Source organism: Ambystoma mexicanum, chromosome 7q (assembly GCF_040938575.1).
Source record: "Ambystoma mexicanum isolate Mex_15411 chromosome 7q, UKY_AmexF1_1, whole genome shotgun sequence".
Lineage (NCBI taxonomy): Eukaryota > Metazoa > Chordata > Amphibia > Caudata > Ambystomatidae > Ambystoma > Ambystoma mexicanum.
In genome coordinates, this window is record NC_090941.1 from 473,163,706 (window position 1) to 473,452,063 (window position 288,358).

At 46.5% G+C, this 288,358-nt stretch overlaps 1 protein-coding gene across 2 annotated transcripts; it reads left to right on the forward strand.

The window, feature by feature from the left end:
* Nucleotides 1–18,980: 18,980 nt before the first annotated feature.
* LOC138528518 (THO complex subunit 1-like) lies at nt 18,981–217,401 on the forward strand. Of its 2 annotated transcripts, none has more exons than XM_069640249.1 (4): nt 18,981–19,242; nt 93,982–94,044; nt 127,611–127,774; nt 216,372–217,401. In XM_069640249.1, exons 2-4 carry the CDS (start codon nt 94,024–94,026, stop codon nt 216,604–216,606), a joined length of 420 nt encoding a protein of 139 aa, XP_069496350.1. In that variant the 5' UTR covers nt 18,981–19,242; nt 93,982–94,023; the 3' UTR covers nt 216,607–217,401. The 2 variants fall into 2 exon arrangements, with proteins under 2 accessions (XP_069496350.1, XP_069496351.1); XM_069640250.1 differs by having other exon boundaries at nt 19,027–19,242; nt 93,987–94,044.
* Nucleotides 217,402–288,358: the final 70,957 nt, after the last annotated feature.

Here is a 288,358-nt window from a genome sequence, read left to right on the forward strand (position 1 = left end):
CTTGGAGATAAACCAACTCCTTGGCACCCGGCAATCAGGTTTCAGACCACAGCACAGCACTGAAACAGCACATATTGATCATAAGGCCCAGGTCGATGAGCTCAGAGACCAGGGAAAAACTGCCTTACTTCTCCTCATGGATCTCTCAGCAGCGTTTGACTTGGTGGACCACAAGGTATTTTGTAACCACTTAGAGTCAGCTGCGCATTTCTCGCATCAAGCCATTGCATGGATCAAATAATTTTTGAGTGAGAGAACTATGAGGGTCTTCTCCACTTCAGCAGCTGCAGACCCCGCCCCTATCACGTGTGATGTACCTCAGGGATCTTGTGTCTCCCCTACCATGTATAACATTTTTACCAAGCCCCTGTTTGATGATCTGGACCACCTAGGTGTCACCTAGACTAACTATGCAGATGACACCGAGATTCTCATCCCACTTTCTGGGGATTACAATCAGGATTTGGCTCTGAATAGGATATACCTCATCATCCAGGCATGGATGGCACTTCACGGTCTATGCCTGAATGATGACAAAACAGAACTCATCATCCTGGGAACTACATCTAACATCAAGAAACTCAGCCATGACTACACTTCCTTTGACATAGATGGCCACACAATCAAAGTCGCTAAGGAGGGAAAAACACTAGGTTTTTACCTCGATTCCACCCATACATTGGCAAAACAGGTGAACGCTATGGCATCTTATACAGCCTACACATGTAAATTGATTAGATCAGCGAAACCATACCTCTCAGCAATCAGTCGCTCCACTTTGGCAAGAGCACTTGTGCTGTCCAAATTGGATTACTGCAATGCCCTCTATTTGGGATCTAATAAATACATTACGAACAAAACTCAAATACTTCAAAATAATGCCCTAAGAGCAGCCCTAGGAATGATCAGAAGAGAACACATCTCAACGACTAGAAGACAATCTAACTGGCTCTCAACTATTGACAAAATCAAACTAAAAACTGCCTCCCTAACTTTCAAGTGCCTCAACAATGCAGCACCTAGCTACCTAATGGAGAAGTTCAAAAGAAGAATCACACCCAGACCTAACGGAGTTGCTTGTACAAACTGCCTATCATTTCCCCCCTTCAAAATGACCTCAATTGGGGGGAATAGCTTCCCGGTCAAAGCTGTCCAACTGTGGAACTCCCTCCCACCCACCTTAAGGACACACCAATCCTACCTACACTTTAGATTAAATACCATCAACTGCTTAAAGAAAATGATCTATAGCTCTTGCATAACTTGCTATTCCTTGTATCAGACCTGTGTAACCCGGACTGAATCCTGCTTTGCTTTTGCGGAACTCTTCCTGTAACTTAACATGTATCATACATTGTATTGCAGTATTACACCTGTAACTAGGTAACTTGGTATGGTAACACTGTAAATACGCAACCTTGTAACATTGTAACTATGTAAGCTTAAAGTATTCTTGTTCTCGCGCCCTGATACCTTCGGGTCTGGTGCGCGCTATAAATAAATAAACAAACAAACAAACACACTTCTTAAAAATGACCTTGTGGAACACGAGGGGTTTCAACCACTTAACAGCCTAGAGTGATGTAAATTTGGGAGATTATGATCTCCTGTGTCTCCAGGAAACCTGGCTGCTGGAAAGACCTTACCTTGACGGATATGAAGTAACCATCTCTCCAGCTATTGAAGGAATCAAAAGACACCCTAACGGCGGTAAGATCTGGCTGCACCCTGAACCTTACAAACACAATCTTTTTAAATGTATTTGCCCAAGATCTTCTGGTGAGCTCGAAACACCCTGTGAAACCACCAAATCAAGACAAGTTGTCCACTCTGGTGGTCATAAATCTTTATTGGAACCCCCAAGCCCTGTCCAACGAGAAGTTCTTGGATATGGCCGCAAACCTTATCGATGACGCACACATAAACCAAGATACTAAGTACATCATTGTGTGCGGCGCCCAGGACGCAACCTGCCCAAAAGGAGGCGACGAGAATAGCAGGCCAAATAAACACCTACCATCAGTTGAGAGAGGAACCTTATGGTCATCAGTTATGAACTCACGTAAACCTCCATATCCTAAAGGCACAAGCCGAGGGAGATAAACCATTAGTGGTGATCTGGGAAAGAGGTAGTCAACGTGCAGTTATTGACCACATCTTTGTATCTAGAGATCTTCTGTACATTATTACATTGTTTGAACTAATTAAGACGGAAAATAGCGATCATAATCTGCTATGGACAACCTGGGATGCAGCTGTGGAACAGAATAGAGAACAAATGACGGCACAAGTCAAGGAGTGCAACAGAGGCACACAACTAAGATTAAGTAAATCATCAATCAAAAATCTAACGCAGGATTACACAAACATCCGTGGAGCTACCAGTGTCGACTCAGGGATCCCCAAAGTCGACTATAAGCTTCTCCTCGAACGTCACTGCTCAAAAAAACAAGGCCCAAAGAGGGAATCAGTACAAGGAACCCATACATAAGATGCACTGCTAGTAGAAAAAAGAAGAATGTGGAGAAGAGCTAAACGCCTAGCAGCAAAGACAAATCTTCAAGAACGCAGAGAAGAAGCAAACATTGCAATTAAGACCTATAAAAACTGGATCTCTGGGTACAGAGCAAAAATGTACCAAAACAACTCAGCAAATGCTATGGGCAAACTGTGGCAGGAAAGCAAAATACTTCTGGTCCTTGGTTAAAACCACAGCAGCTGACACAAGGGATCTCCAGCAGAATAATATTAGTGAAAAATTATGGGTGGAACATTTTTCAAATCTTTTTCAAGGAACAAACGCTCTTCCTCAACACCTACCAGTGAATCTGACCAAATCATGGGACATTCTCCACGATGTACATACAATACTGGGGAAATTACAAAAGCTGAACACTTCAAGGGCTCCTGGCCCCAACGGTCTAACTAACGCTATCCTGAAAGAACACCCAGAGGAATGGGCCCTTTTCATCCACGAGGTTCTAGAGCAAACTACACAATCCCACTCAATCCCTAGCTCATCGAAAACATCAATTGTGGTCCCTATCTTTAAATAAGGACAGAAAGAAAACCCAAGGAAGTATCGACCAATTGCTCTTTTAGACATGATTGGAAAGGTTTTCGGTTCCCTCCCATTGCATCTCTTTCAAGATTGGACAAAGGCTGTGGGTTGTAACGACCCTTTTCAAGCTGGATTCGTAAAGAACATCAGCACAACTGCAAACATTCTACTCTTGAGCACTCTGAAGGGAAAGGTGCAGGGAGGAAGACCGGTGATCTTTGTGGCATTTGTCGATTTGGTTCAGGATTTTGTCAAGGTCAAACAGGAAACCTCATGGGAAAAGCTGATAGAGTGGAACTGCCTGTTGACAATTCTAGAACCTCTAATAGCCCTCCACTCGAACACCATGAGAGTGCATCTCAACCACTATGGCACATTATCATCGGAAATCATCACAGCCAGAGGCATTAAGCAAGGTTGTCACCTTGCACCAACACTGTTCAATTTCTTTTGGGTGGATCTTCAGCACTTTGAGCCTACAATTAGATCTTTCCCTCCTATTATAGGGGGGGCTCGTGTGACCCACCTGATGATATGCTGACAATCTGATCTTAATAGATCAAACTGCAGTGGGCCTTCAGCGACAGCTAGACAGTCTTCAGAGTTACATCAACGAAAACAACTTGGAGATAAATAAAGATAGACAACAATCATGTGCTTTGAAACATCCACAATACAAAAAGAGAAATTTAAATGGTTCTTGGAGCACTCGCACATCGAGCGAGTAAAGCAATTTAAATATCTAGGAGTCACGCTGAACAACAGCATAGTGGAGACCCCGATGCAAGATCTTCTCCTGGAGAAAACCAAGACTCTGGCTAGTCAGACAAAGGCTATGGGCTATGGACAAGTAATGTGGCCGCTTTTCTCTGTTACCGGTTTTGAACTACTACAAGGCAAAAGTAGTTCCCTCATGGACCTACGGATCCGAGGCCAATACATCCAAACTGGAAGAAATTAGCTGTACAGAAGTAGACTTAAGGTTCAACCCAAAGGTAAAAAAGAAACTAGGCGAAAAGGACTGGATCCGTACTCTTGCTGTCGCCTCCACTTAGCAGCTAACAGCAAACTTACCAATGAACTGCAGAAAGTAAAATCTGCCTCCAGGTTACCTGGTGAATTTCCCCAGTAGATTGTATCGAGACAGTTTTATGAGGACTCGGCTAAACCTTCTCCCCGCCAACAAGATCATTGTAATTAGGGGAAAATCTGATCAAAACAAATGTCTACATTGTAAAGAAATGGATCAGGTTGAAACCTTGAAACATCGGTTACTCTATTGTCCTGGCCTTATTGAGGAGAGAATAATCTTTCTGGGCCAACACTTCTCAAAATGTCGGTCATACGATCAAGAAGATTGGTGCATGTGAAAGATTATTTTATTTTAATAAGGAAATTTAATGAATTCCTTGCTTTTTGTAAAAATTGTAAATCAATTAAATCAAAAAATAAAACAAACAAAAAAAGAAATATTAAAAAGCACTGGGCCAAGATACAACCCTGCTTTAGGTGATAATTTGTGTTTACTGATTCACTAAATTGGCCATCCATATTAATTCGTACTTGGGATGAAGTATCAGAATAAAGAGCCATAATAAAGTATACAATTGTGACATCCAATCGCCATTGATACAGTTCTATCCAGAATCTATGTCTATTAACTTTATCAAAAGCTTTGGTATAGTCCACAAAGCCTATATAAAGTGTTTATTTTTTCAAATGGGCTGAATGAATTAAATATGATAATATCCACACATTTACCAATGTATTAGTTCCTTTTCAAAATGTTTTCATTAAAATCCATTTATTTAGTTCCTTTAATATAAACTGACAAAAAATCGGGGCCATCAATCAACAATAGCCAAAAGTCTATAATTTTCAGGATTTGTTCTGAAACCTTTTTTGTGGATCGGAACCAAGATGGATCTCTTCCAGCTATTAGGGACTAGACCAGTTAAAATAACTTGATTAAGCAATCTTTCAATGATTTTAACCCAGGCTTGGAGATTGCAATTAAATACTATATTAGCCACTTGGTCCGGGCTGGGGGCTCTTGATGCCTTTAACTTATTAATTAGGTCCTCAATATCATCTACAACCATGGTAATACCATCGCCACAATAACTATGACAAAGACGGATATCATTGAACTTTTTTCCCTCAACTATTGAATTTGTCATGTACATATCTTGCACATAAAATACCCAACTGTCAGCGAAAATAGAATTAATTTCATTTTTTTCCCATAACGGGGATAGTATGCTGCTTATAAATATTCCAAAATGTGCGGGAATCTGAGTTGCACAAAGAATTGCTCATGATTTGCCACTGGACATTAGCCATATAACTTTAATGCTGTTTAGTCCAGTTTGTGTATCCTGTCTGAAGCTTCTTCAAAGCTTCTTGTTTCTTTATGTCTATAAATTCAGATTTCTTTAATAATTGAATATGTTTCCTCAATTGTTTCTTCCTGCCTGCAATTACTACATTATACATTCTACTAGAATGATAATTTGTCATTGGAAGCTTCCACAAAGTTTCTAAAATACTTCCCATACTTTCATAATATAGTCGGAAATCCAAATCTTGAACCTCTTCTAGCTCTACAAATATCTTTAATGCCTCATTATTAATTTTAACTATATTACGTTCTGTCCAAATTAATCTGAAAGCAACATTGTTGACAAAACAGGTTCCCGGTATTTTTCTGTTTCAGCTTTACTATTGCCCAGTTGAGACCTAGTTTTAAAGCTACATGGTCACTAGGGGAATAGGAAGTATCTTAACCCTGTCAATGCTATTGAACAGGGTAACATGGGCAAATATATAATCGATCCACGATTTATACAATCCATTTGACCATGTATATGGTGTTTGTGCTTTGGATTGAACATCTACATACAATTGTTTAGGTGCAAAGGTATTATATTTTTCCCATGGGTTCTGTGTGAATCTTCCAACTTTTTCTTCTAAATCAAATTCCAATGCTACTATATTATGGCAATTTCTACTAAAAATATAGCATTTGTCCTTTTCCTTATTTTTTCAACGGGTATCTCTGAAAATTGAAATTGCCTCCAATTGACCATGGGTAAATTAAGAGCCACTCCATTATAATACATTCAACATAGGAAACAATTTTGATGTTTCATCTATTCCCGGGGATCATAAACATTAATGATCATGATTTGGGTTCTTATTTCTGTAGTTAAAATTCCTGCTATGGCATACTGACAAGTAATATCCGGTCTAAATTCCTTCAGTGTCAAAACTTTTTTGGTCCCCATAAGAAGGCCACCCAATGATCTACCAGTCAAGTTGGAACATGCCCTTCTCTGTATAATATTAAACCCATCAAGACAGAAATCTGTGGTGAGCCAGGACACCTGTATTATAAATATATCATGCTCAGCCAGCAAATTGACCGTAGGGATTTTTTGTAAATGAACTGAAACCTCTTGTTTTCCATGTCACGTAAGAGAGGTGTTCTAAGGAACTCTTTCTTTGTCAAACTGTCTGTCTGGTTTTATTTCAAAGGTAAGGGCTCACCTTATGGGCAGATGCTGATTTATCTCCCAACACGTAATCCAATTTAGCTATGATTATTTCTAGATTTTTAACTGCAAAATGTTAATTTTTTATTTCTGTCTCATTTGGTTTGACCTTATTATCATGATCAGGATTATCACTTAAATGCCTAAATTCAAAGCCTAAATTTGAAAAGGCTATGGTATTGGACATTATCAGCTCAGTCTCTGGGATTTCAACCAATGCACAATCTTTAGTAGAGAGAATGTGCACGTGTGGTAAACAGTGAATAATCTCTCAAATATGCTGTCGATTTAAAAATATACTATCCGGTATAGCAAACTATTCAATAATTTCAATCCTATTGTTCACATTGGAAATATTCTAATCTAAACATACAGTTTGCAAGTTTCAATTTAATAATGTTAGGTGATATGGATCACACATTTGTTCAACAGGTTTCACAGTATTCTCCTCAATTAAGATACATGTCTCAGCAGCCGCAATTCGGGGTCCTGGGTCATGTTCTTCTATCAATTTGGGTTCCTTAAGTTTAATTTCAATTATCCAATGATCCTGATATGATCTTTTTTGGAAGATCTTCAATGCATTTATTTCCAATAATGGTTCAACTTAATGTTCTGCTATAATGCAGACCAGATCCGTGTTCATTGCTACAAAAGTTGTTGTTATAGTGGGATCGCTTATCACTGTATTATATGCTAGACCGGTGGTTCGTTGTCAGAATTTTTCCCAGCTAGCTTCAGCTCTACGTCTCTTTCGCTGATTCTTCTAAGTGAGGCCCCTAGTTAACTTTTTCTTTTGTTGAACGGGGCTAACCGCTATGGATGAAAATGAACTGGTCACATTGAAGAGACTTTTCCTTCTTGTCTGTCTTCATCAATTGCCACATACGTTTTTTTATCACATGCCAGCATCAAATCAGACCCTTTTACTTTATTAATCAGCAAATTATATGATTGTTCTATTGATTCTTCCTTGCTTTTAGCGCTTTGTTCGTGTCTATTTGTCAGTGAATTACATTCAGAGGGCTGGGAGGATAAAACTACATCTACAAGTTTAACTAGCCCAATTTTTAAGAAATGTTGCTCCTTATGCTTGTTATTGCAAAGGACATAAAGTGCTTTCAAGATTGTTAACATCTCCGACGGGGCAGAGGAGCTGTACGATACCTCATTTGCCAGTGAAGAGGCATAGAGGCTTTCTGAAATCAAAACAAATCGGGGGATTTCGGTAGGTTAGAGGTGTTGCTCAAGGTTATGCCAATTATGTTTCCATGATTTAGATCTTAATTTATAATACCCACATCATTATTTGATGTGATACCCCCTATCGAGTTACATTGTAGATTGAGACATAAGTTTAGCAATGAGTTATTATCAATGGAATCTGACATTGATATCTCAGCCATCATCAGTGAAATAAATTTGTCAGCAGAAGTTGCCAAAATTATTTCATTCACCTTTAGGAGTTATCGGCTTCAAAACGGTTGTGATTTTGCTCTGGTCCATTTTTGAAATTGTTTCCATTCTCTTTTCTTCCACTGCTGACTTAGCGTGAAGCTTGCTGCAGACCTGTTTTTTAAAGTTGCGATTCGTATTCCGTTTCCCCATACTGTTTGCACTCCTTAGCAGGTATGTTTTATGGGTGGCAGGCATTAGTAAGTGTACAGAAAGAACCGTAGGTTCGAGAGGCTCCTTAGAGGGAGAGAGACTAGGTAGTCAAATGAAAATACAAATCAAAAAGGGGTAAAGAAAGGTGAAAGTGATCTTCCAAGCAACTCAGACTTTTCCTGTCTATTACGAGGCACACAAGGGAAACCCTACTAAAGGCATAGCATGGTGCGGTTTGCACTCGCCGCTGCAAGGCACAATTTTTGGGTGCTTTCCTCAGGACACCAGCAACTCTCCTTAGGTAGTCTTATTGCGTGTAGCCTCTAAGAGCCAAATAAATTATTGGTTTGCTTTCCAGCAGCAACCAGCAGCAACCACATCCCCCGCCAATATGTTCCAGGTGCAGGCTCCGCAGGCTCCACAAACCTAGTCACAATGCTTTTACCAGCACTTCTCCATTACACAGCACCACCTGTATCTCCCTCTCCAGCACAGAACAAAGACATTTCTACAGCATGGCAAAACAGTAGAACCGCCAGCAGTTCAGCACAAACTTTCAGGGGAAAGGGTCAGTTCAGGATCACGTCAAACCCACGTCGAGCAGCACTATGTGTAACACTACACGTGTGGCACCAACTCGTACAGCGGCCGCTTCCAACACTTCTGATGACCAAGCAGAGATCTAGGTGCTTCTAGTTATTAGGACACTAAAATTGTACTGCTATTGCACTATTACAGCACTGTTAGTATGCTGTTATTGTACTGCAATTGTACCTCAAGGCAGCACGATAATTCCAACCTCGGTATCTGCTTTCAGTGCCATCTGCTGTTAATGCAGGTTGTGCTATTCCGCACCGCTAGACCAAAGTGAACAGAGCTGGCAGGCACGCTCGCCCAGCCCCGTACAACGCCTTTCTAGTCATGATGCAGCAGGGATTTCCAAGGCTGGCAGGCTCAGGCAACAGGGCTACGCCGGTCTCCTCTGCTCTCGAACTCCTCTGCTGACACACTCTGACACACTGTGCTTTGCAGTCTGTGCTCACAAGGATAAGGATGGGACATAGCTGCATTCCCATGGCGTTCGCAGTGCATTCATAGAAGGTTGTCAAGCCGCATCAACAGCGTGGAGTGTGAAGTGGCCGCTTCTGACAACCTTTTCTTTATTACTGTTGTCAGAGCTTCTGGCCCTGGGTTTAGCATTCAGTTGCAAATGTTGTTGTGTGGCAAACTCCATGTCATTTGTTGGGTGTTGTCTCTGATGGAAGCAAGTAACTATCTGCATCTCACATGCACATATTTTCTTGATAATCGAAACAACACACCAGTCTCCATTTATCTTTGTTTTTTTCTTACAAATGCTGTGGAGGAGAAGATCAGAGATCCTTGGATCCCTTCATTTTCTTTGGTTTCGGGGTTACCAAATATGTCTGTGCCCAGTAGAGATGAGTGCAGACAGAAACTGTCTGTTGCATGTGGGGCTTTGAACTGTGGTTTTGTTGTTCTGTGAAGAAAATGTGCACTGGCCAGTATGCCTGCTATATCTTTAATAATATGTGCTTGCAGCTGGCATTTCATAGGGGGATTCTGCCCCACAACCTTCAGAAAGGCATTATTATAGAAACAAGAATATTGTTTTGTAACATTCTACACTCCACTTGACTTGTAGAAAGCAAAGGCAATCCATGCCTTTGGATGCCTTCATTCACTGTTTCTGTATGCAGGTAGCTTTTATGAAATTAACTATGTTTACAGTAACTTTAGCCATCCGTGAAAAAGGATGTACTCTTATGACCCTTTCCCATGATTAGTATAGAAACGCTGTCTACATAGCTTTGCATTTTGCATATACTGTACAGTGGCGAGCTCAGGAATCCCCAAATGAATGCTCTGGGACTGAGGTCAGGAATGCACCCTCTGCACCTGATGTTCATAAGCACAGAATCCCCATGATCTCTCACCATTAACCATGCTGGCTAGGGCTAATGGGAACGGTAGTCCAAAAGATATGGAGAGCCAAAGGTGGCAGATCCCTAAGTTAGTGTAACAATGTATTCCTAATGCTGCATCACATAAAAGGGCACAAGAAAGCCCCCATTTTTTATTTTTTTATTTATTCATGCTGATCCTTTCACAAATGCATTACATAACATAATACACAGTAGTAAATGCCAAGTATGCCGTAACCAAATTGACGCTCCAAAATTGATAAAAAACAATTTCACAAAAGGCTATCAATATATACATACACAAAATGCATCCTATTTTACAATCAAATTACCCATACATAATTCATCTTTATATAACGGTTTTAAACAATCCTATAAAAAAAATCTAATTCAATTATATTTCAAGCCCACGTTGGATCCCTCCAAAATTAAATTCCGGAGGGTCTATGTATTTGAATTTATAAAATCCTCTAAAGATTTCCCCAGCAGGGTTAGTCTTAATTCCTTTAGGTTCTCACACTCCATACCCAGGTGCTGTAATATTTCAATGTCTTTCCACTTACAAAACCTACAGGTTCTTTCCTCTCTCAGCACATTTTGTCCAGCCCCCAAAATGTGGTTGGTCTCAAGCAAATTCAGTCTTATTCTTAAAAATATCCTCTCCACTTAGCGTTTGGAAATTTCACCATAAAAGTCGGTAATCTATTCACTGTTTTCCCATCTAAGTTAATATAGTGATGATAGCCATACGTTTTACACTTCTCCATTGTAAGAATCCAATCCACCTCCCAGAGATGTTTTTTCACCAGCCTCAGAGTTTTCTTTAAGATAGATGCATACATCCTTAACCCTGCCGTCAACTTCTTGCAGCTTGATTCCCATTCATTTATTCTAGACTCATTTTTGTTATTTAGAATTTGCTGTGTGTTAAAGAACAGTGACTGTTTATCCTTCGATAAATTGATAAAATCTTCCACGACACCTGGGACTACATGAATAACAAACCAAGCTCAAATCAAATTAAAACCGTGGGAGTGCCTAGAGAGAGTCCCAGAACTCACTTCCAGAAGAGCCTCTCCATGCGATCCCACCTGATGTCAGCCCACCTCAGTTTATCATATGCCCTATATGTCATGACTGGCATGACCTTCGATTGTAAAAGTATATTAACGGTATTCCGGAGAATCTCCCATATCGGTAATCCATTCTTTTTGCTTGAGTTATCAATACCATATGTTATGGTTTTTCTTTAAAAATAAATAATGGGAAATAGGTTTACCCTTTTCAAATATACTAAATCCCAAATATACAAATTCCGTAAACCGTTTCAAAGGTGTCCTTCAAAAGTAACCATTTAAAGGAAGGTGTAATTTTCTTTTGCGAGGGATTTGAAATCCTCACCTTTGACTTTTTACATTAACTATCAAATTGTTAGCCTCCGTATATTGTACACAAGCTGAGATTTGGTACTAGAGACCTAAAGGAGTTTGATCACACAGCACCAGATCATCAGCATACAATAGCCAGTGTATGCTTAACGACTCAAGTTTAGGGGGAAACTATTGCATGCTTTTTAAACATTTTCCCCAAGTCCGATATAAAAAGATTAAAAAGGTATCAGCTAGATAATGCAGCCTTATTTTAGGCCTTCAGATGTATTTATGGGTGCAGAAAGGAGACCTTCGGCATTAAGCCTTATATCTCATAGAGGTTCCTGTATACAGTTCTGGGATAATTTCAATCAATAATGTCGGACAGGCCCAGTTAATTCGTTTTACCCAAAGTAAGGCCTGATTAATAGAGCCAAAGGCCATAGTAAGATCTATATGTTAGGGAGAATTCTCTGTAAAGGCTAATTTCCCAAACCTAGTGAGTCCCCCAGCAGCTTTGCTGGATTTTTGGGGTTTATTTCCTTCTCCTGCTAAGAGTGAGACTCTTTTACTCCCACTCTTAGACATGATTTGAGGTGTTCCTTTGTCTTTCCATGTGTTTTATGGGCTATGGGGTCTTTTACTCCATAGGGTTTCATGTGTTTTTGATGTGGGTTACACAGGACCCTCCGTGCCGTAACCCAGGGGGTGTTGTGGCGACCCCCCAACATAGACTCCATACCCTGGGACTGACTACTGTCTCCCAGCGCATGTAAAGTCACCATTGGCTTTACTAGTCCCAAATTATGAACAGAAACCAGTACAAACCATCATATTGTGGATGTACTGGTCGGGGCAATTCGATTGTCCCTGGGTCTGTTGTTCGAGGGGGCACGTCTCCATCCCCCCTGATCGAGTTTTGGCTGGTGGCAGTGGATACTACTTTTATATTCGACTGTGAATATATCTCTATGAGATTTTCCCATTGTTCGAGGCTACCAACTTTAATTATTTAATTCCTATAGCCTCGAACATACCGCCGGTTTATTTATTTGATATTAATTCACCGGTTGGTATTTTTTGCCAGAACTCGATTCTAAAATGGCGTTTGTGTTCTCTTCTGTGACTCCAACCCAAGTTGAGCCCTTTGTTCCACTTTTTGGCAGGCTTCTCCACAGAAGCCTCCAAAAGTGGTGCCACTCTGTCTGGGTACCACAGGGGGTTTAGGCACCCTGGACTGAGTTGCCTTGGCAACTCAAGTCGCACTCTTGTGTGATTGATTGGCCCAAGTGGTGAGTCTCTGGCTCACCACTTAGCAGGTTTGATTTACAGCTAGGCTGAATGAATGGGGGTTTGCTGCATAAAAGCAGGGCTTTGGGGACTGGAACTTCAGAAGTCGCTACAGGACCTAAGAATCCGAGGAGGGAGAAGCTGAGATGACCTGCAACGACGACACCACCGGTGGAGCCCTGCTGCACCGTCTCACCACTTTTCCAGACGACAGAGGATATCTCTAGTCCGGAGAGTCTTCTTCCTTTGACTGGTGGGGATAACCAGTTTTACCTTCTTTTCACCTTCCTGGAGCATCTCGTGGCTGTCTTGCCCGTGCCAAGCACCCCGGCAAACAGAATACCACGGCTTACCACTACCGCGAAGAGAAGGGTAGTACCTTTTAACCGAAGAACTCCGCGGCTGGTTTCTTCCCCGGCAGTGCAATGACCTTCATCTTTCCTCCACGGCGAGACCTCCTCTTCCTCTGGACGAAACACCGACTTGCACCCGCTGCCAGGAACAACTGCCCCCGCTAGAGCTTCCTTCACACTTAAGGTAGTGTGTCCTGCCTGGCTTCCCTTGCGACAGATCGTTCGGGGTGACAGTAAAGCCTCGACTTTCTAACATGGGCTGGCCTGGTACAACCTAGCTAACTTTGCCTGACTTTAATTTCATTTTTTGTGTGCGAACTATCTACAAGACTCTTTGGGCATAACCCCACTGTGTGAACCTGGACCCCTTCTGCTTGCTCTCTCCAAGAGTGGGCCTTGCAATTGACTTCCTTGCTCTCCAGTAGAACTCTGCCTATTCTGCCTTACTGTGGTTCTTTTAAAAGGATTGAAATTTGTGTGCTTCCATAACTCTGCCTTGTTCCCTCCCTTTTTAATAACTTATTAGAGTGCCATCTTATGTTAAGCGCTCACCTCTGTCTGAAAATAAGTGGTGTTTCTCATTAAGACTTGTCTAATAAGTAGTGAGGGTTGTATATATATAATAGTGACTGTGTGCTGAATTTACTTTTCTCTTTGTGCTAGTGTAATTTACAAGTGTGTCATTAAATAAATAATTATATACTTTTACACCAAAGCTCTGGTCAGTGTTTGCTTGTGCTACTGTATCCCTGTACCTATTGTGTATACTCTACATACTGCCTAACTCTTCTTGAGGGAAGTCTGACTGCTCAGCCACAGCTACCAAGTGAATCTGTGTAGTACAGACTGCTACCAAGTGGGTTTACTGCCAAACACCTGTAGTCTTAAATCTTTTGCAGTGGTCCCTAAGGGAACTGCACAGGTTTCTACCTAACACTATAAAACATAGGTTTAAACATGCATTGCTCATGGCAAATTTAGATTGCATAGCATTAATCAGAAATCTATTCAGTGTTGTAACGGCCTCCCCCACCCACTCGGACAAAACCTGATTGAAAGGGATCCAATATTTTTGCTTCCTCAGCCCAGCTTCTGAGCTTAGATTCAACAATGGTGCAAAAGAACTTCCCTGGTATGTCTAAAAGGGCTATGGGCCAATAATTCGCTGGATTTAATCAATCACCTTTCTAGTGGATAGTAACCATAATTGAGGTTTTCCATGAGGGAGGGATGGAGGGATTTTACTCCATGCTACAATTTTGTTAAATAATCCCCAAAAAAATGTGACCATACCGTTGGCAAGCCCTTCAGAGTAATGTTAGACAGGCCACCAGACCCGGGGGCACTAGAGTTTTTACTTTAGGCATTATTTCAAGGATATCTTCTAGACTCATACTTTAAATCTCACACAGCGATATTAGCAGGGGGCTCATACACAAGTTCATCCTTAGTTCTAGTGTATAGAAAGCAGACCATATTTCCTCCACAATAGGGTTAACATTTAGCCATTCTTGGGGATTCACATTCACTAAGAGAAATCTGTATCATTTTTCTCCCATTCCCACCCGTCTCCACCTACAACACACCTCTTTTTGAACTCTTTGACTGCAAATGCATTGTGTGGTGAATGTTCTTCTTCTTCTTGTTAGGATGACTCCAGAAATCTGAAGCCGGCAATTTCCATGTATTAGGGTGATGTTTGCCAAAAAGAGCACCAATCAGCCATCAACCTCCACTAGATCTCATCCCACTTCCCAGTCTCCCGCACAAACTGAAGCAGGAACGTACACTGTTCATTCACCACCCCTCTTTTCCAACTGAACAGATCAGATAACCCCTGTACAACCACCCCAATGCCACTCATCCCGACTTTGAGTAATTCCCGCTGCACATCAAACTTCACACAATCCAACATATAATGAGGCAGTCTCTGTCAGCCATTTTTACTTCCAAAATGGCGGTTGCCATCTGCTAATGTTATTTAAAAGTAATTTGACTTGATTGATGCTTTAAAATCTATTTTCTGCAGCTTTCAAGTTATGTTCCACATTTTACCCTGATTTTTATTCAAATGAACCATGGAACTGTAATACTTAAGTTTTGGTTTAAAATGGCATTGAAAATGTACATTTAGTGACTCATGGGGTATTGGTCAAGTGTTTCTGGTGTAAGGAGCACCTGATTGGCTGTGCAGTTAGTGATGTGATTGGATGTGCTTGTGTGTTGGTTTGTACAGGAAGCCATTTTCTTCAAGTATGCCATTACCTTAGTGCAATTAATTCGTTTTACTAACGTTAGAAATGTGTGCCGGCGGCGTATTAATGCTGTTAACCTAGTTTCCTGATGCCTGGCTCTGAGTTTGTTTTTCTAGCATCACTAAAACTAATTCAATGCCGGCAGCAGCTAGATGCCTACCGCCGACTCTGAATTTGTTTTTCTAACATTAGTAAAACTAATTCATAGCCGGCGGCAGCATCGGGAAGCCCGATGCTGTCGCCAGCTTTCAGTTCGTTTTCTAATGTTAGTGGATCTAATTTAGAGCCGGCAGCGGCATTGGGCTTCCCAATGCCTCTGCCGGCTCTGAATTTGTTTATAACGTTAGTAAAATGAATTCATAGCAGCCAGCTTTGAGTTCATTTAGTAACGTTAGTGGAAATAAGTCAGTAACGTTAGTGGAAATAAGTCAGAGCCACCGCTGGCTCTGAGTTTGTTTTATTAACTTTTAAATGAAGTGCCGGCGATGGCTTAGTAACATTGCAAGCCGCCGCCGGCACATATTTGCAACGTTAGTAAAACTAATTAAGTGTCGGCGGCGACCCACCGCCATTTCTTTTTTCTTTCTTTGAAATACACTGTAAATCCCGGTTGTGGCAATTAAACTGCTCTGTGGTACCACCCTTGTTCCTGAAAACAATGAAAAGGGTGCTTTTTAAGTGTAAAACACAGAGGTTTGCCTGCATGAAATCCTGATAAAGGGTTGATTTTGTTTTGGGCATATTTCTTTTAAGTCTTTTTTTTTATTACTGGGCTGGGGTAGACACTGGTTTGAAATGGCGAGTGCTGATGACCCCTTTCCCTGACAGTTCACAGCTCACTGGGAAGGGGCCATTAGCACCCCCAAACCCCTCATTTTGTTTATACGCCACAGTAAATGCCTGCACCACACAAGCCTGCTTTTTATTCTAGCTACTCTGCAATGTGTGTAAGTTGACATGAAAACAGTGAGGTGATAATGGATACACACTTGCACATTATATTTAGAAGATGCTTGTGTGAAAATTCTGTGATGTAAAGACAAGTAGGGCAATACACAGATGTCTGGTTGACTTGTACAGGTTAGAACATTTTATGCATCAGGGTGTTGTAATTGTTTTACGGACTCCTTGATTTCGGGAATAAGGGTTGCTTAAAATGAATGTTGAAAACAAGGAAAGGGGGTGTTTTGAAAAAATGAAGATGAGCAAGGGTACAACTTAAGTTTGTAGTAGTATCTGGGAACACTAGAACCGTGCGACCGCCGCGCTTCTAGCAACAATTGTAGCATGTCCTGCTGCGTGTGACCTGGTCCTCTAGGGATAGTGCTCCATAGTCCCTTGTTAGATTTTAAAGTGAGTGTGTTGAGACCTGTTCACATGTTATTTAAGGATTCAGGACTGTGTGTCCCTCCTCATTTCCAATGACATAGAAGCCTGCATGCGCTAATATCTCTTAAGCATACTGTTTTATTAGACATCTAGGGTGGGGGGGGTGAAATGTTTCGGCCCCTGCCTGTTTTGATTTGTGCTGTATGTATGTTTTACATTGCCCAGAGTACCCCATAGCCAGATTGTTACGACAGTGTGGGCCTAGGGCAGGGATTTGATTGAAGTATGGGAGATATGTATATTTTATGGGAGTGATTTATTTTGTGCAGACCAGGCCACATTTGACCATGTTTTGAATCCTGACTGGCTCCGCCTTTCATCCTTCCATGGTTTATGAAGTCTCAATGCACAGAACTGCAATACCTAATTTTCAAAATCAGTGTCATTCTCCCCCAGTGAATGTAAGTTACTCACTGCATTGGCACTATGGTTTACATAGTTATTCCTGTTATCATTAATGGACAGTTACTACCTCCTCAGGGGTGCCTGACAAGTGCCTTTGCCTTTATCTTTATGCAGTCAATAAAATGAATAGCATTTAGTTGGGCAACATTGGCTATTTCCAATGCCACATAGCTAGTGATAATCACTATGATGCAGTGAAGTTTAATTCTTGTGTCTGGTAGCATATGTTGTATTGTTGCTGAAGTCTGATGTATGCGCTTAAAAGATTGGCTGGTTTGGCCCTTTTTCTGTTATTGACTAAATATTTGGAGAGCCAGAGTCCTCTCCAACAAAACTGGACTTTGCCTTGGTTCAACCCTGAGACTTGCAGTCTACTGATGTGATATAAATGTGTTAACGAGGTCTATCCTCAGCCATTTAATTTATAAGCATGATGTATGTCCTTTGCTGAAGTCTTGTTAAAAACATGTATTAAAAATCCAACTGTTTTGGCTTGTGTATATGTATTAGGCATTTGCAAGGTAGTGCTATTACATAACCATGTATTCACACCATTTTGCATAGATTTTATTGCATTTCCTTCCATTTCCTATCCCTCTCCACCCAAAACAAATCATGTTGGAATCTTTGAGCTAGGTTTATCAAGCCGTACTATCAAACGTTGTGCTTGAAGTGTCCGACAGTATTTTTTAAAGCAGTGTTTTGAGTTACAATCTACTGATGTGATATACATGTGTTAATGATGTCTGTTTTTAGCCACTTTATTTAGAAGCACGGTGTGCTTTAGCTTGGATATATGTATTAGGCATTTGAGTCAGACTCTGGTCCAGTGTATTTGTATTTTCCTTTGCAAAAAGGTGTGACACTTTACATTGTGATACACTGTGATGCATTGAAGTTCAATTCTTGTGTTGGGTAGCATATGCTGTATGTAGTATTGCAGATGTCGGATGTATGAGCTTAAAAGAATGGCTGGTTTGGTTTATGAAACAAACGCATTCATCATTATTATTCTTCCAAATAAAAATAATATATTCAAACTTTCATTGCCAAACTTACTGTTTAGCATAAATATTTAAATACAGTTTTAACAAACTAATTAAAAAACATTATTAATATTATTCACATTACTACAAAGAAATTGTCAAAACTATTGGCTTTGCCCCCAGCTTTGCCCAAAAAACAAAGGTTGCTTTATTTGTCCAATTTGAAAGCTGCAACTTTGAGTCAAACCGTCGTTGTTTTTATGTCACAGGGCATGCACTACACACAAATCAGACTGCTTCCTTTTTGCCCTAGTGCAAACATCGGTAATTGCAATAGCGTTTTCTCTCTTCGGTGTTACACAAGTACCAAACCTGCTGATAAGTGCATATCCTTATGTTAATGTTTACTTGTACGGGGCACTATCACCACCGGAGTGGTCCCCTGGCGCTCAGGCGGATCTGGAAAAGGACGGTTTATTTGATTTGAACTTATCTTTTAGCACTGGTGCAAACGTTTGATGCATAACCTAAACAAAATACTACAGGGGTGGCTTACGAATTTGAATAACTTCGGCATTCTAAGGGACCCCTTTTTTTCTGTCCAGCTAGGGGGATTGCTTTTGGTCATCCAGCCTCTTCCAGTACCACAAGAAAAGGCAAACGAAGCAACGCTTCACAGCTCCTTTTCGCGCCCTGTGTTTTCCTCATGTTGCTTCCGACTTCCGGGAGCAGGGTAATGGATGCCAGTGAGAGAAATCCCGTGAATCTTGTGTGCGCAAGCGCTCTTCTCTGCAGAGCTGACTGCACAGCTCGTTGGTCACTGCAAACCGTTAGCAACGGCATAATGTCATGGCCTGTTTTAATTTTTAACAGAGTGTTTTTTTTTTCTTGACCTGTGTTGTAGTTACGTCTTTCTTGGCAACGTACTTAATCCAGCCAAACAACCTTTTTGATGTGTTCCCCTGGAGTGCTGAAGTTGTCCGTCCAGTTTGCAGGTTTCCCAATTAAGAAACATTTCCACTGTGGTAAGTAGCTGTCCTTTTTTAAGATATGTATGTACGTTCCTGAGCGTCATCAGGCGATATGTACGGAGTGGATCCAGCGTTTTGGTGTCAACAGGCTAATTAGAGTAATATCATACATGTGTGCAAACGTTCATGGCCGGCTCTAGGATTTGCGGGGACCTGGGAGGCAAAGGGTATGTGCCCCATCCCCCTTTATTTGCATAAATAGTGATATCAGTGATATTACAGAAAATATGATAGATTGAGTCTTCGATATGCAAAGGTAAGTTAAATTAAAAAACATATTGCCACATGAAGTTAAATTAAAAACATATTGCCACGAGTAAGGCAGGAGAGAAATAGACTGTGAGGTCCAGTATATGAATTGTTACTATTAATATTTACCCATGTGGAAAGATCAGGAGTGAGATTTTTTTGAAGTACAGACAGTGTGAGCTGAATACTTTAAATATACTTTTAATGTTGGCAGATAAGGGATAGTGAGATAAAAGGATTTGACCAGGAGCACATACTTTGGTTACATTGAGAAGCTGGGGTTTGTGACCAATCTACAATTCAGTAACTTCAACATATCTCTTCCCAGGTGTAATTGGTAGAAATATTGTTCGCAAAAAGTCTTTTAGAATTTTTTTTTAAGAACATCATCTGATTGTGGAAGGTATTGCAAACAAATGGTGATTGTATTTTGCTAACTGACGTTAATTGCTGTTTTTACAGGCATTTCCCACTTTTTATTTTTATTGTGGATACATTTGCCCATATTGTCCAAACTAGCAATATGCTTTTATTTCAGAGGCTACAGATAAGGATTTTTTTTGGCTGTCAAAAGAAACTCCAAACAAGTTCCAAGGATGTCATTCATGTCAGGGCAGGGATTGGCCCTGGGGCAGTCAGGGCAGGTTTGCATCTACTGCAGGATTGCCTTATAGTGTGATCAAGCCTATTTACCTGGGATGTCTGGAGACATTGAAGCATTTTTCAGATCTTCAAATGTTAACAAAATTAACAGGGCTCAAGTCCTAAAAAAAAAAGTGCATAGGCGATGAGTACATGGCGGCTGAGGGCATAGGTTCGCCCGTTCTCCTTGCCATGCTCATCTGCATCACTGGTTGTGGCAAGGTTTCTTTCCTCCTCTCCTGCTGGGTTCAGGCTTGGTGGCGTGTTAGCATGCACCTCGGAAAATTAGTAAGTGCTGCTCACTTCAAAATTGGAAAGAAGCCTTCTTAATGGACCACCTGCCCTTTGATTGGAGGGGGTGGGTAGGACAAATCTAATTTGCATGTGTAGCAGGGGGTCCTATAGCAGAATGCTGCAAAGACAACCCGGCAGGTTAAGTAACTGTTGCTGAGATGTTATATGTCTAGACCTTCTTGTCCTCATATGACTTTTTTCTATTCCTACTGTCAAAATGTGTTGCTTTGATCTGGGGATGGGTACAGCTCTCTCGCGCCACTCAGAGTGTGAATCTATACTAGCATATCAAACATCAAAAGCTGTCACCCATTAACGTATGCACATTAATTGAACTATTCAAATTTAGTTCAATTGATCTTTCCCTTTAGAAGAAAGTGCACAAGACAAAAGAGCATATGCCTTTCAAAAAAGTAATCAGCAGTGGAAAAATAACCTTAGAGAGGAGAATTTGCAGTAAAATAACACTTCTGGCAAAGTATAAACCTTTGAAGCCCAACAATTTATAATGAAATTTTACAAGGAAAACAAAATCCAAACAGGAGACGTGTGCTTTAATGACACTTTTGTGTGGTCTTGTGGGTAAACGTCTGCACTGGAAACATGACAGCCTGGGGTGAAATCCTAGTAGCCAATCACTTTTTTTTAATGCTGTCCTCAAAACCACCTAACAGGGGTTGCGTCCGCCCCCTGAAAAAAGTTCACGGACGCTTTCCACCCACGTGTCTCCTCGACTTGTGCCCTCAAAATCAGCACAGAGCCAGCACCAGAGAAAATAACCCATCCAGTCGCCATGTTTGGAACCTCTCTTCAGGGACGTCATTTCACCAAAATGCCAGGGGTAGCGGAATTGACATCACACGACCCTTGACCCCCTGATGAAATCACCGGAAGTTATGTCATTTGATCCCACCCCGAAGTGATATCGTGGGAAGCGATGGAACACGACCTTTCACCCGTTGATAAAACGGGAAGTGGCATGACATAGCATTGCACACTACGAAAAATATAGTTACAATATCACTATAATGTGATGTACATTTCATACAAGAATGGATTGTTAAGATCAGCGTGTATAGGCCCATATTGTCAAATTACTGGGAATGCAAGCAGACGTCCATGACCAAATAATAATGATGTCATTATATAGCACTTACGCTTAAGCGCTTTGTATAGAAATAATATACACCCAATATCACCCAACCTGTGTTGGTACTCATTTATCGACCTCAGAAGGATGAAAGACTGAGTTGAGGCGTTTAAGAACAGACTAAATCAGTGACTCACTCCTGAAGTGTGCCTGAAATTAACCTATAACCAGTCTAGCAATTATTGTATAGAATTCCTTTTTTGAAGGGGCCTGAACAAGAAAGCCAGCCACTCCAGAAGTAAAGTGCCACATGGTGCTGGCCACAACATTGTTGTTGTTTTTTTTTTTTTTTTTTTTTAGAGGTCGCAAGGGATTATCTGGGGGAGCTCGATTTTGGCCATATATTCGAGTTGGAGTTGTGAGGATAGTTCCTCTCTTTCGAGGAGGTCTTGGTGGAACTTTTCCATGATGTCTAACTTTTCGCCCTCAGATGTGCTTATCTCCCCTCTCGAGTTCTTAAGACTCAGTATGTTATTACAGGACTTCTGTTTATTGAGTTTGGCTGCTAAGAATTTATTTGCTTTACCCCGTGTACGTAGTAAGAATGTTTAGTGCGTAATAAAGATTGTGCGGTGTGGTCCGACATATGGGCCTCTAGTTGGGCTCCCATCTTTCGGAGGTGGTTTCTTACTGTTTTGGGTGTTTGTTTAGCCTTATGTTGTGTTTCTGCCTCCCTCAGTTCCAGTTCAAGTTTCTGTTTGAGTAGTCTTCTCTCCCGTGTGTATGCTGTGGTTTTTTATATGAATTCCCACGGAATTACCGCCTTCCCTGCGTCCCAAATTACTCCCCAGTTTGTTTCGCCGTTATCGTTGTCTCTGAAGTAGTTGTTCAGCACTGTCTCCATATGAGTTCTAAGGGCGACATCTCTGAGTATGATCTCATTCAGTTTACAAGTTCGGTGAGTGCGGGGGGTCTCTCTTATGGGGAGCATTTGCAGTATGACTGGGGCATGGTCAGTGGGGTACTGTACTTCTATTTGTACTTTATCAACTTGTGGGATCAATGTGGATGAAATCAGGATCATATCTATCCTTGAAAAGCCTCTGTCTACCGGCGAGTAGTGAGTGAATTCCCTTTCTGTTCCGTGGAAAAACCTCCACGTCTCCACTACTCCTAGGTCTCTAAACAGTTTACCCGGAGCTTGTCTATTCCTTCCATCTGCTGCAGTAGGGGGAAGAGTTTTGTCTAAGGTAGGGTCCATTACACAGTTAAAGTCTGCTCCTCTTATAATTTGCCCTTCACACCAACTCCCCAGCTTTAACAAGATTTCGCCCAGAAACAGGTCTGGTCTATCATTCGGGGCATATAGCGCTATTAGTGTATATATCTGTTTGTGTAAGACCCCTTTGAGAAGCAGGAACCTGCCTTCTGTGTCCCTGTATACGTCCCTTTTTTTGAATGGTATGTTAACGCTTAAAAGAATTGCTACCCCTCTAGTTTTATTTTTTTCCCTAGAGGCAAACTATTGCTTAGGAAATGCTCTGTGGGCCATTCTTTTCTCGTCTATCGTGAGTAGGTGTGTCTCTTGAAGGAAAACTATTGCAGCCTGAAGTTCCACCAACCACGTTGGTATACTGCGTCGTTTCACTGATGAGTTTAAGCCGTGTACATTCAGGGTCATAACAGTTAATTCAGACATGGGATTTGTACTGAAATGTCCTCGTTGCCAGGGAGCCCTCTATCAACCATGAATGATGTGCATTGTGTAGTCGCGAACCATGCTTCAAACATTTCCCAACTTAACCAAACCAAGTCAACTATAAACTTCCAAACTTCTTTGCCCCTCCCATTAGTGGGACCAAGGAGTCTTTGCGCCTTCTCCCGGTTCCCCAGGGAGCGTTGGGTCCCTTGTTTTCCACAACATCCCCTTCGCCAGGGCATATCTAGTCCTGGTCGTTGTTTCCAAGATGTCCCCCTCCCCATCCCCGCCCAAGCTTGTTTCAGTCTGCTCTCCATTTTACCTTTCGTTGCGTCCTTGAAATGATCAGCAGTTTCTATTCCGTTCCGATTCCGAGTTCTTGGGTGTTCCAATCACTGTTGTTATACCATGTTTATCCCATTAAAGATCATCAGAGCTTGGTGCCTTTTAGTGTAGACTCTCTGCCTCGCCGTCGCCTGGTGTCTGAGGGCCCTTCCCATTGTCTGGGGCCATCCCCTTTTCTCAGTTGGTGTGTCCCCATACCTTTCTGGGGTTCCTCTCCATCTTCTAGCTGCAGCAGGGTTATTCCTTCTTCGCATGTGGAGATCCGCTGAGGTTTGCCCTCCCATGTGAATTGCAATACAAAGGGGTACGCCCATCTATATGTGGCATTTTTAGCTCTCAGCGCTCTCATGACTGGTTGCATCAATCTCCTTTTATGTAACGTAGAGAAGGCCAAGTCCTGAAACAGTTGAATCTGGCTACCATTAATGGTGACTGTTTGTCGTGTACGAGCTGCTCGCAGTATTTCCTCCTTCATTAGATATGAGGTCCTTGCCATGAGCACATCTCTTGGCCTGGTTCCCGGGTCGTTCTGTTTGGGCCCCACTCTATGTATTCTGTCAATAAGAATGTCCTCGGCGGGATGCCATTGAGCATGTTACTGAAACACTGCTGCATTGTGTCTTTAAGATCTTTGTCCCCGATCGTTTCATCCAAACCTTTGACCCGTATATTAGACCTTCGCGATCTGTTCTCGAGGTCCTCTGCTTGCAATTCTAAGTTATGGGTTGCTCTGGCAATCTGTTCTAGAAGGATACAATTTTGTTTTACATCTTCCGTCGTCTCTGAGAGACCCCTCTCCGTAGCGTCCACCCTTCCCCCCCAGTTCCACCATGTCTTTCCTCACCTCCTGCAGGGTGGATTAAAGTTCCTCTCGAATTGTGCTCAACTGGCTCGTCAGGGAGTCCATCATTCTATTCGTCATGCCTCTCAGGCATTCCTGTAGATCCTCCTTATTTAACGCCATGGAGGTGGTATCCGCAATATCTGTATCAGTGTTTGAGTCCCTTGCGTTGTCCCTGTGTTGTTTTCCTTCACGGGGTTGTCTCCAGTACAATTCCAGCTGTCCGTTAAGCCCCTGCTCCCAGCTCTTGTTCTTGCAGGGGTGTTCTTTTGTTTGGCGCCTGGCATCTGTATCGTGCGCCCGTTGTGTGGGTTGTAGGTTGGCTCGTTGTGGTCACCGGATCCTTGTGGCCAATGTGGAATCTTGACCAACCACTCCCAAGTTTCAAGCACCTCTGGGGCTTTTGCCCGCTTTGCCCACTTCTGCAATGGCTGTTGTCGTATGAGCAGTGCGATCTTCTTTCAGGTAGAGCCCATTCCTTCCATGGCCTAAGCCTCGGTGACGGCGGGGGACATGGGAGGCTCCCCTGGCCTAAGCGTGGCCGCTGTGTGCCCCTTTTCCCCCTACCCCTTCATATGTGCTGCCCACCTTCTGTTTGGGGGAAAGGATGGTGTAGCGTTTGTAGCGCTGAGAGTTTTCTTCACACTGCACTCCCAGTGTGACTAGTTGCCCACGAGCTATGTCGTTTCCGTGGAGCGTTCTGGCCGCTGTGTGCCCCTTTTCCCCTACCCCTTCATCTGTGCTGCCCACGTTCTGTTTGGGGGCAAGGATGGTGTAGCGTTTGTAGCGCTGAGAGTTTTCTTCACATCGCAATCCCAGTGTGACAAGTTGCGCATGAGCTTCGGTCGTTTCCACGGAGCGTTCTGGCCGCTGTGTGCCCGTTGCCTCCTGTTAGTGTTCTGAGGAGTGTAAGCATTAGGTTGTGGTCCTACTGGTCCGCCCGTGCGTGTGCTCCCGCTCCCCTCACTATTCCGTTTGGACCAGGGGGATGTCCAAGTATTGAGGCCTGATTTGTGCCCTCACTGGAGTTCCAGGCGGATGTTTGTTAAGTTATGCTGGCGCTTTCTGACCCAGCAGGCATTTGGGCCCCCAATGAAACGCAGCGTAGGGAGTTTGTAATAATTTCTCTTGCCGTAAGGGCTCCCTTGCAAGCAGGCTCACATACCTTTTAGGGGTGATCTGGTCTGGATCTTGGTGCAATAAGGTTCGGGGGTCACCTCGATGATCTTCCGATGTGGGGTTCGCCAGCTGCCGCCACACTTTAAAGTTTCGGGGCGGGTTCCCCCTCGCTCGCTCAAGATGATTTCCCGGAGGGCACCCGCCCTCCGCTGGAGCCGTAGAGCAGCTGTCCTTCCCCCGCTGCTCTCAGCACGCGTCCCACGCCAGCGCTGGTCTCTGGATCCTCCCCCGCTCACGGTCACAGTCGGCCCTTGGATCCGCCCAGAGTTGCCGCGCAGAAAACGCCAGCCGTCTGCTATGTTGCAGAGGATGGAGTGCGCTCCAATTCGTGCGTTTTCCCTATTTCACGGGCACATGAAATGTCGGGATGCGCCAGTAATCTCAGAGTCTGTAGCTATGCACTGCGAATGTCGCCTTTCGTTTCCCGCTTCAGCGGAGTAGCAGGGATGTGCGTCCTCACAGGATGGCGGCCATCTTGGAAAAACTCTCTTGTACATTATATTTAATTTTAACCACCAACAGCAGTTTAAAGGGAAAGCCTATGTGAGTAAGAGGTTTGAACCTATGCGCTCGCTGCCCGAGGAAGCAGATCGACTAGCCATCTGTTTCCTCAGGCAGATTACTAGTTGATATGAACTCTTAAGTGACGTGCAATCTTCTTAACATGTACCCTCTGGGGCATGGCGGCCAAGTGGGATAATGTGTGTGGCACCTTCATCCAATCCTGGCTTTTTAGCCAAGAGCAGTTTGCATGTCATGTCTTGTTGGTAAAATGGCTCAGCGGGTTGAGTACTCGCTGCGGCAATCTGTGTGTGACCTGCCGTTCGCAGGTCCGAATCCCGGCAAGGCCAACTCAGCCCTTCATTCTTCTGCAGTCGATGAATGAGTACCAACTTCGGTTGGGTGATATTGTATGTAAATATGTTCTAAGTAAAACGCTTTGGCAAAAGCGCTATATAAATAACACATCATCATTATCATTGTCCGCTCTTAACATCTAATATTAAAATAAAGAATTTAAAGTGCCATTGGCAGCTATGGTGGTTGCACATTACTCCTTTAAAATAGCAGGTGCCTTGACGAAAGGGAAACTGTGCAGTGATTGAAGGGCTGTCTTGTGTTTTGGAAAGTTCAGCTGTCAGTTAGTTAGCCATAATACCACCTCTGTACGAGTACTGCGGTCATTTACTAGGAGCTTGGCTTCCTGTTGGATAGTACGAGGACGATAGGTTTCACTACACGTATGCACGAAGGAACCAAACTGTTCCACCAGTGAACCAGTGTTTCTCTCTACATGCACTCCTTGGGGCTCATTGACGTTCAGAGTGAATCTAAAGTTAGAATAAAACATAGAACACGTACCTCTTATGGCATGAAATCAGTTCTTGTTTTTTTTTACATGGCCCCTAGATATAAATTGCCTTTTAGGCGACATATGAGAACTAGCCAGGAGCATACACATATTTTATTTAGAGAGAGACTGCTTTTTATGCCAGAGAAGAGTCTTGAATATCACTACAAAACAAAATGGCCGTCATGGACATAGGGGGAATGGAACTACATGTAGTCCCTACTCCCTTTCCATGGTTGAAATTGCTGCTATGGGGAAGGAGCGGGACCGCCGGATTCCTTGAGCTGGTGAGGCCGCAAGCGAGGCCTGGGTCGGGATGGTGCAGGGAGTGGGGTGGGGAAGTGGAACTGGTGAAGGGGCAAGGGAAGGTTGGCATGGGGCGAGCAAAGGCGTTCCCCCGGGCAGGAAGATTGCAGGCTCCCACTAATCAGGAGGCTCAGAACGTGGGCAGTACCATGAGGTAACGTCTGCCTTCTCAGCTCCCTGATTGGCTGGGTGCCCCATGACATCCCCTCCCGACTGTTAATAAATCATCACACAGTTGGGGGAGGCCTATCAATTCTATAGAACTCGGGCACAGAGCTTTAAATGTATCTCATATCAAGAGCATGCTGTCTTGGTTTTATTTGTAGCACTCTGGCACTTGTAGTTTTGTTTTTTCAATGAAATATGGCAGATTATTATCCCCAGAGCGCAGAAAAACCAGAAAAAAACCCAGGACTGGATGAACTATTTATTTATAAAAATTGGAACGACGGGAGACCTCAAAGTCTAGACCTATTGGTAGTGTATGCAAGGCACGATTGGGCCCTTTAACCATCAGCCCCTCCACCAACTGAATACATTTTAGGCCAACACAGTTGCCTGTGATATCAATGTACAATGAATTCTGACGTCATGAAATTGTACATTGAAGGTTGTAATTTAAAAAGGCTAAAACCGGAAAGGAGACTTAATTTGGAGGAGGACCTGAGCATAGATAAACTTAAGAGAGCCATGTGTCAACTGAACACAGGGAAATATCCGGGTCCGGACGGTCTCACAGCAGAATTGTACAAGGTTATGCTAGATGAACTATATGATCTAATGTTGGCAATGCTGCTTTCATCAAAGAACAAGGGTTTGCTACCTCCCACCACTAGGCATGCCTCAAGTTCCTTATTTCTGAAGAAAGGCAAACCTTCAGTGAATTTGAGTAGCTATAGACCAATACGTCTGATTAACACTGACAATAAGATATTTGCAAAGGCCTTGGCTATTAGACTTGAGTACCTTTTACCCGAGATTATTGACCCTGAACAAGCAGGTTTTGTTAAAGGGAGACATGCATCGGAGAACATGCACAGATTGATCCTGACCCAATATAAAAGCAGGAAATTACCAACAGAGGTGGCGGTATTGTCATTGGATGCGCAGAAAGCATTTGATCGCATAGATTGACCACCTTAGAAGGTTTTGGACTAGGAAAAAACATAAATCAGTGGGTACAGCTGTTGTACTCAAAACCTACAGAAAGTGTGAATACAAATGGAATGTCTTCAGAAGGATTTAACTAGGAAGAGGAGCGAGACAAGACTGTCCACTCTCCCCACTGCTATATGACCTTGCAATTGAGCCGTTGGCCGCAAAGATCAGGGGCGATCCCTTGATTCAGGCGGTTCAATTTGGAGAGGCCTCACATAAACTATGGCTATATGTGGACGATATGCTACTGGTGTTACAAGGTGTAGACACATCCGTCCCGGAGGCAATGAGGCAAATTGATACCGGCCATGATCACTCTGGTTACAAGATAAACTGGTCAAAAACAGAAGCTATGCCAGCTTCAGAAGCATGCACTCGTCAATGGCTGACTAATGATGGCTTCAGTTGACAGAGAGAATGCAATATTTGGGCATCTGGCTAACAAATGACGTGGACCGCATGATGGCTGTTAATTTGCATTGTGTAACTGAGAACCTGAAGGATGACTTGCATAGATGGAACAAACTAAGGCTGAGCCTTTGAGGGAGAGTGAACACAATCAAGATGACATCTGCTCCACGTATATATTACATCCTGAGCATGGTTCCTATGGAGGCAAAAAAGAAGGTAATGAAGATAGAGAGTTTGATACAGTCTTTCTTGTGGGACAGTAAACAGATGTGCCTGAAGTTGTGGAAGCTACAAATAACGACGGAGGAAGGTGGTTTGGGAGTCCCAGACTTTGCAAATGACCACCTGGCTTTCGGAGCAAGACATTTGCTTCCATTCATTGAGAATTCGACAGATGTTTGGACGCAGACGTAAACGCGCAGGTGTACTCCACTTCACCCCGGGCGCTGCTAACATCAGAAGATGCAAATGGATGGAAATCGTATGCACTGAAGAAATTCTTGAGAGATTGTTGGCGAAGCTTTAAGAAGCTAACCAAAGAAGATGTCTCCTGCTCAAGTAATTCATTGTTGGGGCTGAACCCTGAGATTAAGTTGGAAGGCAAAATGCTGTTCTGGCCAAATTGGTTTCTGAGCGTTATTCAATGTTTTTGAAGATAAAAAAATGTATCACTTTTAACAGATTAACTACCCAAAGGGGTCTGCAAGATTACACATTTGGGGAATAACGAAGACTGAAGAGGGCTGTTGGTGAGAGAATCCCTGAAGAGTACAAAGACTCGACAGAGTTGTTGCAAGAATTCAAGTTGAAGGACACACTGCTTCAAAGGTCTATAAACACCTGACAAAATATAAAGAAACGAATGAGAAGCTACTGGCTAAATGGTTTGAAGTTATAGATTCAGAAATGAGTGTGTTCAGGTGGAACAACATATGCAGGAATGTGACCTTGACGTCATTAAACCTAGGAGAAAGGGCTAGATAGATATACATTTTGAGCAGAGTGTACTGGACACCGCCAAAACTATTTGGAAGGGGCTTAATGGAGTCAGAGGCATGTTGGAGATGCAAACACAGAGTGGGATCATTTGAGCATATGCTGTGGGAGTGCAGCAGTTTAAGGGAATTCTGGAAAGAAGTCACATTGACTATGAACACAGTTCTAATGATTGATGTGGATTATGATTTTACAAGTATTATACTGTGGAGGAGGATTTACTAGCAGATCTGTCTTTCTTGCAATGATGTTGGTTCTTCAGGGCATCGTTATCTGCAAAAACAATTATACTGCGGGAATCGAAGAGTGAGCAGGTGCCCTCTGCCTCTACTTGGTTAAGAGATTTAAAGCAAATGTCTGCAATGGAGAGGGTGATCATGTACAGGAATAGGAAAAGCAACCTTTATGAACAAATTTGGAAAAGATTCTTGGAGCTGTAATCAGGCCTCCAGATAAGGTGCGTATTATCCCCTTTTACGCATTTAATTAATACAAATACGGAACATTTCATGTTGCACTGCATATCGTTTTAGGCAGGGTTTTCCCAGTATTTATTCATTTTAAAAAAGCTTTCTATTTCCTCCACTAGATGGCATTACAGTCTGCATCATTAAACTCTACAACAGCACACCTGAGTTTTCTTTCGAGTTGGCTGGCTTGCTAGGGGAGAGCAGTGCCTTTCAGGGCCATTACGAGGGGCAGGAGGCAAACTGCCCCAGCCCTCGCCCTCAGGCAATGCCTCCCACCTGGGATCAGATGCCACTGTGCCAGCCTCATTGCTGCTGTGTTTCCAGCCCACCATGGGCCCTTCGGGCCGCACCGGTGGCTCCCGACTGTGGGTGCATTGCTTATTAATATACAGCTTAGATAATGTCACTTCGCTTGGTGCATGTCCTATACTATACATCTATAACGCCTGCCCAGTGAGGATCTGACAGTGTTTTGATATTTTTCTAACACTTAAATACATAGGTAAATGTGTAGTGACAGTTGCACATTGGTGTAAAATGTGTTTCCCCCTCCAAATATTAGTGGAAATGTTGTGCAATAGTAAACCTCCTAACAAAACCTAGCAGTTCATGCACACCCGTTTGTGTGATGCAGCTGCCGTGATGGCATTCTTTTGTTGGCTCTTGTGCTTATGAATAAGCTGACAAACTCCTTTTAAATGCTGCCTTTACATCCAGGCAGATGTGTTCTGCGCTTGGACCCGCTCAACAGCCGCAACCCCTGTTATTTAAATGAAAACGAAATGTTAAATGTTACCTCCTTCCCCACACCCAACACCTCACACGACCCTCTATACTCTGTGTAATATCTTAGTTTGTTCTGCAGATTCACTTGCACAACCAATACTAGAGCTGAAATCCGAGGTGCTCACCCCACTGACTAAATAAAAGCATATGATGCATGTGTTCACTCCCAATTAAGCTACATAACTTCATAAAATGTTATACCCACCTAACCCACATATCCCTATTTAAGGTTTTGAGGTGGAGGAGTCTACTTGTTATATTCCGACATTCTCCATTATTGTCTTTGCCACTTCGCTCACAACAAAGCTTTTTGCGAGCATTCTACGCGGTCATGTAAAGCACTGTGCACAATATAACGCTTGTTAGACTCTCTAGGTCTTATATATGTGATGCGTTGGTCGTTTAAAAACAAGTCATTTGAAGGCCACTTACAAGAGTCGCCAAAAATGATGGTAATACATGTTTGCACAGGTGAAAGGGAAATAATACAAGTGTTAGCTCTGCAAAGAGTGTTCAGAGCTCATTGCTCACATTTAATGCAGTTTACGCATGGCATTGTACAGAAATCCAGCACAGGTTTTACAATTTATAACCTTATGTCTGCCAAGTTTTTTCACCAAAACTACACTACAGGTTCCAAGAAGCACTGGGAAGCAGGAGGGGTGGAATGGGAACCAAAAGAGGACCAGGAAATTATTTTCAAAGTGGCCCCATATCAAGCATTTTCAGGCTCAGCAACCCCAACCCTATGAGGAAATTTGAAAATAAAATAGGTTATCACATAAGAGGCCCAGAGTGCAGAGGCCTACCAGGAAATCCCCAAAGTTGCTGTTGGGCCAGTCCAACCCTGCTGGGAAGTCTATTTGGAAACCGCAAATTGATATGAATAAATGTGTCTCTGATCACATACGACGCGTTTATGGTCAGGCGGTCAGCCAGTGGATCAGACTGTGGAGAACCTTGAGGATTTGACACCGCTGGCAGAACGGGTCATTACTTAGAAGTAAGAGGTGGGTTGTTCAAACGGCTAATAAATAAAACTCATCCAATCAACCGTGGCAAACATCAATTACTTTTATGTGAGACAAAACGAAAACCTGAAAAGAGCAGCATAACAAAATGTCCCATGGGCGCTTCTGAGTGACTAGTTTGTTAAGCTTACGAGCCTCCTGGAAAATACTCTTGTTAGTTTTGGGCTTCTAAGCCAACACCATTGTACTAGAGTAAAGGGAGGAATGCCATGTGAGATGGGGCACACAGTCTGTAGGTGTTTGGTAGGTTATGTTTCCACCCATTGACTGCCCAAATCCATGCTAATTCCTATGGCCATTCCTGCCCCTCCCAATGCAGCTCCTCATGGGAACTATTTGAGGTAGCGTTATCAAGCCTTAACATCAAACCATGCACTTAAAGTTCCTGCCAGTGTTTTTTCAAAGCAGTCTTCTGAGAGTTAATGGTTTAATTGGAGCTGTAAACGTGTAATAAATATGTCTTACCAGGCTTGCATTCAGCCACTCAATTTCTAAGCACTCTGTGTCCTTCGCTGAAGTCCTGTTAAAACAAGCATTGTCAAAGCCAACAGGTTTGGCTTGTGTCTGCCAGGTACTGCTATTAGATGCCCAGGTACTCGCTCCATTTTGCACCTACTACTATCAATGGCCAGTGCCTTTCTCAATGCATACATGGATATGTTGTTCCAGAAGTGCATATAGTACCACGAAACTACTGTTATTACTGCCTCATCAGAAAAAGTAAATTAGTATCTTTTAAGGTTTATGAATAACTAGGTGCAAAGAAACAATGATTACAAAAATATTTCTGTTTTCCAGTTAACACATTTTTATTTGCTTATAAAATACTCCCATTGGGACTTGGACTTAAATTTTTACTCCCATAAAAATCATTTTACTCCCAACTCTAAAAAACAGGGCGTAAAATACTCACACTTCAAAATCTTATCTGGAGCACTGGCTGTAATCTATGCATCAAATGACCCTTATATTCAAAAGTCAAAGTATGATGAAATGGTTGGAGTGATGATGTTATTGTTTGTTGACCACTACTGTGAAAGAGGGTGGGTGGGGACTGTCTATGTATCATGTAAAATGTGTCGAGCTGTTGATTGTAATTTTATATACTTAATAAATATTTAAATACAAAAACAAATTATTTATGTCCTAGTTTTTCCTTTTTACATATCTTTGTCGGGCGGAATCATCCTATTTTTTCACAGTAAGTAAATCAATACTCAAACTCCCAGAATACTTTGGTTTGTCAAGCAAGAGTCCTGGACTGGAACAATGCTAGAAAGGCTGTTGCCATGTATCATCTGATCCCCCTCCATAAATTGGCAGGGATATGTGACAGGGGAAAGATAGCTTAATTCCTGGTCTCCCGCTTTAGTAATCATTGTAATATGTACTTTGGGCAAATGCGTTCAACGGGTGGCAGTCGAGCCCTTTAGTGGAGCAATGATGGGCTGAAACCTTGTGGTGACCACAGGGGATATTACAGGGGCGAAGTGGAATTGGAAGGAGGCATGTGTGTTGCCTCCACCCTGTGGAAAAGGAAAGTGGTTATCCAGTGCAGCGCTAGTCCCTTCCTTCCTATATCTGCAAGCCTTTTAATTAGGACTTCATGGCTGACTGTGTCAAACCCAGAACAATGGGAATGTTTGGTAGGTCAGTGCTAGGTATTGTGTTGCTGTACTTTTGTACATAGTGTGTTACATCTGTGCGATGTGTTGTAGAAGTGGGCAGATGCTGCGCAGCAGAGTTGCAATTGGGTGAGTGTGGTCTTGCAGGGTGATATGTTCTTGGACTGTTTAATAAGTATGAACATTTGCTTTTGACGGCATTGTGCAATTTCTATGTTTTGTGGGTAGTGTGGTTTTTATGGCATGTACCGTCTCTGCGGTATAGATCGGCAGTTGTCGGGAATTAGAGAAACAAAGAAGATTTGCCTCAGTGTTTTTTTAATTCTGATTTGTTCCGGTTGTCTATTCTTTTTCTTGAGATTGTTGAGGGTGACTGTGTTCCAGCTAGTAACATGCTTATTTTTGGGAGCGTTTGGATGGCTTCAACAGGGTGAGCTTGTTAAGAATAAAGTAATCAAAGCAAAACTGGCAACTAAGTGCTTAAGCAAATAAGAAGAGGCAACCCAGCTGGAACTGCCTGGTCACATCCCTTCGGCACTTGAGGACTGGGACCAAGCTTGAATTGCATATGGTCTTCACCCTTCTGTAATGGCATCCACAGCCATCACCAAACAGTCTTTAATTTGTCAAATACTGGCCAGCAGTTCACAAAGCAGCAGTGAAACCCTTGCTTCTTGCTGCCTCGTGCACATCTGATTTAGGTGTACCAGGGTTGTGCATAAATCTGTTGTACGCATGCCTCCACTTAAGCCTGCTTGGTGGTGCCTCCTCAATTTTTCTTTTTAAAGCTACTCATTTAACGTAAGAATGAGGTTCTGGGGGAAATTCTTTTCAGTAGTTTCACTCAAATCCAGGTGCTACTGTATTTTACTGTCTACTGTTGGAGGCCCATTAAGACACTATCCAGGTGTCCCAAAACTAGGCGCTACTGTATTTTACTGTCTACTGTTGGAGGCCCATTTAGGTGCTATCCAGGTGTCCCAACTACTGTTTTTACTGTCTACTGTTGTATGCCGATTTAGACCTCTCCCCCTCTATTTAGGTGTCCCAAACCTAAGTGCCCCTCTTTCCAGGTGTCCCAAAAGTAGGCGCTACTGTATTTTACTGTCTACTGTTGTATGCCCATTTAGGCCTCTCTCCCTCAATCCTGATGTCCCAAACCTAGGTGTCCCTCTATTCCGGTGTCCCAAATCTAGGTTCTACTGCATTTACAGCCCACTGTTGTATGCCCATTTAGGCCTCTGACCCTTTATGCAGGTGTCCCAAATCCAGGCGCTACTGTATGTGACTGTCTAATTTGGTACCCTCTTTTTAGGCCCACCTCCGTCCCCCCTGTATCCAGGTACCCCAAAACCTGCTCCTAATACCCTGACCAGTTGCCCAAGACCAGGTATGTACACATCTAGTGTGGTTACCCAGTTGGAGGCACACAGTTGGACGTGCTCCCTCTACTCAGGCACATAATCGTACCCTTCCCACGGGTTAGACACCATGCCACACACTGGCCAAATCAGAGCCGCATGCTGGCGCAACAGCAGGCCTGATGAGACTAATCACACCCTAACTCAGCAATCCTGAATGCACAGCCCATCATCCCAGCCTTCTACCTCGCACCTGCCACACCCTTCAAGTAGATCTCTCTCCGCTCAAACAAGAGCGGCAAGATGGAGAGCGGGAGCAGAAAACATTGACCCCCAGAATATTCTGGACCCCACAGCTACCAAGGTAAACCAACCTTCTTACACCTCAGCCCCCGTGAACTACTCACCGCCACCCTCTGCTCGCAGCTCGGCCGAGCAACATAGCATTCCCGCCCCAAACCCATGCTTCACTTCTCTTAGCGCAGCAAGAGCAGCCCTGGCCAAAAGCCCAATCTCCACAGCCCCCTCCACTCTCATCCACAATCCATGAGCCGCCCGAAAGTCAAGGAAAGGCCCAGACCAAGACCATGCAAGGCCCCTCCTAGCTTCTCCCATTCTCCAATCCAGATCCCAAACCCTGCCACCTCACTATAGGGCCCAAATCTCCTCGCCGGCACCCAATACGGTTCTAACCCTACTCCCTTCTTCCATGCCCCCTGGTCCAACTCCAATTCTCCACACCTCCTACCCACATCCTCCACCTCTCACCCCTTTGCCCCTACCCACCCCGACCAACCCCTTTTCCCTAATGCCCCCCACTGGTTACACCCTTCCACAACCCCCGGCCACCCTCCCCTCCTCCACTCCCGCTCCTCCTACTATTCCCAACCCGACCCGCCCAGCACTTGCAAACATACCCCACCAACTCTCATGTGCCCTCATCAATGCCTGGTCAGTGTCCAAAAACAAATTCCACATTTTGACCTCATCACAGAGGAAAATCCAGATGTCCTTTTCATCACAGAGACCTGGTTTGCAGACAATTACGAGCCCATTGCGCACAAGGCCTTCCTACCCGGGTACAACCTTATTGTTCATAACATATCACAAAGGTTTGGAGGACTTGCGATACTACACAAACACCAATTCCCGCTAATAATTAAGGACACCTGAGCCACCACCACAGACTACAAATTCCTTCTGGTAAAACTCCAACTCTCACCCTCCACCTCGTACAGATTCCTACTTATCTACAGATCCCCTGGCTACAACAAAAACTTTGCATACACATTGCGATGCTCTGACAACCATCCTCAATCTCCACCCAATTTACCATCCTAGGAGATTTCAACATCTGGTTTGACTCACCCTCAAACCCCATGACGTGATCTCTCACAGACAACCTAAAAGCTTTCAACCTGACACAACGCATCTCCACACCCACTCACACTGGAGGTCACAACCTCGATGCGATCTTCACCACTGCAAACATACTCACACTGCCCCCACACCCCACACTCCCTATCATGGACTGATCCCTCAGCAATCTTCTTCTCTGTACCACTGACCATGCAGCTCACACCAAAGGTCACGCCCAACCTCCACCAACATACACACCTCTAATTCCACTATGGAACAAAGTCATTATCGCCCCAGATCTAGCCAAATCCCTCCTCTCCTCTCTCCCAACACTACCCCACCAGCAATGCCCTTACACCCCAACAAAACGGTCCTCTCAGAGATCAGGACCAACACCCAGGTGGTACACCACCAATCTCAAATCACTAAAAACCCTCAAGCACGCGCTGAAACTGACCTGGAGAACCATCCCTACGGCCCAGAACAAAACAGCCAAACCCCGTCAAAATCCCCCTTCGACACAAACCTTCACCTCTTTCACTCCAATCACACACCAGGTGGCCCTCTCGCTCCTAGCACAAAGCCGCCAATCAGGCTCCCCTGAGGACCACTGCCCGGCCACCCTCCTCAAAAACATCCTAGCCTCAACCTGTGCAGGCAGTATTGCATGCTCAATCCTCAACAACTCCCTAAGATCGGGAACTTTCCCAGAAGCCATAAAAACATCCTACATCAAACCCCTCCTCAAACAACCTACACTTGACCCACTCCTCCCTCAGATCTACCGGCCTATCTCTAAAACCTGCTTCATGGCCAAACTTATGGACCGCACATCATACAAGCAGCTTGGCCATTTCACTGAAACCAACAACCTCCTGGACCCTGTGCAATCTGGCTTCAGACCACTCCAAGGAACAGAATCCTCCCTAGTGTCCATCTGCGATGACCTAAAAAGAACAGCTGATGCAGACGGCTGCGCTGTACTCATCCTTCTTGACGTCTCTGCCACCTTCGATACCATATACCACACCATCCTCCTAGACAGACTACACTCATTAGGAATCAAAGGCACAGCCCTCTCTTGGAACTCTTCGTTCATCTCTATAATCGTTCACAAATCATGCTCCTCCACCCGTTCTTCTACACCACATGACCAGTAACAAAAGGGGACCCACAAGGAGCATCCCTATCCCCCCTGCTCTTCAACATATGTTTAAACCCTCTGCTCGCACTCATCCGCTCCCACATTCTTACCTGCTACAACTATGCAGATGACACGCAGGTCATTCGTAAAATCCTAAAGTCGCCAGGTCCCAACCATCCAGACCTGTCATCATGCCTCTTGAACATTGACTACTGGCTGACGACCAACCACCTCATCCTAAATCCTGGAAAACCTGAAATCCTAGTCTGTGGGAAAACAATGCTCCTCCCCCAACCTATTCCCTAGCCCCAATCCCTAGGCCCCCCTCCGGCAACCTCCACTGCGTTAAAAAACCTTGGATGCACACTGGACACAGATGTATGCCTCTCCCAAAAACTCAATTCCGTTTCCAGAACCTGTTTCTTCCACCTACAAATCCTAAGGCGTATCTTCTCTTACAACACCTATCATCACTGTTTCTCCACCATCCTCTCCCGCTTAGACTGCGCAAACTGCCTTCACCTAGGGCCACCAGCATTTCAGCTAAGAAACTGCAAAGAATCCAATACGCTACAGCCTGCCTGCTCATTAACCTTCCTCCCAAAGAACACATCAGCCCTACACTGAGAGTCCTCCATTGGCTCCCTATTGGCTGACGCACTACCTTTTCAAGTCAAATACATCATCCACCGGGCCACCCACAACAAGGGCCAGAATTCCTCCAAAACAAAGTCACCCGCTACCACCCCTCAAGGACTCTTAAGATCTGGCACAGCATCTCTCCTAGTCTCTCAGTACAACTCTTCCAGGCTTGGCAGATCCTCTTTCTCCGTCCAAGTGCCGATCATCTGCCACTCCCTCCCCCTGCCCTTTTGCAATATTGACAATCACCTGGCATTCAGAAAGGCCCTCAAAACCTAGCGTTTTCCTCCCTCCTCTTGAAACCCTCCCCCACTCTATACTCTGGAACAGGCACACAGAAATGCTGACCGAAACAAAACAATACTCCTATCCGCCAATATCCCACGGATGCCGGCAGCGTTTGCAGCGACACAGAGTGACAAACTCTTCCTTCACAAACACAACACTCCTACCCACCAATACCCCACAGATCCCGGCAGCATTCGCAGAGGCACACCGAAACGAACTATCGTCCTCCACTACCCCCCAGCCCGTCATCCCTGTGGGCCCTCTCCCTCTGCTCAGACTTTCGTTCCAGGGAGACCGCGAATAGCGAGACCAGACAATCGCATTGGACCAAGAAAAAGAACACTGCAGTCAAACTCCAGCCAAGCCAACGGTATGTATACATTACACCACGTCTGTGGACACAGGCACAGCCACCGATCCATGCACCCTAGAATGCAGCTATGGCTATGCTATTCTGGTCTAGCAGCACACATAGCCATCCACACTGAAACCCCTGATGTTCCTCAACACCTCTGCCATTAATATACAGTGATGTGCAACAAAATAAAATTTGGTCTAGCTGGGCACACATTGAAGCTCCAGCACTCTATCCTCAATCACCAACAGCACCCACCCACGTGCCTGATCTCCAGGCTGCTTACTGGAGCCTAGCCAGCCCACCTAAGTCTTAATCTGGAAAATGCACACACGCATCTTTAATTTAAACTCTCAGAACCTGTTGTACATGGTGTTAGGGAGAATTCTCATAAATGGCTGATTTCCCTTACCTAATGAGTCCCTCAGCAGCTTTGCTGGATTTCTAGGGTTTATTTTTTCACCTGGTAAGAGTGTGAGCCTTTTTTGCCACTCTTACATGTGTTTTGCTGTGTGTGTTTCTACTTTTTGCGTGATCTTGGGCACTGGAGTCTCACCTACTCCCTGGCCTCATATTTTTCATGTGTGTTACACAGCACCTTCAGTGCAGTGACACAGTGTTGTCTTTGAGACTTCCCACTGACTCCATTTTCTGAGGCTGACTACTGTCCCCCAGAAAAGATAAAGTTGCCATTAACTTTATTTAGTCACTTTAAACCACAGACCCAGTACACCCCATCTTACATGGAGTATTGGAAAGGGATCATTCTTATCCCTTTTTGTCTATTTCTCTTGGAGCATTGTTTCGCTCCCTTTACATCAAGACTTGGCTGGTGGCAGTGGTAACTACCCTATTTTTTTATACCGCGGTTATCTTAAATAACCATGGTATTGTTTTAGGCTATTATATTAGCCTCAAACATAAACCCGCTTGACCATATATATTTTATTACGGTTCCTGCTGGGTTTATTCGCTATTTCTTTTTGTAACTGTCTTTCTCATGTTTTACTCTGCGCGCCAAACCAGGTTTGGTCCCTTTGTTCGCCCCTTTTTTTTTCGCGGGCTTCTGCGCAGAAGCCCTCCTTAAGGTGCCTGAAAGTCTGGCTAGGCAGGATGTGAGGGAGAGGTCTTAGGACCCCTGCCATGGGTTCCCTTGGTAACCCAAGTCGCACTCCTTGTTTTATTGCCTGGGTGACTGTCCTTGCCAGTACAGCCACCCTGCTGTGTAATTAACAGCCAGGCTGTATGAATGGGGGGAAACTGCATAAAAAGCAGGTCTCTGGGACTGGAAGAGCAGAGATGCCACTGGAACGAAAGAACCAACGAGGTGCTGATGGAAGAGGACCCCTACAACGACTGAACCGCCCGGTGAAGCCCTGCTGCAGGTCCGAATCTTCAGAATCCAACGACAGAGAAGACCCTCCAGGAATCTTCTTCCCTTGAGTTGGTGGGACCAACCAGTTTGCCCAAACTTCAAGCCAGGACCCCTCCTCTGGTTGAATTCGCTGTACAGAGCTACAGTGGGCCGGATAGCCAGGAAGGTCGGACCCTGCTTGGGTTTTAAGGAGCGCACCTTTTATTCGTTGCTTTGCTCTGCTGCTGGTTTCTTCCCTGGGTAGTGCAGGACCCTCCAGTCTTCCTGCTTCTTGTCAGTCCGACAGTCGCTTCAGGAACCGTGAGCCTGCAGGAACTACCAGGAGCGTCCGCCTCAGCTACAGCTCCCTCTCCGTTTTAAGGTACTCTGCAAATTCGGTTGTTCGTTTCGTTCAACCGCGGTGAAAGTGTGTGAATTCTTTCTCCTATACGAGGGCTTGTCCTTCTTCTTTGAGCTAACTTTTCTACCAACCAACCTCGTCCGGAACCCGTGGCATGAACTTTACCGCAAACTACCCTGAACCGTGTGATCTTGAGCAAAAGACCTTTGACCTAGTGACTTTGGCCCTAAGCCTTTTCTACCTGATTCTATCATTGTAGTGCCTCTTGCTCAATTGCCCTAAGTACTTACCTGTTGGTGTGGTTCAATTTTTATTAACTTTGTCTTTCCCTCCCTTTTAAATTGCTGGAGTGCCATTTTGCTCCCACTTCATTTTGTTAGCTTAACTTGTCTGTAACTTATTGGGAGTTGTGTGGTGTATTAAGAGTGTGATTTTTAAACTGCTAAGAATAGTGAAATGTTATAGAAATGAAGAGTAAAATAAATGTATATTCTTTTACTTGAAAACCTTGAGTCAGTGTTTGTTTGAATCATAGTAATTGCTGTCCTTTGTGTAACTATTTGATACTGCTCACTTACTCTTGAGATAAGTCTGGCTGCTCAGCCACTGCTGCCACTTTAACTGTGTAGTACGGGCTTGTACCAAAGGTGAATTAGTACTGTCACTTGTAGTCTTAATAGTGTGTGGAGTTCCCAAAGGGTACTGCATATAATTCTGCCTAACACATGGACTGCGGTCACTGAGGGCATTCCAACCACAAAGCACATTAAGCAGAGAGGGCAGTGGCAAAACTTTATTCGGATCCTGTGTAGCAGAGATATACGGAAAATCTGGCAAATTCTCTCCCAATCCCGGCCCAACAGTCGGTTGACCATGTTAAGCCTAGGTTCTATAAGCCTATCATACGTGCACCCTGGGTGATGGAACATCGTGAAGCCTGGCCGCTCCCTATGAGCTACAAAATTGTAAAACAGGCCATCATGGACACTAAGACATCAAATGCCCCTGGTCCGGATGGCCTCATTCCTGAAAAAAGACCCAAATAACTGGCCTCAGGTCCTCCTGGCCCTCTACTCCCGGGTGTGTAGGTCTTGCACTATCCCCTCTTCATGGCAAAGGTCGGTGTTTATCCCAGCTCACAAAAAGGGGGACCGGAGGAATGTGACCAACTACTGCCTTTTGTCCATGCTGGATGTGACAAGCAAGATCTTTACAACACTAGTGCTTAGAGAGCTGGAGACTTGCGTGGTAGCTAATAGGGTGCTGAGCTTTGCTCAGACTGGATTCAGACCAGGCTCCGGCACAACACATAACATCAGAGTCTTGGACTCATTGATCAACTCCACTCTCAGTGATAAGGAGGCTGCCCTATATATAGTCTTCGTAGACTTTAGCAGTGCATTTGATCAGGTGGTGCGAGAGACACTTTGGTCTAAGCTCAGTGACCTAAATTGCCCTGACTGGATCATGTATATCTTGAGGGCACTGCACAGTAATAACAGTGCAAGTGTTAGACTCAATAACGAGGGAGAAGTGACAGAATCCATCAGCATTAATATGGGGGTCAAACAGGGATGTGTGGCGGCTCCCATGTTATACAACCTCTATATTGCTGATCTTCTCCCACGTATGGCTGCAAAATCCAACTGCCCCCCTAACTTGGGAATTCACCTATCTCAGGCATGCTCTACTCAGACGACCTGATACTGTTTGATCGAACTATGTCTGGCGTGAAAAGCATGCTAGAGGAGCTCTTGCAGTATTCATCACAGTTGGGATTAACCATCAATTTAAGGAAGACCAAGATAGTACAAATCTCCAGAAAGGGGCCTAGGTGCTCCAAAATTGAAACTAGTATGGGTGAGATTGAATTCACTGAATCTTACCCCTACCTGGGATTGGAATTTGATGTCTTACCTAACTATGGCCTGATAATTGCACAAAAAAAGAAGCAAGCCAAGATGCTCACCCTCCAGGCACGGAAATTTGCAAAAGGAACCGCAGGGTATAGTATGGCCGGCATTGTAAAATTGTATCAACAATGCTTTGTACCTGCCATACTGTACGGCTTGGAAGCATTAGCCATGCAGGATCTGAGCTGGCTCAACATCCTAGAGGGTGAATACTGGCGAACAGTATTAGGACTCGGGCCCTCTTGCCCCATGCAATATCTGAGGCTAGAACTGCGCCTAACTTCGCTGAGGGGAATGGCACTGTGTGCTCGGGGTACCTTTTACTTGAAATCATGCGCCTCGCCAGTATGTAAACTCCTTGCTCTGGCAGGTAGCAACTATGACTGAGAAAAGGTCCCACATGGCAGCAATTTTAAACACCTTAATGAATACCTTTTTCTGGAGATAGGATGGATATATGGCACGCAGAGAACTAGACCATACACCCACCTGAAAAAGTCATTTGAACACAAGCTAAATCGCTGGGATTGGTGTGAAAACTATGCCCAATTAGAAAACGCTGAAAGGGTATGAGTCAGTATCCCACGTAGTCCACAGATACAGGAGGATACAACCTTACCTGCTCTTGTGCCCGGGCCTGGACATAAGGGACTTTGTCCTAAGGCTACGCATTAACCAATTGCAGGTCCTTGCTGTCACAGGCCCCCGCCTGGGTATAGCCCTCAAGGACAGGAATTGCTATATCTGTAGGAGAGCCGATTGCCTGGACACCACAACATATGTGCTAACTGCATGTCCCAAATTGGGACCGTTGTACATGTGCATGCTGGGAAAGCTGGTGCATAGCCTGGACGCTATCAACGGAGACTCCTTTTGGGACTATTGTCTCAATACAGATACCATCTCATCTCAGCTTGCACTGTTCAGAGTTTGGACACACGTGAGGGGTCTCCTGTTTAATTAATCCCTCAAGAGACCGGACATGGTGCTCCTACTTGTGTTGTCTAAGCTCCCTCGAAGTGGGGCAAAACATTACAGGTCGGGACATAGGCCCTGTACCTTGCTCTGTCAGAGAACAAGTTAGCCTGAGTACAGGCCTATAGAACGGTCTTGGATAGCCTGGACCCTGTGGATCACTGGTGGGGGGGGTTTGACCCATCAACATTAGTATTAATTTTGTACTCACTGTATATTTAGTTCCAGTCAGTCCCATGACCTGATCCAATTCTTAACTTTTAATCTGTGTTTTATTTGACCTTATCTTATTATTGTATGTTTCTACGTTTAATATCTTTTGTAATGTTTAATGTTTGTTACGTGGTTATGTTTGTGTAAAGTTCAAATTTGGACTAAATCACAATAAATTATTATTATACAAAGCACATTAAGGCAATACAAATGGGGAAAGGGTGCCATATAAATGACGAATACAATACAATACAATATTTTGCCAATCCTGTACAACAAGGAGCTTAGGGAACAGGTGCCTTGATTACTTCGATAACCCATCTTAAACATAATAAGAATCACTTCTTCCTTGTGCACATTGTCTCTACTGAAGGCCAAGTGTCCCCTCTTCCGATTGGACACAGTATTCAGCTAATCAAAACCTATTGATTGTGTCTAAATTTCTACTGCAAGGGCGGGAAATGTTCTGTTCTAGAGCTCTGCTACGAGAACATGTAGGTGGGTGTTTACCTACTTCTAGGCACCATGCAAGGGTACCCCTCTTTATCCAGCCTTGCTGAGATTCTTGGCCAAGATAAGAATACATTATTCTGGATTTATCTGTGGTGAGATTACACAAAAAGGCCTATAGGTGTGTTCAATTAGGGGTCTCCAATCTCACCCCTATAAATGACTAGGGATGAGTTACTGGGTTTAAGGAACTAACAGACCATTGTCTGGGCTGTGGGCAGGGTACCTGAACAGACAGCCCCATCCCAGCAAGTCCTTCTTTGAAATGCAATATTCATTCATTTTCTTGGATCTGCTTGGACGCAATCCTTACTGGAGGTGGAATAGGCAAGTGTTTGGGTGTAGTAAAGATTGCAGCTGATCCACATGTACATGACCTCTGCAAAGCAGTGGCTATTGGATATGGAGGACATGACCCCAGTGTCCACTCACATTAGCACCTTCTCCAAAAGAGACCTTGTTTGTTAAGGATACCACCTGGCACAGAGGGCGCTAGAGAGCCCAGCCAAGATGGCCGTGAGTTCCCTACACTTCACTAAATCCGGACAAGATCCTGTCTACTCCCTGGCCGATTTGCATGATCTAATGCAGCGTCGTGCAATGGGAAGATCCTGTCTACACTTGAGCGAAATCCCAAGTCTGTTGGACCCTGGCAAGCGGAGCTACAAACAGCACCACAAGAGTCCCCCTGCACCGCGGCCCTCGCACTGAGAAGTGTAACCTTCATGAAGAGGAGGCAGTCTCAAGTAGGACAAAAACCCTGCGTGCACCAGTGAGCACAATGAGGGAAAGATAAGACTGGAGAGGGCTGTGACGCAACTCAAGGGAGAGCCGGGCACCCAGCAGAAGAAGGTGTGTCGCGTCCCCACGTCCAGGAGCGGTGCTACCTAGAAAGGTGTCTGGCCTGATATTAGCCTGGCAGGAAGCGGGTGCATGGCCGAAAGTACAATCAGGAGTTGTAACAACAGGACGCCCTGTGTCACGGAGGACCACCGGCTGAACCAGGAAAGACCCGTGTATCCTGCAGGGGAGATCAAAGGAGATACTCAGACACAGCCAGAGGATTGATCCGAGCCGCGAGACCAGGAGAACAATCACACGCAGCAATGGATCCCACAATAGGCGGACTGGTACAACGCGGCCTGCAAGCAGACCAGGTGCACACATTAAGGTATGTGCCCAGGGCATAAAATAAGCCGTGTCGCATAGCAATTTGCTATGCACTTCTGTCAGTTTGCTAGTCAAATGGACACTTGTGTAGCAAAGACAGCTATTTAAGTTGCCCTCTTCAATGAAAGCCCGGCACACCCTGCATTCCTCTCTAGCCCTCTGTGCTGTCTTCCCACTCTTTTCTCTGTTCACTTCAAGGTCTAATGGAAAGAAAGTGCAGCAGTAATAATCTCCTCCACTCTTAAGTGCTGGAGTGCTAAGCAACAATTTATTTTTCAAATAATTGCAAACCAGAAATCATCAGAATGCTACTTTATTAAGCTTTCTATATTCTGACTGGCAAAGACCAGTATGTGTCAACTTTATATTTTTTTAAAAGACAGTTATGCAATTCCCTTCCTAAAATGTAGGTTGTTACATAATGCATAATTAGAGTATTGATACTGTAAAACACTGCATCATCTCCATGCTTTACAGTAAAGTTTAGGTTAGTGTATCTACATTTTTGTGTCAACTATTAGTTTTTGTTGGGGAAGATGCATCATATTGACGAGTGAACACTTTTGAAAATGTACATGATCAAATACTTTTGATGGCAAACCTAGTTCTGTAACCTGCAGGTTGCATACATCTTGCAAATGGTGCTCAACCCATGAGCGAACCCATACTCCTTGACATTATTTATTATCACCCAGTTGCTTTATTTAAGGTACCCTGAAATTGAGATGACCACAAAACTACAATATTCCATCTAGTTTGCCCAGTTCTCTGCCTGCTGCACAATCCACTCTGCTTAGTCTCTTTCTTTCCTCTTACATAATTAATACAAAAAGCGAACTAGATGCTTACGCAAAGTAGTAATCAATAGTTCCACCCAATCTGTACATCTACAGATCTATTGCAATACCAAACACTGTAGTTATCTTTCAGAGGTCGCTTTGTGTTAGAATTATGATTGCATTATATATTACAAGCTGCAAGAGACAGCTGCCCAAACTGTTTTCAGAGCCTTTGTATCATACCTATTTGTGCCCATTCATGCAGCTAACCTTTTACATTTTACAGACACTGAGCTGTGGCTCGCAAAGCCTTCTAGCTCACTTGCACAGTCGAGTAAAGTTTATTAATGACGAGTAGCATTTGCAAGAGATGGTTGAAAATTTGATGTAACATTTACTTTGTTTGCAGTAAATGTCAAACAAACGTTTCAGTGTGCATGGCTGGCCTCTGGGTGGCAGCAGTGTGCCAAACAAAGCGGGTTATTGTGTACAAATCACATTTTAAATGTGTTGTCCTCCACTGCTATGGGTCAAGTGCATTTCTCTTAGGTTGAATAGGGAAAGTAAGTCACTCAACCTGAGGGTCTAGCTGAATTTTAAAGAATTTGCAAGGCCTGACTCCTCTAATGCCTTATAAAAGTGCTAAGCAAAACTGCTGTATTGTTGCTCATTTCATGTCTTGGGTAGAAATAACTTCTGGTGACATTAACAATGTTAGTACAACATTGCTAATCGAATGGGTCTGTTTGCTAATCAAAATAATGTCAATTAGAAAACTCTGCTAATCAATGTTTTTAAACTAATTTATGCCTTGTGTGCCAATCCGAGTGACAGCAAGTCAGCTTTGAAGACTAGAAGGTCCCTGGTGGGCTGAACCAGAGCCTCTCTCTCCTCTTCATGCCCTTGAAGTCCAGACAGAAGGAACTACAGGGCCATTAGGAACTGCTGGGAGGAGCTCCATCCAACCCATGAAATTAGGGAAAGAGGGGAACTGGGAGCCGCTAATGCTTGCAACCTGCAAGAGCTGCAAAAACCACCTTACCAAGCGGCACCCGAGACTGAAACAGGGCTCAGGGACATAACTCCCCCCCTCCCCCCTTTAATGGTGGTGTCCTGATCTGATTAGTGGACTGAGACCCACCAATGCAGGAAATGACCAGCAGAACATAACAATAACAAAGAGAGCGGGGAAAGGGGAAACTCTTTGGAATACAACGCAGTGCTTAATCAGACACTGCTGAACTTTACCGGGAGGTCAGGCCCATGTTAACAGGAGTTAAGGTGGACAACTGTAACCAGCACTGAGAAATTGGGCTCTGAAGGTAAAGCAGGGCATTCCTGAGTGAAAAACCGTCATATACCTGACAAGATGTCCAAAGCAAATAAAGGGGGGCAGCAGCAAAACAAACTTCAATTCGACACCCCCTCGCAAGCCATAAAACTAACAAAACTATAGACGATTTACATGACAGGAGTGCTCACCCCATGACCCATAACAATTCTATCGCGTTCTGCGACTTCAAGTAAAACAGCATACAGTCTCTCGATGGGAAGATGGACACTTTAACATGTAAGGTGGACCACATGCAGGTCCGCCTCGACAAACACGGGAGAGACTGGATGAGTCAGAAGGGCAAATATCGGCGGCATAAAATGAATCTTTGTCGACATCTAGGGACATGAGTCATGACGCAAGTGAAACGAGCAATAAAAAAGAACTGACCGAAAAACAGGAAGACCTTGAATATAGATCCAGGAGGAATAATCCATGAATAATTGTGGCTGAGGCGGTGGAGCAAAGATCCATGGAACCCTTAGTCGAAAAGATCCTGAGAAGCATTGCGAGCAGAATAATTCTCTGCAGTATTTATTGTGGAAAGAGCGCACCGGATACCAAGCGGGAGGAGGCAGATACCGGGAGCCCACCCACACCCGATTATAGCACGAATGCTGAACTACAGGGACAGAGATCTAGCTTTTCATAAAGCAAGGGAAAAGGGAACCTTTTCCTGATTTTTCTGGTAAAGTGCAAGCATCTCGAAGAACATACTTATTTGTGAAGAAAAGGATGCGGGAGAGAGGCATACTGTCAGGATTGAGGCTGGTGGGGGCTCTAGCAGTGTGGCAGGTGCCCTAATGGGGCGTAGGATTCATCCTACATTATTCCCCAGGCGTGTCCTTCATCCCTTTTTCAGGAAGCAGCTTCCGGGACGAAGGACAGCCCAGGAACTACGTTTCCCAGCAGGCCGAGCGTGGCACAGGCCTGCTGGGATGGAGTCAGCCACGCCCACGCGAATGCGCATGCGCGAGCCGCCCCCGAAACCCCACGCTTGCGATTCCGGCCAGCAGAGAGGAAGGACGTTTAGAGCCAGAGCTCCTGACGGCAAGCCTACGCGGGGCACCCCACCGCCTATTAGCCACCCCAGGCCCCGCGTGACTGATAAGATAAGTGCAGAGCAAAGCGCGCACGTTCCGGCAGCATTCTTGAGACAGTTTATTTAGAGGAAGTCGCGCTTGGATTTCCGAACTGGGACCGCGCCCGAAGCGGTTTAGGAATGCATGGCGCTCCGTCCAATAACCCAGCATGAGACACCATTAACACGCGATTGTGTTCCTAGACGAAGCATGCTTCCTATATGTGTTTAGACCGGAAAGACTGCAGAGCAGGCTTGCTAATTCAGAACTATTAATCCCTAAACAGCGACTCCGCTTATATATACGCTTTCATTCTGACTTTATTCTTGCCTCTTGCAGTGCATGTGAGGTACAGAACGTCATAGGGGTCTAGCAGCATGAAGAGACCAGAAGACTACACAGCAGTGCCGAAGCTAAGTGCAATGTCCATTGTTAATGTAGGGCACGTTTAGAAACTGGGTATTGAATGTTTCATTCTGTATGATGTAAATGCAGACGGTGTTTTCATTCTGTATGGTGATAATGCAGACACAGCTTTCCTCCATGAAGTAATGGGTGGATAGTGGTAGAACATTAAGTCCAGTAACTGGTTGAGGGCTCCAGTACAAAGGCCTAACTTCATCTGGCATACGTGTGCATTGTTGAATGTGAATTGAACATAGTAACTGGTCTGGGGCTCCAGTACAAAGGCCCATTTCATCTGGCATTAGCAAGATTGCTAGTGAATGCAAAAGCGCCAGGGCGGAGAACTCCAGATACAGGAGCCGGAGCTGAGGAGCATATTACCCTGTTCTTCCCCATCCCCATCCATAACCTCGCCCTTTCCCTCTTTCCGGTGTTCCCAAACAACCTCTACCCATCCAACCATCGGACCCTAACCCTCTTTCCCCCAAGGGTCAAGGCGGCCTGTGTTACTTGCTCCCAGGTACCAAGACCCGACGGGGAGGGAGGCGTTCTAGCCGCGTTTGTGCTGCCTCTGCGTTGAGAGGAAGGAAGTCTGACAGAATCGCAAGCCCAAGTATTCATCAGACGCCTGGGCAGCACAACCATAGCAGGCGTAGTAGCATTACTCCAAGAACTCAAGACTGAGTTGATAGCAACTAGGCAGGATTATCAGAATTTGGCGGGTCAGGTGCACACCCTTACTATCCAACAACAAGCCCAAGCCACGCCACTGCCAAGGGCACCTCCGCCAACCCCGGTTCAGGTGCAGGTCGCTACTGAACCCCAACTGCCTCTAGCAGCGCCTGAAAGGTATCATGGAGACCCTCAAACCTTTAACCAATTCATTATGCAATGTCAATTGCATTTCCTGACCAAGCCGGCAGTGTTTCGTACAGCACAGTCCCGTACAGCCTTCGTGATTTCATATTTGAGTGGAGATGCAGCTTCTTGGGCCACACCCTTAGTTCGAAAAGATGGCGCTCTGCTCTATAGTTGGGATACCTTCCTAGAGGAGTTCGGCAAAATCTTTAATAGACAAGCTGCAACCTTAATTAAGGATAGGGAACTATTGACTCTAAGACAAGGGAGCAGAGATTTGGTTTCGTATGTAACAGCGTTTAACCGGTTGGCTATGGAAACCGACTGGCCATAGGAAAAAAGAATGGCTCTGTTCTACCAGGGTCTACATGAGGACGTAAAGGATCTTGTGGCTCAAGTAGATCCCCAGCCAGATGAATGTTCCACTATGATCGACCTAGCACTCAGGCTGGATCAAAGACAGAGTGAGCGGCGGCAGGACAGGCGAAAATGGGACAATAAGCCAATAATGAGGTTGGACCAGCAAAAACTAACCAGAGCAGTGGAGAAGGGAACTGAGGAACCCATGCAAATCGGCTCAGTGCGGGATCCACTGAGCAAGGAGGAGAAAGAAAAGAGGTGCAGAGACAATTTATGTCTATATTGTGGGAAAGCAGGGCACTTCGTGCGGGAATGTCCTACCAAGCCCGTTAAAGGAGGGCCTTCGGGAAACGAGAAAGCTCGCCCATGAGGGTGGTAGGAGCGAGCGGAGCAGAAAACACCCCACCGATTTTGGCTAATGTGCACACTACCCAGGAAGCCCATATCACAGTGATCGGGAATTTGCACTGGCAAGAGGAATGGGTACCCGTTACTCTGATGGTGGATTCGGGCGCCACAGGTAACTTCGTGGATGTCCAATTAGCTCGGAAAATGGGTCTTCCGTTACGTGCTAAGACTCTACCAGAAGAAGTGAAGTCCGTAGACGGGTCCCCATTAGTCTCAGGGCCAGTGACTCAGCAAACAGAACCTTTGCATCTGAAAATAGGTACCACACACCAGGAAATAATTGCCTTCGATGTCATAGCGGCCCCTCAATTCGGGTTTATCCTGGGACTGACTTGGCTGCGACTTCACAATCCACAGGTGGACTGGAAGGCCGGTTCAGTTACTTTTAATTCCGTCTTCTGTCAAGAACATTGTTCAGTATCCGTCCCGCAGTTCGTCGCAGGAAGTGCACTCCCAGACCTACCTCAGGCATATCAAGATTTTCGGGATGTTTTCAGCAAGGCCGCCGCCGAAACCCTACCACCACATTGGCCGTTTGACTGCCGGATTGATTTGGAAGCAGGGGCAGTACTTCCTTGTAGTAGGATATATGCTCTCACAGAAGCAGAAAACCAGTATCTGAAAGATTATATTGAAACAAATCTGGCAAACGGGTTTATCTGACACTCTACGTCACCCGTCTCCTCTCCCTTATTCTTCGTGCCCAAAAAGACTGGAGACCTCAGAACATGTATAGACTACAGGGCGATCAACAAAATTACCATCAAGAACCGCTATCCTTTGCCTTTGATACCGGTGTTGTTGGATCAGGTGCGTGGGTCGACAATTTACACCAAATTGGACCTTCGTGGGGCCTATCATCTGGTAAGGGTAAGCAACGGTGATGAGTGGAAAACGGCATTCCGGACGAAATTTGGCCTGTATGAGTATCAGGTTATGCCGTTCGGCCTATGCAATGCCCCAGCAGCTTTCCAGCATTTTCTGGATGAAGTGCTCCGCGGGTACCTAGACGTGTTCGCGGTGGTCTACATCGATGACATCTTGATTTATTCCCAGAACTTGGAGGATCACCAAAAACACGTCCGGGCAGTTCTACAGAGGCTTCGGGAACATCAGCTATATGCAAAACTCGAGAAGTGTGAGTTCCATCAATCCACTGTGGAGTTTCTAGGGTTCATTCTGTCACCTCAAGGAGTCGCCATGGATAAGAAAAAAGTACAATCCATCCTGGATTGGCCCTCACCGAAATCAGTAAAAGACATTCAAACAGTCCTTGGCTTCGCCAAATTTTTATCGTCGCTTCATAGAAGGATTCGCCAAGAAGGTACAGCCCATGACTAGACTGTTACGGAAGGGGGTAACCTTTTCCTGGGACGAAGCGGCTGAGGCAGGCTTCCAGGCTCTAAAAAAGGCTTTCGCTACTGCCCCGGTGCTAATGCATCGTGATCCAACCAAACCATACATTGTCGAGACGGACGCCTCCAGTTATGCTGTGGGGGCCATTCTTTCGCAACGAACTGAAAATGGACAATTACACCCAGTTGCCTACTACTCCCGGATGTTATTACCCACAGAACAAAACTACGCCATAGCTGACAAGGAACTGTTGGCAATAAAAACAGCATTCGACGAATGGCGACATTATCTAATGGGGGCTCAACATACTGTAACCATTTTTACTGACCACCGAAACTTGCAGTTCTTGAAATCTGCAAAGGCTCTCAGTCCCAGGCAGCTCAGATGGGCCATGCAGTTCTCCAAATACGATTTTGTAGTCACTTATCGCCCAGGAGTTAAAAGCAGACATTCTATCGAGGTATCCGGAACCAGATCCTGATCAATCCACCACAAGAGTAGAAGAGCCCACGCCAATGGTCGATCCCAGTCATGTAATCGGGAGTGTAGCTGCGGATGCAGTCTTCAATACTGTGAGAAAGGCGATGTCAGCACAGCAATTAGTCCAATGGGCTAGCCAGAACAAAAACCAAACTATTAAGGAAGGATTACCTTTTTTTAAATCAGCCTTGTATTTACCCACGACACCCCTGCAACAACAAGCCATTAAATGGTGTCATGACTCGAAATTCGTAGGTCACCCCGGAAAAGCTAAAACAATTGAATTAATAAAACGCCACTTTTGGTGGCCATCCATACCTAAGGATGTTCATATATATGTGACCCAGTGCGAAACTTGTCTCAGAAACAAATCAGATCATCAACGACCATCAGGAACTCTACAACCCTTACCAACGCCTCCCGCTCCTTGGCACTCCGTGTCTATGGACCTAATTGTGGATCTACCGCTAAGCCGAGGGTTTAACACAATTTATGTAATAGTGGATTATCTCACCAAAATGGCTCACTTTATACCATGCACTGGTACCCCGTCAGCCAGTACTCTGGCAGACTTGTTTTTGCAGCATGTCGTCCGCAAGCATGGCTTACCACACATTGTCATCTCTGATCGTGGACCACAATTCACGTCAAGGTTTTGGCAGGCCTTCTGTAGATCTGTGGGTATGGACATACGACTCTCCACCGCTTATCACCCAGAAACTGATGGGCAGACGGAGAGGCTGAATCAGACTCTCGAACAATACCTCCGGTGCCTTACTCTTGGTAAAGAAGATAATTGGGCGGACGTTATTTGGTTAGCTGAAATAGCATATAATAATGCAATACATACTTCAACCAAGACGACTCCTTTCTACAGTAACTATGGGTATCATCCCCGTTTTCAACCAGCCCTTTTAGGACACATACCTGAAGTACCAGCGGCAGCCGAGAAGAAAAAACATCTTGAAGAAATATGGCATTCGGTGCAGGATAACTTGAGAGCAGCGAAAAAGGCTTAAAAACACCAAGCAGATAAAGGAAGGCGACCAGGTCCACAATACCAGGTAGGGGATAGGGTGTGGCTATCCACTCGTCATCTCCGGCTACAGGGATCACGAAAGTTCATGCCCCGGTTTATCGGCCCGTTCCCTGTAAAAGCTTTGGTGGGACCAGTGGCTGTACGGTTGATTTTACCGGCACACATGAAAATACATCCAGTGTTCCACATAGCTCTACTCAAACCAGCCCCAGCCACTTCCAAAACCAAGAAACCTCCTCCTATTCTAGTCGATGGTCAACGCGAGTTTGAGGTCTGCAAAATCCTTAATTCCCGTTATACCCGGCATAAACTCTTTTACTTAGTAGATTGGAAAGGGTATGGCCCGGAGGATAGGTCCTGGGAGCCCGCTGAAAACATCCATGCTCCTCGGCTCCTTCGCCTTTTTCATTTGTCAAATCCATCTAAGCCTGGGCCTGCCGGAGGGAGGGGTAGTACTGTCAGGATTGAGGCTGGTGGGGGCTCTAGCAGTGTGGCAGGTGCCGTAATGGGGCGTAGGATTCATCCTACATTATTCCCCAGGCGTGTCCTTCATCCCTTTTTCAGGAAGCAGCTTCCGGGACGAAGGACAGCCCAGGAACTACATTTCCCAGCAGGCCGAGCGTGGCACAGGCCTGCTGGGATGGAGTCAGCCACGCCCGCGCGAATGCGCATGCGCGAGCCGCGCCCGAAACCCCACGCTTGCGATTCCGGCCAGCAGAGAGGAAGGACGTTTAGAGCCAGAGCTCCTGACGGCAAGCCTACGCGGGGCACCCCGCCGCCTGTTAGCCACCCCAGGCCCCACGTGACTGATAAGATAAGTGCAGAGCAAAGCGCGCACGTTCCGGCAGCATTCTTGAGACAGTTTATTTAGAGGAAGTCGCGCTTGGATTTCCGAACTGGGACCGCGCCCGAAGCGGTTTAGGAATGCATGGCGCTCCGTCCAATAACCCAGCATGAGGCACCATTAACACGCGATTGTGTTCCTAGACGAAGCATGCTTCCTATATGTGTTTAGACCGGAAAGACTGCAGAGCAGGCTTGCTAATTCAGAACTATTAATCCCTAAACAGCGACTCCGCTTATATATACGCTTTCATTCTGACTTTATTCTTGCCTCTTGCAGTGCATGTGAGGTACAGAACGTCATAGGGGTCTAGCAGCATGAAGAGACCAGAAGACTACACAGCAGTGCCGAAGCTAAGTGCAATTTCCATTGTTAATGTAGGGCACGTTTAGAAACTGGGTATTGAATGTTTCATTCTGTATGATGTAAATGCAGACGGTGTTTTCATTCTGTATGGTGATAATGCAGACACAGCTTTCCTCCATGAAGTAATGGGTGGATAGTGGTAGAACATTAAGTCCAGTAACTGGTTGAGGGCTCCAGTACAAAGGCCTAACTTCATCTGGCATACGTGTGCATTGTTGAATGTGAATTGAACATAGTAACTGGTCTGGGGCTCCAGTACAAAGGCCCATTTCACCTGGCATTAGCAAGATTGCTAGTGAATGCAAAAGCGCCAGGGCGGAGAACTCCAGGTACAGGAGCCGGAGCTGAGGAGCATGTTACCCTGTTCTTCCCCATCCCCATCCATAACCTCGCCCTTTCCCTCTTTCCGGTGTTCCCAAACAACCTCTACCCATCCAACCATCGGACTCTAACCCTCTTTCCCCCAAGGGTCAAGGCGGCCTGTGTTACTTGCTCCCAGGTACCAAGACCCGACGGGGAGGGAGGCGTTCTAGCCGCATTTGTGCTGCCTCTGCGTTGAGAGGAAGGAAGTCTGACACATACGTTATGCCATGATGTTCCCGGCCAAACTACAAATTGAACACGGGGAACGCATACTGTTATTCCATACTCCGGATGAAGCTAGCGCTTTCCTTGAACAGTTACCATGAAACCCCAGACAGGAGGAAACAATGGGTAACACTGCAATAGACATTGTTCCTACTCGTGACCATCAGATAACCCGGGTGATGGAAAACCACCGACAATGACCCGGAAACGAATATTCGAATAGCCGTGAGGTGCTGGGGATGGCTGAACATCTAGCTGCCCCTGAAGCAGAAGCTCTAGTTTGTTAAGGGGAAGTAGGGGCAATGCTGATGTGTTGGGGGTGGTCAGGTTGCGGTGGGGCAAGGGGATCAGATTACTGACAGGTTGGGGTTGTCGGTGGGGGGGTGGGGAAGGGATGGAAGCAGGAATGGGGGGAACTTTGGAAACCAGAAAGGGCAACAATCACACAACTGGTGTCACGGAGTTCCCCCCTTCTCACCTGAGACCGATCCTTGCTGGACTCCGTGGGCGGTCTCTTCTTGCGGACAGACCTGGACTTGAATAAGGCTGAGCGAGTCTCTTCCGACTCCAGCGTGCGTTTAAGATTCCGGGATGCAGCAATCCGGGGATCCGGGAAACGAAGAAGACGTGCTGATGGCGCATGAGTCCAGGAAGCAAGAGGAAAGGGAAAGGGGCAAGGAATGGAAGTAGGAAAGCAATACAGCGAACTACGGAGCACACGCCTGATCGCTACTTGGCAATAGCATTGAGACGCACGGAGCCACGGGGGTGCGGTCTATTAGTAGAATACGTTACGTCCAACGTATAGACCGCGGAAGGCACGTCACGCTGGACGGCCATGTTGGGAGTGTCAGGGAATGCAAGGCCCGTTGCGGTAAGGACCAGGAAGACCAGAAGGGGTGCGTCCTGTGGGTCATGACAGCATACTTCCTCCGAAAACCTGTTCCTCCAGGTTTGCCTCGGTGTATGAGGTGGTATCCTCTGAGCAGTCGAGGGGTATTCAGATTAGAAAGTGGTTCCCAAGTTCTTTCACTAGGGGGATATCCTTTACATTCAACCAGGTATTGAAGCTGACCCCGTTTATACCTGGAGTCTCATATCCGGGACACTTCATATTCCAGTTGATTGTCCACCACCACAGGAGTGGGTTTGCAGGATTTCCGGAAGGATTGAATGTAAGGTTTTAATTAGGAGGTGTGAATAACTGGGTGAATCTTTTTCCAGGATTCTGGTAGCTTGAGCCGGTATGAGACTGGGTTTATAATTTCTTTGATGGAAAACGGACCATAATACCGGGGGGCCAATTTGTTTGGCCGCAGATGTTGGGGTAGTAATTTCGAGGACAACCAGACTTGATCTCCAACTGAATAAGAAGGCCCGGGTCTTCTTTTGGAATCCGCATATCTCTTGATCTGTGTTCTGGCCTTCTCTAAGTGCTCTTTGGTCTCCTTATGTATGTTGATGAGTGTTTCAATCCAGGAGTCGACAGTAGGTACCGGTGTGGGTTGTGGAAGAACAGAGGGCAGAACTGATGGATGGAATCCTTGGCTGCAATAAAAGGGACTGGTCTTAACTGCTGGATGATCGGAATTGTTATAGGCGAATTCAGCCACGGGTATCAGGAGCGACCAGTTATCAAGAACCTTAGTGGCAAGACATCGAAGATATTGTTCCAGAGTCTGATTGGCACGTTCTGTGGCCCCGTTGGTTTGAGGGTGGTAACCTGATGAAAGAGCGTGTTGGATTCCTAATATTTGACAGAGGTGTTTCCAGACGTATTGAGGTCCTCGATCGGAAATTATCTTGGAAGGAAGTTCATGAAGGCGGAATATGTGCTCCAGGAAGATTCCAGCCAGTTCAGATGAGGATGGTAGCTTACTGAGGGGTGTGAAATGAGCCATATGAGTGAACAAGTCAATGGTGACCATGATGGTGGTGTACCCTCTGGAAGGTGGTAATTCCACAATGAAGTCTGTAGCGATACATTCCCATGGCCTTGTTGGCAGTGCGGGTTGTAGCAGAAGACCCGCCGGCCTCTTTTTGTCATGTTTATTCTTACTACATATTGCACAGGCTCGGACGTATAGTTGTACGTCAGACTTCATTTTAGGCCACCAAAATTGTCTTTGTATGAGGTGGAGGGTGTTGGTGATGCCACGATGTCCGGAGTGAAGGGTATCATGACAGTGGTTTATTATTCTTTGTTGTATTTTTTGTGTAGGAATAAGCAGAGCGCTGTCCTTGAACAAACATCCTTTCTTGACTCTCAGGTTCTATTGATTCTTTCTTGAAATATTCTTCCAGAGTTCAGAGGATTGGGTTAGTACTCAAATTTCTTCCAGGAGATTGACTGCTTGAGCTACAAAATTTGTGTGGGGAAACATCTTAGGATAGGCCTTATCTTCGGTAGTTTCATAGTCAGGCCGTCGAGATAAGGCGTCAGCAATCAAGTTTTGTGATCCAGGAACATGAGTGATGTGGAAATGGTAATGGCCAAAGAAGAAAACCCAGCGAGCCTGACGACTGTTCCGACACTCTAATGACTGTAGAATTTGAAGATTTCTGTGGTCCGTGCACACCTGGACTGGATATCTAGCTCCCAGGAGTAGATGTTGCCACTTAGTGAAGGCTTGGCGGATGGCTAAAAGTTCTTTTTCCAGGACGGAGTAGTGTGTCTCACTGGGAGTCAGGGTTCGTGAAAGGTAAGCAATGGGGTGTTCTAGTTTATCCTCAAATTCTTGTTTCAACACCGCTCGAATGGCATAGTTAGAGGCATCCGTTTCCACAAGGAATGGTCGATCAATGTCGGGTTGGGCCAGAATGGGGGCTTGAGTAAATCTTGTCTTCAAGAGTTGGAATGCCTTATCTTGCGGAATAGACCAGACAAAGGGGGTGTCTTTCTTCAGGAGAGCAACAATCGGTTGAACAATCTCAGAGAAGGTAGGTATAAACTTCCGGTAGAAATTGGCAAGCCCCAGGAAGGATTGAACTTGTTTCACGGACGTGGGAGCAGGCCAGGATAATATAGCCTTTACCTTTGAAGGGTCCATGCCAATTCCCTCTGGAGTAAGGATAAATCCTAGGTAATGAACAGAAGCAACGTGAAACAGACATTTCTCGGTTTTGGCCAAGAGTTTATGTTCACGGAGTCGTTGTAGTACTGCCTTTACATGCTCTTCATGCTTTAGAAGGTCCTTGGAGTAGATCAAAATGTCGTACAGGTAGACGATGACGAAGAGGAATAGCATGTCAGAGAACACCCTGTCCATAAAACGTTAAAAGACTGCTGGGGCATTAGCTAATCCAAAGGGCATGACCAGATATTCAAAGTGACCAAAGGGTGTTCTGAATGCTGTTTTCCATTTGTCTCCTTCCCGGATACGAATCAAATGATAGGCACCCCGGAGGTCCAGTTTCGTGAAAATCACAGCGCCTCTGACCGCTTCCAGGATATCCGAGATTAAGGGTAAAGGGTACCGGTCCTTGTGTTTTATTTATGTTTCGTTGTAATGTTGTTTGGTTGAGATAAAATAAAAATATATTTAAAAAAAAAAAGGGTACCGGTCCTTGAGGGTGCATTGATTTAATCCACGATAATTGAAGCAGGGTCTGAGTTCCTTAGTGTCCTTCTTAGGAACAAAGAACAATGAAGCTCCGGCTGGAGATTTTGAAGGTCTTATGGTGCCATTCTCAAGGTTGGTATCCAAGTATTCTCGGAGGGCCTTTTTCTCAGGTTCGGAAAGGATGAACTTCCTGCCAAAGGGAATCACTGCTGAGGGGATCCGTGTCTATGGCGCAGTCTTCAGGCCTGTGAGGGGGCAAGGCCTGGACTATGGCAGTTGAGAACACATCTACAAATCCCTGAAAGGCCTTAGGAACCTGCACGATATTGGAAACCATGAGAGGTACTTGATGGTCTATTGGTGGTTCTTTGGAAGGGGTCAAGGAGGGATCCAGGATTAGACAGTGAGACATACAAAACTCTCAGCCGAGGAATAGTGATCCTGCTGTCCAATTGATATACGGATTGTGTTTCTGTAACCAGGGCATGCCCAGTACCATGGGGTAATGAGCTGACTTAATAATGTCGAATCGAATCCGCTCTTGGTGGTGGTTAATTGAAAGCTGGATCTCTTTGGTCTGCAGGCTTATTGGCCCCGAAGTGAGGGGTCTTCCATCGATCGCTTCCACCGGCTGCATGATGCTTCGTGTTTCGTATGGGATGTGGTGACTAAAAACCCAATCTTGATCAATGAATATTCCCATAGCCCCGCAGTCTACCAAGGCCAAAACAGGATAGGTCTTATTCCCGGAGGTTGATAGGAAGGCCTTTAGTATCGCTAGATTGTTTTGTCCAGAAGAGTTCAAGGATGGAATTGATGTGGAGCAAACATCTCTCTCCCGAAGCCCTGCTCCATCTAGAATCGGGAGTTGGCGTTTTCCGAAGGAGGGGCCGAGGAGGGGCCAGAGGGCATTCTCTAACCAAGTGTTTGCCTGAGGCGCAATACATGCACAACCCCGCATTAATCCTTCTCATCCTTTCTTGTGGGGATATGGGTCCACGGAAGGCTCCTATCTGCATGGGTTCTGGTTCGGTGACTGATCTTCTCTGCCTTCCTTTCCTGGATGCGAAAGTCTATTTGCATGGCAAGGTCCATAAGAGCCTGGAATGAGTTTGGTCGGGTGACTCTGGCTAACTCATCTTTAATCTCCTCATTAAGTCCTCTCCTGAAAAGGGTAAAACTTGCCTCCAGAGACCAATCAGCTTCCTTGACCAATTGCTTGAATCGGGTTACATACGTGAGCACATCCTGGGATCCCTGCTGAAAGTCTAAGAGGCGTTCCTGGGCACTAAAGACCTGCTCTGGGCGATCAAACTTGGTCTTTAGGGCCCGTATGAAACCATCATAGTCATCTAGGAGAGCGACGCTGGAGTTAACTAGGGGTGTAGCCCAGGTTAAAGCATTTCCGGAAAGGTGAGAGATTATGAAACCCACTTTAGCCCTAGGAGTGGAAAAGTAATAGGGCTTAAATGTAAAGTGAACCAAACATGAGTCCTGGAATCCACGAAGGGTTTTTGCCGACCCATCGTATTTGTCAACAATGCCGCACAGTAACACACTTTCTTTTGCGGCTGAATCACGGGATAGAACTAATTGCTTGAGAGCAGCGTTTTCCGCCTTTAAATTCTGCACCTCGGTGGTTAATTCTTGCATACCTCGCATCAGGTCCTGGACGGCCGCTTCCATGTCGACTTCGAGTGCGGTCGGTAGGCGTCTCAAACTGTCACGGAGTTCCCCCCTTCTCACCTGAGACCGATCCTTGCTGGACTCCGTGGGCGGTGTCTTCTTGCAGACAGACCTGGACTTGAATAAGGCTGAGCGAGTCTCTTCCGACTCCAGCGTGCGTTTAAGATTCCGGGATGCAGCAATCCGGGGGTCCGGGAAACGAAGAAGACGTGCTGATGGCGCAGGAGTCTAGGAAGCAAGAGGAAAGGGAAAAGGGCAAGGAATGGAAGTAGAAAAGTTAGGAACCAGGAAAGCAATACAGCGAACTACGGAGCACACGTCTGATCGCTACTTGGCAATAGCATTGAGACGTGCGGAGCCGCAGGGGTGCGGTCTATTAATAGAATACGTTACGTCCAACGTATAGACTGCGGAAGGCATGTCACGGTGGGCGGCAATGTTGGGAGTGTCAGGGAATGCAAGGCCCGTTGCGATAAGGACCAGGAAGACCAAAAGGGCGCGTCCTGTGGGTCATGACAACTGGGACACGCAAATGCGATTTACATGGGTCCGTACTGAGCAGATTATGAAACCTGGGACAGGATAACCGCCACATATATGTAATGGCAGGGTCACTTAGAAGTATCACATGGAACGTAAGGGGGCTAAATTGCCCATCTAAATGTTGCAAGGTGCTACTATATAAGCAGCGACATAAGGTAGGAATAACGTTCCTACAAGAAACCCATTTAACGCCAGAGGTAGAGTCGAAATTTGGAAGGAACTGGGGATGCCATCGCTATTTTTCATCCTACTCCTCGTATGAGAGAGGGGTATACATTCTCATTCACAGCTACATAGGGTTTCCTATGATTGCCACAATCAAAGACCGGGAAGGAAGGGGGTCTAATAGTACGAGGAACTATCCAGGGCTGACTCTACACCTTAATTAATTACTATGGTTCGAATCAAGACACTGTAACAACGCTTGAGTGGATAGACCTTCACCTGGGGGGATCCCCACCAGGGGATATTATCTGGGCTGGGGATTTTACTGCAGTCATTGACCCGAGTCTGGACTGCACACGGGGGCCCCACCCCTAGTAACTAGGGGGAGATGAGCAAATTGTGGGGCATGTGTCAAACGTGCACGGTTGAAGATATCTGAAGACTTAGGAATCAGGAGGCACTGCAGTACACTTTCTACTCATCTGTTCACAACTCAGCATCCCGTCTAGACTTCTTCTTGGTCTCTCAGGCCATGCAGGGGGCAATCACAGAGGTGGTGATCCTGGCCCGCACGCTATCGGACCAGGCACCAATATGAATGAATGTAGAGCTGGTGGGTTGGGAGAGGGAGAGAAGGCCCTGGAGATTTAAAGGAATAGTTCACTCTAAAATGTTATTGTCCCAAAAGATGGCCAATAATCAAACAATATATTAAACATCTTTTTAAAGAAGGTCCCTATGTAAACCTTTGAGCAAACAAGGCTCAAAATGTTTACATGGCAGCATCCATTTTGTCATTTCAAGCAGCCTCCTCTGTTCATATTAAGCTCTGCCCTGGCGGCACTAATCAAGCAGCAAAATTCCCCAACTGGGAGCTTTTTCTTACTGCAGCCAGAGCAGAGATGAACGTGGAGGAGGCTGCCTTCACTTTCATTTTACGTTTTCGGTGCTCCGCAAGCCCAGGGAAGCACAGAAAACGTAAAATGAAAGGCAGAGCAATTATACTACGCCGGCTGCCGGCAGAGTTTTCATAATTGCTGAGACTTTCTTTTCTAGTTTCCCGTGGGGGAAACTAGAAAAGAAAGTCGCAGCAATTATGAAAACTCTGCCGGATGCCGGCGAAGTAGTCATAATTGCCTGGACTTGCCTACAAGCAAAGGCACGGCAATTATATATACAACGTTGTTGTATTTATGATTGCTGTGGTTAGAAAACCACGGAAATCATAAATTCAACAACGTATTTATGATTGTAGAGGCTTCAGCTTTGAGTCTCCTGGGCTCCCCCGTGTCGCGCACTGAAAGCAAAAAAGCAGTTTTCTTTCTAAGTTTCCCCGGCTCCTCTGGCTCGGAGGAGCCTGGGAAACTTAGAAAGAAAACCGCAGCATTTATAAATACAACAAGGTTGTATTTATGTTTGCGATGGCTTCAGCTTTGAGTCTCCTGGGCTCCCCCGCGTCGGGGGAGCCCAGAAGACTCAAAGCCGCTGCAGTGATAAATACAACATAGTTGTATTTATAAATGCTGCAGACTTCTTTTCTAATTTTCCTGAGCTCCTCCGGTTCGGAGGAGCCCAGGAAACTTAGAAAGAAAACCGCAGCATTTATAAATACAACAACGTTGTATTTATGTTTGCGGTGGCCCAGGAGACTCAAAGCGAAAGCCGCTGCAGTCATAAATACAACGCAGTTGTATATATAAATGCCGCTGTTTTCTTTTCTAAGTTTCCCGGGCTCCTCGGAGCAGAAGCATTCTCTGCTTTCCGGCAATAATGAAGCAAAAGCCACCCAGTGGTAGCTTTTGTTTATTACAGCTGGCTGGCTTTTACTTCATTAGTGCCGCAAGGGCAGAGCTTAACAGAAGCACAGGGGGCTCATCCATTTCACAAAATGGATACCTCCTAGTGCTTGAAATGTGTGACTTTGAGCCTTATTTGCTGAAAAGTTTACATAGGAACTTTATTAAAAAATATTTTGTATATATATTTTTGATCATGGCCCAACTTTTGAGCCAATAAAATTTTAGAATGAACTATCCCTTTAAGAGTGAAGGCCTGACAGACACTCTGTTCCGAGAAGGCCTAACAGGAGCGATAGATACCTTTTTCCACATCAATGAAGGGTCAGTGGAGTCAGCTGGGGCCTCTGGAAGAGCTTTAAATGTGTGACAAGGGGGGAGTACATATCGAGAGAAGCTGGGATGCTGAAACAAATTAGGAGGGAACTATCCTACACAGAGGCCCATATACGCGTACAGCAAGTAGCAGTAGTTACACCGACGTCTCTTGAACAAGCAGAAATTATGAAGCACCTGCGACAGTTTAAAGTACTAGCAGTTAGTGAAGCTAAACTAATTGGGTGAAAAGCAGCAGTGCACCAGTATGGGGAAGGACAAAAACCAGGCAGACTACTGGTGAGAGCCACAAGGTTGGATAATCACAGAGAAAAGGTCCTTTCCGTAACAGATACACAAGGAGTGGAGAGATTTGCAGACCTAGAAATTATACAAGAGTTCTGTCAGTTCTATGGTCAGTTATACTCATCCCATAAGCGAACTTCCCAGGAAGAGTTGAATAAGTACTTGGATTAGGTAGCCCTACACTGGTGCACTGAAGAGGAAAGGGAGAATTTGGGTCACCCGGGGTCTTTAGACGAGGTGCTGAATACTATTAGATCCCTACCATCAGGGAAATCTTGTGGGCCAGATGGATTCACGGCAGAATTTTACAAACACTATGCCACATAGCTTGCTCCCTACTTACTGCAGATGTACCATCAAAGTCTGCAGGATGGTAAACTACTGGAATCCCTGAGAGAGGCACTAGTGGCGGTACTGCTTAAACCGGACAAGCCCCTTCATGACTGTTCATAATACAGACTAATCTCCTTCATTAACTCGACAATACAAGTCTGGCTAAAGGGCTATCCTCTCGACTGGCACCCCGGATGAGTACAATGGTAAGGGCGGATCAATCAAGGTTCATCCCTGGGCGTTCCACCTCCTATGGGATAAGGAGGATGTTTGGACTGATCTCAGCAGTGGGACAAGAGGATCCGATAGTAGCTGCCTTATTGGATGCCACTAAGGCGTTTGACTCTGTGGAATGGCCGATCCTGTTCACAGTAATGTTCAGGATGGGGATGGGAGAGCACTTTATAGCTATGGTGTCATTGCTATATAAGCAGCCTGTCACCATTATTATTTGCACTGGCAATAGAGCCACTCGCGGAAAGAATAAGGGAGACACATCTACACATAGGGATTCAACTTTACAAACACAAAGGGGTGATCTCCCTCTATGCGGATGATATGGTACACTTCATTAACGACTACAGACATAACCTAGACCCTATTATGAGAGACGTTTGGTGTCTTCTCTGGGCTTACAATTAATGCAGCAAAATCGGTTTTGTTCCCACTGACGGACGGCGTGGAACAGTATCCAGATGGGTGGGGGTTTCAGTGGAAAACTACACAAACTCGATATCTAGCGGTCAACATCACTCGAGTTGCAACCGTCCGATACAAAAACAATTATCAAAGGGTGTTGGAACTTGCTAGACACACTATGGCCAGATGAGGAAACCTGCCCCTTAACCTCTATGGCAGAATTTCCCAGCTCAAAATGGTGTTACTACCCCGGTTTCTCTACATAGTTCTTAATGTCCAGAGAGAATTACCGACAGAAAGCTTCCCAGACATGAGAACCATGATAACGCAGTTTACCTGGGTGGGGAAACAAGCCAGAATATAATGGTACAAATTGGTAGACCCGATACATGAAGGGGGCCCAGCTCTAACCAACTTTGAAATGTATTACAATGTAGCCCAAGCAGGGATTTTCCTTTATTGGTTCGAAGACCAGGGGGACAGGAGGTATGTAGAGGTGGAGCGAGCAATAGCATCACTGTTCCTCCAATAACATCACCGTTCCTCTGGCGATCAGTTATCCTCACGGCACCTGACAGGGCATCTAGAGCATGCAACATGGTAGATCTGACATGTAGGGCATGGACCTGTATCAAACACAAATTGAGAGGAGAGGTCCTCTACTCCCCAATACTGGAAGTCACATACACACCTGGGATCCCCCTACTAGTGAAATAGGCTTTGTTAATCTCATGAAACGATTGAAAGTGGCCTGTTACTGTGATCTATTCCCTAACGGGCGGTTCATAACGCTTGAAGACTTGAAGACCAGGGAGGAATTAACTGCTCTGGATGTGTTCCTGTATTACAGGCTGAGAATTTCCCTACAGCAAATATTCCCAAAATGTCCTGAGCAACCAAATATCACTCCCATATTAGACACGGTACTCCAAGGGGGTACAACAATAGGTTGGTCTCAGTCATGTATGCTATGAGTCTCCACTCCAGAGAAGGGAAAACATCCCCTAGGGAAAAATGGGAACTCTCTCTAGGACACGGAATATGTAGCGAGGAATGGAGGTATTGTTGTGAGCAGACGAGCAGAGTGGCATTAAATGCTAGATTTAAACTAATCCACTGAAAGTACCTGTTAGGCAGAAACCTGTGCAGTTCCCTCTGGGACCACTGCAAAAGATTTAAGACTACAGGTGTTTGGCAGTAAACCCACTTGGTAGCAGTCTGTACCACACAGATTCACTTGGTAGCTGTGGCTGAGCAGTCAGACTTCCCTCAAGAAGAGTTAGGCAGTATACAGAGTATTCACAATAGGTCGAGAGAACACAATAGAACAAGTAAACACTGACCAGGGCTTGGTGTAAAAGAGATATAATTATTTATTTAAAACCACATCTAGAAAAACACAAAAGCACTAATAGTAAGCAATTCAAAAACACGGTCACTAAAAGATATACACTCCCTTAAAAGAATATTAGACAAGTCTTATGTAAAGCCCCACTTATTTTCAGACAGCGGTGAGCGCTTAACGTAGATGGCACTCTAATAGTTTGTTTTTAAAAAGAGAGAGAAAAGCAGAGAACAAGTTGAAACAGATCCCAACACTTTTACAAGAACATAACAAGAGGGGAAGGCAAAGAAAAACCGTGAAGTTAGAGTTCAATAGGCCGGATCCACTTTCAGGGGGATCAAACGAAATGTGTCCAAGGTCACATGGTTGCAGTGCACAAAAGTCTTGTAATGGTTCAAAAAGGAGTTGGACCAAAGAAAGGGACCAGTTAGAGGGTCAAGGCGGCCAGCCCAGTCCAGAAGGTTAAGGAGTTAATATTACCTTGTAGCAATCTTTAGAAAGGGAGGCCTGGCGGACACGGTACCTTAAAGTGGTGAGAAGACTCCAGTGGGGGCAGTTGTTCCTGGCAGCGGATGCAAGTCGGTGCTTCGTCCGGGGGAAGAGAGGATCTCGTCATGGAGGAAGACAGGAGTCTGTTGCAACCAGCCGCGGAGTTTCTCAGGTACAAGGAGCAGTCAGTTGATTCGCGGTTCAGTGGTGAGTGGCTATCCGGCCGCCGGGGTGCTTGGCATGGGCAGTTCGACCACAAACCGGTCTGGGGTGCGAAGAAGGAAGGTAAAACTGGTTGTGCCCACCAGTCATGGGAAGAAGCCTCTCCAGCCGGGAGATCTTCTCTGTCGTCGGGAAGTGGTGAGTCGGTTCCGCAGGGCTCCACCGGTGGTGTCGTCGTGGTAGGTCGGCTCAGCTTCTCCCTCGTCGGTTTTTCAGGTCCTGTGGCGACTTCTGAAGTTCCAGTCCCCAAAGCCCTGCTTTTATGCAGCATACCCCCATTCACTCAGCCTAGCTGTCAATCAAACATGCTAAGTGGTGAGCCGGCCGGCTCACCACTTGGGCCAATCACACAAGAGTGCGACTTGAGTTACCAAGGTAACTCAGTGCAGGGTGCCTAAACCCCCTCCCACCCCCCCCCCCTGTGGTACCCAGACAGAGTGGCACCACTTTTGGAAGCTTCTGTGGAGAAGCCCGCCAAAAATTGGAACAAAGGGCTCGACTTGGGTTGGAGTCACAGAAGAGAACACAAACGCCATTTTAGAATCAAGTCCTGGCAAAAAATACCAACCAGCGAATTAATATTAAATAAATAAACCGGCGGTACGTTCGAGGCTATGAGAATTAAATAATTAAAGTTGGTAGCCTCGATCAATGGGGAAAATCCCATAGGAAAATATTCGCGATGGAATATAAAAAGTAGTTTCCACTGCCACCAGCCAAAACTCGATCAGGGGGGACGGAGACGTGCCCCCTCGACTAACAGACCCCGGGGCAATCGAGTTGCCCTGACCAGTACGTCCACAATATGATGGTTTGTACTGGTTTCTGTTAATAATTTGGAACTAGTAAAGCCAATGGTGACTTTACATGCCCTGGGAGACAGTAGTCAGTCCCAGGGTATGGAGTCTATGGTGGGGGGTCACTATGACACCCCTGGGTTACTGCACGGAGGTTGCTGTGTAACACACATAAAAAAACATGAGACCCTATGGAGTAAAGGACCCCATAGCCCATAAAACACATTAACAGTCAAAGGAACACCATAAACATGTCCAAGAATGGGAGAAAAAGAGTCTCACTCTTGGCAGGAGGAAAAAAACAAACTCCAGAAATCCAGCAAAGCTGCTGGGGGACTCACTAGGTTAGGAAATTCAGCCTAAAGAGAGAATTCGCCCTAACAGTACCTGCACCAGTTCTACTATACACCTGTTCAACTCACAGCTACTTTCCAGAGGCTTCCAGCGGTTGCGCCAGATGTGGCACTGTAGCAGCCGACTTTATACATGTCACCTGGACATGCCCCCAGGTTCTCTCATTCTGGGAATCAGTATTTGAGATTATAGGGGACATAATTGGGGAGAGAACAGATCTGAGCCTTATGATGGCACTGCTGGGTTACACCAAATCCATCCCAAGGGGTATGAGGAGACTGATTTGACTACTTCTGCTTCTGGCTAAGAGGGGTGTAACGATGATATGAAGTGGAGGGGGGGGGCTAAACTCCCAAAAATTGAGAACTGGCAGGCTGATGTCCTGTATTGCAATGATATGGAGATGAGTTACAATAGGTTAACGATTCACCAAACTGGTACAAGGGACATGTGGGGCCCATATGTTCATTATCTGATATCCCAATCATGAGAAGTAAATGGCATCCACTCGCAAATCTGCCAGGGACTAAAAGAGGAGACGCAACATGGTTGTGGCATTAAATTAATGGAACTCTGAAGGTGGACAATCCTAAGTCTAACCACAAAATAGTGGAAAAAGGTGGCGAAAGACCCCAAGTCAGTACGCTATGAACTCCTTTTATGTGATACCCAAACAACTGTGATCAAAATGAGAAACCCTTATTGAAACACTGTTAATGATAGAATATGGAGAATGTTAGGGAAGAGTTAATGTTGTCATGTAGATGCCAGTGGTGTTGGAAAATGCCAATAAAAAGACATTCTAATTTTATTTTTTTTAAAAGGATATCACCTGGCACAAACTGGATGTATACAAAGGCACTCAGTCCTCGAGACATTTAGGAGAAAAGGCATTGTTCCATAAACATTCTTCTGACATAGATCATCTATGACATTTGCATTGGATTGAAAAGCTACAATCTTCATGAGAATCTTCATGTTGGCTAGATCTGAGGCAGCGAAGGATTTGACCCCAGAAAAGGCAAAAGTAATAATGCCGTAATCTACTTAATTTATTTTGTGTTTTTTGTGTCCTATCATTCCCCTTCCAGTGCTTCAGAACTTTAAGCAGTATTCCTAAACAGTGTTGTGGATTATATCTCTTTAGGATACTGTGGAAATAAGGGTTGATCGTATTGTTTTGCCAAATTCCAAAAATGTTTTCTCTTTTACTGAATTTAGAGCAGTCTATTTGTCAGGGCAGGCTCTAGAGGAGAGGGTGCCGTGGCTGCGAGACCTGACCCTCTAAGTACCATCCTCAAAGCTTTTAAAGTTCTGTTGAAGGAGCAGCAAAGTTGTATGCTTGGCTGGTTGGGCCAGAATATGTGTAAACTGTTATGCATTGATTAAAGGATAGTTCCGGGACTTTTTTTTATTGTTCCTATGGTTCGGCCATGTGTTTTTAAGCATAAATCGGTAGATCGTAGAAAACTTTCCTATGGACCTTACCCGACTTTTCGTCCATTAACGCACTCGAAAACATCCGCCATTTTATGATAATCCTATCATTTCCCCCCATCGCCTTGGCTCACCTGCTTTTGCGGCACTAAATCAAATCCCCCGCCCCTGAAACAGACTTGATCAAAACATTCATATTCCCCGCCTCTATCCGTGACGTGACTGTGCTGCGTAGGCAAACGCGCCCAGGCGTCTTCTACGCGACTCCACACAGAACCAGGAAATCAACACAGATGAGCTCACACAACACAGCGCGCCACAATTGGGAATATGAAACTGTACTTTTAAATTAAACCGCAAGATTGTAAATTTGGTAAAGTACATTTATTTGACATCAAATGTTTTGAGAATATTCAGCGATTTGCATTTTTATTTGCTCACGTTCCAAAAAGTTCGTTTCGAGGCACACGATGTTCCTTTGCTGTACACAGGGTCTTAGATCATCTCACAATACAGCGCCACAATTCGGAATATGAAACTGTGGTTTAAAAGCAAACGGCAAGATTGTACATTTGGCAAAGTACATTTATTGGACATCAAATGTTTTGAGAATATTCAGCGATTTGCATTTTTATTTGCTCACGTTCCAAAAAGTTCGTTTCGAGGCACACGATGTTCCTTTGCTGTACACAGGGTCTTAGATCAATGAATTTTTATTTGCTCTCGATCCAAAATATTTCGTCTTGAGGCAAGCGATGTTCGTGTGCAGTACACGGGGTGTTGGTTTACGATAAAATAAGCTCTTCGGTCGCACTGATAATCGCATGGCTGTTCCAACAACGAGGCACTAGGCCACCACAACGGTCTGTATGTTGCATCTAGCCGTTAGTACCGCGTAAGGGCATACTTGTACTTGGCAATCGTCCCACAAAATGGTCAGGGTGCTAACGTTGTTCACGCGGGGAAGCAATTGGCGATTATAGAAGCCATCCGCCGGTGTCTGGTACTCGTGACACAGACAATAATGGATGATGTACCTATTTGAAAAACATAAAAAATGAAATTAGTCTCACCATCAGATCTTTATTAAAATTATTCATTTTATATATTAGGTCTGGAAATTATTTCATAGCTAGGACAGTGCATCTGGGTTTTATACGTCAAGGGGGGGCTGTAGGATACTGAGACAGTCCCTCAGTGCAGGGGTTGACAGGGAGTGCAGGTGGAGAGTGGAAGGGCCCAGGACCGAGGTCGCAGACAGTGGACCAGTTGTAGCAGGGGAGAGGGAGAGAGAAAGCAGAAGCAAAGAGGAAGGTTTTGAGGTGCTTCCGTAAAAGGAGACGGTTCTCCCCAAGATAGTGCGCGGTACAAAACAATATGCCACATAGAACGAACAAGTACAACTTAACCCGTCTTTAAAGCTACTGTATAGCAATTAAATTGCGGTATAAACTCATCTAAAGAGTTACTTACATTATATTTGCATTTTCCATTGTGTCTGTGCGTAGGGCAGCCCCGAAATACCACTCCTTCTATGCCGACGTTATTTCTTCTAATGAACGAACATGAAATGGCTTTCGTTTCTGAAATTATATTCATTATCGTTTCTTACGTGGTCCCGGCCTGTCAAGGTCAAATAACAATAGAACCTTATACTGAGTCGTGGGCCATTCTGGCACCCGAGAAAAAATCAAAGCAGCTGACCTTCACTTTGAACGAACACACATTCCTAGTTAGCTACATTCAGTGTAAGGCCATCTCACAGGACTTGAGATTTACACTCCATCTTTGCATTTTGTCTGCGTGCTTTGCAGCCCCACAGAACCATAAATACGGAGACATTCTATATTTTTTGAAAAATGATTTATATTACTGTTTGGTTTAATTTAATGCGCAAATGAACAAGGTTGGATAGATACACATATTCAATGGGCCTGCGACATGAGGAGACTCGAGAGAACAGACAATCAAATTACAATCATTTAAACCGTGATGTGTATTTCTCAATGAGCTCTTCTTTAGGTGGACATGGAACAGAGGCAATGTTGGGTGGCAATGCAGTTGTCCCCTGCACAGGTTCGTTCACAACTCCATTTATGTGCCTATCTAGGACGTCAACAATAAGTCTCTCAATAAACTCATATTGCATATCCTCAAACACTGGTTTGATCACCCATTGTTTACTTCTTTTAGTGAAGGCCTTATTGTAGCGAAGCGTCCCTAAAGTTCCGGTCGTCCTACTTTGTGGACGGCCAACATTATGGTTATGTGCCAAGACCGCTAAAAGAGTCCGATTTATCATGCCCTCCATGCCAAAATGCAATCGTTTTGGCCTGTACTTTAGGCACATATTGTGGAACACCTCCAAATCTCCTGTGTGGCAGAATTCCGTGAGTCCCCTCAAAGCTTTTGTTATAGTTTTATCAAATACAATCTTTTCAATGGCTTTGTGAGTGGGTGATGAAGGAATCAACCACTTCTTCTTCCGTGCCTCCTCTGTGGACAAATGGCCATGTTCACAATTGTGGAAATGTTGGTTCGTGTTCCAGCGGTGAACGTTTGTACAGTGTAGCATTACTGACCGCCATTTTTCCAGTAGAATTTCCAACGACCCTCCACATGTTTTTGAGCTCCACCAAAGATGGTTGCTGATTGACTTGGACCACTGTGAAATACCTTGCATATCTTTTTTTTTACCTGCAGCCGACAATTTTTTATTGATTGTTTTTGCAAGATGCCAAACGTCAAATTGGTGATTTATATTTTTGTACTCTTCTCTCATTGTCTTGGCAATTGAAACGTGTCTGTCCGTGGCTATCAGGTCGATCACCATTCCCCGCGATTGTAGTTCTTGCAATGATGCTACAAAGCCAACTTTCTCCATGGCCACTGAGGATGTACTTTGTGACACCTGCACGACCACCGAACTCACAATTTTCTTACTTTCCATGTCCTGAAAGTGGTAGGTGCAGTACTTGGCTGAAAATCCTGGGCTGTCGCACTGTCCATCACCGGCTAGCCTGAACCGTTTGCCCGCGAATGTACTATCAATAGACATTTTTTCATTCTCCAAGCTTCGCTAATGGCTGGAAATAGATAATCGGTTTGGTATTTGTAGAACTGAGTTTTCGCAATGAAATGGATTCCCACAAACTGAAAGAAAGACTCTAATTTTTTAAAACTTGAACCACTAAAAAGTGCAGCCGCTGCACAAAGTAGATTGCCTGCTGGCAGTTGTCCCAGCATGGGTTGTGCAGACCATGAGAAAGGATGATATTTTGTACAGGTGGCATGTATTTTAAGGTTAGTGCCTCGAATTGCACGAGTCACTTTAATCAATGGCTCCCCACATACTTCCCCACCTACCGAATGCCCACATTTCAACTGAATAATAATATCAATCAAACAACTATCGAATACAATGAATTTGGCCTCTTTCCTTATACTGTCACTCTGCATCCCAGCTGGTTCGGCCTGTAACGTTGAGGACATGTCACTCACATGATAGGTAGAATCTCTGATATTGTCTTCCGCTATGTTCAGTGATATTGAAGGTGTTTCATTGTAGTCCACTTCATTCTCTTCCATTGCAACATCTGTTCCTTCTCCGGCAATGGGTGAATAGGACAATTTCTTCAACTTTCTCGCGGTCATAGTTTTTGCGGGTGTGGATTCTGTGAATTTATCTCCGACTGCATCCGAACTACCAGGAGGACATTCACTATCAATGGCTGGATGTGGTATAGCTCCGTTGTCAATCACTTCATATTCTTCCCATTGGCACGATGCATCTCCAGTCTCAAGTCCCTGCCAAAAGGTTTGACAAGCAACATCTCTCGTTCGCTTCACTGTCTGTGTAGATCTAGTTCGTACACCCACTCGCAACTAGAGGACAGATTTGAAAAGGGATGTTCAGTTTAAACACAAATTACAGTATTGAACTATTAACAGTGAAAAACAACATAATATAGTGACCAGGACACTAACCTTCTTTTGCTTTCTTTTCTTTGAAACTTTCTTGCCTCGAACTTCAACATCAGGACGCTGTTGCTCCGACTCGTGTGTGCATGTCTCCACTTCCTCTTGCGCTGCAACGACTATATTTTCATAAGCACATCCATCACGCACTGACGCTCCATCGACTCCCTGAAACATAGAACTTTCATTAGTATGTATAATAATATCGAAAACACAAAATGTACTTGGGGACCAATACCCACGTACATCTCAATAGCAAAACACGAATGAACGCTTTGTGTAGAACATTCAAACGACAATTATTCACGCATTGTTGATCTAGTTAGATGGAACTGTCAAGATCCATACCTCGGGCTCCTCATAGACTTCCATTGATGATATTATTGAAGATGATGCTTCAGTGACTCCCTGAAACACAGTAATTGCATTAGTATGGTTTTCTATTTTGATAAAAAGAACAGAAACTTTGTGCAGGCGTGAACGGCTCATCTAAATAGACCTGCACAAATGATCAGTTGTCTAAAATAAATAATGGATATGTAAATATGATTCGATTTGCTTGATCGTTGGAAGTGTCACCACCCAGAGATCTGCATCAACTACTAGGGGTGATGTTCTTGTAGAAGAAGCTCCGTCATCTCCCTGAAACATAGTACTTGCGTTAATAAAGAAGGAAGTATAGCGGATGTAATCACGTCATATGATTTCGCTTGATCGAACTGTCAGTATCCATACCTCGAAATGCATAAGAACATCAAGGGACGATGTAACTGCGGTGCACACTTCTGCAAGCTGTTGCGCCGACCCGTAACTGCATGCTCCCCCTTCTTCTTGGACTAATGCTCCATCGACTCCCTGAAACATAGGACTTTCATTAGTAATGAACACAATATTGAAAAAAGAAGACACATAGGAGGGCGACGGAACTGTCCTGAAACGTACCTCGAGCATCTGAGTGACATCAACGGTAGTCGTCAATACGTTGGACTCCTCAGCATCTCCCTGAAAGACAGTACTTGCATTATTTTGGATAACAATAATTATAACTGAAAACAAAGACTAGAGGACGAGTACAAGGGTGTACCATTAGGTAAAATAATTACACGATAAAATAAAACTATTGATTTACATGCCTAAAACAAGTCAGTGGCAGAATAGCCAAGTAAGATTACCCGATAGGCGCTTGAAGTGGCTGATGACTGCAATAACGACACGGATGGAGAATCTTCCGCCTTCATATTGAGTGGATACATAAATGGGGAAATTATTGTTAGCTAATGCTACACACTACCGCAAGGCCGAGAGATAAATACGTAAACTTGACTCACCAGTGGAGGGATGTGGACGAATAGAGTGGGAATAGCGGTTGAGAGCAATTTTCGCCTCGCTCGCGGTGTGTTCTTCTTTATTAGCAATGATGTGGAGTACATGTCAGAGGTAAAGTGCCTGCTGCAGATGCAGTATCGATCACCCCTCTTGTCCGCAAAGACTTCTAGGACTCTACTTTCAAGCTCAGACGGTGGATATCCGCAATATCGGACCCATTCTCTTATCTGATCTATTGTCTTAGGGAAAACATGCATTATAGTACCTTCAGATTTATTATCCGTCTTCGAAGGGCAACCGCCAATGGAACAGGCAGGCATTGTGGAAAGTTCTGAAAAGTAAAGATCAACAATTCTCTATGAATACCAATGTAAACTCAGAACATGTGACTAGTTCCTTGCATGTACTGTCTTGAACGAAAAGAAATTGGACGCAAAATGATTATGGTACATGGCCTTACCTTGACGAACAAACAGTTAGATGCAGGGATCAGAGTAGTTTCTTGTCGTAGAACAGGGAGCAGTTCACAGGTTGCAAACTGAGGAGTTTCCTCGAAGTGGTCACGGAAGTTCACAGAGACGAAGAGCAGATAGCCAGCACCTTCACGGGTTGACTAGCAAAGCGCAAAGAAGTGCTTATTAGAAATATGAAGTGGGTTATAAAGAATTCGAAACAGGGGTGTGTTTGTGAATGAATGACGTGTATAAGTCGTGGCATTATGCGGTTTGCAGGGGGCCGTCCAGCGTGAGGGGGGATGCTTGGCAGGAGACACGGGGTCTGGAGGTAGACATGGGAACAACAACCCATGCTCTATAGACCACTTTGAAGTGTACATGGTCTTTGGCACCTCTTGGCCTTTATCGCTCCCTGACAGCTCCAGTTGCCAGCACAAGTACCCCGGTGCGAACTGCCTTTGATAGGGCGGGGGGTGGATTGGGGCGGTGGTCGTGCAGACAACACACAGGAAGACTCGTGAATGGAGACACACTTATGTGGATTGCAGGGGGGCGTCCAGCGTGAGGGGGGATGCTTGGCAGGAGACGCAGGGTCTGGAGGTTGTTCAGGGAAACAACAACCCATGCTCTATAGACCACTTTGAAGTGTACATGGTCTTTGGCACCTCTTGGCCTTTATCGCTCCCTGACAGCTCCACTTGGCAGCGCAAGTACCCCGGTGCGAACTGCCTTTGATAGGGCGGGGGGGGTGTGGATTAGGGCGGTGGTCGTGCAGACAAGACTCGTTTGCCGCAGGGCCTCACCAAGGAGAGGCCATTTAACTGCATGTAAGAGGCTGGCTGCAGGATCTAGTACATGGAAGGCAGGGGGGTGAGTTTATAAATACCTCACCCTCCCAGGAGAATATATGGGTGCAGTTCACCCTGGAGACCCTGGATGCCTAGGCAGTTAGTCAGCAGCAGGCTGGCCTGTGGTGGCAAGGCGGCACGGGCCAGAGGTGGTCATCTCTGTACCCGGTGCCCAAAAGGATGATTTATTATGATCAACCATATTGATTATTTACCTATAACCATGTTTTGTATCAATAAAATCCAACGGCCTTCCTTTTATTGCCAACGCTTGAACAAAGTGGTGTGGTAAGTATTTTTGGGGGAGGAGGCAAGGCCGGGAGGCTTGATGCCAACCCGCAAAATAACATATGTATGTCTGCTGCATATGGGTTCAACGGTTATGTGGATTGAAGGTGGGCGGCCAGCGTGAGGGAGGATGCTGGCCGGAGACATGTGGTGTGACAAGACAAGGCACAGGAAGACTATTCAATGGAGACACACTAGATTCATTTAAAAAATCAAAACAACCATTGTTAAAATATATGTTGGGTTTTATTTTAGATCTTAATTTCAATTGAACATAAATAATAAACATTACACATTGTAAAGTTGCGGTTGCAGCACATCCAGGGAAAATCCGCGGTATTGTCCACTGTCGCTGGGGAAATGTTGTCTAATGGCAAGTACCGCACAGGCAGGTATTACTCTCCGAACGCGGTGTCCGAGCCTCCCGTGAAGCCACCAAGTGAAGCAACGATAGGCCACCAGCCTGTACCACCTGTGAAAATGAAAGATGCAAACTGTATTAAAATGACAAAACTTTCTTATCACTGTCGATTCAGGTAAAAAATGTCATTCTGCTTTGAAAAAAATTCTATCTAGAAAATGCACAATATGGAACCAATTTACATGCATTCGAATGATATGTAGATGTAATTTTATATGTGGGAGACGACCATGACATAGTAGTGGCATCACTGACATCACAACCAGAGTATACTTACTCGTTACTCGGATTACGCGGACGAACAGTGCCGCGAAGTTCGTGCATAAGCACCATCATCATCCTCAACACGGTCCGTGAGAGGCAGGCTTCCCTGAACTCTGGCAGCTCGGTGATGCATTGCGGACTTGGCTCGCCTTCCGAAATGTAGGCCAGGCATCCCGAGTTTTCTCGGCAGCAGCAGTTCTCCTCCTCAGTTGGCATTAGCTCGCACCGATTGCACGTGCACCAGGTGGAGACGCCGTCCATGCGACATGGTCCAGGCTCTTCATCCGTTGACTGGTCCTCCCAACTGCCGTCCGAATCCCCATCGTTTTCGCGTGCTTGCTTTTCCAGTAGTTCTTCCTCGGTGTACTCGGGCTCGTACATATACGGCATTATTGTAGCCATTGTGTGGTAAAGAAAGTAAAATAATTTATAGCGGTGGTACTGGTATCTGTTCACACGGGCTACAATCAACGAAGGTAGCTGACCAGAGCACAGAAACGAGTCACAGAATACTCAAAGTAACACAGAGAGAGGAATGGATTCGAAAATCTGCTGCTGTGTGTTGTGAAACGGTGTGTTTATACTTATTGAGGAAAGAGGCGTCCTGCCATTTCCATGGCGACACTTCATTAGCTGAGGCGCAGCGATTGTTGACACGAAACGGGAAATGGGCGGTACGCGTCTGCTGATGCCAGGCTCAGGGGCGGGGATTTGATTTAGTGCCGCAAAAGCAGGTGAGCCAGGGCGATGGGGGGAAATGATAGGATTATCATAAAATGGCGGATGTTTTCGAGTGCGTTAATGGACGAAAAGTCGGGTAAGGTCCATAGGAAAGTTTTCTACGATCTACCGATTTATGCTTAAAAACACATGGCCGAACCATAGGAACAATAAAAAAAAAGTCCCGGAACTATCCTTTAATGGGTGTTACTTAAAAGAGACTAATTATAGGGCCTTCAAAGCTTGGGTGATGTGATAAGAAAGTTAAAGATCAGTCGTAATACAAGCTGTGTAAGCCTGCACTCTCTGAAGATTGTAGAAGTTGTTGGCACAAAGACCCTGGTGTAGATGGCAGTGCAATAATTCATTTGGCACATGACTGCTGCCAGGATGAGGTCAATCCTCTGGCTGATTAGCAGCAGGAAAGTGGTCTAGGAAATGCCATGTAATCATAATGTGCATCTAAGAAAGACATGTCCCAAATAGACACATCAATCAGCGATGCATTTCGCCTTATGTGGGGTTGATTAATGTAATTGACATCCTTGTAAGAATAATGAGGTTGGAGGGCTGGTTAGTGTCAAACAGCCTCAGTGATACTGTGGCAGGAGGCTTTCTGGTGAGGGTGGTATAGTCCAAGCTTTGTTGAATTTTAATTAATAAAATGATGTATGTAATTATGCCTTTGATAGGGAGGTCTGCTGGTCAGGCCAAAAGCATAATGCATTCATGTGAACTTTTGTTGCACCATTCTCCTGACATTTACAGCGAATGCTCTGCAGTGACAGCAGAGCAGGTTTAAAGGTCACTTGTGTATTCCTTACAGCTGCTGAAACACAAAGTTCCAACACAAAGAGTTGGCTATTTAACCTTCTGCAGCTTTGATTCATAACATCGTAATTGCGTACTTTAGTCAGCTTGGTGACATGTTACACTGTAAAAACAAGCCATGTCTGGTCATGGCATGAAGGCTGCTAAGGCCACACAATTATACAGTCACCACATTTGGATATTATATTGTGTCAGCTTAGTGAGCCAGGCTTCAGCCATGACAGGGGCGATGTGTATTAGATGACTGTTCTGGCTGTCGCCACAATAGCCATGTGGGACAGAGGCCAGAAAGCTGCCTCTTTGATCACCCTGATGAAGGCCAACACCTATCTCCCAGGGCTCAGGGACCATCCTCAAAAGGTCTCCAGGGAACTGGTGTTTCAAAGGCAGCCACTACATAACAAATCCACTCTGAGACACCAGGTTGCTGATCACCAGAGTCCTTTTGAAGTCAGCAGACGTGAAAAGAGGGTAAAGTTAGGGTAGCCGATAGGAGATGGTAGGCTAGGAGAGGGGTTTTATCATCTCAGTTTCTACTGGGGATCTCTACAACGTCCTGTCCTCTTCACTTCCTCCAAAGGACTCAGAATATGATGTCAGAAGGCAAAGGACATTTTACAGAAGCCTGTGTTGGACCCCCGACAACAGGCTTGCTTTGGACCAATTTGTTGTAGCAGTTTATCTTTATAATGGCAGGACACCCTGCTTTCAGTTGATTCATCTTTGGACTCTCACAAAACCAAGAAGGATTCAGTGGACCTCTGTTGGGAATACAGCCTATTGCAAAGTCCTCTGCCATAGAGGCGAAGACAGGAGGCATCCAAATCAGAGGCAATCTCTGATCCCTAACCATCCCAGGGAACGGTAGGTGTGACACTACTGTGGACTAAGGCCTCTAGGATGCTTGTGTGCTGGAACCGGGATCCTGCTCACTGGAGATGAAGGACGCCCTGCAGGTGCCAGACAACTTCCTGGACTGGAAGTGCAGAACAAATGGCTCACTTTGTTCCAGGAGACCATGGATTGGGCCTCCCTGCAACCCAAAAGTCAAGGAGCAGCTGAAACCCTGTTTCATTGCCTCGAGACACCTTAAAGCCGGTTTGAACATGTTCAACGCATTTCAAGCCACTGCAGAAGCTTTTGCAACTACAGGTGCTTTTGGCACTCTATGCATCTTCAAACTGCATACCTGCTTTTTAAGTCATCCAGATGCCAACTCGATCCATTGAAGCTGACCACCTTGTCTCGGCCCGATCTCCAGCTTGACTCCATTGAAGCAACTGATTAAAACACTGGAAGCTATCAGCTTGCCCACCTCGAACACTGACTCTACCCGGCAGAAGCATAGCTTTGACGCTGATTCGACCACTGCTTTAAACCATTGGGAGCCATCTATTCAGCCACCTCACATGCTGACACAACCAAATGAGAGCCCGTCCATCGAACAGAATAGATGCCATCTTGCCAGTGGGACCGCATGATTCGAAAGGCTTACCTATATGCCCATCTAAATGCTGTTGTACACGTAAGGAAGAAACTAAGATTAGTTTAAAGATGCTCTGTCTCCCATGTCCACTTTAAAGGACTGTACTGACTTTTAAATCCACCATTCTCTTCCCTTTTAAAGACATATTCTTAGCATTGACATTGCTGCCCAATTTTGCCCTAACACCCCTGCTTATCAACCCAGAGTGCCCTTTCTTATCAACATTCTGCATTGTCTGTGTTTTCCTTTACATGAGTGGGTCTTTAGTGCTTTTGATTAGTTGGAAGCATTGCTTGATTTTATTAAAGTCCCTGTTTTTACAGAACCTCGATATGACATTCTTTCATGTTGGTACCACCATACTATTGTCGTTTGCGTTGCAACTGTATCATCTCACACTCCTCCTTAGGAGTATAGCCTGCCCTTGGCCTGCACTACCAAAAGAGGTGAAGGATATATATTTGTCGGACTGGGCCCGTTTCACCTTTGTGATTGGGATCTCATCCAGTTTAGAAGTAGTGTGGGGCTGACTAGGCAGCAACGTTCCCTGCAAGGTGCGCGCCTGTGAGGCTGCACGCCTTTGATTGGGAAGCTGCGCATATTGTTTATTTTATCGCGCACTTGCTGCCCTCCCTCCCTTCAATCATCATTGTTTACTATTATTTTTTTTTTGGTTGAACAGATTTTCTTTTTTTTTATACATGTTGACGGCAGATTGAACAGATTTGTTTTTGTTGATACGTGTTGATGGGCTGCATGGCTCAGCCACACACAAGTTGCTGCAGTCACATGCCTTTCATTTGATTGGCTGTAGCAGCGCTTGGGTGCACGTGCTGCACTGCTACAGCCAATCAAACACAGTTGCCACGGTTACTCCCACCCACTCACTCTGACATTCAAGACCTCGTGTGTGAGGCATGGCAGCAGGCACCTTGGTTGGAGGCGCTGAGTGCAGTCAAGTGATTCCAGCATTTCAGGCCTATTTGCTGGACAGTGGACAGTCTGTGTCTGGTGAGTAAACAGACAGTGGCACTGGCGGCTGCTTATTTAGGGCGGGGGGGGGCCGGGGTCAATTAAATAAATAATTATAGCTGCAGGCTGCAGCGTTGGTGTGAAATGGGACGTGCCCCTCTGCCTGTGACAGGAAGAGGGGCGCGTCCCATTTCACACCATTTTCTCTTTTAATGTACTGTGAAGTTTTGCTTTATTTCCTAATCGATGCAAACTGTACCTAGCCGTGCCCATATATTACCTTTGGGGAAAGCCTCATTGCAAAACTAAATCTGTTGTAGGAACTAGGCAGCCCCTGTTTTCTCTTTTAATGTACTGCGCTCGTTGGCTCCTCCTGTGTAATGTAGTGCATTAGGATGCTAGTGGTAGTGGGGCGCTACAGGTTTGGCCCCCACCACGTGTTTCACTGAGTGTGTGGGAGGGGGTAGGTGGCGGGCGCACACGGGCCTGAGCGCCAAGGTGCTGCAGTAGTAGGGCCCGGCTGGGCCATGGTTGGCTTGGCTATGGCTTCCTTCCTTCTGTGCATCAGTGCACGCTGCAGCCAAACCCTTCTCATGATTGGCTTGATGTTTATGTATCGAATCAGTTTTAAAAAACTAAATCAAGCGGGAAGAAGTGCTTGCGCGGTTGGTCCTTCTCATAAAGCTGACCCAGGGAGCTAAGACCACCTGCAATCCAATTCTTAAAGTTCAGGGGGTAAGATCCCGGTGCAAAGGCTGGGTTGTGAAAGACTGGGGAGGAGGGGGTCAGACCTCTTGGGATGCCTTTATATTTACGAACCCAGTCCCATGCTCTTAAGGTGTGCTTAGTAGAGGACAAAATGCCTGGCCACATCCTGCGCAGAGGGGCCGGGAGGTGTAGCAGAAAGCGTAAGGGAAGGGGCAAGCCAGACTGTTCAATCTCTGCCCATTTCTGGCGTCTCGAGACGATGGCCCAGGCCTGGGTATGGGCTATCTGTGCAGCCGCCTGGTATTCCTGTAGGTCGGGGGCACCCAACCCTCCTAGCATTGGGTTGCTCATCATAGTCTTCTCAGGGATCCGTGTCTTTTTGCCCTTCCAGATGAAACAAAATACTTTCCTTTGCAGGCACTGGAGCGGGGGCCGCGGGATAGTGATGAGGAGGGATGTGCAAGCATAGAGGAAACGTGGGAGGAGATTCATTTTACATGACGTGATCTGACCTAGGAGTGAAATCTCTTGCATGAGCCATCGGTCGAGGTCCTTCTCTAAATCCTTGAAGAGTGAGGGAAAATTTGCCCGATAAATCTCTTGCGGGCGGGGATCTGGACCCCCAGTTAGGGGATAGATTTTTCACTCAGTTGGATCGAGCATCGGGAGACAAAGGACTCTCGGCCCCCCCTGCTCCAGTCCAATCCCCAATGCTGCTGATTTCCCAAAGTTGATGGTAAACCCAGATACCCTCCCAAACATATGGATCTCCGCCAGGGCAGCCCCTAGTGAGGCAGAAGTGTCTGTTGTGGATAATAACACATTGTCTGCGTAAAGAGCGATCTCGTGTTGGGAGGGGCCCACTTGGAGGCCTTTGACCCGGGGCGTTAAGACGGATTCGCTGTGCGAGAGGTTCCATGACTAGGGCAAAGAGTAGGGGACAGAGGGGGCACCCCTGTCTGGTCCCACAGGTCAGTGGGATTGGGTCAGATAAGAGGCCATTAACTCAAAGCAGGGTTTTCGGGGCTTGGTAGTTGGCTAATATCAATCTTTGCAGGGTGGGCCCAAATTGAAAGGACTCCAGGGTAAGTCGTAGGTATTCCCAGTCTCTAGGGCTAGCAAGGCCAGCTTCTGCGAGTCTTGATTCGCTTCATCTATCAGGTTGAGGGCTCTGCGGATGTTATCTGCGGTCGATATGTGCATCATAAATCCTGTCTGGTCCGGGTCTACAATATCAGGGAAGACTCCCGCTAATCGGTTTGCTAGGACCTTCGAATATATGTTGGCGTCAAGATTTAATAACGAAATGGGCCTATATGAGGAGTTGTCCCTGGGGTCTTTACCCGGTTTGAGGGCGAGTACTGTGATCGATTCCTGCATCGAGGGGGTGATGGTTCTCGTGGTGGCGTTGGAGTTGAAAAGGGTTGTCAAGGGGGCCAGCAGTTGGGGGCCAAAGGTTTTATAGAATCGAGTCGTATATCCGCCTGGCCCGGGGGCCCTGGGTTTGAGACTCTTGACGGCTGCGTCGACCTCCTCGCTAGTAATCAGAGCTTTCAAGCTCTCTCTAAGCATCGGAGAGGCGAGGAAGGGCTGCGCCCCGTAAGTAGCTTTTTTGTTCCTCCAGCAACCGCGGGGATGCTGGCATGGTCTCTGTGAGGTGGGCAGCTGCCAATTGTAGCTTATCTCGGTCAGCAAATTGGACCTTGCCTTGGGGATCGCATAGGCCCTTGATGGTATTTCGCGTCTTAGTCTTGGCGAATTTCTCTACCAGGAATTTGTTCGCTTTGTTACTGTTGGCGTAATAGCTTTGCTTTGTTTTAGCTAGCAGCTGGGCTGTGTCCTCGGCGTAATGAGCCTACAGTTTCTTTCGGGTTGCCTGTAGGGCCCTATCGTATCTCGGGGTCCAGCCTTTGGCCTTACGGACTGCCTCCGCCTCATGAACCTCTTCTTCTAGAGCTTGGGAGATCTGCTGCCTGCGCTTGTGGAAGGCTGCTCCTTGGGCAATTAGCGCTCCTCTTATCACATCTTTCATTGCGTCCCAGGTATTAGCTGGGGAGGTATCCTCGTTCCTGTTTTCTATAAAAATGTTCTTGATTGGCCTCGCTATGGAGTCTCTCAGCGGCATATCTCCTAGAATAGGGTCATATAGTGTCCATTTACGTTTTGGGGGAGGGTCGGGATCATGGGCCTGCAGTATCAAAGTGACTGGAGCATGATCAGAGAGCACCCTAGGTCCAATGGTTACTTCATCCGTGAACGCCAAGATCTGGGGGGAAGCCAGCAAGAGGTCAATCAGAGAATGAGTTCTATTTGACATATAGAGTAGAAGGGAGTAGTCTCGCTCCTCAGAGTGGAGCACCCTCCATGTGTCCACCACAACGAGGGTTCTGAACAGTTGAAGCACACTCGCTCCCAACTTGAAGTCTTTGCGAGCTGGAAGATGCGATTTGTCTTTAAGTTGTCTTTAAATCTCCTCCAATAATGATATGACCTCCGATGAATAGCGGGAGGGCCTCCTCTAGGGCTGCATAGAACTCTTCTTGGTTGTCATTCAGGGCGTAGATCGAGATGAGGGAGTAGAGCTGGTCATAGATCTGGCATTTGACCGCCACGAAACAGCCTTCGGGACATAGCAGAGTGTCTAAGATTTGCGGTCTACGGTCCTTTGCAAAGAGAACTGCTGTGCCCCCTTTCTTGGTGCCATTGGAAGCGAGGAACTGTGATGGAAAATATCTATCGCGAAGCCGGGTGAAGTACGCAGGGATCAAGTGCATCTCCTGGAGGAAAACTACTGCAGATTCCTCATTCTGCAAATGTGGGAGCATGGATTTTCTTTGGAGGGCGGGGGGAGTTCAAACCTCTAACGTTTAGAGTAAGGAACTTCAATTTTCGGTGGGGAGGAGATGACCACTGAGCTTCCACAGGTTTTCGGGGCGGGGCCAAGGGGGGGTGGAGTTCAGATGTCATCTGGAGGCTTAGTGAAGGTGCAGTCATCATGCGGCTGGGTTTTAAACAACCTCCTACGGGAGGGTAAACAGGTGGTGGTTCGGGAGGCCGATTTTTTGGGGATCGGTGGCTCCCTTGGCCAACAGGGCCGTGTCTGCTCTTCTAGCCAACGGGGCTAGGGCGGTAAACTGAAACTGAGTCCGCCTCCAAGGGTGATTCAATGGCATGCACCTTGGAGGAGGGCATGGGCCACTCAGGTCCCGCAGCATCATATTTGTAGCTTCTAGTTCTGCTGTCATTCATCTTGGAGGTGAGTCGCGGCGGCTTTACTTCACATTTCGGCGCCTGTGTACCTTCGACCAGGTCAGGAGCCTTTGCTTAGGGGGAGACCTGTTTGGTTCCTCTGGAGGGCAGTGGGGACTGTGGGAGGGCGAGTTCACCGGGGAATCCGGGTGTAATATAGTTGCAGCATCTTCCAGTTGACTGATCCTGCGTTGAGTTCCCTTGTAAGAAAACTGTAGGGCTGTGGGAAACAGCCACCGGTAGCGGACCTGATGATCTTGTAGGAACAGGGTTAAGGGCCGCAGAGATTTTCTCCTCTGCAATGTCATTAGGGAAAGGTCCTGATAAATCTGGAGTGGTGCGCCCTGGAAGGTTAACTCATCTCGGGTGCAGCCTATGGCCGAGATGGCCTCCTTGGTGGTTTAGAAGTGGACCCTCGTTATCACGTTGGGGGGAGTCTGATTCCACCCCTCGTCTGTGGGTATGATCTAATAGGAGTTGGGACTTTTCCATATGCGGGAGCAAGGATTGGAAGAAATCGCCCACATATTCGGCTAGATCTTTGTCCAGCACTGTAGAAGGGACCCCACGAATCCGAAGGTTGTTTTGGCGGGCTCTATTTTCCAGGTCCTCCTGTTTGAACTCCAGGACCTCACTCCTGTCCTGCAGGGCCTGGATCGAGCACTGCATTTCCAGCAACGTCCGGCGTGACCCTGGGTTAGGTCTTCCACCTCACCGAGCGTTTGTTTCACCTCCATGGCTTTCTGATCCGTTCACTCCAGTTTTGTGGTGAGTCGCCATGCAGGGTCTGAACTCTGCTTTGATATCTAGCATGAAGGACTGGATGTCTTCCTTAGTTGCAAGTCTTCCCTGCTCTTCTGAGCTCTTCTGTGGCGTGAATTTGGGGGGTCAGACTTTTTCCCCTTGTCTGCCGCCAGCAACATGGTGGAAATGTCTGAGCTCTTGGACTGTTTGAGGTTTTTAGCCATTGCTCTTGGTCCTGGGCACCTTAGTATTTGCTCCTTCAAGCTTCAAGATCCCAGCAGGCTTGGTTGGGGGCTACTGGCTCATCCACAGGGGGGGGGGGGTCTCCACCTACTGCTGGGTAGTGGGGGATGCGGAAATTACTTCCTCCCTGGGCGAGCCGATGTTGATAGTGGGCTTTGGATTGCCAGAGGAGAGAGGGGAGTGGGCCGGGGCGCCCCAGGAATCAGCAGGTGTGAGGGGAACCACTACCAGAGCTGTCTGTGAGAGGCTGTAGCAGGCGGAGGTTGGCTGGGGGGTGGGGAGGGGGACCCGCCAGGTTGGGGCTATAGTCCAGTTTACTGCGAGTTGCCACTGGCTTAGGATGTCGAAGAGCCCCCAAGGCACCCTAACACAGAAAGGACCCAGGAGGGGCCCGAGGAACTGAAGGTCTGGCCCTCAGCAGGTTATAATCCGTACACGCGTGGCCGTGGATTTTGTCGGCAGTTGCTGCTGGGGGCGGCTGCTTCCAGGACTTTGGGGCCAGGACCCGACATGTTTCAGTCCCCTCGGGTATGGTGAGTTGCTCTGGAGTCACTTGTCGTTCAATTGAAGCTTAGGGTCTCTTTAGCTCTTATGTGCAGGTGTAGGAAGGGAGAGGTCGTCTGGTCCCTCTTCTTTTTGGACCACTCTCCTTCACCCCTGACCCCCAGACCCAGGCCACTGGGTGGAGAGGTAGGATGCTCAGTTGGACCGGGAGGGGGGGATATCCCTGGATTAAGGCCAGCAGCGGGCTCGTTCAACAGGGCCAGCATGTGCCTCACACCCCCTGGTGGCTTGTAGGGCCGTCTGGTCGCTGGGTCCCTGTTTCAGTGTCCCGCGATATGCAGTCGTGACCCCAGGCTGCATCTGTTGGGTGATGCGACCTGCGAGGCTCAAAAGTCTTCAGTCGGCTCAGCGCTGGGGCCAGATGAACTTTTCAGAGCTCCGGGGTTACTGCCTCTCAGTTGCTGGTGACTTGCTCCATGGAGCGGGAGGGTAGCCCAGTCCCTGTTGTGTTCTATTCCTCTCAGCTGGAGTGCACTCCTCGCAGCATTGTCTCTCGCTGTATTCGTCCCCCTCTCTCCATGGGGGGGGGGTGCCACGCCAGATGGTGGGCCCCTGCACCGAGCCGACCAGGTGTTCCTTGTTGTGCCACGTCACGGGCTCCAGAGCCGTTTGGTCCGCGGTGCCTTGATCTTCCGCACCTCAGACCTTTCTCCTCACGGGAGTCGGAAGCCGCTTGTCTCCTGGTTTTGGGGGTCGCCTGCTCAGTCATGAGTTTACGGTCATTCCCCAGGGTGGGTCACCGACATGTCCTGCTGTATAGAGCAGTCTGGAGGATGTCCCCCTCCATCAGGTGTCCTCCCGGGTCTCTCCGTCCGCCATCTTGGATCTGATACGGCAGGCAGGGGAGCTTAGTTCGCCGGCCTCGTTTTGGGGCATCCAGGCGTCTCAGGAGCCCATTCTGCTTCTGAAAGACACTCCATGCCTTCCTAAAACTGCTTCTACGGCAGTGACTTTTGTTGGACAGCGGAAAACCTGTATATTTGATCAATGCTGCGGGTCCCAAACGGAGGCCATCAGAGGAGCTGCCACATTGCTGGCGCTCCTGGCCATGCCCCTACATTAGACATTTTTAAGTGCAGCAGGCATTGGTAATGCAGTTCTAGCCAGCCTTGGAACACATACTACAGTGCTTCCTTAGACCAGCTTCTTATGGGCAGTCAGTCGAGTCCAACTGATGTGCAAGCTGCTCATTTAATCATCATTGTTCTGTAGCTGATAATAGATAAGCATTTTGCTGTGTTGTGTGGCTGCCTGGGCTGGGTAAACATTTCAAGATGTGAGCTAATAGCCAGGCATAAAAGGCATCTGCCTTTGGCCTGGTGTGATGAATACAAGTTCTCCACTTGCACATAGACAGCAGCAGGCAGCACAGCACTTTGTTTCCATGCAAATAAATGCTATTTCTTTTTTAACTAGATAAAGGATAAACTTTTTAACTTTAGAAGATCCAAGTCTTCTTCATCAAAGGAAGGGCAAGGGAGTGCTGCAGCTGCTGCATCACCTAAGAAGAAGTGTTGCACTGCTTTCAAAGAGGATTGGTTAAAGGAAATAGTCGAAACAGAGTCCCAGAAGTCACAAGATAAGGTACATGTGCGACTTGGAGAGATTATTTAGTACAATGATGATGTGGGCCTGCTTTGCAGAGTATGTGCGGAACCTAAAGTTACTGGAGAATTTTCTACAGGAAAGAAATGGCCCGATGGGTGGAAATTGGACTAACTGAAACACCATTTAGTTGGAAAAGTTCATGTCTCTGCTGTACAGGCTCTCAGGCACAAGAATGTGGCAGAGAACTGGGGTTTGGATTGCGTAGTATGCTTGCACAAATGCCAACTGAGGGAGGTAATAGATTGTCCATGGTTTATTGGCAACAGTGCAAGCCTGAAGAGGTGAAAGTTCTACTGCACAATGTTTTGCTAGCTGTAAAATTAAACACGTCCATGCTATTTTTGTGCAAGAAATCCTCAATCACATAGCTCACTACACCAAAATACCAGATAGCTGGAGAAGTAAAAATGATGCGTTTGAATTCCTGGAGTCCATCAGCAGCGTAATCAGATCAGAAACCTTGCCAGAAGTTCGCAGTGCTCCATTTCACACTCTGCTGATGAAAGCACTGAAATTTCAGTCAGTAAAATGTTAGTTATTTACTTTAAAATCTGATCTCTTGCACCAACACCACATTCAATGCTCAAAACGGTGTTCGGTGGAATTGTCAAGTTAACGTCTTGCAATGCAGAAGCTGTCACTTCAGCAATTACTGAATTTTACTCTGCCAATGGTCTGAATCTGCAGAAAATGGTGATGTTCACATCAGATGGTGCATCCGTTATGCTTGACAAAAACAAAGGTGTTGCTACAAGGCGTAAACAATCTATTCCACATTTAATTGAGCAACACTGCATAGCTCACCGCAAAGAATTGGGAATCAGGGATGCTTGGAAGAAGGCGCCAATGATTAGGGAAGTACAAACCTTGCTAAGAACAGTTTATTCTGTGTTTTGCAGACCTCCATTGAGAAAATCTAAACTTGAAGAAACGGCATCAGTAATTGAATGTGATGCTTTGTCATTTCGACCCCTCAATGAAGTGTAGGGGTGTCACGGTATTAGTTTTATGATGGTACAATAACCTTATTGCCAAATGACGGTATATCATGGTTATCGCGATATAGCAGGTGGAGTTAACTAATCTTAACAAATATTTTCTAAAAGGTAATAAATTGTCGGATTTATCATCACAAACAAAACCAGGCACCCAGGGTCAGAATTGGGCTTTTCAACATACTTTCCACTGAAATGCCACCCCTTGCTTCCACCAAGCACAAACACACATGTGGAGAGGAGGAGGGGGGGCAGCCCTGCTGCGACTGGCAAACCAAACTGAATAGCTTTTCTTAAGTGGTCTTTTAGGCTTTTAGCTCCCCCACTGGCTACTGGTGAAGATGAACATGTTGCCATCTTGATAACCTGCATGCCACAGATCATTGGAGCCTGATGGTAGTATACGCTTGTGCGCATACACACACACACACACACGCACTCTCTTTTTACGTTACAGCCTTTAGTTTACTTGCGGGCCAAAAGGTGTTCAGTAATCATGGACATGTTACAGTTTGGTATGGCAGCAGGGAATACCCTCAGAGATGAGTACATTTTGCAGTGTGACTTATTATATTTAAATTCAATGATAGAATCAGGGAAATCCCCCATTGTCATATGTTTAGAAAACATTATCCATTATAAATATATAAACCCCAAAGCCGCCAACCCAAAGTAAACCCTTTTCCTTCTTGACACTGTATTTATTCTTCCTATTGCTAACATTATGATTTTGTGTCAGGCACGTGTGGTTTATGGAATGGCATTAAAAACTGCTCCAACTGAAACTACTTGGCAGACGGCACATCCAACGGTGCAAGACCAAGACTGCTCAGCACTTGCTTACTGCAGCCTTTCCAAATCGGATTGAAAAGCACACTTAACGGTATGAACGGTATACCGGTATAAACAATATGACGGTTATTATTGTTCAATTAAGTGGTTCACGGTATCTTTAACGGTATACCGTAATACCGTTACATCCCTAATGAAGTGAGGTGGTTATCAAGACATTTTGCAGTGAATGCATTAATCCGCAATTATGAGGTGTTGCTAAAATACTTTGATCAGGAAATGAGGGAGGAACATGATCCCATAGCGAAATACTGTCTCAAGAAACTGTCTGACCTCACTTATCACATTTCTTTGGCAGTGTTAAATGATATTGTTCGCGATCTAGCAGATTTGTCCAAGTTACTCCCAATTGAAGCCATGCAGTTTGCATGCGGCAAGATTAACCAGATCAGGGGACAGTACCTTGGTCAGGAAGTGTTCTGGAGCAGCAACGTTAGAGATCTGATCTCAACATACTCTGACAACGAGAAGGACTTCAATACTGCATCTATTCTGAGGTTTATTGGCTTGGTGTGTGAGCATATGGAGAAATGGTTTCCAGAAAACTAACTGAAAGACAGGGCTAGTTTTGATTTTGATTCACTAGCCACTCAACAATGCATTTTTGACTTTGGAATAGAAAATGTTAAGCATCTTGGTGAAAAATACAGACGTTTTAGATTGTAAGGAGCTCGACTGTTTAGAATCAGACACTACCATGCTTGCGGTGGATTCAATCTTTATGCAGTATAATGCCTTAAAGTATGTGGTAGCAGAGAGGAACAAGTGTGGTTCTTTAAAATGTTTTCAAGATATGGTGAATTTCACACTTCAACATGCCATGGAGTACAATGTAGTGGCAGAGCTCATGGACATATGCACCACATTTCAAGCCTCAAGCGCACAGTGTGAGCGAGGGTTCAGTCGACTGGAAGAAAGTCACCCTGACATGCTCATGCGAACAAAGGTGTATCTATTACATAATGAAGTAAATCTTGTTTATCAGCAGGGGAAGAGCAGTAAAGACAGGCGAGAGAAGCATGTGAATCAGGGGGAGTCTGACAGCTTAAAAGACTCAAGTTTCAGTAGTGCCATGGCGGGCAGTGCACCGCCATTGGCGAGTGGTAGCACCATTGAAGTGTCATAAGATAACCACTGACACCTTCAACTTCTCATCATGCTATTGCTGACACTTTGTTTGGCCGGACCTCTCACTTTGTGGCTTTTAGAGATTATTGATGCTTTGCTCATCAGAGAGAACTTTGACTTTTAAAAATAAAAGCATATTAGAAAGAAGCTTTCAATGGAAACCTGTTTATGCTGTTGAAATGTTTTTGACACTCCAACTTTAACGAACATAAATTGGTATGTATGGCATTCACATATCCCTTCATTTAAATGAAAATGTGTAGAATCTAGATTAGTATTTTTTCTTGTATTAACATCTCTTCAGCTTACAATGTATGGCAAAACTGATGTGGTGCTGCTCTCTGTCCTGTTTTCCTATCTGATGATAAATGTTTGTTTTCTGTATTATTTATATAATAGTTTAATTTATTTTCTTAATTGATTGTGAAACAATTTATTTTGTAATGTGCTACCTTGGCGGCTACTATACCAACCAGTCCCAGAGTCAATCCACCCTCCCCCCAAGTTCCTTCATCTTTATATTTATTGTTCATGTTGAATAAAATAGTAAACATAAAAATATACTAAACCCTTCCTTGTTAGAGCGTTGCCTCTTGCTGGACCTCTGATTCGGTTGCACAACACTAAGGGCCTCATCACGAGTTGGGCGGTAACGCCGGTGCTAAAAGCGCTGGCGTTATTAGCACTACTGCCAAACCCACCGGCGCTATTAGATACTGCCTTCTTGATGCTGGTCTCCACTGAAGATCCCAGCACCTTATTGAGGCTGTCTGCCATTGCCACCTCATCTATCTGATATTCTTCCTCCTCATTATCAGACCAATCTTGGTTTGTCTGAGGGAAGTATTGAGCTGCCATAATAAATTCTGATTGCACCTTTTTTTTTTTTATTTGAATGTCTCTTGTGGGCAACAGCCTTCTCTCAGCCCACTTAATATCAGCAAAGAAAGGTGTGGAGCACAATGCTTTGCTTTTGGAAAGACGAATCCTCGCTCTGTGGAGGTTGTCCTTTGAGGCTTCCTTTCCGTTTTCTTTCCTGTTTTTTTTTTTTTATTATTTTTTTTTAATGCTTTCAAAAGCAGGAGAAAGGGCTTTGTATGCTGCAGCTGGCGCTCGCTTTCAAAATCCGTTGTAAAAGCAACGGAAATGACAAAGCGAGCGCCAGCTGTAGAGGAAAGGACTCAGGGAGCAGGTGCTCCCTCTAGCGGTCACGTGGGGTAACCGCGGTCCAAAGGTCCTCCGTACGCGGCCTCCCTGGGCTCTGAAAGAAATGAAGAGGCGAGCCGGGGGCCGCGTACGTCGGAATACGACGAAAATTAAATAAAAAGAATAGGCTGGGCCACTCGCGAGGGCTCCTGTCTGTTAGCAGAGATCTTCCAGACTCAGCCAAGCAGCTGACGTGGAAGATCGCTGAAAACAAATAAGAAAAGAAACGCGCTACGCGCGTATGACACGAATAACGTTGCCTAAGCAAATAAAACCAAAGGCTACACATGGAACGTAGAGTCCCAAATTATGCATCACGAATATGCAAATACATAATCAAATATTATTTAAATATAAAATTATGAAATTATGGAATTCATAGACAATGAGATAAAAATGTACTTATCTTTGCTGTGAGCAGCAAGAAAGAGGAAGTGACATCATATACATGACTGTTTATATGGACAGTTGGTTATTCATTGGTGGACTGAGGTCACATGTTGGTGACCTTTGCTGAACCTTTATTGAAGCCCCATGGGAAATGTAGTTTTTCTTGGATTGACACAGTTCTAGTTTCATGTTTTTTCTAAGTTTCTGTGTTTTCATGCACCTTTTGCCTGTCACGCATACCTGTGCTCTCATTAAGGTGCATAAACACTTGCTGCTGAGCTTTCTATTTATAAATTAATAAAAGAAAGAGAAGCATAATGGGAGCCCCGGTCTTGACATACAATCTGTGTTCCATTAAAAGAACCCCTCTGTTCTTGTATCAATCCATCATAAAACGAAAGATCTTGCAATGGCGCAGACGGGCTAAAAAACGGTGGTTTGGAAGGTTGCCCAGAGCAATCATAGTGGTACAGATTCATTCAAAACATTCCACCCATCACTTTTGTGGTCACAGTTTTTCTTACTATGTGAGAGAGGGTGTGCCCAGACGTGGGTCCCTTGCTTGCTGCGCCATGGGGAACCAAGCTGCACCTCACTGAGGAGGCCCAACAAGGCCGAAACATGTCTGGGGTTGCTTGTGTTTCCTTGCAGAGGGGACCTGGCCTGGCAGTTCGGGCTGGGCTGCTACCATTGGTGGCAGTACCTGACTGATTTGCATATGGCTGGACCCCTTTTGCAATGGCGCAGACGGGCTAAAAAACGGTGGTGTGGAAGGTTGCCCAGAGCAATGCCAGTGGTACAGATTAATTCAAAACCTTCCACCCATCACTTTTTTGGTCACAGAGATCTAAAAGGACACAATTTGAGATGAGCTAACGTCTTAGGAGGAGAATAGTGCACCCAAATGTCCCTGGGAGTAGAGCTTGTTGTGCCACAAATTTGCATTGCTCGCTTGCACACTGTGGAATCGGATCACAAAGCACTTGCTCACTGGTGGGGCACCTGGCCGGTGCCGCCGCCAACTCCACCGGTCTGGCAGCGTATCACTCAGTTGCGCACATAATTGAAAAACAGCCTGCACACAACTATTCTTTGGCGCACACAGCCCAAATAAATTTGAGGGAACATTGGTAGGCAGTTCAGCCACTACTCATCCCTGTACTCCTGCACAGCGTAGTAATGTTGTCACAGATACAGTGAGCAAAAACAATGTGGGGAAAAAACTTTAGGAATGTGGCATGTCTGGTTACACAAGACTGGGAATATTAACGGCACCAGGCACTGATTTACGCAGATGTTGTATTCACTAAAATGTGACACTTTCCTTAGACAAATGAACTTGATGACCAATGTCTCTTTATTTTATTTTCTAAAATATAATGTCTTCTTTAAAATGCAAAACTGTGAGTACACTCTTTTTATGATTGATGTTATTTTAATTTTATTCCAAGCAAAGAAGATTCACCGATGTGAAAGGGAACTTCCCCTGAAAAATGCCAAACAAAGCGCAAGAGGTATGGAAATTATGTTGGACAAGTTAATATTATATAGGTGCTAGATGTCGCGTTTGGTCCTCCCTGTGAAACGCAACTTCAGATTTCTGTGTGTTGACATAGTCAGAGTGAAGAAAAAAGGACACAATTGTGAATCAGGTACATGAAGTTAATACTTTAAATACAAAAAATATAATAGTTTCAAAATGTTTTTCAAGTTAATTTAACCTGGAAATATATTTGTTAAAAAAAGCGAACACTCGCCACGTGAGTGACATTCTTTTTTCACGAATGGGCACATTCGAAAAGGTCTGTTTTATTCAGGAAATTGACACCGAAGGCTTCATGGAAGAGAACCTGGTAAATTCCACTTTTTTGTTTTGGTTATTGAGTGACACTGTTAGTGCACCCTATCAACCAAAACTACTGGTAAGGGAAGTGAAGAATGAGGAGAGATGGAATGTAAGGAGGGACACACACAGTCTGTGTGTGCTGTTTGTATTCTTACCCATACATTAACTGGCCATGGCCATGTTAGTCTCTTTGCAAAAACCACCCACTTCCTGGTCCTCCCAGCCTCAATCTTGATATCTATTTATTTATTTTCATTAATTTATTTAATTTGTTTACAGCGCTCAGACCCGTAAGTATCACGGCACTACATCATTGGCAACATTGAAGACAATTTGTATCATAGGCAAGGGTACACAGAGTTTGTACTGACATAGCTCAATAGGGTATTAATCATATTTATTAAACAACCAGGTTTTCAGACGTTTCCTGAAGAGAATATATGATGGTTCTTCTTGGATGGATGACGGTAGGGCGTTCCACAGTGTGGGTGCAGTGACAGGAAAGCTCACTCTCCCTGCTCTCTTTCTATTGTATCTGGGTGTAAATAGGATAAGGAAAGATGAGGAGCAAAGACAGCAGCATCTGGCTTTTTTGGATATGCGCTGGTTAAGGAAGGAGGGTGCAGCGTTGTGAATGTAGCGGTGTGTGATTGGCAAGATCTTGAACTCAACGCAGGCTTTGACTGGTAGCCATTGATCATCCCGCCTTGCTTGAGAAATATGATCCGTACGTTTCATACCCCAGGCAGCACGGAGGGCTTTGTTTTGGATCAGTTGTAGTTTGGAGAGTTTTTTGGTTGAGGTGCCAGAGAGGAGGGCCACACAGTAGTCCAATAATGGCCCTGGCTAGGGTAAGGCAATTGTCAGATGTATTTTCTGCTGAGGTTGATCAGTTTCGTGGAATATGCTGCAGATGAGGCCAGGGTATTGACGGGTATCCAGTCATTCCATCGAATGACAATTCATCTAACACCAAACCATTGCATTTTTTCCATTGAAATACCATTCCATAGAATGGCTATTTCGTTGAATAAAATTCGATGGATCCATCGAAATGTAATGTTATGATTAGGGGTTAGATTAGGGTTAGGGTTTGGTTAGGGTTGGGGCTAGGTTTAGATGAAGGGTTACATTAGGGTTAGGGTTGGGGCTAGGGTTAGCTTAAGGGTTACATTAGGGTTAGGGTTGGGGCTAGAGTTAGATTAAGGGTTACATTAGGGTTAGGGTTGGGGCTAGGGTTAGGATAAGGGTTACATTAGGGTTAGGGTTGGGGGTTAGGGTTGGGGGTAGGGTTATTTTAAGGGTTACATTAGGGTTAGGGATAGGGTTGGGGCTAGGGTTAGGTTAAGGGTTACATTAGGGTTAGGGTTGGGGCTAGTGTTAGCATAAGGGTTACATTAGGGTTAGGGTTGGGGGTTAGGGTTAGGGTTAGATTAAGGGTTACATTAGGGTTAGGGTTGGGGCTAGGGTTAGATTAAGGGTTACATTAGTGTAAGGGTTAGGGTGTGGGTTAGTGTTAGGGTTAGGGTTATGGTTGAGGGGTGGGCGTGGGATTTCAGGGAGGATGTGGGGGAACCCCCAATATACAGAAATAATTAAAAACGTTACAAGGAGCTGGCCAGTGCTGAAAATTCAGCACTGGACAGCGCCATGTAACGTTTTAAAGTTACAAGAAAAGCATGGAAATGCTACTTTTTACATGTAAAAGTGTGTTTCCATTGAAACCAGTCCATGTATATTGTCGATGGACTGGTTTCGATGGAATTGCACTTTTACATGTAAAATATAGGTTGTCGATGCGTTGGTATGCAATGGTTTGTATTAGATGGTTTTGCATGTCAACCCTTTTTCTTCTCGACGTAATCACTATAAACCGCATTGACGTGCTTTTGCATAGAAAGTTCAGCATCACGGTAAACGCCCAAGGTTTTCACATGGGTGAAGACAGGGGTAGGGTTGCGGTCGATGGAGAAGGATGCGAAGGCATGGTCCACTAGTTTGAGGGGATCCCATAATGAGAAGCTCAGTTTTGTCATCATTGAGATAAAGATGGTTTTCGGCCATCCAGGTCTGAATGATGCTCTAGACACAATTGATGTTGACTGAGTCTAGGGTGTGGTTCGCAGAGATTTTCAGAAGGATTTGAGTGTCATCAGCAAAGTTGGTGTATGGAATGTCTAGATTGCCAAGGTGGTCAAACAGAGGTTCTGTGTACATGTTTTAGAGTGTGGGGGAGATGCAAGAGCCTTGAGGGATACTGTAGTGCACAGGGTTGGGGTTGGCTGCCTCAGGACTTATGAATACCCTGGAGGTGCGCTTGCTGAGGAAAGATTTGACCAAGCTGGCGGCTTCTCTGGATAGGTTGAATTTGGAAGTGAGAGGCTGACAAAGGATGTCATGGTCAACGAGATCAAAAGCTGCCGAGAGTTCGAGGAGGAGAAGGAGGGCGAGATTTCCCGAGTCTCGTATACCATCAAGCTGGATCTTGAGGCCACAGAGGGCGGCTTTGGTACTGTGTCTAGGTCTGGAGCCCGATTAACCAGAGCTGAGAAGGCAATGGTGCTCTAGGTGGGCTTGGAGTTGGGTATAGGCTGTGCGGTCAAGAATTTTAAGAAGGTATGGAACTGTATTGATGGGTGGCGGTAGTTGGTGGGGAGGGAGGGGTCAAGGAATGGTTTCTCAAGTAAGGGTGTGACCCAGGCTTCTTTGATAGATATAGGGACAGAGCTGGACGCAAAGGAAGTTTTGATGAATTTGGAGATGATGGGTCCAAGAGGGGCTACACAAAGTTTGATGATTTGGGAGGGGCAGTTGTTACCTTTGCAGTTTGAGGTGCTGGATGATGGTTTGGATGTCGGAAGGGGTGACTCGAGTAAAGTGGAAAGGTAGAGGGGTAAATGGGGTGGATATAGTTTGGTTAAGAGGCGCAGGAACTTTAGTGGTTAGCAAGGACTTCTTAAGGATTATCTCTTGGCTTTTGGGTATGGTCAGCCAATGCTGATTGGATAGTTGTACATCAGGTTTTGTCTTTAGTGAAGATGGAGGGAGGTACTGGGGATCTTGTGAATAGCTACTGGTGTTGGAGCTGGCTTCCATGATTCTAGAATTGTATATGCTAGAATTGTTGTGAATATAGCCTCTTTGTAATTCCTGGCGGGGGTGAGGACGCCCTCCTGATTGGCTACAGAGGGTTCTTTCTCCCGAGGTGTCCAACGGTGCGCTTGTGTCTATGGAGGGTGAGTAGCGCTTCAGACAACCATTTGTTATTTGAGGTTTTTTTGTGAAAGGTGGTTTTCAAAGGCGCATGGAGGTCAAGTGTGTGTGTAGTAATGTAGCATTGTAAGTGGTGATAATGGCTTCAGGGGCGTTGTATTCAGGAATGGAAGAAAGATCGGACAAGTTGGTGGGTTCCAACTTTTCTTTGGTGAGTTTGCGGGTGTGTCTGGAGATTATGGGGAGTCGTTCGGCACCTTTGCAGTTAGTCGTGGGATCTTGAATAGGATCAGGGAATGGTCTGTCCATGGAACGGGGTCCACAGAGGTGATACAGACTAGAGTGTTGAGATTCAAGATCCAGTCAAGGGTCCGGCCTTTACCCATTGTAATTGGTTATTTATAACGCGCTTAATACCCAGGGGTTTCTAAGCACGGACCCGAGAATCGAACCTGTGTTGCTCTGCGTCGTCTTGCTTCCGAGGCGAGTACGGTGCCCCTGAGCTAGCTTCCAGAGAGTTTGAAGTGGGTAGGGGCGGTGACAGATTGAGTGAAGCTCATGTCTTGAAGGGAGGTAATAAAGGCAGTGGTCTTTGGCATCATTAAAGTCTAAGTTGAAGTCTCAGAGAAGAATGAATTTGGTATTGGGTTTGATGAGCAGGGTAAGGAGAAGTGGGATGTCCGTGTTTGGTGATTTCAGATTATTGGGGAGAAGGTAGAGGAGAAGAATGTTGATGTTGTTTTGGGGACTGGGCTCCAATTTGGCAAGCAAGAGTTCATAGAGTTGAATGGGTAGTAAGGGAGAGGCTCTAATGGGCAATAGGCTTTAGTAATGAGAGCGACTCCGCCTCCTGTTATTAGCGGGTCTGTCTAACCTAAGGATATAGAAACCTTGTGGGATGGCTAATGAAAGTGTCGGGCTGGCTGCATCATGCAACCATGTTTCAGTGACTGCAAGCAGATCAAGATTGTTATCTAGTATGAGATTGAGGATTTCAGTGGCGTGGACACAGAGGGAGTGTGCGTTGATGTGGGCGCACATGATGGTATTGGATTGGGAGATGGGCATAGTGGGCGTGGTGAGAGCCAGTGGTATGTCAGGGTGGGGTGGTGGAGCTGTGGGTGACTGCTGGTGAGATGTCATGGGTGCTGGACAAGTACCACTTATATGTGAGGGGGGTGGTGTCTGGTTTGAGGGCAGCTGGGAAGTACAGGAGCATAGACATTTAAGTCTGAGCGGGCCAGTACAGGTTATGTCTGATTTAGAATCTTGATTGATGGAGGTGGGGTGGGCATTTGGCTTGTGGTTTCCAAGGGGCGTAGTTTGCTGTAGATGTAGGGTGGGGGTAGACGATACCTGCCTCACCAGCGGTGAGTAAGCATTGTCATGCGTTTGGGGCGGAGAGGTTTTAGGGTCAGGTGGTGCATGGGCAGGGTTAAGTGCCAGGGAATATACAGCTGAAGCAAGATGAGCACAGGGGTCTGATCCGAAGCTGTCTGGTTGAAGGAAGGCAGTAGGTTTGGGCAGCATGGACCCTGCTGGCATTGTAGGGGGCTTCATGAGCCCTGTTTGCATAGGAGGCAGCATCATGGGCCCTGCTGGTAATGAGTGGGTCATCATGGGCCATGCTGCCCGTGGAAGGGACATCACAGGCACTACTGGAAGTGGATATGGCATTGCGTGCCCTGATGACATAGGTGGGGGCATCCTGTGCCCTGTTGGCATCAGTAGTGGCATCAGGGGCCCTATTGGCATAGGTAAGAGCATCCCGTGCCCTGTTGGCATAAGTGAGGGCATCCGGTACCCTGTTGGCATGGGAAAGGGCATCCCATGCCCTGTTGGCATAGTTAAATGCATCATGAGCTCTGTTGGCATGTGTAAGGGCATCCTGTGCCCTGCAGGCATAGGTAAGGGTATCACATGCCCTGTTGGCATTGGTAGGGGAGTCACAGGCGCTACTGGCAGTGGAGAGGGCATTGCGTTCCCTGTTGGCATAGGAGGGGGTTTAGCATGCAGTCTGGGAGCGTGCAGTATGAATGAAGATATAGGGGAAGAGGGGGTTACTGGAAATAGTGTGCAGGTTGCTCCGGGCATGTAAGGTCTGAACGGGGGATTGCACAGTGTGATATGGCTGACTGGGGCGTGGGGTGGGGATGGCACTCACGCAGAGCAGCTTAACAACTGGGCGCATACAGTTAAGCTTACCTAGATGGTGTGTGAAGGCGGGAGGTTGATTGAAGAGAGGGTCTGTGCAGGAGAGCCTGAATGGAGGGTAGCTAGCCCTTTCCCTTCCCTCCATGCGCTGACAGACCCAGACAGGACGGATCCTTAAGTGTGGTCCTTGAGGGTGGTCCGACTTCGCCTGTCGGCTCATTTCCGGCCAGGATAATGTAATAGGAGTCAGACGCTGCTGTGTCGGCATGAGAGTGTTGGTCGTGAGCCCCTTGCTTCAATATGTATTTTGGAGCGGAGTTTGCACTTGTTCCAGATCATTGGGGCCAGATGATGGTCCTCTGTGCTAAAGGGTGCTGTGGATTTAGGGTTCCAATTTGGGGTACCTCCCACAAAGTCGTCTTCTTTTCAGGGCCAAACAGGAAGGTTCCTTAAGTGTGGTCCTTAAGGGTGGTCCAGCTTCGCTTGCTGGCTCATTTCCGGCCAGGATAATGTAGTAGAAGTCAGCAAAGCTACCTATGAGATACCTCAAGCCTTTTGAGTAGATGCCAATGTCATTTCTAAGCAGTCATCATAGTGACAGTAGCTTAATTGCAGCTGTAAATCATTAAAAATAAACACTGGCAAATCAAATGACTTTGGCATTTGTACAGGCACTGCCATAATAGGACCAAGTACACCATTTGCAGGCTGTTGCCACCCGATGGCCAAGTAGTATGATTATTGCAGTACCTGGAACATGCTTATTCCATACCTACACAAAAGCCAAAATTGTTGCCTTTGCTAATACTTGTTTCACAAAGCAGTGCATTTGAAAATGTATGTTCATTTTGGCAATTTACATCAAACAGCTAATACAAGGAAAGTGCTGTAAAGGAATCGGGCAGTATGGCTGAGACTGGCAGTGATGGCATGACTAGGCAGTTATTTTAGGTGTACGTACTGACTTACACTCAATATATTTTAGATATAATGACAAGTGATTGACTGTCTCAGAGACATTGCTAAGCAATATTTTAGATGTATTCATTGCTAGCAGGTGTACCCGTGCGTTGCACAGTAATTCCCACTTCAGTCCTAGCTTGAAGTTCATTCAATGAACGAGTATAGATGATGATGTTGCATGGTTGTTTGTGTTACCCGAATCACAACTCAATCAATTTCAGCTACTTTGAGTTGGAGCGTTGAGATTGCGCAGCAACATTATTGGTGTCCTGTTCTACAGACGAGGCAGCAGCAACCTCAACATAAGTGCTGTACATGTGGTGCTGAAGCATGTAAGCTTGAAGTGCAGTACCAGTACGTGTACAGCTGAAGCATGTAAGCTTCGTACTGTTGCGATGTCATACATTCATCAACTCCCGTGGGAAAGGAAGTTCCTGTAATTATCATGAGAGATTTGCCACGATGTGACGGACAACGTAATTGCGGACACTATAATAGAGATATGCGCCGTTTCCTGTCACCCGCATGACTTCAGAATTGAGTGCCGCTAATGTCAAATAGAATGCTGATAGTGTGGAAAGTTTAGGAACAATGAACTGCTGAAGTTTACGTAGAACTACGGCAGAACTGCAGCACAAAGAGCCATATGGCAGAGGTAAGCATGGCAAACTGCTTAAAAACACAAATTAAATTAGAAAAATGTATATTTGATACTTTTTACATTGTCTACACCATGGAATCTACCCACATGCCACATTTCAGATTTGTAGCATGTTGGGAAGTATGCTGAACATTTCGAACAGACACACATACATATCCACATATGACAGGGGTAAGCTTTGTAGAGCGCTTTATAAAAGATAAATGGCGTCAAGTACTATACGTTTCTTGAGCCCAAAACTGTAGTCCGTTGCACCCTGTCAGCTGTGAAAGACTTGGTAGGGGAGGTGAGCTAAGGGAGGGGAACTTGAGCTGAACACCACTTTTGACAAAGGTGGTGGATTGGGGGTTCATCAAGAAGTGTACTGTAGATTCTTTCTGCTTGTGTTGTGTGTAGTGCACACCAATATACCCCATGCATTCATTATGTATTGGAAAAACAGGCAGGAGTAATTAAAAAGCATAAACATTGGCCAAGTAACAATACTACTGCAGACACTCACCGGTGCTTATTTGTGATGATTATTTCCTACCCACATAATCACATTACATTAAAATGAAGGGGATGAATCATGACCCAAATATTTTAATGAATCGTGAATAAATGCCACATGTGTAAAATGTAAGATTTACTGAACGCATTAAAAATAATAACAGTGGGGTGGATCGAAATTCTGGGAAATAGTTCATTTAAGCGGTCACCAAGTTGATGAGCCTTTTGCCAGACTGACAATCCTCAGACCAGTTTTGAACTGTGGCCCCTAATCTATCATGGGTTAACCAGGTAGGCTTTCAACCCCAGAGCCATCATTGCTACAAGAGCAAACGGAGCCTAAACGCCTATATGCTTCAAATGACAAGCCCATGTCACACTCTCCTCTTCCCCAAGGTGTGCTTGTGGCCAGTGCCAACACATGAAAGTGTGGGTGTTTCCACACCCATTGAATGGCAAGGAGCACAAAGGGGTGAATTGATAAACATTGGCTCAAATGGCTGTGTTATGACATTTTTTGTAGATACATGGGGACCAAAATATTATTGAGATATGTGGATGATATGGCCGACCTGCTCAATAAAAAAGCAATATGTATAAACATTGCTGACAGGTACTGTACTTCCTGTAATCCCACTCCACATCCAGAGAAAATATTTAATCCCTGCCATGAATAGACCCTAATCCGATGCCAAGGTTTTCACAAAACATTCTGAAACTTTACCTAGTGTTTATATTCTGTGTGACTTGGGAAGCATGGCAAACATTGCAGGACAATTTCAGAGATTTTCAAAGGTTTACAAAAACATGAGTTGAAACCAAGGCAGATTGCAGAATATATATTATGTTTTATTGTTTTAAGTTAATGTGTTGTGGTATTTTGAAATTATATGTGATTGTGTAAAGTTTATTGTATAAACCGTATGCACAGAACACAAAAAAGAATATGTATTATTTAACTTGGCCTCGCCAAATCACTCCAAATATTATGCTTGCGGTTTGTATAACACAGAAGGGAGCAGACAGGGTTTGATTACATGAAGATAAATGAAGTGAAACGGGTTTGACTGTTTTTCTCTGCAAGCCGGATGTGGAGTAGAGAAAATAGGAATTGCTCCAAATTTAGCTAGGAATCTGTGACATAAAATGTCAAGCCAAAGGAAGAAAGCCAAGCAAACAAACAGACTTATCGTTATTTCCTGTACATTCAATAAGGAACAAAAAAAATGTTACCCGACATTTCCATTGTAAAAAACGGGACTTTTTATAATGTTTGTTTTTACGTCATGCAGCAAACATAGTACGAAAATCAAAAGGCTTCAGTTGCCCCAGGAAAAAATACTTCAGGGAATTAAAGATTGAGGTGAGACTGGTTGCCCGTTCAATATTACAGAGGAAGCCAAACAGGCATTCAGTGTGTTTGGTCACTGTGTAGCACTGGTGCAAATGTTACATATTCTCACCTCTGAAAGAAGAAGTGTTTCGCAAAATTACAGCTCGAAATTCGAGTGAAATCCAAAAAATTAGTCCAAAATCTGTTGGAAAGCCTGAAGTTCAGTTCCATATTTACATTTCACCAAATAAAATTACATTTCAGAATTCTGTTTTAAAAAAACTATTAACTTTTTAAAAAGAAACACAAGTGCAAATCCATATGGCTAATTAGCGAGCATTTCCCCTTAACTTCATAAAGCTTAATATTCACTATAAAGATGACTCATTAAAGAAGGCAGAATTGGGTTCAAACACTCCAAGACAGAATATCTGATTCACACATACACATTTCTTCACCAAAAAAGGAAGTCATGAGTTGGCCAGTCACAGAGCTCAGCGTAGTAAAAGCTTAACACAGGTTCGAATCCAATGCACAAATAACAATTTCCCAAACCATATTTCAATGTCAACAACAAGATTTGTTAAAATGTTGACGTCACACAAGGTGATTTAATTAGAAATATTGTTATATTTTATTGATATAATGCAATATGTACAAAACGATCAATTGATTTACTATGTGACAACATTTGTCGTGCAACGGTCAATAAAATTGACTATTATTTCATGTATACTCACAAAATCAGTCATACCAAATCACACATACTCGCTCATGTTCACAACCTACTGCACTCTAAAATCACATATATGTTACAGTTCACAATGAACAATTGTGTGCAAATCCGCTAAAGTGTGCAAAATTATCCAATTGTGTGCAAAACAACATTAATTCAAATATCATTAACAAAGGTGACTGTTAATGTTCCAGTCTGGCAACATTATTAAGAGGTTTGCCCATATTACTATTTAAGCCATTGCTGCAGCTCTCAACTGCATCTTTAAGGCTGAAAAGATTATTTGCTGGTTCTTTTTCATTGATCGCCTACTCGAGTTTCTGCTCTAGGCCTAATATTTTTCTAAACATGCCAAGCCTTCATCAGGGCGGCAAGATACCTCAGAATATACAGGATGAGTACAGTCTTACAAATAAAACAAACACAACAAATATAAGCCAGTACATTATTTTCTGTACATTGAATAAGAACAAACAAAATGTTACTCGACATTTCCATTGTAAAAAATGGAACTTTGTTTGATGTATAATGTGTTTGTTTTATGTCATGCAGCAAACATAGTACAAACATCAGAAGGTTTCATTTTTGCCACAGGACAAAATACTTCAGGGAATTAAAGATTGGGGCGAGCCCTGGTTCAATATTACAGAGGAAGCAAAACATGTATTCAGTGCATTTGTTCAGTGTGTAGCACTAGTGCAAATCTTACATATTCTCACCTCTTAAAGAAGAAGATTTTCGCAAAACTACAGCTTGAAATTCGAGTGAAATCCAAAAAATTCCATCCAAAATCTGTTGGAAAGCCTGATGTTCAGCTCTATATTTGCATTTCCTCAAATGAAATTACATTTCTGGATTCTGTTTTCCAAAAACCATTAACTTTTGAAAACGAAATACAATGACAAGTGCAAATCCATATGGCTAAAGTGTGCGCATTTACCCTTACCTTCAAAGGCGTAATATTCACTATAAAGATCACTCATTAAAGAAGGCAGAATTGGGTTCAAACACTCAGGGGCCGATTCATGGAACAAACGTGCGCAGAAAATCTATGCGCAAGCGCGAAAAAACAGGCGCACGCGCACACGTACGATTCATGGAAGTCCCTGCACGTGTTTTCCTCGGGATGTGCACCAAACCCGTGCATGGCACACACGTCACTGAAACATCCCGAACGGTGTGCGCGACGCGCACATTGAAAACGCACAACCTTGCGCACACACCAAAAAGGGGGCGGAACACAGGGCGTAACTTGCGGAATGAGGAACAACGCGCGAAAATAAGGGCGTAACTGGGATGTACTGCTGGGAAGCAGACGGAACGCCCACACGCACGCGAAGCACACGTATCCATGGATTCGATTGGCGCAAAGCCGCGCACGGCCAAAGACACGCACAGGCCTAAACACGTCCGCCACACGAAGGCAGGCGGTAGCGTCCCTGTGCATCACAAAAGCGCCAATATACAGCAATGATGAATGTCCCATACTGCTATTGTGCGTGGGGTTTCCCGTGAAGTTTTTCATACGATCGGGCCTGGGGGTGCGGGCTACGTGTATCACGGCGGTTCGTGTGAAGTTTTTCACGCGATCGGGCCTGGGGGAGCGGGCTACGTGTATCACAGGGGGCTACCACTCACCGTCTGCCTTGCGTGTAGAAGAACGCGTAGCCAACACCCGCTGTGAAGTAATAGCGTGTGAACCCCAACGACTGCAAAACACACGCACCGCACCCCACGAAAAACACGTACAGAGCAATGTAAAGGCACGTGGGATCTACAAGCCCTGCCAGGGAAACGCCTGTGCGCAAAACGTCACAGACGCGCTTACGCACTAAGGGCCTTTGGTCCAATGAAATCGCGTATGCGTGCTGACGCGCTTACGCGCTAAGGGCCTTTCCTCGATTTACACGCAGACGTGCAAGATTTTCACATGCCAAATCACTCCGTATCAAGCTGGCCACGCGTAAGCACACGGAAGACCACGCTCCTGCCCAAAAGGCCGAATTACTGCCCCCCAGAGCCCCGAGCAGCCTCCCACGAGCCATCTGCTGCTGCCTGCCTGCCTGCCTGCTGCCACCGTGCCCTGCCATTTGGTGCCTGCACATCAGCCATCTGCAGGGGTCCATTTGCTGTGTCCACGCCTGCTGGAACAGAAGACTCCCGACTGGGATACCATCGCTCCACAGCCCAGCCCCAGGACCCAGTTGCCCACCCACTTCTTCCTCTTGAGTTGCCATGTCGGGCAGGCACCACTGGCAACCCCCGGCCAGAGAGGCAGAGGGGCACCAGCTTCACTGCCACTGAAGTTGGTGTCCTGGTGGAGCAAGTCCTGGGGCAGTATGATGCCCTCTTCGGAAGTAAGCGCGCCAACAAGGAAGGACGGACTCGGATCTGGACGGACATCGTGACTGCCATCAACGCGAAGGGGGTGGCAGTCCGCGACTACCAACATGTCAAGAAGCGCTGGGATGACTGCAGGTCCAGGACCCTCTTGAAGGCCCGGCGCCTCGTAGAGGGGGGCCGGGGCCGCATGAGTACCATCCAGATGAGGGTCCTGGAACGCGTAGGCCCAGCGCTCCACACCCAGATCCTTGAGATGCAGACCCGTCTGGAGTTGAGCGGTAAGTGGCCAAGCATTGCTGTGTGAGACAGGGCATGTCGCAGTGTGCTGGTTATCTGATACTTGCCTGTATGTGTGACATAGGCCATGTATGCATGTGTGTGTGCAGGGACGTCATGCATGTGAGACCAGTAATGTGTGAACCACACGGTTGGTGCATGTGTTCAAATGCAACATGGGTTGCCCTATGCGGAATGGCCACATGAAAGCATGCCAGTCTCTGTTCCTGGACATGGGTGGGGGTGAAGGATGGGTGCTGATGCCATGTACATGTATGCTGTCCATGTCTGTGTGTCTGACCTGTGTGTCTGTGACTTGTGAATGCCAGGGATGCATGACACATATCTGTCACAATGTTCAGGTTCACTGATGCAGCCTCGTCATCCTTGTATCCACTGTGTCTGTGGTGTACGAGGCCAGATGGATGAAACTAGGGTGAAGTGTGTGCATGTGATAGGCATGGCCCATGATGCATGTGAGTCCCAAAACAACATTGTATGTTTCAAGAATCCTTTGGACATGTATGCTAATGTCCATAGCATGCGCCATGCCTGTTACCGCATGTGTTTTACCTGCACTGAGCCATGTGTTGTGGAGGGACATGATGGAAGTGATCTTTGACAGTGCCACTCATCTGCTAGGGGACCATTGTACAGTACTCTGATGCTTGTGTTCTATGTCTCCCTCTACACAGCGCCACGTGAAGAAGAGGGCGGAGATGGCTCTGTGGAGCAAAGCGGTGGGGATGCCCCCACGGCCGCAGCTGAAGGGGTGGGTGAGCCCCCACAGGGGCTTGCAACGGCGGAAGACGGGGTGGAGCCATCCAGGTTGGTGGTTTCCACAGAGGAGGAGGAGGCCGCTACTGAGGCGCACATGGGGCCTGGTGGGGGCATCCCTGCTGGTGCAAGTGTTGCAGTCCAGGGGCAGGGGCAGGAGGCAGCACAGGTCGCCGTGGAGGGGCCTGTGCATGTCACTGTCCCTGACACTGTGACTGCACCACCATGCACCAGCAGGGATGCCCCATCCCAGGCCCGTCCGCAGGTAGGGGGGATGTCCATGTCATCTGACTCCCCTCCACCTGTGGACGAGGGGACCCCTGGCCGTATGGAGAAGGTCCTGATTGGTGTCGCGTTGCGCACAGGTGCAATTCGTGATGAGGTGCGTGCTTCCCGGGAGGAGCATGCACGTCATCATGGAGAACACCGTGCCGACGTGACCCAGTTGGGATCGGCCATGGTCGGGGGTTTCCTACATGTGTCGGCCAATCTAGTGACCCTCTCCTCCTCTGTGGAGACTATGCACCAGTCGTTCTCCATGCCGTCTTCCGGCCCAGATGCCACCAGGGCCCCCTGTGGACCTGCCCCGACCAATGCAGCTGGCTCGGTGGGGATCCCATCCCTGCCACAGTCGGGAGTCGGAGGTCCAGCAGGGATGGACACACCAGCAACTGGACCCCAGCAGATGGAGGATGTGACGGCATCATCGGGCAGGGCACGTGCCCAACGGCGTCGGTGGATTCCATCAGCCTGGATGCCGTTGTGCTGGCACAGGCAGTTGCGTCGGAGGCAGCGGCAGGCTCGACGTGGGAGGCATCATGGCTCGGGGCCATCAACATCAGGGGTGCAGGCATCGGCCGGAGGGCAGGAGAACCCTGGAATGGGAGTGGCTGGGCCAGCAGATAGGTGCGGAGCGGCAGCGGGCAGAGGAGGAACGGCTCACAATGGTCAGGGCGGAGAACTCCATGCAGAGGGCGTTGAGGCGGGCTGAGTGCCTCGAGGATCTTCGCAGGGAGTTGGAGCTGGACACTGCCTTATCCCTGCGAGACCTCGGGGCCAGGGAACATGCCCGCCTCCAAGCCATTGAACAGGAGTTCAATGATGCCCTGGCCCATGACAACATCCAGTGAGCCGTTGGACTAGCCCGCTGCCCATGTAAATAGTTATGTAGTTAGTGTTAGGTTTCCTCTGTTTTTGCATTTTCTTTGGACCTTTTGGACAATGGGCCACATTTTTGTATATAGTTATTTTTTATTAGATAGTGTTGTTAGATAGGTTTCATTTCTTTTGTTGGGATCATGGACCCTGGCTTGTTCACCTGTACATAGTTCACTGTTGGATTTTCTTTTCTTTTTAAAATTTACCCATGGAGCAATGGCTTTCAATTATAATTTCCCATTGGATTTTCTTTTGTGGACTGTGACTTTGGACACCATTCCTTTGGATTCTGATTTTTTGTTTTGCATTTTTTCACGGACATGCTTCTTTTCACTTTTTTTACATTCCCATTTCTGTTAGTTTATTTTTGATTCAATTCATGTTTCCTTTAATACTTATTTTTTGATCAAACTTCAATGTGTGGTATCATCTCATTGGTTTCATGCACATCATGATATGGGTTTTGAGATTCACTGACACCCATTGGGTGTATGTGAGGGACATGTGTTTGTTTCCAAACTTGCAATTGGTGTTCTATCATGTTATTGCCATTTCTAAGTGGGTGGATGCAATACTCGGGAGGGTGTTTTGCATTTGGAGGCTGACCATAGGGACCAGGGATCTAGATTGTGATGACATGTTGGCTGGGGAACATGAGTTAGACATGAGTGGGGGCCTGCTGGCAGGTGCCCCACAGTGCTGGGGGGTGGGGGTGCAGGGGAACATGAGTTGGATATGATTGGGGGCCTGCTGGCAGGTGCCCCACAGTGCTGGGGGGTGGGGGTGCAGGGGAACATGAGTTGGACATGAGTGGGGGCGTGCTGGCAGATGCCTCACAGTGCTGGGGGGTGGGGATGCAGGGAGACAGGAGTGGGGGCCTGGTGGAGGGTGCCCCTGACTGCTGGAGGGTGGGGGTGCAGGGAGACAGGAGTGGGGGCCTGGTGAAGGGTGCCCCTGACTGCTGGGGGGTGGGGGTGCTGGGAGACATGCATTGTTGATCAGTAGTGCAAGGTGACATGTGGCTTGGCTGGGGGGCATGCCCATGGTGGATGGGCTGCCTGCGGGACATGAGCAGGGGTGCAGGGTAGTCCCCCGTGGTGTGGGCTGCCTGCAGGGGCCGTGGAGGTTGTAGAGCAAACACCTGGGAGGACCCACACGGCCAATTCACGTGTAGTACTCCCCAGGATCCCTGAAATACACGTACCCTGCTGAAATCGCGTGTGGAACTTCCCGCGCACCCCTGAAATACACATACCCTGCTGAAATCGCGTGTGGAACTTCCCGCGCATCCCTGAAATACACGTACCCTGATGGAATCGCGTGTGGAACTACCTGCACACCCCTGAAATACGCGTACCCTGCTCGCACGGTGCCAATCGCGTGTGGAACTTCCCGCGCACCCCTGAAATACACGGACCCTGCTGAAATCGCGTGTGGAACTTCCCGCGCACCCCTGAAATACATGTACCCTGCTGAAATCGCGTGTGGAACTTCCCGCGCACCCCTGAAATACACGTACCCTGATGGAATCGCGTGTGGAACTTCCCGCGCACCCCTGAAATACAGGTACCCTGCTAGCACGGGGCCAATCGCGTGTGGAACTTCCCGCGCACCCCTGAAATACACGTAGTCCGCTTGCCGTGCTGGTACAGGGTTAGCGCAGCCCTTTGCGCTGGATTGGGGATTTTGATGGCTTTTCCCTGCGCGAGAGGCGTTCTTGGGGGCATAAATGGCACTGCTGCAGGGTCGCTGCGCCACTGTGCGCCACGGCTGGTTTTGGTAGCTGGAATCCATGAATACGCTGTGCGCGGAAATGGATTTTAGCGCACGCGGCTGGCGCAGGGATTCGCACGCGCACACTGTGCGCCAGCTGTCTGCGCCACTTGTGCGCTGAATTCTATGAATTACCCTCTCAGAGACAGAATATCTGATTCACAAATGCACATTTCTTCACCAAAAAAGGAAGAGTTGGCCATTCACAGAGCTCAGCAAAGTAAAAGCTTAACGCAGAGATCTAATTTCAACCCATAAATCACTGGTTTCAATCCAGGCAAGAAACACTCCATCTTTTAACCTTGCTATGTTCACACAATGAATATCATTAACTTAGATAATAGCAACACCTGTGTGGCATGTAGCACAAAGAAATCCTGACAACATTGATAGCAATCGCTATATAATTTATACATTAATACTAAAAAAACATATTTTAACCATTTAACTGCTGAGCTATTATGCATTTCTATGCAAAAGGGACGAACATACTCATCCTCAGAATTTAACAAGGGAATCAGTATTAATCAAAATGACATGCGCATAACGCATCGTGTGGCTGTGTAACTTTCTGAGGTGTAACATAACACTTCTAATCACATACTCACAAAAGGACAACTGTGTTCAGCCACTAAGGTACAGCCAATCTAATTTGCACATGCAACTGTCTTCACCAAAAAAAAAAAAAAAATTGTAAACAAGACGATTTCAAGTTATGCTGTGGGGTTCTTCAGTAACAAAGAGATAAAGGCATGTTTCTTTTTTTTCCAAAACTCTTTTTATTGCCATTTATAGAAAACAGAAGCTTCAATATTCTCAATGACATCTTACCATATTATCTCATTAATCAAACAAAAGAACTTAGCCTCCTCTGAGGCAAACAAGGGCGGGGGGATTAAGGGGAGGGGGAATGAGGAGGGGGGGGTTCTATAGTCTCAGATTGTTATCACAGGGGCTGTGTTCAAGGGAGACGGAGGGTTGGGGTGCAAATGATATCAGTTGAGGGGGGTTAGTCCGCATTCAGCAACCAAAGGAGAGCCGGTGGCTGTCTTGCCACACCAGGGAATTTCTCCACGTAATCTAGGAATGGGGACCAGATGTTGTAGAACTTATTACTGTTTCCAAAGCGGAGGGCCATGATCTTCTCCGCGGCTGCAATGTCCCAACATTTCACCCACCACACGGGGATTGCCGGACCCTCCGGGACTTTCCACAGCCTGGCGATGGAGATTTTGGCTGCGGTGAGTAAGTGTGTGCAGAGGCCTGACAGGTTCCCTGACATCGGAAGTTGGCCCTCCCCTGTGTCGCCTAGTAGGACGAATCCAGGATCCCACGGTATAGTCAGTCCTGTGTTGAGCCGGATCTGTTCCAGGACTTCTCTCCAGAACCCCTCAGCCTTCGGGCAGGTCCAGAGCAGATGGAACAGGATGCCGGTGTCTCTGCAGCCTCTCCAGCATTGTGGAGGGATGGTGGGGTCACACTTGTGCAGGGTTTCTGGTGTGATGTACCACCTATAGCAGACCTTAATGGCCCCCTCTTTATTCGTGGCGCATTTCGAGGATTTATGGGTTCTCGTCCAGATGCGGCTCCAACTGGCCATGTCTAGTTCCTTGCCAATGTCTCTCTCCTACCTTTCCATGTAGGGCTCCTTCGAGTCTGGGTTTACCCTGTCTAGTAGCTTGTATAGGGATGAGATCTTTCCTTTGGGCGGGTTGGTTGTTAGCGTTTGTTCCAGTGCTGTGAGTTTTCTGTGCCCCCGTGTTCTAATTGGGTCTTGCGAGAGCCAGTGGCGCAGTTGGGTGTATCGGAATCTCTCGACTTCCGTGACCTGGAATTTCCTTTTGCAGTCCTCAAAAGTGAGCAGGACGTCCCCGTCGAAAAAGTCTGCGACCCGCATCAAGCCTCCTGGCCTCCAGCTGTTAACTGTGTTCTAGGTTGATGTGAGCGGGCCGGTGTTCGGCGGGTTTCTAGGCCTTGTGATGTGTGGTAGCGAGTCCAGTGGACAGCAGCTCCAGTCCTTCTCCAACTTGAGCCAGCAGGGTTTGTTAGTTGTCGCTTGCCACGTGAATGCTGCAGAGAGCTGGGCGGCCAGGCAGTATCTCTCAACCTCCGGTGCCCCCAAGCCGCCTGAGCTGGGGCTCCTTAGCATGATTTTCCTGGCTACTCGCGGCTTCTTGCTCGCCCAAATGAATTTCATCATGCTGGCTTGGAGTTTCTGCTTAGCCTTTTTGGTGATCGCTACTGGGAGATCTTGACAGTGATACAGCAGTCTGGGGATCAAGTTCATTTTTAGTGCTGTAATCCTCCCTATCCATGATATCTCTTGTTTTTGCCAGTGGGACATGTCCGCTTGCAGGTCCTTGAGTAGGGAGATGGGAAGTTCAGCTTGTATGTGTGTTCAGCCAGCTTGGGAAGTTGAACGCCCAGGTAACTCAGATGTGCTTTGGCCCACGGGATTGGGAGGCCGGCTGGTAATGGGTCTGGCTTTGTTTTGGGCATATTGATGCCCAAGGCCACTGACTTCTTGGAGTTAATTGTGAACCCGGAGGCAGCTTTGAAGCCCTCCAACTCCTCTAGTGCTGCGAGCGATGAGCTTGGGTGGGTCAGCATCAGTAAGACATTGTCTGCGTGCAGGGCAGCTTTATACGTCTCCTGCTTGTGTTTTAGGCCTTGGATGGTGGGGCTTTGGCGGATCCTGGCAGCGAACGGCTCCATTGATAATGCGAATATGAGGGGCGATAAGGGACATCCTTGACGGGTTCCTCTGGTGATCGCTATTTTGGGGGACCGTGCCCCAATGATTCTGAGGGTTGTGGTGGGCTGTTGATAATTTGCCAATATCCATTTCCGGAACTTTGGTCCCACCCCATAGTATTGGAGTGTTGCTCTCATAAAGCCCCAGTCCAGCCTGTCAAAGGCCTTATGTGCGTCAAGCGACACCACCGTTAGTTCCTCTCCAGTTCTATTGGCTGTTTCGATGATGTTAAAGGTCCGTCTAATGTTGTCCTGGGTGTTGCGACCCGGAATGAAGCCCGTCTGGTCCGGGTGTATGAGGTCAAGGAGGAGAGCAGCGAGTTTACGTGCCAAGAGCTTCGAGAAAATCTTAGTGTCTACATTTAGTAGGGCGATGGGGCGGTACGATGAGCAGAGTTCCAGGTTTGTCCTGAGTTTTGGGATTAGGACAGTGACAGATTCCTCCATGGAGGGGGTGACCGAGGCCGTCTCCAAGAAGGAGTTGAACAGAGAGGCCAGTTGTGGGGCCAAGATGTGGCTGTATTTCTTATAGAATGGTGCAGGGGAAACCATCTGGGCCTGGAGCTGTGTTTTTCATAGATTTGATCACCTCAGCCACCTCCTCCGAGGAGATGGGTTCCTCCAGGGCGTCCATCTGTGGGTGGCGGGGCGACTTCGGGACTGATTGCCGGAACCCCGCGATTAGATCCGCCTCTGTGGGATTCCCGGACATCACCTCCCTATGGTGTTCGGTCATAATGGCTAGCTTTTCGGAGTCCAGGCAGCGGGGTATCCCCTCTCGGTCCCGAAGGACTGTGATGGTATTCCTGGTGTGCAGTTTCTTCAGCTTATGCACCAGCAGACGGTTGGCCTTATTGCTATTCAGGTAGTAATATTGCTTCGTGAATGTTAAGGCTTGGGCCGTCCGGTCCGCCAGGTGCATTTCGAGGACTACTTTTGCTTTGCGGAGCTCACTCCATGATTTGGTCGACTGTCTCTTCTTATGAGTTGCTTCTTTCTCTGCCACTGTCCTTTCTAGTTCCTCTAGTCTCCGCTAGTGTCTGCGTTTGTGTGCTGCTGCGCAGTTCATGGCCACCCCCCTGATGACCGCCTTCATGGTGTCCCATACAATTGCTTCTTTGGAACCTTTGCCCGCGTTTTCTGGGAAATAGTTTGCCAGGGCCTCCGAGAGCTCCTGACTGTCTGCTATGTCCACCAGGAGGTAGTCTTGCAGCTTCCAGGCCCTTTGTGGGGGATCCGGAAAACCCTCTGTTTGTAGTTGTGCCACCACTGGGGCATGATCCAAGATGATCCTCAGTCCTATATGGATGTCTGTGATGTAGGGGAACAGGACGCTCGAGAACAGGATGAGGTCTATCCTCGAAAGACCTCTGTGGACATGTGAGAAAAAAGTGTAGTCCCTTGCTTTGTTGTTTGCCAATCTCCGTGCGCCGACCTTCCCTGTTTTCCTCAGGAATTCCGCCAGGCCCAGCGCTTTTGAAAAGTCTAATCCATTGGGCGGCAGGGACTTATCGATAGTGGGGTCCGGGGTAAGGTTAAAGTCCCCCCCAATTAATAATTTCCCTTCGGCAAAGGTGGTTATCACTGGGAGCACCTTGTGTAAGAAGCGCTCTTGGGCTTCGTTCGGGCAGTAGATGGCTGCAATGGTAATGGGAAGTTCGACCAAGAGTCCCTTAATCAGCAGGAATCTGCCTTCGGGGGTCACGTTTGACCGTGACTTTGGAGAGTGCCACCGCTTGGCTAAGCAGGATTGCGACCCCTCTCTTTTTCTTGCCACAGGATGCAATGTATCTCTTGGGGAATCTGTGGAGCCTGATTCGCTGCTCGTCTGCAGCCAGGAGATGAGTTTCTTGCAGTCATACTATGTCCGCCTCAAGTTGGGCCAGGCAGTGTTCCACGGACTTCCTTTTCAGAGGGGAGTTCAGGCCCTGGACGTTCCATGTGATCATGGTTAGGTTAGTGGTAGGTGGCCCCATTTCTGAGGATGTGGTTGCTGATCCTTGTTGCTGTCTCCCTCCCTTCTCTGCCACTTCATGTGGGTAGATATCATTATGACTGACCTCCGTGTTGCTGGTGTTAGACCCCCTTCCGCTTTCCCCCCACCCCCTCAAAAAACAACAAAACTTGGTTCTCTGGACCAGCCTTCAACCAAAAAGGGGGGGCTCCGGCTGGGCCAACGCTGCCTTCTGAGATGTGGGCCAACTGGCCTTTGCTGTTAGCAGGTGAGAACTGAGTGTGTGTAACGTTTGTAGGTTCGTAGATTTACTTGCCTGAGATTCGCTCTGTGGTGGGGTCCGCCGGTGGCATTCGGACTAATAGGTGACACTTTCCGGCCTCAGGGCTCTGTGGGGCGCCTTAGCCACCTTTGCTGGGCTGTTTGGTTTTTTGTGGGGGGCCTCTGATCCTCCGGCGCCTCCTCTCGACACATGACCAGGCCTGGTGGGAGTCCTTTCGTTCCTCCTGTTCGGAGGGTGGGCCTTCATTGTTGTTTCCCTCCCCCCCATCTGGGAACAATAACTTTTCTGCCTCGTGAGTGTTGCGTATGTGGCGGGAGCTCCCGTTCAAGTCGAAGATTAGTGCAGTGGGGAATCCCCAGTGGTATGAGACTCGTTTCTCCCTTAGCCATTCCATTCTGTGACTGGCTTCAGCGCTTTCCTCTTTGCCAACGTCGACGCCGCAAGGTCCTGATATAGGGAAATAGAGGTCTCTGAACAGGATACGGGGGGAAGCTTCTAGCTTCCAGCATGTTTTCCTACTTTACCTTTTAGTAGTGCAGTCTCGCTAGGACATCAGGTGGAACCGAGGAGTTGGGTCTGGCTCTGGTTCTGTGGACCCTAAGATCACCAGAGGGTCGTCGTCCGGTAGAGTTAGGATGAAATGGAAGAGGTCTCGCACATAGCTCTCCAGGTCGGCATCCGGGACCGATGTGGGTATGCCCCTCAGGCGTATGTTATTGCGGCGGGAGCGGTTCTCTGCGTCCTCTTGCTTCAGCTCGAGGGCCTTGCATCTGGCCTCCAATGCAGCCACTCGTGTCTGACCCCTTTTCGATTTCGTAGCTGTGTTCGCATAGGGTGTTCTCCGCTTCCGCCGTCCTAGTTTCCAGTTCCCCCACTCTTCTGTCCAGCGCAGTAATTGTGCCTTTAACCTCCTCCGTACCTCTTTGGAACTCTTTGGTTAATGCCGAGAGCAGATCCTGGAGGTCCGACTTCGTGACAGCTTGGGAATGGCTCCCGAGGGGTTGCTACCAGTGTGTGCTCTTGGTGCTTGTTTCTGTGGGTTCAGGGCAGTCCCCTCTCCTGGATCTGTTTGTCACTGGGGTGGACAGTAAGGTTGCAATGTCTGCTTGTTTGGAGGGTTTTTTAGCCATTGTGGTTACCAGGGGGCCAACTGTACCTCAAATTGGAGATTGGCTTGCTGCTGACTTGCGATCGCAGGGAAACCAGAATGGGAGGAAGGCCTGCGGAACCCCAGCCTCTGGTCGGTCACCAAGTAGATCTGCTGCTGAACTAGGGGCTGATAGCGGGGCTCGGTGCGGCCCGCCCGGGAGGACGCCTGTGGGCCAGTCTCCTTGGACAGGTACTTCACTAAGAGGGCCGTTGCCAGTTCTGTAGGGGTGGGGGTGCCCCCACTCAGCCTTGGGTGGCCCCCCACGGGTGAGGTGACTATTGGGCACCTCTGTGCCATTACCCAGGCTCAAATGAGCAATGCAGTATGGGCTGGGATTTGCCGTCGGCCGTCCGCGCCTGGGGACCGCCGCGCCCGTTTTTGGGCTGCTCCCTTGATTGAATTTTGCACCAGACCCTCTATGGGGCGGTCCCACTCTCTGTGCTGGGTTCTGTGGTGTGACGGTGGTTTGGCGACCACTGCTGATAAGGGCCCACTGGAGTCCGCCCTCTGCCATGCTCCTTACCGCCTTGGTCTGGTTGAGGGGGGCAGATTACTCCCCCGATGCGTGCGTCTTGGCTCCGCAGGCCGCCGTCCCCTCAAGGGCCGGGCTCCACCGGCACCCGGCTCTCTGGTCTCTTATGGCTGTCAATTGGAGTGGAGCGGGCCGTGAGTGATGGCGGGCCCCTCCACCGTGCAGGCCCCAGTCACCAGCTAGGTTGGGGATTCCTGGGGAGGCTCGGCTTGCGCCCGGTGTTGCCTCGGTCTGCTTCCTGTGTCCCACATGGAGGTGGGGAGATGCCGAGTGCAGACGGGCCACGAGGGTCCCCAGCGGCCGGTGGCCCCGGGAGACCGCGGCGGTCGCCTCGGTATTGGAAGCCTTGGTTCCTGGCTTCCCCGCCGTGTGAGTGGAGGCTTTCTAAGGGGCCGCGGGCCACCGAGCAGACCCAGTGCAGCAGTCTCCCCTCCCGGCCGTCCTGCGATGCGGGTGCGCTGTTCAGCTGCGCCACGGCCCGGTGCTGGCGTTCGGGACCCTCCGGGACTCGGATGGCGTTTCACTTGGCGGCCTCAGCAAGGCGCTGCTTTCGGGGTGCGGGGGGTCCCACTTCCCAGCCTGCGTTTGGCTTGATGACTTTGCGGGGGGGCGGAGGTTCGTTTCAGCCCCACAAGGAGACCGGACGCCCCCAGTCAATCGTTGCTGCGGCGCCTGCTCCCGACCTCAGAGGGGGCCGCCATCTTGCCGATCACAACCTCTCCAGCTCGCCACACAGCTCGATCTCCAGGGCGCGAACCCGGCAACCCTGAGGGCTGAGAGTTAACCGGGGGCAGCCCTGTGCTGTCGGCTGCTTAATCCGCTGCAGTTCCCTGCTTCACACAAACTCTCACCGGAGCATCATGGAATGGCGCGTGGCAACCAGCCGGGACCTCTCACAGAGCCGCTCCGACTGCCATGGCTCCAAGCCATGCCCCGATAAAGGCATGTTTCATGGTCTGAGAAACACTAGTCATGAGGGAGATCTTGATGATATTAGATAATATTATGTTAACATACAGTGCTTCATGCAATATTGTTTTGTCTTTTAAGTTCCATAACAATAGGTGTTTTTACTTAATAGTTCTCAATCTTTCGAACTTGGAATGATGAAAGGTTTGGTGTGTCCTTACAGGAGTCGCTTAAATTGCTGAGCCATCTTGCCACCTTTTATAGGGTGCCAATATTTGCGGCCTGATCAATACTGCTTTGTTTTCTCCAATTTGATGAGGGCCCTGATATCGCTTGATCCCTTTGCCATTATATTGCATTTCGTTGAGTGTTAGGTCCCTAAAACAGCCGACCGGTTGGGCAGGTTTATATTACTTACCTGACCCAGACACAGAAACAAATAATTGGATTTCTTTGGACAAAGTCGGTGGTTCAGCTCACCAGACTAGCTTAAACCACATTGGTTATGAGAATTAGAATCTGGGCGGCAAATCTCATCTGGCTTTGGGTTCGATGAACCAACAAATACATCTACAATCAAAGGCCTGAGATTACCAGAGAACCACAACTTTACACAAAGCCACATCTACAATCAAAGGCCTGAGATTACCAGAGAACGTCAACTTTACACAAAGCCATTACAGTCTCACTACACTCTCAATGCAATGCCACAGCATACAGGATTCTCACTTCACTTAAAGTACTACAATTGTGCCACTCATGTTGTATGACACAATACTCTTATCTGCCCGAAACTGCACATTGATGGCCTGAAGCATTTGAGTCGGACAAAGTAATTTTCAGATTATGCAAAGACCAAAATAAATATATAAATATAAATAATACTGTTGTCTCTGCATGCTCTAAGAAGCCTTGCCGTGACAATGTTCTATGGATTAGACAATCACCATATATCTGCCATGGGGAATTCTTTGCACTTCTAGAGCTGCTCCCACCACTGCAATGATGCTGACGAATACTTGAGGATCAAATTGTAGCCTGTCTATGAGAACATATGGTCACAAACTGGTCCTCCAAAGTGAATCTGATGGTGGGACTGGCAAAATATCATACAAGAAAGAGCAACCCAGATGTTAATCATGTGATAAAATCCCCCCCATCCCACGCAGTTGAACTACCTGAAAAAAGCACTATGTTTTTTATTGAAAGGTGGGTTCTCAGTACCAGACACTGATTACAACAGAATAGATCCAAGACTCGCTGGCAGTGCATTGCCTTTTGCGGACACCGAAGATACTCAAAATGGAAAGTGTTCACTGGCAGCTTCATCAGAAGGGCAAAGTGTATTTTACCACATGGTGGTATCTGTATATATTTTGGGCCTCATTACGACCGAGGCGGTAAGTTACCGCCTGGGTCGTACCTTTACCACCATGGCATAAACTATGTTTACGCCATGGTGGTTGGCGGACTTACCGCCCCATTCCGAGGTGAGTGGGGCGGTAAGTCCCCATTTAACCCATTTACCCTTCCCCATTCCCATTTTTGGCCCATAGGGCATAATGGGAGTGGGGAAGGCGTTAATTACGCCACCGTAAATTACGGTGGCGTAATTAACAACAAGGTCCCTTAGCACCATGGTGCTAAGGGACCTCGGAATCAGGCGGTAAGGGTCGGCGCTGTTTACGCCGCCGTAAACCCCTTACCGCCTGGGTCCTAATGAGGCCCTTTGTGTTTATTTGAAGAAAATTGGTGTCAATTTGTATCAGAAACGACTGCAAAAACACATTTACAGATGGCAAAGGCGTTCCCTGGAAGGGTCTCTGTACAATAGCACAAGAATGAGAAAAGGTACCAAGCCATTTCATAAGGGTGTCAACAAAGCGGGACACAGACCAGGGACAAAACAAAAACAAAATAAAGCTGGTAAGTTACAAAGGTAACATTAAACTAGGTTTAAACAGGTTTTGTCCTAATAGATGTTGTCTAAAAAAGGTTTGTACTAGAGCAAACATGAATCAGAAATGTTTTTGTACTATATTTGTCAATTAACATAAAAAGAAACGTGTTTGCATTTCTATGTATGTTATGCAGCAGAAATAGTAAAAAAGTTCAGTTTATTTTTTTCTTTTAACAATATGATTCGATTGTAGATTTGGGCAAAACCTGTTACATAATTGCCTATTATACAGGCAACAAAACTGGTGGTAAATTTGTTTGCTCCATTTTTGTACATGGGCAAAGTTAGATAATTTGACTGACCCCTGTTTTGCAGATGTGGTAATACAGAATTGAGCAAACAGGTTTTGTCCCAATCTGTATTATATACACATTTTACACTGGGGCAAAAATTAATGAGACTTCTTTGTATTATGTTTGCTGCAAAACATGAAAAGAAATGTGTTTACTGTATTTCTCTATGTTATACAGCAAATATACTTAAAAAATCTGCCGCATTTTTTCCCTAATGAAACCGGTGTGCTTCATTTGCTGTTACACAATCAGCAACGTTGTTGCTAAATTCATGTGCTCAATATTTTTAGCACACGTGCAACGTTTAGATAATCTGGGCACAGGTATTCATAATTTAATCTATGGTCAAACTCGACCAATGTCTCCATAACATCCCTAATGTTGTGCAGCTAAGTATTTTCTATACCAATCTGACTCATGAACCTCTGCTTCGTGACATTGGTCCGCACATTTAATCTCTGTGACATCTACTATCAAGAGCCAGTAAGTGACAACACCTCACCCCCTCACCTCTCTCATTCCTCATCTAGCTGCTCACTCCTAAAATCTTGCATCCTTACACCTCCCACATGCCTAAATACGACCTCCTAAATCTAGTGCACTTAACATATACAGACCCTATCCATCTTCTATCAATAACCATGCTGTTAAATTTTACGCTCCACAATCCGGGGGCTACCCATATGGCTGGCCTGCTAGGTCTGTACCAACCACACAGAACATAGAGATTTTCATATTTATACACAAGTGATGGGTACGTCCGACCTGCTTCCATCAGTACCAAAGGTTTCTGCATTTACCTTCCCGCTATCCAAATAACACACCCTGCCCTCCTTTCTTATGGAGCCATGTGAAGCAAGGCCAACCATATTGGTAGAAGGGAACTATGTAAGACAACATTTGCATTACATTTATTTTTCCTCTCTTTTAAGCGATCTGAAGGGAGCACTAACATAGAATGTTTGGGTAAAAGATAGGGTTGTTATAGGATGGGTTACACCTCTGTGGAAGGTCACCATTTCACAGGTTGGGGAAAATATAGACACCACTATGTCTGGACCTCTGTGTGAGGACTGTGTAGGTCGCCCAGGGTGGGGAAGGAGTTTGGATGCAGGAAGTTCCTGGATTCAGAGCTGCAGAAAACTCTAGTTTAGGGCAGGTGGCTCTTTGCAGCCACTGTGCATGGCTATGGGCCAAGATTCTCTTACATACCCTAGAACTTTATTATCGTCCTGGACTCTATTTGTGCCCAGTCTCCCTCTTTGGGAAGCTGCATAGAGTTGTCCAAGCCATGCAGCCAATACTGATCCTACATGGTGGGGACACCACCTGCAATGGCAGAGAGTAGGCACAGGAGCTCCCCAAAATGGTGCCCCCCGCCCAGTCAACTGGCATGAAGTGTGTCCCCTTACTTTAGTCTGGACACCTGCAGACTTCTGTCAGTGTCCAAAATGCAAAAGATGGTTTGTGAGGTACCCCATGTGGTTTGTGGGGTGCCCTCTGGCTCCTCTGTGCTCTTTAGCATCTACATTAGACCATTGTTTGAGATTTTCATTAAACATGATCTTGGTTACCATGCTTACATTGATGATACCCAAGTCTACGCCAAAGTTAATGGGCTGAATTCTAATCTTGGCAATCTTGCTAATTACCTAGGCAAGGTTGAATCCTTGATGTTCACCAACGCCCTGCAATTGAACCCCAGCAAAACAGAGGTCATCAGGTTCGGGCCCCCTGGGTTACCGCTTTGGTAACCCTGGGTGCTAATGCCATTAGCGGAAAAGGTCCTGGTTACCTTGCAATGGAAGGTTTTTATGTTGAATCTTATCAATAAAAGATTCTCACGCTGTATGCAGTGTTTCAAACTGTGTTTCTTTATTGTCCGTAGTGTAGACATAGGGCCTCATCACGAGTTGGGTGGTAACCCTTAAAATCGGAGGCAACGCTATCAGTGCCAATTTTAAGGGTCCGTCGATTCACGAGTCCAAATACCACCGGCGCCATTACAGCCGGCGCAAGTACAGCCGGCTGTACAAGCGTCGGCTGTAAAAGCGCCAGTAACCATTCGCGCTAAAACATTTATAATCACGAGTCCGGCGTAGGCGCAATTAGCGCCAGAAAAGCGGCAGATAATCCGCCGAAAATACCCCCAGCAAAAAGCTGGAGGTAAAAGAACACAGGCCACAGCAATAAGGGCCCAGGTGAAACCAATGCAATTCAGAGGCCTACTTAGGACCCACCCATGCACAACACACCCTCCCCAACACCATGCTGCCATTTGGAGCCGGGAGCCTTGATGTGGACTTCTACCTGCTGCGCCTGGAGCTACAGAGGCCAGCCAACCAGGCTAGGGCCCTGGGGGCGTAGAGGGTGGTGGGGATGAGGAGAAGGAGGAGGAGAGAGCAGCACCAGCAAGGCGGCCAGCCATCCCCAGGGTCAGGCCAACACCCTGGGCCATGACTGATGGTCAGTTGGTGACTGAATATCGGCTGGACAGGGCAATCTTCACCCAGTTGCTGGACACATTCCAGGCTGACATCGGCAGCCGCATAGCCATCAGCACAGGAGTACCTCCGCTAGTGAAGCTTATGTGTGTGTGCTACAATTCCTTGGGACTGGCAGCTACCAACACACCGTTGCCATGATGCATGGAATGGCCCAGTCCACATCCACATTCAGTGCCATGCTGGGACAGGAGCTGGGTGTACTCTTGAATCATGTGAATGAGCACATCGCATTGCCAGCCACATAGGCACAGGTGAACCAGCTGAAGGGTCAATTCCATGCCATTGCCCAAGTCCCGAATGTAATAGCAGCCCTGGACGGCACACATGTAGCACTCGTACCACCCCAGGCACATGAGGTAGCCTATAGAAACCGGAAACAGTACCATTCCCTTAATGTGCAGATGACATGTGGGCCTCACCTCACCTTCAGCCACTGCTGTGCCCGCTATCCAGGATCCACCCACGACTCCATGGTCCTGTGCAACAGTACCCTGCCAGCGTACATGGAAAGGCACAGAGGGCAAAACACATGGCTGCTGGGTGAGTAGAAATGTATACCATAATGCATGTTAATCCACAACGGATGGGGCTGGTCACACACAATGAAATCCCTGAATTTCAATAGGCAGCACCATTACTGCAGCATTCCCAATCGAGCACCTTGCACGAGAAACCTTGGACATGTCCAACACAGCAGAACACACCCATTCAGGATGTAAAAGACATGTGGAAGCACAGTGACATATGGAAGGCCTACCACCACAAAGCCTCCTGTGTGAGTAGCACTATGGCTCCCAACACTGACACAGTGCAGACATCCCACCCTGCCCACCCGACAGTCATGCAAATGTAACACATAAGTCGCCACATCCACAAATGCACCACACATAAGCAGACTGAGTAATGGCAATGTACATCCCACAAACCCTGTCCCCAGAATGGCCAAGGAAATGCATGGAGAACAGTACAGAATAGTGACAACCAGCAAATGCAACTGCAGCCAAAGGGAATGGCAATGACACATGAGGCAGCCACTTCTCTCATGCAGAAGTAGATGGAAGTGCCCCCTTACCCAGTGACAAGTGAATGAGTACATTTACATTCTGAAACAGAGGCGTACCAAGTTGAGAGTACCTCATTGATTCAATGCTGCTCGTAGCACAGCACACTCCACAATGTTATTGACCTAATGACAATTATGCCAAAATGACACTGATGACTGAGCTCTGTACACCCACTGAACTTACCTTGTCCCCATACCGGCTTTCTCTCCCCTGCAGGTGATTCTGGATATCCCCAGTACACGTGGCTCATGACCCCTGTGCATCATCCACACATGGCAGCGGAGCGGGCATACAACCGTGCCCATGCTCGTACACGGATCTGCGTGGAGAGGGCATTTGGACTGCTGAAGGCACGCTTCCGGTGCCTCGACCGCACGGGAGGGGCATTGATGTATGCACCAGAAAAAGTTGGCAAAATTGTACTGACATGTGCTATGCTGCACAACATCTGCTGTCGCAGAAATGTGCCACTGCCCCTGATGCTCATGTGCAGCCACCTGAGGATGGGAATGAGGGCGATGACGTGCCTGAAGGTGTTGTACGTGCACAAAGGGTTGGGCTGAGGGAGGGGAGGTTGGCCAGACAGAGATTGATTGGGTGACGGCTACATTTAACAAATTTCACTTCAACATTAAATAGCACTTTTTCACAATCACTACTGTCCATGCTTTGTGATTTTTGAAACGTGATTTATTCTCAGTGCAACAAACCCCCTCCCCCTATTGAACACCCAGCACACAATCCCCCCTCCCCCAGTGAACACCCAGCACACAATCCCCCCGCCCCCCAGTGAACACCCAGCACACAATCCCTCCTCCCCCCAGTGAACACCCAGCACACAATACCCCTCTCCCCCCAGTGAACGACCCACAACAGTGCAGGTAGGTGCATGTTTCTTATCAGGGCACCCACAACAATGCCATGTACGACTAGGATTGTCGGGGGCGCTTTCCTTGTCCGGGCCCCTCTGGTGTGTGTGACCTCAGGTGGCGCATAGACCGGCGCCTAGGAGATGGCTCAAGGGATCCCTCCGTGGGTGTGGTTGAGGTTGAAGGGTCTGACCCGGTTGCCTGCATGTGCTGTCGGATGAGGTTGTTTCCCTTGTCTGCTCAACAAGTGCTGACACTGCCTCGCACAACTCCCTCACCCTTTGTCCAAACCCTGTCAGGGCAGCGGTACATTGCTCTACAACTCTGCATGTGGGCGCATTGTCACGCGCTATGTACTTGCATCCATGGCGTATGGATGCACTGATAGCCTTGATGTGCCGGCTGTGCACCTTGGCCATTGATTCTACTTTGGCCTGTTTAGCCTCAATCACGTCCAGTCGGCCCATCACTGTTGCCCCTGTGATGAAGGGCACCCCTGGTGTGGCAGGTGCCGGCCTGCCACTTGTGCGCTGTTGGGTGGTGGGGGCTGCTTGGGGACATGTCGCCGGCTGGGATTGGGCTGCCAGGCTCTGAGTGCCGGTCTTCAGGGCTGCTAAATGATGGCGTGTCCTTGTCTGGCTGTGGTGTGCGGACACGATGCACATGCACATGTGAGCTTTGTGCTTGCTGTGTGCCTGGCCTTGGGGTCCCCTGTGGTGTGACTATCCCTTCTGCGTCACTGCTTCCGGGTGAATGCAGTCCTCCTGCATGATGCGCACGTGGAAGTGTCTCTCCCACGTCGGGCTTCGATCCACAGGTCAGTCCCTCTGCATTTGGTCTATGCCTGGTGGCTTGGGGTGAGCTGGCCGTGGACTCCCTGCAGGCATGTGGGTGCTGCTGCGGTCTGGTAGGGCTGCGTTGTGGTGAAGTGGGTGGTGGCCTGCGTCGGCTCCCTTCCTTGTGGGGGTGGTGGTGCTGGTGGAGGCTTGCTGCCTTGGGCTACGTGATGGTGTGGCCTCCTCCCCATCATCTTCATCTCGTTGGATTTGCTGTGTGCCTGTGGGGAACATAGGGTGTGGTTTGAGTTCAAGGCTACCTACATTAGTGTCATGCAGTTCATGCTATCAAGCGGGATTTAAGACAGTATCAATCATGCATTCAACTTGCATTTTGTTCAGTCGCCATGTGGTGCTTGGTGTGAGTGAGTATGGAGGTACACTGATTGGGAATGTTTGTGTGACAAGATTGCATGCGTGGTTGGGGTGCACTGCGCTCAGGGTCTTGGGGGTGTATTCCTGCACACTCAAACTCTACGTTGCTTTCCCATGGCTATGGATGTCTATCCCCTGCCCCTTACATTGATGCACTGCACGTGCAGGGTCGTCTAGGCAGCACTACGGTTCAATGGATGTAGGGCTCACTTATGGGTGTCTGCAGTTCCTCACACACATTTCTTCACATTCATTCACTCAGGGTAGGCATGTGTGGTACTTTCAGTTGCATTCATTCGGGTGGGACTCACCTGCAGTTGGATCAATGCCATTGCCTGCCTCCGCTCCACCAATTCCCTCGATGGTGCCGATGTCAATCAGGGCACTCATCTTCTCCTCCCAAGGTGTGAGTTTGGGTGGGGGTGGTGGTGGTCCTCCTCCAGTGCCCCTGCTTGCACTCCTGTGCTGTGAGAGGATGCCGCGGACTCTCACACGCAGGTCATTGAGGCGCTTGCGGCAATCCTCCCCATCCCGGGCACGCACCCCACAGCAGTGACTCTTTGGCTGATGTTGCGCCAAATCTGTGCTCTGCGCTGGCCACTGGTTTTGCGCTGCTGCAGCTCTTCATGATGTATCTCGGCCTCCTCCACCAGTACAGCCAGCTCCTGGTCGCTGAATTTGGGCTTTCGCACCCTGTCCAGGGCAGTCTTGCCCTAGTGCGCTCCTGTGACATGTTTTGTTGTTAAATGGGGTGGATGGCTTCCAGGGGCTGTGATATCGACGGATTGTGATTTCCAAGAGGGCCGCCGCTTTGTTTCCCGTTCCGACGGTGACGCGTTTCCCGCGCGCTCATGGCGCGCGCTATTAGCGCGATGTGGCGGTAGCGCATGGTGCGCCGGATTTAAGGGTTCTACCCGTTGCGCGCTATTTGCGCTAACGCCATGTCCCGGCGCGCGTGTAAGAAAACTCCTGATTTGGCAGATTATCCGCCGGGGGCTTGGCGTTGGCGCTATTTACGTTCGACGGGAAAACCGCTGCATTACCGCCAAACTCGTGATGAGGCCCATAGTCTAAAAGGTGGTCAGCCGACACGTGTTTCGACCCCTGAGGGTCCTTCTCAAGGCAGGTTGGGTAGATAGGCTCAAAGGGTTTAATAACCCAGGTAGTTCAGTGGTTCAGTGGGTGCCGTGTGGCAAGTTTCATCAAGGTTGGGTCTTGCAGCAGTTCAAGGCTGCTAACGTAGTCCGTCAGGTATGCTGTGCTGTATCGAGCATAAAACCTTCCTTCCATTGCAAGGTAACCAGGACCTTTTCAGCTATTTCTTTATAAGAGGTGTTGGGTTCACCTCTTTCCACCTGTGACAAAACTATCAAAACCAACTAACTAAAAACCGAGTTTAGCACAGGAGTGTTCAATTCTAGAGTCCACCCTTCCCCCTCTTCTCTTGCTAATGGCATTAACACCCCGTTACAAGAGCTGCAATGGGGTGATGGCCCAGAGCCCTCATTAACTGCCCTTGCTCCACTTCGGCCATTAACTTAGGCTGCTGGGCCGTTGCCCGCCCGTTCCACCCCTTGGAACAGAGTGTTAATGCCACAACAATCATATTTTTAATTCTGGTTTGTTCTGGTGTCAGACTGATGTTGAGGCTCACACTTTAAGAATAAAACAGTTGGAAAAAAGGGGCTCGTTTCAGGTTTTGCGTCCTCAAGTAAACTCTTCCTATTTTCATGTGCCCACATTAGTGCTTTTATTATTTCTACAATCACGTGCATTTGCCGCTGAAAATTCATTATACGATTACTGCACATTCTTTGTGTTGGCTTGGTGCTTTAACGTTTTCCAATTATTGTGGTCTTCGCAAACTAGGATGCAGTCATTAATCTGAAATCAGTACAAGAATTGGGCAGTCAGATGGGGTTTGAATGGACCATCGTAGCCAACGAGCTGGGATTCAGCAGAGCCGAGGTGAGGCAGTTTCACACCGCTTCCGAAGAAAAGAAGATCCAGGCACAGAAAATGCTGGAATGCTGGTATGTACAACTTGGTGCACATTTTCACAAATGCTTCTATTAGTCTCATCCAAAGTAATCCACATAGTTTTGCCCACAGGTCTATACATTTAACTTCAAACTGTAGAGCTATTCATCAAAACTCCTTCATTGGTACACAAGTATTTATTTGTATCAGACAGAAATGTGCAAGCATGGAATGATTACTCCCTAGTTATTAGTTAATGCATGAGTAAATTGAAGAGTTGGCCTCAAAATTATCTAAGGAACACTGTTCTTTGGCACATTAAAATAGGAAAACAAAAAGGAGCTACTTTCGGGTGATCACTTGGGGTGGTTATTACCAGATGTACCACAGCAATATAAGAATGAAAAAAGAATGGGCAAAAAGTTACAAATCAAAGGACAAGTGACAAGTGGTTTGTGACAGGAAAATATTGTCAAATGTTCTTCAAAGTTAAGGGTGTGAAAGTGGAACCTAGTCTGAAAAAAGGAGAACTATGTCCCAAGTGAGAGTAAATACGAGAAGGATTGGGATCCGAATGCTGCGGGAAAAGACTGACTTAGCAGAATCCAGCTCATGAAGGCTGCTTCCGCAAGGTCGGCCTTGTGTTTCCGTAGCCTTTTCCGGGTACTTTTTATGGGGGTCCTCCCCTGCTCCCCCTCCCCCCGCATCCCTCACCTGCTTCATGACTCTTTACTTTACTTTAATAAATGTATATAGTGTGGCCATTGACCCAGAGGCTTAAGGGTGCTACACATTGAGAACATAATACAGACACTCGGGAGCCGTAAGAAGACAAAATATGAGCAGCGTTAACCATCAGAGAGGTGTTGAGTTTTTAATCCCTTTCTGAAGACCATGGTGGAGGTAATTTCTCTCAGGTTCTGGGGAAAACCGTTCCAGGATGCTGGTGCTACAGCATAAAAGCCTCCAGTTTTTACCTGTGATAGCCTGCAGGCGGGAACTTTTAGTAGTGAGCGATTGTTAGATCTTAGATTGTAATTACTGGTTTTTAATACCAGTTCAGTGTTAAGGTATGTTGGCTCACCATTTTTCAGACAATTATGTGTAATCACCATAAAACGGAACCGAATCCTCTCCCTAATTGGTAACCATGATCCCTTCTGCTATGATCAACAATAACTCTCACTGCATTATTCTGCATTACTTGGAATCTCTTGATCTCACAGCTGGGTAAACCAGTCAGTAGGCTGCTAAGGTAATCTAATCTCCATCACATGAGGGCACGAGCCAAGATTTCTCGGCTTGTTCTAGATAGAAAGGGACGTGCGTGGGACAAGAGTTTGATGTAATAGGCTGCGGAGGCGACTAGACTGTTAACCTATGCCTTCATATTCAAGTTACAGTCCAGATACACCACTAGTGTCTTAACCTTCTTTTTAACAACAATGGTACACCCATCAATATGTACTTGAGAATACCCATTTTCCATTTTGCAAGTTTTAGTTTCAGTTCCCACGAGCAGCAACTCTGTTTTACATTGAGTGTTATGCCATTATCAGCCATCCAGTCACTGATAAGGCCATATATCCCACTGATATTCAGTTAATCTTCAGAAAAATACCAGTGAGGGGTATGATGCACTGAGTATCATCTGCATAGATTGCAAATTCGATGCCATTGATATCCAGAAAGCCCAACAATGGAACTGTGAAAATGTGTAAAATAAGGGGGAAAGGCAAGCGCCTTGCGGCACCCCCTAAATTAGTTCCATGGAAGTAGCATCGGTCAAAGTACTACTCATTCTCCAGTGACGTCCCCCAAAAAGGATTTGACCCATTGTGCTGCTGAGATGGAAAAGCCAGCTACCTCCTCCAACCTGGTGACCAGCAATGAGTGGTCCACCAAGTCGAAGGCGGCAGATAGGTCCAAGAGCATAAGCGTGCTTGTATTTCCTTGATCTATGTGACAGAGAAGTCTGATTTTAAATCCATCAATGCCGTCTCCGTCCCATGTCTCTCTCTAAAACCAGATTGTCTCTGATTTAAGATACAGTGGGATCTCATGTGAGCGAGCATTTGCGCGTATACCACCCTATCCAGGAATTTTAACAAAAAGGGGGAATTTGAGGTAGGGCGGTAGTTCAATGGATCACATGAAGTTAAGCTGGGCTTCCTCAAAAGCGGAGTGATCCATGAATTCTTGATACAAACTGGCACGCAGCAGTCTCTGAATGACGCATTGACAAACCAGCAAAGAGTGGTGATCAAGGAAGCAGAGCATGCCTTAATGGCTAATGAAGGGCATATAGCCCCATTCAAATTTGATGGGGAGGATAGCTCAGTGGCAACATGCTCGCCTTGGAAGCAAGACGACACAGAGCAACACAGGTTCGATCCCCGGGTCTGCGCTTAGAAACCTCTTGGTATTAAGCGTGTTATAAATAAACTATCATATCATATCTTGAGTTTTTCTATAATCAAAGTAAGTTCAGCTTCGTCAATAGATTTAAATGAAAACAACTCTTCTGGTTTCCATTCCTTATATCGAGGGCTGACTATATCGGGGTCTTTTCTGTAGAACTCTTATTTGCTAAAAGGATGCCATTTTTAATTTTATTAAGTTTGGCATCCATGGCCTCTTGGACTAGGTTGCACCAGTTGGTATCTCCAATAATCGTATCTGCCTCAATGTTTTTAGTTGTTTCCAGCTCTTTAAAGACTTTACAAAGTTCCTCAGCTTTAGACTGTGCTTTATTTATGCGATCATCTAAATAGGCTTTTTTTAGCCAAAGTGACAGCCTTTTTATAGCGTTTTACATGTGAGTTATATAATTCTTTGTCATGATCTGTCAAGGAACTTTTCCACTTATATAGAGCTTAATATAAGTCTTAATACTTTTTAGGTCTTGTAGTGCAGAGGAAAACCATAAATTGGTTGCTCTATGTGTCACCTTCATATTTCGTAGGGGTGCTAGGGTGTCAACTCCTTTCTGCATAGTATCTTGATACATATTGGTGATATTATTTACTGAGCTTTCCTCCGTCAGTTTTTCCTGTTACGGCCGGATCAATGGGTCCAAAGCTTCAAGGGTCAACTTTTTCAGGTCTCTCCCCCGAACTAAGTTGGTAATATGCTTCCTTTTTATGACTTTCTTTTCGGTGATAATTTCAAAGTCAATAAAAGCATGGTCGGACCAGAGGCAGGGACTGACTGTTTGGTTAATAGGAATAACATTATGTCCTGACAACCAGTCAAGTGTGTTACCTTTTACATGCGTGAGAACCTTGAAGAATTGGAGGAAGCCCAGATTAGTAAGAGCCTTATCTAATGTTTTGGCTTGCGAATCTTTGTTGTCATGTAACCAATAGTTAAAATCCCAGAGAAGTAAAACTTTAGTAGAGGGTTTTAAGAAAGTTAAAATCTGGTCAGATGGATCATTAGTCAAATCTTTCGTAACAGCGGGAGGATGGTATACAAGAACAATATTCAGAGTACTCTCAGCATGCAGGCCTACTTTTATGTGGAGGGTATCATAGTTAGTGATAATCCTGACATCCAATCTCCAAACATTCAGAGAGTTTCTGAAAATGATTGCAACTCCACCACCTATACCTTCCTGTCTGTCTTCGCAGAAAATATTATAGCCATAAGGTATGGCCATGGCTAGAGTAGGTCCAGCAGCAATGTGATTCCAGGTTTCTGTAACCGCACACATGTCGATGTTATGACCGGAGATATAAGAGGCCTCTTCTAAAAGAATAGCTGTCCTCTGTTCCGAGTCTGCTCTTTCCTTGGCAATTAAAGCCAGGATACTAGTTGAGCTCATGGTACTTACCAGGATGAGTCACACAACAAGAGAGTGTCCCTGCAGACCCCGAGCACCACGGACCGGCACAGACTGGCTTGATGCTTTCGCGCTGGCGCGTTTGCGCCAGGTTTAGTAGAACATAGGCGCAAGGACTACAGGGGTTGTGGGTAATGTAGTTTCTACCCAGAGGTGCGTGCAGACAGCTAGAAATTCTCCCACGGCCCCCACTTACCTGCTGTGGCTCCTGCTGTCTTCTTCAGTTGTCTCGTGGCTGTGTACCTGGAGGCCAACGTACTGCATATTGAACTTCTGTACGTGACCTTTTTGTGCGTCTGGCTTCTGGCAACGTGGCCTGCAGACTGGGAACGACATGAGAAGATCAATGACGCTCTGAGATAGGGGAGTTGTTGATCCCTTCTTATTAGCTTGTACACGTATAGAAAGTATTGTTTAAGTGTTACACTCATGCAGAACCTAACAGATACCATCATAGTTTGTTGGTTTGCTGAGCATGATGTACAGTGACTGGGGATGACTTGTACCATATTTTCTTTTGCATTAATTGAATTGCACTTATCAGACAGATGTCTCTAGGTTTTTAAATAAGAAAAGGGTACATACAATATCCCATGCCATACATTATATTCTTTGATTCCCCAGGTGAAGAGCTGGTTGCTTCTAACATTTACGAGCATTTTAATATAATGCTATTCCCATAATACTGCTGAAATGGAAGAATGCTGGGCCTCCACTGTAGCATGAGAAGCAGTAAGAGTCAATATCTAAATAGTATCTTAAAAACAGAATTTGTGGTGCCTGCTAACTTAATGTATCAAAAGGATGGGATCAGTAAAATAGCAGCTACTTTCTATTAGATGAGAGCTTGTAATGATAAGATGTCACATTCTTCCTTAAATTGATGTTGCACCCATTATCTGTTCCAAATACATTTGTGCCTTTATAATAGGTATAGCCTTCTCTTGTGAACAAGTGCCACGTTTTGAGTAGTTATCAATAGATCTATTAGTTTCAATTCCTTGAACCAATAAAAAAGTTATGAGCGTTACACCCTCCACTTTGTTTAAAAATAGAGCTGATGGCTGCCTTAACAACTGTGTTGTGAATGTCACCTTTCTATATCTCTAAATATGCCTTGTCTTACGATGAAGCATACATGCCCCCAGTTTTGTTGGGCTGATTAAGATTGGTCAATATTTATTTTTCCATGTATAAAACGCACTAAGCCCTGCCCTGAGGCATCAAGACACTGTTACATAACCAGTTACTCGTAAAGACAGAGCATATACAGGCAATCAGTATATCATGTTACAGGATCAACATTGAGGCTAATAGTAATGTTTTTAGAGATTTCTGGAAGGTCCAGTAGGAAGCTTCAGCTCGCATGGTAGGAGGGGGTAGGTTCCATTGTTTGGCTGCGATGGTTGGGAAGCTCAAGCCTCCAGCATTAGCCCATTTAAATTGGGCCTGACGAGACAGTGGGCATAGGCCGATCTCGTTGGTCTGGAGGAGTTAACTTTAGTTATCTTCTGTGATAGATGGGGGGCATCATCGGAGAGGCACCTGTGAGTGATTAACAGTGTTTTGAATAGGATCCGCTTCTGAATGGGGCGCCAGTGGGCCTTTCTCCTAGCTGAGGTGATGTGCTCCAGTTTGGGGATGTTCAGGGCTGCTAGAAGTGCATTATTCTGAAATATCTGAATCTTTCGGATGTTATGCTCAGAGGTTCCTGCAAAGAGTGCATTACAATAGTCGAGCTTTGATCCAATGGTAGCTCAGGCAATTTTAAGGCAGCTGTCTGGGAATAAGAACGGTCTGGATGCATTTATTAGTTTAGTGGTGTAGGCGGCAGACGAGGCAATGACATTCAGTCGCAGTGTGAGTGAGAGCGTAGCATCCGGATAGACTTCTAGTGACTTCCCTGAAGGTGAGACAGGGATCGGGATGCCATCGATGTTGGAGGAGTATTGAGCATCAAGCTTCTTGATCACCGCTGAGGGGCCCAGCAAGAGGATCTCTGTCTTTTCGTTGTTCAGGCACAGAAGGTGTTTAGCCATCCAAGCCCGAATGGTCATGTAGACAGAGTTTAGAGAGGAGTCGTCGTCATGGTAGTTGCTGGTGAGGGGAGCAACATGTGTGTGTCATCAGTACAGTTTGTGTAGAATATGCCGATAGAGTCTGGAAGGACGAATAGCGGTTTTGTAGAGATATTGTACAGGGATGGGGATACACAGGACCCTTGTGGTACACCGCAAGTGATGGGCGCCGGGGGGGGCACTGGCGTTCTCAGCAAATACTTTAATGGATCGTTCACCCAGGAAGGAGGCGATTCACATTGTGCCCTCCAGTGAGAAGTTTGCTTCAGATATTAGGTGATGGCAAAGGATCTTGTGGTCCACCAGGTCAAATGCAGCCAATAGATCAAGGAGTAGCAGTAGGGCAGGCTTGCCCTCATCCCTAATCTCATCAAGCTGGATCTTTTGGTCATGTAGAGTTGATTCAGTCCTATGGCCTCGGCGGAACCCCAAATGGCACATACCCAGGATTTGATTGGTTTCTAGATAATGCTGAATTTGCAGATAGGCTGTTCCGTCTAGTATTTTCAGCAGGGAAGGGACCGTTGTGATGGGATGATAATTTGTTGGAATCGTGGGGTTGAGTAGGAGTTGTTTAATGAGAGGGTGTAACCAGGCTTCCTTGAGGCAGGTGGGTTCTATGCATTAGAAAAGGAGGCATTGATAAAGGAGGAGATGAGGGGCTCCAGGACCTCAGAGCAGTCCTTGATGAGGGCCGCAGGGCAGATGCCACCTTTACATCTTGAGGGTTTCATACCTCTTAAGATGGTTTTCAGAGATATTAGTGAAGCGGAACATGGGCAGGTCTTGCTGATTGGTTAGAGGGTGGTGGGGGGCATTGGAGACAGATGAAGAAGGATTGCTCTTTAGGTTGATTCTGGCAAGCATAGCGTTTTGAAAGTTAGTGCACCATAGTTCATCTTTAGTGATGGTGACAGGGAGGTTGGAAGGGGTTTCAAGTTCCCTTAGGATGGCACAGATCTCTCGGGTGCTGGATTTAGCATTGGTAATTTGGGTATTATAAGTGGTTGAATTAGCAAGATGGATGGCTTGTTTATAGTGATTGGCTGCTGTGGTGAACACCAGCTTCTTAGCTTGTGTAGGTGACTTTTCCATTTGGCTTCTGTAAGCCGTTCTTTTTTTTACACAAAGCTCTTGAAGGTCTGGAGTAAACCAAGAGTTTCTATGTACTGATGGTTTGGATTTGCATGGCATTAATGGGGCATAGCATCAATGGATGCAGTTGGTGTTATAAAATACAGGTGAGCGAGTGCATTAGGATCTGTGGAATGAGTTGGTTGGGGTAAGAGTGTGCTAAGCAGGGGCACAATATGTTCCTTAGTGAGGCTTATGGGGCTACAGCCAATGTAGGGTGCAGCGAGAGTGCGGCAGGTGTGGTGTGCCCGATGGGGGAGATAGTGAAGTGTACTATGCGGTGGTCAGAACACGGATATGGGCTGCTAGTGCTACCCATGATCTAGCAGTTGAGGTCTGCTATCCAGTCTAGGATGCAACCTTTTTTTTTTAAACTTCTTTTTATTATTTTCATCATAATAATCAAAGACAGGAGAAAGGAAAAGAAGAGAACACAAAACAAGAAACCAGCATCAAACTCTTGCTCTGTTGGGACTGTGGGGCCCCACCACCTCTGGGCGATGAGGGCCATCGCGGCCAACGTGAAAGTAACTTTAGCCTTGGTTCTACCTTTCCGCTCCTCTTCGCCCCCCAACCCTCTCTTTCCCAGTAGAATCTCACATGGGTCCTGATTGCCCATCCCCCAGTGACTGGGAGAGGGCCTGCGCAACATCACTCCAGAAAGGCCTAATAATGGGACAATCCCACCATATGTGGGTTGCTGAGCCCACTTCCTCCAACATTTCTCCTCGGTTGCCGGGTACATCGCGTGTAGGCGAGCCGGAGTATAGCGCCAACCATACAAATATTTATACCGAGCCTTTTGCAGCTGGATCGCCCTTGCCACCTTTGGGATCATCTTCCAAAGCCTCTCCCAGTCCTCTTGTCCCATACTGACCCCTGGCTGCTGTTGCCAATCCCTCATGTATGCCCAAGTGGTTTCTGGGCATGCATACTGTAGTTGTCTATACAGGTCCGAGATTAGCCCTTTGGACCCCTCATGGGTGATGAGAAGATGTTCAAATTGTGTGAGGTTCCGAGTCGCAGCCTTCCTTATTTCCCCAGACATTACCCAATGCCTAACCTGGAAGTATCGATGTCTCTCCCGTTCACTCACCCCATACTCCTGCTTGCATTCCTCAAACGTTTTCACCCTTTCACCACTAAACATGTCCCTCAAGGTTCTACAGCCCCCTCTCTCCCACTGTAGAAATGCCCCTCTCTCCAGCACTCGCATGAAGTCCCCATTATCGAACATTTGGGTGAACGCGGACGGGAAGGTTGTGATCCCCCGCTTCTCCACTGCCCTGCCCCAATTATCCACCACTCCCTTCGTAATCGCACTCAAGTATAGGTGGGATGGCCTCAGTCTACGCGGGAGCCACAGTACTTCCCCCCAAATGGTGCCGAGCTACAGCTCTGTCTATTTTTACCCAGTGCTTAAGACAGGCCTCTGAAAACCATTCCCTGATTACCCTTAGTTGTGCTGCTTCATGATAGCGGCGAAAGTCAGGAAATGCCAAGCCCCCCCCTTCCTCTGGAAGCCACTAACAGCCGCCTGGACAGACGTGGCCTCTTGCCCTCCCAGATGAACTCTTTGGCCGCCTTATCTAGTCTATTGAAGAAGCTTTCCGGGACCGGCAGGGGGATGGCTTGGAAAAGATACAGTACCCGGGAGAGAACCACCATTTTGAGGACAGCACCCCTTCCCAACCAGGATAGTCTTAGAGCGCCCCATCTCCTTAAGTCTATTTTGATTGTCAATAACATGGGCTCATAGTTTGCCCCATACCAGCCCGCCAGAGAGGGTGTGATCCTGACTCGCAGGTAACGCAGCCCGGAGGGGCTCCACTTGAACGGGGAAATCGCCCTCGTCTCTTTCGTCTCTTGCTCCCCTTGCTTCCCTAGGGACAAGTTCATAAGCTCAAGACTTCTGAAAATTGACTCGTAAACCATAACGCTCACCAAATTTGGTCAGTAGTTCTATGCTCGCCCTGATGGAGTCCTTTGGGTTCGTGAGCAACATGTCATCGACGAAAGCCGCTACTTTATGCTGCCCCCCCCCCAATGGTATTCCCTGAATCTCCACCGCCTCACGTATGGCCAGGGGAAGTGGTTCCAAATATTTGGATAAAGTAAAGGGGATAGGGGGCACCCCTGCATCGTCCCCCGCTCCAATCTAAATGGCTGAGACATCTCCCCGTTCACTAGGATCCGCGATGTGGGATTTTTATAATTTTTATAAACCCTGTTCCCAGGCCCATCTTTTCCATCACCTGGAATAAGAACGACCACTCCACCCGATCAATCGCCTTTTCGGCGTCAAGCGCCAAAAGGATCGCCAGAGTGGTCGTCTTATGCGATTTCTCCACCAAGTGGGCCACCCTTCTGATATTATCTGTGGTTTGTCTCCCCACAACAAACCTGCCTGGTCCTGGTCGATCAAAAAGGGTAGATGCTTTTCCAAGCACTTCACCAGAATTTGGGTGAAAATGTTTGCCTCTGTGTTTATAAGGGCGATGGGGCGGTAGGAAGTACATTCCTCCGGCTCCTCCCCTGCTTTGTGGATGAGGGAAATTTTAGCCTCCTCCATCGAAGGGGTAATTCCACCCCCTCGCCAAATGTATTAAACAATTGCGTTAAATGCGGAACCAAAAGGTGAGAGAAAGCTTTATAGAAGGAGGCCAGGTAACCGTCAGGCCGGGTGCCTTGCTGAGGGCAGCGTTGCTACGGTGGCCCTAACCTCATCCTCTGTAATAGGCCGGGCTAGATCCTCGCCTTCCTCTCTAGATAATCGTAGAAGAGGGAGACCCCCCAGGAACTCTTTCTGCGGCTGCGTGTGTGGGCACTGTGAAGAGTACAGCGCTCCATAAAATTCTACCAACCTCCCCTTTATCTCTTCGGCCCGAGTGAGCCTCTTGCCCCCCTCATCTTTAATTGCTGTTATAACCTTCTGCTCCCTTTGTCACCTCAGGAGGCGAGCTAGGAGTGAATCTGCTTTGTTGGACTTAGCGTAGAATTTTTGCCTGACCCTGAGCATAGCCTCTTCGGCTTTTTTAGTCCACAAGATCCACAGCTGGACTTCGGCCAACCTATATTCCCTATATTTCTTCATAGTAAGGGTCTCCTGCGCCCTGGCCGCTTCGACCTCGTTTTCCAGCTGAGTTTCCAGACCTCTCAGTAACCTATTTCTCTCCGCTTTCATAGCGATGAGTTCCCCACTCAAGGTCGCCTTAAAGGCATCCCACCTCACACTCTGACTTGTGTCCAAGCTATTGTTCCTCACAAAGAAATCCCGGATCCTGTCTCCTATCTCCTCCCGTAATGCTTGATCCCTAAAGAGCTCCCCCGGGAATCTCCAACTTCACACCCCCGGCCTTCGCCTCCCAAGCTGCATAGTCATTTGCAAAACCTTGTGGTCCGCTATCCCTAGGGGGCCCACCTCCACATCCTCCACTCCCCCCATCAGGCTAGCAGAGATCCAAATGTAATCAATTCGGGACTGTGTTCTGTGGACATCTGAGAGAAAGGTAAACCCCTCCTCGTCACCCCGTATTGCACGCCATACATCGCGTAGCCCGGTCTTCTCCCATCTCGCCCTCAACTGAGGAGATGCCACAGCTCCGCCCGTTCCCTTTCGTTTCGGGACCGGTCCCCCTTCCTATCCCAAGCAAGATTAAAGTCCCCCAGCAATATCACCTGTCCCCTTGCAAAGTTCTCTAAAATGCCCAAAGTATTGTGCAAGAATTGGTCCTGGCCCGCATTAGGGGCGTACACCGAAGCAATAGTATAGTGAGACCCCATTATCTCCACCCTCACCATAATGTATCTCCCATTACTGTCCTTAAGGATATCATGGGGTCTAAAATCAATTCCCTTCCCAAAAGCCAGGGCGATTCCCCCTTTCTTCGTGAGGCCCGATGCAAACAATATCAGTGGGAAGCACCTTAGGCGCAGGCGACCCTGGTCCCGCCTTAATAAAAGTGTCTCTTGTAATGCCAGCACATCCGGCTTTTGAGACTTAGTGAATAGCTCCAACTTTGTTCGTTTGAGGGGGGAGTTTAGCCCCCTCACATTATGTGTTAGCCACCTGAATGCTGCGTTGAGGTGCAACGTGCCAGCCGTGCCCCCATTTTGCCCTTACCACACCTCCCCTTCCCCTCCTGGGGAGTGCGTTATATCCTGCCCCTTTCATATTCATTCTGCCCAGCCCAGAGCTCCATCCTACTCCATGGGCAACTATGGTTTCCCCGAACCCCCCCCTCCCTTCCCCTCTCCCCCTTCCGCCACCCAGAAGCCCCAACTGTGGGTTAGGCCGGCCCCTCCCCCCTTGCCCGATCCCGCCCTTCCTCTCGGCCAGTCCCGCCCTCCCTCCCCAACTTAGGGTGAGACTGCCCCACCCCCCCCAACCCCGCCCAGCCTGACTGCCCCCCCAGAGCAAATGGCCCTTCTGCTCCTTCCCTTCCCCCCCTCCCCCCCACCGGGCCTCATCACCCTTACTGATCCCAATATGTTGCGCCCCCTGTCCCCGAACTCCTCTGCCACCCTTAAGGGTCCACCACCCCTTGCGCATTGTGATCCAATCCAGACGCTCCCCTTACTGCCAATTCCACCCTCTGCACAAGCTCCTCCGCCCTCCCGTGGGGAGCTGCCGTTCCCTTTCGGGCCCTTCCGCCTCTTGTCTCCCACCGTGGACCACTCCCACGGCCTTTGTCTTGGCCTGTTGCCTATGGCCCGCCCTGCACCGCCAAGGGGCCCTCATCCACGTCAATCCACAGCACATTAGCCTCCTCCTGGACTGACGTTATCCGTTTCTGTGAACCTTCCCAATCAAATAACAGACCAAATGGAAATGTCCACTTGTAGCGTACTCCACGCTCATTCAGTACCTTCAGCACCGGTGCCATCTGTCTCCTCTTTATCAGGGTGATATTTGCCAGGTCTTGATATAAAGCTATCTGTTGGCCTTTGAACACTATTGGTTCCTTTTTCCTCGCAGCCTGGAGGACTGTCTCCTTTTGAGCGTATCTAGTAAAGGCGGCGAGAACATCTCTCGGGGCGGGCCCCTTAGTAAGCCTACCAACTCTATTGGCGCGATCCAATTCAATGCTGTCCGGACCCGCCTCCCCTAGAATATCCGCGAAGATGCCCTGAATTTCCCGTTTCAGATCCTTGTCCGAAACTGATTCCGGTAGTTGCTTCACTCTTATGTTGATTCTTCGCAACCTGTTTTCTATGTCCTCCATCTGAATCTCCAGGTTCTGGGTCGCCACATCAAGGCGCTCTATGGCCTCACTATTGGCGATAGTTTCCTTTTCTACCTCTTGGAGACCCCTTTCCAGAAGATCAGTTCTTTCTCCCAATTGCCTCAGGCCCCGCTTGATCTCCCCAAGAGCCTCATTTAGGTCCGCCCGCATCAGCTGAAACTGTTCTTGGAATGTCTTTGCCAAGTTGGTATGTAGCACCTGGATTTCGCCCAGAACGTCCTGTCTATTAACCAGGGTCAGCTCATGTTCCCCCTCTGCTGCCCTCCTCTCCTCCAAACCCTTGTTGCCGCATCCGAGCCCTCACCCATGTCCTGTACCAGCCACAGAGAATGGAGGGTGCTCTGAGACTCCCGTGGGTGCTGCAGTGACTTTCCACTTTTCCCTTTGTGACGTGTGGCCATCAGTTCCGACTATAGCACTCTGTGTGGGTTCTGGCTCCCCCTTATCCTTAACTCCCCTGCCACCTGCCGGGGTAACCCCTCTGCCATTTATCCCCATGGAGGCCAATCCACCAGCGCCGTGCCTCCCGCAGCTCAGTGCAGTGACGTGAACCTCCTTTCACTCCTGCCACCTCTAGCGCCGCTGAGCTGCTACACTCCAGAAGTGCCCCGATTCGGGTATCATTGCCGAAAGGCCGCTGGAGAGCCACCACCGGGGGAAGGGTTTTTTGCCGGTGGGTTGATCGATTGCAGACGTAAATAAAGTAGCCCCAGGTGCCACCCCCCCCAGGATGCAGCTATGCAGCAATTCTCACACCAATATGTATCTTTCATATGCAGGGGGCCCCAGCCTGCAGACAAACGTGATGGGACAGTATGCAAGGCACAAGGGGTGTCCTTAACATATAGGCCTCCTGGGGGGGGCTAGGTCTCTTAATAACTGCTGCTGTCGTCTCTACGCAGGCCTCCGTGGCCGCAGGAGCAGCCGAGGCTGCTCCAACCTCCGGCTCCTTATTTCACTCTGCCTAGGTGGCCGAGGGGCCCGCCTGCTCCTCTGCGAACCGCCAATCCAAGCCCCTCCCTCACCGCAGTGTTCTGGTGATCCGGGCAGCTTCGCTCCTCCTCTTAGTCCCTGGGCCGTTGCCCGCAAACCACAGGGACGGCCTCGCTTCTTCCTCCGTCTGTCAGGGGCCACACCGCTTCCTCTTCCTCCTTCTGCAGGGCGGGCACCCAGCCGGAGGCGCAGGACCGCGTCACTCCCGGCCCTCCGCCCACGAGCCACCGCAGGCCGCCTCTGTTCGTCCTCCGAGCTCAGGCACTCACAGCCAAAAGGCACCCGCAGCCGAGTATCTGCCGTCGGGCACCCACTTCCTCTGCCTGGGCCTCGCGCACCAGCCGCAAGGCGGCCTCACTGCTTTCTCCACGCGCCGATCCGGCCCGGGGGAGCCACACCGCGGGACAATGCTTCTTAGAAACCCCTCCTCTCCGCGCTTCACAACGTTCCCCGGTAAGCGCCGGGAGTTTCGCCGCGACTCCTCAAATTGCCAACAGGTAGCGGGGTGGTGGACCGCTTTATTTTCGCCCAGAGGTCGGGAGCGCGTGGTCAGTACGTCTACTCCCTACTGGCCGCCATCTTAGAATAGGATGCGACCTTTGATATCCACATTATATTCTTAATCTATCAATGCCCATATGCCTATGTGCACCTAACTATGCCTTGTAAACATAAACGTTCACTGTTCTCCATAACCCATTTTAGGCATGTTTATTTTTCTTTATTCATATACTATTTTAGGAATTTTTGTCTTTTACACATTCAATTCGAAGTAGGATTTTATTTTTCACAGTCTATTTCAAGTATGCGTTTCTTCGTCACATTCTGTTTTCGGTATGTTTTTGTTTTACAGGTATGCTTGTCTGTTTCTCATTCTACTTCTGCTATGCTTTTCTTTTTCACACTATTTCTGGTATGCTTGTCTCTTTCACATTTTATTTCACTTATGTTTTTCTTTTCACATTCTATTTCAAGTATGCTTTTCTTTTTTACTGTCTATTTCGGGTATGCGTGTCTCTTTCACATTCTATTTCAGCCATGCTTTTCTTTTTTACATTCTGTTGTAGGTATGCTTTTCTTTAGTACTTTTTATTTCAGGTATGCTTGTCTCTGTCACATTCTATTTCAGTTATGCTTTTCTTTTTCACATTCTACTTCAGGTATGCTTTTCTTTAGAGGCACGGCAAGACTGGTAAACCAGATGAGTGCATGTTTAAACTTAACATCGTGAGACAGCTGGGCTGTGGTGCAGAGGAGCAGAAGTAGTGCGTAAGGAAAGTGTAACCATCCAGAGCAAACCTGCAACTGATTCGATCCTGTTATAAGGCATTTGTGAGCCAGTGTTCTAGAGAAGAGGAACAGCCATTTACAATGACTAGACGAGGTGGACCAATATTAGCACAAAAAGGGTGGTCGGTGCGCAGTCGAATTTTCAAAAGGGGGCAAGGGGTCATTGTACTGCTGATGCATAAAGGCAGGGTCAGTGTGTTGTTGATATAAAAAGGAAGGCCAAAGAAAGGCTAATAGAAAGGAGTGTTGGTAAACTGCAGGGGCCTATACTGTATCATGCATAGAGAGGGAATTGAAATTGACTACTGCAACTTGAGGAGTCTTGGGAGCTCCTACAAAAGAATGGCGTACGTTTTAGTGTTCTGCCTATCTGAGCAGTTAAACAGAAGCCGAAGCCTGGTGGCCCTCTCTACCGTGACAGCACTGAAAAAACATTACTTTTGAGGATGATTTCGCACCACTATTTGAGATGGGAGTGAGCAAAGATTGGAAAAGTTCAGCATCAATGTTGCGTGACGGTTATCACTGTGTTATCCTATGGGACACTATGAAAGGGTATTGTGCAATACCAGGATGATCCTGGAAGCTATACATGGTGTCTCCCCCTCCATCTGCGAGTCACTAGAGTAGATCAGTCTACCAGATCCACTGGCAGAAAAAAAGCCCGATCCATACACTTCCCTCCCAAGACTGCGGCCTGAAAGGCATACCACAATGCACTTGCCAGGGTTTCTTGTAGCTCCAGGCATAAGTATCTACTAGACTGCCACCTCAAATGACACATCCACAAGTGATCCTCTGCTATTTCACCCTGCCGTTACATGCTATCATAATATCAATATACCATACTGCAATGTTAATGAAGCTTGTAGTTCTGTTTCTGCATGCTGCTATTCTCCCACTCCGTGTCCCAGAGGTCTCTCCTTTTCTTTCAGTTCTGCATTAGGAATGCAGCCTCAGGACTAGACATTTCTGCTCTTTTCCTTGTTTTACTATGAACGTTTTAGCTTAGCTTCCTCAGTTAGGATCTGGAATGTCCTTGTAACCTCCCTTCCTCATATACTGTTCTCTTCCGCTTCACCTCTCTGGCCTCTGCCCCGTATCAGTGAAGAACTGGAGTGTGCTCTTTGGTCTTGGCAATGAATGTCCACTGACACCCACCTTCCCCTTTCTTCTTTTTTACACTCTTTGTGCTCATCCCTCTGTCAATCAGGAACACACACGTGACCTTAAGACTTACTAACTGTGAATGTCCATTGCTCTCTCTCATCCCCTCTTTCACTTCTAACCGCTCTTCCTCTATCCAGTGACTTCTGGAATGCCAGCTTCTGGCTTATCTGTGAATTTCCCCTCATCTTTCCATAACTTCTTCCTCCTTCCCCTAGCTTTAAGGCAATATTTAATGGCAATTTGGTACATTATAAAACTCCCCAAAAGAAACAAATATATTAGCAGATCAATCATGTCCAATCTGAAATTCACTTTTTTTTAACTTCGGTATGTGTGTTTGAGTTGCTATTCAAATGTGCTTTTTGTTCCCAACCATGGTTATTTTTGTTTCACTCAGTTTCTGACATGGATCAAGGATATCTTTATTGTTAACGTGAGCAAACTAACCACTAACTTTAAGGTACCACTAGCGCAGTCACTGTTCCTGTCAAATAAAGAGATAACTGAAAAAGGGTTACCCACATCACATATTACACAGGTGTTGCTATTCAGTATTTTCAAAATGGTCTCCTGTGGTTGGAGAGCATTTTAGTAGGTCCTCCATAGTATGTTTTATGCAACTAATCCCAGTTTGTCATTCGTGTCCTTCCACCAAAACATAGGGTGCCCCACACTGTCAGCACATTCAGCATAATGTGTGTATACTTGCCTTAACCTCTTCCATAGCATCATTAGTTGCAGGTTGCATCATTGTGCTTCCAGTCTGATGAGGGATATGCCCGATCCCTGCATCTCAGATGGTTCTAGGTGCAGTGTCCAATCCATTTGCCTCATTATTACTTGACAACATCAATATTCTAGGCTGCTACCCATGGGTATTGCATAGGCCACCGATTTAGTAGCCTCTTGCACACACATTATCCTCAACTCACTCACATGAGCTTTTGTTTGGCAGGAGTCATGCAGGTACTTGGGAGCACCCATCATGTCCATAATAGGTCAATCTCATCGTTTCCATTACCAGGGGAAACAAAGGGTCTGTCCCTTTGACTAGTGCAGAACTGTGCTATGCAATAACCACAAAAGTGAGGGTGGAAGTTTTTGAATGAATCTGAACCACTGGCATTCCTCTGGCCAACCTTCCACACCACTGTTTGTTAGCCGTCTGCGCCATTGCAAAAGGGGTCCAGCCATACACAAATCAGTCAGGTGCTGCCACCAATGGTAGCAGCCCAGCCCGAAATGCTAGGCCAGGTCCCCTCTGCACGGAAACACAAGCAACCCCAGGCATGTTTCGGCCTTGCCTGGCCTCCTCAGTGAGGTACAGCTTGGTTCCCTATGGCGCAGAGAGCAAGGGACCCACGGCTGGGCATACCTTCTCTCACATAGTGAGACAAACAGATTGATTCAAAACTTTCCACCCATCACTTTTTTGGTTTCAGTTGGTCTCCCTATGTGAGAGAGGGTATGCCCAGACGTGGGTCCCTTGCTCGCTGCACCATAAGGAACCAAGCTGCACCTCACTGAGGAGGCCCAACTATGAGTAGGTATATTACATAGGAATAATCCATTAATAAAGGCCACCTGCAAAGTGTAATTTACAGGCAACATTTTATTCTGCAAAATGGAGCAAAAAAGTGAAAAGTAAATGCCTCGTTTTAGTTTCCCTATTACACTCCACCTTGTAAATGTTTAAAATTGCATGCAGGGGGCACAACATCACTTAAGTTCTAATATTGGTGGACCCATGTATGCAATTAGCATTTCTTTTAAAATGCCCTCCAACGTCAATGGGATGAAGAATTCATACATTTGTTTAAGCTCTTCCTAACAAACACTGCCTGAATATTTATTAAAAGCCTTCAAACACAAATTTTGCATGTATTTACTATTTACCATTTCATGAACCAACATGAATGTTGTGCATAAACTGCTGTAGTGTTTCACTACTAGGGCGGGCCATTACTGGGGACCTTTATTAGTCCGTTTTTTCACACATTGCTATCCATTTATGTGCACGGATGGTAGAATAGTCTGCACCGAATAACTACACTGTACTTTTTTATTTACATCAAATGTATGTATTTGATGTACTTTCAACTGTATAGTGGTGCCCACTCCTTTCCTTTTAAGCTCTTCCTCACACCATTAACACAGATGCTTGTCTTCTGGTACTGCCTCCGAGGACCTCAGCCTAGATTGCAACTATGTCTCCTTGAAGCTTTGGCCTTTGCCAAGTGCCCTAGTCCAGGAATATCTGATGCCCATTGTTCAGTTCTTACTTACATTCAGAAAAATGAAGAGTGATGGACCAATGGTTTTGAAGTAAACATACAGAAAAATATACAGGGCGGGGCCCTACCTATGATGTTTCAATCCTCTGCTTCATTATTGTGTAAGATTTCAAATGATTAATAATACTTCTGGTGCAAGTGAGTGTAGCCCCCAGGCCTATGGAGACTCAAAACAACTCATATAAACAACAGTGTTGTGTTGGAACTCTCCTTCGTACAAATGTGTCAGCTTCGGTCATAGGCTATGTCCAGAAATATGGTTTATTTGCATATGTTATTCTGAATAATTTTTTAGTATTGTTAATTGCTCTTCATGGTAACACGTGTTTCGGCAACACAAACATGCCTTTTTCAAACCAGGGCTGTTTGATACATGAAGAAATTAAATTAAACATAATGCATTGTAGAATACACATCAAAACAATCATTGTTGAAATAAAACATTTGATTCAACATTAGACAAAAGAAAATACTGTTGAATGTCACAGGTTTGTTTTGAGACAGAGATGAGAAGTGATGGGTGAAGGGGATTATATTTGCAGTAAAAAAGATAATATATACAAAGAGGGAAAAATATGAAAAATATAATAAATACAAATTAGTTCAAATGGTTTTTGCCAGAGCATGTTGATTTAATGCTGACACATGTTTAATCTCATATTAGAGGTGGCTGGCTTCTGTAATATTCCAAAAGTATTCTTTAATTTTATTATTGTTACTCGGCACTGATTGTGCTATATATCAACCTTGATTGCTAATTAAATTTATGCATTGCTTGGCTATGACTTGTGTGTATCAACAAGGACACAAAGTACTAAAAACAATAACCAAAAAACAACACCATTTACTGGTCTGTGTCTGTACTATTACCTGTTTACTTGAGATAAGCTGCCGTCTGTTCTTGGTGTAGTAACCGGGTTAAATCCCTGAAGGAAAAGATAGCTAATTACCCGTTACTGTTAATGGTTTTTCGCCATGTCAACGTTTCTCACTAATCTAAATGCCATACGTCCGTGAATGGGTTTAATTTATGTTCTGATGAACGAGCGTGAACCTCTGTTCTGATGAACGAGCGCGAACCTCTTTGTTTCTTGCGCTCTTGTGCCATTTTTCAGATGCACACTGTCCCTTACGGATATTATGCAGGTTGTTTAATCTCAGCATTTCTAAACGCATCTATGCGTTTCTTTTAGCTCGCGAGTCTACATTGATATTGCCGTTATGTCGGCGAACGATCTTGTACTGACTAGCACATATCAAAGATGAATAAGGAATGCTTACGTGTAGGCCGGGCTCCTAAGCCTCATCGATCAACCTGCATGCACTCGGAGTTGCTGCTTTTAAATGAACATAAAGTTAGTGTTGTCGGCAGGCGTCATGGCAACATTGCAGTCCTTTCTTTGTTGTCATTAACTTGTCGGCCATCTTTTGGGATGAATCGTATGTAACCCAGTGGAGGACCATGTTTTGTGGTCCTGTATTCATGATTTCAAATTGATGCTAACATATTTTGAATGACTAACTAACGTCATGTGGAAACGTATTATTAATTGATCCTGTTCCAATAATTTGCAACAAATCCCCACATTGTGTAATTGGAATTTATTTAGTATAATTTTGCGCTGCACAATTATCCGTATGGCATTACATGTTTGTAGCTTGGTAAATTTGCCCTCAATTATTTTAGGATTAGTTGTGTTGATAGTGGGATATGATATATGTAACTAGGGTACCAGCAGTCATTGCGATTCAAACATCTACATGTAATAGTCTATGTTCATGACAACAAAGAAAGGACTGCAGTGTTGCCATGACGCCTGCCGACAACACTAACTTTATGTTCATTTAAAAGCATGTAGATGTTTGAATCGCATTGACTGCTGGTAGCCTAGTTAAACATATCATATCCCAGTATTAACACAACTAATCCTAAAATAATTGAGGGCAAATTAACCAAGCTACAAACGTGCAATGCCATACGGATAATTGTGCAATGCAAAATTATACTAAAAACATGTCCAATTACACAAAGTGCGGCTTTGTTGCAAATTATTGGAACAACAGGATCAATTAATAATAAGTTTGCGCATGACGTTAGTTAGTCATTCAAAATATGTTAGCATCAATTTGAAATCATGAATACAAGACCAAAAAACATGGTCCTCCACTGGGTTACATACGATTCATCCCAAAAGATGGCCGACAAGTTCATGACAACAAACAAAGGACTGCAATGTTGCCAAGACGCCTGCCGACAACACTAACTTTATGTTCATTTAAAAGCAGCAACTCCGAGTGCATGCAGGTTGATCGATGAGGCTTAGGAGCCCGGCCTGCACGTAAGCGTTCCTTATTCATCTTTAATATGTGCTAGTCAGTACAAGATTGTTCGCCAACATAACGGCAATATCAATGTAGAGGCGTGAGCTAAAAGAAACACATACATGCGTTTAGAAATGCCGAGATTAAACAGCCTGCATAATATCCGTAAGGGACAGTGTGCATCTGAAAAATGCTGCAAGAGCGCAAGAAACATAAAGAGGTTTGCGCTCGTTCATCAGAATATAAATTAAACCCATTCACGGACGTATGGCATTTAGATTAGTTAGAAACGTTGACACAGCGAAAAACCATTCACAGTAACGGGTAATTAGAGTTATCTTTTCCTTCAGGGATTTAACCCGGTTACTACGCCAAGAACAGATGGCATCTTATCTCAAGTAAACAGGTAATAATACAGACACAGACCAGTAAATGGTGTTGTTTTTTGGTTATTGTTTTTGGTACTTTGTGTCCTTGCTGACACACACAAGTCATAGCCAAGCAATGCATAAATTTACATTCGCAATCAAGGTTGATATATAGCACAATCAGTGCCGAGTAACAATAATAAAATTAAAGAATACTTTTGGAATACTACAGAAGCCAGCCACCTCTAATATGAGATTAAATATGTGTCAACATTAAATCAACATGCTCTGGCAAAAACCATTTGAACTAATTTGTATTCATTATATTTTTCATATGTTTTCTCTTTGTATATATTATCTTTTTTACTGCAAATATCCTCCACTTCACCCATCCTTCTCATCTCTGTCTCAAAACAATCCTGTGGCATTCAACAATATTTTCGTTTGTTTAATGTTGAATCAAATGTTTTATTTCTACAATGATTGTTTGGATGTGTATTCTACAATGCATTATGTTTAATTTAATTTGTTTATAACATGTGCAAATAAACCATATTTCTGGACATGTCCTATGACCCAAGCTGGCGCATTTGTACGAAGGAGAGTTCCAACACAACATTATTTCTCTGTAGAGGTGGGGGTGAGTACCTCTCTCTCCTGCCAAGTGTGACACAATTAATAGCGTTACGAGAGTCAGGTCGCAGAATGTGAAAATCGGCGTCAAACCACCCCATTTCATTTTCTTATAATATATACAACAGCCTGTTTTTACCAACAGGTAACCCACTCGGACTCAAACCAGACTAAGTCTCGCTCTCTAAATTTGTTAAATATATGTTGAAGTCAATTTCAGTTTTCAATAACAGTCATTCATAAATCAACATATCATTAATTTCATATGTCCCAACGTATCCCGTTTCCAGGCAATACATTCATATTATATAATAGAATAATTAAATTATCTTCACAAATCCAAAGAAAAGTACTACTGCACTGAACCTTTAGATGAATTACTTGTTATTTCTATACAGTCAACTCAAACACAGCATTTGCAATAGCCAACGCGTTTCGAATAAATCATATCCATCTTCAGGACTTTGAGTTGTCCTTCATCCTTTATTTCCACAATGTTCATTAATTCACCTTCAATAAATAATAATTGATAAATTATAGTATTGCATCGCTATTACTCCCAAAGCATCGGATTTCACCATAACATAAAAATGTAATGAAGACTGACCTCGATTGATTCTAAAAATACTCGAGGAAAATTCAACCTACAAACACAATATAAAACAAAGTTGGCTACACGTTTCCATGAACACGGCCAGTAACTACCCTTGTTCTGACACGTGAGTTCAAAAAGGGGTATTGCACTCACCCAGCCTAGTTCAATGAAGAGCCTGCCAGGTGATCTTGCGCATTCAGAATTCCTTAAAGGGAACTTCTACCTCTCTACCAAATAAAGAGAGTGAACATGTAAAACGCAATAGATTTTAGTGCAGGACATGCATTAGTGCAAGCAAACGCTAGCCCGCTTACGCTGCTGCCAGGTACGCAAACTCAGCAACATTCGCGTTGCTCACCGGCTATGTGAACATGGTCAAGTCGCATTCCCTTATTTATGAGATGAGTGAACATTGAATACACTTACTGACTCTGGGCTCCTTCAGATACACGGACCGTGGGGCAGCAGACGGGGATGCCGGTCGGGTGCCCCAAGTCAATGTAAATAACTTCAGCTGTCATGGCAACGCCCCGCCTGCTCACACGGCGTGCGTAACCGGGACGGCGACCTTCTTGCTTTGGGTGTTGTTGCAGAGCGAATTGCCACAGAATGCATTCTCGTCTTGAAAATAACATCATGACTCAATTCTGTCACCCAAAATTCTGATGTAAACATTTTAGGTCTAATAACATTCTTTTAACGGGGGAATGTCCATTTTAAGAGAAGATCAAATCTCACAAGTTATAATTGGTACAGTGCATATTTTGGCATACAGCGATCTGTCAACGGGCAAACAGCCACACAACATAAAGGTAGTCTGTCAAACAACCTTTTGAATTATTGCTATATTCTTCTTGGGTAAATCCAGCGCACAGTCTAGACAAAGCACATCAAATCCCAATCACAATTCATCCCAATGGGGGCGATATAATCTAACTGTTCGCTCCAGGCCATCTCCCTTTGTAATAGTTTCCTATGAAGGTCACCCACCCTGTCACCCAGTAACACCTGTTCGAGTATCACACATTTCAACTGTGCTATGTTATATCTAGATTCCAAAAAGTGTGTACCCACTAGTGATTTCAAACTCTTATTCTAATATTGGCCTTATGTTTGAAGTAAGCATAACCATTGTATCGCTTTGCTCTGAGGGCCACCCTCTAACCCATCCGTTTACATCATGCCATGACATTATAGAACAGGACTAGTGTATGCAAATCAGGCTTGGACCCACCCCAAAATGTTTAGCTGAGTCCAAACTGCTAGGTCACATCAAAACAGACATACTTCAGCCTCATTGGGCATCACCAGTAAGGTGTAACTTGGATCTCTGGGCACAGCACGCCCTGGGCCCACGTCAGGGTATTCCCGTCTAAATTGGGGTAACTTAAACAAAACTGAAGAGTGATGGCAGGTTCTGTATGAAATCCTAACTACTGGCATTGGTCTGGGAACCCTTCCAAACACAGCTGACTTGCACTATGCAATCCTGTTCTGAGTCTACTGTGGTATCTCATGGTATCTGATGCTAGGTTACAAGCTGCTTTCAGCTTGGAACCTGGAAGTTTGGGGGGAGTGAGTTCAGGGAGGCGGTTGAGTGAGCACAGAAGCAGCACCCGGCGGCGTTGATCTGGCAGGATCCCTTAAAAAAAGAAGTCCCACCTTTGCAACCTTGTGTGTGTAGCGACCCTCATTCCCACATTTTGCAACGGAAACGGACCCGATGTGAGGGACTCTGCAGCGATCCAACACAAGTGCATAATCTCAGCAATTGGCGTGAAGCACTCGTGGACAAACATCTGCGGTGTCAGTGGAGCTAACCAGAGTTCCATGGTGCCAGTGCAGCAGTTCCTTCGTATAGGCAAGGAGGAGAGAATGGAAGATGAGCATGAGTGTGCGCAACGCTGGGCACCGCACAAATTGGAGGAAGTGCGAGCAGGCAGTAGGATTGTTACAAGAATTAGACAAAGGCATCTCTCTGCCTATGCAACGGGGCAGCCATTCTATGTGAGAGGCCTCAAACTAAGGTTGGACAACATGGCAGCCATCTTAGAAGAGTATTGCCTAAACGATACGTGTTAAACATTGGCATAATTCCATTGGAAGCTTAAGGCTATAAATAACTTTGCACACAAGAGACATACATTGAGGTGACAGTAGCAAGTTGCTAGGTTGCCACTCACAGTGCACCCACCAGAAGCTTTCCTACCTAATGCAGATGTACCGACAATACCCTGGAACCATTGGAAGCAATATTGATGCAATTTGCTAAATGCGGTGGACCACGAAGACCTCAGTCCTGAGAAAAATAAAATTGTTGCATGCCTTGGGCCCTGAAGGACAGAAGAAGTATAGAGAGATTCCTCCAATTACAGAGGATCAATGTGGAGGAGGTATGAATGTGTATGAGAAGACACTTAAGCAACTGGATAATTATTATACCCAGAAAATGAACATAGCCGTTAACAGGATTTATTTTTATACTCGAAGGCAGGAATAAAATAAGCAGGAATAAAATAAAATGGTGGAGGAATATGTGAGTGCATTGTGGAACTTAGCTGCTTCATGTGATTTCAATGTTTGGGTGTGCGAGGAGCCATGAATGAGACATGGACTCGGAGAGCTCATCATTTTGGCTATAAACATTTATTCAAAATAAAAGGGGGTTGGAAAATGCCTCACTGTCCCTAGTCTAGTAGGTGTTTCCCTACCTCACTCAAAACTACGGGTCTGTCTGATGTCAAAATGTCCAAAGCAAAAAATGTGTTGTATCCGAAATACTATTCTGGCCATTCTAAAAGTAACTCTAAGGTGAAAAGGGTAATGTCTTTGGCCTTCAGAGTGCACAAATGTTCAAGTTCAAAAGGAAAGGCATAACTCCAACACAAAAGTGACCAATGGATAAAGTTCAAAGCTCCAAGGGATTGCTCCCTTCCCTACGTTTTTCTCTTCAAGATACTTTAAACTCCTAAGGGTATGAGTTTTCCTTGGAATTCTCTGATCAACAGAAACAACTTGTAAATAAAGCAACTGGGCTGTGAATCCCAATTTCAAAGATACCTGGTGTACTCCCCTTCCAGGTTTCTTCTTCACTTCGTTGTAACCTTTTCTCGCAGTCTTGGCTTTGCCTGGTGCCTTCTCCTACCAGAACTTCTGCATGTGATTCGCTTTATACACTAACCAACTTGACTTAGCATGGTATACTCTCCTGCCAGGGCTTTCTCATGTGTTTTACTTGACACACTTGCAAACTTGTATAAATCTTGCATTCATTCCGTTATTTCCCCTTTTTGAACATTGGGTCTCATATTCCCTTTTATGCACTTCCTTTATCTTTATTTGTCCTTGATAAGGTTGCCATGGTGCTCCGGTGTCCCAATTTTCCAGCTGAGGACTCACCGGCTTTCTGTGGTGACTTTGGTAAGGTTGCCAAAGTGCCCTGATGTCCCAGCTTCCCTCCTGAGGACTCGCCGGCTTTCTGTGGCGTCTTTCGGTTCTCCCCCGGTGAACGTGACGCTGCTCTTCGGCCTCCCAACCCCACTTCCCGGGCTCACTGACTTTGCTTGTCAGTTCCAGTGTCCTTCGCAGCTTCCATCAGATTCATCACAGATGGGTACTGACAAATATATCAAAGATCAGATCATAATCCACACCAATAATCTAGTCACACAGGAGAGGTTGTGGGTGTGTAGGAATCCCACACTGGAGGGTGATATAGCCGTAGCAAAGAAAGTACAACACAACTATACTCAAAAACCGTCAAGGAGAAGAAAAAAGCAGAGAGTACAAAAGCAGCCAGAAAAAAGGAAATTGGTCAAGTGAGCGTGGTGGTGAAGAAGAATAAAACAGGGACTACATAGAGGGTAGTTTTGAAAGAGAGTGAAGGCAAGGGGAAGAAGAGAAGATATTCAACGCATGCCGAATATGAGAAGAACAAATGTTTTGGTGAGGGAAGCTGGATCATTTTGCGAACTCAAAAATGTGTTGCGCATTGAATCAGAGATGCACAAACTGTGGCTTGAAAGGGTATTTTGCGGCCACATGACATAGTAAAAGGAGACTGTCATGTGAACAAGAAGAAGAAGAAGACAGTTCTGATGGAGACGAGTTATCACCGTGCTGACGGCCAGTTGTATGATGTGTGTTGATGATTTTCCATTTAAAGTAATGGTGGGCGGTTGCTCACTGTACTCGATCATAACGGAAAGCAGATTGATTGCAGATTGCAGGAAGGAAGGTTGAAGGAAAGCCATCAAATGTAAGGCATTAGAGACCCTGGAGGTTTTAAAGGATTGAAGATCAACATGATAGGAATGTTCCAGGCGGTGCTGGAGTACAAGGGCAGGGTGGCTGTGGTGAATACGTGTGTGGCAAAGAAAGTAGTGAAAGTCCGGGGTTGGCCGTAACAGGGTGCCTTAGGAATTCGCCTAGACCTGAGCTAAGTAGAGCATGTCATGTTTGTAAAAGGAAACAGCACCGAAGAGGAGCGTTTCGGGAAGTGTTCACAAAGAAGATTGGTTGTTTGAAAAGTATATGCATAAACTAATATTGATTATTGGAGTAGAACCAAGTAGTCGCAAACTACTTCATATTCCCATATTGATCAGAAATTATGTGAAAAAAGAGTTAGGGCGACTGATAGAAGAGGGGATAATAGAACATATAGAGTCAGGAGATTGGATTAGTCTGAGGTTGCAAAGAAGAAGGATGGGAAGATCATGGTATGTGTAGACTTGAGGGTGCAGACTCTGAATAAGAATATCATAGTTGATAGATACCTGATGCCTATGATAACGAAAATTCGGAACTGTATTAATGATGGCAAGTTGTTTATGTCGCTGGACCTTTTTGCTGCTTGCCACCAGATACAGCTAACAGAGGAGAGTTTGTCACTTAAGTCATTTATTAAGCCATTTGGGCTGTTCCGAGACTGCAGAATGATGTTCGGATTGGCATCAGTGGTCTTCCAACGGGTCATGAGTCACATGCTTGAAGGGATACCAGGTACCTTGGTCTACCAGGATAACATTTAGGTATATGGGAGAGATGTAATGGAACACAATAAGCAGCTGTATTAAGTAGGTTAAGAAATAAAGGTCTGACTATTAGAAGCAAGCAAGTGCAAATTGAGGACAAAAGAGGTAGAATATCTTGACCATGTGATTAGTGGTACAGGCTATAAACCACGGGAGGACACAATTAGGGCCATAAAGGAGGCACCTATTATAACAAATAAAGATGAAGTATGTGCATTTTAGGGACAGTGGAGCTTTACAACAAGTTTATAAAAGATGTTGCAGAGAAAAGTCAACCAATCAGGAACTTGTTAAAAAGGAAGCAGAATTTAGCTGGCGTGAGCAGTGTATGGGAGAGGTCGGGAAAGAATAGGGGATCTGCAAAGTAAAAAACATAGGGGTTCAATGTGGACAAAGAATTAGTGTTTACTTTTGATACCAGTGTGAAAGGTCTAGGGGCAGTGTTATCTCAACTGAGGTGAAACAAAGACAGAGGTATTTGTCATGCATCAAGAGGTGAGGGATTTTTAAAGTAGATATTCAGTGATTGAACAAGAACTGTTGGCGTGTTTGTGGGGCATAGAGTGTTTTAGGAGATGTGAGGGCATCATTTCATGGTGCGCATGGATAATATAGAGGTGCTGACAGTGGAACGAATGATGAGGGCGACACCTACAATTGCTAGATTGTGTATGCAAGAATTTGATTTCCAAGTAGAATATGTCACTGGGGTGCTGAGTAAACTTGCAGATTACCATTGAAAACAGGTGGACCTGGAGGGCGCTGAAAGAAGCAGGAGGAGGTAGTGATATGTATAGCTGACACATTCATCGATCAACATGCAATGATTGTAACGGATGAATCGGAAGAGGTTTTAGATTGGGATTGCATGTTGATAGAGGTTATGAAATGGACACAGAATTGGTGAGCTTTGTAGAAGGACATAAAGGAGGAGTATAATGCATTCTGGGAGGTGAAAGAGCAGTTGTCGATAAAAGAAGGTTGCTTTTGAGAGGACAAGTGTTAGTCGCAGCACAGTGTGTTAGCGGAATACTAATTAATTAGGGTCATCTAGGGATGACTGGCACAAAGAGGGAATTACAAGAAAAGTATTGGTGTTCTGGAATTGATGTGATAGTGGAAAGGAAGATAAGGGGGTGTTGGCCATGTCAAAACAACACAAACAAGAAAAGATGCCTATAATGCCACAAGAATGTGGGCACTTTTAGGGATAGACATATTGGGACAATATCATAACCTTTAGAGTGAGATAAAGCTTATGGTAGTAATGATGGATTATTTTTCAAAGTGGACAGGAATTAAAGGGATGGTTCACCCAAAAAATTTTATTTCAAAAATAGATAGGTAATATTAAAAAAAACGATTGCCATTTTTTTCCCAATTCCCTATGTAAAGTTTTGAGCAATTCAAGCTCAAAATTTGCAAAAGCAAGCACTTGGGCGCATCCATTTTGTGAAATGGATGCCCGCCTGTGCTGGCTTTGGCTTTTGCGGCACTAATTAAGGAAAAGCCAGCCAGCTGTAGTGAACAAAAGCTACCACTGGGTGGCTTTTCCTTCATTGGTGCCGGGACTCGGAGGACGCGGACCGGAGGCTACAGGCAGAAAAGCTGCAGCTGCATCTCGGTAAGTGCTATATATTTTTTTTTTTAAATAAGCACTAGCTGCGGTTTTATTTTCTAAGTTTTCCAGGCTGGAGGAGCAATAAAACCGCAGCTTTAAATACGTTGTATTTATGTTTGCGGTAGCTTTTGAAGAGACCACAAACATAAATACAAAGTTATTGGGGAGCCCTAGAGCCCCAAATGGGAAATCAGCTGTAGGCAGAAACACTGCAGCATGTAAACACAACCGTGTTGTGTTTCTGCCTGCCTTGGCTTTCACTTTGGGTCTCCGGTGCTCTCCTGGGGGAGCACCGGAGACCCAAAGTGATAGCCACGGCAGGCAGAAACACAACACGGTTGTGTTTGAAAACGCTGCGGTTTTTCTTTCTGAGTTTCTCAGGCTCCTCAGAGCCGGAGGAGCCTGAGAAACTTAGAAAGAAAAACCGCAGCGTTTTCAAACACAATAACGTTGTATTTATGTTTGCGGTCGCTTCAAAAGCTACCGCAAACATAAATACAATGTTTTTAAAGCTGCGGTTTTATTTCTAAGTTTTCCGGGTTCCTCCAGCCTGGAAAACTTAGAAAATAAAACCGCAGCTAGTGTTTATTTTTATTTAAAAAATAGCACTTACCGAGATGCAGCTGCAGCTTTTCTGCCTGTAGTCTCCGGTCCCCGTCCTCCGAGTACAGCACCACTGAAGGAAAAGCCACCCAGTGGTAGCTTTTGTTTACTACAGCTGGCTGGCTTTTCCTTCATTAGTGCCGCAAAAGCCAAAGCGAGCACAGCGGCAGGCATCCATTTCACAAAATGGATGCCCCATGTGCTTTCTTTGAGCTTGATTTGCTCAAAATGTTACATAGGGACTTGGAAAAAAAAATTGCCAATCGATTTTTTTTAATGTTGCCTATCTTTTTTGGAAAGAAAAAAATCTGGGCAAACCATCCCTTTAAGTTGGTGAGGCAAGCATCTAGTAATGAAATCATGAGTTTCATTGAGCAGGTGTTTAAACAAGGAGGTTATTTTACCAAGATGTGAAGTGACCATGGCTCCCAATTTAAGAGTGCTGAGATGGCAGAGTGTGCTAGGAAACGAGGAATAAAGTGGAAAGTGTATGTTGTTTTACCACCTGCAATCCCTCGGGCTCATGGAATGGTTTAATAGAGTCATTGTTGGGGCAAATGAACAAGCTGTGAGAATGGCATGAATGTGAGAGAGGTGTTGAAGAAGTTGTTGTGGAATACCAGTGTGCCACCAAATGAAGTTACAGGTTATTCATCCTTTCAGTTGATGCAAGGAAGAGAAGTTAACACATGCCTCAGCCCTAGTTGGGTGAATAAACTGCTCCAAAGGAGGAAGGAGCGGGAGTGCTTAGGAAATTGGAGTTTAATGAACCAAGTTAAAGACAGGTTGTGTCAAGCCTGGATGAAAAATAAGGAAGATTATGATAAGAGGTTGAGCAAGGCAAATTGTACCAAGATGAAGTTGTCTACAGAGTCGTAGGCAAGGATCAATAAAGGTATACATATTGTGAAGGAAAGGTCAAAGTATTCTGAGCCCAAGCGGGTTTTAGATGTTTTATCCAATGCTGTAAGGTTAGAAGATTGTTCCATATGGAATATGGATAAGGTGGTGTTTTTAGAAATAAGTGGAGTATGGAGGAATTTGGATAGGGAGACAACACTTCTGGATGTGTATGGTGATTTTTTATGGGAGTGCAGTGATGTATGGTGATGTTCATAATGAGCATGGGGGTGTGGTGATGGGTGTGTGGGAAATAAATAAAAGGAGAGTTATGAGACATAGGGCCTCATTCCGAGTACGGCGCTAACCAATGGCGCTATTAACGCCTTGGTTGACGCCGTACCCGGACCGGCAGCGCCTTGGTGGGGCGGTAATTCCCCATTCACCAAGGCTCTTCCCCATTCCCAAATGAGCCCCCATAGGGCTCAATAGGAATGGGGAAGATGCAAATAACGGTGACCGTTCATTACTGTCACCGTTATTGGCTTGGAGGCCCCTGGAGGCCCCTTTGCGCCCTCGACTTTAACACCTGCTCAAAGCAGGCGTTAAGGGCGAGGGCGCAAAGGGAACTCGGAGTATGGCGGTAAGGGATCACCGCCACCGGTCTCGTTACCGGTGGCCGCTATCCCTTACCGCCATACTCGGAATGAGGCCCATAGACTAGTTAGTAGAAATCCTGTTAAGTTTAAGAATTACATTAAGGAATGATGTTGATCATGTATTATTTCATGAATGTTAATAGCCTCTAGCATGCCCAATTATAGTCCTTCATGCATGATCTCATGAATGAAGAGGAGGAAGAAGTAGAACAGCCCCTGCATTGGTACCCGGCTCCCTCATCTCCAGGCAATGAGCCCGACCATCTGGGCATGAATGATCTCAAGGAGCAGACAAGCCACTCAGAAATGGCCGCCATTGTAAAGCCCTCTGCTGGGGTTGATTGCCGTGACACTTTTGCCCGAACCGTAGAGTCTATGGCTGCATTACCCAATGAAATTGCTCCTCCTGCAACATCCTGGCCGGACGCTAGCTGGAAGGCGATGCCGGCACTCACCAAAGGACCTCACTCAAGGACCATGCCTGTCGGACCGGGAGGACGCTGGGATGCCAACTCCTTGCTCTACCATGAGGTTGAACTCTCGCAGGGACCATTCTCTGAGGCTCCATCACATGCCCGGTAAGCTCTTGCGCCCGACATTTGTCTGTAAACTGTTCTGCTCTGCTTGTATTACCCTGCCCCTAGCCACTTACTTCCTCCCTCCACTCACGTAACCTACAAACACAGTCACCCCCGCCACGCTGCCTTCCCAACTCGCTCGCCCTCCATTATGGGAACTGTTTCCTCCAGCCCCGGATATGCTAAGCCTACTGGTATGGCCCTCCGCTCTTACCTCTGCATACACCGGCCCTATTCTAGTACCATACTGCCCCATCCACACCAAGGCTCACACCACACCACCTTCCTCATATCCTGCTGCCTGTTGTACCACACCACCAATGGGCAAAGGCGTGCATCACAGCCCGCCCCCACTGCCTGACGCCACGCTCCTGACCCTCATCAGACAGCCTGAACTGCCTGCATGGGCCCCATTGCCCACCACTATACAAACATTGCATGGGCCCCATTGCCCACCACTATACAAACATACCCGCACAGCAAGCTGGTCACATTACAGACCCCATCCACCAGCGCCACTTCCCCACTATCACCCATTGCACCACAACCCACTCCCAGCCATATCCTACTCATGCTACCACCCAAGCAGCTTAGGATTCACCCACCCTCCCTAACCAATAAAATGAAACCAAGTCACATACAAATTTGGCCTGCCTCACCTAGTCCTTTACCACCCACACTTTCCAGAACCAAACCACCTACGACCTCCCCCTGCACAGGGTTGCTTAGACGCACACATACGTGCTTGCACTCTCCCACCTCACATACATCATGCCCTTCATACTCCACACCTAGCCTTCTCACACAGAACTAATCTACTGCCCCCCAGCAACTTCCCAAAAAATGCATCTGCCACATGACTTTCCCCGTCCTAGCAAAACGCTTGCAGTACACAACTATTCAGCATCCGCTCTCCCACCACTAAAACCACCCTTCCCTCTTCGAGCATCATCTTCACCACTAGGCTACACCAGAACTCCCAGCCCGGCTCCGATCTATAGGCTCCACGCAAACTGGTTGCACCTAGCTGTTCCCACAATCGATGCATGTCAATCCAACTAACGGCCAACAGAAACTACCCCCTAGGTGATGGGTGCACTGCCTCCCACAGGCCCACTCACAAGCAGACTGCCACCCACAGAACCTTAGACCCTCTAAGCCCACCACACAGCATAGAGACCTAGCAAAAATCACTCCTGGTCAGCAGCCTGGCCTCATGCCCTCCCGCCACTGAATAGCACCCTGATCAATGCAAGGTGCATCTCTGCACATGCTCTGGACATCAACAACTTCATCACCAGACTAAACCTTGACAACTTAGCAACCTCAGAAACATGGCTGCATCTGGCCCTGCCGTATCGCTAGCCATCCCATCAGGCTACACAATGCTACACTCGGACAGATTAAATGCCAGAGGTGGAGGTGTAGCACTCATAGTTAAGGACACACTGCCCATCAGAAAACCAAACTCTCCCCCGCTAGATAATTGTGACATCCTATCTGTCAAATTGTCCCACTCTGACACCATCATTCTCCACACTATTTACTGCCCTCCAGGCCGAGCTCTCTCATTTGAGGAGAATCTCTGTTACACTTTGGGGACCTACATTAAGCCCTTTTCCAAATCGATCCTCCTGGGTTACAATAACCTTGAAGACCTTGCAGCTACCTCACTTTCTAACTCACTGAGCGCACTCTGCTTCCACCAAAGCATCAGTGGCCCCACTCATAACAAAGGGCGCACACTAGATTGGATTGCGGACCTTAACTGTCTGTCAAGTATCCATGCACTCCAACAGGCCCTGCCCATGGTCGGATCACATGTTGCAGTTCTCCATTCCGCCAAAAGGACGAAATACACCAGTTACTGTTCACTACCCTCCTCGCTCACCCGTAGCACCAGAAACCTCACTAAGGAACACTTTACTCCCATAATCGCCAGACTAATACCCCCACCCCCTTTTGCCAAAGACCCTAATTTACTTGCTGCCCTGTATACCTTAACACTAACAGTAGCAGTTCACACCATGGCACCTTTCAAACCTCGCAAACTCAAGCCATCCGCTCACAGAAACTCCTGGTTCACCCCTGGACTCCAAACACTCCGAGCCAAAAAACGCATAGCTGGATCGAGTTTGAAGAAAGAACCTTCCACTTCCAAGAAATTACTGTTCACTGCAGCAGCAAAATACTACAAAAAAGCCATCCTCTCTGTGAAAACCACATCTTATAATGACTGCATTGACAAGGCCAAATCCTACACCAGGAAGATCTTCAACATTCTCGGGGAACAGGAAATACCCACCACCCCCCTAGCTATTATAACCAGAGATGAGACATGGGGCCCCATTACGAGGGGGGCGGTAAGGGGTTAACAACGCCAGTAATGGTGCTGGAGCCGTTAACCCCTTACCTCCCCATTACGAGGTCCGCTCGCGGGACCCGCTCAGGACGCCTGGTTTTACCAGACGTCCTTAGCAGGTCCCGCGAGCAGCCCAGCATGCTAACAACAGGCCTGTCATTAACGGGCCCGTTGTTAGCATGCTCCCCATTCCCATTGAGCCCTATGGGGGCTCAAATGGGAATGGGGATGGTCCGGGTTCCCTGAATGGGGAAATACTCCAAGGTCGGAATGGCTGGGTATTTCCCCATTCAGGGAACCCGGACCTGAGTTTGGGGTTAGCCATGCCCTTATTAAGGGCATGGCTACCTCCAAACTCGTAATGAGGCCCATGGTGCTTGAACATCCAAAATGCCATGCTGAACAAAATAGACACCCTGCACAAAAAAATAGACTTTAGGCTATCCCTGTGCGAACCCCTGCTAACACCGCTAACGACCACACCCCCTCCCACCTTCAGTCCTAATGACCTCTCCATGTTCTACTTCACAGACACCACAGAAGACGAAGTTACCACTCTCCTAAAAGGCCTTAAACCTTCCCAATGTAAGGAGGATACCTGTCCGGCAAGCCTTATTAAAGACTGTGCTGACATGCTAGTACCCCTCATCACCTTTTTCATCACTGCATCCTTCGCCACAGGCACAGTCCCTACTAACCTCAAGGAAGCGTGGGTGCTCCCTCTTATAAACCCTGCTATCCCAACCAACCATCACCCCATCACTACAGTGCCCTTCTTGTTGAAAGTTCTAGACAGAGCAGCCCATCTGCAAATCCAAAAATATCTAGAAGCTAACCAAATAGTAGGCTTACACCAGTCAGGGTTGCCCCTTTGTCATGGGACAGAATCTGTACTTATGGATCTGAAGATCCAGAATGATGAAATCAGAGATAAAGGTAAGCCTGCCATGCTGCTACTCCTTGACCTATCAGTTGCATTCGACCTAGTAGACCACGAAATTCTAGGCTGGTACCTTTCCTCCACAGCTAACTTCTCACGCGAGGCCACAGCCTCGATCACCCCATTCCTAGGTAACAGATCCATTTGAGTCTTCTCATAGAATTCCAGTGCCCCCCAGCACCCATTACCTGCGTAGTGCCGCAAGGATCCAGTGTATCGCCAACCGTGTACAACATATTCACGCTTCCATTATTTGCCCTTCTAGACTCTATTGGTGTTACCTACACAAACTATGCAGATGACACATAGATCCTGCTCCCACTCACTGGCAACTACTCTACAGATGCTGTAAGCCTCAATTTTCTGTATTCTACCATCCAATCATGGATGGCCACTCATCGTCTGTCTGAAGAGCGAGATCCTCCTCGTGGCCTCCTACAGTAATCAAAACGCTTTACCCCCAATACTACACCTTTAACATTGACGGTATCCCGATCAGGGTCTCTCCATTTGCGAAAACACTTGGAGTATACATTGACACTACCCTCTCTCTCTCACGACGTGTCAGTGCTATTGCCTCCTCTGCTGTCTACACTACCAAGTTGCCAGGCCCTTCCTATCCCGTGAGAGCTGCCTTACCATAGCATAAGCAACTGTAGGCTCTCGGCTCGACTACTGCAACGCCCTTTTGTCAAGTACTACGAACAACAACATTCAGAAATAACAGATTATTCAAAACAACGCACTCAGAGCACCCTTAAATATCCCCGAAATTGAGCACATCTCTGAAGCAAAAAAAAAGCCCACTGGCTTCCGGTTTGTGAATGAATTTGCTTCAAAATCCTCTCTTTCACAGACAAATGCTTGTCCAAAGATGACCCCCCTTATCCTTCCCAAAAATTCAGCAAAGCATCCTACCGCAAACCCACCAGGGCAGCCTACTCCCACCGAGTCACCCAGCCCATATTCATACGGTTCAAAGCTGGAGGTGCCAGCTTCCCCGCCGTTGCAGCCAAGCAATGGAGCCTTCTTGCACCTTCCTTGTGAGCAGACCAGTAGTACTGGGCTTTCCAGAGAGCTTTAAAAACATTTCTGTTCAACTAACCTCATCAGATGATTATCACCTCAAGAATTGTCAATCCAAGCACGCAGTATGTTTATCATGCCGGTACTACCTTGTAAATAACTGGCCAAGTCAATAGCGCCTGGATACCCGTGGGCTTTGTGCGCTCTACAAATGTAAAAAAAAATGTAATAGCCTAAAGTATGCTCAATTGTATAGTTCTTCAAGAACAGTTGTTAACTTTATAGTTTTACTTGAGTTTATCGTTCCTGTTTGATTAGCGAGTGTTGACATTATAGTGCTTATTGTTTTGTAATATTCAAATGTTACTGCGGTAGCTTCCCTTACATGTATTGTTCATAATTCCTGTTGTTGATTGCTTTTCCTCGGGGGTAGTTTGGAGGTGGTATCTGATGTCAGGTTCCAAACTGAAGTAAGCTTGGAACCTGGAAGATTGGGGAGAGTGAGAAAGGGGAAGCAGTTTAGCAAGAGGAGACGCAGCAGGCGGTGTTGACCCGGCATGGTCCCCTAAATAAAGAAGACTTGCCTTTGCGACCTTGTGTGTGTAGCGACCCTCATTCCCACATGTACACATGAAATTCACTTTGACAGAAGGCTGTAGTGTCTCTATGTAAGTATTTGTTGTTAATGTGTTAGTTGGCAACATCCTTAGTTGTATCAACCCAAGTTCAGCTCCAGGGGTGTCCTGCTGACTACCAATACCATCCTCTCTTGGTGAGATTCAGTGGGAAAACTGAAGTCATGAATAGCTACCTCAATGCATGATTTTGGATTAAAGACCAAGCCCATGAGTGCAGGGGATCAGTCCTGAAAGTATTAAAAACCTGCGTGATCAGGCTACTGTTAGACAGGCAGGCAACTCCAACCCCAAGCACCCATTCCAGCCAGTCACTAATGTTGCACACCTTTGTCTCCTTTCCTGCTCACTCTACTGTGTGATTTGTATCGGCTTAGCAGTGCACCGGGCAACACAACACCTCTATGCTCTTCTGCATGTTTCTCTTTCTAGTGAGAGTTTGTGTCTTCTAGCAGTCCGCCTACAGTCTTTCAGCAGGTACTGATCAACTTCCTTATACACTACGGTTAAACAACATGAACCTCACTCAGCTATTTGGAACCAGTTTTCCAAAGGATCAAGAAAGATGTCCAGGGATTGCATTTGCCAGTGTAACTTCCCATCAATTGCCTATGTGTAAAATGGTGCCAATGCACACCGGTGTGGCCTTGTTTGCACAGACCAGAGATTGCTGGTCCGGGTCAAAGAGGGAATAACCCTTTCCCAATCACAAGTCCGGCAAATAATGAGACATGCTAAGAAATCAATTGAGAAAGCATGTAGGTCCCTGGCTGAACCTCAAATACATAGAAGCCTAATCACTGCGTCACCTTCCCATTGACATGTATGTAAACAAGGTAGGCAAAGAGCAACAGGACGTTTGGGTGTGACAGGGGTAAAACAATCTTATAAAAATGACCTGCCTTGAGCAAGAAACAAAGCTGCACTGCAGATTCATTGAGAAACAAGGGGAAAGCTTTCACTTCTGTCAAACTGCCTTTCCTCCTCACTACCCCCTCCCAAGGTGATGATGTTTAGCCTCCCTTCCTCTTTACCTGGTAAGAAAATTGAGGTGTCTGGTAAAACTGACTGCTAGTCGCTTGCCATTTGGTCTCGGGAAATAAAAGACAGGTTAAGTCAACCCTCAAACCAGGGATGTGATAGCACACATAATCCTGATGAACCAGAACCTATCTGGCCCACTAAGAGCTTACAGTAACTATAACAGGGCTGGCCAGGTCTGTAGCTCCCTAAACTTTGGGGAAGGCTCCAAATATTCAGCCCTGCAAGGTCAAAAGAGGGTCATAGCCCAGAGAGAGAGGCCAGTGGATTGCAGACGCCAAGAAGACTAGCCATTACCTTGCACCATTCCTTTTCTCTCCTGGTCCATGCTGCAACCCAATGACACGCACAGCAACATGAGCAGGCACGGTGTAGAAAAGCCTGAATCACTCGACCCAATGACACGGCAGTATGAGTAGGCACGGTGTAGAGAAGCCAGCATCACTCGACCCAATGACAGGGCAGTATGAGCAGGCACGGTGTAGAGAAGCCAGCATCACTTGACCCAATGACACTCACAGCAGTATGTGCTGGCACAGCGTAGAGAAGCCAGCATCACTCCACCCAATGACACTCATGGCAGTATGAGCAGGCACGGCGTAGAGAAGCCAGCATCACTTAACCCAATGACACGCACGGCAGTATGAGCAGGCACGGCGTAGAGAAGCCAGCATCACTCCACCCAATGACACTGACGGCAGTATGAGCAGGCACGGCGTAGAGAAGTGTTAGGAAGAATTCTCTGTTAAGGCTAATTTCCCAAACCTAGTGAGTCCCCCAGCAGTTTTTCTGGATTTTTGGGGTTTATTTTTTTCTCCTGCTAAGAGTGAGACTCTTTTTCTCCCACTCTTAGGCATGATTTGAGGATGTCCTTTGACTATGTAATGTGTTTTATGGGCTATGGGGTCTTTTACTACATAGGGCTTCATGTGTTTTTGTTATTTGTGTTACACAGCACCCTCAGTGCAGTAACAGGGGTGTCATAGTGACCCCCAAACATAGACTCCATACCCTGGGACTGACTACTGTCTCCCCGGGCATGTAAAGTCACCATTGGCTTTACTACTCTCAAATTGGGAACAGAACCAGTACAAAACATCATATTGTGGGCGTACTGGTAGGGGTAATTCGATTGCCCCTGGGTCTGTTTTCCAAGGGGGCACTGTCCAGTCCCCCCTTGTCGAGTTTATGGCTGGTGGCAGTGGATACCATGGAATTTTCACCTTCATTTTAAACGCTTTTTGTTGCAATGTTAAAGATACCGCCAGGTTATTTATTTAATGTTTATTCCCCGGTTGGGTCTTTTTGCCAGGACTCGGTTTTAAAATGGCGTTTGTGTTCGCCTCTGAAACTCTAACCCAAGTCGAGCCTTTTGTTCCACTTTTTGGCGGGCTTCTCCACAGAAGCCCTCCAAATGGTGCCACTCTGTCTGGGGTCAACAGGATGTGTGGGAGGGGGATTAGGCACCCTGGATTGAGTTGTCTTGGCAACTCAAGTCGCACTCTTGTGTGACTGGCCCAGTGGTGAGTCGCCCGGCTCACCACTTAGCATGTTTGAGTCACAGCTAGGCTGATGAATGGGGGTTTTGCTGCATAAAAGCAGGGCTTTGGGGACTGGAACTTCAGAAGTCGCCACAGGACCTAAAGAATCCAAAGAGGGGAGAAACTGAGCCATCTACAACGACGACACCACCAGTGGAGCCCTGCTGTACGAACTCACCACTTCCCCGACGACAGAGGAGATCTTCTTCCAGGAGAGTCTTCTTCCCTTTGAGCTGGTGGGACCAACCAGTTCGCCTTTTTCGCCTTCCTGGATCATCTCGTGGTTAAATCGCCCGTGCCAAGCACCCCGGCGGCCGGATAGCCACGCTTCACCACTACCGCGAATAAAAGGGTCGTACCTTTTTAACCGGGAAACTCTGCGGCTGTTTTTTTCCCTGGCAGTGCAATGACCTCCAGCTTTCCTCCATGTCGAGATCCTCTCTTCCCCTGGACGAAGCCCCGACTTGCACCCGCTGCCAGGAACAACTGCCCCTGCTGGAGCTTTCTCACCATTTCAGGTACTGTGTCCCGCCTGGTCTCCCTTGCAACAGATTGTCCAAGGTGTCCCGTAAATCCTTGACTCTATCCTGGGGTGACCTCGGACCTGCTAACTTTACCTTTCTGAACTGATCCAACCTCTTTTGACTTTTCTGCACAGACTTTGAGTGCATTTCCACTGGGTGATCTTGGGCACATTCCGCCTTGCTCTCCAAGAGTGGGCCTGGCCTATGAACTTTTTGCTATACAGTAGACCCTGCCTTTCTTGACTTGCTGTGGTTTCTTAAAAGTGTTGGTACTGTGTTTTTTTCCTATTCTGCCTTTTCTCTCCCTTTTTAAACAAATTATTGGAATGCCATCTACGGTTACACGCTCACCTCTGTTTTGCTAAATAAGTGGTGTCTTAACCTAGACTTGTCGAATAATTAACTAGGGAGGTGTATATATTTATAGTGACTGTGTTTGAACTTGCTTGACATATTAGTGCCAGTGTATTTTTACAATTGTGTTTTTAAATAAATAATTATATACTTTTATACCAAAGCTCTGGTCAGTGTTTGCTTGTGCTACTGTATATTTTGCCCTATTGTGTATACTCTATATACTGCCTAACTCTTCTTGAGAGAGGTCTGACTGCTCAGCCACAGTTACCAGGTAAATCTGGGTGGTGCAGACTGCTACCAATTGGGTTTACTGCTTACTCCTGCAGTCTTAAACTTTTTGCAGTGGTCCCTAAGGGAACTGCACACGTTTCTGCCTAACACTGGTGTACAGCGGTGGGATTTGTATTGAGTATACATTTTAGTGTGCTTTTAGATACCTTAGTGCAACTAACCACAAAGCTTAGCACTAAAAAGTTTATTTTCTAACCTGTCAACTATGGAAAGTTATGGTGGCCAGCAGGCGGCCGATGGAGACGTGAGCCCGCACTGCTCCCGTGCCGCCAGCCAAATCCTGTCAACATCCTGCTTCTTTTTGCTACCAAATGTGCACCTGAACTGCCTGTTCGAAACGGGAACCGACACGGCACATTCCCGTCTGTTCCCGAGGAAAATCGGTGCCCAGAAACATACTTTTGTGAGCTTCCAGGCGGTAGCTCCGAGCGCCAAACAGCCAGCAAGATGGCCGCCGCATACTGTGGATAGGCGGCGGATAGTATACGCCGCTGACGAGCCCAGCCTGAGGATCGGAGGCGCTCCGGAGGAGGGGGAGCGACTGTGCTGCCTCTAAGGACACACACGGAAGAGAGCGAGCAGACCTCTGCAACGTTTCCTCCTGGGCAGTGGCCGAGCGGAGCCCGGCTCTGCGCTTCCCACTTCCCGCCCGCCGATCCCCCCAGAGACGTGGGATCCTACCTTCCAGCTGTGCGCCCGCGTGTAGAAGCGCTGGGCTGGAGTGTCCCTGCGAAGGACCACAGGCTTCCCATAGCCCATCCACGACTGCGGATACGCGGAGGGCTCTCCCTCCTTCTTCCCAGTGTCGGAGCCGTACCAACGCCTGCCTCGGGCGGGGACGGTGGTTCATTGGGAGCGGAAGCAGCGACGCGAGTGCTTCGTGTGACACCGGCGCCTGGTGCGCCCTCGGGGCGGCCCGCTTCAGCACCCTGGAGGTTGGTGGCGGCATCGGAGTGGCGGTAAGGAGTGGGGGGAGCGAGAGATGGGTGCCTAACCTCCATTGCAACATCTTCTAACTCCATAGAGGCACAGTCTGTACTACGAGCGGACAGATTGTACTGCGCCTGGCTATCCGCCTACAGGCGCACGTGCAATATAACCCAAGCACAGCTCCAAGCCCTGGTGGGGAACTACAGTGGTACGCGAAGATTATAAGTCATAGCGGACAACTCTTCCCAGATCCAACTACACCAGATAGACTTGTAATCAACACACTGCGCCCTGCGTGTGCACTGGTTGTGACCCCCCTCCCCCTCTGTCTTTGGTGAACTGCTGCCGATACTATACTCAGCCCAACCCGGCATATCCCACCGATACCCCTGAACGGGCCCTGAGCACATTTATACATTACTACGTGCTACATCAGGTGTACCACCTATACAAAGACGGTGCACGGAATCCGGTACCCACGCCAGATCAAGATCCATTAGTGGGCTGCTTCTCCTCCACTCGAATCCAGACGGGGGCCTACAGCCTAGAGAATTTCCTCTCCCGGAGCTGCATAGACCCACTAAAGAAGCATCTATCAAGGCTCACGACCATAAAGATACGAGGAGGGCAGTCCCGGAAATCTCCCCCTTCCTCCAATAACTCCTGTATCCCTAGCCCATCAGGCATCTCCCTCCAGAAACGTCCTAGACCTTCGTGGTCACCCTGCCAGATCACCAATAATGGGGAAAGATAAACCCCGGAAGATCTCCACGCAAAGCAGGATTGAGCAGTACGTGTCTACGCCTATGCTCCCCGGAACGACCGTTGCCGCACGATAGACTGCATGGACGAGAACTTCTCCCTCAGAGACATCATGAGCGCCATCGCCAGTTCAAGGACCTCCGTGGAAAAGAAAATGGACAGCATTGGTGGAGATGTATCCTTGCTAAGGCATGACTTGCAGAAATTGACCTCATGTACCGGAGAGGTTGAGATGAGGATTTCGGAAACCGAAGACAAATCTCCGTGGGGTGAATCGACAGATGTCCAGCATGGCGGCTCGCATAAAGCCCCTGGAATCTAGAGCAGATGAAAGTGAGGGTAGATCAAGGTGCAACAGTGTCCGCATACTTGGTCTCCCAGAAAAAGCAGAAGGAGATTGCATGGAACTATTCCTTGAGGGTTGGCTCGCGGACATATACGATTCACAGTCCTTCTCTAAGTTTTTCTCCATTGAGCGAGCCCATCGCATTCCTACTGGCAAGATGGTACCAGGGGCACCGCCACGTACAGTCATCGCAAGGTTCCTAAATTATAGGGATAGAGACACAATACTGCAATTAGCGAGATCCAAAGGAGCCATTACATACAATGGATCAAGAATTGCTTTCTTCCCCAACTTCACCAGAGAAGTGCAGAAGGCACGCCAATCTTTCGATCCCCTCAAGAAACGGCTGCAATCAATGGGTGTTAAATACGGCCTGATCTTCCCCGCCCAACTCAAAATATTTCACAAAAATACAACGGTGCATTTCACTGATCCTAAGGAAGCGTGGAGCTGGGCTGAAAGGCACGTAGACGGCGATTGGAGCACCGCGGGAAGAGGGAGAGGAGAACGGAACAGACCGCATCCTGAGCGACCTCCTGATCTAGATGCACAACATCAACAACTGAATGAGAACCCACAGCAGGCTGAGGCCTAAAAACAAAGAAACTACATCAGTCATCCAGATCACTACTAAAGCATTGCATATGAGCTATGCCCCATTTTGCAAGCGAAGAAATCAAAGCAATAATGGCTGGTGGTCACCCAAATAGCAGGTTCCCCCCCCCCCCCCGGACCTAAGAGAGACCCGCTTGCCTGCCCTGAGGCACTCTACGCGCCATACCACCTGGCACACGGGCACTCCAGAGTAGGACTGACTCGGGGCAATCAGATGTAGATTCAGTTAAATTGTTAAGAAGTTAACACTGGGACGACAGATGCCTCAGTTGGGGATGGAGTATAGGGAGGGGGGAGTTCTTTTGTATTTGTTCAATGTTTCGCATACATGGACATTATCTGCACGCCGAGTGGAACTAAAGGGACGGACTTGCAGCGTGCGCAACCAGGGGCGCATATCTGCGAAGGTAAACTCCGAGTTATCAATGGCAGTTGAGACGCCGCAACCCAAAGCAAGCTTAAATTACTGGCCTGGAATGTGAACGGGCTGGCTACCAGCATCAAGAGGCGACTGGTTCTGCAATAACTAAATAGATATTCCCCAGATAGTCTTTCTAACCGAAACACATCTAGCTGGAAACGTATGCAAATTCTTCCAAAGGTCAAATTACCGCACTACCGTACATGCCGGATTTTCCATGGGTGCGAGAGGTGTGCTTATCCTAATTCACAAAAGGCTTCCGCTGGTGATCACGCATACTATCCAAAATAGAGGTGGTCGATACATACACATCCAGGCAACTCTATGGAACCAAACACTAGCACTCTTTGGCCATATATTCCCCGCCAACTCTCCTCAACGAACTACTAAACAAAATTACCCCCATCCTCGCAGCTAACCCTGCAGATACCTGGGTGTTAGGGGGAGACTTCAACGAGGTCATGGATAATACCCTCGACCGTACACACCTGAGAGCCAGGAACCCGTCCATCATGACCAAATTGGCTTCCTTTGCATCTGCATTCAGCCTATGTGATGCGTTGAGGGCCCTTCATGCTGAGACCAGGCAGCACTCCTTCCAGTCAGGGGCCCATGCCTCAATGTCAAGGATAGATTACTTCTTCTTACCACACCAAATCAGTCATAAAATAAGCAATACATCCTTCCTCCCACGCGGAATCTCCGACCATTCTCCAATGCTGCTTGAGCTAGAGACGGAGAGACCACGACCTCCCCCTTCGTGGAAGCTGAACTCCTTCTATTTGGGCTTCCCGGAATTTCAAGAACTGTTGGAGACAGCCACCGCCAACTACTTCGAGCTCAATGCAGACTCAGTGAATAATCCCAGCACACTGTGGGATGCGTACAAACCGGTTTTACGCAGAGAGATCATATCATGGACATCCCACAAGAAGAAGGAGCACCGTGAGAAAATTATCGACATCGAAAGTGAAGTCATGTCCAAAGAGCTGGAACACATTGCCAGCGACACCCCGGAGACGAATAGAGCTTTAATACAGGCACAGAAGAAACTGCATAACCTATCCCTAGATTGCGGCCAAAAAGCACATGCGGCGATGAAGGCACGCATATACGAAACAGGAGATAAAGCAGGCAAAATGCTTGCGTGGCTTGAAAAACGTGACGAAGGCCAACAGAAGGTGAAATGCATTAGATCTCTGAGTACAAATCTAATTCATACCGATGCTGCGATTGCTGACCGGTTCGCTGAATTTTATGAGAATCTTTATAAACCCCCCGCCAATGTCATAGACTGCGCCATATTAACCAATATTGTTCTTCCAACACTCACCACAGAGCAAGCCTCTGCTCTAGACAACAAAATAACTACTGATGAAATATCGACCGCCATCGCACAACTCCAAGCAGGCAAGACCCCAGGCCCGAACGGGTTCCCACTGGACATCTGGAAAAAGCTTAACCACCTAGATATCCCAGTTCACTTACTCAACATGTTTGAACATTCCCTAAATATAGGCGAGCTTCCACCAGTCCTCCGCAAAGCCACCATTATAGTAATACCCAAAAAAGATAAACCCCCAGAGGAATGCACCTCCTATCGTCCCATATCTCTCATTAATAGTGAAGCCAAAATATTAGCCAATAGATTACAAGTAGTCATCACGTCATTGATACATCCGGACCAATGCGGCTTCATGCCCCAAAGGTCGACCAGAATGAACATTCGCAGGCTGCACCTGGCGCTGGAGAGGGCACCGGCCCTGCATCAATCACTAGCTCTACTGGCCGTGGACTTCGGAAAATCGTTCGACTCGGTCCACTGGGAAGCATTATGAGCCATAATGCGCAGGATGCAATTTGGGGAATCATTCATAAAGTGGGTACAACTCCTATATAACAAGCCAGTAGCAGAGGTTAAAGTAAATGGGTGGTCATCCCGCACCTTCCGCTTAGGGAAGGGAACCAGACAAGGCTGCCCACTCTCGGCGATGGTATTTGCGCTGATTATAGAACCATTGGCAGTCCTATTGCGGAATGCTACTACGTGGTCTGGCTTCAGATGGGCACCAAACTGGGAAGATAGAGTATCCCTCTATGCAGACGATCTGCTAGTATACCTGGGCAACCCAGCGACATCCTGCTCTGTAGTCACTCAAATTCTAATGGAATATGGTACCTTTAGCAGACTTAAAGTAAACTGGTCCAAATCTGTGCTGTTTCCGGTAAAAGGGGTAGACTCCATACCAGCGTCAGGTTCCCCATATATGGTCGAAAATACACAATTTCGCTACCTGGGCATCCAAATCACCAATGGCCTAGACAGTTACGTAAAACAAAATCTGCACCCACTTGTTAAAAGATACGAACAAGTAGGGGCCCACTGGCATACATTACCACTGACTCTGCTAGGCCGGGCGGCACTTATCAAAATGATGACCTTACCCCGATTCCTATATGTCCTCCAGAACGCCCCTCTCCATATCCCCACAGCAGAGTTTCGTAGAATAGACGGCACAACACGTACACTCTTGTGGGGTGGGAAACGCCAGAGAATTGCACTCAAAACCCTCCATCGTTCAATCTGGGAAGGGGGAATAGGACTCCCGAACATACAGATCTACTACTGGGTGACACAGATGACAACAGTCAACGACATATTGCATGGTGACCCGACAATTCCTCATATAAGAGCTGAACTAGCTGCGAGACATGACATGTCCCCGATTGAAAGTCTCTTTTGCAGACAGTCTCGCTCATCTGAAAACACGATAGTAGCACACACAACCCTGATATGGAAAGAAGTACACAAATACCTAGAATGGGATAACACAGTTACCCCAGTACAACCCATATGGAACAATGCGCATCTCCCAAAGTTAAGCAATCTCCCAAAGTGGCCAAATTGGGCTATAGCCGGGATACACCTAATTCACCAAATAATCATGGACGATCGATTGATGCAGTTTCCCGAGCTTGTTGCAGCACACAACCTCCCTGTGTCTGAGCACTACCACTATGGGCAGCTACAGCACGCAATCACTCTGCATAGGGCCTAGCTGACAGATATCACGGAATGCACACCTATAGAAAGGAATATTGTTATTGACAGTATAACCAATAAGGTCACGTCCACCATGTACAATGCTATCTCCTCATTTGCCACGAAGGAACTTCTCTCTCTGAAAGCGAAATGGGAAAATGACATCGGTCCCATAGAACCTGAAGACTGGATTGCGACGCTGATGTATCCTAGAGACTGTGCAATCTTGGCTCGAATTAGACTTGTTCAACTCAAAATACTTCATAGGATATATTATCCCCGAATAGCCCTGTATAATTGGGGCACAGCATCCGACCCCAGATGCCTGCGTTGCAGGCAAGAAGAGGGATCCTTCTACCACATTCTCTGACAGTGTCCACGTATACAACGCTTCTGGCATAAATGTAGCGCAAGACTTTCCAAGGTCATATGTCGCCCAATCCCGACAGAACCTAAACTCCTTCTACTGGGCATTGATGACACAGTGGATCTATCACGCTTTGAAAAACTCCTGGTCTCGACCGCCACGGGAATTGCCAAAAGGAACATTGCGCAGTTGTGGGGCTCAGAAAACACCCCGAAGTATGATCATTGGATATCGGACGTGGATACTGCCATCGTTATGGAACGCCGAGTCTACCAAGCTAGAGGATGCCCGAGCAAGGCAGATAAGATATGGGGAAAATGGGAACAGACGTTATAAATCTGCTGTAAGGTGGACTCGGGGCACTGTAGAGCACGTCTGCGAAACTATGTGTACTTGTAGCAATTTCTAGGGGTGGCTTGCGTAACATCAATCATCATAATGATCTGTGGTCCTTACTGTTTATGCGCTTTGTAGTATGTGTGTCCCCATGGTTGCCTATTTTGAGACTGATCCCAGAATGTCCTCTCGAACTGCTCTACCACCTGTATGCATACTTTTATGGTTGTGGTTTGTATGTTGTTGTACGTTTGCACAAAATGTAATAAAATGTGTTATCAAAAAAACTACGGAAAGTTATAGTCAAGAGTCCCTTGCTACAAAAACTACTGATTGTTTAAGAATTCTCTGTAAGCATAAGAATCTCCTGACTAAAGGCAAGAAAATGGAGCTAATAGAAAGATTGTTAGCAAACCAAAGTCTGGGTGATGGTTCAGAGGAATCCACTCCCCCAGAAAATGTAGATAACAGTGATGACATTGATATTGATCAAAGTATTGATAATCTTGGGGCAGAGTCCGAAGAGGAGGGCGAGGCTGTTGTAACTGTCCCCCCTGGACCTCTGTCTGCTCTACCAGCTGTACCTACTGGACCTTTGCCAGGTCCCACACTTAGTCTTCAATGTATGAAACTAGAGAAAATGAAACTTGAATTGGAGATTAAAAGACTTAATGCTCAAACAGAGCAACGGCACCAAGAACTAAGGCTCAGAGAAATGGAGCTCAAGCATGAGCTAGAGATGAAGAAATTGTCTGTTGAAAATGCTTCTCTCTCCGGATCCTCTAGGAGTACCAGTCCCAAAAGACCCGGATGCCTAAAGAGATTGTGGGTATGTATGAGCCTAAATTGGATGTGTTGGATTGGTTGGCTATGTTTGAGTATAATCATGGGCTCCAGGACATCTCAGGGAATGAGTTACTTCCCTGGTTGTTCTCTAGGCTCCCCCCTGTTGCATCTGATGTGGTAATGGAATTGGGGGAGGTGGATAAGAAGGATTGTGAATGTGTGAAGCTAGCATTAATAGCTAGATTTGGGAAGACCCCTCCCCAGTACCTTAAGAGGTTTAGGACCCTCAAAAAGCATGATGGTACCCCTTGGGCTATCTGGGTGAGTGAAAGTTTGAAGAACTTAGAGGGATGGATTAAGGGTTACAGGGTGAACGCTTATGAGGGAATGAAGAATCTTGTGATGTTGGAGTCAATTTATGATGCCTGCTCCCCTGAGCTCAGACAGCACTTGGCTGATTCAAAGGAATTAGATTCCAGAAAACTAGCTAAGGCTGCTGACTTGTGAGTTGCCAACAGGGCTACTCACAAGGACTCTGGGGCAACTCAGAAAAAGGATTAGGGGAAACAGACAAAAAAGGACTCCAAAGAGATTTCTAATAATTCCAATCCCAAAGAGGGCCCCAAACAAAACAATAAGGGTAAGCCACAAGGGAAACCAAATCAGGCTAGTGTACCTTCTGGTGCCAAACCAGAAGGAGGTCAGAACAAGCCACCATTCCAAAAAGCATTTGGTAAATGCTATGTTTGTAGCTCAACTGACCATGTGAAAGAGGATCCCAGATGTAAGGGTAAACCTTCAGGGGTCCACACTGTCTCCTTAGCCTTCGCTCCAGAGGAGGAAGTACAGATGGCCAGTGGAAACTTTCTACTACTGGCTGATGATCCCATTATAGTCTCAGCAGTGTTTCTTTAGTGTCCCTGGGGTTGTGGGAACAACAGAATTTAGATGTGTATAATTCTATCCCATATAATACTAAAGAGTATTATAAGGACATTGTCCAGGTGAATGGTCAGGAGACTCCTGCCATTAGGGACACTGGGGCCAGCATAACTGTGGTGGATGAATCATTTTTCAAGGCAGAGGATATTGCTAAGGCACCCAAACGCCTCACCAAGTTAGCTGGAGGGCCTGTGCAGATGCTTCCCCAATTACCAGTTCGCATCCAGTGCACTGATATGACTGTGAGGGTGGACAGTCATAATATCGAAAAAAAAATGTCGACAGACAAAAATGTCGACAAAAAAATGTCGAAAAAAAAATGTCGACTTTCGTTTTTTTTAATTATATATTTATTTTAGGGGTTCGGGAGTTAGAAAAAGGGAAAAATTTAAAAAAAATTAAAAAAGGGGGGTTGGGGGGGAACCCCCCCATTGAAAAAAAAAATGCATTGAAAAAAAGTCGACTTTTTTTTTTTCGACATTTTGACTGTCGACATTTTTGTTGTCGACATTATGACTATAAACCGACTGTGAGGATACCTGTCAGTGTACAATGTGAGGTACCAGGAAGGGTTCTGTTGGGAAATGACCTGAAAACTCTTGGAGTAGTGTCACACACCCCCAGACCTCCTAGTAAAAGGTTACAGGAGCTAAGCAGACCTGCAAGAGAGAAACCATGAGAGGTTCTTCTCTGGAGATGATGAAGAAAGATATCACTCCTTCTCCACTGGAGCAACTTACTGCAGTCTCAAAATCAACAGAAGCAAAGGAGCAACCCAAGACTTCTAAGAAGAAGCCAGCAGCAAGCACACCAGTGCTTCCAACAAGGACTTCCCCTAGGTTGTCCAAAGTTACACCTGTAACTCCAGCTGAGGCTGGGAGGGAGGTACAACCCTGTGTGGTTGAACTAGACTCTGAAGAAGAGCTAGTAGAAGGCCAAGAACTTATTGGAGACCTGGATCCTGTTGACCATCCTGAGCGGCAGTCTTTACTGGCAGAAGGTGGACCCAACAGGGCAGACTTCAGTAAGGGACAAAAAGAATGTCCAACTCTGGAAGGTCTTTGCCACCAGGCAGTTTCTCAGGCAGATGGGCAAGAGTCTGGGAAGTATAGGTTGCACTGGGAAGATGGCCTCTTCTACAGTGAACCGACTGAGTCTGCACCTGGAGACTACCAGCGGCTTGTAGTACCTCAAGAAAACAGACAACAGTTCTTGCAACTAGCCCATGAGATTCCTTTGGCTGGTCACTTGAGTTTCAAGAAGACCAAGGAAAAGCTCTCACTCTACTTTTATTGGCCAAAAATGGGGGCTGAGGTAGATACGTTTTGCAAGAGCTGCCACACCTGCCAAACATCTGGTAAGGTTGGTTCCAAGAATGTGGCACCTTTAGTGCCTCTCCCAGTAGTTGGAGTCCCATTTGAGAGGGTAGGGATTGACATAGTTGGTCCCCTTGATCCTCCAACCTCCTCAGGCAACAGGTTTATCCTTGTTGTAGTAGACCATGCTACTAGATTCCCTGTGGTAATTACTATGAGGACTGTTACAGCTCAGGCTGTGGCTAAGGCCCTCCTTGGTATTTTTACCAGGGTTGGGTTTCCTAAGGAAGTAATCTCTGACAGGGGGTCAAATTGTATGTCCCACTCCATGAAAGCCATGTGGAAAACCTGTGGAGTTAGTTACAAGTTCTCAACCGCATACCACCCTCTGACAAATGGGTTGGTAGAAAGGTTCAATAGAACCATGAAGAGCACGATAGGTGCTTTAGAAGAACCCCTTAAAAGAAAGTGGGACCTTCTACTGCCATGCCTTCTCTTTGCTTATAGAGAAGTCCCTCAGGAGGGAGTAGGTTATTCTCCCTTTGAACTTCTTTATGGCCATCCAGTCAGAGGTCCATTTACCCTGATAAGGGGGGGTTGGAGAGTGCTCCTTCCCCCAAGCCAGTCAGAGTGACTGACTATCTGATAGGTCTCCGGAGGAGAATGTCACACATGATGGCAGAAGCTAGTGATAACCTGAAAGCTGGACAAGCTTTGGTCAAGCATTGGCATGAAAAAAAAAGTTAACATGGTTGAGTTCACTTAAGACCAGCTAGTTCTAGTTATGATCCCAACAAGGCAGAGGGCCTTGCAAGATAAATGGATGGGACCCTTCAAGGTTGTGGGTAAACTTGGAGAGGTGAACTATCTGATGGACTTGGGCAATCCCAAGGAGGCTCCCAGAGTCTTCCACACCAACAAACTAAATGCGTATGTCTCCAGGCCTGAAGTAGGAGCTTTGCTTCTAGCTTCATCAGAAGATGAAGAAGAGAGTGAAGCACTCCCTGATCTCCTCAGAGGCTTACCCTTGGATGAAAAGATTGAAGGAGTGAATCTCTCTTCAAATCTGACACCTGAGTAACAAGATGAGTGCAAATCTATGTTAAATCAGTTTGCCCCCCTGTTCTCACTTTCACCAGGCTTGACCCCTTGGGGCCAGCATGATATACTCACTGGTGACTGTCTAGCAGTTGAAGGCAGAGGATACAGAATGTCAAAAAATGTAAGATCCCACATAAAAGGGGAGGTCAGCAAGATGCTTGACCTCGGGGTAATAGAGCCCTCTACTAGTCCATGGTCTAGCCCAGTTGTGTTAGTACCAAAGGCAGGATCCAAAGAATTGAGATTCTGTGTCGATTATAGAGCTCTTAATGCAGTCACCAAGAAGGATGCCCACCCTTTGCCTAGAACAGATGAGTTGGTGGATAGACTTGGTGCAGCCAGGTTCCTCAGCACATTTGATCTAACGTCAGGCTATTGGCAAATAGCCCTGACAGACCATGCCAGGGAAAAAACTGCATTTTCTACCCCAGTTGGCTTATACCAATTTAAGGTTATGCCTTTTGACTGAAAAATGCACCTGCTACATTCCAAAGGATGGTGAATCAGGTTTTAGCTGGGATGGAGGACTTCTGCATGGCATACTTGGATGACATTGCAGTGTTCAGCCACTCGTGGGAAGAGCATGTTAACCACTTAGGACATGTTTTGCAGGCTCTTGAGAAGGCCAACCTGACCCTAAAGGCAAGCAAATGCCAGATTGGGCAGAGTAAGATGGTCTACCTTGGGCATGGGGTAGGAGGTGGAGAAATAAGGCCTTTGCTCAGTAAGATTGAAGCTGTGCAAAATTGGACAACACCTACTACTCAAACCCAGGTGAGTATTACAGGAATTTCATTGAGAACTATGGACCATAGCTTCTCCACTGAATGTGATCTCCTCTCCAAAATTCCCCAAGAAGGTCAGATGGAATGAGGAGTGGAATCAGGCCGTTGAAAACCTGAAGAAAGCTCTTTGCCAAGCACCATTACTGAGAGCTCCTGACTACCAACAAACTTTCATTGTATAGACAGATGCTTCAAATGTAGGTACAGGTGCAGTCCTTAGCCAACTGGAAGGGGAAGGTAGGGAGCACCCCATTTGCTTCATCAGTAGAAAGCTGAAGGATCCTGAGACAAGGTGGGCAACAATTGAAAGAGAATGTTTTGCCATTGTGTGGGCCCTGAAGAAGTTTAGGCCATGCTTGTATGGTTCTACTTTTGTCATTCAGACTGATCACCAACCCTTGAGATGGTTGATGCAAATGAAGGGGGAAAACCCAAAACTATTGAGATGGTCAATCTGCCTTCAAGGGTTTGATTTCACCATTGAGCACAGGTCAGGGTGTCACCGCCAAAATGCTGATGGTCTCTCTAGTATGTATGTCATCGACTCGAGGTATGAGATTCATCCAGGAGTGGATTAAATCCTCCTGTCCCTTAGTCTGGGGGGGCGTGTGTTAGGGAGAATTCTCTGTTAAGGCTAATTTCCCAAACCTAGTGAGTCGCCCAGCAGCTTTGCTGGATTTTTGGGGTTTATTTTTTTCTCCTGCTAAGAGTGAGACTCTTTTTTTCTCCCACTCTTAGGCATGATTTGAGGATGTCCTTTGGCTATGTAATGTGTTTTATGGGCTATGGGGTCTTTTACTCCATAGGGCTTCATGTGATTTTGGTATGTGTGGTACACAGCACCCTCAGTGCAGTAACACAGGGGTGTCATAGTGACCCCCAAACATAGACTCCATACCCTGGGCCTGACTACTGTCTCCCAGGGCATGTAAAGTCACCATTGGCTTTACTAGTCTCAAATTGGGAACAGAACCAGTACAAACTATCATATTGTGGGAGTACTGGTAGGGGTCATTCGATTGCCCCTGGGTCTGTTTTCCAAGGAGGCACTGTCCAGTCCCCCCTTGTCGAGTTTCTGGCTGGTGGCAGTGGATACCACGCGAAATATTCCACCAGAATATTTCCTATGGAATTTTCCCCTTCATTTTAAACGCACCACTTTTTGGTGCAATGTTAAAGATACTGCCAGGTTATTTATTTAATGTTTATTCCCTGGTTGGGTCTTTTTTGCCAGGACTCGGTTTTAAAATGGCATTTGTGTTCGCCTCTGAAACTCTAACCCAAGTCGAGCCCTTTGTTCCACTTTTTGGTGGGCTTCTCCACAGAAGCCCTCCAAATGGTGCCACTCTGTCTGGGGTCAACAGGATGTGTGGGAGGGGGATTAGGCACCCTGGACTGAGTTGCCTTGGCAACTCAAGTCGCACTCTTGTGTGATTGGCCCTGTGGTGAGCCGCCCGGCTCACCACTTAGCATGTTTGAGTGACAGCTAGGCTGAGGAATGGGGGTTTTGCTGCATACAAGCAGGGCTTTGGGGACAGGAACTTCAGAAGTCGCCCAGGACCTAAAGAATCCGAAGAGGGGAGAAGCTGAGCCATCTACAACGACGACACCACCGGTGGAGCCCTGCTGTATGAACTCACCACTTCCCCGACGACAGAGGAGATCTTCTTCCAGGAGAGAGCTGGTGGGACCAACCAGTTCGCCTTCCTGGATCGTCTCGTGGTCGAATCGCCCGTGCCAAGCACTCCGGCGGCCAGATAGCCACGCTTCACCACTACCGCGAATAAAAGGGTCGTACCTTTTTTTAACCGGGAAACTCTGCGGCTGGTTTCTTCCCTGGCAGTGCAACGACCTCCAGCTTTCCTCCACGTCGAGATCATCTCTTCCCCTGGACGAAGCCCCAACTTGCACCCGCTGCCAGGAAACACTGCCCCCGCTGGAGCTTTCTCACCATTTCAGGTACTGTGTCCCGCCTGGTCTCCCTTGCAACAGATTGTCCAAGGTGTCCCATAAATCCTTGACTCACTATCCTGGGGTGACCTCGGACCTGCTAACTTTATCTTTCTGAACTGTCCAACCTCTTTTGACTTTTCTGCAAAGACTTTGAGTGCATTTCCACTGTGTGATCTTGGGCACATTCCGCCTTGCTCTCTCCAAGAGTGGGCTTGGCCTATGAACTTTTTGCTATACAGTAGACCCTGCCTTTCTTGACTTGCTGTGGTTTCTTAAAAGTGTTGGTACTGTGTTATTTTCCTATTCTGCCTTTTCTCTCCCTTTTTAAACAAATTATTGGAGTGCCATCTACGGTTACGCGCTCACCTCTGTTTTGCTAAATAAGTGGTGTCTTAACCTAGACTTGTCGATTAATTAACTAGGGATGTGTATATACTTATAGTGACTGTGTTTGAACTTGCTTGACATATTAGTGCCAGTGTATTTTTACAATTGTGTTTTTAAATAAATAATTATATACTTTTATACCAAAGCTCTGGTCAGTGTTTGCTTGTGCTACTGTATATGTTGCCCTATTGTGTATACTCTGTATAGTGCCTAACTCTTCTTGAGAGAGGTCTGACTGCTCAGCCACAGCTACCAGGTAAATCTGGGTGGTGCAGACTGCTACCAATTGGGTTTACTGCTTACTCCTGTAGTCTTAAACTTTTTGCAGTGGTCCCTAAGGGAACTGCACAGGTTTCTGCCTAACAAGAAGCCAGCATCACTCGACTCAATGACACGCACGGCAGCATGAGCAGGCATGGCGTAGAGAAGCCAGCATCACTCGACCCAATGACACTCACGGCAGTATGAGCAGGCACGGTGTAGAGAAGCTAGCATCACTCGACCCAATGACACTCATGGCAGTATGAGCAGGCACGGTGTAGAGAAGCCAGCATCACTCGACCCAATGACACGCACAGCAGCATGAGCAGGCATGGCGTAGAGAAGCCAGCATCACTCGACCCAATGACACTCACGGCGGTATGAGCATAGGCATTGTAGAGGAGCCACCACAACACTATCTCTTGCTCCTGCAATGCATCCACTTACCTGCACCACCTATAAGTGTTTGCTTCTTTACAAAAATAAAGAAGAGTTTACCACAAATGATGCATCTTTATTGAGGTGCTACATTACTTCATTACAACACAACTACATCAAATGGATGTTCTGAGCAAACTAATAAACCTATTCCAAAAGACAAACAGAAGCTACATCTTGGATCTCCAAGCCTTACATGGCATGCACAGGCACTGACTGGCATCCTCCTTAGGCACAACCCAACCCCCATTGTCATGTTTTATGCTGGATCAAATGCGCCCCCTTGAATGACACTAATAAATCAGTGAAAAGCAAAAGTGGTGGGAAACACATAGAAAACATGCATGCACAGTAGAATATTAACACGTGGATATACATACTCGATCCCTCTTGAGGTGCCCCATGGAGTTGCACAAGGCAGCTCTCTGATAGAAGACATTCTACTACACGCAGTTATACTGATCCAAGGAGACACTTCAGCTTAAGAGTTCAGGGGATAGGGAGCAAATAGACAAAGTTACCTTGGGAAAGGTTTGGACTAATGACAGAGAATGGGTGGCCAAATAAATAAATTTATAAATAGGTATGACTGACCACAGATTTCATATTGTTGTTCATACTGGTGCACCAGTAATTTCTCGCAATTTATCTATGTATGGAAACGCTATATAGATGATGTGATCATGATCTGGACGGGAACATTGGATTGTCTGAATGCATTTGTGACATACCTCAACACTAGTGATTGGGGGATACAATTTACACACACATATAGCAATTCTTGCATTAACTTCTTAGACCTAATTACATTTCGTAAATCTACTTCAGTTAATGCAATACTACACGCCACTAGTTGTCACAAAAAATCAGTAATCCCAAACATTCCGAAGGGAGAGTTTATAAGGGCCAGGAGGAACTGCTTGAATAATGTTGCTTTTAAAAAAGAATGTGACTTAACACGCGAAAGATTCCTGGCCAGAGGCTATCACTACCATACTGTTACAAAGGCAGAACAAGCGGTTAAAAGCATCAAAAGGGTGGATTTCCTCACGCCGATAAAACGGACAAACACAACACAGGCCAACAAATTGAAATTTATCACACGCTTCAATGCAGATAGTTCTAGTATGTACTGAATTTTCAAACAGCATTGGCACTTACTTCACCTTGATAGAGATCTCTCGGCATGGTTGGACCCTGCTCCAAGCCTTATCTACAACAGAGCAGGAACTCTAAAAAACATACTGAGCCCATCGTTTCTGTCTAACCCACAACCTTCATCAACCTGGCTTTGCCAAACTCCACGTAACGGCTTTCACAAATGTGGTTGCTCTTCAATGTGTTGCTATGCTCTCGAAACCAGCAAAGTGGACTTTGGCAATCTAGGAACACACAACATTAACTCTTTTATTAACTGCAATTCCAAATATTGTGTGTACTGTATCATTTGTACATGTGGACAGCACTATGTGGCAGTACAATTCGGCCTCTAAAAATTAGAATACTTGAACACCTGTCCACCATATCAACATATGTCGAAACCTGATGGGGCTAGGATGCCGGTCTAGGGATTGACCCTCATGTAAACAGGGCACTGGGATAGAACCCAAAATATACTTGTGACTGCATTAGAAGCAACGTTTTTTCAGGATTGGAATATAAAGCAGAACATGAGATTTTCAAGTTTAAATAAAGGATAAGGCCTTGAGGACGACCGTATTGGTCGAAACACATGCCGGCTATACTATTGTTGCAATACCGGACAACTATATAAAAAAAGAAAAAAACATCATATCGATTTCAATGTGTGGACTTTATTGTTTTGAATGGATTAATTCGATGACTTGTTGCCTAATATAGCTTTATGGTTGATGAATACTAGTTTCAAGCGCAGTGACAGTCTTACAACAATTTAATAATTTTTGTCATTATAGGAAGAATCGTTTGTGGAGGATTCTCAGATTGTGAGACTCCCGCAGCTAGATGATATATAACTGACAATTATAATAACGAAATAGGCCGGGTGAATAGCGCACAGGATCTAGTATCAATCCACTGCAATTTAACGGGATTTCAATATGGTCTTGGACCCGGCCACTGATAGGAAACGCATGGGGCCCGAGTTCACTAGGGTCGCGGACAAAGCCATGGCACGAACTTTCCAGAAGGTCAACGAGGAACTGGGCCTGGTAGACAAAATTTCCGAGTCCCAGGACTGGAATCCCCTCATTCACATACTACTCCGCAATCCATGCATCGTACTCCCGAATAGACTACATCCTAGTCGATGAGCCCCTACGTCCAAATGTCTCTGGCCACAAGGTCGATCCAGTCCTTGACTTTGTCCGTGTCACTATAGCGGGGTGTTGGCGGGGTGACCGCAGAGGACGCTGGAAATGTAACGACTCCTTTTTGAAAAATGAAGTCCTGGCGCAGGAGGTGTTAGACGCCATAACAGAATATTTTGAACTAAATTATACTGGCTAGGTGGGCACACACACACTGTGGGACGCCTTCAAGGCGACTATGCGAGGAGTCCTAATTAAGATGGGAGCCCAGAGAAAAAGGGAGAGGGAAGCCCAGGAGAGGTCTTTGAGACAAAAAATAGCCCAACTCCAGCCGAGAGGTCCCCCAGAGGAGCCCCTAGAAAGAGAGCAGATGGCCTCCTTGGAGGACTACAAACTCCAGTTGAAAGATCTCCTGTTACACAAGACTGAGAGGAGTCTGCAACTGGTGAAAGAAAAATATTACGAGAAGGGGGATAGAGCGGATAGGATTCTAGCCTGGAAGCTGAGGGAGGTTCAGAGAAGTAGGGTGGTGAAGGCAGTGAGGAATGAACAGGGGTAGATGGATTATGACACTCCAAACATAGGTGCGGCCTTCCGCCGATACTATGAACAATTATACTAGTCGCAATATGACGGGGACGACGCCCAGATTGAGGGGTTCCTGAACTCCATCCGGGTTCCGGCCCTGACAGGGGAAATGGCAGAAGGTCTGGAGGGACCAGTGACAGAAGAGGAGGTGGAGCAGGCGATCAGAGGGATGAAGGTGTAGACGTCTCCCGGAGAGGATGGATTTTCAGTGTACTTTTACAAGAGGTTTTCGGTCCACCCTTGCTCCACACCTGGTGAGGGTGTTCAATGCGGTGTTAGAGGGGGGAATCCTACCAGAAACCATGATGAGGGCCATAATAGTGGTACTGCCCAAAGAGGGTAAAGATCCAACGGAATGCTCCTCCTACCGCCCGATATCACTCCTTAATATAGACGTCAAGATTCTGGCCAAGGTGGTGGGCAGGCGAATGGAAGGGATAATGTCAAGGCTGGTACATGGGAGATCAAGTGGGATTTATTTGGGGGTAGGCAAGGTTCGGACAATATCAGAAAGACGATCGACCTGATCCATTATGCCCAAGAGTCAGATCTCAAGGCGAGCCTGCTTTCTCTAGACTCTGAGAAAGCTTTTGACAGGGTCGAGTGGAGATATATGGAACCTCCTCCTCCAAAAAATGGGCTTTGGGGTATACATAAGGAACTGGGTGTCAGCATTATACAGAGCTCCAACGGCAAGGCTACAGGTGAACGGAGAGTTGTCGGAACCATTCCCCCTCTCGCGGGGGACAAGACAGGGATGCCCACTCTCCCCTTTGATATATGTCCTAACGATGGAACCCCTAGCCATAGCAGTGAGAGCCCACCCTGATATCAAGGGGATTAAAAGAGGTGAAGTGGAGTTTAAGCTCTCCCTGTTCGCTGATGACATCCTGGCATACTTGGTGGAGCCTGGCTCCTCGCTCCCCCCCCTCCTGTCTTTGATGACAGCCTTTGGGCAGTTCTTGGGGTTAAAAATAAATACATCAAAGTCAGTTCTACTCCCTATGAGGGTCCGGGAACCGAGGCTGGATCCCTTGGACAGATATAAGGGGATTGTAGTGGGGAAAGACTCCATTCGATACTTGGGTGTTCTCCTCACCAGAGACCTTTCAAATCTGGCCCCAACTAACTCCGGCCCCGCAATGGCAGGGATTGCATCAGACCTTAGGAGATGGGGTGGGATGATCCTGTCCTGGTATGGTCGTATGACGGCGGTTAAAATGAACATCCTGCCGAGACTGCTGTACCTCTTCACGGCTCTCCCGGCTGCGGTTCCCGACCAAACCTTCCGGGACCTACAGAAGGCAGTGTGAGAGTTCATATGGCAGGGGAGGACCCCGAGGATAGGGAGAGCTACTCTAACTCTACCCAGGGAAGAGGGGGGTTTCGGGCTACCGGACTTTCTCCTCTATTACCGGGCTGCCCAGTTGCACGTGCTATTGGAACATATGAAAGACGGGGTGGGCACCTATTGGTCCTACCTAGAAGATATGGATGCCCACCCTCTAAACGTACGTGGTCTTCTGTGGATGCCGCACAGGTCCATCCCAAGCAGACTGAAGGCCCATCCAACCTTGGGAGTACTCTGGGCCATCTGGAAAGAGGGGCCCCAGACCGCGCACCTCACTTCATGGCCCTCCCCGCTGTCCTCACTCTGGGGTCGCCCACTCGATCTCGGTAGCAGGGGGTTCAGGAATGCTCAGTCCTGGTCAGACTTGGGGATGGAATGGGGGGCAAATGTTCAAAGAGGGCGAATTCCTCGAATACGAGGAAATGAGTGGGGCTCTTGGGCGAGGTTCACTCTCAGTTTTCGAATACCTGCGCCTAAAGGGCATTCTCTGCGACCAGTCATGGGGCCAGAATTTGTGGAGACGGCTAACCCCATTTGAGAAACTATTGGACACGGCGACAAGGAAGGGGGCAGTGTCTAAGATGTACAAAATATTGAACACCGAGAACTTAAAGGGGATGAGGGGATTTTGCGGCTTTTGGAATGACCTGGAAGCCCCATCAGAGGACACATGGTCCAGGATATTCAAAATAGCATTCCATGGGAACCTATTCACATCAGACATTGAGCACAACTTCAAGATCCTGCAGGGGTGGCATAGGGACCCAGTGAAACTCTCAAAGATATTCCCAGGGGTGCCACCCAGATGCCCAAGGGGATGCGGCCAGGTGGGAACGAGGGGCCACAGGTGGTGGTACTGCCCAAGGGTTCAGAAGTTTTGGGAAAGCATAAGGGGGTGGATTGCGGAGGTAATTGAAGAACTACTCCCACAAAATCCGTTGACAATGCTGCTGGGCCTCCCCCCGGAGGAGGCGGAAATATACAGGTACCCAAGAATGTGGGAAACAATGTTGCGGGCGGGTAGGGTGGCCCTGGCGCAGAGATGGAAGAGCCCAGAGACCCCCTCTAAGGCGGATTGGCTGAAAAAAACGGAAGAACATGTTCCTCATGGACAAACTGACGGTGATGGTCAATAATGAGTCTGGCACTTTTCAAGCGAACTGGTACAGTGTCCATCAGGCATGGGGTTGGGACGCCCATTGACGCCACGTGGACACTCAGGTGTGGGAAGGGAGGGAACTGGAATGAGTGGTATCCAAGGTGAATTGTGCGACCCACGGCCTGGGGGACAGCAGACGAAATACAGCCACACAGATGCAAACGTATTGCTCAGCTCCCAGGCTCCGAGAAGAAGAGGTCATATGAAAACTCCCGCGGTTAAAGTTTTGATTGAACAATTTATGGGGGGGCGGGACGGGGTTGGGGCAGGGGGATGGGGATGGGGGGAGGAAGGGGTTGGGTTGAAGGGTTTGCTGAAGGTATTAAATTTGTACTCACAATAAACCCGTTTGTTATATTAAGAAAATGTGAATAAAACCAAACTTTTAAAAAAAAATAGCAGTAAGTCCCAGCCGCGATCGGCTCCTTCACAAGCACTTACGCGGAACACAGGTAAGCGATGGTCTTTCATGCCAGTCCCTACTCCACTCTATTAGGGGCTTCCAATGCGCACGTGACTGTCTAGACTCATTAGATCAATTCATTCAGTGCACCTTTTTCCTTGCTTCTCCTTTCGGCTTCACCTATGCGTGTTCGCACCTAACAATGGATAGAAGATTATATCCATTCACTTTTTATAAGTGACCTCATCACGCAACTGCGAACAATATAGGTATGTGATCTTTTTTCAAATTAATTAGTAATTTCAAAGTATGATCTTGCAATCCAATTTAAGTGACAGTACCCATAATTATTACTGTTTCAGTAGAGCCCTATACGGAATTTATACAGAACCGTATACCTTACATTCACTAATTGCTAAGTGGATATTGCTCAATTGAGCAATTTAATCTTCATGAAACTTATGTAATTATAAATTGGCCATTACAAGCCCACTTATCAACTTCCCGATTTTTCTATTTTTCTACCCAGCCTCATACACGCGTACCAACTACTCTAAGGTACATTTTTACCCTGAATTGTATACTTATAATATGGCTTCTAAGCATCAATATAGATACACGTGTTTGAACCAGCAAGGTCCTGATGTTAATTGGGCATCGCCTGTTTCTTTTTCTCTTTTCATTTCCCTCCTCTGTCAAATTGCATCTACTGCTACATGACAACTCTTCAATGCTATAGTGATGGCCTAATATCCTTTATATATGGGAAACTGATGCAATGACCGTTTATTCAGGAATGTTTTAATTTTATGACGCATGCTCCAATGTGGGTTATGATTTGTTGACATTCTCATAGTACTATTTTATGATTATCCAAATACTTGTGTGGTTCACTAATGTATTGCCCAAACCACCAATTGTGTCCCCTTGGTTGATGGTTCATCAATGCACTATTCATGTGCCATTGTGCAACTCTGCTTTTTGGTTTTGTCATTGCCTTCAGCCTTTGAATAAGAGCCCTCCAGCTCGAACCACGTGTCAGGCTGTCTCAAATACAATTAAATTGTGTAAAATTACAGTGACTCTGGTGTCTAAAGTGCGCAGTGTGAAAGCAAACAATCCTTTCAAACCTAGTAATCTTACTGTGGGAAGTTTGACAGACGACCCTCACCTTGCTTTTACCTGCAGCCCACACACCCCCTATCCTTTCCTAGTCTTAGCGCTAGCTCTCTTTCTGCCAGTTCCTCTTTTAGATACTAGGATCATGCTGCTAAAAAATATCCATTGAATAAAAGTGGTAGCTTAAAAGACAGCATGTAGGCTGCGGCCCGCCCAAAACAGTTTGAGAAAAAACACATGCATTTTTCAAGTTATAGAAAGAAAACTGTATTCACATTTTCAGCTGCTGTTTGTGTTCATGTTATTTTACAGAAATAAAGAGTCAGGATTAGGAAACCTACAGATTTTGAGACTATGGACTGTTGATAGGGGGTTGATAGGCCAATGCAATATGAACGGTGATGTTTTATGAAAACAGGTACAGTAAAAGCTGAAATTGTGACTGAAACCAACTTTAAATGGAACTAGAACTGAATTCTGACATCTCTGACTCCTTTAATCTCACAAAGACCCCAACACCCAGCATGCCGGATGGGTGGACAGATAATGTCCCTTCCCAAGCTAATAAACTCTTTCAAGCATGGCCACTTCAGAGAATGATCATCCTGCAAAAAGGCAAAGCAAATCAGATTGCGCTATAAAGTTTTAAGTGTGGAGTTTTATTACTTGCCCTGTTTGTATGTTAGGGGTGAACAGTTTTAAAAAATAATTTAAATTCTGATGAATCCATGGGCCTGCTCAGTTCAAATCTATTAACACCATCTCGCAGGCCTTCCTGAATGAATGAATTTAACACTTGATAGGACTACAGGTCTGGAAACCTCTCAAGAGGAGACAGAAGTAACACTTTGAAATCATAGATATTCAAATTACAAAGGCTTTTATCAGCCAGGCTCTGAGCCATGAATACCATATGAGCCAGGCCTGAGTCAACAAGAGCAGATTTCCAACCCTGACTCAACAGAAAATAAATACCATGTTCCTAGTCTTTGTGTCTAGCCAGAAGAGCTGCAATTGTAATGCAATATTTTTTTTGTATAAAGGGAAATGCCCTTTAAATGTACATTGAATTGTTTGTATCACCAATATATCTGGAAGCGAACCTCTTAGAGAACTCATGTAGGTGTTGAAATGTTGTGCTAAAACCCCTCTATTCAGTTAACAAAAAAATATTTTTCTTAAAGGTAGTTTCAGTGTGCAAATTGGGCAATTTTTATTTTGTCGCAAAGAATTGGCGCATTCTCGTGCGTGATATGTCATGGCGTCCTCAGGGATGAGCCTGTCCCTTTGAGATAGTAAAATATTTGAATATGAATGGAGAAGTAAGTTAAATAGAATTATTTATAACTCAGTCATTATGTATGCTATTATGATGGGAATTGCATCAATGAATTTGTGCCAGAGAGAGGAATCTGGTGAGCAAATGAGTAACGTGGTAATATGTGTAGAATTCATTATATAAGAATGTGGCAATATTTAATGTAAGAAATCCCTGAGATGACATCACATTAAATAGGAGGGAAACTGGGTTTAGACGTTACTCCCCTCAGACTGCCTCCTTCATTAATATGCCCAATGACTGCAGACGGGTATGTCTATTGTGATGTCACTTTTGGAACACTGTCCAATCTCATACATTGACCAAATAGATTGGGGAAATCATACACACCTCAGAAATGTGGGGTTCCTGTTCTATAAAAGGTCAAACACACAAAGAGGGGGATTGGCAGTTAAACTAAAATAATATGTTGAACAAGAAATGCTAGACTTGCAAGAGAAAAGTCAGTAGAGGTCTAGAATCAGTCCAACTTGCAAGCGCAAGAATTAATGTTTACAGAAGGAATTGCAAAATAAATAGGACTTGTTGACTTCCCAGAGCAAAACGCTGGAAGGTAATCAGGCCAGCATGTGTGACGTGAGAGAGCAGTTAGTCCAGTGCAAGCAGATACTGATTCTTGAAATAGAAAAAAATGAAAAATTGTAGCAGGATTTAGAGGGCTATAAAATGGCCATCCAATTACCCAACAGAGAACCACAAGAGGTAAATACTTTGTATAGGGGAATCAATCCCTTTTACCAAAGCCCACATTCTACCTACCTAAACCCTCCTATAGGCAGGGCAAGGGACGTAATGTGTCTGACTCCTCTATAGAGCAAGGAGTTGAGAGGGGTATAACATCCCCACTTCCAAAAATGCCTGACCAGGAAGGAGAGCATTCATCCTTATCTGATATAGATGACTTCTCGCCTTTGCCAGCTAGAAGCGGGCAGGGTGCCACATTCAGCATGTCAGGAGGGTACATGAGTTGAAATGAAGATACATCTGGTCTAAAGAAAAATATCATGAGGGGTTCAGTGATCTGGAACTGCAGAAAATTATCCTGCAAAGAAATAATTTGGCCAACTTAGTGGACATGGAAAGAGAAAAGCTTCAGCCACGGAAGGGCCTTTTAAAAGGCTCTTCTTTAAAAGGAGAATGAAAGGATGCTTCTAGGCCATCCAGGAGAATAGATTGTTTTTATTTTCAGCCCTCAGTGGAAGAAACCCAATATTATTCAACCTCCGAAAAGGGATTCTAGGAAAATAACCCTGAGAAATCCCAGAGAAAGGAAAAAAGGGAGGAACCTGTGTCCTGTGCATCTAGAAGGCATTCCCGAAATCAGAACAGTAGGTAGGGCTGGATGACAATAGGGAATGGGGTTCCAACCGTAGCTCTGATTCTGAGGGACAGTGGACTTGGGTTCTGTCAGAATTCTTCCTCACAAACTTGACCCCGTAGTGTAGCGGAAGAATTCTTTCTATCAATATACCTCTCTGAATGTACAAAGGAACATACAGAAAGATTGATTAATCTAAAGACTGGAATCCTTGGAGACCTCGTGGCTGTGAAGAAAGATACAGTAATTAATAACCTGAATTATTATAACAAAATTCGAGCAAGATACCTATTACACTAACCTGTGAGGCTAGTGGCAAGACCCAGAACTATTAGGACAAGGACTCTAGTCAGTAGTCGTGGAAATTCCTGTAACAGAAACCACTGCGTGAGAACAGAATAGACTGAGAGATCAATGATACAAATAATAGCCCAAACCCCTATGTTAGATAAACAGTATGAGGAGGTAATAATATCCCTTGAATAGCAAAACGTGAGAGAAAAGTTCCTATCTAACCCGTATAGTTTGTAGTGACCCACTTCACTGAACCAAAAGGTAAACAAAAATGAAGCACAAGTTACCGTACTGCAATAGTTCCACTAGACCTCTCCCACGGTGCAGCTGAGGCTGAGTCCGGGTCTTGGTCTTCAACGAATCCTACGGGGTGGCCAAGATAGAAAACACAACACTCCCACATAGCAGCGGAGGCTGAAACAATCTCGCGGTGCAGCTGAGGCTGAGAACTCCTATTCCCACGATGCAGCGGAGGCTGGCAGGATCCCGCGGTGCAGCGGAGGCTGATAATATCCCGCGGCGCAGCTGAGGCTGAAACACTCCTAACCCGCAAGGAAGCGAGGGTTGAGAAAGTTATCAGTACAAGATACGTGGAAGGAACAAAAAGTGAGTACACAAGAAAGGAACTCAAACGAGGAAAAACCTGAAATCCGTATGGACGTCAACAAACAAGGGGTCAAGAATAGCAAGCCAAATACCAGTCCGAATCAAAACACAAGCGGGCGGCGACAGAACCAAGGAGCAGGCAAGTAGAGAGTCCAGGGACGAGTGCCGTACGTCGGAAAACCAGAAGTTCGAGGTACCAAGACAGACTAGGGAAATCCAAATGCAGGTCCGAAAAATGTTAGCAGAAATCACAAAAACACACAGATCGAAGCAGAATACCAAAAAGGCTCAATCAGAAGCACTGATCCTAGGACAGGGCGCAGCTTAAGAAGAGCAAGTCATGTGACTAGTGTTTGCTTCCTGAGCGCCTACTCCCTCCCCTTGTCAACGGCTTCCACCGTTGCCAAGGTAACTTCCAAGCCCTTCTGTATGAATCGGGTCAGAAACGCAGGAGTCTTTTGCTGTATTTCCGTACTACATTAGGTTTAGCAAGACTCTTGGCGAATCGTGGAATTCTTGAAACCTGTCTCGAGTCCCGTGGCATGACAGGTTCAGAGTCACAAAAAGAGCAGATCCCAAAAGAATTTAATCAAATACCCTATCAAACAAATCAAAGCCATCAAACGTTTTATGACACCCTATCATGAAAATGCGAAATATTCTGTGTGGGAACATCTGGAGTTGTTTGAGCAAACAATGTCCTCATTTGGAATAAGGAGTGATTTCAATAGCATGGAGAATACCAAATGGACGTTCTCCCCTGAGTTTCCAGCTTCTTTGCAGGGCTGGAGGACACAAATCACCAGAAATGGTCTACTTATAAGGCAGCCATTTTAAAACATGTATCCATGCATAGAAACCTGCAAGAGTCCTGTAAAGCTGAATTTTCCAAAAGGTTGAAGCGTGCATTCACACAGACTTCTCAGCGCGTAAATGCTAACAGTGGGGAGTTCATCACAACATTTTTTCATGCACTCCAAAAAATACATGGGGCCTCATTACAAGTTTGCCGATCCAGAAGCAAGGGTGCCAGTAAGCTCACCGGCACCCCTGTTTTCGGACTGGCAAACTATGTGTCTGCCTGTCATGGCCGCTGAGCCTGACAGGTCTGACCCTGCCGGGCGCAGCGGCCACGGTATGCAGGCTGTTCACGGAAGCGCCGGTACCGTTAACAACGGTGCCGGTGCTTCCGAGCCCCCACTTATATTTTACCGGCGCCTGACTTCCCGGGCCGCCAGACTTGTAACCTCTTGGTGGCACCAGGAAGTCAGGTGCTAGCAAAACTGTGAGTTCGGTGGCAACCGGCATGGTTACCGCCGGACTCGTAATGATGCCCATGGTCACCCAACTAGTGGGGGACTTTGAAGATTCACAAAGTCTTGAATGGGTGATTTCACAAGCCACTACGATCTATGAAGTCCAAAAGCCTGCAGAAAACAAAAAGAACCCCAAAACTCCTAAATCATCTTCAAGAGTGCCCCTCCTTTGGATCTGGAGTCAGGGGTTTGAAGAATACTTCTCCTACCACCAAACAGAATGACCGGCAGTCGAGCAACACCCAACCAGTGTTCCAAAATACTGACTCTTCGGACAATAGTACATACATAAGTCCCTGATACCTGGGTTCTAGGCCCATCGTGGGATACATTCCCCCAAAACAAGGGGGAATTCAGAATCAGGGGACCGTTCCCCAGGGAAATCCTAATCAAACATTCTCTGGGAAATTAATCTAACCCCCCCTACAAATCAAAATGTTCAAAATAACGTTGCTCTCCTCCTAGATTCCAGGAAAATACAGCCCAGAATCAAGCGGAGTGGAGACCCAGAAATGAAGGTAACAGTAATTTTAAACCATGCCTGAGTTACTATGTTAAGAAGGATAGTTACCCTTCCATGGAGCATCAACGGTATGACCAAAGACCTCCCTATGGTTCTGAGGGAAGAGAAAAGATCTCTATGCTGGAGCGATAGGTCAAGCAATTGACCGAGAACATTGGATAAATGTTGAGGACCTGAGAGAACCCTCAGATTACCGGTGTTGCCCAAAGTGCCCCAACATTCAGGTCAGTTGCCCTGGGGGACAATGGCAACAGGCAAACAATCCAAGTAATAGTATCATAGTGGAAAAAGAAAAAGGGGATAGGGATGAAAAGACATGGCAACCCTTAAGGGAAACTTCCTTTCTGACCCAAACAATGACCTCTGAATTAAATAAAGAAATGCCAGAAAATAATAGCAATAACTCTATCCACTTGGAACTAGAACCAAAAGAACAGAGAAAAAGATTGAAATTCAAAGAAAAGACAAATAGAATTTTCACAATTGAAATAGAGTGGCACCTCTTTAAGAAAAGTGGGTAAAAATAGGAAACCCTGAATCTGAGAATGTATTTATTTTATTTATTCATTGGGTTTTTATAATGCTCCATACACAATGTGAGACAAGGGGGCGGGGGAGAAAACAGTTTTACTAAGCCTTGTGACATTTGGATTGTGCAAGTGCAGTAATAGAAGTGCAGGGGAGAGGGGATAGAGATGTACTGGAGGGTTACGTGAGGGCCCGGGGAGGGCAGGTCGACAGAGCCCAGGAAGAAGAGAGTGCAGGGGCAGAAGGTCCACATGCTAAGTGTGAGGAAATGGGCTGAATAGGCTATGGTGGTACATGCCCAGCCAGGCTACTGCAGGGGGAGGGAGCCCAGAATGGCAAGTGCAGGTTGGGGGTTGTCAGAGGAGACCAAGTGCAGGGGTAGACTGGTAAAGGAGGGCCTGGATCCCTGTACGAATCTGAGGGCACCAGGTAGCCAGTGAAGAGGCACGGGGGGAGAAATTAGCAGGGGTGGAGGAGAGGGAAGGCGGAAGAGAAAAGGAAGGTCTTGAGAAGCTTCCAGAACTTAAGAAGATCCGGTTTAAGTCTGAGAGGGGCAGGGAGGCCATTCCAGAGGGAGGCACCTGCTTGGAGAAGAATGTAGTAAAAGAGATTGAGAAGTGCAAAGAAACCCTTAGATACAGAATCCAGTGTGATAACACAGATATTATAAACCCCAAAAGTCCAGAAACAGAAGAGCCACTCTCCCTCCTAAAAGATCTGAGGATTGTCCTCTGAAAAGAGAAGACAACAAAGAGACTGTGGAAAGGGGGGATACACCTACTACATATCTTAGATCCAAATGCATGTTTATTCCAACAAGTTCCCAAGCCAACTCGTGTAAACTTGACCTCAAGGAAGCAAATACAGATATGGGGGCAACCCAAGATCTTGCCCTGGAAATAAACGACATCAACAAAAATTCATGCCGAGCTATCAAATAACTCACATTTTCTTTGTAGAGTCTAAAGAAGATAGGTTCTATGCTCCTGTGCAGATACAACGTGAGTGTAATTTATCAGCTCTGGTAGACACAGGGTCACCAGTGACTTTGATTTCAAAGCAAACATTTGAGAAACTGAACCTGGGAAGAGGGGAGAGCCATACAATTCCTCTCAAACCTCTTCTAGGAGAACTCCAAAATGTTGTTGGAAAGGGCATTTCTGTCAATGGGATTTCAGATCTGGAAATCCAAATTGGGCGACACCGTCTGAAACATCCAGTGATTGTCGTGGCTCCAGATGGCACACCCTGTTTACTGGGGAACAATTTCCTTCAGAGGCTGTCCCCTCTGATTGATTGTGTAAACCAGGTTCTCTGGACCCACACAAACTGTGCCATCAAACGAAAGAGAAGTAACAATTAGCTCAGTCTGTATGGGTCACTTGATTGAATGAAAATAATTATGTTCCCAAGATCACCCTAATCTCAATAGGAGACCAGAGTAGGGAGGGGACCTCATCCCAACTCCTTAAAATGTATTTTCTTGGGGGGGGGGGGGGAGGTGGTTATCAGCCATCACATAGGACGTGTCTCAGACCGTCTCCTGCCGATCCTTGCAAGATCCTGTGGTATATGGATACCTAAACTGGAGCACAAGCTACTGGCACAACACCTACAGCTGTGTGAACCTTTGCAGTGCAGAATGAATGCTTCCCAGACGAAATCTGGACTGTAGCAATGCAGCTACGGCGGAAACTGTAGCAAGGGCGAAAGACGGCGCTCCCTGAGGAAAATGGTGGCCGGACCCGACTGCCGAACAAAGGAGGCAGATGTTCGGTGAAGAGGTGAGCCCTCACTCGCGATCAACCAGAAATGCAGCGCATACAGAGGAATTTAGGTGCACGCATATTTCGGGGTTGTAAACAGCTTGAGAAGAGAAGCTGAAGCCGAAATCAGAGCCCCGGCAGCAGGATGTGCAGAAGGACAGTGCCCACCCCATTCTTCATAGCAGCGCGCACCGAAGAAGAAGAAGCGGGCAAGCAGTAGGAACGGGAGCTCATACTTGATCCACAAGCTCGTTGGGGCGTACGAGGAGAGGAGCGTGAGCTGGCGGACAAGGCAGACGCGATAGGAGGGGGTAGACGGAGACACCCCCCGCGGACGGCCGCCGAATACAGGGCAGCATCAATGAAGCCACGCTGCCCTAGCCGCGGAATGAGGCACAATAAATGCATGCCATATGGGGGACACACGCTTTTGCATTATGGAACACTTAAACGCTATATACAAGTGAGCAAGAAATCCTAGAACGAGCGCCGCCGGGAACAAAGGAAGTGGGCGGGACTGTAGCTGCCCAACACATCAGAGTGCATATTGCCACTGTGGATGGACCGGGACCGGCGGTGAGGTCCTGTGGCACAACTGGTGGCCAAAGCGCAGCACCCCATACACGGCCCTGACAATCTGCCAGGAAAAGTGGGCAGGAAGTGTGCAGAACCATAACGCAAGGTGCCCGGCGGATATAGCACTTCAGGGAGCGCACAGTAACATACCAAACGAAAGCGCTAGCGATCAGTCTGAGTGTGAAGCAAAGGAGCAACACGGGTGCCCCCACAGGAGTGTACTGGAGGGGCAAACTACGGCGCAGCACACAACCGGGAGGCATACACAACTGCCACCAGGACAAACACAGCAGAGACAGTGAGGTCCAACAGGGCCTTAAAGGAGTGGGACAAGGCTAAGGCGCTCATCCAGAGGGAAACACAGCAGCCGCAAACAAGCACGTCCGACCCCAACACAGAGCTGGCACAAGAACGTTAAAGGCACTAGGGGGGTGGCCGCAATAAGGCCCAAAAAGGCCCAGTGCACCAATGTAGCGGTGGCAACAGCAGCCAGCGACGTGGGAGGAAACAACCCACTTGAAAGCCAATACAAAGCGCACACGGGGGCCAAACCGCAGCCTTCTGCTGGAACCACCGCTGACCACAAAATTGTCTTGTAATGCCGGAGGTCACACCCTGGACATCCAAAATGAAGTCTTGGGGCAGCAGCGAGATGGATTTTAGACAGACCAAGATCAAAGCGAAACAACCTACGCTGGAGGAATTCGCTAGGTCCCCGCAGTCGGCGAAAGGAGCTAGGAGTAAAGAAAAGACCCCCTACACAGACTCCACCAAAGCACAAAATGACCAGCAGATCCTGGAAGCGATCGCCGATCTGAAACTCACAAGGGAAACCAAGCTGGAGTCCGCCATGACGGAACTGAAAGCAGCACTGGAGCTCAAAGTCAGAGAAGTCCAGGAGGAAGTGAACGTCCTTAGGCAAGATGTAAGGGCGCTGGCAGAGTGAACAGGCGAACTAAAAAAAGAAGTGGCCCCAAACACTGAGGCATGTGCGTCCCACACATCGGAGATCCACATCCTGAGACAACGGGTGAGCAACCTGGAGAATAGAGCGGAGGAAGCGGAGGGACGAGCTCGAAGAAATAACATACGACTCGTGGGATTACCAGAAGGGCCAGAAGGATCAAACCCGACGGAGTAGGACGAGACGATGCTGCTGCAAGAAATAGATGGAGGGGCGCTTTCTCTGGGCTTTGCAGTCGAAAGAGCGCACAGAGCCTTAACTAGGAGGCCACCACCAGGCGCTCCCCCAAGACCGATAATAGCCAAAATCCTGAACTATCGAGATCCTTGAACATTTCCAGAAAGGAGGCATGATACAAAGGGCATCAGCAAACATCACAGCGTACTCGGACTATACACTCCTAGTGCAGAGACGACGAATGAACTATGGGGCAGTGAAGAGAAGATTGGGAGAGGCGGGCTACAAATACATGTTGATGTACCCGGTGAAGCTGAAGGTGTACCATAATAATAGAGCCCTGTTCTTCGACACCCCTGAGGAAACGACAGAGTGGCTGGATGCCCAGAACTGCCCGTTGGAATCATATAATCAGAAGGAAGATGGAGCAGATAAGTAATTGCGGCGGCAGGCCATGTGGCGCCGCTTAACCAGACACTGGGACTGGAATATAAGATAGGGTGTTGCCAGCTGCGATAGATATGATATGGGTAGCATATACATGGGAGCCCAGGTTGGGCGAAATAGTGCAAATTGCAGGAGACCTGAGGAGCTCGCTCTTACACCCCTATAACTAGTTTAGTTGGGCTGCCGTTAGATCGGCAATCCCCTGCTGGGTTCTTGATATCGGTATCACCGAGTAAAGAACCAAATGCGGGGAAGCCTGAGATCCAGGGATGGAGCTGGGCAACAGTTGGGAGTGGGCGGGGAGAGGTGCGGGGAGGTTATGGGGATGTGTGCAGTGCATTTAGTTGGGAAGACAGTGGTTGGGGGGTAGTTGGGGAGTTTATGTTGAAAAGACACGGGGAGCGAGCTTACACTCAGGCCAAGCTAACTGGAAGAGGAGGACAAGAGGGGAGGAGAAAAGGGGATGAATATGGATGACAATGGGAGATCTCGGAACGTCAGAGGCCTCAACAGCTACCTGAAGAGAAACAAGATTATGATGTATTTGAGAAGGCAAAAAAATAGATATAGCCCTGTTGCAAGAAACCCACCTCACTAGAGAGAAACAAGAGGTGGTGAAGGAGAGGGACCACCATAGGCACGACATATTCAGCCTACACCAGAGGGGTGATCACCTGGGTGGCACCACAGGTGCCCTTCCAACTGCTTCAGACCACGGCAGACCCCGATGGGAGGATGGTAGTGACGCGGGGGCTGCTAGAGAACAGAGAACTGTGCATCATAAATACATATGCCCCCAACCAAGACAAAGTGGCCTACTTCAAAACACTCTACTGGAAAATTAGCCCCCACATAGGAGGCGCGGTCATATGGGGAGGGGGCTTCAATTGTACACTGCACCCCAAAATGGACAGGTCAGACACCAAATTAGACAAACCCACCCCTGCGGCGAGAACATTACAGGCCCTGTTGAGAGATTTCGGCCTAGCAGACATATGGAGGCAGCAACACCCGAACGAGGCACTACTCACACTATGCCGCCCCACACAACCTGTACACGAGACTGGATTATATGTTCGCCACCCAGGAACTTGTTGGGGAAATGACGGGCTCAGAATATAAGGCGCAAATACTATTGGATCATTCCCCTCTGGTCCTGGCTTGGCGACACCAGCCTCCCAGAGCTAGAATTCCAATGTGGAGGCTTAGTGCCGAAGCACTGAAGGACACTGCTTTTCGAGAGGCACTCAGGGAGGAAATAATCTGGTATTTTGACAACAACACAGGGAGTGTGGAGTCAGAGGGAACCCTATGGGAGGCCTTTAAGGTGGTAGTTAGAGGGGTGGCCATATCTAAATCTAGAGGGCTCCATGGGGGCATAGAGCGAGAGCTGCAGGAGACAGGAAACTAGAAGGAATCATGCAGTGGGAGCACCTCACAGGAGGACGCTGAACAGGTGTGCCAACTACAACAGGCGTGTGGTGGGCTCTGGGAGAGGCTTTGTAATCTGAACTATAAAGAATATATTGAGGCAGCATGCAGGGGGCGACAAACCGGGGAGGCTCCTCACATGGCTATACGAGACACCGAGACCAGCAATCGGGGACATACTGGGGGAAGAGGGCCAGGTCTGGAATACCCAGGAGGGAGGGAACAAGGGATTATATAGATTTTACAGCCGCCTTTACGAAGACGCAGGAGAGACCGCAGCGCAGGAGATCCAGGAAACGCTGGAAGACATTGGTTTACCAAAATTGAGTGAGGAAGAAAGGGAGAATCTGGACGCCCCCATTACTCTAGAGGAATTAGAGACAGTGGTATTACACCTGCCTACAAGCAAAGCCCCGGGGACGGATGGCCTCCCCAGCGAATTTTACACAACATATAGGTAGGAAGTGCTCCCCCCACTGTTGGCAATGTTAAACAAGGCTTTTGAGAGGGGGAGACTGCCGGAACCCCTAAGGGAGGCGGTAATCATTCCGCTCATTAAACCCGACAAGACAAGCACGGATTGTGGGTCGTACAGACCCCTATACATGTTAAACCAGGATAGCAAAATCCTAACGACAGTGTTACCTAACTGTTATAAAGCTCAGTCCAGGCAGCTTTAGGTTAATATATAAGTTTACTTCAGTTCTTATGATCCAGTTACAGTTACAGGATTAAGACTTAAGACAGAGACACAGAGAGAAGAAACACCGGCACCCATCACCCAGGGAGGGAGGGCTCAACTGACACAACATGGAACTCTCATCACAGCATTCTCCCACTCAGCATTCATCAACATTCCACAGGCACTCTGGTGACATCATAAATCACATGACAAATCACATCAGACTAACCAAGCACATCACAACACATCTTCCCCCTTGCAAAACACACTTGCAACAAAAGCTTCACAACACTAACCAATTCAAAAAGGTAATTAACAAACTCATACACCCTGACCAAACGGGTTACGTCCCAGGTAAAAGCATAACTGTCAACCACAAAAGGCTACACCATGTCATAGAACAGGCAAAGGATGACCCGGGCGAAATAGCAATTGTCTTGCTAGATGCAGTGACAGCCTTTGACTGAGTAAGGTGGCCATGGATTCTGGCGGCCCTGAAAGAGTAAGGGATGGGGTGAGGGTACCTGCAATGGGTGAAAATGGTGTACAGGTCCCCAATAGCAAGGGTTAAAACAGGGGCGATAATTTCGGACAAATGGCTTCTCAGCAGAGGCACGAGACAGGGATGCCCATGGTCCCGATGCTGTATATTCTGGCACTAGAACCATTACCAATCTGCTTAAGACAGCAATACGAGGGAATAGGAGTACACACTAAAGGGGGACCGCACCTAATATCATTGTATGCGGACGATATGCTGTTATACCTGCGCTTCCCAGAGGAGAACTTGCAATACGTCCTGGAGGTGATGGAACACTATGCTACTCTTTCGGGCATAGCAGTAAACCCAAACAAGTCATGCATGTTCCCTCTGGGTAGGTACACAGGCGCCCCACAGGATAATTTGCCCATCATGCGGGACCAGAACATTCCGTTACTTGGGGATTAATATATACCACTCGATCGCAGCATAAACATTATAACGACAGGGCGGTGGAAGGTATCAAGAACAGCATGCAGTTCTGGGCAAAGCTCCCTATATCCATGGTGCGGAGGGCGGCCTTGCTCAAGATGGTGGTCCTGCCTAGGCTATTACACTTCTTCGCAAACATCCTGTGCATGCTACCCAAACCCTTCTTCACTAAACTCCAGAGCCTATGTAGAGGTTTTCTATGGCATAACTCTAGAAATAGAATAGCCTTATGGAAATTGCAGAATATGTATGATAGATCGGGCATTAATCTGCTGAACTTTGAGATATACCACTTGGCAGGGCTGCTACAATATGTGGCTAGATGGCTGTCGGAAGACGAGTCAGCAAAATCCAGATTACTTAGGGGTGAATGCGATCCCTACTTCTTTTTTTTAACCATTTTTATTTTTCGATAGAAGCATAGTCAATTACAACATATAATCATTATACTTTGTTAACACAATGCATAAAACCAAATTTTCATTCAGGGTTAATGTCACCCGATGTTGTGTAAATTGCCTCCAATTTTTAAAATATAAATTATTATTTTACTTTCAACAAATGTTCAAGAGTATAGCTTTTGACAATAAGAGTCCGCGTCATAACTTCGTAGTCTGCTGCTATACAACAGAAATTTCCCAGTTTTATCGATTCATTCTTAATTTTATTTCCTCACCCCCCCCACCCAGATCCTTTATCTCTAGGTTCCAGAGTCTTTTGACCTTTCCATTGAAACGGCCCCATATGAGGATTCCACTTCTTTTGAGTTCCTGGCTATCAGGGGGTATAAACGTTTTTGAGAATCTGAGGTTTGAAGAAATAGGCTTCCCTTTTTTTCGACAAAGTTTCGTGATCGGGAGCCAGTAGGCTAAAGTCTCTGCAGTGATGATTTCTTTCAAACATAGGTTCTTGAGTGTAACACTTAGACAGTTAACTCCCTCCCCCCCTGCAATCCCTGCTTCTTAAAAGAACTGATATGGCTGCCCAGATCAGAGCTGCAGGGGAGTTCGGGATTGCTGGTACTAGGTTGGAAGACGTGGCGTAAAGTGTACCGGGCGGTGGGAAACCCGGCTCCTAGCTCCCCGCAGGCGCCACTTGTGGCGCTATGCGGGGCGGACGAGCAACTAAGGAAAGGGATCTGCAAATACTGGAAACCGGTGGGCCTGGCGACCCTAGGAGATATATGGCAAGAGGGGAAGGCACTGGACTTTCAAACGAAAGAATTTCAAATGGAATTTAAAACACGTCTGTAAACTCAAACTCAAGGACCTGGCTTACATTCTGGCCAACAGGGTAATATCCATGGGGTGGAAAGCGGCTCACAGACCCAGATTAGAAGTATGGTGGAATGATCTCCTGAAATGGCCAGACGGCGAGACCATGGCATGGTATGAGGCAGTCAGTAAGGGGCGGGGGAAGAGGAAGTGGGACCACTTATGGCATTGAGGCAAATGGTTGCCACACTGGTGGGATCTTCCCTTGTCGAATCCAAGGAAAGCGACACTCCCGAGAACGGCGAAGGGGGCTAGCCCTCGGATAATAGAAATCTGTGCAACTGAGGAGGAAGCTCGAGTTAAAGGGGAGGGAGGGGGGATGACTGTCACATATAACATGAAACAAATGCTATGCAGGAATTAACCGGAAAAGTCGGTGTGTTGGTTATGTTTTGTATGTTGTGAAAATCAATAAATATATATATTTTTTTTTAAATGTATCTTCCTCCTATCCACAAATTGATTTCCACATTGGAAGGACATACCTTGAAATTTTATATTCGGTAATACCTGAAAGAAATTCCAAGTGCTCCTAAAAATCATTCAGAACAACGTAGCTATAATTTGACCAACAACCAGAACAAAGCTGAACACACATTCGTCCCCATTCGGATAAATGGAGGGAAAGATCCTGTGCTTGCCAGAGTCTATCCAAACAATGGAAAAAGCTTCATAAGCAAAGCACTGATCGGCGACTCCAAATAGATTAGACCACTCCCTGCTTTCATTTGACAAATAAATGGAAAATTGGTCTGGAAACCCAAAATTCAAAACATGTACTACCTAGCAGGTGCATGTTAAACATTTTGACTGCCATTAAAACGACTGACCTTAATAGTTTGAATCGTTGCAGGTGTCACGTCTGAATTGTATGTGGGTTGTGGTATTCTCCATCGATTTTCAATTAATTTAGATTTCATTAATGGCAACTTTTGGTCAAGAATGGCGGGTAACCCAATGGGTTTTGACAATGTTGAGAAAGTATTTCAGTCAGCTCATTTGTTGCTTTATGCTGTTGAAGTCCAAGTAAAAGAAGAGGTTACTATCCCAGGACAGGTGTGACAATATACAGTACCAATCAAAATAAAAAGAGAACAAACCCTGAAATATCAGGAAGCATTCATAAATGTGATTCATACTCTCCAACAACAAGGATTGTCTCTACATCCAACACCACTGGTCAATCTAAAGGACAACACCATTCAAATATTGTTGGATAACAGCAACTCTCCAAGTGTCACTTTAGGCGCAGACACCCCAAATGGAATGGTGGTCGAATTCCCAATACTAGTCACTTTATTTGGAAAATTAAGTCATAGGCCCAATTCGGGAAGATTCCTATAACAACACATACAGTATCCCACCAGAAAAGATCAACACCCGACAGGGGGGACACTGCTTGGTGTATTCTTCATGCCCTTACGGGGTAGAAGAAGTTACCTGTGACATCTTTTAAAGATGATGTAGTATTTAGAGTTTATAATAACTATTCATAATAACTATCTCAAACCCATGGAAACCCCTGTCTAGATAAACACTACTGAAAGAGAGCTCTCCACCCAAATGCAGTATGCTTCTGAAATATCCGGCAGATGGTCGAGGAACCGATCAGTCTGGCCGATGCCTAAGAGACCAATGAACAGCGACAACAACTGAGACAAGTATTTCTGGATTTCCCAAGTATATTTTCAGTTGACTCCTATGATTGTGGAGGGGGAAAAAAGATAGCTTGGGGCAACGCGTTTGTCTTGGAAGCAAGACAACGCAGCACAAAACAGGTTTGAATCCTGATCCCGCGCTTAGAAACCACTTGTTGGTATTAAGTGCGTTATAAAAAAACAATTATAATTATAATTGTGGGAATACAACTACCCATTCTACGACAATACCAATGGGCCCTGAAATGGCTGTGTTTGTAAAACATTGCCGGTTGCTTTTCACGACCATGGAACCACTCACAGAGATCATCACAAATCTGGAATCTCGTGGTATAATTCGTCCTACACACAGTACATTTGACAACCCGGTACTGGGGATCCTAAAACTCAATGGAGACTTTGTGCTGACCTGAGGTAGTTGAATAAACTGGTCCACATGTCAAGGTGGCCTCTTCCCTATACCGACCAAGGACTGGCACAGATCCAAGGATCAAAAGTGAACTCAACCATTGACTTCACAAACGGTTATTGGACAGTACCCGTGAATAGGGAAGATCAGTATAAGCTTGCCTTTACCTTTGGGGACAACAATATACTTGGACCCGTACTCCCTTCGGGTACATTAATTCATGAAATGAGTTCAACATTTTCTTTCACAAGGCCATGCCTGATCTGAGTGAAAGAGGAGACTTGGCCTATATGGACAATCTGTTGATAAAAATCCCAACTGTGGAAGAACATCTGGCAGAAATCAGTTTTTACCCAGTTGCAAAAAGCTGGTGCAAAATTCTGTTTCCAGGATGCACAATGGTGAAAGGCCAGAGTGAACCTTCTGGGACATGAAATTGCAGCACAGGGCCTCAACCCCCAGAAAAATAAGGTAGAGGCCTTACTCAAATTAAAGAACCCCACAACTCTGTGTGAGTTCCAAAGCCTCCCTGGACTGTCTAACTATAGTCAAAAATTAATTGAGGATTATGCAGAGATTACTCAACTTTTGGACCACTTATTGAAGGCCAGGGTAAAGTGGGGGAGGGGGTAAGCACAATCCGAGGCAGTGAAGCAATTGAAAAGAAACCTGTCACAAGCTCCTTGTTTGGCGTACCCCATCAAAAAAGATTTTTTCTTAGAGACTGGTATCTCAGATACCTGTTTGACGGCAGTGTTATATCAAAAACATGATAAAGTCAACAAGGTAATTCCCTAAGCAAGCAAAACATTTCCTTGCGTAGAAAACTACTGCCCATTTATCCATGGGGAGCACATCATAATAGAGACCTCGCACCAACCGTTACATTATCTACAAGGTAATAGAATATGGACTGGAATGTCTCTAATTCAAGAATCACTTCTTGGATTCTGTCAATGCAGGACTTTCGCGTGGACGTCGGGCACGGCCAAAATAATAAGAGCCCTCTAGCTCATGGATTGGTGGACTTACATGATTGTGTTGAAGAACACTGTCTCGAGGACGAAAGTCTGATCAACAGTAGTAATATGGAGGCATACCTGGTGTCCCGCACAAGGTATATGAATAAAACATTTGTCAGGGGATACCCATAATTTATGTGGATGCGTGTTCCTACCATATTACAAAAGACGGGGAGAAAGAATTAGTTTTCTGGCATTGGAAACTCCTGGGTAAATGATCTTCCCGAACCCTCTGCTGCTTAAATAAGTCCCCGAAGTATTCAGGTGGCAGAGCTGATGGCAATTTATCAAGCCGTCCATACTGCAGTAAACCAACAACTCACAGCACTCTTGATTATCCCTGATTCTGATTATGTGCGAACTAGGGTTGTGGAACACCTGATTAATTGATAAACCGAGGCATGATTTGTGAAAATAATAAACCGTTAAAACATGGTAAATTGATTGACCACCAGGGGGTGCAGAGATGACTTAGCCTCTCTGCGTACCTCACCTTCACCTGGGCACAAGCCCCCAACGTGACATGTAACCTACCCCCCCGCCCCCTCAATGAGCCGACGTGGAGAGCTCTGTGTGGGAGAAACAGTGGACTCTGAGCTCCCCCGGCTTTGTGGGTAGGCACAGAGACGGGTGCAGTGGGGCTGGCTCTGCCTCCGAGCAGCTCCAAGAAAACTTGAAGTGAGGCCATAGATTGAGGGCGGCCCGCGTCTCCACCCCCACCTGAGGCCGGCACAGAATGCAGCCCTTGGGGAGCAATTGGTGTGAGTCCCCCCACCCCCCTGAGGGGTGTGAATCCCTGGTCGGGGTTGGTGGTGGGGGCACGCTGTGCTGTCCATGATACCCATCAGCTTGTCCTACCTTCTAGACGCCAGTACCAACAAACTCAATCCAGCACCCCCCCTGCACCAGTCATTGCATGCAACAGTGTGGTTTTACCAGACGTCCTTAATGGGTCCCGCGAGCGTCCCAGCATGCTAACAACGGGCCCGTCATTAACGGGCCTGTTGTTAGCATGCTCCCCATTCCCCTTGAGCCCTATGGGGGCTCAAATGGGAAGGGGGATGTACCGGGTCCGGGTTCCTTGAATGGGGAAATACCGGGCCCTCCTAGGTCGGAATGGCCCGGTATTTCCCCATTCAGGGAACCCAGACCCGAGTTTGGAGGTAGCCATGCCCTTATTAAGGGCATGGCTACCTCCAAACTCTTAATGAGGCCCAAGATCTTGGCCTGGAGACTGCATGAGCAAAGAAACGCAAGAAGAGTAGGGTCATTACGACAATCAGGGGGCAGGGAGAATATATGAGGATAGGAAGATAGCAGAGGAATTCCGCTAATATTATGAACACCTCTACACAAGTGTATTTATAAGAAGTGGTTCTCTGATAGATACATTCTGAGATAAACTGCCAATCCCTGGGATAATGCCGGACAATGCAGCCACACTAGCTGACCCAATCTCTGCAGAGGAAATAACTCAAACAATAGGGAAAATGAAAGGGCAAACAGGGGATGATGGCTTCAGAGTGTAAGCATAACGCTCTACCCTAGCTCCATTCTTGGCCAAATTGTTTAACCATGTGCTTGTATCAGTAATCCTACCTGAGTCCCTGCTAGGGGCCTTAATAGTGGTCATCCCGAAAGAGGAAAGAGACCCTACACTATCAAACCGCCCAATCTTTCTTTTAAATACAGACGTAAAGATCTTTGCGAAAGTGCTGGGTAAAATACTAGAGAGACTACTGCCATGGTTAATCCACAGTGAGCAAGTGGGATCTATCCCGAGGTGGCAGGGCACTGATAACATCAGAAAAACAATTGATCGAATGCACATTGCACAAGACCAGAAGTTGGACGAATACCTAGTCTCCATCGACTCGGAAAATAAAGAATAATAGAATGTAACACTTGACACATGAATATAGGTCTGGAAACTTCTCAAGAGGAGATAGAAGTAACACCATAAAACCACAGATATTTAAATTAAAGGCTTTTATCATCAGCCAGGCCCTGAGCTATAAATACCATATGAGCTAGGCCTGAGTCAGCAAGAGCAGATTTCCAGCCCTGACTCAACAGAAAATAAATACCATGTTCCTAGTCTTTGTATTTAGACAGAAGAACTACAATTGTAATGCAATCATTTTGTATAAACGGTATGTCTATTTTGGTGTCACTTATGGAACACTGGGCAGTCACGTACATTGACAAATTAGATTAGGCAAATCATACACACTCAGACATTCTGACCATGAGACTCAGGTACTCACTGAAGAAACTCACTCGCTCACTCATTGGCTGATGGGGAAGGAGAGAAAGGAGGATTGATAACAACCAGAAGGAAATGGATTGGATTGCTCTCTTTTTGGACCCATTTTGGATTCATATCGGTGCCCTGAAAGTGAGGCCTGGGAGTTGAATTCCCAGGCCTTCTTCAGTGGAAGAGAAAGCAGGAAGGCTGTGGAGAAAAGCTGGTCCTATTTTACTGGTTGATGCCCACTTGTTCATGGAGGGGGTAATTGAAGTAGTCCTTAAGAGGGGGTGCCCTGTCAGTGATTCAGCCATGTGAGTATTATCTAAAAGGGAAGTCATCTTGTGGGAAGTGATCCTATAAGGGGGAATCAGAGTAAAAGTACTAATGGGTGGGAATATATAAATTGATTGTGCATCCCGAGAAGTTAGGGAATATTACAGAAGTGTATGTGCTTCTGGAAAATATATATATTGATAGATTAGGTCCCATTTTGTGTATTCAATGAGACTCCACTGACCCTTTTTTCTGGCAATGACGTCTAGCACAGAAGAACTATTAACGAATCGAAAGGTCATCTTACTGTGTGCATACCTAGGAAAAGAAGATAATTGAAGTAATTCCTGGGTATACTATTAAGTAGAAAATTGTTATTAATGCAGAGTTGCTCAAGAAAAATGGGAGAGGGTGATTCTTCACGGTCCATTTCTTTCTGCTTTTCAAGGTGCCCATTGAAAGGGAGAAAGGTACATTTTACCCCAGTAATTGAATAGAAACATCACTGAAGGGAATCCAGCCTTCATACATGCTGTACATACATTTGTTTACAAGCCATGTAAATACCTGAAGGGCCAGTAGTTTTCTGAAATTGAGTTTAAGATGCTGTTGAAATTCTGACATGTCTATCAAGCAAGAGTGGGGTCGTATTTTGAATAAGGGGGAAGTAGTAAGAATTGAATAGGCAGGAATATTTTAATTAATTTGTTGTTTTCACAAATTAAAGATTACTCCTGGACTCTCATGCATTCAATCCATGGTGCCTGTATGCGCAGGGTGAATTAAATGGATAGATAGTTATGATGAAGCATGTGTTACAAAAGTCTCTATTTCCATAACTGTGACATTGAAAGTGAAGTGACTAGTGTGTTGTTTATTTCTTATCATTGGCCTTTTATGAAGAAACTATTTTTTATCTGTGTTCTGATTTAATTATTTCTATTTTATTAATAAATAGACCACCTGTGCAACCCTGTGTGGTTCCTATCCCAAAGGGGGACTGAAACTATGGGGAATCAATTCTATTAAATTGAGGGCCCCGGATTCATAAAAAGAACTTAATTAAATAAAGGAGAATTGTGTGTACCTGCTTTGGGGTGGGTGGAGACTTTCTGAATTAGATATCTCCCGGTTAAATAATCCTACAATCCAAGGTATTAACATGTAATGCCAAATACATCAGATGGCAGCTGTTGCAATAAAATGCTAGCTATTGGGGGAGCACCGGAGACCCAAAGTGATAGCCACAGCAGGCAGACACACAACGCGGTTGTGTTTGAAAATGCTGCGGTTTTTCTTTCCGAGTTTCCGAGCCGGAGGAGCCTGAGAAACTTGGAAAGAAAAATCGCAGCGTTTTCAAACACAACGTTGTATTTATGTTTGCGGTTGCTTCAAAAGCGACCACAAACATAAATACAACGTTTTTAAAGCTGCGGTTTTATTTCTAAGTTTTCCGGGCTCCTCCAGCCCGGAAAACCTAGAAAAAAAACCGCAGCTAATGCTTATTTTTTAATTTTTTTTAAATAAATAGCACTTACCGAGATTCAGCTGCAGCTTTCCTGCTCTGGTCTCCGGTCCCCGTCCTCCGCGTACAGCACCAATGAAGGAAAAGCCACCCAGCGGTAGCTTTTGTTTACTACAGCTGGCTGGCTTTTCCTTCATTAGTTCCGCAAAAGCAAAAGCCAGCACAGGCGGGCATCCATTTCACAAAATGGATGCGCCCATGTGCTTGCTTTTGCCAATTGTGAGCTTGAATAGCTCAAAATTTTACATAGGAAGTTTAAAAAAAAAAAGTGCTAGTATTTTTTTTTTAATGTTGCCTATCTATTTTTTAAATAACTATCCCTTTAATTTGTGGCACGCAGTGCACTTTATCTCTTGAAATATTGAGATCTCTATGACAGATCAATCTTAAAACACCTGTTTTAAAGTGTCATTTTATTGTGACCTTGGTGGGAGGTATTCTAGAGCACTGGCTAAGAGGTACTTCAGATACAATCGACCTTTGTGGCAGGGCACTTTATATAGGACCTAGGTACGGGAGTCTTGTTTGTCATGAATTCCTCATTTCCCTATCTCCTTTTAAATCCTAGGCGCTAGTACCTTATCGCCTTTGAACTTATTTTATTTGTTTTTTAAACACTTTATTTATAAATGTCACAATAAAAACAACTGATTCAAGCATTTAATACAATCAATAATGCCACACCAGGATAGAAATCACCCCCAATACTAATCACAGAATATACTAATAGATCTAAAAAGTCCTAAAGAATTAATTACATAGTATAATAACATACGGAACATAACACAACTTAATCCTATTCAAAACTTACTTATCCCAGCTATGAAACTGACATAAAACACAGGACGACAAGAAAGAGAGAGGAGTGTTGAAAAGAAAGAATGGAAAAAAGAGGAGGCGGGATATCACTCACACAAACACACACTTGTACAATACATAAATAGACACCCGTACTACCCTTGGTTTCTTCCATCAACTAAAGCCACATACAATGTAATCAACTCTCACGCACCATACAGACTATTAAAGGGTGTCCAGAGTTCTAAATAACTTGTTTTTCATTCTGTTTTAAAAACAAAAAATCATTTCGAAGTCTGACAACATTGCACATCATTCACCTAGCTCTATACCGCTGGTTTTTCCTCATTTTCCACAACTTCAGGATCTGTTTTGCCGCTACTGCAAGTACTTTGTCAATCCATTGACTGTACCTCCTAGCAATACTACACCTTCCCCTACTGGACAACAAAAGAGTTTGAAGAGGCAATCTCAGAAAATGTATTGATAATATCATGTGCATCCTGTCTAACACATTCCCCCAAGAATTCTTCGACCTAGAACAATTCCACTACAAATGTATAAAGGTTCCCCTCTCTTTACCACATCCCCATCAAGTGTCATTGTCCATCAAATGCAAACCATACATGCACACGGGAGTCCAGAACAAGCGTTCCAAAGATTTCTGATGTACGAGTCTGACTCAAATCCAGCATTACTTCTAAAACGTGCACGCAATACTTCCATCCATTCCCTATCTATAATTTCACAACCCAGATCCTCCTCCCACATCCTTCTCAACTTTTCCAAAGACTTAACAATGAAAAGATCCATAGGCATTAAGTTAAGATATGTTGATACCATGCACGGTCATGATGCGAATATAGCATATCCATTTGGCTCATTCTCTATTGGCATAGACAACGTGTCCAGTCCTTGCAATAGTAGAGATTTGAGATCCCTAAATCTACCTACTTCCCTGTTCCTCAGACAGTACACATTGTCATTCCTTAAAAGGTTCTATTTGCCCATCCCGCAGCACGTACCCTATCTTCAAAACTCCTTTCAAAATCCAACTATGCCAGTTTAATGTTTTGTTAGCAATTTGAAGAAAACGATTATGCCATAGAGAATACTTTTAATGTGAATACAAATTCCCATCCAAATTCGTCAACCATAAGGCAAGTACTTCTCTTGTCACATTAGAAGTGGGCAATTTAACATGAATATTCGGCATTGTCCCCATTGAGTATATATTGTTCAATTTGAATGGATGAAATCTATGCCTTGCATTCGATAACCACATTGGTTCATGTGTTTTTCCAGATGACACATAGTAAGCTGCTTTCTTCAGTTTGAATCCTCTATGATATTGTGCTTCCGGCGGGTTGCCCCCGAATTTGTAACACTTTTCCGGCTCCTGACTTCCCGGTGCCACTGAAACATTACAGGTCCCGGAGGTTCGGGAAAGTCAGGGGCCGGAAAATGCTAGTCCCCATTCCCATGGAGTCCAATAGGACTCCATGGGAATGGGCACACAGAAGCACTGGCACTATTGCTAATGGTGCCGGTGCTTCACTGAAAACTCTGCAGGTGGGGGCCAGTACGCCCGGCAGGTCAGACCTGCTCGGCACAATGGCCCCCGCCTGCAGAGTTGTAGTGTGGCGGTCCAGAAATGTGTGCCGTTACTGTGTGGCTGGCACCCATAAATCCGGACCGCCACACTTGTAATGAGGCCCAAGGTCTGGGTAATCAAAATCTCCCTCCTGAATACAACGTAGTAGTATGAATTTAGGAATGTTTGTTTCTTTACTTCCCAGCCCACAGAAAGTCCTGAAAAACCCGATCTATCCTCTTTAGCTATTTTTTTGAGAACCTCAACGGTAATGGTTGTATAACATAAAGCACCTACCTTAGGTTGTAGAGTCATTTTAATAGTGATGACATTTGCCCAAATACTGAGAGTCAATCCGTCCCATTTTCTCACATCTCTTTTCAATGTCTCTGTCAACCTATCTACATTAAACTGTACAATTGTCCTCATATTGCTGATTAAACAAACCCCTAAATATTTAACATGAGATTCCAACCATCTACAGCTCCACTCTGCAAAGTCTCCCCTCCTACAGGCTGCTGAAAGTGGAAAACCCACAGTTTTATCCCAATAATCTTAGTGGCCGGAAAGTCTACCTATCTTTTTGAATGCATTTTTCAAGATTATATTACCCTCTTTTGGATTAGAGAAAATAATCACCATGTCGTCTGCATGGAACACTTCTTTGACTTCTCTTTCCTCAAACTTAAAAGCCTCTGATCCCTTCTTCACATCAAATGTAGGCCGCTAATGGTTCCAAAGCAATATTGAACAAAAAGGGTGACAGAGGGAAACCTTGTCTCGTGCCTCCTGTAAGATCAAACGAATCCGATAATCCATTGTTCACCCATATTTTGGCTGTCGCTGCAACATGTTAACAACTCACTGCTTTAAAAAAATTAACACCAAAGCCCATATTTTTCATAGTAGATTTTAGAAATGTCCAATTGATCCTATCGAATGACTTCTCTGCATCCATGAATACCAATACTGTATCTGAAATGTCATCTTTGTGAACACCCATCATATCAATAATGGTGCTAACATCATCATATCCAAACCTGCCCCTCATAAATCCAACCTGAGAAACATTAATTAAATCCCCAAAACATTTGTCCAATATTTTCGCCAATACTTTTGCAAATAGTTGCACATCTACATTAAGCAATGAAATTTGTCTGATCTCTGCCCTGTTTTGGAATCCATGTGATCAAGTCCTCTTGCATAGATGGACATAAATGCCCATCTTGCACAAAGTTGTTAAACAATTCACTTAAAACAGGAGCCAAAACGGATCCAAAGGAGTTGTTCAGTTGCCATCAGGAATTCCACAACTTCTATCTGAGCATCTAAAGCAGTAATATCCTCCGGTGTTAACATAGGTACTTCAACAAGCTCAAATAATTCCTCCGGTTCAGATTTCAGAGGAAGGTATCCTGCGCATATAACGACTCATAAAAAGAAGAACAAAAGCACTTACATATATCAGTATTTTTCATCACCATGTGGCCATGTTCATCCTCCACACCTTGGATACATGATTTCTCAGTCATCTTTTTTAATTCATTGGCTAATAGTTTACCACTCTTATCACCACTTTCCCAATGATTCTGTCATAAAAAGAGACCGTTTTCAGCCTTTGAATTGGTATTATTAGCTACATTTTCTCATATACAAACCATCTTCATTCGGTCTGCGTTCTTCCTATCTTGCGCATATCTCTGTTGTAGGTGGCATAGCTCCGCCTCAAGTGACCTCAGTTCTATTAAACCTGTTTTCCTTATGTAAGAAGTCCTATTAATCACTTCCCCCCTTTTTGGAGAAAATTTGGGTTCAGCTAATGACACAGTGAACTTTTAATTAAAGGTTTCTAAATGATAATTGTTTTTGGTGCAAATGCAATAAAATGCAATGTGTTATGCCTGTATTAAAGTCGCACAATGCAAAGTTCTTGCATTACATGGTGGATGTGGCTTTGCTAGTTCCCACTTTATAAGGTGTATATGTCTCAGCTAGTTCACATGTTAGGAAACAGTGAGTGTATCCCATACCTGCAACTCACATGTGATTTGATTACTGATTAGATGAAATAAGATCAGGGGGATCACATATTCACTACATTTGCGCTCAAGTAATGCTTCATTTGGCCCTGAAGTGGAAGATGATCATTTTACGAAAAGAACATTTTCCATGGATCTCTGCCAGGAGAAAGTCGGCCTGGATGAAACACGGCTCTGGGATTTAGAAAGAATTCTGCGCTGCAAAGCGAATCACTGATCATTCTGGACTTGGATTCAGCAAAATGCATAAAACATGGGTATTGCTGCAATCCTGGTTTGGATGTGCACACTTGTAAAATATCCCCAACAACGAATATAACTTTGGGTTTTGCTGCGGGCATGCTTTGGATGTGCACACTTGAAAAATATGTATCGATCATTTGGTTCTCTGGAATATGGTGGTTTCCTATGAAATGAACCATTACTGCTGGATTGCCTACTGTGCCATTTGCCCCGAAGAAGTTGGCAGGTCCGACTTCATACTTGTGTATTTACACTTTCCCTGTTTCTTTTCTGTTCTGCTACCTTCATTTCATTTATGTTAAAAGTTGGAGCAGCAGGCACTGTCCTTGACACCCACTGGCCATTTCCCACCTCTAGTTTAGCAGTTGATTAATTAATATAATAGGATTTAATGTGTATAGAATTTATGTTTTCTAGCACGTGTTCATGGAAGGCAGGGGCCTCATTAGGGAGATCTGTTTTAAAGCAGAAGACACACCCTGGGTTAAGGCAGAAATGTAGGATTGCTTTAAAGGTGGTTAAAACCACTAAATAAAGGCACCGCCTATTGTGGATGAGCTCATCCTACTTGCACCTTAGCAATTGGTTAGTGGGTTCAACCCACTGTCTTAAAGTCATGTTTTGCATGCTGTTAGTGTTAGATATGCTAGATGAGCTTTAACGTGTCTATTTCACCGCATTTTAAAGCCACATCCAAGGGTCACAGAACAGGTGTTAATGGAGATGTTAATCACCAAGCCCTGAGCTCAATTAACTTTCGAGTTCTCCTATCTTTGTGGTCTAGGACGTCAGGGCATTTGTGTTGTGGAAGATTAGCTTATACATGAACATATGATATATCTATAGAGATCTTGACTGTTTTAGATTGCCTCAATCGCCTTACAAATCCATTTTTGTTTTCATAAGGTATGAAAAATCCTGGAATAAACTCAACAAGACGAAGATCCTGCAGGATGCGCTGGAGCGGGCTGGAAGGAAGGACCTCGCCGACAAACTCCGCTGCCTCCACTGGGGGCATCAGAAGTTAAGCAGCAGGGTGGAGCTGCCCTCTGCCTTTCCCTTCCTCATCACGGTGCACAAAACCATCAATAACAAAGAAGGCCTCAAAAAAATAAATCAGCTCAGTAGCAAGTATACCTAAGGTCCACCATCCACAAACAAATTGGTCTTCGAGGTGTATCAGTTTATTTACATCTAAAATGGTGATTTAGGTCTTCGTTCCAGCTCTAGACTTCTCCAATGTTTTTAGCGATGAGGCATGCACAACTGAAAAAAATCTACTTAGTTTAATAGCTTGAAAACTCCATTATAAAGCAAAATGGCCCAATGATATATAAGAATTCACAGTGTTTGTCCTAACTATAGCACTTATTTGGACAGATTTCATCAATTGCTGCAGTGCCAAGCAATTTGGTAGCACAAATTGCATTGCGGGCTAGAGCAAAATGTCTACTTTGGACTGGTTAGTCAATACAAATTTCATGTTTGTGCTGATTGGTGAGTACAAATGTTGTCGCAGAACATCCCGGCACTGGTGTAAAATAAAACAGTACCAGCACACTTTATGTAATCTGGCCACTAGCGTGCAATTTATTGCTGGGTTAGAGAAAGGAACAGACTGATACCCTTTTCCTTTCTATAATAAGTATATATATACGTATATGTGTGGATGAAACATTGCATCATAATCATTTAAATTTTCTTTTAGGTTTAAATAAATTATCGGTAAATCTGACACTTAATAATAATTTACAGAAATGTTACTACTTGACAGTAGAAACATTATTTATATCGATTTTGCAATTTATACATCACGTCACAATTAACCATGTCTGTATTGAAGTCAAATAAACTTCTATGAACTTTTACATGTCTGCATTATAAAAGCTTATATAAAAAACCTTTTATGACAAAATTAAATATTTTTTTAAAAGTGTGTTAAGTGGGTGACTTCTGTCTCATGTCCCAAGATGGGTCGTCTTTCAATCGGCTCCTGACCCCCCTGCTCCTTACTTCAATCAACCTTTGAGAACTCCTAGTAAACTGTTCACTATAGTCTTAGTGTTTACTTCTACTGGCAAGCCTGTTCTAGTTTAAAAAGCTAGAAGAGGGGGAGCTGAGTTGTGGATCATGAAAGCCTGTCGTGATAGCGAGAACTTGCTGTCTCTGCTCTCCATATTCAGCAATGGCCAAGGCAGCTCCCTCCCACGAGGTTCATTTAGACAGCGCAGTGCTCTGATAAGCCACCGGGGATTTGGAGTCACGGTTTGAAGAATGGGTGCTTTCCAGTGAGCCGTGAGGTGATCCCTGTCCTAGGTGTGCTCACCGCTGCAAATCTCATATCCAGTGGTGCAGTGACTCTGACTACATGCAACACATACTTGAAGGGTGACTGCCTTCCTACAGACTTTGGATGTTTTTTTTTCTTCGCTTGAAAATTGCCATAGTGTCCTGCTTTTTGATTGATGATAATGGCCAAACATGAAAGACAGCAAACCAAGTTACAGTTTGATATCGAGGATTGCAGAGGACTAGACAATTGCACTGATTGGAGCTCTTCATCTGAGTAAGCTGCTGCTGGTTGACATGGTGAAAAGCTTGGAGTGAAAGTAATGTTCGTAGTATGAAAACCACTTTTTGGGGACATTAAATAGGGATGAGATAGAACACATCCCAGCAGGTATGGCAGACAATATAGCAGACTGTAAAAGGGCAAATGAAAAACAGTTATGTAATAGGGTGCTTCAAAATCCACCACTACTGCCATCCAAAAGCTTGAAACTGCCACGAAAGCAGTGCAAGCTAAAAATGAGGACTTGGAAAGGAGATCGCAGAAAGATAACATTAGAAAACTAGTGTTACCTGAATCCGACTTCGTTGGAACTATGGCAAAATGTGTTGAGCTGCTGCAGTCAGTGGTTCTTGACAGCTCACAGTTCTCCCAAATGATCATGGGAAAATGCACACGTAGATCACTCATACTTAAACCTGTTCTTGGAGCTGCCCAGCCCTATTACTGCTAAACGCTTGATTTATAGGGTTGATGGCATGAGAGTGGCCAAGGAGTCCAGGGCTCTGTGCTACAGGGATGCCAAGATCTCCATATATATCTAGATTGTGTCTGCAATTCAGCAGACACTTAAATCCTTAATGGATGTTAAGAATCTGCTAGAAGAGCAGCATTTTAAATATTCCATGATACTTCCCACCAAATTGTGTACTGAGTTTATAGAGAAAACACACTTTCAAAAAGATCTGAAATCTTTATTGGAATTCTCTAATTGTAAGACAAATGAAACAATGCGCAAATTGAGGCTACATTTGAACTCTCACTTAAGCGGGAGGTCTTGATGGGAACATCAAATAAAAAAACAATGAACTACAAAACCTCACAACACGGAGGCATTGATCAAGATACCCACACGCCGGTGGTACAAGAGGCAAGAGAATTATAAAATCATATAAAGGAGACCCAACAGTTCAGTTAAACATTAGGGCATAACCATCTCCTAGGAGCATTCAAGCAGTCCCATTGCTCTTCATCGAGGGAGGCAGGCAGAGTCGCTATTATGATTCCAAGCATATGCCAGAAACCCTCCCGACCTCTGAAAAAAGGCCTGGACTTCGTTTTTTGACCAGTAAACCACCTTCTCAGATGCCATTATTGCCCACATGCTTGGCCAACCAGTCATTCACAGTTGATAGCTTCATGGTCCTCCTGAAGGACGCTAGCGAGGCCTTTGCTGCAAGGAGCATAGTATGTACTAAGCCAACTTTCAGAGTCTGCCCTGCATCTGCTCTCCCTGGAGAGCCCCCAGTAGACAGAAGCTTGGTTCAAGCAGCAGTAAAGCCCGTATTATACAGTTAAGTGTGGTCTGTACATCAGCCTAGTACTGTGTAAGCTTAGGGCAGCGCCACCATATATGTATTTAACTTCCCAGACTCCCATAGCCCCTCCAGCACGGACCGCTGACCTTCCCCCTCCCTATGTGCTGAATCCTATCAGATGTTAGATATCCTCTAGGCAAGAACTTAAAGCCACGCTCTGCATATTGTACATTCCTAGTGGACTTCCTCAGCACCCACGACACCCCCCTCAAAGCCTCTGGGGAGAGTTCATACCCAAGGTCATCATGCCATGCATGTACATACAACGGGAAAGATCCGCCATCGTCCCCGCCCAAGCAAAAGTAAAGGTTGGACACAAGACCCCTGGAGGAACCCAGTGAAAATATACGATTTTCAAAGTCTGTAACAGTCCTAGTGGTTGCTTGCCGGATGCTAGGTTGTATATCGCCCAATGTCATAGGGCCAATAATGGAACCTGTCCCTCTCCTTCACTCCAAAGGTGTCTTTGTAGGACTCAAAGGATCGGATCTGGCCATTATCAAACATATGTGCTAGAAATTCACAGCCCTCCAGTTAGAGAGCACAATTCCACCATAGGCCAGTTGCAAGTGGGGGTTGTAGTGAATGTGAGTGAATGGGGAAGGCAAGGAAGAGAGAGAGACCCAAGCGACCCACCACCAAGTCTTAGACTCACATAGTCACCCCAGTAGCAGGCAATTCATAGACACTCAGTGGTCTATCCCCTTTAGGCAGCGAAAGGATGTACCAAAGTGCTTTACCCGCCACTTCCTCCTCCAGCTGGCACAAACCTTTAGTAGAGAAGGAATTAATCCAGTCAGGCATGACCCTTAGCTGCTCCATAATATCTATGTATATCCGGGAGTGCCATACCCCCTCACTCCCTGGGCCTGTAGAGAATAGCTTTGGAGATTCGGGCTTTCCCTCCCTTCCAGGCATATCCCATAATTTCCATCTACAGCACTGCCAGGGCACGGGCCAGAACAGTGACCAGGACTGCCTGAACGTGGTATAGCAGCCTCTGCAAAATATTCATCTTGATCGCTGAGACCCACCCAAATCACGAGATAGCCTTCATCCCCCAGGATCGCAGGTCAGACTTGATGGCATTGAACAGGCCAGGATAGTTAGCTCGGAACAGGTGACCACATCAGGGAGTGAGATGAACCCCTAAGTATTTTAGCTTCCCATCCACCCAATTAAAAGGAGTCACCCGCTTCAAAATGCCAATAGTCTCTGCCCCACATGAGATATTCAGCGCCTCACTCTTGCTGAGATTCACTTTAAACCCTGATACCAGGCAGAAGGCATCCAGGATCTTCATCACACAGGGATTGAAGTCTCACCCCTCATCAGAGTCAGAATCACATAATCCGCAAAGAGAGCTATTATATGCGCCTCCCCCTATATGGAATGCACTCCTCTGCTCTAATCAGCACTGAGAGTGGGCTGCACCGCCAGCGTGAATAGGAGAGGCGAGAGGAGGCACCCCTGCCTGGTGCCTCTAGAAAGTGTGAATTCCTGTGATATCCCACCATTAGTGGAGATCTGTGCCGTCAGGCATACGTACAGAGAAAACACCCCCTTAATAAAGCCCTCACCCAGGTTACACCTCCTTAAGACTTTTCAGAGAAAAGGCCACTGCTCGCGGTCAGATGCCTTTTCGGCATTAAGCCCCAGCAATATGGCCGGGGTACCCGTACGATGAGCCATGTCAATGAGTTTTGTTCACTTTTCTGGATGTTGTCCTCCCGTAGCGACCCTTTACACACCCTGCCTGATCCTCCCCCACCAGGGTTGCCAGTGATAGGGTCGAAAACAAAAGGATTAAATGCCTTTTGATCGACAGTCAAAGGATCAAAAAAAGGGTCGATTTTTTTTTTATGGGGGGGTTCCCCCCCCGAGGCCCCTGTTTTCTTTATTAAATACATTTTTTTACCAACCCAAACTAAAAAATATATATAAATAAATTTAAAAAAAATTCGACCCTTTTTTTCGATCCTTTTGCATTCGAGCAAAAGGTCATTCGATCCTTTTTTTTCGATCGTTTGACTGGACACCCCCCCACCAGTAGTTGCAATGCCTTATCATGCATCAAAGGCTAGATTTTAGCATACATTTTTATGTCAATACGGCGATGGGCTTATATGAAGTGGAAGAAGCAGGATACTTGTTCGGTTTCGCAAGGAGGGATATCCTAGCCTGGCCCATGGTCTGAGTTGAGATACCTTGTGACTACATCGCATTGAAGAGCGAATGAAGGGGTTCTAAGAGACTCCCAGAGAACTTCTTGAAAAAGGACATTGTTAGGGCATCAAGCAGGGGCCTGCCCCACCCTCACGGTTGAGATCGCCTGCAGGATTTCTTACTTGGTGATCTCACTCTCAAGTAGATCACATTGCTCTGTTGAGAGCCTACACATGGGACACTGGCCCAGAAATTCCTGTTTAGAGGCTTGGTCTGGCGGGTCAGAAGTATATCACTTTTTATAAAAGGTATCAAACTCCACTAGAAGTTTGCAGTTGCTACTTAGCATTTTGCCTATCCTATCCCTGATGCTGACAATCCTCCCCGAGCTAACTCTCGGCTTTAGTTTCCATGCCAGGATCTTTGCTGCTCTGTTAACTTCTTCAAAGTATTTTTGCTTGACCCGCATGATATTTAATTTTGCCCCTCAAGGCCTAAGGCATATTCACCTGTCTTTTTTGCACTGCCTGCAGGGCATGAAAGGGCTTACGTGAGCCTGTTTCCCTGAAGTCAGACTCCTTACTCTTCAGTATGTGACTGAGCATGACGGTTTGCTCTCTTCTGAGTCTATTAACCACCGCAGCCTTGGAAATAAACCCCTCCATGCTTAAATAAGCCTTGAACGTGTCCCACTGTGAGGCCTCTGGGACGTGGCTCGCCTGGTTAGTCTGGAAGAACTCCGCAATCGGCATATTAATCTCCTCCCTCACAATAGGGTCATTTAGAAGAGAGTGGTTGATTTTCCAGCACCTGTAGTCTGCCTCACTGCGGGGTATAGTGAGATTCGTGTGGATTGGGGCATGGTCCGAGAAATTGATAATACCTATGTCAATGTAGGCCACTGTAGAGATGAGCCCTTCCCCCACCCAGAAGTAATCTATTCTCGAGTATGTGCGAGTATGTGCGAAGGTTGTGCGAAAAGAAGGATGTTCAGTTGGATGTAAGTGGCACAAAGCATCAACCAGATGCGAGTATGAAAGCTGCTTAAGTAGAACAGCAGAGGGACGTGTAGAACCCCAATAATCCCCTTTGGACTCTTCTCAATTGGGGTCTATCAGCAAATTAAAATCACCCCCTAGAACAATATGGCCCGTAGAGAACCCCAACAGCTCACCCAGCACCGTCATCTGCCCAGTATTTGGCCCATAAATGGCTACTAGAGTGACGTAACAAAGAGAATTCACCCTTCTCATTCATATTTCACCCGTTGAACCTGGAGCCGGATTCTCTTCCCAATAAAGATACCAACTCCCTGTTTTTAAGATGGTATCTGGAAAAGAATTGTTGCAGGAACTCCCTGGTGCATAACCTACCTACATCTGATCTGCGTTGGTGCTTTTCCTGGACAAATGCGATTTCAATCTAAGAGCTCTTCAATTTGTGTATCAATATCCTGAGCTGCCTGTGGGAATTTAGGCCCCTAACATTGTGGGTCAGATATCTTAACTCCGTCCTGCCTGAGAAAGTACCATAGCACCTGCAGGCCGCCCCATCTTCAGCCACCTTAGAACCCATGTTGAAACTCCTCCTAAATTAGTACTGTGAAGTCCCTTAAATGTCAATGCATCCTCCCATTTAACATACCCGCAACAAGAATAAACACGAACAACAAACTCAAGCCATTCCCACGTATGTAGATGCAGAGATGCCCCGTCAGGAAACACTTTTCCCAATCGGACAAGCCCCCACGCCCCTTGGGAGAACCACCCCCGCAGATGCATCCAGATTTCAGGTTCCCAAACAAATAATAGGGCAGGAGACCCATTCATCAGCCACTCACTTCCGCCAAGACCTTCAGACATCCTGAGGAGCCTTGCTCCGGACCCGTTTCTCCATTAGGCTCCTGCCGTGCACGTGCCTCCATCTTCTCTCAATGTCCTCAACTTTAGGCTGCTGCAGTGAGACTCCAAGGACCTTAGCTGCCTCATCCAGAGAAGTGCAGGACCACTGCTTCCCTTCGCAAATGAAGAGCAAGCCAAAGGGGAACCTGCACCAATATTGTATCTGCTCCTGCCGGAGTTTCCCCATCACAGGCCTGAACGCCAGATGCATTTGAGCATCAAATCCTAAAAGATGAAGAGCTTTTGCGTGCCATGGGTCTCTCCCATCGACTTCAAGGCCCTCAAGATCTCCTGTTTGACTGTGAAAGTGTGAAATTTCATGACGATGTCCCTGGGTTGACCCACGGGCGCTTCTAGAGGGGTCCAACCCTATGTACCTTGTCAAGAACAATGGGATCCGCAGAAATGTCAGGGAAAGTATCTTTGAAAAAGCAGAGGACCCACACCTTCTGGTCCGTGCCTTCGGCTGATTTTGTCCCCAGATCCTGAGGTTCTCTCGCCTATGTCTATTCTCCAAATCTTCAATGGTGGAAATCAGTTCTTCCATTCCCTGTTTAATGCCCGCTAGCTCCCCCTGCAGATGACTGGCATCTTCCTGAAGAGAGTATATGGACTCCTCTGTGTCCACCACACTCGTGTTAATTTGCTTCAGGTCTTTTGAGAGTACATCCAGAGACTTCTGAAGCCCCTCCATCGCAGATGCAATGTCTTTTCTGACCGGGGTTGGGAGCTTCTACTCCAGGGTGGCCATGCACTCCAGCAGGTCTTTTTTTGTAAGAGGCAACACCCCACCTCTCCAGATGGCTTACCGAAGCCACTAGCCACTTCACGCTGTGCCACAGGGATGTCATCGACCTCAGCTTCTTCTGCACCTTACAGGGCATTATGCAGGTAGATGCCTCAGTGCCAGCCGCCCCCTCGGTATGGCCAGGATCACAGCTGATGGACCGTGGTGGAACCACATTTCTCCAGCATGGGGTCTGGCATGGATTCACATGGTCATGAATATTCCCCGTCGTCAGGCTGGGAATCCTCGGTACAGAAAAAAATCAGTATCAGTTCCGTTTCTGATCTGTCTTTCCTAGTAGTAACCAATCACTGATCTCTGGGTCATACTGCCCACAGCCAATGACTGCCCTCTCCCTAACCCCCGCCTCCGGCAGCCATCCTCAGATATTTACCGCACGTTCAAGTGTTGGGAGTCCTCGTGCTATAGCTCTCGAGCTTTTTCTGCGTTTTTGCGCTTTTTCAAAGAGAATTTCTCATTTTTCGGTTAAATTGAGCCTCAAGCTCCAACGTCTTTACATCCAATCAACAGGGACCCGTTTCGGAAGTTTCTACGCTCCTCAAAGGTGAAGATTTCGTTGAACGATGCTTTTGGAGGATTCCAAAAGTTTCTGAAGCCTACCCCGGACATGGCCCAGGAGAAAGGGAGCTCGACGCCCGGAAAGCTGTTCAGGGCCTGCCCTGGATGCCAGCTGCAGAACGTGTTCAAGGAAGACGAGCATTCCTTATGCCTCTACTGTCTTCACAAGGACAAAACGCACGTGGAGGAGGACTGTGCGTTTTGCGGGAACATGTCGGAGCGGACCATGAGGGACCGCCATCTTCGTCTCGCCAACTGGCTGGAGGGAAAGAACCTGTCAGGTGAGAAGAAAAAGAAGAAATTCGAGTGGTCTTCTAAGTCCTGTGAGGGCGCCCCGGCGACGGGGGCCCAACAGAAGGCTAAGCACCGCGAGTCCGTGGGCACCGGGAGCGCCGAACGGCTGCCAGGCAGGGCGCATCCTCTCCGGCGCCATCGACCATGAGCCAAAGCTCTGGCTCGGGTAAGAGGAAATCCGAGAACCCAGCCAAGCTTCTGGAGAGGCCCCAGTTGATCTCGAAGATTTCGGCTGATGGGGAGCGAGGCACGGAGCCCTCCCCCAAGGTGAAGGGCACAAGCACGCAGTCGGTGACTAAGGCCTTGATTCACCCAGCCAAGGCCTCTATCGAGGAGGTCGCGGCAACCCTGGCGCAGCTTGCGGAAGTTACACCTGTGGTAGTGGCCTTGGGGCCCAGAGTCTCCCTGCCACCTCGGAGGGAGGCATCTTTCAAGCCCATCGAAAGAACCCCCATGAAGCCCCCGGCGGAGAAAGAGGGGGGGGGCAGTGGCCGTCGTGGATTCAGACACAACCTCCGAGGAGGAACTTGTCGAAGTCCCTGCGAGCTACGACGTGGGCATGGAGGAGGGCCAACCCGTCGAGAGGCATCCCAAGAAGGGGGATGATGGAAGCGACGGCGGCACCGACAGGACCCCAGACCAACCGTTGCACCCGTCGCAGCCAGTGCCGCAGGACAACTCAGCAGCCATTTTGATGGCAATTCAATCTCTGAAATAAGGACTAGATTGCCTTTACCCCCGACGGAGGAGCCGGAGCCAGGCCCGACGGAGGAGCCAGGGGCAGGCCCGTCGGGAAGTCCACCACCCAAGAGGAGAAGAACACATCCTCCTACACCCTTGCAGCCCTCGGGCCTGCTCAACCCTCCTCCCCGTCCACGGTCTGCGGGGATGACACGGACACGGACACGGCCACGACTGGCACGGACGACGAGGGTGGCGACGGCGGGGTGGACCTCCCGTCGTCCCCCCTCCCCAGGCTTCCCCACCCGATGAGATTGGATCCTTCCATGCGTTGATCTCCAGGGCATCTGAGCTTTTCCAGCTCTGCCCCGAAGAAAAGAAGAAGGAGGGGTTCCTCTATCAACGTCGAGAGACCAAGAGGAAGACGGTCCTCGTGGTACCTCTACTGGATGACATCTGGGATGAGGGGCTCTCCCTCCTCAAGAACCCGTCCATGACGCGGCAAAAAGGGACCGATACGAAAAGAATTCCCGGGTCCCCGACGCGGCCCCTCTATGCCTTAGAGCACAGCCGACCCCGGATTCAGTCGTCTCGGCGGCGGCCAGGAAGAAGGCAGGGGGGGCATCGGCATTGACATCGACTTCACCGCCGGAGGGTGAGGGAAAGAAGCTCGATGCAATGGGACGACGAGTCATCACGTCGGCGGCGACGACGATTAAGGCGGCCAACGCCCTGGCTATCGTTGCCCGTTACGACAGGGAACTTTGGTATAAAATCGCTCCCTTGTTGGACTTCCTGCCGGATGACAAGAGGGCAGAAACCATGGAAATCTTGCAAGAAGGCGAGGTGGCGTCGGACCAAGCCATAACGGTGGCGACGGACATCGCTGACACCGGTTTCCACCACTTGGGCAACGGTGTTTGCCTCAGACGCCGCGGATGGCTTAAGGCAACGGATTTCTGCCAGGACGTACAAGCCAAAGTGTTGGACATGCCCTTCGACGGGAACAACCTGTTTGGGAAGACAGTCGATGAGTCCCTGCAAGCCATCAAAACGGACACGGAGACAGCCCGGGCCCTGGGAGTTCTCCAGCAACGACGGGCATCCTTTCGGAACACCGTAGGCAAGCAAGGGGCCTCCAAAGGTTCCAGCAGCGGCTCCTCTACCTACCGTCAAGCGGCCCGTTCCTCGTCGCAGGAGGCCTATAGAGGACGGGGCAAGTCTGGAGGTTCCCGCCGTCGTCGCCAGGGAGGTCAAGGCGGCAAGGCAGCCTCGAAACAGGACTGAACCGACCGTGACGTCGGGCCCCCTCCAAAGCGCCCCAGTGGGAGGCCGGCTGGCGAAGTTCGTCAGTGTGTGGGAGTCCATCTCCACTGAACGTTGGGTGCTGGAAACCCTGGCCCAGGGGCACGCCCTCGAGTTTCTAAAGAAGTGCCCTCGTGTGCCACCCGTGGCCAGGAAGGAAAACCACGTACCCCAGCTGCTGCTGGAGTTAAGGGCGATGCTCAGAAAGGTGCCATCAAGCTCGTCCCAAAGAGACTTCAGGGCTCCGGGGTCTACTTAAGATACTTTCTCGTAAAGAAGAAGACAGGAGGTTGGCGTCCCATCCTGGACCTGTGGCGACTGAACAAGTACATCAAGGCTCAGAAGTTCCGGATGGTCACCCTCCAGCACATGCTGGGACAGCTGGTGGAGGACGATTTCCTGTCGTCGTTGGACTTGGAGGATGCCTACTTCCTCATCCCCATTCTAAAAGGACACCGGAAGTTCCTCAGGTTCGTGGTCCAAGGACGGCACTACCAGTTCAAGGCCCTCCCGTTCGGATTAAAGCCGGCACCCAGGGTATTCACCAAGTGCCCAGCACCGGAGGCGGCGTGGCTACGCCTGCAAGGGATCCACGTCTATCCCTACCTGGACGACTGGCTCATCCGAGCAAGGACAAGGGAGCTTGCCGTAGAACACACAGTGAAGACCGTCCATCAACTTCCCCAAATCCCACCTGGTCCCTTCGCAGGTCGCCCTGTTTCTGGGAGCCAAGCTCGACACAGTGGCACGGCTGGCCTTGCCGTCCGACGAAAGGACGAAAGCCATCCTGGGCAAGGTGCAACGCCTGCTAGCCACGGACGTAGCCAGGGTAAGATCCATAAAATCCCTTCTCGGGATGATGTCCTCCTGCATCTATCTGGTACGCCTGTGCAGACTTTGAATGCGTCTACTGCAAGAGTTCCTCGACGCACGCTGGATCCAGGCGAGGGGCAGCTTCTAGGACAGGATACCGCTCAACGAGACCTTCCGACGAGCGATCCGGTGGTGGGGCACCTGCACTCATCTGACGGCAGGTGCAGACTTTCAGACCCCAGCTCACCAGGTAACGGGGACGACGGATGCCTCCCTGGAAGGGTGTGGAGCGCATACCGGAGATCTCCATGCGAGAGCCCTTTGGCTCCCGGAGGAAAAATAGCTCCACATCAACATTCTGGAGCTTTGCGCAGTGTTTTGGGTCCTCAGGTCTTTTCTTCCGTCCCTCAAGGGCAAGGTGGTGAGGATCTTCACCGACAACACCACCACGATGTTCTACATCAGGAAGCAGGGTGGAACCAGATCCCGAGCCCTGTCCAAGGAAGCCCAGGATCTGTGGCACTGGGCCGTCGACCTGGGGATGTTTCGGGTACCCTTTCATCTGGCAGGGATAAAGAACACCATCGCCGATTCAGTCAGCAGGGAGCTGCGCTCGTGCCACGAGTGGGAGCTACGCCAGGATCAAGTGGATCCACTCTTCAGGCTGTGGGGCAGACCCCAGGTCGATCTCTTCGCGACGGCAACAAACTCCAAGTGCCAGAGGTTAGCCAGCAGGTTCCCCCAACCGAGGAGCATGGGCGATGCTTTCTTGTTCCCCTGGGACAACCTGTTCCTCTATGCTTTCCCGCCGTTGCCACTGCTACTCCGGCTCGTCAACCAGCTCAAGAGGTCCCAGTGCAGGATGATCCTCGTCGCACCGGCGTGGCCGAGACAGATCTGGTTCCCGGACCTTCTGGACTTATCGGCATCCCCACCAGTCAGACTGCCTGTGGAGGCGGATCTTCTCTCCAGAGATGGAGGCGCATTGTTCATCACGACCCGAAGTCGCTGAACTTGCAGGCCTGGCTCCTGCAGCACTAGATTTTGGGGGATACGATATACCGGCCGACTGCAGAGAGGTTCTTGCAAAGGCCAGGGCGACCTCAACTCTCAAGTGTTACGGACACAAATAGAAGAGGCTCTCTGTCTGGTGCCAGGCACAGAAGATTAACCCTCTACGGATTACGGCCCCTCAAGTACTGCCGTACCTACTGTTGTTGGCCAAGGCTGGACTAGTTCCCGCCTCCATCAAGATACATCTGGCTGCCATCTCCAGATACACCAGGACAACAGGACGGGTGTCCTTGTGGTCTCATCGCCTGGTGAAGGAATTTATGAAGGGACTATTCCGCTCGTTCCCACTGGTGAAGGCCCCAGCCCCGGCATGGGAGCTCAACGTGGTGCTGACTAGTCTCATGGGGGCTCCTTTTGAGCCTATGCATATGGCACCATTGAAGTTCCTATTGTGGAAAACAGCTTTTCTTGTGGCCATCACCTATGCACAGCGCGTGGGAGAGATTCAGGCCCTATCTTGCAAGCCTCCATACTTGACTTTTCACGACACGAGGTTGGTGCTCAGGACGCATCCCTCCTTCATGCATAAGGTGCCGTCGGACTTCCACCTCAACGAGCCCTTGGTGTTACCAGTTTTCTTCCCGTCGCCTTTGTCGCCGGCCGAGAGGACTTTGCACTCGCTGGATGTAGCTAGAGCGCTGAAGTTCTACGTGGACCGCACAAAGAGTTTTCGGAAGACGTCACAGCTTTTTGTGAACTTTGGGCCTGTGAATCAAGGGAAGGCTCTCTCGAAGGCTTCCACTTCCAGATGGCTCTCCGGCTGTATCATGCACTGTCACCGGTTGGCAAACCGACCGCTGCCCGGCCGTCCGAGAGCCCATTCGACCAGAGCAATCGCTGCTACCACAGCGTTCTTGTCTGGTGTGCCCCTACTGGACATCTGCAGGGCTGCTACGTGGAGGTCGACGCACACCTTCACGAAACTCTACTGCGTCGATCGGGATTCCAGGGAGGAGTCCAGGGTCGGCCGAGCAGTGCTGCGCAACCTGTTCGCCTGAAGGGCCTGGTGCGGAGGTAAGAGTTGCTTAATGTTGAGCCTTTTGCCACCTCCCGTGGTTGTGCATGTGTGTACTGCTATGTAATCTTATATTCATGAGCATGTGAATCCATGCCAGACCCCATGCTGGAGAAGGAACTTACCTGTAACTGTTGTTCTCCAGCATGGGTCTGGCATGGATTCACATGCGAACCCTCCCGCCTACCCCTCTGCGGCTCTTCACTTGGTCATACTGCCACTTTACGTGCTACCAAATCTGAGGATGGCTGCCGAAGGCGGGGCTTAGGGAGAGGGCAGTCATTGGCTGTGGGCAGTATGACCCAGAGATCAGTGATTGGTTACTACTAGGAAAGACAGGTCAGAAACTAAACTGATACTGATTTTTTTCTGTACCGAGGATTCCCAGCCTGACGACGGGGAGTATTCATGAGCATGTGAATCCATGCCAGACCCATGCTGGAGAACAACAGTTACAGGTAAGTAACTTGTTCCTTTTCTTCCGGGCAGTAGGCCCCCAAGGTGTCAGCACTCACCTTGTTAAGCTGGCAAGGTGGAGCCCTGAGCCCCCAATATGCGTCTGCCTAGGCCCCTCACCACAAAACCGTCTGCACCTAGAGAGACCAGAGACAGGGGCCAGACAAGACGCTCAGCTGGTATCAGGACCACACCTCCCTCCGCTTCTGAGTGCTAGCAGTCTCTCTCAGAAGTCCACACACCGCTATTTGGCCGCTCCAAGGACACAGCTCCCGGATCCACACCTCATGACTACCAGCCCCTCACTCCAGGCGGAGGGGAGAGCAAAGAGCAGGCAGACAAGCCCAATAAGGGCTCCAGGAAGGACCTCCACATGGGGAATCCTCTATGCAGCACACCTCTTCTGAATCCTCCTAATGGGGAGCCTGACAAGGTACTCACCAGGTCCCAGGCAGGGGAAATGGGACACAACACAGTGATCTCGACTCCAGGGGGGCCCATGGAGCAGAGCGCAACCTCCTCTGTGCTCCGCTCCCAGCTGGACACCAGGGGTGGACTGGCCTATAGGGAACTCTGGAGATTTCCCGGTGGGCCTCTGCACCCTGGGCCTCTTCTCTTTTGTGTGGTATTTTTAAATTTTCTCATAGGAAAAGCATTGGGTTTGCTAAAAATGTGTCATATGGGGCCACTTTTAACATTATTTCCAGGGCCTCTTTTGGTCCCCTGTAAATATTTCCAGGGCCTCTTTCAGTTCCCAGTCCACCCCTGCTGGACACCAGCCCTATTACCCGGGCTGCGGACAAAGAGCCCATAGAAGGTGTTTATGTGCCTGGCTCCAATTCTGGCAACTTCGTATTCCCTCCCGCTCTCCCCACCGGCTGGCCCCCAGGCGATGCAGACTCGCTTGGCAGTACGGGTCCCCTGCAGGGGGACTCCCTCTGCTTTGGGTGTGTATTGCCTCCCATCCTCTGGCTACAGAGCACAGTTGCCCTCTAGGCGCCACCACCCAGGCTGCTACGGATGGTCATGCGACCCGCCACACAGACTGCAGGCCTCTCAACAGTGCACTGCAGCTCCTGCATCTTTTCCGGCCTTGACCACGCTCCTCACTCCCTGGGGTTTCCCGCCCATCAGGGTAGTGCCTGTATCGCGCAACGCCCAGCTGACAAGGATGCTCCACAGTGTGCTCCGTCCGAGGTTGGCGGAGCTGCTTCAATGCGTGGCCATCTTGGTCGACGCTGACCACACCTCTTCCGAAATCATACTTTTTTGATGACCCCTGATGCAGCACTGGAATTTCTGGAGAGATACCACTGATCCTCTAACCCCCTTGCTTGCATGAGAGAAGTTAATCTAGAAGTAAGGACTGAAATGGATGATATCTGACAGAACAGATCTATCAATTCTCCTTGCAGTGTGGCTTATTAATGTTATGGGTTTCACTACATCTCATCTAATGCTAAGATTTGCATCTCACAGATTAATTAACTTTTTCCCAATATTCACTATCAGTCGGGGGCACATGTACCCTGGAACTTCCCTCCAGTGTGTACAAATATTCCAGGTCTAGTTTGTACTTTTTTGTTGAGTACTGGTTTACGGGTTGGAATATGTCACCATCTTTTTTTTCTCGTAGTCGTGTGTGAGAGGTGGGTGGAGTTTTATTGCTCCAGGTTACTTTCCAGATGAAACATGGGAGGGAAGGCAATTCTAAGGTTTATGGTGCAGCAAGAGGTGTTTACTGTGTATATTAGGTACATCATCTCCCAGATGGCCTCCTGTCAAATGCAAATGGGCTATCTCAAAGACTACTTGTTTGTGGCTCCTATGGATCACTAATTGGGTTTTTATTAGACCCTCTGTAGTGGTTTCGCTTATATAGAGAAGCCCATGTTTCAGGAAGAAAAAGGGTCCCCCTTTTCCATGAACCTCAGGCTCTTTTACAATTTGTAAAAATGTCTCCGCTAACATTTCTTTGAGCAAAGGCTAAGCTGAGAAGTATTTCGTGCTCCTCTATAGACTTTCTGGGTTTATTTGGAGAGGACCATCAGATGTCTCATCGGCCTCCCCAAAGCCTTGAGTTCCCCTATATGTGTCTCCCTCTTCAGATTACTCTTTAAGTCTTGAAAACAGAGCTCTTTCTAAGACTTCTTGTGCCACTGTATCCCCCTGGTGAATCTGAAATGGGATCTTTCCATGATTATGTAACAAGACCTTAACATCAACTCTGAAATTTAGGTCTATCGCTCCCGCTAATACTTCGCTTCCAAATATCCATGCCAACCCAGGCTTAGGTGGTAGCCTAATGTAAGTATCAGGGGGAGGAATTAATATCAAGTCAGTGGGTATCACTCTTCTTTCCCCTGGAGGATTTTTTTCAATCCTACTACAACAAGTATCCAACCCAATAGAGCCGTTGGTGGCTACTGAGGGTCTGATGCTCGGGCACTCAAATTTCAAACTTTAGGGTTCCCCAACTTGTATCACTAGAGCTGTATCTCACCTCTGACACCATTTGTGAAGTCATCATGAAGTACGGCACCCACAACAGACTTCAAGTTTAAACAAAAGATGTTTATTTAACTGAAATGTCAGGATTGTTAAAAGCATAGCTTGCGCTATACTAATCTGGGTTTTCCCTATCTGAACAAAACTAAGGAAAGTCTGTATCAAAGAGTTCAATTTAAAAGTCTGTCCATGTCCAAAACCTATCCTTGCTATAGTAGAACAATCTGTAGGGATGTCAAACTCAAAAGAAAGAGTGTTTAACTCAAAGTTCTGAGCTTCTTCCAGCTCACAGCTTTCTCTCAGCTCCCTTTCCCCGAGCATAAGGAAGTTATATGAAAAAAAAAAGTCTCAAAGGTTACCTTCTCCAGTTCAAGGCAATATAGTTTGTGACCAATACTTGGGTTTCCCTTCCCCAAGTTCTAAGTAGTACAATCCAAAACAAAAAGGGTCTCAGGACTCCGTTCCCAAGACGCCAAGCATAGTTCAAAAGTGTTGCAGTGTTTTTGTTGAGCTTGTCTCGTGATGTCTTTTAGCTTTCACCATTTAGGATTCTCTGGTCTAGGAGCAGTTGTCAGACCACACGGCCCACCCAAGACCGGTCGCGCAACCAGAATCCCTGGACTCTCGTTGGGCTTGTTTCGGGTGTCCTTAGCTTTCATCATTCAGGGTCTTCTGGCATAGGCACAGTTGTCAGACCACACAGCCCACCCATCACAGGTCGCGCAATCAGGGTCCCTGGACTTCTCACGTTCACACATAAGTTCCTTGGCACTTGCTCCTGTGTGCCAAGTCACCCTTACTTGCCTCCTCTGTACTGGCCTCCTGGCTTTATGGTGCAATCTTATATTCCTTTGGCTTCCTCTTGGTTGCCTCGTGGCACTGCCAACATGTATCACACCCCCTTCGCCAAGCTGTTGTCTTGCAATACTGCATTCACTCATTAAAGTTCATTGTTCATGCTTTTTTGAGCCTTTAATGTAGTCAACTGTAAGATTAGATGTAATTTGTTGTACAACATAAGGTTTCCACGATTTGAGTTTCAGTTCAGAGTTGAGAAGTGCTCCTATGTTGCTTAATTATGATCTGGGAATATCCTGGATACCTCGCTATTCGTTTATTTTACACAATGGATTTTCCACACTGTGGGGTCCTGTGTTGAAGGTGAATGATCAGTTGTGTCATTGACAGCTGGGCTCTGCATTGGGCCCTGGTAGTCAAATGATTGGCGGCGGCAGTGCGTCCTCATGGGTAATTCACAGGTGCACCCATCCTTCACAAATAGCCTTGATGAATACCCACAGGTTGAAACATGTGTCGGCTGACCAACATTGGGACCAAGAGCCCATGCAACAAACAGATTGAATAAACCAATAGCGAGGTATCCAGGATATTCCCAGATAATGCCACAAAGGAGGTGTGGGCTTCACCTCCCAAATCCTGTGACCTTGCCCTAATGCAAAGCACACCATAACAAATAACAGAGCTCAGCAAGGAAGGTACCAAACCTAGGGCCCAACACAGAATATCTATGATGCTTAATTAGATTCACGTTTTAAGGCTCACTCACGTTGTCTCAAGGGTAAAGCATTTTGGAGTATGCCATTCAATGTGCTTGTTCCCTTCAATGGGAAGTTTTCTCTGTAATGCAGTATTCAATAGGCATTGGTTTTATTTCAGGGTAAAAGTTTCATATCGGTCAGTATTCAGCATATCAGCATTTCTTGTAATATAAAGTTTTCATGTATTTCGGTATCCAGTATACCTTGATTAGTTCGATATTCAGTATACCTTGGTTTCTTGCAATGTTTACGTTTTCATATAATTCTGTATTTAATATATGAATGGGCATTTGCCTACAATCCTGTTTGGAGCTCTCTGGTCTCTGTGTGTCCCTCCGACACTCACCAGCAGTCTGCTCCTCTTGCCTGTGCTTCGTTTTGGAGCTCCCTGGTGTCAGCGTGTCCCTCTGACACTCACCGGCAGCTTGCTCCTGCTCCCAACGGCTTCTGCTGCTTTTCCGTGCTGCTTCTGGGGCTCTGGGGTAGCGAACACTGCCAATGTGAGCCCTGCTTGCCCTGCTACTTCCTCCGTACTTCGGGTCTGCCGGCGTCCTGGTTAGGCATCCAGTCCCACCATGGCTGCTTCCATGAAGAGCGGGTCCCCTGCCTCTTCTTCTCAGTTCTTCTTGCAGGTTCTCTTCGGGCTTCTCTGCTGGGCTTTCTTTCGGGACTGCTCCCTTCTGCCTCTCGCCTCTCATTTTATGTACCTGCAGCCTTCTAACAGGCTGCAGGTGTGCTTGGTCAATTGGATCTGTCTGACCTTCCCAGTGTTTTTATATGCAGCTTCCTTGTCTCAGTACCTAAGTAGCGAAGAGAGGTAATATTCACTAGTCTCAGTTGCCTCTTCTTCGTCTCAGTACTGTTAGGTGTTGTGTGTGAAATAATCAGGGGAACTGGCTTGAAACAACCCATAAATGTTGGGGGAGGGAAAAGGGATACCATGTCTCACCTAAAGGAATCCCACTCCCAATCCACAAGGACCCTCCACAGAGGTGATTCTCCCTCGCTTCTCCACCCCCCAGGGTCAGCATCTAAAAGCGATGACCTTTCCCTGGCCTCCTGCGTAGAGGATCCAAGGGGAGTAGGAGTAAGAATACCCTCAGGTTTCTCACAACTGACAACATGATGTAGGCTTCCTGAGGAGCATTGGAGCAGTACGCATAAAATTGAAGCAGGGAGCGGTGATGTAAAGGGTGCAGTAATATCCATGATCAAAAGAAGCGGATGAGGGCATACATGACACTGTTGTAGCATTACGTCAGCATGGCATTATAGTACCCTCAGAGTCCCTGTGCAGCACAGCCATATACCATGTCAAAAAGGCAAAGGGGTCAAGTAGGAGGATGATAAAGGATTTGCACACTTTGAACAACATTGTAGAAGCAGAGTTCCCAGTAGTACCAAACCCTGCCATGATTCTTTGTAACATACCCACAACAGCTACCCATTTCACTGTGATTGATTTGAAAAAAGTATTTTTCTCCATTCCCTTTGATATGATATGATAGGTTATTTATAACGCGCTTAATAACCAGAGGTTTCTAAGTGCAGACCCGAGGATCGAACCTTTGTTGCTCCGTGTCATTTTGCTTCCAAGGTGAGCACATTGCCGCTGAGTTATCCTTCCGAGACTTTGACCCTGATTCTAAATATCTCACTGCATTTACATATTGTGGGCAAAGATTACAGCACACTAGACTTCCTCAGTGGTACTGTGAATCTCCCAGTATTTTTAACATAGTATTTCACATGGATTTAGGTAATGTACAAGCAGTGACCGCCATTATTCAATGTGTAGATGACCTCCTGGTGTGCAGCACCACAGAAGAATACTGTAGAAACTATTGAGTTACATTACTGACAATGCTTGCTGACAAAGGATATAAAGTAGATGAGAACAACATACAAAATTGTCAGAAAGAGGTAGTCGGTCTAGGACAGATAATATCTTCTGTGAGAAAAAGAGTAACTCCAAAAAGGGCAACTACCGTGCAGAACACACCACAGCCAAGCACAGTTAAGGAAATGCAGCAGTTCCTGCGTTTATGTAATTATTATAGATCATGCAGTATTTGCTATTCTTCAGTGATTCAAATCTACCTTAACCACACAAAGGGCCTCTTCATATGAAGTAATTTTGTCAAGCCCAACCATCCATATTGTGCGATGTCGCCCAATGAATCCCACCACATTTCTTGCTATACCTGTTCAGCAAGGTGAAGAAGTGCATGATCATGTCACGCATGCGGGAGGCGAAAATGATGTAGTGCAAGCAAGGGAGGACGCGCTTGTGGAAGGTAAAATGCTTTTTGTTGATGGCTCGTTGCCGATCGATCAGGAGACTGGCCAGAGACATACAAAGGTGGCAGTGGTGTGCCTTATATACAGAGAATATGAGGTTGTAGTACAAAAGAGATTACCAACACATTATTCAGCACAGGAGGCAGAATTAATTGCATTAATAGAGCCACTAGATGCATGTCAAGGATCCTTAGTGACAATATATTCAGACTCAGCATACATGACCACCACTGTACATTCAGGATTGTCTAGGTGGATAAGACAGGGGTTTAGGAGGTCTGACAGTGCGCCCCTGCTGCATGCGGCCCTACTGCAAAGATGAATGTATGCCTAGAGGGCGCTAGAGAGCCCAGCCGAGATGGCTGTGAGCTCCTAAGCACCTCATATGAATCCGGTCAGAATCCTGTTGTTGCCTGGCCAGCCTGATTTCTTAGACACAGTGCAGAGCTGTGTGATGACCTAGCCCACACTCGGGTGAAGTTTGGAGCCTCGCAGGATAGGCAGCACAGAGACATGGACCGCCACGTCTGGGACCCCTTAACATAACAGCCTGAACACAAGGGAGGAGGAAGCAGATCCGAGCACAAAATGCTGCCTGCAACATGCCCCAAGATCCACGAGGAACGGTAGATACAAGCGATAGGCCAGCCCTGCCGGCAGGAACAGGGGAGCGACTCCCGTGAAGCTTGCCCAGCCCTTAAGCCAAGAAGAAATAAGCCCCGTCCCCCCAGGCAACACCAACATCAAGACATCCGGACCACAATAGCGGGTTGGCAAGGGCCTCGGGTGAGTAACACCCGGCGATAGCAGGACTCTGGCGTCCCTCAACACGGAGCAGGAACGGACACACCTGAAGCCAAGACCCGCTGAGAACGGACCGGGCAATGCAGCGGAACACTAAGGAGCTAGAACCGGAAACTTAGGAACAGCAAAGTAGCATAAATGATGGAGAAGAGGACCTCAGTCCACTGGGGATAGACCTAACAGAGACCTGCAAAGGATCTGAGGGATGCCCAGGTGTGGGGAAGTAATCGGCTCCTGTATTCCCTGGTGAGGAGAACCAGCACCAGACATAGTTGCTGCAAGCACGTTACCACTCCAACGATACATTGCACACTGCACTAAGCCCTCCAGAGGAGGGAAGGAACATGATCCTCTGGCCCCCAAAGACCGGGACACCCAGGGAACAGGGAGGTTGCCCGGAGGGGGAAAAGTGACACCCCAAGCCAGGAGAGAATACCACCACAGAGAAGTGAGCAACTAAAGGGATGAGCACAGCACAATACGCCCACACCGAGGAAGGAGAAGCGAGCTAGGGCTGGATTGGCAGAGCAAACTGGTAAGCACTGCTGCGCTACATAAACCCCAGACAGCAACATTACAGTGGGGGGCAAGATGAGGAGCATGTTCCATAACACCCCCTCCACCATTGTTTTGTGCACCGGAGGTGGGGAACACCAAGAGAGGGTGATCCTGGAGAAATTACAATTAAAGAGGCAACTGCAGGGGCACTGAGGCAGTGTGCAGGCTGCTGTCAGAGATGGCAAGTGGGGATCCACCTTAACAGAGAACCCTGGGGCGCACACACTCCCCCCCTTCTTGTGAAGATGTTTGACAGCCCATAGGACACAAGGGGCGGGAAAGAACTGCAAGACCTGAAAGATTAGCCTGGAGGGCACATCATTGGACATACCATAAACAAACAACCCACTAGATAATGAATAGAGACAACCTGTTGCTGGAAGACGTGCTCCTGGTGTTTTGAAAATATACTGCGGCCACCAAATGGGCAGCAAAATAACAGAGGGCGTGCAACGAGGATTTCAACACCCATATCAGGGAAAGACTGGGGCAATTCTCGTGATGTCGAAAGCGGGAAATGGATGCAAACAACAATCCAAGTTACATTTCGACACTCCATCTCAAGCTAAAAACCACAGGCCAATGGACGAATCCCCGGACGGGCCCCCCCAGCCTGCCCCCAAGACCCATCAGGGGAGTTCGAAGACATTAAAGACATGTTCAACCAATTACAGAATAGCATACAGTCCCTGGATGGGAAAATGGATACCATACTCTCACCTGCAAGGTCAACCACATGCAAGTCCGCCTTGATAAACACGGGGAGAGACTTGACGAAGTGGCGGGCATGTTTCCAATGTGGAAAATTAATCTACATCCACGGCCAGAGACATGACACAAGTGAAAAGGGCCCTGAAGGAACTGGCTGATAAGCAAGACTTGGAATCCAGGTCTAGACAGTATAATTTGAGGATAGTCGGAGTCCCCGAATCAGTGGAACAGAGAAATATGGAACCCCTGGTAGAGGAGATACTACGAGAAGCACTAAGAGCCAACGACTTCTCAGCAGTATTTATAGTGGAACGGGCACACAAGTACCAAGTGGGAGGAAACCCACCACGCCCGATCATAGCCTGTATGCTTAATTATCGGGACAGGGACCTTGCTCTCCATAAAGCCAGAGAAAAGGGGAACGTGACCTATAGGGGAGGCACCATCAGACTCTTCCCAGATTTCTCAGATAAAGTACAAGCTTATCAGAGAACGAACATAGAAGTAAAAAGACAAATGCGGGAAAGGGGCATTCTATATGCTATGTTGTTCCCAGCCAAATTACGGATAGAACATGAGGGGCGAGTAATTTTTTTCCACACTCCGGAAGAGGCCAATGTTTTTCTTGAATTAAAACCAAGGAACCCCAGGTAACACGGGAACAATGGATGACGCCACATCCAGAGAGGCATATTCCTACGCAACAGGTCATGCATGTTACAAAGGAGGCAATTTGACCCAAGGGCTACCGGGTTACAAGTGTTAATGCAGCAGAGGTGTGGTGGATGGCTGGGCACTAAGCCACCCCTCATGCGGAAGCTCACGTTTGACGAAAGGGTGATGAGTGAAATGAGGTTGATATGTTGGGGTGATCTGTGGAGGCTGGGGGAGGGAGTTCGATATACTGACAGGTTTGGGTTGTCAGTGGGTGCAGGGGGTGGTGAAGGTGAGAAATGTAGGGTAGGTATGACTCTTAAGGTACAGCCAAATCATGAGGTACTCAATAATGGTAAACGTCAGGGTGTTATGGGGTGGACTACTTACAGACTAAGAAATCCAGAACAGGTCTGCTTGCAAAGAAACACAACGCCGGGAATGCTTAAATGCATCACATGGAATGTAAGTGGGCTGAACTGCCCATCTAAGTGTTGTAAGGTCATGTTATATATGCAGCGCCATCAGGTGGGGAGTCACATCTAACACTGGAGACAGAATCAAAATTTGAGAAAAGTTGGGGGTGTCCTAGATACTTTTCCTCTTATTCCTTGTATGCAAGAGGGGGGTGTATTCTTATTCACAACTCAGTTGGGTTTCGCCAGACCACTATGATCAAGCATGAAGAGTGGCAGGGACTTTTGGTGCAGGGAATCATACAAGGTAAATTATACACACTGGTCAATTACTATGGCCCAAACCAAGATAAAGTAGAGACACTAGATTGGGTCGATCTTTATTTGGGGAAACGCACGCTAGGGGAAATGATCTGGGCTGGAGACTTCAATGCGGTCATAGACCCAATCTGGGACCTCACGGGAGACACCTACCACCAGGTACACAAAGGGGACCGACATAATACAGGGCACGTGCCTAACATGGGAGATTGGGGATGTATGGAGTATTAGGAGCCAGGGAACACACCAGTACACGCACTACTCCTCAGCCCACGACTTAGCGTCAAGGCTAGATTTTTTCTTGGTCTCACACACTCTGATGGAGAGGGTCACGGGGGCAACCATCCTTGCACATACATTAGCGGACCACACCCCGTTATTAATGACCATTGAATTAATGGATCAAGAGAGAGGGATGCCACCTTGGATATTTAAGAGTGACGGCCTGACAGATGCAGCAGTGTTCCGAGAAGGCCTGACCAAAGCCATAGACACATTTATTCAAAATCAACATTGGGTCGGTGGGATCGGCCAGGATCTTGTGGGAGAGCTTTAAATGCGTAATAAGAGGGGAGTGCATATCAAGAGAATCGGGGTACTGCGACAAATCAGAAAGGAACTGGCTAAGGAGAGCCGTATACAAATGTTACAGTTGGAAGCACCCACACCGTCACACTTAGATCAAGCAGAGATTAAGAGGCACCTACAGGACTCCAATAAGCTAGCGCAAATAGAGGCCAAGTTTATTTGGGGGAAAGCAGCAATACAACAATACGGGGAGGGGCAGAAACCAGGTAGAATATTAGCAAAAGCAACAAAACTGGATGACTGCAAGGGTCAGTCCTATCATAGCGGACGAACAAGGGACGGAAGGTTTTCAGATAAAGAAATAGTACCAGAATTCTACCGGTCCTACAGCCAGCTTTACTCGTCTCAAACCCAAGCCTGCCAACAGGAGATAGTTACCTAGTTCAGGTAGCCCTACACTAAATAGTTACCTAGTTCAGTTAGCCCTACAGTGGTCGCACGAACAAGGAGAGAGAATGGCTAGGGTCCCAGGTGTCACTGGAAGAAGTGCTGGGCGCTACTAAGTCCCTCCCATTCGGGAAATCCTCTGGAACTGATGGGTTCAGAGCGCATTTCTGTAAACACTACGCTAATAAACTTGGTCCCTACTTATTACAAATGTACCAACAGAGCCTGCGAGATGGACAACTACCTGAATCCTTGAGGGTTGTGGTGGTGGTGGTATTACTCAAACCAGACAAGCCCCCAAATGACTGCTCCTACCGTCTGATCTCTCTCATCAACCTAGACAACAAAATCCTGGCCAAAATACTGGGCTCTCGGCTAGCCCCCTTAATGCGATGAATGGTGAGGGCAGATCAATCAGGATTCATACCAAGGCGCTCTCCCTCCTATGGCTTACGGAGGATGTTTGGGCTGATCTCAGCGGTGCAACAGGAGGAACCAATAGTGGCTGCCGTGCTGGACACACTAAGGTGTTCGAATCAGTGGAGTGGCCTTTTCGGTTTACTATACTATGTCAGATGGGGCAGGAGGAACAATTTATAAATATGGTGTCCTTACTTTACAAGCTGCCTATAGCCAGGATATGGGTGAACGGCCAACTCACACCAAACATAGCATTGGGTTACCTCTGATGTTTGTTCTGGCAATAGAGCCACTAGCGGAGAAAATAAGGCAAACTCACCTGCACCGTGGGGTTCAACTATACAATCAAAGAGTGGTGATCTCTCTATACGCGGATGACAGGGTGCTTTTTATCAATGATCCCTGACGAAACCTTGGCACAGTAATGCGAGATGTGCAGCTTTTTCAGGGACCTCTCAGGACTGAAAGACAATGCTACAAAATCTATCCCGTTCCCACTAACAAACAGCGTGGAGCAATACCTGGACAGGTGCCAATTCCAGTGGCATATGGTTCAGATCCGTTACCTGGGGATTACTACAGCTCGGGACAATGCTGTTGTATATTAAAACAACTACCAGAAGCCACTAGAGCAGGCCAAGGGGGCAATGGATAGATGGGTGAACCTTCCTCTTAACCTCTACGTTAGAATCTCCCTGATTAAAATTATGCTACGCCTTAGGTTTTTATATGTTTTTCTCAATGCTCCGATAGCAGCACCCAGAGAATACTTCTGAGAGTTGAGATCCGCAATACTGCGGTTTATATGGGCATAGAAACAAGCTAGTATCTCTTTGGAGAAGGTGAATGCGCCCATACATGAGTGGGGCGTCTAGTACTGCCGGAATTTAAAACATATTATAATGTGGCTCAAGCAGGGTTTCTTCTCTACTAGTTTGGGGAGCAAGGGGACAGACGACATGTGGAGGTGGAAAGAACGATTGCAGCACCATCACTTTGGTGATCCATCATTCTCACGGCACCCAATAGAATACCCCAGGTCACCAACATGGTAGAAGTAACATGCAGGGCATGGACCCGCATAGAACATAAGTCCATAGGAGACATCCTATAGTCTCCCAAAATTGCTGGTAATACTCACACATGGGATCCCCATTACCAGTGAGGCGGGTCTAGTGGCCCTTATGAGGCGACTGGGGGTGACCTTTTATAATTACCTTTTTCCGGACAGGACATTTATAACACTGGAGAAGCTGAAAAGCAGGGGGGAACGCTCGGCTCTGGAAGTGTTTCTATACACATGTATATGAGGGTGGCCATGCAAAAACTGTTCCTGACATTCCCCAAACAACCACAGGTATCCCCCATACTAGATAAAATACTTCAGGGGGGTTTGGTAATAGAGTAGTCTTGGCTGTATATGCCATGAGCCTCACTTTAAAGGAGGAAACAAGAGCCTCCTCTGGAACAAATAAGAGTTGTCCTTAGGACAGGAGATCTCAGAGGAGACATGGCAATACTGCTGTGAAGGGACTATTAACGACAGATACAAATGAATTAATTTCAAATACTCACACCGATTTTACTACACACCAACTCAACTTAAAGGTTTTTTCCCAGACACTTCAAGTAGATGTGCAAAATGTCACACCACATTGGCTAACTGTATACAAGTAGAATGGGGGTGTCCTCCTAACCTGATTTTCTGGAAACAGGTATTTGAGACAGTATAGAACCACACCCACTAGTGGCGCTACTTGGGTACACCAAATCAATTCCCAAAAGTATGCGGAAGCTACTAGGATTGCTCCTGATCTTAGCAAAAAAGGTGGGTGGCAATGCTGTGTGGGGGGGTGCAAAACCCAAAGGTGGAACACTGGCAGGCTGATATTTTGTATTGCAATGACATGGAAATGGGATACGGTTAAATAATGCGCACCCAAACTGACACTAAAGATAAGTGGGCCCCATACATACAATACTTGATTAGACATATTGAAGAACAGATGCTGGCCAATCACAGCCAAGAGACTGAAGAAGCAAGAGTGATGTAAAGCAATGGGACACTAACCACAGGAGGCGGTTGAACTCAACGTAGACTACACAATGAATGGGGAATCTGAGACCGAACTCTTAAGCACTTCTGCAGTGCAAGTCTACACATGATAACCGGGGAAGTGAAATTAAGAATGTAATACCTCAAAGAAGATGTAACGTACCTACTGGTTGATGCTGTGTGATGGGGTTAATGTTGGCACAGTGGTGCTGGTTATGTTGAACAATGCCAATAACAATAATAAAAAAAGAAAAGATTAAAATATGCCTTGCCCCACCCCAGATTGGCCACAGTGTTGAAATGTACCGCCCACACTCAAAATACAGACCCCGTCTCACTTGGTAATGATGCAGCGAACAAGGCGGCAAAAGAAGCAGCATATTTGCAGGAACCAGACGTTACTACATACCCTTAGGTGGCCAATCAACAGTTGCAGTTAGCAATCCCATTCACTGCAGTATTGATTAGACAAATAATTGAGTTGCAAGGTCAGGCGCCCCAGGGCTAGAAGGAACTGTGGGCTAAAAGAGGGTGCCCACAGTCACCAACCGACTTGATTTTGAGATAAAACATTACAGGTAAAGTAGTAATGCCTCGACAATTGCTTATGGTTGCTATCGTGTAGGTGCATTATCGAGTGAGGAATGTTACAAAATAGCATATTGCAGCAGATATCCAGGAGGACTGGTTTGCCCACAATTTACAGGAATGTGTTAACCAATTTGTAGCCAATTGTCATCTTTACAGCACCAGACTCTCGGGACATTACCTCGCACGTTGTGCTGTTCAACTGGACCCTTCCGGGAACTTCACATTGATTACGTGGACATGCGTAAGGTGTAGTAATTACTGTTACTTGATTGTTGTAGTGTGCCCATTCTCTCATTGGGTGGAGGCTGGTTGTTGTGCACAACTCGATGCAAATTCAGCTGCGCCGTTTTTGTTCCGCGAGGCATTTCCTCGCTGGGGAATTTGTTAGTCCCGAAATCTAACAATAAAACTCGCTTTTTTAATTAACTGTTCTGTGATATTGCCTCCCTATTGGGGATACGGCACAAACTCTGCTTGATATACCATCCTCAGACCAACGGTGTTGTTGAAAAATTGAACAAGCTGTAGAAAAGTAAATTGGCAAAACTGTGTACCACGTTAGGGAGGAACTGGCTGTATTTTCTCCCTCTGGCTTTATTTAGCTTGTGAATGCAGCCCAGTAAAGACCACCACTTGTCTCTGCACGAAATAGTGAAGGGGAGAAGGATACATACACCTGTCACTCCTACATGCACAGCATCAGATGCTCACAGGAGGGCTACTGGGGGAGGAGTTTCAGGGGTATTTAAGGGAGTTAACCAAAAGTATTAAGGTTTTGTCTCAAAACATTTCTCCTAGAAGAGAAGAAGCAGCTGACGTATCGCTGATGGATCCAGTGAACTTACCGACACCACAGCTGTGTCCCGGGGACAAGATGTACATGAGGAACTTTCTCCAGAGCTGGAGTGAGGAACGATTTCAGGGTCCATTTATGGTGCTCTTTGCTATCCCATTTAGGGTCTGGATCAATGAGCTGCGGTACTAGGTTCACTTATCTGATGTTCGAAAAGCACCCCATACTGCTCCACCTTCTCACGAAAATGCTATATATTAAGTACAGATATATGTGACAGCGGTTACAGGTCATTTGGTCAGAAATAAATGGTTGACAGGACAAATGGTCGACGCAATTTGGTCGAAAGACAAATGGTCGAATTTTATTTTTTGTATTTTCACTTTTCTTTTTTTTTGGGGGGGGTGCCCCCCATCCCCCTTTTTTCCTAAACGAAAACCTGAAAAATATATATATAAATTAAAAAAAAATTCGACCATTTGTCTTTCGACCAAATTGCATCGACCATTTGTCTGTCGACCATTTGTCTGTCGACCAAATGACTGGACAGCATGACAGCACATACCCTCCTGATATTTTACAGGATCGAGGCCATTAATGTGATGAACAGTTTGAATTGTTTAGCATGTTGTTTTGTTTTTTCTACCCCTCTGCAGGTTCAACAGCACAAGTGTTGTGTAATATATATATATATATATATATATATATATATATATATATATAAAATATTGTATATTTTGTTTTCTTTTTGGTATATTATTAGTGTGGTTTTATGGATTGTTTTATATAAGGAGGGCATAAAAAGGGGGATATGGGAATGACACAGGCACCAATGTATTTTTTGAGGATGACACATCAGGAAACTGAGGCAGATAACATAATATAATCAGTATAAGGGTGTGATAATAGATAGCGTTGCAGATGTGCACCACCCAAAGTCGGATAACATGGTATAATCAAATGCGCGAAGTGGGAGGAAGAGTTCAAACAAAAGCTGCTATATATTGAAAGTGAGCATCCCCAAAAATACAACAAAACACTCCCCAATGAGAGTCAATAATGGACACACCCCAGGAGGGAATGAGACCAAGACCAAGTGCAGGTGAAGGTAAAAAGTAAGTTTATCCAAAAACCGAAGTAGGGCAAGCAGAGAACTCTGCAAACTCCGAGAGCGCTCTGCCACACATCAGAAAGCATCTACATTTTGTTACAAAACCACGTGACCTATGACGTGGGAGCTAGGGATTACATGAATCGATGAGATTGGGGAAAAGCAGTATGGACTCTATAGGGTTGAACTCCAGTATTGGTGAGGCTCCGCGTGGTGTCATGGTGATGCTTGCAGGTCAGCTGGGCTCATCGGAGTGGAGTGCCGGATTCATCGGAGTGGAGTGCCGGATCAGGAGATGCCTGACTTGATACATCTTTGGCTGCACTATCATTTGCCCTTGTGGCCACAAATACTAATTCAGTGTCAACTATAATTCATAATGCCCTGGAAATCCTACAAGTTGTTAATCTAACCTCCCAAGAGAAATAACACATAGCTCTAGGTGCTCTTATCTCATTGTCATAAAACACACTATACAATAAAGGGACTGCTTCATGGTTCAGGTGCTTTGTCAGGGGGCACATGTCCAGGATACCTCTATCATTCTGCTTTGTTAGATCTAGTGGGAGACATCGTTATAGTATGTTAGTACAAGAGTAAATATACTGCCACCATGGTCAGTCAGGGTTGGGGTGAACTGGGATACTATCTGGTCAGAGGGCACATAGCTGGTATATCAAAAAGGCAGTGGGATGAAAGGCGTGTTTACTATATTTCTTTTAAACAAGGTCTCGGGTGTGGGACAAGTTGTATGGTGCTATTGTGGATCTGAGGCGAAGGGGAGGGGTGAGAGATTACACTTACAGCATCACATCATCAATGAAATAAGGGCCTTTAGATGTCAGCCTGACCTAGGGCGGGAGGAAGGTGGGGGCTGAGTACGCAGCCCTGCCGGAGAAGGGAGAGAGGGCACTGTGGCTCGTCTACTTTACGGGGTTGCCTGCACATCATTTAGAATGCAAGGTAGGATTAGGTCAGTGTGGTTACAGGTACATCGAGCAATATGTGAGTTTATGAACATTGTATAGGTTACACGTTTACTCTTACCATGAGTACCATGTTACAAAGTAAATTCGATCTACAACAGTCTTGTAACTTTACCATCTTGCATTATATACATTTGGACCAGTATGTAAGTTAAACATATTTTGTGAACACATGTACATTTGAAAATCCAGTGAACATCTGGATTGTGCACCTTGCATTATATTGACCGAGTAAATCAACATGTCATACATTTGTGTGGGTGTTTTTCGGAAGACAAGATTCATTCAACAGTACCGGGCTTAGACATCTGACCAATAGCTTCATTAATAATAGGTGTGGATCTTCTTGTTTCGTTTTCTGAATTTAGCCCCTTAATACACACCTACATGAGAGGATTTATTACCTTCACAGAGGGATTAGCAGTATGGGTGAACCAGGGTGGCACACAGGCGTAGAATGTATATCTGTTACTTCAAAAGGAGAACAAGGTTGGGGGGTTATCCACAGTGTATGTCATAAATGTGGGGTCTGCAAGGGGATGGGGCATGTTAGTGGAGATGGATTGTTTTCCTCCAAGCCAAGCCTTTGCCTGGTCATCCACAGGTCAGTGATGGACTGCGGAAGGTGAAAGATACAGTGTTTGTCATGTAGCTTGTTCATGCCTAGTCTCCTGTGGGAACAGGCCTTCTATAGGGACGCAGAGGGGAGGAGGGTGAGGGAGACGACAGGCTCACTGTGCATGATCTCGAGGGGAGAGCTGCAGCTCTGCAGGCAACCTTTGTCTATGAGGCCTGTGGTACCATGTACAAAATGTAGTCTGTGGCACAAAGTGGAGTCTGCGATTAGCTTTCTGGTCAATGTGTGCATACATATGGGTCGTCCCACAGCCATCCCACATCCCTGGCCACAGGCGCATAGGTGGCTGGCGGACAAATCATAATCTGCATGTGGGGTTAAAATGGAGGGGAGGGGGATCTCGAGGACCTTGCCTCCCATACATTCACCCCTTTTGTTACTTAAGTAACAAATACTGCAATTCACCCAGCCTTTTACGCTCCTCTTCCTCGGCCACTGCCTCATCCCATGCGGGTGTTCCCTTTCGTGGCATCCATGCTTTGCATACCGCTCTGTGCCTCTCCCCTGCCCTGGTATACTCATCTGGTGTGCAGGTCCTATAGATACATCCCCCATCTCCCTCCAAGTCCACCCATACCTCGTCATACCACGTTAATTCATGGGGTTCCTTTATTGTGGTGTGATATAATCTGTCTACAATATACCCATCATTGTATATGGCTGTCATTCTGTATTTTGGTTCTGAGTCGTCCCCTGTTTGTACTTGCACCTCTTGTGTCATCTGCACCACTCCTTTTGCGTTGCCCATAGTCACCATCATCATTGCACCATTAGGTACTGCGTTTGTGCAACACCTAAGTCCTAATTGGCACACACACAAAATGAAAGGAAGAAAAACGATGGCAGGAGTCAGCAGCTTGACGGTCATTCCCAGCCACGACAGTACCCATGAAAACATGTTGTCGAACCAGGTGCTGGACTGTACACCCCCTTCCTCTTTCATCTGCTCACCAAGGATATGCACGGCTGCTATTACATGGGACAGAGTTCCATTGTCCGCGTCTGCAGAGGGTACGAAAGTGCAGCATGCGCTCCCGATGCTTCGGCAAACACTTCCATCCATGGCTGTCAACAGGTCTAGGACATACCTGTTCTGCATTGTCATCACCGCAGGGCTCTGAGCTCCACCTTGATCATGTTAAATCCTTCTTCCGTGTCGTTTGCCAGTTGGATCAGCTTCCAGTGGGTGATCTGGAGCCATTTTGCGCTGGCCAGCGCTTGGATGCTGGGAATGAGGGACGCAAAGAATGTCTCAACTGAATTAAAGAGCCGGAATCGATCTGGAATCTGTGCCAAAAGTTCAGAAGATACCTTGGAGATATAGTTTGATGATCTCTTTTTTCGTGTGACTGTGCTCTGCATGCTCTCCTCGGATATGACATACATGGGGCTTCTTCAGTTGGCTGCACAGGTTCTCGATTGTTGGCAGGCAGTATCTGTTTCTCCCCTTTAATATGGTTTTCGGGTATCGCCATCAGAGCTGAATGCAGCATTGCCAGAGAACATGTGTCCCTCCATGACTGTGGAAGGTGCAGGTACGCCTATTTTCCGCAAACCCAGTATGTGTCCATTAAGGCGGCAGTTCCTTTTTTCATGTCTGGGATGATGAGTGTTTTGTTACAGTTCTTGTTCATGCCCATATTTACTTTTCCCTTTCAGAGGAAACAAAGTTCATAATTTATCTCTTTCTGCAGCTTGAATGGCTTTTCAAGGGCCGTTACCCACATTAATTTTGAGATGTGTTCATTCCATATCGGGGTGCATGTTCTTTGGATCCATTTCAGTTTCTCTTCCGCCAGCCCTCATAGTGCCTCTGCTCTGCATGTTATTTGCTCATTTTGTCGTTTATTTTCCACATATAATGTTCCTTTTATCACGAGAAAGGGTTCTTTCAGGCATATCACTCCTTTGGGTTTCGAATAACAAGTCTTTTCATTTTGCAGCATTTCAAAAGAGACGGTGTGCGCTTGAAAATTATTTTTAATTCTGCATAGTGCAAGATGAAGGAGACACTGTGCATCTGCAATAGACGAATCATGTAGTAACAGTACTTTAGGAATACCGAGGCTTGGGGTATCAGAGAGCACACATAATAGCTCTCATTTGTAGTTTGCTTTGCAGTATGACTCATATCTGCGTACCATTTATTGGATTGGTGTGGGTGTTGTGGGTCCTCTATCTTATCTAATCCCAACCCGTGGTATTCATCATAGTTTTTCCATCCTGCCCCCCTTTTTCATCTCTTGTTTTCTCTCGTGTGGCCGCCAGTTTTCTTTTCAGCTTGCTGCATTAAGGGTACCCCGCCAGCCCCCCCCCTTTCCCACTCATCATATAGTGCCATGAATCTTTCGGCAGTTTTTTCACCATCATTTACTATGCGTTTGGGCGGCTCGTATCGCTCAGTTGTGTCATACTCTGATGTGTCAGGTTCAAGTGATACAGTTGTGTCGGGAAAATTGTTTAATCAGGGAAATTCAGAGGGGCCCGGGTCATTCATTGCAAGTATGTTGAACTCAGAGTGATTATATGGAGCAGTGGAGAGCATTGTTACACTAGTGCCGGCTGTGCTATTTGCACGATGTATTTCATTCCTCTACCTCCCGTGTTCCCAGATCAGTTTCACCCCGTTCCAGATCAGACGTGTCCCATTCTGTACCATACTTGCTCTGTTTCCCCCCTCATTTTTGTCTATAGATATACATGCCCAATACACTACTAATCCAAACAACATTGAAAAGAATATTGCTGCACACACAAACAAACCACATTCATAACTATATTTTCTAAGGTTGAAGTTAACATTTCCATTTCTATCTACTCTAACATTGTTGACATTGGGGGCCCCCTCTGTTGCTATGGTTGTTCCTGCATAATGATACATAAAGGGTATTAAGCATACACATATATACATGCTTTGCCATTTTTTATCACTAATCTTCTTTCATTTCTGTGCATTTTAAATAGCATTTATACTAATTAAATTTTTAATCATATTATATGTATAGAGAGAGAGAGAAAAAGAGAGAGAATCTCTCTCAACTCATTTAACTTAATTTTCCTCATTATCAACATTTGCATTAGGCATTTCTTATCTACATTACATTGTGTATTTCTTTAATTGGAGCTACTCTTTAAATCTGTGTCACCTCTTCTGTCCTGTCTGCCCCAACTTCTGGTGTTACACCATCTTAAGCTTTTCGTACGTCGGACAAATGTATCCAGTACCTCAGCCCTTTTACTTTTACAGCTGTTGGTGTACAATACACCGCCTCATATGGGCCATGAAATCTTGGAGTATTCCACCAACGTACGAAACTCTTTATATATACCATCTCCCCTGGAATGAGCTGACCTGCAGGGCTGTCAGTAGCTGGTGTTACAGTGTCATTTGCTGCTTCCTGTGTGAATGGGGGCGTGAGCTGTTTTGCAATCATACGCGCTGCTTTTTTAAGTTTGGTCAAATCTCATGAAATTCTTCCCCTAGTATTGTTGCACTCCTGTGTGCATCAGACTGCCTTCATAGTGGGAAGTGTGCTGTGTGCATGCGTCTTCCTGTCACTAACTCATGGGGGGAAAAATGGTGGTCCTTACTGGGCTGATTCCTTAACTCAAATACGGCCAGGGGTAAACAATATACCCAATTTCTCTCCATTGTGTTACATAGTTTTTAGAGTCTGCTTTTCAGGAGTCCGTTTATCTTCTCAACAACACCATTTGATTGTTGGTGATAAATCGTGCACAATTTGTGTGTTATTCCTAATATTGCTGTCACTTCTTTGAACAGATCGTTGAAGAAATCCGTCCCGTTGTCCGAGCGTACAGTGTCGCATATTCCCCAGCGGGGAAATACTTCCTGCACCAAGAACTTTGCTGTGCACTTGGCATCTGGGTGGGCACAAGGGCCCGCCTCTACCCACCTTGAAAAGGGACACACCACCACTATCATGAATCGGGATCCATTGCATTCTTCGCCCATACCCATATCAGCATAATCTATGTGTAGTTCCCAGAATGGTCCTATTGGCTTGGGCAGTGTTCCTCATAATGTTCTCAATGTCATCCCTGAATTGTATATTTGGCATGTGGTACATTCCATTGCCAGCTTGGATATTTTTTCTTGTAATCCTGGAACGAACCAAGCTTCCTGAATCTGTACTGCTATATGCTGTTTGGCATTGTGAGCTGGGAAATGCAGTTGTTGGAAAGCTATTTCTAGTAGTTTCTGAGGCATTACTACTTTACCTGTACTGTTTCGCCGCCAAAGAAGATCTGTGGATGACTGGCTACACCCTCTTTTTTCCCATGGCTCTTTTTCCTCGGCCGTGCGCTTCCTGCTGTAACTCCAATATTTGTGAAATCGGGTTTATAGTTAATATTTTGAATTGCATAATGTCGAATGCAAAAATGTCGAAAAAATAATACCTAAAAAAAAATGTCGAATGTCTTTTTTTTTATTTTTTAAAACCTTTCTTTACTCGCGAAACCCCCCAAAAACATGTCATTTAAAAAAATAATAAATTCAAAAAAAAAATCTGTATTTTTTTGGACATTTTTGTCATTCGACATTATATTTTCGACATATTATCTTGATACCGTGAAATCGGCATGGAGTTGTATCCCTCCCTCCCTCTGATCTTCTTCTACATGTTTTTGTAGGATGTACTCACCTGTGGCTTCTTTAACTAAATATGACGCTTCTTTTGCGGCAGCTTCCGCTGCTGTGTTCCCTAAGGAGATGATGTCATTATTGTTTGTATAGGCCTGGCATTTCACCAATTCCACAACCGTTGGTTCCTTTAGTGCTTCGATTAACTCTAACAACAATTCAGCGTGCTGCACTGGGGACCCATCGGCTCTCCGAAATCCCCTCCTTCCCTAGCGTGCCAATCCCCCATGGACAGTTGTGGTCATGTATGCCAAATCAGTGTATATTGTCACTGCACATCCCTTGGCAGTGTGTAATGCTTCAATTAGTGCCACTAATTCTGCTGCCTGTTTTGGGAAATGGGTGGCCAACCTTTTCTGTACTATTACTTCGTACTCACCTTCTTCTAGGCGTACCACAGCTATCCCCACGTGTTTTTCTCCTGTTTCACAATTAATTGAAGCTGACCCATCTATGAAATAAACTTCTCCTTCTGTTAGTGCGTCCTCCCTGGCTGTGGGAGTACTGTCATCGTCTCCTCTATATGTGGCACAATCGTGTGTTTGCATGTCTTCCACCATGCAAGCTTCTGTGAGGAAAGTGGCTGGGTTTACTGTTTTACATCTCACTATGTGCATATTTGCGCTTGAGAGTATTATCTCATATGCTGTGGCTCTCTGTGTAGTCAGTGTGCTCGTGGATCTTTCTAATATGGCGAAATGTGAATGCTCCACGTACAATGTCATGGAGCATCCCATTACAATTGTTGCACTATTTTCAATGGCGAACGTCACGGCTGCGAGAGCTTGTTCGCAGGCGAAGTGTCCTTGCATCAATGCGTCTAGTGTACCATTGTAGTACGTCAGAGGCTTGTGGCCCAGCGATGTTTTTTGTGTCAATACTGCTGTCATTAGTGTCCCATTGCAGTGCAAAAATAAGTAACCTTCGCGCTCGTAATCTGGGTTTGCTACAACGGGTGCTGTCAATATCAGTTCTTTTAATGTATTGAAGGCAGTGTCCATTTCTTGTGTCCACTGTATTGCTATGTTCTCTCTCTGTGCCTCTTTGAAGCCCTGTAGGAGTGGTTTTACGTACCATGTGTATTCTGAGATCCATGCACGGCACTAATTACACATGCCGAGAAACTTCTGCATCTCCTTCACTGTTTTAGGTTCATTCACAGCTCTCACTGCAGCTACCCTGTCAGGGTTTATTCTTTTGCCATCCTTCGATATTAGCTGACCCAAATACAACACCTCTGTTAGGGAGTATTGCAATTTGTCCTTGTCCACTTTGTACCCTTTGTGTGCTAAAAGTGTTAATAACGTCACTGAATCTTGCCTGCATTCGTCTTCATTCTTCCCACATATCAAAAGATCATCTATGTACTGAAAGATTGTGCTCTTTGTGTCTATGTTTCCAAGATCTTCATGTTACGCTCACCTGGTATCCACAGGGACGCTACACGATACTGGATCGAGGTCTAAGCGCTATCCTGGACCCCTCTCTGCTTGGTTATGTGCCAGACGTTGGGTAGCACCTATAACAGGAGAATGGAGGGTTAAGATAATGGTACTGTGATGGGTGAACTCCTACCTCCCTCTGGTCCAAATCCCCTCCCTTGGGGTTATTACTCACTTTAGGTTTTTGTGCGTTGAACTCTCCATCCTGTGACTCTGTGCAGGGGCGCGTGGTTGGTGCAGGCGTTACGTGGACCTAGTTGCTTCACTGGTCTGTGTGCCCTTATGTCGGGTCCAGTCCGGCTGTGACTCTGACTCTGCTTGCTGTCTTCCAGGTGAGTTATAAAGTCTTTTCCGTCTTTATTCTGTCTCTTTCTTTCCCTCCATTTTCTGTGTCTTCTCTGCGTCTCGCTCCACTACGCTGTTCCCTAACAATGGGCCTCATTACGACCTGTGGGGTAACCATGGCGCTAGTAGTGCCATGGTTGCCGCCGGTATTTTACCGATTCCGCCATGGTGAATGGCGGAATTACCGCCCCATTCCAAGGTTGGCGGGCGGTAATTCCCCATTCACCATTGGCCCTTCCCCATTCCCATTTTTGCCCCTATAGGGCTCAATGGAAATGGGGAAGGTGGTAGTTACGGTACCACAAATTGCGGTACCGTAATTACCTCAAAGGTCCCTTTGCGGGTCCAATCCTTAACGGCTGGAAAAACCAGCCGTTAAGGTAGGGACCCGCAAAGGGACCTCATAATTAGTTGGTAAGGGGTTAACGGCGCCGCCACCTTTTACTGCACCGTTAACGCCTTACCGCCTGGGTCGTAATGAGGCCCAATGTCTCTTTTTGTTTTCACAGGGATGGTTGCAATTTCGGAGCTGCCGCGCCGATGGCGAAGACCACAGTGAGTTATTGATGCGTGGAGCGCTGCGCTGTTTATTGGTGTTAATTGCTAACCTGTGTTCTCTTCTCTTTGTAGAGGTTGCGGTGATGTTCCGTAGTGATGAGCGATCAAAGCGCTGCTTGCCCAGGTAAGTGCTTTGCTAATACTGACCTTGTTCCTTCTCCCTTGCAGGTTGTGGTGAAACCCGGAGATGGGCGAGGTAAGCGAAGCGCAGGATGGATTCAATACCGGTTATTTCACAGGTAAGTGTTCTTGCTCGCTAATGCTGTTCTTGTTCACTGACTGACTCCATGTATGTTTCTGATGGAGTTTTAAGGGCCTTGGGGCCAGTGTGAAAGGCTTTAGCCCCACTGCTGCCAGGGGGCTGTTATACCTGAGGGCATCAGGGGCATGGATCGTGACACTTCATGTAAGATCCTGTTGAATATGCTTAGGCTCTCGCAGTACCCCTGGGGATACCTGCAATGTTCATATATTTTTCCCCCTAGGGTAAATGCTGTCAAATATTGTGATTCGGGGTCCAGTGGCACTGAGGAAAATGCAGTAATCAGGTCCATTACTGTAAAACCGGAAGCATCTTTAGGTATACTACACAGAATCGACTCTGGATTTGGGACAAGTGGGAATTCTTTTTGTATGATGTCATTAAGGGGGCGTAAATCCTGTATCATCCTCCACGCCCCTCCCTTTGCTTTTTTGATAGGGTAGATACAGGTTTTGCATGGTGAATTTGAGGGCACTATCATCCCTTGTTGTAATAAGGCAAATATTGTTTCTTTTATCCCTTCTTCTGCTTCCCATGATAGGGGGTACTGTTTCACCTGGGGCAGCAATGCCCCTGCTTTGAGTTTTATTTTCACTGGGGTCATTTCACGTAACAGTCCTACATCATGCGGGCCTGTTGTCCACACTTCCTTTGGCACAAGTTGCATGTCATCATTGAAAAATGTAGGTGCTGCCCCCACCACCGCCATCAGTTGTACGGGCACTTATCTTGTCTGAATCATTATGTCACAGGGGATTGCTTTCTCCATTACTATTTCTCCATCACTGTCTAAGTCAGTGAACAGTTCCTCGTCAGATAAATCTCTCAGGGGCATGTTGGCATTGATGCACAACACTGTTCGCCATTCACATCCATGTAAGTCTACTCCAATTATTGCTATTCTCTGTGTGGACACTTGTACTCCCTGCAAATCCAAGGACATCACTGTCCCTGGCATTATCTCGGGGGGTGCCACAGGGCGAAACACAAATTATGTTGTCACTCCCCATTCTTGGCGTTTTAGTTCATGTACCACCTGTGCTAGTTTCTTTAGCCCTTGTATGAACATGTCTGGCTCAACCAGTATCTCACGCACCTCTGGTGCCATGGCTCATGTGTGTATTACTAGCATGGCCCGCATGGGGCAGATCCCGGGGATAGAACATGCTATCCCTCTTTCTGTAAAATAAATGGTCATATTGAGCTTACTAAGGAGGTCGCTCCCCAGTAAATTTATTGGCGATTCTTCGTAATACAATAGGGGTACTCTCACTGTTTTGCAACCCACTGTTACCTCTAATTCTTCTGTATATGGAACCTCGACCACCACCCCAGAGAATCCTTGCGTCTCGAGCTTGAGATTAGATAGCGGAAACCTGCCTTCTCGTAGACAGGAATTTTGTGCTCCTCACTCTACCATGAAAATGAACTGTTTGTTTGTTATCTCTGCCCCCACCAGTGGTTCCTCTGCTGCATTGAGGGTCGTTGATAGTATGGGACACGCAAGTGCTCTCTGTAGGCTGCCCTATGCTGAATAGCTAGTGCTTCCTTCGTTATCAAAAACATTTCCTGACACCACCGCCACTCCTCCAAAAGGTGTTGGGGCACCATTTGCCGTTGTGGCGAAGGGCTTACCTTGGACAGGGGCCATATGTTCTTGTGACTGTGGGTGTTGTACATTCTGTGGGGGTGCTCGGCGATCATCTGTGTAGCTTTGATCCTGTTGCTCTTCCCTTCTCCCACCGCCCATTGGCAGCCCATGTGGGCTGCCTGGGTGGGGGTGGCCATACTGCTGTTCGTTTTGATAATTGCTCATGGGACAGCTGCGACACTCCCTCGAGAAATGTCCCCACCTCCCACAGTTCCAGCAATTCCTGAGTCCCTCTCTAGGTCCTTGTCCCCCATACCCTCTGTATCCATATCCACCTCATCAAGATCCTCTGTACCCACCTCTTCCTCCACGGGCGTTCCTTGCCTGCCATTGTGGCCCTCCATATTGCTCTTCACCATTCAACTGTTTTTGTCCATTCCCTGCCCAGTTTGCTGCCATTCTTGCTTGTATTGCTATTGACACTTCCTCCTCCTCTCGTTCTCTGTATGTGGGGAGGTCGGCTACTGCTGCTGTGACCTTCACTAGTTTTGTCTGAATTAATTTAGCCTCATCTGCCAGCCTCTTCTGTACTATCTCTCTTTCTCTCTCTTTGATTCGTTTCCAATGATGTACTATTATGCTCCGTTTCTGGCCAGCCTTTGGCTTCTATGCCAGCTATTTTATCAAGCGCCTTCTGAACTTCTTGGGGGAGGCCTCAGTTTATTATGAAATTGAATAGGGGAGATGGATTGGTCCCACGCCGTGCCCATCTCTGCTCTCCACATCTTGTGCACCCGTAAAATGAAGGCCATCGCACATTCCTCCTCACCCAGTGTGCATTGCATTACAGACTGCAAATCTGGTGTGTCGGGAAACGTCTCTCTTAATGCATCCCATATTCTTGTTCTTACCGTGTTGAAGGATGCCCCATCATGGCGGTCACAATTTAATGTTATTCCGGGGAAACCTGCTTTCGCCCAAACCTTGTCGCCTGATCACCTACAGCGGACACCAGTAAACCTTTGACGTCACCCATTGCCAGGGGAACCCCAGCAGTATTTTTCTCAAATGCATAGATCCATTCACTTGCCCCTCCTGAAAGTGTGGCCAATAATTTCAGTATATTTGCCTTGTCCATTTGAGCCCAGGGGATATAATTAGGTCTTCCTCCCCCCCTGTGTATCAGTGGCAATTGTAACTTACCTTTCATTGTTTCCCGGTACTTACCTTTGTTCCCTTTTTACCCAATATTGCCCCATTGTATTTCTCAATCTCCCATTCCACTCTTCTTCCATTGCCCTTCACAAGGCTGCCTGTCCTATCCCCACTGGTGTCCCACCTGCAGCGATGTCCAGTCTCCTTTCCTCTTGTTCTTGCTCTTCTATGTCGCACAAAAATTCTTCTTCTCTGTCTGATGTCATGTCCCCTCCTTCCGCCTCCCCTTCGTTTACTTCCTGACCTACCTCGATTATTCCTGTAGGTGTGTCATTTATCCTGAACAGAATCTCCCCCTTCTTCCATCCTTCTTCAGTGGACCTGTCAAGTGACTGGGACATTTGTGTCTGTTCTACTCTGGGGGTGCCTGATCCGCCTTGCTCACATATATCTCTCAGTCGGGATAGTGCATTCCAGGCCATTGTTAACCTTGAATCTAAGTCTTGTGTAAAATTCTCAATATCTATTGCCGGGGTACTCACCTGTCCACCCGATCTCAGACATTCGTATGGGGGAGGTACTGTGGGTTGGGGTGTGGTTGGGGGCGTAGGTTTTGACACATATACTGGGTCACTGTACCCCTTCGGCTGGTACTGGTTTTGGCAGGAGGGGATACAATTGTGCGACCTCTATTTGGCCTTCCTTCTCTTTCCCTTCCTTCCCGCTATTCTCTATTGCCAGGGGAGATGAAACCTGTTCTTTTATCGGTTCTTTTCTTTTGATTGGAGGCACCTCTTCGAATAGCCTCCATAGATCTAATATCGCTCTTCTATTGTGTAATTGTTTGCCTTTGTACTTTACGAACAGACATGTGGCTACCATATCCAAAACATTTTTGTCGAATGATCCTCCTTTGGGCCATACCTGAGGTAGCCCTTCCCCTTTTAATTCTGTGATCCACTCATCATGGTATTTCACAATCTTCTCAGCGTACCCTGGCAAACTCTGACAAATGTGATCTAGTGGTGTCTCTGCACCCATTCTCTTTCCCACACTCTTACCTTCACCTGATGACACTTATAGTAGTGCAACTTTCACAATAGCCTAGTGTTTAGTGTCTTTGTATATCAATTCTGCATCACAATCTTTGAAATGTATCTTCAGTTTGTCACACTTAATCTACTTGAAATATATAAACCTGAAATACAACACCTAGTTGCAACGACCACAATAAGACATTCACATAACATTAACCAAAAGACATATCAAATATAACATTTAACACAGATATTTCTGCCTGTCCCCTCTGACCCCTGCTATCCACCCTTTGGTACTCTGTATTTTTCCCCTCCATTTCTGTTCCCTTTATATTTCCCCTCCACCCAAAAAAGAAAGAAGAAGAAGCGTTTCTAAATTGTACTACTCCAAGCCTCCCCTTATATGAGACAGTACTAGCCAAGATAACACTATTCAGCGCCGCCTTCCACCCCCTTACAGAGCTAGGTTCCCATATTCCTCTTTCACCTCGTAATCTCCTTAACTTGTCCTAATGGCCATATGCAGAAAGAACAGAAAGAATATATTAGACCCACAAGACCTCCTCTAGCTATATTTCCCTTTACTCTCTTGTAGCTCCCCTTCTCTTCATCCGACTCCATATACTACCCCTATATCCCTCCTCTATCTACCTTTAACGTCGCTCACACTTGATACTCACGTGTCCATCTTGATCCAAGACCCTCCAGACCCGGTCTGTCCAGGCGCTGCCCCACACTCAATGGCCGCCTCTGGCGAGAGGTACGGTGCGTTTTGCAAAGGGGGACCCATACCCTCTTGCCCTACTGCATGCGCACGTCTAGGCGGGTAGCTCTCTTGAGGGGGCACGCCCTGGGTCTTCACTGTGGCCGGGGACTTCTCGTGCCAAAAGGAATGAAGGGAAGAAAAATCAAATCCCGGGGTCACCACTTGAAAGTGAGCATCCCCAAAAATACAACAAAACACTCCCCAATGAGAGTCAATAATGGACACACCCCAGGAGGAAATGAGACCAAGACCAACTGCGGGTGAAGGTAAAAAGTAAGTTTATCCAAAAACAGAAGTAGGGCAAGCAGAGAACTCTGCAAACTCTGAGAGCGCTCTGCCACACATCAGAAAGCATCTATATTTTGTTACAAAACCATGTCACCTATGACGTGGGAGCTAGGGATTACATGAATCGATGAAATTGGCCAAAAGGGGAAAAGCAGTATGGACTATATAGGGTTGAAGCGCCAGGATTGGTGAGGCCCTTGTGGCCACACATACTCATTCAGTGTAAACTATAATTCATAATGCCCTTTAAATCCTACAAGTTGATAATCGAACATCCCAAGAAAAATAACACATAACTCTAGGTGCTCTTATCTCATCGTCATAAAGCACAATATACAATAAAGGGACTGCTTCATGAGTTCAGGTGGTTTGTCAGGGGGCACATGTCAGGGATACCTCTATCATTCTGCTTTGCTAGATCCAGTGGGAGACATCTTTATTTTTTTTTGTTTTTTATTTATTGTATATGGTTTACAGTCTATGTCTCACAGACATGACAAAACCTTTATAATTTGTTATAATAAGAGAAGGAACAAAGAAGAACAAAGAAGAACAGAGAAGAGGAGAGTTCCTTCTCTAAAACCAATAAAATAAGCAGCTTTCTTACCCCTCGTAAGAAGGGGCAAATTCATAAATTCTAAAATAATGAGAAGGAGTAAACAGGAAGAAAAAGAAACAGGTAGCCAAAGAAAGGAGGAACAAGAAAGGAAACAGGATAGGCACAATATACAAGAGTGCTTATCTATTAAAGGCCACAAAGACATATTCTTTCTTTGTCTTCTTTTCTTTCTTGTCTTCCGGATGACCCTGTTCATGATTTCTTCCAGAACTCAGACTTTGATTACACTTACCATTCTGGTTTCCTTTTTTTCCTATCTTTGGATCTTGGTGTTATTTTTTACTTTCTCTCCTCTTCCCTTCTCCTTTATTGTTCCTCTATACCAAGTGTAGGAACTGAAGAAGGTTCACTACTGCTGCTGTCAACTGGATCTCATGGCCTGTGATTATTCTGCGCCACATGTTTTCAGATGTTAACCAGTCAGCTCTTTCTACGAATCTTCCTAGTTTTTTCAATCGCAGGTTTCACGTTCCCTTACATTTGGTAAGCAGATGCTTTAGGGATTGGTTTCCTGGGATTGCACATTGCTTACAGTAGATAACTGTCCTTTCTGACTGTTTCCGAATGTTCAAAATTTCCCCCGTTAATAGGATGTTCATTCTCGCTCTGAGGAAATTATTTCTGATTTTTGTGTCCGGAAATTTTTCTAGGTATCTTGGAAGTGTACCTATTTTTTTATCAACTGGCAGGTGTTCTTTGGTGTTGAAGATCTTGTTTTTTTCTATCGTGTCTATTCAGTCCAATATTTCCAGCTCACGTTTTATCTTCAATGGGTTTTTCACCAGAATTTCCATATTTGACTCTGTTCTTGATATTACAGTTTTTATTTTTTGGTCAAGACTCTGTTGAGTTTCAGATCTTAATTTGCTATGGTGTTCATTGATATCTTCATATAAAGAGCCTTTTTTAGGGTTTATGATTTCTCTATAGAAGGATGTTAGTTTCCATTCTGTCAGAAAGTTTAAAGACTTCAAACCTAATTCAAAGCGTAGCTGTCCCCCTGATGTACTCCATGGCAGATTTAGGGCTTTTTTCCAAATTCTTCCTTCTATTTTATCCCAGTTGAAGTTCCATAGTTGTGGTTTGGCTTCTACTCCGTATAGCAGAACTGGAACTATTTTGCTCAGGTAGTATTTTACCATTGGGACGACTGAAAATGTACAGAATCTGTTCCTAATTTTAATCAGGTGAGGAATTAGCGCATGGGCTTTGGTGATGATGTCTCTCTCAATTTTGTAATTGGCTGGCCTTGCATAGATCTTGTACCCCAAATATGTAAGATCTTCAACTTGAGGTATTATTTACCCATCCAGGACCCAATGATTGTATGATGTCTTTTTTCTTGGATGTTTAAATACTAATATCCTTGATTTCTTAGGGTTTATTACCAACCCATTTTCCTTGACATATTTGCCCAGTCCGTCCAATAGTCTTTGCAAGCCGATGGCTGTTCTGTCCAGCAGCACAATATCGTCCGCATAGGCCAGCCAGAATATTTTTCTACTGTTTATAGTTGGGCTCGCCAATGCGGCTGAGATCAAGTGGCCTCCTACATCTGCTAAGAACAAGTTAAATAATGTGGGTGCCCCCAAGCAACCCTGTCTTACCCCTCTTTCCATTCGAACTGCTTCGGAGAGGTAGCCGTTGTTGTCTAGGTGTACTCTTACACTTGTTCCCCTGTGTAGTTCCATTAGCATCGATAATAATGTCTGTTATTCCCTTTTTTCTTAGTTTATGCCATAGCCTGGTTCTGTCAATTTGGTCAAAAGCCTTGGAGAGGTCTATCCAGGTTCCAAATAGGGGTGTTCCTCCCTTGGTCATTGTTGTTTCACTAAGAATAAAGAATATTTAGTAAGGCTCCATTCAGAGACGTTGATAGGCCTTTTCTAAAGCCTGTTTGACATCTGGATAGCACCCCCTCCTGTTCTGTCCAGGTTGATAGCTTGTTCAGTAGGAGTTTCATGAATACCTTACTATCAATGTCTAGGAGGGCGATAGGTCTATAGTTTGATGGATTTACCCTATCGCCCTCCTTGAAGAATGGTATGATCAAAGCGGTCTTCCATGATGGTGGGAAGCTCTTTTGCTGTAATATCTCCTTAAAGAGGCTTCTCAGCAGCTTTGCCCAGAGCGTCAGGTTTTCCCTGAGTACCCGATATGTAAGACCATTTGGCCCTGCCGCTCTTGATAGTGAGGCTTTAGAAATTATTTCCAAAATTTCGTTCTCCTCAATTTGCAATTCCCAGCCCTTCTCTAGGGGCGGGCACGTTGGTTCCTTTAATCTCTTTCCAAAACTCTCTGTGAGGTATTCCACCCAAGTTTTTTCTGGGACCAGGTTGCACAATGTACTGCTAGAATCTGATTCTACTTCTCGTATCAATGACCAGAAGTTTCTCGATGATGAGGTCGAGACTAATTTTAACATTTCTTCAACTTCATGTTGATGGACAAGGAATTTGTGATTCTTTGTCCAAGCTTTGTAGTTTCGCCTGATTATTTTCAGTTCCGGAGTGTATGCCTCGCTGTTCAGTTTTTGGCTCTTCAATTCTCTGATGGTTTTTCTCAGAGTTCTTTTCCTTTGTCTCGTTTTTTCATCAAAGCTATGGAGATGTATGTGTTTTCCACTGTTTGATGGCATTTTGGGGGGGACAAGTGACCATAATATCTTTAAAAACTTATCTGGTTTGCTTATTTCTTGAGTCGTCTGTTCTAACATATTCTGCAGTTTTTTATTAAGGTTCCTCCCTCCGTGTCCATATTTTCTCAGTCTTATTTTGCCTTTTATTCCCATTATTTCTTGATTGTGAAATTGATTTGTGAAGCCGAACTCGTATATGATCGATAGTTCCAATCTCGAGTGATCGCTTCCTCCTTCATTTTTTATTTTTTATTGTGATTTCGGGGAAAAAAGGCTCTCGCTGACAAAGATGTAATCCAAGAATGAGGCTGATTTACCTCTTTGCCATGTCATGCAAGGCTCTTCATCATCTTGATTTACATTGTTCAACATTTTCAGGTCCCAAGCCTTGGTGAATTCTTACCAAGACTTTCCTTTATTTGATAAGATCTGTTTTCCTTCACCCCCCTTGCTGCTTTTACGGTACACACATTCTGCATTGAAGTCTCCTACTAGCAGAATGTCTAACTCTTGCCATTCTGTCATGATTGTACCCATTAATTCTGCTAGCTTATCCTGAAAGTTTCGAATTTTGGTAGATGCCGGGTTCCAGTAGATATTTATCACGATGAGGGCAATTTCTTCTGGGTTGGTGGAGGAGTGGACTTTACAGGCCAGGATCCCGCTTTCGTCTTTCCATATTTGTGTGGCACATTTAAATGTGTTATTTTTAATGGCGGTTATTAAACCTCCCTCCCATTTGCTTTCTGGCTTGCCGGTAAACAAACAGTTGTAAATCCCTCTATTTCTATTGGGTTTACCAGCCATGTTTCCTGGAAGGCCAATATGTCCATTTTCTCCATTAGATATTTTTTTGTTTCTTTTGCCCTGAACGTGCTGGAGCCTCTTGTATTCCAGCTGACCACATTTAGCTCTTTCTGCCTAAAGGCTCTGAATTCCTATGCCCATGTTTTTCAAAACTTGCGTAAGTATATCAGGTAGGGCCGCCAGTGTTTTGTCTTGGATTGATGTTTCCTTGGTGGGTGTTTTTTTCCCTTCTCCATTTGTGTTCCAAGGGCCCCTGCCTTCCCACTGCTCCGTTTCCTTCATTCAACCTTTTTCACTTAACTGTATTCGGGTTGAGTCGGGGTCAGAGGTGTGTATTGTTAACCCTTCTTGTTCTAGTTCTTTGCTTGCCTTTAGAATTTCTGTAAGGGCTCTTGTTGAGCTCAGTCCTATTTCTACTTAGAGCGAGTTTTCCCAGTCTGGGAATTTCACATATTCAAAGTCTTCTGCAGACAATAGATAGAGATCTGTACTTTTTTTAATATGGATAGTATCGCCGTTCTGCTGAGGGATTTGGTCTTCACTCGTTTTGGTGCCATCTTTAACCATAGTTTAGGGATTTCAAAGCCCGTAAGAGATTCTTCTTGGATGGCTGCATTACTGCATCTTCGCTCCCTTTGCTTTGTCGGTATATCTTTTTTCACTCTGGTTTCTCTTATTTCAGGTTCTGAGATTGTTTGAAATTTTCCATGACCCAAATTCATGACCACCTCGGTAGAAAGCTCTTGTCCATTCAAATTTGACAGTTTCGGCATGATGCTTTCACTTTTAAAAAAATGGGGGCTATTTTTATTTTGGTTCCCGCTTCGCCTATTGGTTTTTTGAGTTTTTTAATAAAGATCGGGGGCAAGCTTCAATTTTTTGTTGGTAGATGTCACCGCTACCTCTGTAGGTTTAATTTGGTTCTCAGTTTGTGAGCCTGCATTTACACCCGTTCTTTTTGGTATATTCGGGGCATCCTGTTCTATACTTTTCTTGCCTTTCTGGTTTTGTGCTTGATTTTCCAAGTTTTCTTCTGTGCTATTATGCCCTTTCTTTGGTTCCTCTTCCAAAGATTTTTTATCCTTTGGAGGCATCGTTTTTTTCCGCGGTTTCATCTATGTTTTCTTTTTTCTCCCTTTCCCTTTTTTGACTGTTGTTATTTTGTTTCTTTTTTTCTTGCTTTTTTGTCAGGTGGGGGAATCTTTCCTGGTCGTTGTTTTTTCTTTTTGTTTTTTTTTTTGCATTCCTTCTTCTCCTGGAATTTTGGTTGCTTGCATCAGTCCAGCTTATAATTGTTTCTTTTCCATCTTTTTGTGGATCTTTATTCTCCTCTCCGATATAAACCTGTCCTGTTCTTCCATCAGTTGGGCTGTCTTTAAGAGCTCTTCTATTGTTGATTCTGACAGGGGGGTGTCTTCCTCCTCTTTAGATTGTTGAGCCCCGGTCTGGTTTCCTATTTCTTTTTGCGCTGGCTTTCCATTCCAATTCCACATAGCCTTCAGCATCTGATCTCTCCCAGACTCTTCTGCTTTCCCCAAATCTTTCAGGAGGGAGCAGAGAACAGCCGTTTCTTTTCTGTGACTTAAGGATTCTTTTTTTCTCTCTTCTATTGATGGAATTATTGTGGTGTTTATCACGTTTCTGAGGCCAACCATTGAAGCTTCACATCTTGCCACTTCATTGGTTAGTTCCAAGACTATTCCTGTTTGGGATTGAACCTCCCCTTTTAGTAGTTTGAAGACTGATACCACAGAGTTTAAGACGTAATTAAGAGCACTCAGGGTTGTCCCACTTGTGGGTGGACTTTGGTTGTGCTTTCTTTCTCTTCCCTCTTCTGGGGTCTCATTATTTGCACTTTCTGTTGAGAGACTTCCTCTATTTGTCTCTGTAGTATCTCTTTCTTCTTCCCTTTCAATTGCCATCTCACTTTCAATGCTTTCCTGCGTTATCTGCTGTTCTTCTCGTTACTTTTTCCTCCTATCGTCCTCTTCTGACTGCTGAATTGGGTCCTTGATTGGGTATTCTACCAGTTCATCTAGACTTCTACTTCTCCTTTTCTTGAAGTATTCTTTAATTTTTTTTGTATATTTCTAGTGGTAACCGTGTATTCCAGCCCTTTTTTCCAGTGATTCCTGCATTCTGTCTGATTTTCATTGTCAATTCTCTCACCTTCTGGTCTTAAATTAGGGCTGTGAATTTGTGCCTCAATTGAGTGTTGATTGATGAGTGCTGGTTCCTGCTCCCTCCTGTCAGCAGGTGACCCTACTGTGGTGGAGTATGCCACTGGCTCCAAATAGGAGCCGTCCCACTCTGGTGCTTTTGTTAGATCCAGGTGCGCTGTACTCCTTCGTTTCATTCTACAAATTAATGCGTCAGGTGGATCAAGTTCTATGGATGATGATTTTTATCCTTCTATTGTTCCTCCTTATTTCTTCTTTTTTTACTTTCCTCTTAATTTCCTTCTATCAAATTTAAATGGAGTTAGGGTTTGTATTACGGAATTGCAGTCCCTCCCCAGTTTGAATACTTGTGTCTTTCAATCCCGGTTTCAACCTTTATTTTCCCCTCCCCTTTTTGTTGTTTCTCCTTCTCCCGAGCTGCTCTCTATATTTATATTTACTTCGGGATGGAGTCAGAAAGAGATGCAGTCAATAGTAAGCGGGAGGGATTCCCTAAGACAGTAAATCGGTAACAGAGTGCTTACTTTTGGAGGCGTTCTCCGCCCCTTCAAACTTTTTTTTATCTCCTCACGTTACCAATCCGCCTTCCCTCACGGTCCCGACGAGTGGCAGCGCTGGACGGGAGTCGTGTGGTCTTCAAATATGGGACTCACCGGCAGATTAGAAGTTGCGCTCCACGCGCCAAAGCCGCCAAACAGCAAAACAGCTCCACACCACCCCATCTGCCTCAGGGCTTACGCCGCAAGGGCGCGCTGGATATGCTGATAAAGCCAGCTGATTCCCACGTGACTTGCGCGGCCGTAGGAAGAGGTCTCCTGTAGTTTTAAAGCGAAAGGCATCCTTTTCACCTTTTCACTTTAGATAAAGTTTTTGCAAGCAACTGGAGAAAGGTAATTGCTCTGTGCTCCGCTACACAGGCGAGGCTCCTTCTCTCCTCTTACTCGGCAGCAATTCAAGATATCAGGCACTGTTAAACAAATGGTGATGCTACCACAGCAAAACAGCTCCACACCAGCCCTTCTGCCTCAGGGCTTAGAGACATCTTTATAGTATGTTAGTACAAGAGTAGATATACTACCACCATGGTCAGTCAGGGTTGGGGTGAACTGGGATACTATCTGGTCAGAGGGCACATAGCTGGTACATCAAAAAGGCAGTGGGATGAGGGGCGTGTTGCCTATATTTCATTTAAACAAGGTCTCGGGGTGTGGGACAAGTTTTATGGTGCTATTGTGGGTGTGGGGGCTAAGGGGAGAGGTGAGATTACACTTACAGCATCACATCGTCAATGAAATAAGGGCCTTTAGATGTCAGCCCGACCTGAGGCGGGAGGAAGGTGGGGGCTGAGTATGCAGCGCTGCAGTGTAAGGAAGAGAGGGCTCTGAGGCTTCTGGCTCGTCTACTTTACGGGGTTGCATGCACATCATTTAGAATGTGAGGTAGGGGGGCGTGGCTTGGAGCTGACGTGATGCAGTCGCTCCTCTAAAGCCGCCCGTGAACGGCCCGCTGCTTCAGCTAAAATTGCGCGGTTCCTGTGGCCTATACGATCCATCGACGCCAGCTATGTGGATCGGAACTGATGGGGCACTAGCGGCTTAGAGATGAAAGCTGGGAGAGGGAGCACTATGTCCATACTCGTCGCCTGAATCCCGGTCCCCCTTCTGCGGCTCGGAGAATCCAAGATGGCGGGCGCACGTATGATGACGGCCACAGTCAGGAGTCGGAGGCAATCCTCCCCGTAGCACTCGAGTCGGAGGGGGCGGACGGACATCCAGACAAATGGGGACTATTTCCATCGGCAGGCGAGGGCCCCCCCCTGGAACCGGTAGGGAGCCCCGCATACATCGGCCCTGTTTTATGCACCCTCTACCTTTTCCTCCTGGCCCACGCCGCCCTACAGCTACAGCTACACATCCAGCGGACGGAGATCTACGCAGCTGCGTTAGTGGCTCACCTGGGTGCTCGGTGGGGCCTACCTTCTGGCTCATGGACACAAGTAACGGCCCTAGAGGCGATTCAATTCCTGGAGCGAATTTGAGAGACCCTCCCCCCAACGGTTGGCGAGCCTTTAGCGGGAGCCCCTTGAGAGATTTAAGGTAGGCCTGGCTCGCATGCGCTTCTCCTTGAGCACTTCCTGGGGTGCCCCGGCCCACGGTCCTACTCCTCTTCACCACTACATCGCTCCCGGCGGCCATTGTCCTGCCTCTAACAACTAGCGCGATGTCCAAGCAACAAAAGACCACCAAGTCTTCCGACATAGCAACTCTGCTGACCGCTTCCGACAAAGCTAAAAAACAAGATTCCGGCTCCTCTATCTCACGGGAATCCTAGATAACAAAGGACCTTTGGCGACCAAAGAAGATATTCATGAATTCATGGCGGATATCAAATCAGAATTCCGCTCTTGTATGGCGGAACTCACAACTAAACTGGAAAGCACAGACAAAAAGGTCTTGGAGGTTGAACAAAGAGTAGGAGTTGTTGAGGATCATATCCAAGACCATGCCTCCGCGCTAACGGAGGTCAAATGCTCAATCGGACTATTGCAAGACAGGTGCAACATCCTGGAATACAAGCAAGAAGACCTCGAAAATAGGGCCCGGCGCAACAACCTCCACATTCGGGGGGTTCCCACCTCAATGCCAGACAAGGGGTTAGCTGAATATGTGGGCCTCTTTTTCCAATCTCTTCTCCCCGACCTCAAAGATTCACTGCTTCTCCTAGATCGCACCCACAGGCTGAACCCCCGACGCAGAGTGGAATCGGATGGCCCCCCGACGTCATTACTAGAGTGCACTTCTTTACTACGAAGGAAGCCATCTTGGCAATAAGCCGCTCCAAAGACGAAATTACATTCCAAGGGACTTCTCGCCAGATCTTCCAGGACCTTTCTCTGCTTATTCTTCAGGCTCAAAAAATCTGCTACAGTTGGCTCTTTCCCACAGCTTTGCAATTTTCCTACAAGGGCTCGCTCAGGAAAATTAGCCACCTGGAAGATGCTACTGACATCCTACGTCCAGATGCTTCCAAACCCTCGTCTCTCCCGCCCTCCGAAGCATCGGCTGATTCAAACCTGGTGGCCTCCCCTAATCCCACACAACACTCTTGGTCGAGGGTTCCCAGATTCCGGAAGAGGAAATATCCAGATGCGACCCCATGATGGAGCTTCCACCTCGATCCCGGCTCGCAGCCCGGCACCATGATCCGATCTGCACCCTCAGGAACACAGATAAGCTTTATTCTTTAAGCAGCGGGCATTATTCCACAGCCCAAGCCCGGTTCCAAGGCACAATCCATCTACGAGTCCTTGGAACAAACCACTAAGATTACTCATAAGGTTAGCCATGTTGGCTACACACTGTTCGATGGCCCTGTTGGCCAAGGGAGGCATTAGACCCGCAAAAGGTCAGCCACCCTCAGTTAAAACTCGGTCCTCCCAAAACTCGGTCCTCCCATTGGCGGCCCGAGAAAAAACCCCACAGGCAGGTTGGGGAATGGCTGCACACTCCGCGACATGATGGCTGATTCCTCTACATCTCCCCCTCTCCCCCAGGACTCGTCAACCTCCCCGGACTTGGCCCCGGAACATCGAACTCTAAGGTTTGTCTCCCTGAATGTCAAGGGACTAAACTCACCCGCCAAATGCAAGTCTATCCTACAGAAGCTTCAGAACGACGGTGCAGCTGTGGCTATGCTACAAGAAACCCATCTGCTGTCGGCAGACCACAGCCGCCTGCGCTCCCGAGACTTTCCGAAGCAACTTTTTGCGTTTGGGAACTCCAAGAGGGGTGGCACAGCTATCCTATTCGGGAGGGGCCTGACCCCTCAGATTCTGGACTCTATAAACTGCCCGGAGGGGCGGTACATGGCGGTGAAATGCCTATTACTAGGACAACTCTATTCTATAGTCTCTGTATACGCACCCAACTCAGGCCAGACGCTGTTCTATGAATCCCTGAGTACAACCCTCTCCCCGTTTTTGGAAGGCCAGATAGTGATTGGAGGGGACTTCAATGGGGTCCCAGACCCCTCGAAAGACAAGTCACACCCACCCAGTGTGGGAGACCTCACCATAGCCCTGGCTCTCCTACAACTATTTAGAACCTTGGGGGTGGTGGATTCATGGAGAGTACTCTACCCATCCGAAAGAGACTTTTCCTTTTATTCTTATGTCCACCGAACCTTCTCCAGGATAGATCTTCTCCTAGTGTCCCCACAAATCTTTACGTTTACTAACAATGTGACAATTGGCTCCAGAATCTTGTCTGATCATGCTCCGGTGACCCTGGAAATCCGAATGCAGGAACCAGCTAACCTCCAACAGCGCAGATGGACTCTATATGATCCGATTCTCAATGAGATGCCACTCAGGGACGCAATCGCAACCACGATCACCAACTTCTTTAAGGAGAACCCCAGTGAGGACACCTCTACCGCCAACACTTGGGACACAATGAAAGCAGTAGTGCGGGGTGAACTGATTGCGCAAGGAGCGGCCTATCATAGAAACAAGCGTCAAACTCGCCAGAGCCTTGAGGAAGATCTTAAAAATGCAGAAAGGACCCATAAGGAGAAGGGCTGGACCCCTAAAACCCAGCGGGCCATCTGGATAGCACAGAAAAAGATTGAGGCCCACTATGCTGAACATACTGCCCACCAAATGGCAAAAGCAAAACAGTTTTATCATGCTAAAAACAACAAAGCAAATAAGCTACTAGTGGCCAAACTTGCCAAGGCGAAGAGGAACAATACAATTGTGGGCCAGCGGGACCAACGAGGCAAGGTCCATTACACTGACCAGGACAAACTGCAGCTCGCTTCGGCCCACCTGACTCAAGTGATGACCTCTCCAGCGCGGGACATGGAGGAACAGAAGGAATACTTACAGGGTGCAGCGCTTCCCCGGCTAAAAAGAACAGCCCGTGACTCTCTGGAGGCGCTGATCACTGATGAAGAAGTGGACGAGGCAATAAAAGCTCTTAAAGCCAGAGCCCCTGGCCCTGATGGCTATACAACTAGGTTCTACAAGATTTTCAAACCCCAACTATTAGCACCTTTGGTACAGTTGTCTAACTCGTTCAGGACCACGGGTACTGTAACCCCGTCCATGCAGGAGTCAATTACGGTCGTACTACCTAAACCTGGGGGCGATCCGAAGAACCCTGCATCATATAGATCCATTGCCCTGCTCAACATAGATGCCAATATTTACTCTAAAATCCTGGCGTCTCGTCTGTCTCGATTCTTGCCAGAGATAATCAGTGCAGATCAGAGTGGCTTCCTCAGACACCGCTCCACGGCCAACAACATTCGAAGAGCCTTGGATCTGGTGGAGCTCGCCTCCCGAGATTCCCGGGAGTTGGTGCTCTTGGCCCTGGACGCGAACAAGGCGTTTGACAAAGTGGATTGGACTTTCATGAGGCTCACCCTGGAGGCTTTTGGATTTGGCCAGGGGTTCTGCACCATGACGCTGGCAAATTACAAAGCCCCCAAAACCCTTATTAGAGTTAACGGCACCCTCTCCTCCCCATCAACCTAACTTGCGGAACCCGACAGGGATGCCCGCTGTCGCCACTTCTCTTTGCTTTAATTATGGAACCGTTTGCCTAGCGGATCAGGTTGAATCCTGCAGTCGAAGGCTTTCAATGTCCTCCCGACTATCACGAAACCCCGCTGCTCCCTCCCTCAAGCCCTGGCTGAGATAACGAGCTATGGCAGGGTCACAGGCTTCACAGTCAACTACCGGAAATCAGTCGCCATGGGAGTGGGCTTGATCCAAGATGCCTGAGAAGCCCTGGCTCCGCTGTGCCCAATACAATGGTCGACCAAAGGAATTAGCTACTTGGGAGTTCAGATCCCGGTCAGTCCAAGCGAGACTTATCGGGCTAATTTTCTCCCATCATTTACAAACTTGGAGGCAGATTTGAGACGCTGGGCGACACAGGAGATATCGCTGATGGGCCGTATTACAGCCTGTAAAATGAACTTACTACCAAGATTTCTGTATGCATGCTCCACACTCCCGGTGCCAGTCCCGGCGCCAGCCCTTCAACGCTTACAGAAGAAAATGCTGCAGTTTATTTGGAGGGGGAAAAAGCCCAGGATCCCTAAATCCACGATGCTGGGCAACGCAAAATTGGGTGGGCTCGGGGTCCCTGACTTGCAGAAATACCAAATGGCGGCTCACCTGTCTTGTATCCAATCATGGCAAGTCCTCACCAACCGCCCTAGATGGGTAGACCTCGAACAAGCGCAGTTGCCCCTCCCGCTACACTTTCTCCCACATGTCCCCCCTCCGGAACAGCGACAGTGGCGGAATCTCCTGGCATCCACCAACCACACCATTTCGGTGTGGGACAAGGCGTTGAAACAGAAGAGGATCCTGACGGGGCTCAGGCCCCTCTCCCCAGTGTTCATGAACCCGACCTTCTCTCCTGGTCTGTCTCCCCGGAATTTTAAGGCCTGGATTGCAGGAGGCCTAGAGACCGTGGGTCAACTTTTTGAAGGGGGCCAACACTGCACCTTTGAGCGATGCAAAGAACTCTTTGGGATCCAGGAACGAGATAGGTTCACATATACCCAGCTACGCCACTGGTGCACTCATCCACAGACTCGCCAGGCGGCTACTCGTCCCCCCACAGCCATGGAATTGACCCTTAAGGAACTCCCGCCCCGAGGAAGAATCTCCACTCTATAAAAGCGCCTCCAAACAGACTTCCTAACCTCCACGACCCGGTATATGGCCCTATGGGAGGCGGACCTAGGCCATCCGATTGAAGACCAACAGTGGGTTGACATCTGATCCCGGGCTCACACCTCCTCATCATGCATCACAAATAGAGAGTGCGCCTACAAGATCCTCCTCCGGTGGTACTACCCTCCCCTAAGACTCCACCACATGAACTCCACGATCAACCCTCAATGCTGGAGGCAGTGCGGCCAAATAGGCTCCTTCTTCCGCATGTGGTGGTCCTGCCCCAAGGCCCAAGCCTTTTGGAAACAATGCCTGGTGACGATAGCGGACATCACTCAGGTGCGACTGCCCTTGGCCCCCGAACCTATCCTCCTCGGAGCACCGATCCCCGGGATCTACCCCAGGTCTGGCCCCAAGGCCAAACTATTGTCACAATGCCTACTTGCGGGTAGGAACGTGATAGCCTGTACCTGGAAAACGACGGAAGGCCCTCTCATGCCTTTCTGGTGGATGAAAGTCTGGGACATCCTGATCGCCGCGAAGGTGACGGCTGCCAGAGCAGGCACCTTGCATCGCTTTCGCAACATCTGGGGTCCGGTATTGGAGTTTGACCAAAGGTTCCCAACCCTGACTTTCAAGCCCCAACTGGCCAGGAGAACTATTCAGGATGGAGACCCCCTACAGGGAAGTGAAGAAGGAACTTGAGACCGAAGGGTGGGGTGGGAGAAGCGTCAAATAGTATTACTGTATGCTACATGTCGCAAGTGATTAAGCTTTGTATTGCCATAACCTGCCTGTTTAAAATAAACACGTTTAAAAAAAAAAAAGAATGTGAGGTAGGATTAGGCCAGTGTGGTTACAGGTACATCGAGCAATATGTGAGCTTATGAACATTGCATAGGTTACACATTTACGCTTACCACAAGTACCATGTTACAAAGTAAATTCGATCTACAACAGTCTTGTAACTTTACTGTCATGCATTATATACATTTGGACCAGTAGGTAAGTTTAACATATTTTGTGAACACATGTACATTTGAAAAGCCAGTGAACATCTGGATTGTGCACCTTGTATTATATCGACCGAGTAAATCAACTTGTCATACACTTGTGTGGGTGTTTTTCGAAAGACCGGATTCGTTCAACAGTACGGGGCTTAGACATATGACCAATAGCTTCATTAAAAATAGGTGCAGATCTTCTTGTTTCGTTTTCTGAATTTAACCCCTTAATACACACCTACATGAGAGGATTTATAACCTTCACAGAGGAATTAGCAGTATGGGTGAACCAGGGTGGCACACAGGCGTAGAATGTATATCTGTTACTTCAAAAGGAGAACAAGGTTGGAGGGTTATAGGGGGGCGTAGCTAACAGCCATGTGAAGAGGACGCATCCCTGGCGAGCTCCGTAGGATGTGATCAATATTTGCTGCCAAATATGCGTTTTTGAAGCACAATAACCCTGTACGTTGCTATAATCAGCGCTGAAACATCTGTAGGATCCACCTGGGGAAGCTCCGTGGCTTAGAGAGCTGAAGGCCGCCAACGGGGAGCCATAGACCGAGCCGAAACAGACCACGGACACCGGGGTGCAGACTGGAGACTCCCACCCATGGCCGGCGGCTGGCACTGGGTGGACACCACCGCGTCCGGCGTGTGAGAGCAGCGCTCCGAGAAACGCAGACACACAGACCCTGGCCCCCGTGAGCAGGGCTTCCCCCGCGAAGCTGGACAAAGTGCGCACTGGTGCTCAAGCAGTGCTGAGAAGGGCCTGCTGCCCCGGAGAACCGGAGGCCCGCATCCAGGGTGAGGACGTGCTGGGTACTGAGAGGCGCAAAGTGCGCCACTACTAGGCCGCCCAGCGCCCGTAGACGATACTGCCTCGCCTGGACTGCGATTGGAGTGGCGCAACGGTAGTGAACCCAGCCGCCCACCTGCACAGCGGCTGCAAGCGTGGCGCCAGCGAACAGCGCGTTGGACGGAGCCTGGCTGAACAGAGTGGAGGCAGCTGCAAAACGGGAGTGGCAAGGAACGAGGCCGCCGCCGCGGGGGACGGAGAGCCTGCCTGTGGAGCCAGGATCACTGAAGCGTGTGAGTGGGAAAGCTGGTGCTGCGGAGGACAGGGCTTAGTGCCCGAGGTCAGAGGTGCCCCTCCGGGTGGTCTCAGGAGGTGAGGAGTCAAGAAGAGTGAACCCACCTAGCCACCATATTACGGCTCCTGCTCCCCCCCTGCATATAGAGGAACGCGCTGCCTGCAGCGCCCAGATCGAACCCTGGGTGGGGGAAATACAACATAGGCCAGTGGTTGGGTGGCCTGCTTGCCCTGGCCGCCGGACATACTGTGCGCCCTACTGCACCCAGCTGAAAGCAAGATTTGACCTGCCCACCACAAAGGCAACTACCAGCCTGCTCCTTGGCTGCTCCACTGGGGCTGTGGACAATAATAACCAGACCATTAGGGGTTGACAGCGCCCCAACAATAGGCCCGCGCTCCCACCTCACGAGCTTTGGAAAGCACATAAACAATAGGAGCCAACATCACCGAGTGCCTGCGGCGCGGTGCCACCACCCCAACACCTTACAATAGGTTAACAGCCACAGCGTATACAAGCTAACAACGGACTAACTCTAGCCCCCGTCGGCTCTGGAGAGATGTCCTCGAAGGGAGCTAAAGCCAAACAGCGCCAAACCACAATGGAAACTTATGCTGCAGGAGGACCCACGGGATCCAACACTGCAAACAAAAGTGCGACGGGGGTGCTCCCGGATCCCGCCGAGGTGGCGGATGAACCAGCCAATTCCCAGATCCTTTAAGCCATCATGACCCTCCAAACTAAAATGGAAAACAAAATTGACGCATAGACTTGGGCCTCCTGCGGCAGGACGTCCGCGCCATATCCGGCAGGACCGAGGTTCTAGAAACCCAGGTCCGTGAAAATACGGAAGCAAAACTACTGCTCCTAAAGGATGTTGATGCACTACAATAAAGGGTGAAAAACCTGGAAGACAGGGCTGAGGAGGCCGAAGGGCGGGCACGCCAAAATAACATCAGGCTCTTAGGGTTGCAGAGGGCATTGAAGGAGCAGACCCCACAAACTTCGTAGAGAACCTCTTGATTCAGGAGATTGGAGCAGGGAAGCTCTCACAGGGCTTTACAATCGAAAGAGTCCACCACTCACTTACCAAGCGACCGGCCCCCGGGGCCCCGCCCAGACCAATGATAGCAAAAGTGCCAAATTACAAGGACAGATATACTATTTTGGTGTTCTCGAGGTCAGGCGGCCAAATCCAGAGAGATTCGGCGAAGATTGCTATTTACCCTAACTATACATTCCACGTACAAATGAAAAGAGCGCAATTAATTTATTCCAAAGCCAGACTGAAAAGAGCTGAGTTGTGCTACATGCTCCTATACCCTGCAAGACTAAAAGTAATGCATAACAACAGAGCGCACCTATTTGACACCCCTTCAGAGGTTCAAGAATGGATAGATAGGGAGCAGTTTCCAGACATCGAAGACAAAGGGCGTAGCTCGCACCGAACTGCGTCATGAGTGATCACGCACTGGATTAGCAACCTACAAATGCACAGAAGCAAATAGCAACCGCATTGTAGAGCAGCAGGAACGATCCTCTAAAAGAGCGACGCCAGAGATGGAATGTCATTCTTCAACCCCCAGAATAGTTTTGTTTCTCGGGTGTATTATACCCGCTCGTAGGGCACCAGGAGACCAATGCCCGGTGGAGAGCGGAAACGGGGTAGTCATAACGGGGGAAACCTCGCTGGACTGGTTTTCAGTTTGAACTGTTCGCAGGTACTGGGGGGGAGGGAACACGGACATTGGGATTAAAGTTCAGGTTATAGTTGGGAAAGATTTCTTTTAGGGAAACGAACAAGACCACCCAGTGCGCCAAACAGCATCAAGGGCAACAAGGAAAAAGCACTAAGGAAGCTACTACCGAGTTCATCCGGACACCTAGAACACATGGCAGACAAGATTAGAATCATGCCATGGAACGTTAGGTGAATGAACAACTTTGTAAAACAATGCCGTGTCCACGCCCTCATCAAAAGAAGCAAGGTCGGAATTGCCCTACTGCAAGAGACACACTTGGATGGGCGCAAGCTAGAAGCTTTAGCCAAATCTTGGAGAGGAACCCTGGTAGGCTCCTCTTACTCCACTTATGCTAGAGGACTGGATTGCCCCCTCCATCCCCTTTAAGCTAATCTGCACAAAAACCGACGACAAAGGCAGAATGGTCCTGGTTCATGGTACTATCGAAGGTAGGGAGACATGCATAATCAACACTTACGCCCCCAACCACGATGCCACGACCTTCTTTCGCTCACTACACAAGCGACTCAGCCCTTATGGAGAGTGTACCCTTATTTGGGGGGAGACCACAATTGCACCCTTGATCCCTGAATGGACAGATCAGACGACAAACACATGCCCGTCCCCACCCGCAAAAATACTATTAACCCTGATGCAACAACTGGGCCTAGCAGACCTTTAGCGTAAACAGAACCCGAAAAGCATGAGTATTCATTCTATTCCCCTCCCCACTCTGTCTCCACTAGGTTAGATTACCTATTAGACAACGAAGAGCGCCTAGCGCTGTTTGAAGATGCTCATTACCTACCCAGGGTACTATCTGACAATTCCCCATTAGTGACCAACTGGGTGGTTTTCCCACCCAGAACCCCCGTTCCCACATGGAGGTTAAGAAGTGAAGCAGTGCTTGACCCAACTTTTCGTGAACAAGTCAGGAGCAGCACAGTCGACTTCTGACAGGTAAATGAAAATAGCGTGCAGCACATAGGCACTGTTTGGGAGGCCTACAAAGTTGTCATGAGGGGCGAAATGCTAGCAAATATTGGCGGGGCCCAGAGATCCATTCTAACCTCTCTCACAAACGCAGAAAAAAAACTAGCCGAATTGGAGAAAAAAGACACTCTAGAGCCACATGCTTAAGATGGTGGAACTCAAGCAGGCCTGTCTAACGTGCTGGGACACGCTGGGGAAGCTCAGCTACACAAAATACATTGAGAGAACCCATGCCCTTGGAGACAAACCTGGGAAATTATTAGCTTGGCTCTACAAACGGGAAACCCCCAGACAGCCTATCTGCCATGTCTGTGGGCCTGACGGCGCGACAGCACATACACAGCTGGGCATAAATGCGGTGTTTGCCGGATTTTATCAAGAATTGTATGCCAGCACCCCATCTCCCTCTGCCGTCGAAATTGACGATGTACTAGACATCATTAAACTAACCAGCTTAGACGTACACTTGACTGAAGCCTTAGACAAACCAATCACCCCGGAAGAGATAATAGCCACCATTAGGTCTATCCCCTCTGGGAAAGCCCCAGGTACAGACGGGCTCCCGGGAGATTTCTATAAAGCATATCAGGATATACTGGCACCCCTCTTGGCCAGAGTGTTTAATGAGGTGTACGATGTGGGCGTCCTCCCAGATACCATGAAGGAAGCCATCATCATCCCCCTATTAAAACCAGGCAAGGACGAGAAAGAGTGTGGCTCTGTCCATGTTGAACTCAGATAACAAAATTCTAACGGCACTACTTGCTAGAAGGCTGCGTAGAGTAATAACCCCCTCCTGATCCACCAAGACCAAACGGGCTATGTGCCCGGGCGATCCATCATTGAAAACCTATGTAGATTACACCACGTCATCTATAGCACCAAGGACAGACCTGAGAAATGCGCCGTGGCATCCTTAGACGCCACTAAAGCCTTTGACTCGGTTAGATGGGAATGGTTATACGCAACCATGGCAAAAATGGGGATAGGCCCGGCCTTTCTAAAGTGGACCAAACTGATATACACAGACCCTACAGCCAGAGTGCGCACAAATAACACCTTCTCCGACAAATGGCACATCGATAGGGGCACTCGGCAGGGTTGCCCACTTTCCCCCATGCTCTACATCTTAGCAGTTGAACCCCTGGCGGCTTATCTGTGCCAGGAATACGGCGATGGAGGTATAGTATAGTGATTGATAGGGTAACACACCTGGTGTCAATGTATGCTGACGATACACTCCTATATCTAAATAACCCTGAACACATACTACCATACATCCTGGAAACACTTGAGGGTTTCTCTAGATTCACGGGGGATCCAGATTAACAGGGAAAAATCATGCTTATACCCCATGAGCAAAGACTGCCTCGACTCCCTCCCTGCATTGGCCTTTCAGTGGACGGCCACATCCTTCAAATACTTGGGGATCACTATTCACGAGACCCCAACATGGAATACACTTTAAACACCATTAAAGCCAAGGAAAACTTGGAAAAATCGATGGCCTTTTGGGGGAATTTGCCGCTTTCAGTGGCGGGCAGAGCTGGACTCCTAAAAATGGTAGCACTCCCCCGCTTACTACACTACTTTACCAATGTCCCATTCAACATCCCCCCACGCTTCTTCGCAGAATTAAATGAACTCTGAAGAAGATTTCTCTGGCAAGGAGGCAGGAATAGAGTCTCACTAGAAGTGCTGCAAAGACCCTACAACAGGGGTGGACTGAAAATTCCCAACTTCGAACTGTACTACTTGGCAGCCCAACTAAAACATGTCATACAATGGATGGCTGATGAAATCACGCTCGACACCCGGCTTCTGCAACCAGCTGTCCCCCAGTTACTGCTCAGAGACTTATTTTGGGTCCTGGCGGAAATGACCCGTAACTGCCCCTACCTGGTGAAACTGGGACTACAGATCTGGAAACGGACCAGCAGGGCAGCCAAAATGGAAGTCCCATATTCCCATAGCGGCCATCATGGCTAGTGGACCCTTGGGGAAAAACGAAGTAAGGCTAAAATGGGAGCCCTATGGAGTGGCCACCCTGGGCTATGTCAGGAATCAGATATGGAGCAAAGGAAGACACTTCTTGTATCCAGAAAGGCGCTAAGTAGCTAAAAACTACATTTCCCAGCATGCTTTGGGAAATATGTAGTCATTAGCGTTCGCGCGGCACACCAGCTGGTTCTGATTGTAGGCTGGGCTGTTTGCCTAAAGACCGCCGCCGCCCGTGCCTCAGTGCAGGTAATTACAGATTGTCTGCACAGGCGGCGGCAGCTGAGGACGCAAGGTATGCACGAACGCTGGGACGCTGGAGGACTGATAAATTGTATTCCGGGCTGCGACGGTGCATTTTTTTACTGAAAACCATAGCGCTGGGCTGCAGCGGTGAACGGCTTTGTGCTTGGTGTTGGGGCATTGTTCCTCAGGGTCCGGATGTCCTATTAGGCGTCCGGACCATCAGTTAAGTTACTCATGCTTTTCGCATATTAATGAGGGTACCGCCTGAATTATGTGTTTTCCTATGATGCCCCGATGAGAGAGAGCGTGTGAAGGAACACGCCATTTCTTTTATGAACAGCTAATGCTTACACAAGCCATCTATTTTCTGAATAGCCAACTGCTAACACTGGCTAATATTCGTTTTGCTACCAGAGAATCATCTAGAGCTAAAATATGATCTCAGAGAACAGCCAGAGGACATGTGCTTAGTATTGTTGAACCCAAGTTTGTTGCTTCAATGTGCCCCGTGGGCCATGAGTCTCGTACATTAATTTGTCTGTGCCATTTTGCTTGTCTGCAACCCCCATGTTTCAAGAGTGTTTCAAAAAATGTCCAGTCTTATGTCATGTCTAAGTTGCTAACACTATTTTTGTTGTGTTGTGCGCAAGGGTGGTGTCTCATAAGGACATTACTAAGAGTATGAAAAGCTTGATATGATATGTGCTAAGGTTATTACAGGTATATGAGGTTTAGGATACAGGTATAGGAGTAGATACAGGTTTTAGGAGCATTGACCTACAAGGTATTATTATTGCTATGTACTTTCTTGTTATGTTTCCCCTTCCTTTCCTTTGTCAATCCACCCCCTTTCCCTAACTCCGTCTTCCCCCCATTGGCTGCCACGTGGTTCCCTGTGATATTATAATCAGGTACCCGTGCCAACCACGGTGGGAGGGTCGATCTATTCGGCTTCTGTGGTTCGGGAGAGGGGGTTGAATCCCCTATTCCCTTGTGAGTTTGACAGGCTACCTCGTAGACGACCAGGGGATCCTCACATTCGATGAGTTGCAAGCAGCCTCTGGACTGCCGATGGGACAATTCCTGCTCTACAGAGCTGTGGTGCGTAAGCTCTTGGACTGGTGGCCAGATGAGGAGAACTTAGGGACCGGACATAAGACCGTCGAGAACATGCTGGCTGCAGCCGAAGGAGGGCACGAAACCTCCAGGCTTTACGACATACTACTGAATAGCACAACCAACACTAGCCTCAAGAGCAAAGCTAAGTGGGAACACAAATTGGGACTGGAGTTCGATGAGAAGGAATGGGAACGCATTGCCCACTACCACAAAAAGGTTTCCAGGAACGCCCGACTGCTGCTCATCCAATTTTACATACTCAATCGGGCGTATCTTACGCCAGGGGTGATCTCCAAATTCAACGGGGCAAGCATCATTTTTTATTTTTTTTATTTTATTGGTTTAAATTCAAACCTTTAAAATATTACAAATAACAAACAATCCCTAGCACAGCTCCCTCCCAACATCCATCCCTTCCTTGACTCATTTTAATCAATATGTCCTGTTCATCTGGCTATTGCATCAATCTCTTATCCTGCAGTTCTTTGCCAGCCTTTAGCCTTACGTCAATCACTGCTAGGAAGGATGTCAGAGGCATTATTAGTTTCATGTCACTGCCATTCCACATACGCCCCCACCATTCTTCCGCGCATAACGTCGGATGGTCCTCATTCCAACGTGCCAAGTGAATAGAGCACTCATCTTTCAATTTTGGACAAAACAATACCAAATGTTTAAGCGATTCAGTCTCGCTCTTACAGAATCTGCACGAGAGATTAACACCAGCATTGCAGGCCCAATGGCTGGACTGCTCTTTGGTTTGTAGAGCATTTAGTCGAAATAGCATAAACAGTCTTCGTGCCTTGGGGTTTGGAAATAGCTGCAGATATTTTTGTTGCACATTAAAACCTCTTGCTTCAGCAGGAGCATGCTCCATTGATCTCGCAGCTAGTCTATATTTACATGTAGCTTCCCAATCTGTTCTCCACATCTTTATTTTTACTGCTGAGGGATTTGCATGAAGAGTTTCTACGCTGATGTCATATTTCAACAGCAGATCTTCACAGCGTTTTAACCACCGGGAAATAATTTCCTTTCCATCCGATGAGGCATTGTGTAGAAAACGGAACTGCAAAATTCCCTCGTTAGCTCTAGTTTTACGATACAATGCCAATAGATTCCAGCTAATCCTAGCGTGCAAAGAAATCAGAGCTAATTCATATCTTATACACACTGTTGATATGCCTGGTGGCAGACTTAAGGCTTTAGTGCAAAATACATGTTCTAACGAAGCCCAATGCTTAGGTGAACATCCAAAGGCATTCTCGGCTCCAAAGGTTAGTATTGGTGAAACTTTCTGTTCATAGAAGTCTCGCACCGGTCGCATTGAAAATGTTCCTAACTTTCTGTGCAGAAGTAATGCCTGACATGCCAGTTGGCCACATTTCCTTTTAGATTCAAGTACCCATGGTGCGTCGCAAATGCTGGAATTCAGAGTCATACCTAGGTACTTCACACTTTTTACTGTGCGAAGTGACTCCTGGCCTAACTTCCATGCATACTTACAACCCTTTGCATTTTGTCTCTTTCTCAAGTTATGCAACACCAGGATTTTGCTCTTAGCTGCATTAATCTTCAGGTTATTTGTAGTTACATACTTCTGGACTGCCTCAAGTTTTTGTTGTAACCCAATCGGGGTTAAGTCCAGAATAACTAAGTCGTCAGCATACAAAATCCAGCTTATTTTAGATGACTGGAGCTTAGGTGGAAAAGACCTCACCGAGTTTATTGACTCACCAATGTCTGAAATAAACAAGCTGAATATTGCTGCAGCCAACGGGCAACCCTGTTTCACCCCCTTGTGTGTCCTAATTTGAGATGACAGGGTGCCTGTGTGATCTAGACGAATAGAAATAGACGTTTCTGTATGGAGTTCTTTGATAGCCTCTATTAAACCAACAGGACAGCCCCACACCTTCAGCTTTTGCCACAAAAGCTCTCTATCAATTGTATCAAAAGCACACGAGAAATCCGCAAAGGCAAGGTAAATGGGGGTATCCGTACGGATAGCTTCCATCTTTAATAGATTCAGGATTAATAGATTCAAGGAACATCCCACATATTTCACAAATCCTGTTTGTCGTTCATCAACTCTATTTGCTGATTGGGCAAAAGCAGTTTGTTTTTTTTTGGAGTAGTGCAGCATATATCTTGCCCAAAACATCTAACAAGGCCACGAGACGGTAATTTTTCTGAGACGTTCGATCACCTTTCTTAAATATTGGGACAATTATCCCCGTCTTCCATGAAGCCGGCGATTGTCGGTGCTAAATAATTTTCCCAAATAAATTAAAGCACAAGTCTGTCCAGACATCTGGTAGTTGTTTTATTGTGAAGTTCGTTAACCCGTCGGGACCAGGAGCCCTCGAGTTTTTCGCATTCATAATAACTTCACGAATGTCCTCTCTACGGAACTGCAAATCCCATGAGATTATCTCGTTCATCTTTGGGGGGTTAAAACTCAGCTTTTTATTATAAAGTGTCGTAAAGTGCCTTACCCACTCTACCTCTGGCATCAGGCAACTTTGTAAGGCTCCTTGTGATGTTTCCATTTGATTAATGTGCGCCAGAATTCCCCACTGTTCTTATTTGAAAGAGTTTTCAGCATCACTTCTGCGTCTTGTTGTTGTAGCTGGTATTTATGGCTCTTTAGCCAGTTCTTATAGGCTTGCTTACTGACTCTATTTTTCGATCTTTTTTCGCTTGCTGGGCCTTGGTTGTTTCGTCGAATCTCGGCACGCATCAATCTTCCGTTGCATAACCATTAGATCGAAATTGTGAGTTTTCCGAAACGACAATCGTTTTAAGCCAATATTTTTAGCTTTAAATTGTTGCAATATTGAGGCGTATTCTACCTCCTCAGGCCTTGCATTCATTTGCTTGTGGAGCATAGCCACCTCTTGTTCCTCCAATCTCAATTTTAAATGATTAGAGGCAGCCTCAACCTTGGTTGTCCATTTTTTACTTTCAACAGATTCGTTCACATGAAATTTTAGCTGCAACATTTCGTGATCGCTATTTTTCATGGGGACAATTTTCAGTGATATGACCCTAAGATGAAGAGCATCTGTTGTGAAGATGTAGTCAATCGTGGATAAATGGCCATCCCGATGCCATGTCGCTTTCGCTGGAATGTCTCCTTGCATACAGCCGTTCAGCATCGCAAAGCCTCTTACATTTAGATCCTCCACCCAATCCTTCGCCAAATGATCTTTCTCCGGTTGTTGGGTCTTAAAGCAATCAATATTTAAGTCGCCACAGATAATGATTCCAGCTCCCTTGTTTGAGCCCTGCAGATTATCAATGATCGTCATTACTTGATCTATAAACTGGTACTACCCCGTACACCGATGGTTCCAATATAAGTTAATCACCTGAATCACATCTACATCCTTCAATGTGTGATTCTTCTTGCCAATCTCTGATACTTGAATATATGGTGTATAGTGTGTTGAATTTAACAAACGGTAGCCTGAAGACCGTTTAATCATAGTTAAGAGGCCAGCCATCGGGTGCCCCTTCACTTGCTTAATTGCTGGGTTTAGTGCACATTCAAATTCCGAAGTGACTGGCATCTCACCCCACCATGTTTCCTGGAGGCAAACCAATTGACAATCTTGAAGCCAGTCATTATTTAACAAATGGAAAAAAGCCACGAGTGTTCCACGAGGCCAATGTGCAAACTTGTGTATTCTCATCCTTTGAACGTTAGCTTTGTGTTTTGTCATTCAATGCTTTGGCCAGCCATTTCCAATCATGTGTGTTTTCCTTGGGAGACTGGCCTCCTAAACTTATTACACTCCCAGCCGCAGGACTGTCACTACTTATGGTGATACGAATTGTGTCCATTAGGCTAATTTTAAAGTCCACCTCCTGATCAAAAACCATCATCCTTTTAGGATCGGCCAAAGGCAACCTTCCCTTGAGTACAAGATCAGATTTACTGTTCTGGGCAGTCAACGACAATAATTGCCTCTCTAACTGTTGTTTCTCCACCTTGGGGTGTGTGTTAGCCTCTTGTGAGAATAACGCTGCCCCTGTGTCGACGTCATTCACCCGAATTTTGCCATTACTTTTTTCCTGGATTTTGAAGATATCAAAACCCAAGGACATGGGGTCTTCCCCAGCTTCTAAGATCGCATTTGCAATTATGTTGGACTCAACGTGCAAAATCACCTTGTCGTGGCATGATTCTTCAGGGAATTCTACAATTTTTATATCGTTTGAACCCACTGAACGTAGGCGGGGCACATGATGGAGCAATCTTAACACATTTGCGCGGTTCAGGATTAATTTGTCTCTGGACTCGAGCCTCTCCAACATCAATTTAATCGTCAGGACATGGGCCCTACTGCGCTCTAATTCCCTCTCTTTGATATCGGTCCTACTTTTGACCAACACTTCTGGCTGTTCCGAACCTTCTTTTGCTTGTTTCATTTTGACAGCCACCCCCGCGGACAGCGAGGCTTCCAAACTTTCTCTTTCTGTGGTCAAAACATTCATCAAAGGCTGGTTTGTCCTTTCACACTCTAGCTGCTTTGCAGGAGAATTTGCAATTAACTTATATCTTTTTTCTTGTAGCGTTAGAAACACCAGGCTCAGACATGCTGGGTCTCTCTTAAGACCAGACGCTTCAGCTGGCATTATTACACAGCTTCTTCCACCCTTCACCGTGTGTATTTTGTTCATATTGACTGGAATCTCTAGTGAGACACACGAAGGGGGGTTTGACCTGGCCGGTTCAACAGGCAAAAAGATGGTCTCCTTATTCTGACGACAAGCCACAATAATCTTGCTGGACGGAGGAACACTTTCCACTTCGTCTCCATCTTCATACACCGAAACATTCATCAAATCTTCGTCGTGATTATTCTCAGTTTCTCTCATCTGACAGTCATTAGTTTGCTCTACCTCTGGCATCAGGCAACTTTGTAAGGCTCCTTGTGATGTTTCCATTTGATTAATGTGCGCCAGAATTCCCCACTGTTCTTATTTGAAAGAGTTTTCAGCATCACTTCTGCGTCTTGTTGTTGTAGCTGGTATTTATGGCTCTTTAGCCAGTTCTTATAGGCTTGCTTACTGACTCTATTTTTCGATCTTTTTTCGCTTGCTGGGCCTTGGTTGTTTCGTCGAGTTTTACCTCTGTTCTTCCATTTATGCCTTTCTCTATAGTTGCGCCGGCATTCATCCGTGTGGGTATAGCTTTGTCCACTATCTGTAGCACATTGCTATTGCGCAAAAATTTGTGTGCCCCTCTTTGCTTCTTGACTTGTAGGGGTTTTGCTTTCTTACACTCCCCATTTTTTGGCTGTCCCGAAGCAACACCCCCAAACATTGGAAATAAGCTGGTAGGCTTTATAACCACAACATCTGTCGTCGGGTTGCCTGCACACGCTGCCGGCTCCATAGGGTAATTAGTTGAGCTGGATGCGATTTGGCTATCAAGTTGACCCTGATTCGCCGCACTCCTGGCTTGTAAAAATGCTGAGTTAAACGAGGTTTCCCGGGTGGCATCAGGTTCACAAATTACACTATTTGTATCTCCCCTTATCACACACCCTGCTACCTCGCTAACCACTTGTCGAGGTGACACCATGGATAGACCATTCTGCTGCACAAGCGAACTTTTAGGACTCAGATTCCGTTGCTCACCATCAGTTTCACACTGGCTTGATTGCGTATGCACAGCTTCTGTCTCCAATACTAAAGCACCAGTTTGTGCTTGAGAAAGAGGCATCGACTGTTCTTTCCATGGCGTCTGCCCAGCCGCACAAGGACCTGCTGGGTCTCCACCTTTTACTTCTGTATGGGGTTTACGAAAGAGAGCTAAAGCTTCCCTTGCCACTTCAGCAAAGAGTTTTTTTATCAATCATGTTGTTTTATTTTCCCTCTTTCACAAAAGCAAGGGCGTCTAGAAGATTATGATTCACATTATCCTGGGTGGACCTCTGAACACTGTGCAAAGCTTCAAGCTTCAATAACTTTGAATTTATTAATGCAGTTAACGTTGTTAGATCTTTCACATTCTCATTTAGAGATTCAGAGAGTTTGGTAAATGGTGCCAGTGTGATTACCATTGCAGAGGTCAAAGATGATAACAGCTCATTTGTGGGAACCTGCGCGCAAGGCTCCCACTCGCCGTCTTTCGCCCTTCTCCTCATCTCGTGTGCCCCCTGCCTTAGGGCGTAACGCTCTCTCTGTACTTTTTGAAAAGGCCGCTCCACAATAGATGAGTCTCCTGAGGATGACTCATCTGTTAGGTCAACACTCTTTGCATTGTGCATCCTTTGCCTCGATCGACCCCACCTCACACTGCGCATTACGTTGTGCTGAGCTGTCATCCTTTTCTGAGAATCTGCCATGATTCCCACATCAGTCTGAGAGGACTCACTACTTGACTCAGCACCTATAATTTTAGCACCCCAAATGTCACGATTAGCATCTGACACATCATTACACTGTCTTTTTCGAGGTAATTTACGAGCCCCGCTTAACTCCACAGTGGACTTTGGAGACTGGTTCATAGAGCGTGCTTTGTTGAGCACAATCAAGTTTTGTAGTACTGTTGACACCACCTCTAATGAGTTTCTTCGATCGGTGGCAACCCCGCCCCCTATTTCACTCGGCACCCGAGGACTACGTCTCAAGCCCGCAGCATTACAGGGCGAAGACGCTGACCAAACTGTGCTTATCATATTCGAATTAGAACCAGCACTCACTGTGGCCGCGCCTTTTTCCAGGTTCCGTAAAACTCCCGGGGCTTACCTGCCCCTTCACTCTCCTGGCTCCTTGCGCGATCCCCTCTGTCCGCATCAATGCCGGACACGAGGCTCTGGGACGCCGCCTGCCCTGTTTGGCAGACGTCCATCTCTGCACGATTACTGCACCCATCCTCCACCGCCACCTGCGTGGTACAACCCTCATCGACAGAGGCCGCCTCAAGGCTCCCTCCCCCCACGTCATCCTCCAGCGCTGAGCATACAGCCAACTCCTCCCCTATACTCCTCGCCAACAACGGAGCGGGGGTGAGCAACAACTCCCCGCTGCCTCCAAGCTGCAGCGACCGAGCAGGGATCCTCGCACCCACCACGGGGCACATTCTCCCACTCTCTTCAACCTGAGTGGTAAGTCCGACTTCATTGCTGCTATTTTGGGCTCCCTTCAAATCGGTCTCAGATACCGGGAGATCAATATCTGTTGTACCAGTAATCGTGTGGGGTCGCACGTCCGCCTGAAATGCTGCATGTGATTTTAACCAAACAATGTTTGTCGCATCCCCATCGTTTACT

Excerpts from the sequence above, each read along its gene's own strand:
- LOC138528518 (XM_069640249.1), top strand. The coding sequence starts at position 94,024 with ATGCCAAACAAAGCGCAAGAG. Across the intron at positions 94,045-127,610 it reads TGCCAAACAAAGCGCAAGAG|GATGCAGTCATTAATCTGAA; the intron begins GTATGGAAATTA and ends TTCGCAAACTAG. Across the intron at positions 127,775-216,371 it reads CAGAAAATGCTGGAATGCTG|GTATGAAAAATCCTGGAATA; the intron begins GTATGTACAACT and ends TGTTTTCATAAG.